Raw genomic sequence first — 211,380 nt, forward strand, 5'->3', positions numbered from 1 at the left:
GATGGGATGGGAGGTTGGGACCCACTTTTTTTTTACAATAGAATAGGTCAACTTTTCTACTATGGGGGATAGTAGATTAACATAGGCTAGTGATTTTTCTGTTTGTTACCCATCTTGTTGGCTGAGGAAAAGTAAATGTGGACAGTTATTCTAACATCTTCAAAGTGCACATCAGAATTAGGTAAGAAGGGCCTCCACAAGTCTGGTTCATCCTTGGGCGCAATTTCCAAATCCCTGAAGTTACCATGTTCATCTGTACAAACAATAGTACACCGGTATAAACACCATGGGACCACGCAGCAGCCATACTGCTCAGGAAGGAGACGCATTCTGTCTCCTAGAGATGAACGTACTTTGGTGCAAAAAGTACAAATCAATCCCAGAACAACAGCAAAGGACCTTGTGAAGATACTGGAGAAAACAGGTAAATTCACCCAAGTTAGTGTGGGAAGCTTGTGGAAGGCTACCCGAAACATTTGACCCATGTTAAACAATTTAAAGGCAATGCTACCAATTACTAATTGAGTGTATGTAAACTTCTGACCCACTTCTGACCCACCATAAAATGATGCATGATTTATGCTTACGCAGACATACCCTCAGTAAAATGAAAAGGCATGTAGCATTCTATAGGAAGTGATTGATGCCTTGTTTTGTTAAAGCATTTCACTGGGTCATGCTTGGGAAACATGGTGGTTTGCTCCCTGATCCTATCAGTTGACCTTTCAGGATGGCCTACCTCCCCAACATGTCCACAAAAACAAATCTGGTTCACACTGGTTCTAATGCTCCCTCCTAGCCTTTAAAATAATGAAAAGTTATCAGGCATTTGGTTCAAGCCTCCAATTACTGTTTGTTTTCACACCACAGAGTGGTAAAGAAGTTATAATGTTGCGCCACTGAGGCACAGTAACACATGTTCAAGTGAGTGGAACTAAGCCCTGTACTATGAATTAGTTTCAGGATTTACTGAGGTAACTTTGGTCAACTCTGAGTTCAACTCAGGATAACCAGTCACACGAATGTGGCTCACCTTTAAGCCAGGTACATTTCTATGGCAATGACTCCTTCAGAGCTAACCTACTCTGGGACAGGCTAACTTCATTGATCCATTGATTCAAGTGTCTGAGCTGCCAGTTGAGGACACATTATCTTCCTCTAACAAAGATATCATCCCCTTTACTTGAGGAAGATGACTGATTAAATATTTTATTAAACAAATGTTTTTTGTGTTAAATAGTAATGTTAAAATACCTATCACATTACACATTTAGTAATGACAGATTGCATTTGAAAATTCACCAGAGTAAAACTTTTGTATGACCTAATACAATTATTTGATCAATAGGAGTGGGGGAAAAAAGCATTGATAAAGCCAACTAGCTCTGTCTCACATCAGAATTAGACATTCATCCATGTTTCTCAAACGTCAAATTTCAAAGTTGTTGCAAATGTCAAATTTCGAAGTGTTTAAGGTTAAGTTATGGCATTAATTCAGAAATCTTAAGGTTAGGCATGAACTCTGAAGGGTTAAGGTTAGGGATAAGCTTAAAACAAAATGTTGTATTGCTGGAATCGAACATGAAACCTTTAGAATCAGAGGATCTGTCATCCCCGTCCACAACGCCTTAGCAAAACTGAAACCTACTTGAAGGTAAGTGCTCACTGTTGCCCTATTGACCTGTTTCTACATCATCACCCGATGTCCTCAGACATGGATGGTCGTCGAATAATGACTTGTATCACGGGTGAGCTGGCTGGATAAAGCATTTTAAAGCACACCAAAGAGGGCATTAATGATACACCTAATAAAATGAAGACCGCACTTCTAACAACCTATTTCACAGCATATCCTGCTGAATTTGCAAGATAACTTTTGGATTTTGGCACAAAAGAAAATGTGGCACTGACTCACCCATGGAATGATGGTTCGAGTAATCGGTGGGTGCGTGATCAATATCCACCTTTGTAATAGCCTGAGCAGGAATGTGAAGCGAACTTAAGCTAGCTTGCTTTATAAAAGCCTCAATAGATCTACTGTACCTTGCTTCATAGTATACCACTCAGGTCTGTGGTGTGTATGGATAAGGGTTACATTTTTACACTTGGCAGACGCTCTTATCACGAGCGACTTAAAGTAGTGAGTGCTTACATTTTCATACTTCCTTTTTTTATTTCGGTCTTGGATACCACCAAGTTAGATTTTAAAGACTCATAATAACTTACAGGACCTTTATACATATCACCTGCCAGTTCATCTAGTCTGTGTTTTTTAGCCTCCAACACCACTGTGCTTAACTCTTGTTTCACTTCACATGTTGACTTTCTAAAATGCTAAGGTCACAATCATGTAAGACCAAGAGGTATGAAAGCTTTACTGCTGTTCTTTTATAGATGTTTATAGAAACAGCCTACTTTACCTCAATGCTAACTACAACAGTAAACACCATGCAGGCAGTGGCATGCAGTCATGGATGCCAAGGGAAGCCAGGCTTCCCCCAAAAATTCACCAATAAAAAAAAAACGGATGTATAATTTATTTTGTGTCTCTGTGTTAGCCTGAAGGAATATTATGAATCTCACAGGAGGAGAAAGCATCCGAGCGAGCGAAACAGTGCCCCTGTCTCAGCCATCTGATGCTGTCTGGTCCAAACGAGTAGCTTTGACGGCAAGCGAAGCCAGCGGAGAATCTTGGTTCCCTTGACGAAAAAAGTAGCATATGAGAGCATATGTCATTGACAGAAAAATGTGAACTGTTGCATCTCGTGGTGTTGTTGTCCTCCGGTGGCTAGCCAGCCAGCTAGCTAAAATTGGCCCTTTCTTTAATTAGCCATGGATGGAGATAGGGATTTGGACTTGTGGTTTCACTTAATTCTCTGTACTGGCCAATGATTATAACGGCAACTCTGATCCAACTATTAATTCATACATTGTTGTGCCCCTGGCCTGAGAGAATGGAAGTTCAATATGTAGCTAGATGTAGAATGCTAATGTTAACTAGCTAACGTTTCCCATGAATGGAAGTTAGGCAATCGAGCAAGCATTTTAGCCAGTTAGCCTATGACAACAAAAAATAAAAGCGTGTACTGTATGACAAAGTGATAGATCATTTCGTCAACATGAAAGAGGGGAGGATGGCATTGGCGTTTCTCTACAAGTAGGGTGAGTCAACATGTTTTTCTTCTTGCATGAACACGCACACACGCAAACAAAAATCAGAACCATGGACAGCTACATATTTAGCTTATGTTGACGACTAAATTGTTTTTGGTATCTTTTGTCACTGGCTTCCCCAGTGATTTTACCAACAGACCGCTACTGCATGCAGGTAGGAGTTGGGATGCAAATGAAAACAAATGGATGTAAATCAATGCAAATTCCTTCCTCAGAAAATGACTGCCTGCAAAGCACACACTGTAGAAAATGGGAGCTATGAGGACATGCCTATGAACGTGATCTTGAGAGGGAACACTGATGCTTGATGATACTCACTTACCAGGCCCTGTTAGCAAGGCTCATGTAGAATTGTCAGAGCGTTTAATCTTGACACGTGATCTTTTTGTTTCTTGAGCAACACTACCGCACATCTGGCATGTAGCCTAGTGGTTAGACCGTTAGGCCAGTAACCGAAAGGTTGCTGGATCGAATCCCTGAGCTGACAAGGTACAAATGTGTCATTCTGCCCCTGAGCAAGGCAGTTAACCCACCGTTTCCCGGGCACCAAAGATGTGGATGTCAATTATGGCAGCCCTCTCACTTCTCTGATTCAGAGGGGTTGGGTTAAACGCAGAAGACACATTTCAGTTGAATGCATTCAGTTGTACAACTGACTAGGTATCCCCCCTTTCATTTCCCATCCCTATGAATGGCAAAAATGTTCTGACTCTGAATTAAATAACTCAACCTCAAACACTTCATACAAAACACAATTCCCCTGGTGCACCATCAGCACTTGTCTTGTTGCCAACCAATACAGTACACAACCTTTACAGAGCTTCACTGTGATCCAAATCAGGATTACTGGAAACTAAGAAGATGAACATGTTTAGTTGATGCATATAATCCTAGTTGTGGGTGGTTTAAGTGACTGATACGATGCTTTGCTTACAGGGAGCAGAGGGAGACAAAACTACTTGATTGAAACAAATCTTAAAATTGCCACAGTAGCCTGTGTTACCACAATCAAAATCTTGTCATTTAAATGAACCATTGGAAAGAACTTCAGGCTCCGCTTCTAAATCTGAAGAAACAATAAGAATCTTGTCAAGTGATTTAGAATGTAGTTTGCCCTTCCTTTGGGCGAGAGCCAAAAAGCGAGACCCAAAAATCAAGGTAATGGAAGGATTCGAAGGATGTAGAATCCCACTTCTTTGATTTAGATCAAATATACAAAAGCAGGTTGGCATTTGTCATGAATCTTACACTGGAGGCAGCTCTGCAATGGTTGATAACTGCCACAGCCACAATCATAAAACCTAAATCTCATCTTAAATTAAGACCAAAAAGGTCATTTTTGTTTGCATACATTTTTACACTGTAGCCAATTCTGACTTTGCAGCTGAAAAATCGCTCAATTCTGCCTCCAGGGCAAGATTCATGACAAACAACCTGCTATACAAAATGCAGACAGCAAGTAAGCATGTTGAGTCATTAAAGTGGTGCCAAGTAGGCCACCAAATTAAATTGGTCACATGGTTTGAGATGGCTGAAAAATAGCTGCCCTTCAATGGCAAATGCTAAAATAAGGACATTAGGTGGACAGTCAAACCAGTTTTAACTCAAACCACTGGGAGGCCTAGATACAGTTCATTCGGAAAGTATTCAGACTCCTTGACTTTTTCAACATTTTGTTACGTTACAGCCTTATTCTAAAAATGGTGGGTTTTTTCTCATCAATCTACACACAATACCCCGATAATGACAAAGCAAAAACAGGTTTTTAGAAATGTTTGTATAAAAAAATGAAATATCACATTTACATAAGTATTCAGACCCCTTACTCTGTACTTTGTTGAAGCACTTTTGGCAGTGATTACAGCCTCAAGTCTTCTTGGGTATGACGCTAAAGTTTAGCACACCTGTATTTGGGAAGTTTCTCCCATTCTTCTCTGCAGATCCTCTCAAGCTCTGTCAGGTTGGATGGAGAGCACTCGCTGCACAGCTATTTTCAGGTCTCTACAGAGATGTTCGGTCGGATTCAAGTCCAGGCTCAGGCAGGGCCACTCAAGGACATTAAGAGACTTGTCCCGAAGCCGCGTTGTCTTGGTTGTGTGCTTAGGGTCATTGAACTGTTGAAGGTGAACCTTCGACCCAGTCTGAAGTCCTAAGCAGGTTTTCATCAAGGATCTCTCTGTACTTTGCTTCGTTCATCTTTCCCTCGATCCTGACTAGTCTCCCAGTCCGTGCTGCTGAAAAACATCCCCACAGCATGACGCTGCCACCACAATGCTTCACTATATGGATCGTGCCAGTGTTCCTCCAGACGTGACACTTAGCATTCAATCTTGGTTTCATCAGACCACAGAATCTTGTTTCTCATGGTCTGCGTGTCTTTAGGTGCCTTTTGGCAAACTCCAAGAGGACTGTCATGTGCCGTTTACTGAGTGACTTCTGTCTGGCCCGTATCATAAAAAGCCTGATTGGTGAAGCACTGCAGAGATAGTTGTCCTTCTGGAAGAATCTCCCATCTCCACAGAGGAACGCTGGAGCTGTCAGAGTGACCGTCGGGTTCTTGGTCACCTCCCTGACCAAGGCCCTTCTCCCCCAGGTTTCAGTTTGGCCGGGCGGCTAGCTCTAGGAAGAGTCTTGGTTCCAAACTATAATTTAATGGAGGCCACTGTGGGACGATAATGCTGCAGAAATGTTTTGGTAGCTTTGCCCAGATCTGTGCCTAGACACAATCCTCTCTCAAAGCTCTACAGACAATTCCCTTAACCTCATGGCTTGGTTTTTGCTCTGATATGCAGTCAACTGTGGGACCTTAGGTGTGCCTTTTCCAAATAATGTCCAATCAATTGAATATACCACAGGTGAACTCCAAGTTGTAGAAACAAGTCAATGGAAACAGGATGCACCTGAGCACAATTTCAAATACTGCAAGAGATTTCTTTTGTTGCAGAAAAATGTCTAAACCTGTTTTCACTTTGTGGACAGTCAACCAAGTGTAGATTATCCTCAATGTATTTTATAAAAAGTCTAACTTGTTTAAGGGGTCTGAATACTTTCCAAATGCACTGCATGTAATCAATAGGGGCTTAAAAAGGCCCAGGCAGTTAAATTGGATTACTGTGCCTTGCCACAGAAGTTGGAATAAGCACCATTTGAAAAGGCAGCATGGATTTCCATGGTGAAGTCCCACTAAATTGGTTAGACCAATAAGTTCCAAACACCGCCATTAAACAATTTTCCCCACCATTTCTAGCAAAATTCTTGCCCTTTGTTAAGCAGCCAATAGTTTGACCATTTTTATAGAATAATCTCTGTAAGGCACACAATTGTTAACCAGTAATTTGATTGAGAAAGACCTGCTGCATTGGACGTAAGACAGATGGAAAAGCCAATGAGTTGACATGCCAAGCTTTGGAATTGACAGGATAAGTCAGTTATATTAAATGTCACATTTTATTGTACAAGGACATTAAATATCATGACAAGTACATTTCAAAGCTTTATTGAACCTGACATACGAGATCTAAAAGCATCACTGACTTACATAAGTCACATGTTTACAATATAAAATTCAATAATTTCTTCACAAGTGTAGGCTTCATCAAGCCTCTGACATAGTATCCATTGCAGTTGCAGGAGTAAAAATAGCACTGTTAAGGACATAAGTGCCACAGATCAGACAGGCTGTTATTTTCCACAATGCACCTCAATCAGTTATTCAGTTGATTTCTCCAGGCACAGCCAAAATGTACACAAGTTAAACTCTGCTGTCTGAAATCAGGAACAGTGGGACCAAGTGAATGAAAGGAGTAGGGGTGTTTCAGATATGTGCGTTTCATGAAATCAAGTTACACCATTGACGCGCACCACTGGTCCGTGGCCATGTAGTTCACGTTGGTGACAACAGTATCTAAAGCTAACCCTTTACCTCATTCTCCTAACCTGGCACACCAAGTCACCTAACCAGCCACGTTAATTATCCTTACCTGCCATGTAAACAAATGTCGAGAAACCATCAGTCTCAACACCAGAACTAACAAATTCAGGGTGTTTCTTTATCAGGAAAAGCAGGCACCAATGTGCTTTTCCTGATATCTAGAAACTCCATGAATTGCGGTCTGCAATTACACCATAATTGAGTCAAAGAATAGAGTTTAATAGATCCTCATCATGGCCTGCCTCCATGGAGGCAACAGCCAGGTCACTGAAGAACCACTGCAAAATTAGACATCTTTCCAGGTAAGCAGGATGTCAGGAGATTACTTCGAAATTGGCCACTAGGGGCAATGGTGAGCACTATTACCATTAATTAGTCATGTGTTCAATCCCAGTGTTAGGCACTTTAAATGTCTTAACCCTATCCCAAACCTAAACCATTTGTGAATTAATGCCTAAACAACCGCAAAGGTATATGGACAAATGTCCCATTCTGCAGTGAGACAGCTTGTTGCCACGCCATGGGCTTGGGGCCAGTGAGCACAGAGTGTAGGTCTACGGTTTGAGCAGCCAGGAGGTGCGTGCACAAACAAGAATCCCATCAATGAAAAAAACAAGTGTTCTTGTCCGTGCCACCGAATCCCACAGCTTAGGTGCGCAAATGGCTACATTCCGAGAATTAATAATGTGCTCTTTGTAAAACATTTGCACATCTAGGCTGCAGATGTTAGTCTTAGGCGTTTGTTCAGTGCAGATGAACACTCTAGAAGCAGCCCTGTAGGAGTGAGCCCACCACAGGGATGAGGAGCGTGAACCCACTGGACTGCAAGGACACACTGGCTCCTTGAGGAGGGGAGATGCTCGTGGTGGAGATGTTCGTGGTAGTGACGTTCGTGGTAGTGACGTTCGTGGTAGTGACGTTCGTGGTAGTGACGTTCGTGGTAGTGACGTTGAGCATCGTGGAATTCGTCAAGTCAGCTTTGGTCACATTCGTAGCAAGGGACTGTGTGGTAGCGTTTTGCGCATGGACCTAAAACGAGAGCAGAGGGGCACGTCACTGACTGGCATTGGCCAGATGTGAGAAACGTAAAAAGTTAACTGAAACATTTGACGAATCGGGAAAATACATCTAATCACTTTCAAACTCATTTCAAAGAGCAAAACAAAAAAAAAAATATGGGTAAAGTTTAGATTTAGGCACACAAATGGGTGCGGCATAAGACAATCCTATGGAAATATGTTTCTAACATGATGTACTTAACACCAATAACATGCGTAGTGTTAAGTGGCATCACCTTCTGGGAAATGCGTTTTCCATAGTCTAGGTCTAAAGGGTGACGGACAACATCCTGCAGTTGAATTGCGCAGTGGAGAGAAAGTAGTCCCTCTTCAAGTAGGTTTATGTAATTTGAGTCACTTTACGTCAAGACTTTCTGAAACGAGGAATTACGGTTTCACATGCCTCTGGACTCATTAAGGCACACTAGGTCGCCAAACATTCTAAATGACTAACTGAAAACATCTGGAGGCCAATTACCCGCGCCATCATTCGTTTGTCAATGAGAAAATACATTTAGTAAATCAAACATTTTAGATTGAAACCGTAAAAAAAAAAAAAAAAAGAGGAATAGCCATGTTGCACTTGTTGAAATGCCTTTACTTTCCAGAATGGGTAGGTAGCCTAATGAAATCAACTGGGTTCACTTAAAATCAAACATGGCAACGAGTTTGTTATTATAGAAGAACCGCTCTTACCTGTGATGAAAAAAGCATGGCAAAGAGAAGGAATCCAATGTAAACAGTCGTCATTTTGTTGGCTGTTTCTTTCTCTGTTCCAATTATGTACGGTGTGACTGCCTTGTCTATGGCTTTTCTCACTGCGAATGACTGAGGTATCAATTCAGGGGATTTTATAACCCCCCCGATTGTGACGTCGGGTCAACAGTGCGAATCCCCAAAACCAACTGCCTATCCTGTCTCCCTGTCTCCATAGAGATAGATAGAGGACTCTAGTCCCCCAAGCGCTATTGAGGACTTTCACCATTTTTAAGTAGTCAACTGGGAGGGACATCCTATAGGTTACGGAAGGATCACATAATTCTATCCAGGTCGGCAGGCGGGATCAGCCAATAAATTACACTCATCACTAGCCAGCTACCACCTGGTTACTCAACCCTGCACCTCAGAGGCTGCTGCCCTATATACATAGACATGGAATCACTGGTCACTTAATAATGGAACACTAGTCACTTTAATAATGTTTACATACTGCTTTGCTAATTTCATATGTATTTACTATATTCTATTCTACTGTATTTTAGTCTACGCCACTCCAACATTGCTCGTCCTAATATTTATATATTTCTTAACTCTATTCTTTTACTTTAGATTTGTGTGTGTTGTGAATTGTTATATATTACTGCAATGTTGGAGCTAGGAACACAAGCATTTCACTACACCCACAATAACATCTGCTAAATATGTGTATGTGACCAATAAAATTTGGTTTGATTTCATGAGCAAACATTACATAACTGCAAGTGGCAGGAAATCGCCAACCTTGGCTTTTTGTTCAAACATCACACTCCTGGTGGCAGTACACACCCTTTATGTTTGCTTGCCAACTCAGAAGTAGTAGTTTAAGAACATTGACTACTTCAAAATGGAGATGGCCTCAATGGTGCTGCCTGTGCTTTCACAGATGCCATAATGGGACAATGATGGGATGTCTATTTAACTTTATGAGTTTATCCGAAACCTCCCATAAACCGCACAAGTGGGAATCCACATGAACGCCCCTCCAACTTGTAATTACTAGTGGAAACTAGTCTATAATTCCCTGAGCTCCAATTTCTTCCACATGCTGACCTCCGATAGCATGTTCTTAGGAAATTACCTTGATAACTGCATTTTCGGCAGTTAAATGTAACTATAATTTGTTTGCGATTATGATAGCGGCAGCCTACTTTTAGTTTATGGTTGACACATCTTATTGGCCATTAGCCAAATGAGTTCAAAGCATGTGAATGCATCCAACTGGTATCTACGACTTCACAACTGGTAATTACCACCTTCACACTTGATTATGAATGCAGCATTAGGTCTCTTCCTTTACATCTTAGGGTGTGACATCAGTAATACAAATAGCCTGAATTTTTTATATAACGGTCAGTGAATATTATAACAGGTTTATAATTTGAAAAGCTTGATACCATTGTGGTCTCTCCTCCTCAGAGTTTATCCGGTTGTCCTCCCTGAATGTGATGGGGACATTTTCTACAATATTAGGCCTATAGGTAGTCTAGCTTATGTTCAAAATAAAATATATTTTGCTTGATAAATGGCAAAAACAATTACTCAGAAACAGGTCTTATATCGACCTCTTGCGGTAAATATAAACTATTTACCACAATACAATTTCATTCATGTGTCCCTTCAGTAGTGAATTGAAGAATGGTCAGATGACGTGAATGCTACGCTACAGGACTGTTTTGCTAGTGTTACCCTTTCTATGAGTTTATAATATAAACTACAACACGAAAGGGACCGTTTACTTTACTTTTAATCATGTCAGCACATGTAACAGCAGTTTACAGCACTTTTTGTTCATTTTTCTTCCTCTCCCCAATTCACTTAAACTATATTTCTTTATTTCCCATGGGTTTCACCAGAGTACCCCCTAGTGGCTGGAACACAACTGGATTAAGGCCCTTACAACACCCCCCTGCAAAAACGAAATGTTGTCCCAAATATTTCACTGGCCTCAAAACAAACACAGAGGATGCAAGTTCTGGTCTTGAGAACACCTGGGAAAACTGGGCTCACAGTCATATAACTATATAGACATCCCCAGTCTACCTTTATGGGCAAAGACGCAACCCCACTAAGTATTATCACACTGGGAATAGTAAAGGTAAACAAGAAAATATATACACATCTGAGCATCTCTAGTTTGTATCCTGATAAGAGCTTGGCAGCCATAAAGTGTTATAGGTTAGAATTTCTCTGGGCCTCCTTGGCTGAACGGCGGGGCAAGGTCATGGGTGACCCCAATGAATCAGTGCCCACTTCATCATAAGATGATTGAGCCTCTGAGCCTTCAGCTGTTTCCATATTTACCCCGTCCTCTCTGGGCTCTCCCTGAGGACTGGCTGGCACTTCTTCACAGTGAGGTTTCTATCAGTCTGACCCCGTTCCTCAATATTATCTGATACTAGCTGTGTGCTACTCTGTCGGCTCTCTTCATCCCTAAGTGGCCTGTTGATGAATACTGGATAAGAATCCTCATCTAAGCTCTCTGACTCAGCGCTCTCTGCATTTTGCTGCTTTTGCTGGGGTGGTTCCCTTCTCCATAGACCTCTACTGGGTGTTTCAACAGATTCCTCAAATGGTAGGGAATTACATGACATTAGAATATTGCGATGCAGAACCCCTCTCGGGTTTTACCTCATAGACAGGGTTGTCATCACCTTTCCTGCTTACCACCACGTGTATTTGGTCCTCCCAGTGTGATCTTAGCTTTCCCGGCCCCCCACGTTCTGACATGTTCCTCACCAGTACACGATCCCCTGAGACCAGAACCAAACAAATTTTCTTCCGATCGTAGTAGGCTTTTCCCTTCGCTGTTGATTTCTCCATGTTTCTAATAGCGATGTCATAGGCTTCCGCCATCTGTTGCTGCCACTTCTTAGCATATTACTGGTATGATTTCTCCTGTTCCTTTATCTGTAACCCAAAGACAAGGTCAACAGGTAGCCGTGGAGCCCTTCCAAATAGCAGGAAATACAGTGGGAACCCAGTAGCATCACTGGTGGTACAATTATATGCATGAATGACCTTGTTCAGATAATCACCCCAGTTGGCCTTCTTCTCTTCATCTAGTGTGCGCAACATTGACAATAGTGTACGGTTAAATTTCTCCACAGGATTCCCCTGTGGATGATATGGAGAGGTTCTGGAATTGGCTAGTCCCATACAGTTCTGCAATGCTCTGAATAACTGATTTTCAAACTCTCTTCAAATCAAATCAAAGTTAATTTGTCACATGTGCTGAATACAACAGGTGTAGACCTTACAGTGAAATGCTTACTTACAGGCTCTAACCAATAGTGCAAAAAAGGTATTAGGTGAACAATAGGTAGGTAAAGAAATAAAACAACAGTAAAAAGACAGGCTATATACAGTAGCGAGGCTATAAAAGTAGCGAGGCTACATACACCTGTTAGTCATTTAGATATGGTTAAAGTGACTATGCATATATGATGAACAGAGTAGCAGTAGCGTAAAAGAGGGGTTGGCGTATGGTGGGTGGGACACAATGCAGATAGCCCGGATAGCCACTGTGCGGGAGCACTGGTTGGTCGGCCCAATTGAGGTAGTATGTACATGAATGTATAGATAAAGTGACTATGCATATATGATAAACAGAGAGTAGCAGCAGCGTAAGAAGAGGGGTTGGGGGAGGGGGGCACACAATGCAAATAGTCCGGGTAGCCATTTGATTACCTGTTCAGGAGTCTTATGGCTTGGGGGTAAAAAATGTTGAGAAGCCTTTTTGTCCTGGACTTGGCACTACGGTGTCGCTTGCCATGCTGTAGTAGAGAGAACAGTCTATGACTGGGGTGGCTGGGGTCTTTGACAATTTCTCGGGCCTTCCTCTGACACCGCCTGGTGTAGAGGTCCTGGATGGCAGGCAGCTTAGCCCCAGTGATGTACTGGGCCGTACGCATTACCCTCTGTAGTGCCTTGCGGTCGGAGGCCGAGCAATTGCCGTACCAGGTAGTGATGCAACCAGTCAGGATGCTCTCGATGTTGCAGCTGTAGAACCTTTTGAGGATCTCAGGACCCATGCCAAATCATTTTAGTTTCCTGAGGGGAATAGGCTTTGTCGTGCCCTCTTCACGACTGTCTTGGTGTGTTTGGACCATTCTAGTTTGTTGTTGATGTGGAGACTTGAAGCTCTCAACCTGCTCCACTACAGCCTCGTTGATGAGAATGGGGGCGTGCTCGGTCCTCCTTTTCCTATAGTCCACAATAGTCTCCTTAGTCTTGGTTACGTTGAGGGATAGGTTGTTATTCTGGCACCACCCGGCCAGGTCTCTGACTTCCTCCCTATAGGATGTCTCGTCGTTGTCGGTGATCAGGCCTACCACTGTTGTGTCGTCTGCAAACTTAATGATGGTGTTGGAGTCATGCCTGACCATGCAGTCAGGGATCAGGGAGTCAGGTGATCAGGGAGTACAGGAGGGGACTGAGCACACACCCCTAGGGAGCTCCAGTGTTGAGGATCAGCGTGACAGATGTGTTGCTACCTACCCTCACCACCTGGGGGCGGCCCGTCAGGAAGTCCAGGATCCAGTTGCAGAGGGAGGTGTTTAGTCCCAGGTTCCTTAGCTTAGTGATGAGCTTTGAGGGCACTATGGTGTTGAACGCTGAGCTGTAGTCAATGAATAGCATTCTCACGTAAGTGTTCCTTTTGTCCAGGTGAGAAATGGCAGTGTGGAGTGCAATAGGGATAGCATCATCTGTGGATCTGTTTGGGCGGTATACAAATTGTAGTGGGTCTAGGGTTTCTGGGATAATGGCGTCGATGTGAGCCATTACCAACCTTTCAAAGCACTTCATGGCTACAGACATGAGTGCTACGGGTCTGTAGTCATTTATGCAGGTTGCCTTTGTTCTTGGGCACAGGGACTATGGTGGTCTGCTTGAAACATGTTGGTATTACAGACTTAATCAGGGACATGTTGAAAATGTCAGTGAAGACACCTGCCAGTTGGTCAGCACATGCCCGGAGCACACGTGCTGGTAATTCATCTGGCCCCGCAGCCTTGTGTATGTTGACCTGTTTAAAGGTCTTACTCACATCGGCTACGGAGAGCGTGATCATCCATTCGCCTGGAACAGCTGATGCTCTCATGCATGCCTCAGTGTTGCTTGCCTCGAAGCGAGCATAGAAGTGATTTAGCTCGTCTGGTGTCACTGGGCAGCTCGCGGCTGTGCTTCCCTTTGTAGTCCATAATAGTTTGCAAGCCCTGCAACATAAGACGAGCGTCGGAGCCGGTGTAGTATGATTCAATCTTAGCCCTGTATTGACGCTTTGCCTGTTTGATGGTTCGTCGCAGGGCATAGCAGGATCCCTGATCTTCCCTGATCATGACGGATTTTTGAGACAAAGCCAAACTTCGGGAAAAAATAATTGAAAAGCTTTTTTTCAGCAGTTTTCCCTGACTTATTTCTGGTGGGTAGGCTTGTGCAAATTTTGTAAAGCTATCTAAAATAACTAAAATGTACTCATAGCCCCCTCTGCTTTTCTCCAAATGCACAATCAATTGAAATCATCTGGAAAGGAGCTGTAGCTTGTACATGTTGCATTGGGGCCCTAGTTATTACACTGGGTTTCTTTTGTTTGATACACTTACACACTTTAGTGATAAAGTGTTCAATGTCATGTTGCATGCGTGGCCAATAAAAGCAATCTTGTGCTAAGTTCAACACTTTCTGTTCCTAGATGGGCCATTTCAGTGTGTCAGTACTTGTAAATCAGTGTTCTATACTGACTTGGTACCACAACTTGTGTCCTTTTTGCTGTTTTCCTTTGTAATGATCCCTCTGGTGAGACATGGAGCCTGTTCCACTTTTTAAGAAACTGTTTGACTTTGTATGACTCTTGTTGACATTTTGTTGGTTTAGGCTTAGTCCTTTGACTTTTCAGTTCCAAGATTCTCGATACAGCTGCATCCTTTAACTGAGCCTGCATGAGATCGTATGGAGAAAGTCGGTCTGTAACTGTTCCCCCCCCCCACCATGACAGCTCATCTTGCGCTGATGGCCTTACTGTGACTGCGCATATCCAAGTTACACAGTCATTCTGTTATGTCTGAACATTATTGAGTGTTGCTTTTACCGTCTCAGGTGAGTGTTTCCCTGTGCATTCTTCCATGTAATGTTCAGCATGCTAAGGAGAGTGTGACAGAGAGTCTGCGTCAGTGTTTACTTTTCCAGGACGACACCAGTGTGAGATTAAAGCCAGACAGCTCCGCCACCCAGCGATGACCAGTGGTATTCAGTCTCGCTGTAGTTAGTAGATATGTCAAGGGGCTATTATCACTGTACACTGTCACAGAGGGAGCATAAAATAGGTAATCTCTGAACCGCTCTGTCACTGCCAATTTGAGGGCCAAGAATTCCAGTTTCCCTGAGTGAAGGTGATAGTTTCTCTCTGCTTGTGTCAGGGTGAGGAGACTCTCAGTTTGCCACTTTGTCGTTGGTATAACACACCTCCCAATCCATCTTCAGAGGCATCAACATGAAGGATAAAATGGTCCTTGAAATCTGGGTCAGCAAGCACAGGTGGATAAGTCAGCACACTCACCAAGTGTTCTAATGCTCTCTGGTGAGCATCCTCCCATATAACTTTCTGGTGGGGCAGAGCCTGTCCCGACTGCATAGCTATCTTGGTCCTTCTCTTCCCGGAGGCTGGGGTCTCCGACTTCACTGCTAGTAAGTTATAGAGACATTTTGCATGTTGTGAGAAGTTCTGTACATACTGTAACCCCTATAGTACCCTAGAAACCCCATTAGTTTCAGCTCTCTCATATTTGTTGGTGGCCTGTTTACCAGTTCTTGCACTGCTACAATTTCTTTAATATCCATTCTGTAACCTTCAGCAGAAATAACTTTTCCTAAATAACGGACCTCATTCTTGAATACCTCATTCGGACCTCATTCTTGAACACTTATCAGCCCTGAGTTTAATACTCCATTCATTTTGCTGCCTGAGTACCTGACGGACATCTTCCACATTGTTCAAATGACTGACTAAAAATAAGAATGTCATCCAAATATGGTATACAGATTCTATCTCTTAAACCCTCTAAACTTTCCTCCATGCTTCATTGGAAGGCAGAGGGACTGTTTGATAAGCTAAAGGGAATTCTATTCCATTCATATAAGGCCCAAGGGGTGCTGAAGGCAGTGTATTTTCTGGACCCCTCTCCCACAAAGCCTTGGTGGTATGCCTTTGCTTGATCTAAAACTGTAAACCATGAGTTTCCTCCCAAACCATCAAGTATTTCCTGTATTACGGGGTATGGAATTCCGGTCCAGAACAGTCTTCTTGTCCCTTCCTCTGTAATCAACATGAAGTCTATAACTCCCATCCTTTTTACGTACACAGACCAGAGGTGATGAGTATGATGAAGTTGACTTCCTGATGAAGTTTTTGTTCAGGAGCCCCTGAAGGTGGCTTTACACCTCAGCGTACAATGGGCGGGGCACACTGTTGTATCTTTTTGCCACTGGTATGTTATCAGTCAATGTTATCTCCATTCTGAGATTTTCAATACACCCTATGTCCATGTCATCTTTGGCGAAAATTGCTGATTCCTGTGGTGGATGAATCAGAATTAGTTGGGTAGCATAGTTAATTAAGATGTTTTATTAGTATAATATGCTTATGTGAGATACTTGTCATTAGAAAGTGTCCTTTGGACTCTGGTATGTTTCAGTTGCACGTTTCCCTTAGCTGGGGCTCAGTCACTTGTGGCCCAGAGAGAGGAGAGGTCAGACTTGTTTTTACATGTCTCTGTTGCTATGCAGAATATCAGCAAGAGAGGAGGACAGAATGAAACTGTCTTTATATGTGAATGTATCTTTACCTATTCTTAAACCATGTGAAGGGATGGCGTGATTAATGGGAACCAATTATTTGTCTCCATAATGTCTGTGCGCAGGTCACTCCCCTCAGTGAGTTTGTCCAGGAGTGGGAACAAGAGGTGTCTTACTGAGGATGGGCCTCTATGAGATAGCACTGACAGAGGAGATTTATGATGTATTTTGATAAGAACGCCTAAAAAGCATTCCAGAGGACATGAGCTAATGGTTCTGTTCTATACCATACCAGGGAGAGACGGTTCTAGGGAGACCAGACACTGGTCTATATAATGAACACTGTTGAGATAGCAGCTGCTGTCTGATGTGTTTTATAGATATCTTTTCATACAAAACTTAACCTTGTGACCCATTCTATGTATCTGTGGTTTGTCATATACGTTGAGAGGGGTGGACCTTGAGTATAAAAGCTCTTTATATTGAAGGTGTAGTCACCCTTTGCAATGGCATCATTGAAGGTCAAGTGCTTTTACAAAAGTATCTTACGTATTAAAGATGTAGTTTAACTCAGACTGGTGTGTTTGTAACTCTCCTCATTTGGTAATGCAGAAATTAGCCACCACATTCCTCTCTGAGCATCTGTTTGACGAATTCATGTGCTGAACATCTACAGGTGGGACCCATCACTCTATGTGGCCGGTGTCAGGGCCAGGCTCCAGTGGGGATCTGTCCTAGACCTGTGCTACAGTAACTTTTTCTCCACTGGGCACAGGAACCGGGTGGCACGTTACTACTCTCTGTAATGTCCCTATCACTTTTTGTCTTGGTAATGTCATGTTTGGTAGTATTCAGTACTGTAATGTCAACTTTTCGAGATGGCCGTTTTGATGTTTTCACGACCTGACTTTGTAGGTCCAGGCAACAGATCACTTTCCCGTCCGGTTCAGGGGATTGTATTTCTTTTGTTATTGGGCTGTGGTCTGTGGGGGCTCTGCCTGTGCACATTCCTCTCTGCTATCCCCGCTATCCTCACTCTGTACTGCGTTCACTCGTGTGGGTGTGAACTTACGTGAAGTCCTGGCCTGGCCAGTTCATCTCTGGTGTTAATATTCTGGAGATGCACTCATCTCTGCCCTGACATTATCATTTTGTTTATCCAGTAACAATGGCCTGCAGGCATTGGCTCTTGACTGACTCTGTGCAATATTTCAGTCCTGATTGGGCACAAGCTGAGGCTGATTACACTTTCTGTCTCAGGTCAAAGACTCAGACTAGGAAGTCCAAGGCAGACTCTCCCGACTCTTGTGTTGTCTTAGCCAACTTGTGATACAGTTCAGTAGCGTCCTTTTCTGCATAATGTGTGCTCAAGATTTGCCTTAGTACAGTATGTAGTGTCAAGTCTGTTTTCCCTCCAGATAACTGCTCATCTTTAGCCCTGGGCTCACAGCTCTGATTACTGCTTCTATCATTTCCAATTCATGGTACCCTTTTCTCCTTCCATTTTCAATCTGATGTTCTAGGCTGCTGAAGCTGAGCTTATCTTTCTCATTCTGATCTCCTATCTGTCCATGGATTTTAAAGTCTTTATAACTGGACACACTCACTCCACTCTCTCTCTCTCTCTGTGGCGTGTGCCTTTCTGGAGCTGAGACCACTTCTCTGCTGGGCTGAGGAGACCCTCCATTCTCTTTTCGTCCTGCCGTAACTCCCGTCTCTCCGCTGGGTTAGCTGTCCACTTGCATCGTTGGTGCCGACTGACTGGGACTCGTAGGCAGACTTTTCGCAGTATCCTCAGAGTCTGATATTCCTTTGATTTCGTCTTTTAGTTGAAGCAGCCAAGACATTCCCTCATCTTCTGATTCCATTAAATCCTCCTTCTCACAGTAATCTTCCATCAATTTGCGCAGCAAAGCACGATGGCTCTTTCCTTTTACTTCAGAGTCAGCTACATCTCCGATTCCACAACTAAATAGTTTATAGACTAAATAGTTAGTCTATAAACCCTGTTCGATTTCATCCACAACGTTTCCCACTCTAGACTCATATTGTCCTACTCACGTGGCAACAACGACAATGCAGGCAATGGCAAGATGGGTACAATCCGTTAGGTGTTTAGCCCGCTAATGTTAGCTAGCTAGCTACTCTCCCAATGTCTCTCACTCGCTGTCTGTTCAAGGAATATGGGCTCACATGAAAATAAATCTCAGCAGTGCCTACAAACTTGTTACCCTTTCTATGAGCTTATAATTTACATTTTAGTCATTTAGCAGACGCTCTTATTCAGAACAACTTACAGTAGTGAATGCATACATTTCATACCATTTCATTAAAAAAAATGTTTTTGTTTTTTGTACTGGCCCCCCGTTGGAATCGAACCCACAACCCTGGCGTTGCACACACCATGCTCTACCAACTGAGCCACAGGGAATATAAACTATAACACAAAAGGTACTGTTTACTTTACTTTTAATCATATCAGCACGTGTAACAGCAGTTTACAGCACTTTTTGTTCATTTTTCTTCCTCTCCCCATTTCACTTAAACTATATTTCTTTATTTCCCATGGGCTTCACCCGAGTACCCCCTAGCGGCTGGAATACAACTGTATTAAGCCCCTTACACTAGCACAGACCGGAATATGTTCCGGGTTTCATCCAATGGCATTGAGGAGTATACCACCTCAGTCATCGGCTTCATCAATAAGTGCATCGACGACGTCGTCCCCACAGTGACCGTACGTACATATCCCAACCCAAAACCATGGATTACAGGCAACATCCACATCAAGCTAAAGGCTAGAGCTGGCATGTTCAAGGAGCGGGACACTAATCCGGACGCTTGTAAGAAATCCCGTTATGCCCTCAGACGAACCATCAAACAAGCAAAGCGTCAATACAGGATTAAGATAGACTCCTACTACACCAGCTCTGATGCTCGTCGGATGTGGCAGGGCTTGAAAACTATTACGGGCTACAAAGGGAAACCCAGACGTGAGCTGCCCAGTGACTCGAGCCTACCAGATAAGCTAAATGCCTTTCATGCTCGCTTCGAGGTAAGCAACACTGGAGCATGCACGAGAGCAACAGCTGTTCTGAATGACTGTGTAATAACGCTCTCAGGAGCCGATGTGAGCAAGACTTTTAAACAGGTCAACATTCACAAAGCCGCTGGACTAGACAGATTACCAGGATGTGTACTCAAAGCATGCGCTGACCAACTGGAAAGTGTCTTCACTAACACTTTCCACTTTCCCTAACTGAGTCTGTAATACCTACATGTTTCAAGCAGATCACCATAGTCCCTGTGCCCAAGGAAGCAAAGGTAACCTGCCTAAATGATTATCGCCCCGTAGCTCTCACGTCGGTAGCCATGAAGTGCTTTGAAAGGCTGGTCATAGCTCACATCAACAGCCTCTTCCCAGACACCCTAGACCCACTCCAATGTGCATACCGCCCCAACAGATCCATAGATGATGCAATCCCAATTGCACTCCACACTGCCCTTTCCCACCTGGACAAAAGGAACGCCTATGTGAGAACGCTGTTCATTGACTACCGCTCAGCGTTCAACACCATAGTGCCCACAAAGCTCATCACTAAGCTCAGGACCCTGGGACTAAACACCTCCCTCTGCAACTGGATCCTGGACTTCCTGGCAGGCCGCCCCCAGGTGGTGAGGGTAGGCAATAACACATCTGCCACGCTGATCCTCAACACTGGGGCCCCTCAGGAGTGTGTACTTAGTACCCTCCTGTACTCCCTGTTCACCCATGACTGCGTGGCCAAACACAACTCCAACACCATCATTAAATTTGCTGACGACACAACAGTGGTAGGCCTGATCACCGACAATGATGAGAGCCTATAAGGAGGAGGTCAGAGAGCTGGCAGTGAGGAGCCAGGACAACAACCTCTCCCTCAACGTGAGCAAGACAAAGGAGCTAATTGTGGACTATAGGAAAAGGAGGGCCGAACAGGCCCCCATTAACATCGATGGGGCTGTAGTGGAGCGGGTCGAGAGTATCCACATCACCAACGAACTATAATGGTCCAAACACACCAAGACAGTTGTGAAGAGGGCACAACAAAATATACTGCTCAAAAAAAGAAAGGGAACACTTAAACAACACAATGTAACTCCAAGTCAATCACACTTCTGTGAAATCAAACTGTCCACTTAGGAAGCAACACTGATTGACAATACGTTTCACATGCTGTTGTGCAAATGGAATAGACAACAGGTGGAAATTATAGGCAATTAGCAAGACACCCCCAATAAATGAGTGATTCTGCAGGTGGGGACCACAGACCACTTCTCAGTTCCTATGCTTCCTGGCTGATGTTTTGGTCACTTTTGAATGCTGGCGGTGCTTTCACTCTAGTGGTAGCATGAGACGGAGTCTACAACCCACACAAGTGGCTCAGGTAGTGCAGCTCATCCAGGATGGCACATCAATGCGAGCTGTGGCAAGAAGGTTTGCTGTGTCTGTCAGCGTAGTGTCCAGAGCATGGAGGCGCTACTAGGAGACAGGCCAGTACATCAGGAGATGTGGAGGAGGCAACAACCCAGCAGCAGGACCGCTACCTCCGCCTTTGTGCAAGGAGGAGCAGGAGAAGCACTGCCAGAGCCCTGCAAAATGAACTCCAGCAGGCCACAAATGTGCATGTGTCTGCTCAAACGGACTCCATGAGGGTGGTATGAGGGCCCGACGTCCACAGGTGGGGGTTGTGCTTACAGCCCAACACCGTGCAGGACATTTGGCATTTGCCAGAGAACACCAAGATTGGCAAATTCGCCACTGGCGCCCTGTGCTCTTCACGGATGAAAGCAGGTTCACACTGAGCTCGTTACAGACATGACAGAGTCTGGAGACGCCGTGGAGAACGTTCTGCTGCCTGCAACATCCTCCAGCATGACCGGTTTGGCGGTGGGTCAGTCATGGTGTGGGGTGGCATTTCTTTGGGGGGCCGCACAGCCCTCCATGTGCTCGCCAGAGGTAGCCTGATTGCCATTAGGTACCGAGATGAGATCCTCAGACCCCTTGTGAGACCATATGCTGGTGCGGTTGGCCCTGGGTTCCTCCTAATGCAAGACAATGCTAGACCTCATGTGGCTGGAGTGTGTCAGCAGTTCCTGCAAGAGGAAGGCATTGATGCTATGGACTGGCCCGCCCGTTCCCCAGACCTGAATCCAATTGAGCACATCTGGGACATCATGTCTCGCTCCATCCACCAACACCACGTTGCACCACAGACTGTCCAGGAGTTGGCGGATGCTTTAGTCCAGGTCTGGGAGGAGATCCCTCAGGAGACCATCCGTCACCTCATCAGGAGCATGCCCAGGCGTTGTAGGGAGGCCATACAGGCACGTGGAGGCCACACACACTACTGAGCCTCATTTTGACTTGTTTTAAGGACATTACATCAAAGTTGGATCAGCCTGTAGTGTGGTTTTCCACTTTAATTTTGAGTGTGACTCCAAATCCAGACCTCCATGTGTTGATAAATTGGATTTCCATTGATTATTTTTGTGTGATTTTGTTGTCAGCACATTCAACTATGTAAAGAAAAAAGTATTTAATAAGATTATTTCTTTCATTCAGATCTAGGATGTGTTGTTTAAGTGTTCCCTTTATTTTTTTGAGCAGTGTATTTTCCCCCCTCAGGAGTCTGAAAAGATTTGGCATGGGTCCCCAGATCCTCAAAAAGTTCTACAGCTGCACCATCGAGAGAATTCTGACCAGTTGCATCACCGCCTTTTATGGCACCTGCTCGGCATCTGACAGTAAGGCGCTGCAGAGGATAGTGTGTATGGTCCAGTACATCACTGGGGCCAAGCTTTCTGCCATCCAGGACCTATATAATAGGCGATGTCAGAGGAAACCCCATAAAATTGTCAGAGACTCCAGTCACCCAAGTCGTAGACTATTTTCTCTGCTACCGCACGGCAAGTCTAGGACCAAAAGGCTCCTTAACAGCTTCTACCCCCAAGCCATAAGACTGCTGAACAATTAATCAACTGGCCGCCGGACTATTTACATTTACCCCACCCCTCCCCCACCCTCTATTTCTTTTGTACACTGCTGCTACTCGCTGTTTGTTATCAATGCATAGTATGTGTCATGATGTTGCCCTCTTTGGACACTGCGAGCACCATCCCCCTACCTCTGCACCATCTCCCTCGTAAATTCCTATGAGGAGGTCCTCTCCTCATGGCCAATAGAGAGAGAGTGTTTTCAAAGAGTGACAAAGGAATTTCTTCCACCTCACAGAACTGGAGAACTGAACAACATTTATGTTCTGGAGAAGGTATAAAAGATCAGTGAAGAATCCAGCTACGAACTGGTCAGTTTGGTACAATTTTGTGAAACTCATGAGAGACAATACGGCCACATTACCATAATCATGTTTATACATTAGCCTCAGCTATGAGACTTACATCTAAATGGTTGTATAAAATGAATGAATAAGGATGGAACTGTTTGTGAAATTGTGTAATAAGATTTTGGACTGTTTAATGAAGGAAACTCCAATTCCCTTTGGAGTTTAACTAAATCAGAGGACCGCCCATGAGCACATTTATGGTCTGGCATCATGGGACAGGCCCTTTTCTGCTCTTCCGAATAAAACCCCCACCTAGGTTTTCTATCACCAGACCGAGCTTACCTCAATTACGAGATGGCTAAAGGTTGGAGACCAGCTTACCTCGATAACGAGAGGGCCAAGGTTTGAACATGCATTCCTCTTTCTGAACTTTTAACCATACCACGTGGTTAAACTCGTAGACTATCGATACCGACAGAATAAGAACAATCTTTGATATTAATTACTAGTCTGCAGCTAGGAATTCGGTATCATTGAACGCGAAGACTGACAACCGCCGAAATATCTGTCCTATAACGACATTAATGAATGTCACTCTGAACTACCCATTCTAACCACGACAGAGAGAGAGAGAGAGAGAGAGAGAGAGCGGACAGACTCTCTAACAGAAACAAACTTTCAACAGAGATCCCGACGACACACTGAGCGTAAATATATATATATATATTGATTGCAATTGTTCCCGAATGAGTGAGCGTTCATGTGCAAAGGATTAGCATTTCAATTGTTATAATTATCAACTCTGTAGTGCCTTCTCAGCTGACCCCCCACTCCCTTTTTGTCTAACAAGCTTAGGTTTAGCCCACTAGGGCACATTCCTCTATCATTTCTTTGTAACGATATCTACTGTTTGTTATGCATTTCTGTAAATTACCTAGTTAGTAAATAAATGATTTTAAGACAATTGATGTATGGATGACTCATAGTGAAGACTGGGTTCGTGCAGATAACCAACAATTTACGACGTTTGGAATGAGACTGACGTGAGGTAAATAAGTCATTAATTCGAAGACTAATTGATCAGATATTAAAATATCTGAAAGTTCTATTAGGAAAATTATAACTTTGTAATCTGAATATTTTCCTTGGTGCCCCGACTCCCTAGTTAATTACAGTTACATGATTAATCAGGTTAATCGCGTAATAATAATTACAGAGTTATTTCTTAAATATATCTTCAGTTTTAATGATGCCAAAGACACGACATATGCATAGTCGCTTCAACCCTGCCTACATATACAAATTACCTCAACTAACCTGTACCCCCCCGCACACTGACTCGTTTACCGGTACCCCTTGTATATAGCCATGTTATTGTGTTACTTTTTATTATTTTTTCTTTTTTACTTTAGTTCATTTGGTAAATATTTTCTTAATTCTTCTTGAACTGCACTGTTGGTTAAGGGCTTGTAAGTAAGCATTTCACGGTATGGTCTACACTTGTTGTATTCGGCACATGTGACAAATAATTGAAGAAGGCAGACAGTTCCTCCTAGTGGCCACTGAGGGCGTTTCCAGCCTGGCAACTGCTGGGCACAGAGCTGGAGTGTGGTAGTCTTGTTAACACCAGCCTCACAGCTCGCTGTGTAGTGACTTGGGTCGCGCGTCAGCCAGGCTACGAGTGTGATACCTTCACAGGTAAGCTGGACACACACGTTCAATGTGGTTTAGGCTACCCTTCATTTCATTGAGAGCCTGTCCTACTAGGTCCTCAGTCTATAGCCCCCGTAGGTCCAGAGTATCTTAGTCCTCAGTTCCCTGATCGCCTAGTGGCTTCACAGTTTTCTGCTAAGCTGGGTCCCCAGTTTCCTATCCCAGGAGGCCCAGAACGTTCTGTCCTGATAGATCTAACATCCCTTTGCTCACAGTCTGTAGCCCAGTCAGGCCCCAAGACACTAGCTCTCTGCTGCGGACCTGTGCTCTCAAGTCCTGAGAGCTTTGTCGAGACCTGCAGCCGAACCTCCCCCGCCTGCCATGCCGAGACCATCATCAAGCTCTGCTGCTGCGGCCTGACCTCCTGATCCAGGGCCCTCACCTGGTCCCTCTGCCTGGGTCCGATTCTCCACCAAATTTCACAGTGGGTGCGAGACACTGTGGCTTGTAGGCCTCTCCACGTCTCGCACCCACTGTGCAATTTAGTGAAGGATTCGGTGATAATCTGGGGGTGCTTCAGGCTGGAATCGGGCAGATTTATCTTTGTGAAGGACGCATGAATTAAGCCACGTACAAGGTTGTCCTGGAAGAAAATTTGCTTCCTTCTGCTGTGACAATGTTCCCCAACTCTGAGGATAGTTTTTTCCAGCAGGACAATGCTCCATGGCACACAGCCAGGTCAATCAAGGTGTGGATGGAGGACCACTAGATCAAGACCCTGTCATGGCCAGCCCAATCTCCAGACCTGAACCCCATTGAAAACCTCTGGAATGTGATCAAGAGGAAGATCGATGGTCACAAGCCATCAAACAAAGCCGAGCTGCTTGAATTTTTGCGCCAGGAGTGGTATAAAGCCATCCAACATCAATGTGAAAGACTGGTGGAGAGCATGCCAAGACGCATGAAAGCTGTGATTGAAAATCAGGATTATTCCACCAAATATTAATTTCTGAACTCTTCTTAAGTTAAAACATTAGTATTGGGGTGTTTAAAAATGAATATGAACTTGTTTTCATTGCATTTTTCGAGGTCTGACAACACTGCATATTTTTTGTTATTTTGACCAGTTGTGGTTTTCTGCAAATAAATGCTCTAAATGACAATATTTTTATTTGAAATTTGGAAGAAATGTTATCAGAGGTTTGTAGAATAAAACAAAAATGTTCATTTTACTCAAACACATACGTGCCTATAAATAGTAAAACCATAGAAACTGATCATTTTGCAGTGGTCTCTTAATTTGTTCCCAGAGCTGTATATGCAGCACCCCCATCCCCAAACTAATTCCCGTGGCTATGGTTTGTGGCAGAAAGTGATGCTGGCGCTGGAGATGTGGGGGGTGTGCTAGTGGGTCTGGGAAGGTGTGATGTAGTTGATGTTTGTATGATGTTGTGGTTTATCTGTGTATGTTTTGTATTGCTTATAAAATATAAAATATTATTTAAAAAAAGGTAATACATTTTTACCATTTAAATGACATGTTTGCTATTAGGCCCAATCGAGACCCCCGAATGTCATGGTGCAATTCACACTCTGCATACAATCATCATATAGGCTGCTGCTACCCTGTTTATCATATATCCTTATTCCTATTCACCTTACCCATATACATACTGTATCTACCTCTATCGATCCAGTATCCCTGGCCTGCACATTGTAAATACAGCAGTCTATTGGAACTGACCCTGTATATACTCCGTGCGGTATCAAAGAGAACAGTCTATGACTTGGGTGACTGGAGTCTTTGACAATTTTTTGGGCCTTTCTCTGACACCGCCTAGTATATAGGTCCTGGATGGCAGGAAGCTTGGCCCCAGTGATGTACTGGGCCGTAGGCACTACCCTATGTAGCGCCTTACAGTCGGATGCCAAGCAGTTGCCATACCAGGCGGTGATGCAACCAGTCAGGATACTCTCGATGGTGCAGCTCTAGAACTTTTTGAGGATCTGGGGACCCATCAATCAATCAAATGTATTTATAAAGCCCCTTTTACATCAGCCGATGACACAAAGTGCTATACAGAAACCCAGCCTAAAACCCCAAACAGCAAGCAATACAAATGTAGAAGCACGGTGGGTTGGAAAAACTCCCCAGAAAGGCAGGAATCTAGGAGGAAACCTAGAGAGAAACCAGGCTCTGAGGGGGGGCCAGTCCTGTTCTGGCTGTGCCAGGTGGAGATTATAATAGTACATGGCCAAGATGTTCAAACGTTCATAGATGACCAGCAGGGTCAAATAATAATAACCACAGTAGTAGTATAATAATAATCAAGTAGTCATCAGGCCAGGTAGTCCTGAGGCATGGTCTTAGGGCTCAGAGAGAGAGAGAGAGAGAAAATACTTAAATTCACACAAGACACCGGATAAGACAGGATAAATACACTAGATATAATAGACTGACCCTAGCCCCCTGACACAAACTATTGAAGCATAATTACCGGAGGCTGAGACAGGAGGGATCGGGAGACACTGTGGCCCCGTCCGACAATACCCCCGCACAGGGCCAACCAGGCAGGATATAACCCCACCCACTTTGCCAAAGCACAACCCCACACCACTAGAGGGATATCTTCAAACCACCAACTTACTACCCTGAGACAAGGCCGAGTATAGCCCACTAAGATCTTCCCCATGGCACGAACCTGAGGTGGGGCGCCAACCAGGACAGAAAGATCACGTCAGTAACTCAACCTACTCAAGTGACGCACCCCTCCTAGGGATGGCATGGAAGAGCACCAGAAAGCCAGTGACTCAGCCCCAGTGATAGGGTTAGAGGCAGAGAATCCCAGTGGAGAGAGGGGAACAGGCCAGACACAGACAGCAAGGGCGGTTCATCGCTCCAGTGCCTTTCCATTCACCTTCACACCCCTGGGCCAGACTACACTCAATCATAGGACCTATTGAAGAGATGAGTCTTCAATAAAGACTTAAATGTCGAGATCGAGTCTGCGTCTCCCACATGGATAGGCAGACCATTCCATAAAAATGGAGCTCTATAGGAGAAAGCCCTGTCTCCAGCTGTTTGCTTAGAAATTCTAGGGACAATAAGGAGGCCTGCGTCTTGCGACCGTAGCGTACGTGTAGGTTTGTACGGCAGGACCGAATAGGAAAGATGGTTAGGAGCAAGCCCATGTAATGCTTTGTAGGTTAGCAGTAAAACATTGAAATCAGCCATAGCCTTAACAGGAAGCCAGTGTAGGGAGGCTAGCACTGGAGTAATATGGTCACATTTTTTGGTTCTAGTCAAGATTCTAGAAGCTGTTTAGCACTAACTGAAGTTTATTTAGTGCTTTATCCGGGTTACCGGAAAGTAGAGCATTGCAGCAGTCTAATCTAAAAGTGACAAAAGCATGAATACATTTTTCTGCATAATTTTTGGACAGAAAGTTTCAGATTTTTGCAATGTTACATAGATGGAAAATAGCTGTCCTTGAAATAGTCTTGATACAGTGCCTAGCAAAAGTATTCCCCCTAGCAAAAGTATTGGCATTTTTCCTATTTTGTTTCATTACAACCTGTAATTTAAATGGATTTTTATTTGGATTTCATGTAGTGGACATACACAAAATAGTCCAAATTGGTGAAGTGAATGAAAAACATTACTTGTTTCAACAAATTCAACAAAAAAAGAAAAGTGGTGCGTGCATATGTATTCACCACCTGTGCTATGAAGCTCCTAAAAAAGATCTGGTGCAACCAATTACCTTCAGAAGTCACATAATTAGTTAAATAAAGTCCACCTGTGTGCAATCTAAGTGTAACATGATCTGTGACATGATCTCAGTATATATACACCTGTTCTGAAAGGCCTGCAACACCACTAAACAAGGGGCACCACCAAGCAAGTGGCACTATGAATACCAGGGAGCTCTACAAACAGGTCAAGGACAAAGTTGTGGAGAAGTACAGATCAGGGTTGGGCTATAAAAAAATATGTAAAACGTTGAACATCCCACGGAGCACCATTAAATCCATTATTAAAAAAATTGAAAGAATATGGCACCACAACAAACCTGCCAAGAGAGGGCTGCCCACCAAAACTCATGGACCAGGAAAGGAGGGCATTAATCAGAGGCAACAAAGAGACCAAAGATAACCCTAAAGGAGCTGCAAAGCTTCACAGCGGAGATTGGAGTATCTGTCCACTTTAAGCCGTACACTACACATAGCTGGGCTTTACAGAAGAATAGCCAGAAAAAAGTAATTGCTTAAAGAAAAAATAAGCAAACACGTTTGGTGTTTGCCAAAAGGCATGTGGGAGACTCCCCAAACATATGGAAGAAGGTACTCTGGTCAGATGAGACAAAAATTTAGCATTTTGGCCATTAAGGAAAACGCTATGTCTGATGCAAACCCAACACCTCTCATCACCCCAAGAATACCATCCCCACAGTGAAGCATGGTGGTGGCAGCATCATGCTGTAGGGATGTTTTTCATCGGCAGGGACAGGGAAACTGCTCAGAATTGAAGGAATGATGGATGGCGCTAAATAAAGGAGAATTCTTGAGGGAAACCTGTTTCAGTCTTCCATAGATTTGAGACTGGGATGGAGGTTTACCTTCCAGCAGGATAATGGCCATAAGCATACTGCTAAAGCAGCACTTGAGTGGTTTCAGGGGAACATTTTCAATGTCTTGGAATGTTCTAGTCAAAGCCCAGACCTCAATCCAATTGAGAACTCATCCAACTTGAAGGAGCTGGAGCAGTTTTGCCTTGAAGAATGGGCAAAAATCCCAGTGGCTAGATATGCCAAGCTTACAGAGACATACCCCAAGAGACTTGAAGTTGTAATTGCTGCTAAATGTGGCTCTACAAAGTATTGACTTTGGGGGCTGAATAGATATGCACGCTCAAGTTTTCTATTTTTTGTCTTGTTTGTTTCACAGTAAAACATATTTTGCATCTTCAAAGTGGTAGGCATGTTGTTTAAATCAAATGATACAAACGCCACAAAAATCCATTGTTGTAAGGCAACAAAATAGGAAAAATGACAAGGGGGTTGAATATTATATCAAGCCACTGTATGTTTGTCAAAAGAGAGATCAGGGTCCAGAGTAACGCCAAGGTCCTTCACAGTTTTATTTGAGACGACTGTACAAACATCAAGATTAATTGTCAGATCCAACAGAAGATCTCTTTGTTTCTAGGGACCTAGAACTAGCATCTCTGTTTTGTCCAAGTTTAAAAGTAAAAAATGCTAAATCTTTTCCGTCGTTGTCATACCCTCTTCAAAACTTTCTTGGTGTGTTTGGACCATGATATTTTGTTGGTGATGTGGACACAAAGGAACTTGAAACTCTCGACCCGCTCCACTACAGCCCCTTCGATGTCAATGGGGGTGTGTTCGGCCCTCCTTTTCCTGTAGTCCACAATCGTCTCCTTTGTCTTGCTCACGTTGAGGGAGAGGTTGTTGTCCTGACACGACACTGCCAGGCATCTGACCTCCTCCTTATAGGCTCTCATCATTGTCGGTGATCAGGCCTACCACTGTTGTGTCATCAGCAAACTTAATGGTAGTGTTGGAGTCGTGTTTGGCCACGCAGTCGTGGGTGAACAGGGAGTACAGGAGGGGACTAAGCACGCACTCTTGAGGAACAGCGTGTTGAGGATCAGCGCTTGGGGGTGGCCCGTCAGGAAGTCCAGGATCCAGTAGCAGTAACTGAATGCCTCAATGCCTGTCTGCCTGCTTTATATAGCAAGCCACAGCTGTGTGACTGTCTGTTGGATTGAACCATTTTCGTGAACGAGGTGGTGTACGTAATAAACTGGCCTCTGAGTGTATATATAATCTAGTGAGTATGCGTAGGGTCAGTGCAAGATGGAGTCAGTGGAAATAGTTTGAGTACCATTAATTGACTATTTAGCAGTCTTATGGCTTTGGGGTAGAAGCTGTTTGGGAGCCTATTGGTCCAAGAGCTGATGCTCCGGTACCGTTTTCTGGATGGTAGCAGAGTGAATAGTCTATGGCTTGGGTGGCTGGAGTCTTTGGCAATTTTTCAGGCCTTCCTCAGTCTACACCACCCTCTGTAGCGCTTTGCGGTCATGGCGGTGTATTTACCATACCAAGCGGTGATGCAGCCAGTCAAGATGTTCTCAATGATGCAGCTGTAGAACCTTTTGAGGATCCAAGGGCCCATACCAAATCTTTTTAGCCTCCTGCGGGGGAAGATGCACTGCCGTTCCCTCTTCACGACTGTGCGGGTGTGTGTGGACAATGTTAAATCCTTAGTGATGTGGACATCAAGGAGTCTGAAGCTCTTGACCCCTTCGACACCAGCCATGTCGATGTGGATGGGGGCCTGCTCGTCCCTCTTTCTCCTATAGTCCATGATCAGCTCCTTGGTCTTACTGATGTTGAGGGAGAAAGTGTTGTCCTGGCACCACAGTGCTAAGTCTCTGACCTCCTCCCTGTAGGCTGACTCATCACCTTCAGTGATCAGGCCTACCATCTTTGTGTCATCAGCGAACTTGATGATGGTGTTGGTATCGTGTGTGGCCATGCAGTCATGGGTGAATAGGGAGTGCAGGAGGGGACTAAGCACACAACCCTGAGGCCCCTGTGTTGAGGGTCAGCGTGGGGGAAGTGTTGTTGCCTACCCTCACCACCTGGGGCCGGACCCTCAGGAAGTCCAGGATCCAGTTGCAGAGGGTCGGGTTCAGACCCAGGGTCCAAAGCTTGGTGATGAGCTTGGAGGGGACTATGGTGTTGAACGCTGAGCTGTAGTCAATGATCAGCATTCTTAGATAGTCATTTCCCCTCATGTCCAGGTGGGAGACGGCAGTGTGAAGTGCAATTGAGATTGTGTCATCTGTGGATCTGTTGGGGCGATATGTGAATTGAAGTGGGTCTAGGGTGTCTGGGATGATGGTGTTGATGTGTGCCATGACCAGCCTTTAAAAGCACTTCATAATTACATATGTGAGTGCTACAGGGCGATAGTCATTTAGGCAGGTTACCTTGGAGCTCTTGGGAACAGGGACAATGGAAGTCATCTTGAAACATGTTGGGATTACAGACAGATACAGAAGCCCAGTCTATGCGTTTAATGATGAATCCACTAAACAATATTATATTAAATAGTAATATTATATTAAATAGTAATTAAATAGTAATATTATATTAAATAGTAATTAAATATATTAAATAGTAATGTCAACAATCTCTATACACAATTTACAATAAGAGAAAAGTAACAGACCATGATTCCTCTCAGGAGAATTAACATCAGGCCTACAGTTACACCAACTGGTAAGCCAATTACATGATAGTACAAAATGGTAAGAGAATTGGTGAAGAAAGTTACCTCTCTACTTACAAATTACTTGTATTTACATATAACAATAGCAACAGGAATATTATAAATGTGAAAATAAGTATATGTTCTGACTTACTTTTGGTCAAAAACACACAATATCCCTGCAAAGGAAAAACAGTCTGGTCTCCACTAAAACCAACTGAAAACGGATAATTTTTTTTTTGTTACATTTATATACTAACAATTCGTATGCCCATACTTGTCTTGGAGTGTGCTCAAGGCAGTGGAGTTGGGATTTGGATCATGCTGTCACGACTTCCGCCGAAGTCGGCTCCTCTCCTTGTTCGGGCGGTGTTGGGTGATCGACGTCACCGGCTTTCTAGCCATCGCCACTCCATTTCTCATATGTCCATTTGTTTTGTCTTGTTCCATACACACCTGGTTTTCATTCCATAATCACTGCATGTATTTAGTCCTCTGTTCCCCTCCATGTCTTTGTGTGTAATTGTTTATTGTTATGTGGATATTGTCAGGCGCCATACTTTTGTTATATTCTGTGGTTTTGGCACATTTTATGTTTTTATGTGCTGTCGTTTGTGGACCGGAATTAAAGTGTGCTTGTTTACTACACTCTGATCTCCTGCACCTGACTTCACCTCCGTACACAGCCATAACACGTGCATACATGACTGAACCAGTTTGTAGGCACTTGGAAACTTTAGGTGTTTGCAGGTTTTGACTGATGGAGTGGTTTGGACCTGTGTTTTGGCTCTGCCCAGGGACCTTTGTAGGATAAGAGCGGGCGTGGTGCTGGCATGCTCAAAGGTGGCCCAGCAGTTGATGCTGAGAGCTGGGCTGGCTGACGAGACAATGGGGTGGACCAGTCCGACAGTGTAGGCCTAGCAGCAAGGAGGAGGCATTTCTCCGGTTGACTAGACTATGGTTGCGGACGCCTGGACCTGAGGTAAGTCCTTGGTTGGTGTCATGCCAGGAGACATGGGAAGCTGCTGGAGGTTGCTTCGGTATGAAGAGGTCATTGGTCTGGGGCCAGCTGCAGTGCCCTTCACATGATCCTGCATGGTGGTCGATCGTGTCTTGAGCTGTTGCCTCCTGCTTGGTGCCACGCTTTGATGGCTGGCTGGGCAAGATGCGACTGGGGGTGCATAGAGCGGTAGAGTAACTTTCACCCTTTTCTACGAGGGGCTGGCGTTGTTCCGCCTCCTTCAGCTCATTCTGGGCCTGGTGAAGGCAGTTGGTGCTCCCTCCATTCTCTTTCTCTACTCTCCAGGTGCATCTCCTGGTATCTTCTCTCCATGGTGAGTTGGAGTCTCTCCATCTCAATTTCATAATTGAACCATGCTGCCTCACTCTCTTCAACTAACTGGTGTTCCAGTTCTTCAAGTTCTATCTTCTTAAGATGAACTTGAATATACTGTATGACTGTTCACTGTTCACTGTCACCATTACTGCTTTGATGTCTACGGGCTGGCGACCTCCTTCCTTGGAGGGGCTAGTAACGCCTTGCCTTGTTGGGGCTGGCCTGGGCTCAACAGTTCGCTTCATCAGAATCCTTTTCAAGGTCTTCTTCTTCAGGGGCGTGGCTTGCCTGAAGATGACCTGTTGGGGAGGGCTCACCAGTTAGAACACCCTCACCTCGTTGGGCATATCCCCTTGAAGCGGTTGTTAGAGTGCGTGGGTGGTTGAATATGTAGTCCTCCAGTCGCCGAGGCTGCTGTATCTGCCGTCGTGGATGCTGACATTACTATTACTTTAAATAGTCATGTCAGCAATCTCTATAGACAATTTATAAGAAGAGAAAAATAACAGACCATAATTCCTCTCAGGAGAATTAACATTAGGCCTACCGATACACCAACTGGTAATCTAATCACATAATAGTAAAAAATGGTAAGAGAACTGGTGAAGGAAGTTAACCCTCTACAAACAAATTACTTGTATTTATGTATAACAATAGCAACAGGAATATTATAAATGTGAAATATTTGGTCAAAAGCACACATTTCTCCCTGCAAAGGAAAAATGGTCTGGTCTCGACCAAAGCCAACTGAAAACTAAGAAAAAAATGTTAGCTCTGTTTCTAATCTAACAATTGGCTGCCATGGGGAATAATCCAATACTAATTGGTAAAACATGAAAGACAACAGAGTTTACCGGAATCCCTACATAAAAAATACTGGCAGATCAATAAAATATCCTTGTAGATCTAATTAAATTTAGCCCAATCACTTGAATCCCCCTACAACTCATAATTACCCGTGGGTAACTCGTCTATCATCCCTGAGCCCCGACTTCTCCCACATGCTGACCACTGACATCACCTGTTAAGGAAATTACCTCGATAACGGCATTTTCGGGGCAGCCAAGATGGCGTCGCTGTGAGAGGGAGCATTTTCTCTCTTGTCCAAGCAACTTTGAGGGTTAGGTGGTAAACAGTCTAATATTGGCTATCAATGTAGCAAGAAACTAACTATAACTTGTTTTAGCTACATATGGCAAGTTTAGAGTTTGTTTTTGTCAAGTAGAATGGGAAGAACACGACAGAAAGACAACAGAAGACGGAATATCCAAGCCTCACAAAAGACGGCAGGCATGATAGCTAGCTACGACGAGTCAGAGCTGTGATTGAGGATGATTTCCACTCAGTTTGCGATTCACCTGGGTCAAGAGGTTCTGAATTAAATTAAAAAAGGAAAATCACCTGGCCCTGATGGCCTGTCAGTTGAATTCTATAGACAGTTTTGGGAGTTGCTAGAAGCCCTTATTTTTTATATGTTTCAAGGTTGCATTGAAAATTGTGAAATGGCCTCCACTATGAAACAGGGGCTTATTTCACTGATATCAAAACCTGATAAAGACCCATCTCTCATTGACAATTGGAGACCAATTACTTTATTAAATATTGATTACAAATTGATTGCTCTGGTTTATGCCAAAAGATTAAGGAAATGAATAGATACCGTTATAAATGAGACTCAAACAGGATTTATGAAGGGCGTCACATAAGCTCCAACATTCGTTTAGTCTTGGACCTTTTACATTATTCAGATGCAATTGATTCAGATGCTGTTGTTTTATTTTTGGACTTCTGTAAAGCCTTTGACACAATTGAACATGAATTTCTCTTTAGGTCTCTTATACTTTTGGGTTTTGGAGGAAGATGTTATCAGTCATTCGCATGTATACAAATATATAAATAGTTATGTGATACTAAACCTAAATACATCCAAGTGATTCAGTATCAACAGAAGTGTATGACAGGGATGCCCAATTTCACCCTTTTTATTTATTTTGGTAGTGGAACTTCTATCTCTAGATATTCTGAATAATGCAAATCTGCATGGCTTATCCATGTTTAACAGAGAACTCAAAATGTCCCAACTGGCTAACAATACTACTCTTTTTTTTAAAGACAAAGACCAGGTCGCCCATGCCCTTAATGCTATCACTGCATTCTCTATTGCATCTGGATTAAAACGGAACATTTCTAAATGTGAAATCGTATGCTTATATGACTCTGATAATAAAGGAATTGAAAATATTCCTGTAAAGGACTGTTAAATATTTAGGAATATATCTATATAAAAATACACTTAGTCAGGCAACATATTAATTTCTCTCCTAAAATTAATAAAACTAAGAATATATTTAATAATTAGCTACAAAGGGATCTTTTTATACTTGGGAGAGTGATTCTGTCCAAGGCAGAGGGACTGTCTCGCTTTGTGTACCCCTCATTATCTTTATGTGTAAATCCCTCTACCTGTAAAGAGATCAACAAGACATTTCTTGACTTCATCTGGAAAAATAAATCTCAAACTGAAAATGTCAGTCCTCTCAAATAAAAGATCCAAAGGAGGTTTGGAAGTGTTGGATTTTGTTGACATAAATAACACTTCCAAGATCAATTGGTTAAAAAGATGTTTGGTCAATACAGAATCAATTTGGTATTTAATTCCAAACAATGTGTTTAATACATTGGGAGGTCTTTTACTGAAATGTAATTATATCCCTGAAAGATTACGCGCTAAATTGGCTACGCCACATAAAGCTCTTTTGAGGAATAATTCAGACATACCTGTAAGGAATAAGTCATTGTTCTACCCTAGCTGGCATGAGAGGAATATAGACTTTGTTCTTGATGTTTTCGACAACAGGAGTAATATTATGTCATATGAACAATATATAACATTGAATGAGTTTCCAATACCTTTCAGAGAGTTTATTTATGTGATCAAAGCCATTCCCAGTGGTCTTACTACACTAATGAAAACTCATCTAAACTTTGGTGAAGATCACAGAGTTATCCAGAACTCAGTTTGGAAGGCATGGGCTTACTTGAGAAATCTTGATGTAACAAATACATAAGACAAATTTTCCATTCACGGAACCAACTTACGCCTAGAGGAAAAATGTTCTGGAACATGCTTATTCCTGACATTGTCTAGAAAAAAGCTTGCTTAATGCCTTACAAATATTGTATAACAAACACATTGAAGGAAGTGTACTTTAAGATTCTGCATAAGATATATCTATATAATTCTATGTTGTCCAAATTTGTTGAATCAAATCAAATCAAATTTTATTTGTCACATAAGCCGAACACAACAGTGAAATGCTTACCTACAAGCCCTTAACCAACAATGCAGTTCAAGAAATAGAGTTAAGTTAAAATATTTACTAAATAAACTAAAGTAAAAAAAAAAAACAGATAATTATATCTGCGTTTTCTGCGAACAATGTGAAAATCTGACTCGCTTGTTCTATGAATGTAAATCTGTGATAGATTTTTTTGAAAAACCTTGCAGAATACTTATTTACCTTTTTGAACACTACCCATGTTTTTGACATAAAGGATATAATATGTTACTATTGCAATGATGAAAATTATTGTGATTTTGTTTTATTCTTGTTGCCAAATACTTTATACACAAACAAAAATTCCAGAATTCTATACCAAAATCACAAATATTTTTTATTTAATTTTATAATCTTGTTAAGACATTATCCATAGTGAATAACAATAATAATAACATCTTCCTGAATTGAGATTTTTTCTGAATGAATACAATTGCACTAGAATTGTCATATTTTTTTATTTATATTTTTTTATATGCATTTAGTATTTTGTTAGACATGTCTGATGTAGGGATGTAAGTTGTTGATAATTTTGTATAAAGAATAAAAACAAAAAATTGTAAAAATGCATTTTCGGCAGGTAAATATGTCACAACATTTATGAAAAACTATGGTTTTTGAAAACTATGATTTGTTTCGAGTCTGATAGCTGTAGTGTGCTTTTAGTTTATGGTTGACTTGTTGGCCATTAGCCAATCTGTGTTTCTCAACGAATTTACAACTGGTATTAATGACTTCACGACTGGCCTTCCCAGGTAAACTGGACACACATTCTAATGTGGTTTAGGCTACCCTTCCTTTGGATGAGAGCCAACCAGCAAGACCCAGCTTCAAGGTAGAGGGCAACCTGTTGTCAGAGAATTTTGTATTATTCTGTATGTAAATCTGAGACATTCCATTTAGTATGATATGTTACTTTCCCTACACTGAACAAAAATATAAACACATGCAATTTGAAATATTTTCTTGAGTTAGTTCATAAGGAAATCAGTCAACAGAAATAAATTACACCCGAATCGACAGATGTCACATAACTGGGAGGGGTACAGCCATGGGTGGGCGTAGTTAGAGCGTTGGGCCAGTAACCGAAAGGTTGCTGGATCGAATCCCCAAGCTGACAACGTAAAAATCTGCCGTTCTGCCTGAGCAAGGCAGTTAAACCACTGTTCCCCGGGCACCGAAGACATGGATGTCGATTATGGCAGGCCCCCACACCTCTCTGATTCAGAGGGGTTGGGTTAAATACGGAAGACACATTTCAGTTGAATGCATTCAGTTGTACAACTGACTAGGTATCCCCCTTTCCCCCATAAATCTACCCACGTGGGAGCCAGGCCCAGGCCCAGCCAATCCGAATTAGTTTTCCCCCACAAAAGGGCTTTATTATGGACAGAAATGCTCCCGCCTTATGTAACCATCCGTCTTATAGAACCATAGCAAACACCAATTTCGATGTCCTGGGTTTACATTTACCATGTCACGTCTAGTCCATGAACCAGGCAGTAGAGGGAGAAATAATTCAGTTTCAGTTCAAACACACTATGCAGACAGCCAGGCCTACAATGAACATCTTTGCAAATAAAGACTGGTCTCTCATGGAAGCAACAGATCACTGGTAAGCTAAAGTATGTCTTTTTTTTTAAGCAGTTCAATGTGTCATGAAAATGAAAGCTGATCCGAGTAGGCCACCAAATGAAACAGGTCACATTTAGTTGACATGGCTGAAAAGACTGCCCAAATGGAAAACATTCCCACTCTATACTCCATGTTAAAAATAAGGATTTCAATTGTGGAAAGTCAAACCAGTTTTACATTTGTAAATCCCTGCTACGCATAGATATGTGATCAATATAGGGACTGGAGACAAATTTCATAAAAATTATGTGGAAACAATGATGAGTGTGTTGGCATGTCAAACTTTAGAGTTCATGACACAGGAAACGTCAATGTTACGTTAAATTTGCATTTTATTGTACAAGTAGGCTACATTTCAACGTTTTATTGAACGACACAATACAAAAACAATGAATCCAAATGCATGTTACTTCACTGATTTACATAATTAAATCAAACATATGCCGAGAATGTATACAATAACAGCATTTCAACCACCCAATTCCACTGAATATGCCCAATAGCTACGCACATTACTGCCTTTCGAAAATGTATGAAATGGCCTCTGTAAAACATTGGTGAACACGCTGGACTGCAAGAATTCCCTGGCTCCTTTGGGACTGGTACTGTTCGTGGTAGAGGGCATCTTGGTTGAACTCGCGCTGCCAGTGCTCGCAGTCACTGCCGGGGGCTCTGTAGTGTTTTGTGCATGGACCTATATGGGGGGGTGATTCATGCCAGAATTAAGCCTCGTGAAGCTACTGATACCTGTCACTAAGTCACCTAACATCTTCCTGGCGCCATAAAATACCACCATGAATTAACATGGACTGTCAATGGAGACAAGTTTGTTTCTAAGGCGTCAAACTGCCGACGAGTTCACGTCACGTGACACGTACAGGTCATGTAGACGTGGTGTTCACGTGGTGTCAGTTTGTTTTCATGGTGTTCGTGGTGTCAGTTTGCATGTAAGTTTATTATGAATGATCTTACCATGAACGCCTTAAGAACGTCTATATGTGTTACACGTCACGTGTTAGTTTAAGTGTCTGTTTAGTTTATTATTAAAGATCTCACCATGAACGTCTTACAAAACTAGGTATACCCCCAAGCATAGGTCTACCCCCAAGCCATAAGACATCTAATTAAATGTCTACCCAGACTATTTGCATTGCCCCCCCCCCCCCCCCCCCTTTACACCGCTGCTTCTCTCTGTTATCATCTATGCATAGTCACTTTAATAACTCTAGCTACATGTAAATATTTCCTCAACTAACCGGTGCCCCTGCACATTCACCCTGTACCGATACCCCCCTGTATATAGTATCGCTATTGTTATTTTACTGCTGCTCTTTAATTACTTTTTACTTTTATTTCTTATTCTTATATTTATTTTCAATGTTACTGCATTATTGGTTAGGGGCTCGTAAGTAAGCATTTCACTGTAAGGTCTACACCTGTTGTATTCGGCACGTGTGACTAATAAAATGTGATTTGTGTTGCCCTCTACCTTGCCTACCAATTTCATATACAATGCCTCCGGTATGGACCGGATGCAGGAGTGAGTAGTCGTGCTGTACTTCGCTCCGCGGGTAATATTACATTACATTAATCATTACATTACAACGGAATTTGATTTGATTAGCTAGCTACATAGTTGTCTTTGCTGTCTTTGTATCAAGGATAAAGGTGTAGCTTTAAGAAACTAACAAGGTTAGCTAGCCAGCTGTATTCGTTCGCAGCGACGCCGTTTTCCAAACGACGTCAACACCACAACACCACAGCCACTGCTAGCTAGCCAACTTTACCAACTAGCAGTACCGTAGAAACTAAATACCTTACAACGTAACGTTTTGATTAGTGTAACGTTAGCTAGCTACATAGTTGTCTTTGTATCAAAGATAAAGGTAAACGCAGCCATTGCTAGCTAGCCAACTCTACCAGCTAGCAGTACTGTATAATTTTTAGTCAATAAGATTTTTGCAACGTAAGCTTAACTTTCTGAACTTTCGAGACGTGTAGTCCACTTGTGTAGCTAGCAGGACTGACTTTGTGTTAGCTAGCCAACATTTAATTACTTCTGCGTTATGAAAGGAACTAGACACGGACACGAATGATCCATTGGTAGTTTGTTGTAACCAAGTATTGGTGCTAACCGTGTGTTATTGGATGCTAGCATGCTAGTTAGCTACGGCGTCATAGGATACGGTGCACTGGGTGGGTTTCACAGAAGAATACTGTACCAAGTTATCTAGCTGAATAAACTAAGTTTGAGCCTATTCCTGGAAACATTGAACCACTGTTGTTTACATCAATTCTAATTTCTAAAGTGGAAGTTGGAAAAGTTATATTTGAGTGTTTCAGTGAATGGTTAGTGAGGGAGGCCCTGCTCTCTCGCTTCCCCAGTTGTTTAGTTAATTTTCATTCCAATCTCCTTTGCATTAGCGTAGCCTCTCCTGTAGCCTGTCAACTATGTGTCTGTCTATCCCTGTTCTCTCCTCTCTGCACAGGCCACACAAACGATTCACACCGCGTCGCCGCTGCCACTCTAACGTGGTGGTCCCAGCGCGCACAACCCACGTGGAGTTCCAGGTCTCCGGCAGCCTCTGGAACTGCCGGTCTGCGGCCAACAAGGCAGAGTTCATCTCAGCCTATGCTACCCTCCAGTCCCTTCACTTCTTGGCACTGACGGAAACATGGATTACCACAGAAAACACTGCTACTCCTACTGCTCTCTCCTCATCTGACCACGTGTTCTCGCATACCCCGAGAGCATCTGGTCAGCGGGGTGGTGGCACTGGAATCCTCATCTCTCCCAAGTGGACATTCTCTCTTTCACAGTCACTAGCCCATTCAAGTTTAACATTCTTATCATTTATCGCCCTCCAGGTTCCCTTGGAGAGTTCATCAATGAGCTTGACGCCTTGATAAGTTCCTTTCCTGAGGATGGCTCACCCCTCACAGTTCTGGGTGACTTTAACCTCCCTACGTCTACCTTTGACTCATTTCTCTCTGCCTCCTTCTTTCCACTCCTCTCCTCTTTTGACCTCACCCTCTCACCGTCCCCCCCTACTCACAAGGCAGGCAATACGCTTGACCTCATCTTTACTAGATACTGTTCTTCTACTAATCTCACTGCAACTCCCCTTCAAGTCTCCGACCACTACCTTGTATCCTTTTCCCTCTCGCACTCCTCCAACACTACTCACTCTGCCCCTACTCAGATGGTATTGCGCCGTCGCAACCTTCGCTCTCTCTCTCCTGCTACTCTCTCCTCTTCCATCCTATCATCTCTTCCCTCTGCTCAATCCTTCTCCAACTCATCTCCTGATTCTGCTTCCTCAACCCTCCTCTCCTCCCTTTCTGCATCCTTTGACTCTCTATGTCCCCTATCCTCCCGGCTGGCTCGGTCCTCCCCTCCTGCTCCGTGGCTTGACGACTCATTGCGAGCTCACAGAACAAGGCTCCGGGCAGCTGAGCGGAAATGGAGGAAAACTAGCCTCCCTGCGGACCTGGCATCTTTTCACTCCCTCCTCTCTACATTTTCTTCCTCTGTTTCTGCTCCTAAAGCCACTTTCTACCACTCTAAATTCCAAGCATCTGCCTCTAACCCTAGGAAGCTCTTTGCCACCTTCTCCTCCCTCCTGAATCCTCCTCCCTCCTGAATCCTCCTCCCCCTCTCCCCCCCTCCCTCTCTGCGGATGACTTCGTCAACCATTTTGAAAAGAAGGTTGACGACATCCGATCCTCGATTGTTAAGTCAAACGCCACTGCTGGTCCTGCTCACGTTGCCCTACCCTATTTTTTGACCTCTTTCTCCCCTCTCTCTCCAGATGAAATCTTGCGACTTGTGATGGCCGGCCGCCCAACAACCTGCCTGCTTGACCCTATCCCCTCCTCTCTTCTCCAGACCATTTCCGGAGACCTTCTCCCCTACCTCACCTCGCTCATCAACTCATCCTTGACCGCTGGCTATGTCCCTTCCGTCTTCAAGAGAGCGAGAGTTGCACCCCTTCTCAAAAAACCTACACTCGATCCCTCCGATGTCAACAACTACAGACCAGTATCCCTTCATTATTTTCTCTCCAAAACTCTTGAGCATGCCGTCCTTGGCCAGCTCTCTTGCTATCTCTCTCAGAATGACCTTCTTGATCCAAATCAGTCAGGTTTCAAGACTGGTCATTCAACTGAGACTGCTCTTCTCTGTGTCACGGAGGCTCTCCGCACTGCTAAAGCTAACTCTCTGTCCTCTGCTCTCATCCTTCTAGACCTATCTTCTGCCTTTGATACTTTGAACCATCAGATCCTCCTCTCCACCCTCTCCGAGTTGGGCATCTCCGGCGCGGCTCACTCTTGGATTGCGTCCTACCTGACAGGTCGCTCCTACCAGGTGGCGTGGCGAGAATCCGTCTCCGCACCACGTGCTCTCACCACTCGTGTCCCCCAGGGCTCAGTTCTAGGCCCTCTCCTATTCTCGCTATACACCAAGTCACTTGGCTCTGTCATATCCTCACATGATCTCTCCTGTCATTGCTACGCAGATGACACACAATTAATCTTCTCCTTTCCCCCTTCTGATAACCAGGTGGTGAATCGCATCTCTGCATGTCTGGCAGACATATCAGTGTGGATGACGGATCACCACCTCAAGCTGAACCTCGGCAAGACGGAGCTGCTCTTCCTCCCGGGGAAGGACTGCCCGTTCCATGATCTCGCCATCACGGTTGACAACTCCATTGTGTCCTCCTCCCAGAGTGCTAAGAGCCTTGGCGTGACCCTGGACAACACCCTGTCGTTCTCCGCTAACATCAAGGCGGTGACCCAATGCTGTAGGTTCATGCTCTACAACATTTGCAGAGTACAACCCTGCCTTACACAGGAAGCGGCGCAGGTCCTAATCCAGGCACTTGTCATCTCCCGTCTGGTTTACTGCAACTCGCTGCTGGCGGGGCTCCCTGCCTGTGCCATTAAACCCCTACAACTCATCCAGAACACCGCAGCCCGTCTGGTGTTCAACCTTCCCAAGTTCTCTCATGTCACCCCGCTCCTCCGCACACTCCACTGGCTTCCAGTTGAAGCTCGCAACTGCTACAAGACCATGGTGCTTGCCTATGGAGCTGTGAGGGGAACGGCACCTCCGTACCTTCAGGCTCTGATCAGTCCCTACACCCAAAGAAGGGCACTGCATTCATCCACCTCTGGCCTGCTCGCCTCCCTACCTCTGCGGAAGCACAGTTGCCGCTCAGCCCAGTAAAAACTGTTCGCTGCTCTGGCACCCCAATGGTGGAACAAGCTCCCTCACGACGCCAGTACAGCGGAGTCAATCACCACCTTCCGGAGACACCTGAAACCCCACCTCTTTAAGGAATACCTGGGATAGGATCAAGTAATCCTTCTAACCCCCCCCCCCCAAAAAAATATATATATATAGATGTACTGTTGTAAAGTGGTTGTTCCACTGGATATCATAAGGTGAATGCACCAATTTGTAAGTCGCTCTGGATAAGAGCGTCTGCAAATGACGTAAATGTAAAATGTAAAATTTGATTTGAAACTTCCACATGTACATTTTTGTACGTATTTTTCATTGCCAGATAATCTAATGAATTTCATTAGTCGTTTTAGCTAAATTAGGGCTATCACCTCAGTACAAAACTTATTAGGCTAGTTGATATCGCAGCCAGCCATCATTACTGTGTAGATATGCCTATTTCTCACATCAATACAGACACAAGGGCTTCTTTGTTGGAGGTAGCCCTATTCAGAAACAAGAGGTAGCCTTGGTCTCTAGTGGAGGATTCAAAACAACTTGGAAGTCGGTAATCTCTGACTTCCGACAGTGCGTTCAAGACAACTGAGAACTCTGGATAAAAGCGAGCTTAGGCTGGGATTTTTTGTTTTTGTTTTGAACGCTCATCCAACTCGGAATTCCAATTCAGAAACTCTGGCATCTTTCTCTGACCTGAAAATCACTGATGTCATGATTTGACCTCGTTTTTTCCCCACTTCACCGGATTAACAGACACAATCAGTCACCATACAATCCTTTGGCTATACATTTCTGTGGAGATTTATTTCGGTTAAAAGCAGGGTTCGAATTGAGGGGGTATGTGAAGATATAGGACTAACCCTTGTTAGAGAGACGGGCAAAAAGCATATGTGACTGACCAGCTCAAATCGGCCTTATGAAGCTAAATTTGAAATAGTTTTTTTTACATTGGATAAAAGCAGAGACTCAGAGCTACGAAATTGTATATCATACACTGCATTTTGAGGAACAATGGGAAAGTAATTCTGCTTTGAAAGCTGATCAACTTAAACTCACTTTTGAGAAAAGGGCCTTTGAAAGTTTAGGTATCTACTGATGAGCTCTCCTTTGTCTACACCCATTCAGCATTGTTCACACCCTCTTAAGCCAGCCCCCCCCCCCCCACACACACTCTTTAAGGGTTCACATGTGAGGTCATGTGCTAAACAGTGAATAGTGTAGTAAAGATTAAGACTAAAAGTGGTATTAGCCTACAATAAGGAGCACTTCCACGTAAACAGAAAGTGTCCAGATAACAATATGTTATAAATATTAGATGACACTTACCCAGACACACTTGTCTAAATTGATGGGTCGTGTGAAAGAAATGCTATAACCCCCAGCCACATCCAGTGGTGGAAAAAGTACTAAATTGTCATACTTGAGTAAAAGTATAAATCATTTCAAATGCCTTATATTACGTCACAATTGTATTTTTTTTTGACGGATAGCCAGGGGCACACTACAAAACTCAGACATAATTTAAAAACAAAGCATTTATGTTTAGTGAGTCTGCCAGATCAGATGCAGTAGGGATGACCAGGGATGTTCTCTTGATAGGTGTGTGAGAATTGGACAATTTTCTTGTCAAAATGTAATGAGTACTTTTGGGTGTCTGATAAGGGAATTTATATGTCTAAGGTAATGACTAAAGAATTCCACCCTGAAATGTGATTATGTAACATGTATTATGAATAATTAGACAAACGTAACTATTAGTAATTATTAGATTATGTAACATGTATAATGAATAATTAGAGTGATAAACTTAAGTCCAATAAGGTTTGGTCGAGACTAGTAAGGGAGAGAAATGTGTGTGTGTGTGTGTGTGTGACTAAGAAAATACAGAGGACAATTAAACTACTCATGACCTGACCTGGTTAGAACTCACAACAGGAAAGGGAGTCCTGTCAAGGTCCCTCTAATCTCGGGAGGATAGAACGGCCAGCTTGGTAGTGATAAATGAGGAATGCGGACTGTGGGGAAAGATACAGCCCACCTACTGTTTGTGTGTCTGTATGTGCGTGTAAGGAGGTGGGGGAAATGGGAGTTATAAAATGTCATGTCTTTGCATTTTTTACTTTAGAACATTCTCTGAATAAACTTTACGGACCTTTTGCAGAAGCTGAGTCTTTGCCTAATTATTGGTCAAAGCTTAAATAATTGTTAGTTATCATCATTGGGATTGAAAATTCTTGTGACAATGTCAAGGAAAATGTATCGAGTAAAAAGTACATTATTTTCTTTACGAATGTAGTGATGTAAAAGTTGCCAAAAATATAAATAGTAATGTATAGATACCACATAAAACTACTTAAGTAAAAATACTTTAAAGTACTACTTAAGTACTTTACACCACTGCCCAAATGCCTTCACACCAGTACATTAGCGTACTGTTACACATGCACTTATCACATAGTAATCCATACATAAGTTAAGGCCATGCATCCTGAGTTGAAACCTGCATAAGGTGCACATGTACAGTACATAAACAGATCATGCCCCATATATTTATGCGGTGGACACTTGAAACAGTCACATTATATTGTTGTGGTATGTCACAAAATCATGTTACGATCACACATATCAATATTTTGCTAAGTCTTGCAGAAAGTGTAAACGGTACAGCCAAATGGTTACATGCATAGTAGCAGTATCAGAAATAGTTAGTGTCAATGTAACTAAAATATACAGTATGTACAAGAACAATATCAGTGATAAACGAGGTAGTTATATGCATACAATCAGGGGTAAAGTGGCTGAGCAGCAGGATAAAAGAAATCATAGCAGCAACATATGGCATGTGTTAGGAGAGAGTCATTTGAAATGAGACACTGCAGATAGTGCTGATGACTGTTCCGTCCGAACCACAAATGAACAAGGGAATCTATAGGTTTCTGCCCTGCCCTTGATTTTGGTGCAGGTCATGTGATGTCTATAGCCTCTTCGTCGCAAAACTCCCTGATATTCTCAAAAAGATAAGTTTGTCAAGCTGTGTCCAGTCCAGATGGTGCATGAAAAGGCAGACCATCTCAGGGACGAAGGATGTCAGCATTGCGCAGCAGCTGAAACCTGATCCCGACTGAGTCTGAATGCTCCTTGGCGACAACGCCACCAGACTCCAGAGCATTGAAGCTGTAAAACAGGAAATAAAAAAAATAAAAAATGAGAAGACATTACAACCTTGCCCAACATCAATTCACCTCCCAAGTTTAGATAAGAATAACCTCATACAATACAATGAAAATGATATTCACCTGAAGTGCTGGTACTGCTTGATCTGTGGCAGTGCCCTGAAGTACAGAGTCAGGTGTTGTTGCAAACCATAGCTTTCCAAAAGCACTGTACCAGCCTCCAGTCCAACCAGCTGTGGGATGTTGACCCGTCACAGTGCTGTCTTTCAGAACACCAGCAATCTCAGACGAAGTGTTCACTCTGGTCTTTCTGAAGCGCTGCTTGATGAGCCCGAAGCACCAGTCGGGGGCAAACTTGGTGTGGCCTGTGATCAGAAAGTGAAGTTCCAGACTGTGGTGGAGCTTGTGCATGGTCCGCCAAACACAATACCAGAGCACAAACTTGTTCTTGTTTTGGCCACTGCAGTTATCACAATTCAGATGCACATGTGTTTCCCCAACTCCGCAGTTGGTGAAGAAATGGTGCATGTAGTTGATGACTGTGCTACTGCCTTAGCTGGATGACATGCCTTCATCAAGTACACTAAATTCTAAATTCCACAAAATTTTTGTTAACAAACTATAGTTTTGGCAAGTCAGTTAGGACATCTACTTTGTGCAATACACAAGTCATTTTTCCAACAATTGTTTACAGACAGATTATTTCACTTATAATTCCCTGTATCACAATTCCAGTGGGTCAGAAGTTAACATACACTAAGTTGACCGTGCCTTTAAACAGCTTGGAAAATTCCAGAAAATGATGTCATGGCTTTAGAAGCTTCTGATAGGGTAATTGGAGGTCAATTGGAGGTGTACCTGTGGATGTATTTCAAGGCCTACCTTCAAACTCAGTGGCTCTTCACTTGACATCATGGGAAAATCAAAAGAAAAACAGTACGACTAGAATTTATATATAAATGCCTGGATTACGTTCATTTTGTTGAATCTCTTATACAAATGGGTTAAAGTTATGTACAGCAGCCCCAGATGTAAAATAGTATTTAATGGTTACTTCTCAGAAAGTATTGAGCTTTTAAAAAGGAGTAAAACAAGGTTGTCTGTTGTCTCCATATCTATTTATTATGGCCATTGAAATGCTAGCTATTAGAAATCCAGGGGATAAAAACAAATGTCAATGTATGCCGATGACTCAAGTTTTCTTAAGTCCGCAAACTGGATCCCTGCATAGTCTCATTGAAGATCTTGATCACTTTTCTAGCCTTTCTGGACTAAAACCTAATTATGAGAAGAATACATATTACGTATTGGATCGTTAAAAGACAGTGTTTACCAATAAAATGGGTGGTGAAGTAGACATACTTGGTATTTAAATCTCAAAAAATATTAATGAACTTACCGTAATCAATTTCAGTAGAAAGTAGAAAGTTTGCAACCATGGAGAGGTAAATACTTGTCTATTAATGGGGGAAAGAAAATCACATTTATGAACTCTTTGGTCCTATAACAGTTTACTTACTAATGGTGCTGCCTACTCCAGACAACTCCTTTTTTAATCGTATGAGCAAAAAAAATATTTTATTTGGAATCCTAAGCCAGACAAAATTAAACGTGCCTATTTATATAATGAATGTGTGTTTGGGGGGCTAAAATTATTAAATATTAATGCTTTAAACCTCTCACTAAAAGCTTCACTCATGCATAAATTATACTTAGAGCCAAAATGGTTCTCCAGTAGATTAAGGCTCATCCTTTATTTAAAAATTGCCTTTATACAGATTACTTCTCATTTTCGAATAATTGAAAATTAAATTGTTTCAAGTATCGCCCTTTGTTAAACAAGTCATACGTTGCTGGTTACAATTTCAGTTTTATCATCCAGAAAAGGTAGAACAAATATTAAAAATGTTAGATGTTAGACTATAATTCATAAAAAAAACATTAATGGAAAAAAAATCTATTCTGGTATTGCCCCTATGTAGCTTGTTTCTGGTCACAGGTTGAGGAATGGTTAATACATAATATTAAATTCATTAACCTTATAAATAGCAGTGTTGGGTAATTTGGAAATACACAGTGAATAAATAACACTCGTAGGAAGGGTTTATCTTTAGTTCACAATTTTTGGATACGATTAGAAAGGTTCAAAATGTAAAACATCACAGCACAATTGAAAAATACAGTACATGGAAACCAAACGAGGGTGGTCTACGGTGATAGGTGGGATGGGCTGAGTGATGGGATTAAAGAGCTTATGTTTTGTAATATGTGATTGCTTCATATCAAAGAACCATGACTCACATTATGGAAGCAACACTTCCCTAAGGTCTAGTAAAAACATATTGACCAAGATACATTACATGGTATGTGGACACCTGCTTGTCGAACATCATTTCAAAATAATGGCCATCGAGTTGTTCCCCTTTGCTGCTATAAACCCTCTGAATGGCACACATACACAACCCATGTCTCAATTGTCTCGAGGCTTAAAAATCCTTCTTTAATCGGTCTCCTCCCCTTCATCTTCACTGATTGAAGTGGATTTAACAAGTGACATCCATAAGGGATCATAGTATTCACCTGGATTCACCTGGTCATTCTATGTCAGAGGTATTCAACTCTTACAGAGCCTGCTGGTTTTCTGCTCGACCTGATAATTAATTACACATACCTGGTGTCCCATGTCTAAATCAGGCCCTGGTGTCCCATGTCTAAATCAGGCCCTGGTGTCCCATGTCTAAAGCAGGCCCTGGTGTCCCATGTCTAAAGCAGGCCCTGGTGTCCCATGTCTAAATCAGGCCCTGGTGTCCCATGTCTAAATCAGGCCCTGGTGTCCCATGTCTAAATCAGGCCCTGGTGTCCCATGTCTAAATCAGGCCCTGGTTCAAACTGACTTCCAGAGTTGAGTTGGAGGGCTCTATGTCATGGCACCCCAATGGTGGAACAAGCTCCCTCACGACGCCAGGACAGCGGAGTCAATCACCACCTTCCGAAGACACCTGAAACCCCACCTCTTTAAGGAATACCTGGGATAGGATAAAGTAATCCTTCTAGCCCCCCCCCCTTAAAAGATTTAGATGCACTATTGTAAAGTGGTTGTTCCACTGGATATCATAAGGTGAATGCACCAATTTGTAAGTCGCTCTGGATAAGAGCGTCTGCTAAATGACTTAAATGTAAATGTAAACAGCCTCCACTAGATGTTGGGGACTTGCTTCCATTCAGCCACAGGGGCGTTAGTGAGGTCGGGCACTGATCTTGGGCGATTAGTCAGCATTCCAATTTATCCCAAAGGTGTTATGGGGTTGAGGTCAGTCACGTTCTACACCGATAATCAAACCTGGTCTTGCTGAAAGAGGAAAGGGCCTTCCCCCAGAACATCATTGTACGCTGTAGCGTTAAAATCTCCTTACACTTGAAGGGGCTCATTCTTCACTTTAGAGAACGCCTTTCCACCGCACCACAGTTCAATGACAGGTTTTACCCCAGTCCTGCCGACGCTTGGCATTGAGCATGGTGAGCTTAGGTTCGTGTGCGGCTACTCAGCTATGGGAACCCGTTTCATGAAGCGCCTGAACAGTTCTCATGCCGACGTTTTGTCCACCAGAAATTTGGAACCCTAGTGAAGTTGGCGATTTCTACACGCTACAGCACCTGGCTGTCCCATTCTGTGAGCTTGTGGCCTAACACTGAGCCATTGTTGCTTTAGGACGTGTCAGCGCCACCATAACAGCACTTAATTCAAATCGGGGCAGCAAATAAGACTTATCGGCAAGGTGGTATCCGAGGACAGTGCCACATTCAAAGTCACTGAGCTCTTCAGTAGAGGTCATTCTGCTGCCAAGTTGTTTTAGTAAGACTGCATGCACTGTGGCTGAACTAGCCGAATCCACCAATTTGTCTACATACTTTTGTACATGTTGCGTAGCAGCCTTTAAGTAAGCCTACGGTCAAAGTGTCATGAAATTAAAGCGTGAGCCATCAGCCACAACAGTAGCTCTACTCACAGCAAGCCAAAGACCAAAAACTTGTCATTTTAGTGGAAGAAAAGTTCACACCATGCTAAAATGACTTCATTTGACAGTAAACAAATTTTAGAATTGACACAAGGCAGTAAGGTTGTTCATTTTATTGTACATATCATAGCTTTATTAAATCTGGCAATACAAAATAAATCTAAGCATATTACAACACCGCTTAAGTTAAAATCAAAAGCCGAGAACTTTACCTATAAAAATGTAGCTATTCTTCAAATCACAAGACTACATCAAGCCTGACAAAGTATACAATGCAGTTTCAGGAGTAGAAATTGCAAGTGTAACAGGTGTGAAGTGACTAGCTGGTTAACAGTGGGAGGCTGTTGTGTTCAGAGGGTCACTGGTACAAGCCCAGGTTGGAGTTAGGACTCAAGTGCCAGAGATAAGACAAAATATAGGTTACGTTAATTCCAGAATGCATCTCAACCAACATGTCATTATATGCAGTTGATTTCCAAGGCACAACCAACATTTACACTTCAGAAGTTACAAAATGACAGCCTGCTGTCTGGACACAGGAACCAACAGTCAAAGAGCAGAGTTTAGTACATCCTCATCATGGCCTGCCTCCATTGAGGGGACCACACCATAGGGCAGGGAGTGTATGCCTGCCTATACTGGGTTGAAGTGGCCGGGGAGGTGTGATCCAAATAATTCCCATCAGTAGAAAGGTGTTCTCTTCCGCCGATGTTATTCGTGGCAGTGTATTTAGTGCAGATGAACCCTCTATAAGCGGCCCTGTAGGAGCGAGCGCGCCACAATGAGAATGAGCAGCGTGAACCCACTGGACTGCAAGGATGCGCAGGCTCCTTTGGGAATGGTGATGTTGGTGGTACTGACAACATCGGGTACCTTGGTCATATTGGAACGCGCGCCGCCGTCAACTCTGGTAGTGTTCACAGTCATCGCCGGGGACCTTGTTGTAGGCCTACGCCTAATGTTTTGTGAGAAGACCTAAAAAACATGAGCATAGGGGCGCGTCAGTGGCAACAAACTTCGTATAGAAACACATTTTTTCCCAATTTAACAAATCTCACTTTCGTCCGACCAATTCAAAGAGGGTTAACTTCCCACGTTTTTGCTATGGCAATATGTTTAATTGAGACATTACATTTAAGTGTCATCACTTTATGAAAGAGGCAGTTTTCCCATACGTTAACTTTATATCTGGGATTCAGTATCTGGAGGCTTTACTGTTTCACGTTGCGCTCGTCTCAAATTAAAGGCACGTTAGATTAAACATTTTGGAATTCTAGTCAGACTGGAAACACGAGGCCAATTATCCACGTCATCATTGGCGTATCACTGAGAACGCGTCTATTTGTAAACTATATGGAATAGCCCATGCTAGTTGTAATGCCTAGCCCCCAGAATGTTAGGTAGGCCTAACGTCAGTGTAATTAAATAAAGTGGGTATATTTCACAAATCAAACATGGCAAAGAGCAAATAATTACAGAAGAAAAACTCTTACTTGTGATAACTGCATAGCAAGGAGAAGGAAGCCAATGTAAGTGATCACCATTTTAGTCATTTTGTCGGGTTCGTGCTTAGTCTCAATTAGTCGGTTAGCGTAACCGATCTGTCTATGGCTTTTCCCCTCTCACCGTAAATGATTAGAGCTTAAATCTAGGGGATTTTATACCGTCACCGATTGTGACGTCAGGTCAACAGGGCTCGTCCCCAAAACCACCTGTCTATCTTGCCCCTCCAATGGAAACTTACAATTTAATTTACCCTAAGCCTCCCATAAAACATGGTTTCGCAAACTTGGTCCTGGCCTTTCCATTAAGACATAGACAACCAGGTGAGGGGAGTTCATCACTAATTAGTGTAGCGACTTTATTTCATCAATCAAGTACACTCGGCCCCATCCTGGAATGAGTTTGACACGTGCTTTACAGCGTCTTTGATTTACTGTCAGCAATTCAAATAATAGCCTTTGTGTTTTTTATCACTGTCTTTTTTATGCCTATATATCACGGTCAGTGAATATGCCTATTAATTCACAAGTTTGTAATTTGAAGAGCTTGATACTATTATGATCTCTCCTCAGAGTTTATCACCGGTTGTCCTCCCTGAACATATTGGGGGCATTTTCTACACTAGGCCTATAGTTAGTTTATGATGTTCAAAATATTGGCTATTATGTTATATCCTGATGATACATGCCAAATAAATGTTTTACACAAAAAAATGTGCAAAGTATAAGGGAGTTATACTCCAGTGTAGTAGATGGAGGTAATGCAACATTTATTGGATGCCAACCGCCGTTAAACCTAATCGAAGAAGACAACTAATTTGTCCCTTCACAGTTTCCGTAGTAGTGTTTTACGTCCAGTACTTCCGGAAAACAAGAAAAAAGCGTTCCAACGCTCTAAGAGGTCGCAGTCAGATCGAGGACAATATCACAACAACGAACTTGGTTTAGAATTTTGGTAGGTGGAATAGTACGAAGTGTTTGCCTCTCCATGCTGCTGTGCCGCATTTCAGCAGTGAGCCAGAGCGTAGCGAGATGGGGAACGAGTGTTCGGAGAGGCGCCCTTCTCCACCCCGCACTCTCCTTCAACTCCAGCCGTTGTCAAAATGTCAGCTCCACCGAAGGTACGGTTCACCCTGCAGCCGCCCAGGGTGCGGGGCCGTACCGAGACAGTGTGTTGCTTCCCCGCTCTGAATTCCCCATGAAACTAACCGGACAGAAACTCATAGACCGGGAGGTACAGATACAACAGGTAAGAAGAGTACTCTAGTCTAGCTTGCTAACGTCATACTAACTAGTTAGCTTACCAGTGAGCCACATGTTTCGAAACGGGCGCGTGTGACCGATTGCTAAGGAATGTCAGATAAACAAACAAGAGGTTTACAAGCCACTGCAAGACTGATTTTGGTTAGCTGTCTAACCTTTCTCAATGAGACGGTGTCTGAAATTCAGCTATGTGCCTGTGTTATGACTTCAGACTTGACAGTAATATGTCAGTATATTGATTCTGTGTCTAGGAGTGTGGCTTTGCAGAACTCTACTCATGGCAGAGAGAGAGGAAGGCCAAGAAGGAATACTGTCTCCACGATGGCCCCCCATACGCCAACGGGGACCCACATGTGGGACATGCCCTCAATAAGGTGTTGTTATTTGCTACATTTGCCATTTTAGTCATTTAGCAGGTAATCCAGCTGTGCAATATTTCTCAACTGGACTTGAAACCAGAACAGAGATTAGTCAGTGCTGGCTCTCACTGGCAAGACAAGGCCTTTATCATAATGATTCTTTGGTGTTGTGTGTTCCAGATCCTCAAAGACATCCAGAACCGCTTTGAGATGCTGAGGGGGAAACAGGTTCACTATGTCCCAGGCTGGGACTGCCATGGGCTGCCCATTGAGCTGAAGGCACTGGGAGAGCTGGGAACCAGTGGACTGAGCCCTCTGCAGATACGACAGAAAGGTCAGTGGGGCAGGGAACACTTATTGTGGATGGATGGAACTGACTAGGTATCAAACACAGGTCACCAGCGAGACCTGGCTAGGATCATGTTAGCCTATTGAGCTGAAAGTGTAGGCTGTTAAAAGCGTAGGCATTCACTTTTGGATCTTACACAAATATTCAGGTCTCAGACAAAATTACTCATCACATGACTGTGGTTCACTGAAACACAAAAACAACTCTGCCTATTGATTTCATAGAATCTGATATCCCCCTGTGTATGTATGACACCAGAAAATCAGCCGTGTGTGTCTGTTGATGAACTCTGGTCCCTCTGCTCTCCAGCTCGGGAGTTTGCAGAGGGGGCGATCGCTCGTCAGCGCGCTGCCTTCCAGCGCTGGGGCGTGATGGCGGACTGGGATAAGTGCTACTACACCTTTGATGGGACTTATGAGGCAGCTCAGCTTAAGGTCTTCCAGGACATGCACAGCAAGGTGGGATATATTCTATCAATTTGGGTCAGCCTGCCTCTCCAGAAGATCTGACACTCATTCTTTCACTTGCTCGCTCTTTCTCCCCCAGGAGCTAACTGTTTGTTCTTGTGTTGTAATTTCTAGGGTTTGATCTACCAGGACTACAAGCCAGTTTTCTGGTCTCCTTCCTCCAGGTAGGCAGCACTTAGTGACTTCTGGATATAGTCTCTGCTACACAGCTCTTCCACATACTTTTGGCCATGTAGTGTATGTGGATACCCCTTCAAATTAGTGGATTCCGCTATTTCAGCCACACCCATTGCTGACAGGTGTGTTTTATTTATTTAACCAGGCAAGTCAGTTAAGAACAGATTCTTATTTACAATGACGGCCTAGGAACAGTGGGTTAACTGCCTTGTTCAGGGGGAGAAAAACAGATTTTTACCTTGTCAGATTGGGGATTCGATCTAGCAACCGTCCGGTTACTAGACCAACGCTTTGACCACTAGACTACCTGCCACCCAGTGTATACAATCGAGCACACAGCCATGCAATATATCCATAGACAGAGATTGGCAGTAGAATTGCCTGTACTGAAGAGCTCAGTGACTTTCAAAGTGGCACCTTTCCAACAAGTCAGTTTGTCAAATTTCTGCCCTGCTAGAGCTGCCCTGGTCAATTGTAAGCGCTGTTATTGTGAAGTGGAAACGTCTAGGTCCAACAACGGCTCACAGAACGAGACTGCCAAGTGCTGAAGCGCATAGTGCGTAATAATCGTCTGTCCTCTGTTGCAACACTCACTATCGAGTTCCAAACTGCCTCTGGAAGCAACGTCAGCACAAGAACTGTTCGTCAGGAGCTTCATGAAATGGGTTTCCATGGCCAAGCAGCCACACACAAGCCTTATAGGTTTATGTTTAATTTATTTGCACCAAAGAAACAACTTATTGTCAACAATACAGATAAAAACATTGAAATAAAAAAACGGTATGCAGGTGTGGTTGGAAGCCCATTGGCTGAAATGTAAACCACACCACAAAAAACAATACATTTTTATTTATTTATTTTTATTTCACCTTTATTTAACCAGATAGGCCAGTTGAGAACAAGTTTTCATTTACAACTGCAACCTGGCCAAGATTTTGTATTTTTATTTTGTTTTACCTTTATTTAACTAGGCAAGTCAGTTAAGAACTAATTCTTATTTTCAATGACGGCCTGTAGCTTAACTGCCTTGTTCAGGGACAGAGCGAAGGTTTTTTACCTTGTCAGCTCGGAGATTCGATCTTGCAACCTTAACAAGTCCAACGCTCTAACCACTAGGCTACCTGCCGCCCATGAAGATGAAGCAAAGCAGTGCGACAAAACAACAACACAGGGTTACACATAAACAAACGTACAGTCAATAACACAAAATAAAAGAAAATAGAAAAATCTATGTACAGTGTGTGCAAATGTAGGGAGGTAGGCAATAAATAGGCCCTAGAGGTGAAAATAATTACAATTTAGCATTAATGTAAATAATAATATGGGGATGAGGTAGTCAGGTGTGCTATTTACAGATTGGCTGTGTACAGGTACAGTGATCGGTAAGTTGCTCAGATAGCTGATGCTTAAAGCTAGAGAGGGAGATGTAAGACTCCAGCTTCAGTGATTTTTGCAATTCGTTCCAGTCATTGGCAGCAGAGAACTGGAAGGAAAGGCGGCCAAAGTAAGTGTTGGCTTTGGGGAGGACCAGTGCAATATACCTGCTGGAGCGCGTGCTACGGGTGGGTGTTGCTATGGTGACCAGTGAGCTGAGATAAGGCGGGGCTTTACCTAGCAAAGACTTATAGATGACCTGGAGCCAGTGGGTTTGGCGACAGATATGTAGTGAGGGCCAGCCAACGAGAGCATACAGGTCGCAGTGGTGGGTAGTATATGGGGCTTTGGTGATAAAACGGATGGCACTGTGATAGACTACATCCAGTTTGCTGAGTAGAGTGTTGGGGGCTATTTTGTAAACGACATCGCCGAAGTAAAGGATCAGTAGGATAGTCAATTTTACGAGGGTATGTTTGGCAGCATGAGTGAAGGATGCTTTGTTGCGAAATAGGATGCCGATTCTAGATTTAATTTTGGATAGGAGATGCTTAATGTGAGTCTGGAAGGAGAGTTTACAGTCTAACCAGACATCTAGGTATTTGTAGTTGTCCACATATTCTAGGTCAGAACCGTCCAGAGTAGTGATGCTAGTCGGGCGGGAGGGTGCGGGTAGCAATTTGTTGAAGAGCATGCACTTAGTTTTACTAGCATTTAAAAGCAGTTGGAGGCCATGGAAGGAGTGTGTTGTATGGTGTTGAAGCTTGTTTGGAGGTTTGTTAGCACAGTGTCCAAAAAAGGGCCAGATGTATACAGAATGTTGTCGTCTGCGTAGAGGTGGATCAGAGAATCACCAGAAGCAAGAGCGACATCATTGATATTTACAGAGAGAGGAGTCGGCCCGAGAATTGAACCCTGTGGCACCCCCATAGACTGCCAGAGGTCTGGACAACAGGCCCTCCGATTTGACACACAGAACTCTATCTGAGAAGTAGTTGGTGAACCAGGCGAGGCAGTCATTTGAGAAGCCAAGGCTATTGAGTCTGCCGATAAGAATGCGGTGATTGACAGAGTCGAAAGCCTTGGCCAGGTCAATGTAGATGGCTGCACAGTACTGTTTTTTATCGATGGCGGTTAGGATATCATACACGAGTACAAAAATGAAGTTTTTAAAACGGATAACAAAACTTCTAATTATAAATGAATTGATCAGTAACCATGATCACCATGCGCAATGTCAAGCATTGACTGGGGTGATGTAAATCTTGCCACCATTGGACTCTGGAGCAGTGGAAACACGTTTTCTGGAGTAATGAATCATGCTTCAGCATTTGGCACTCTGACAGACTAATCTCCATAGACAATTATTCGTCCATGGAAAAGATTGTGAACAGCCCTTCAAATTAGTGGGTTTGGCTATTTTCCGAATCCACCAATAACGTGCTCCTGGCGGATGTCAGCATAGTGCCAACTGTAAAGTTTTGTGATGGAGGAATAATGTTGAGGCTGTTTTTCATGGTTTGTCTAGGCCCCTTAGTTCTAGTTAAGATAAATCTTAACGCTACAGCATACAATGACGTTCTTGACGATTCTGTGCTTCCAACTTTGTGGCAACAGTTTGGGAAAGGCCCTTTCCTGTTTCAGCATGACAATGCCCCCGTGCACAAATCGAAGTCCATACAGAAATGGTTTGTTGAGATTGGTGTGGAAGAACTTGACTGGCCTGCACAGAACCCTGACCTCAACCCCATCAAACACCTTTGGGATGAATTGGAATGCCGACTGCGAGCCAGGCCTAATCGCCCAACAACAGTGCCCGACCTCACTAATGCTCTTGTGGCTGAATGGAAGCAAGTCCCCGCAGCAATGTTCCAACATCTAGTGGAAAACCTTCCCAGAAGAGTGGAGGCAATTATAGCAGTAAAGGGGGGGACCAACTCCATAATAATGGCCATGGTCTTGGAATGAGATGTTCAGCGAACAGGTGTACACATTCTTCTGGCCATGTAGTGTATCTCTGCTGCGTATCTCCCCCCTACCCCTCTGTTCATTCTCTTCCTCCTTACCTCTAATTCTTCCCCTCTCTCTCTCTCCCCAGGACAGCTCTTGCGGAGGCAGAGTTGGAGTATAACCCAAAGCACGTGAGCAAAGCAATCTACGTCACCTTTGCCCTGGCCACTCTGCCCCCTAAGATGGCGGAAGCTGTAGGGGAGTTGGGCAGCATTTCTGTGTTGGTGTGGACCACCCAACCATGGACCATCCCAGCCAACCAGGCTGTCTGCTTTATGCCCAATGCCCAGTAAGTGCTACTGTCAACAGACATCCCCTCCACACACACACCTGCACCTTCAGTACTGTACGGTATAACTCCCATCTGTTGTAAATGTGTTCTAATATCTCACACACAGGTACTCAGTAGTGAAGAGGAGAGACAGCTCACAGCTCCTCCTAGTGGCCACTGAGCGTGTTTCCAGCCTGGCAACTCTGCTGAGCACAGAGCTGGAGAATGTGGGCACTTTCACAGGTAAACTGGACACACACACACACACTCAGACAGACACATAAACATTGTCATGTCACTCTCACTTTCTCTTCCCATCCCCACCTCCAGGTGCAGAACTTGAGGGAGGAGTCTGCCAGCATCCCACCATTCCCAGGAAGGAGGTTCCATTGCTTCCAGCTAATTTTGTGACCATGGGCAAAGGAACGGGATTGGTCCACACAGCTCCTGCCCATGGGATGGAGGACTACAGTGTGGCCTCACACTTTAAACTGTCAGTGGTGCGTTCCTTTAGTTGACTAATATACCAATGGGATTGACAGAACAATATAAGTTGGCCAACTTCAAAAACATTCTGGCTTCCAGGCTAATAGTTTGTAAGTCTTCATGAACTTCCAATGACATCTGTCCTAGAGATGGGCACGGTTTGTATTTCTATTAAGGATTCCCATTAGCTCATCCTGGGGTCCAATCTCTTCCTGGGGTTAATCAAATGTCCGAACGGATGTTAGTATTCGATTACTTGAGTGAGTGTTCATTTTCAGAGTGAACAAATTTCAGGACTATTTTAACAATGAAAAAGCTTTGTCTAAATTACATTATCCTTGTGACATTTTTACCTGCAATGATATGCCAAAGAGTTTAATAACCACTACATTTGAAATTCCTAATTTAATGAAACTGCAAAACTTTTGAGTGTAGTTTTTATAATGCTGCGTTACATTGCTATTGCCCCAGTTCAAATAGCAATTACAGGCGCTCATCTAAGAGTTTCCACAATACCTGACACAAATCAACGCAAAACACTCACCAGAAAAACGTTTTGTAACAATCAGTTATATCTTAGCGAAAGTCACACTTCTCTTTCACTGTTGCTGTTAGCCAAACTACTGAAGAAAAGCAGCATGTCTGCTGTTTACCTGCCGTGTGCATTTGTGTCGTTCTGATTTGGTCGATAGTCTATCATTTTATTTTTTTGTGTAATTCTTTAAATAACAATGAGAATTTCGACTCCGTATATCTGAATGTCATATTATTTGTGTGTGTATTTTCTCTGGTCTAGGAGTGTATCGTGGATGAGGAAGGCAGGTTCACTGAGCTGGCAGGGCCTGAGCTACAGAGTCTCTCTGTGATGGGGGAGGGAAACGATACAGGTAGGAAGAAACGGTCGTGAGAGAGACAGGGATGAGAATGCTTAACTTGTATTGTCTAGTTCAACTTCTTGCTCTCTTTGTATAAGCTTTTGTGTGTGTTTTGTGTGCATGTCAGTGATCTCCATGCTGAAGGCTGTCGGTTCTCTAGTGAAGGAGGAGGAGTGTGTCCACAGTTACCCGTACGACTGGAGGAGTAAAGAGCCTGTAGTCATCAGACCCAGCAAACAGTGGTTCATTAACATCACCAGCCTCAAAGACAAGGCCAAGGTAGGAATCACACACTGAGGATAACTCTTACAAACAGGGATGAATCTCAGTTCTCACTAAGATACATTGAGAAGGATTCTTTCAAACCGGTGATGATTCTCACTCGCATACACTTAGAACAGGTCCCACTCAGTAAGTTAGACTCTTAGAAACTGAGAGTGATTCTTCTTATAGAGCGGGGATCAATATAATTCAGCTGCGGGATGATTTTTTTTCTTCTTCAACGGATGGTCAGGGGGCCGGAACATAATTACAAATCATTTGTAGACTGCAAGAAGCCCAAAGAGAGAATATCTGACTAAAACATTTAGTTGTGGAACCCTGCTCTAGAGGATTAAGAAACTCTTTGTGTGTAGGAAGTGCTGGCTAAGGTGCGTGTGATCCCAGAATCGGCGAGGGGCAGTCTGTTGGCCCACCTGGACAGAAGACCGTACTGGTGTATCTCACGCCAGAGGAGCTGGGGTGTGCCCATACCTGTGTTCTACCACAAGGAGACAGGAGAGCCTCTCATTAACAAGTAACTACACACACCCACAAACATTCACACACACACTCAACACCACCCCGCTCTGACCCCTGCACTCTCCCCCTAAAGGCACACTGTATCCCATGTGACCCAGCTGTTCTCAGAGAAGGGCAGTGACTGCTGGTGGGAGCTGCCCCTGGAATCTCTACTGCCACCAGAGGTGCTCAAGAAGGTGAGTCACCGCAGCACTTTCACTCACAAGTCAGTGAATATGGTTGTATGATTAAAATAGGATTTTAGCACCTTGTGTATGTGTGAAGGTTAAGGTATGTGTGTGTGTGTTTGTCAGAGTAAAGCAGGAGAGGTAACGGACTACGAGCGTGGTGATGATGTGTTGGACATCTGGTTTGACAGTGGAACCTCCTGGGCTGCTGTTCTTGAAGGTGAGGCTCTGTGTTTAGCTAACCTGGCGAAGCTACGTACTACATCTGCCAAGTATTCTTACACTAGCGATTACACTTTTCTTAGAATTCAAGGCGGTCTGAAGGTTGTTTTCTTAGCTAGGCCTAGCTAAATCACAATTTGCTAAGTGTCCTTACTGCACTAACCAGTTATTGAATACTGCACAAACTGCCTGGTAATGCTATCTCTCTCTGGCACTTGGCTTATCGTGAATTGTTTATGCATTAGAAATGACTTCTATCTCGTGTGAAGCGTGTCTAGTCCTCGTACATCAGCCATTAGCTTTATCTCTCTCTGGAACACGCTGTGACACCTTACTGAAGTGTTTTATAGTCAGATAATGAGGAAGTCTTTAATTTGTTTGGATATTGTTCTTGTTGTGGCATTTGGCAAGACTGACATCCAACATACAGCCACACAATTTTCCAAGGTTTACCCATGTTGTCCATGTGAGTGGTTGTGTTGTGTTTTCAGAAATGAAGGAGGAGAGTGACACTGACTCTGAGTCACGGCTCAGCTGGCTCCCTACCTCCCTACGCAAACCCCTGGTGCCAGGTTAATAACCCCCAGACCCCTCTTCTACTCATCCCTCCTTCCCCCCCTTTCTACTCATCCCTCCTTCCCCCCTTTCTACTCATCCCTCCTTCCCCCCCTTTCTACTCATCCCTCCTTCCCCCCCTTTCTACTCATCCCTCCTTCCCCCCTTTCTACTCATCCCTCCTTCCCCCCCTTTTCTACTCATCCCTCCTTCCCCCCCTTTTCTACTCATCCCTCCTTCCCCCCCTTTTCTACTCATCCCTCCTTCCCCCCTTTTCTACTCATCCCTCCTTCCCCCCCTTTTCTACTCATCCCTCCTTCCCCCCCTTTTCTACTCATCCCTCCTTCCCCCCCTTTTCTACTCATCCCTCCTTCCCCCCCTCTTCTACTCATCCCTCCTTCCCCCCCTCTTCTACTCATCCCTCCTTCCCCCCCTCTTCTACACATCCCTCCTTCCCCCCCTCTTCTACTCATCCCTCCTTCCCCCCCTCTTCTACTCATCCCTCCTTCCCCCCCTCTTCTACTCATCCCTCCTTCCCCCCCTCTTCTACTCATCCCTCCTTCCCCCCCCTCTTCTACTCATCCCTCCTTCCCCCCCTCTTCTACTCATCCCTCCTTCCCCCCCCCTCTTCTACTCATCCCTCCTTCCCCCCCTCTTCTACTCATCCCTCCTTCCCCCCCTCTTCTACTCATCCCTCCTTCCCCCCCTCTTCTACTCATCCCTCCTTCCCCCCCTCTTCTACTCATCCCTCCTTCCCCCCCCTCTTCTACTCATCCCTCCTTCCCCCCCCCTCTTCTACTCATCCCTCCTTCCCCCCCTCTTCTACTCATCCCTCCTTCCCCCCTCTTCTACTCATCCCTCTTACTTTCTCTTCTCTCCACAGCATGTGGGACTCTGAGCACCTTGTTTGGGAGCTGAGCACCTTAAAGATTGGTTATCAATAAGATTCACTCCCTGGCTGCGCTCTCTGTTTAGTCAGCGGTCTCTCTCTTTGGCAGCAAGGGAGGATCTCCCCCTGAAAGCCGGGTGACTGTACCTGTGCTACTGTCTAAGGCAGGAGCACTACGGTCTCTAAGCCTCTCTCTAACCTCTACAGTACCCCGTGGCTTTGGAAGGCTGCCTCGCCATGTAACGTTCCTGTACTGTCTCTCCCAAGGCTGGCCAAGGTGGAATGTCTGTCGCTACTACTTTCACGCAGGGCATTGGTCAAGGCATGGTTGCATAATCTTGGTATACTTGTCATGCATTGTCTCAATGTCCTCACTACCAGTGGCTGTGTTCTCTGTCCCTCTAGACTTGTCCCACCTCTTGTGAACAAAGTCAGTGATGTTCCCCTGATACTAACCATCTGGCTTTCATCTCTGTTCGCATGAATTGGTTAAGAACAAAACACTGCAAAGTACAAAATATGTTTTTCCACTCGCTCCCTTTCTCTCTCGTCAGACTCGAGGGCTGATGTGTATGTGGAGGGAAAGGACCAGATAGGCGGTTGGTTCCAGTCGTCTCTGCTCACCAGTGTCGCCGTGCAGAAAAGGGCACCCTACAAGTCAGTGAAATACTTCTTATATCTATGTGTGCTTGTTGTAAATGTGTCTGTAAGAAAGCCAGTGAAGAAACTGTATTCATAACTTTCTCTCTCAGGGCTCTGATGATGCATTACTTTCTCTCTCTTTCTCTCTCAGGGCTCTCATGATACATGACTTTGTGATAAGTGAAAAAGGAGAGAAGATGTCCAAGTCTTTAGGCAACGTAGTAGACCCCGATACAGTCATCCACGGGGGGGAGGTGAGAGGCTGTGGATGAGACCTAACCTTTCTGGAGAAACACACACACTTCCGGGGTGGTTAACAGTGTTAGTTCTTAAACGCTTTCACCCTACCCCACTCTCCTATCTCTTTCCCTCTATTTCTCCCAGGACCCCAGTGTGTCTCCTGCCTATGGAGTGGATGTGTTGCGTTGGTGGGTGGCAGAGTCCAACGTCTTCTCTGAGGTCCAGATCGGCCCCAACGTGCTCAACTCAGCCAGAGACAGCATCAATAAGGTGAGTCTCATGGTGTCTGCGATCTGTGGGTCTGTCTGGAAAAAAAATCTATCTGTGTAGAAGTCTTGTTACCTGCTTCTCCACACTGCTGTAATAACTCTTCCTCGTCTCTTTCTAGTTGAGGAATACCCTGAAGTTCTTGCTAGGGAATCTGCAGGGTTTTGACCCTCGTACCCAGGCAGTGGACCCTAAAGAAATGCACTACATCGACCAGTACCTACTGCACCTTCTACGGAACTACAGTATGAAGATGACAGATGCCTACAATGATTTTGGTGCGGGCAGGGCCATCCGCCTGCTCCAAGCCTTCATCACCAGAGACCTCTCCAAGTTCTACTTCAGCATCATCAAGGACAGGTACTGATACTCTTGCTAAATACTACTACCACCACTACTATTGTTATTACATTGTCTACTACTACTCTGTTACACTTGTGACAACACTATAATGACTAATGTCATTGCTACTATATGGCACTATTAATAGTGTGTTACTCTCTCCCTCTCCCAGGCTGTACTGTGATCCTGAGGACTCGTTGGGTCGGCGGTCCTGTCAGACGGTTCTAGAGGAGATTCTGGACGGAGTGACGCGCTCCATCGCTCCTATCCTACCTCACCTGGCCGAAGAGGTCTACTTACACGCCCCAGGACATAACGGTATGGCCTTGTGTGTGCGCGTGCGTGCCTGCCTGCCTGTACCTGTGTGTCAGTGACTCTGAAAGTCTCTATCTTCAGAGGGGGAGACCCTGTTCAGGAGTGGCTGGATTAAGAGCAGTCCTGTGTGGCGGAGGCCGGGATTGGAGGAAGCCGTGGAGGGGGCATGCGCTATCAGGGATTCCTTCCTGTCCTCTATCCCAGGACGCAATGCAGCAGAGTATGAGCTGACCATAGAGATTGAGCCTGGCCTACTGTTTGAACTCATTGAGGTAAGGGGGCAGAATGCGCTCTCTGATGTCCTCATAATCACTATAGCACAAACGGCTGAGATGTAGTTGTATGGAAGTGACGGTCTTTCACGTCTCAGAAAGGCGACTCCAAGTTGGCTACCACAAACTATCTAATCTCGCTCTTTCTCAGTCTCTCCAAGAAGAACCTACTTCCTCTTACTCTCAGCTAACAGAGCTGATGATGTCATCGCGGACAACCCTGACCAGCTCCCTGCCCAGAGACCTGCCCAATGATGCCCTCATCAGCAACGGCAGTTTCCTCATCAACCTTGAGGGTGAGTCCCAGCTAAGCTAACACTAGCACATTTCCAATGCTGAATCCAAAATGAAACTCTGGGTTCTATTGGGCTCCCGAGTGGGGTTCTATTGGGCTCCCGAGTGGGGTTCTATAGGGCTCCCGAGTGGGGTTCTATAGGGCTCCCGAGTGGGGTTCTATAGGGCTCCCGAGTGGCGCAGCAGTCTAAGGCACTGCATCTCAGTGCAAGAGGCGTCACTGCAGTCCCTGGTTCGAATCCAAGCTGCATCACATCCGGCTATGATTGGGAGTCCCATAGGGGGGCGCACAATTGGCCCAGCGTCGTCCAGGTTTGGACGGGGTAGTCCGTCATTGTAAATAAGAATTTGTTCTTAACTGGCTTGCCTAGTTAAATAAAGGTTACTTTAAAAATGTTTTTATATACAATCATATCCGCTTTAGCTGACATCTGCAAAGCGGTTGTTTTGGCAGTGTAGGAGGTAGAACTGCGTTAGAGCTGTCAAATCCACAGGCAGCTCCTGGCATTATACCTAAAGCGGACATTGCCATTGGCTGCACGGAGTCCCATTAAGAAATCCCATGCAGCCTTGTTTACAAGTTCGAACACTGGAATATGAGATGTAATCTACACCTTTTATTAAGATGATGCAAATCCTCATTATTTAGTTTAAGGATTTTTTTTTAATTTGAGCGTCATTATTTCTATATAGCCAACACTTTCTCATTCTGAACTTCTAACGCGAGTGGATGGGTGTGGCTTCGTGACACTGATCAAGATAAGCTGCTCACCAATTTGACAGCTCCAACAGTTAATAGCCAATTTATACTTGCTCTAGCAATGCGATCCGGAGGCTCCGTATGGAGGGTTTGACACAGTTGACGGTAGGTGAGGCAGGAGGTCCTGTATAAAACACTCACTTTCTTGACAACTTCCTTCACAACAGCTCTGCTCTGCTCAAGAAGTATGAATGCTCTGACTACTTCTACGGAGGCCGCATCGCAGTAAATTCTGTACAGCCACTGCAGGCGTCGGATTGTCCTTTTAGGCCTACACCTATATTGTGTTTATACAGGACCTACTGCCCCCACCTACCGTCAACTAATCATGTACATATGGAGCTATAAGGAGCCCTCCACATTGTTACAAATTTTGGGAGGCGCACGGCGATGACGCTCCAGAGACTCCGAAATTGCATCACACCCACCTTACGGAGCCTCTGGATCGCCAACCCGGAGCAAGCATGAATTGGCTTTTACACCTCAGACTAGTGTTGAACGGTATACTGAAACTTCTGTACTTTTGGAAACTAGAATATGAAAAGGGTTCGGTACTATAATGTTTGGCGCGTGGGTAAAATCACACGGGAAGCCAAGCCAGAAATGAAAACTAAAAAGCCATATTACAACCAGTGATGTAGTGGAGGGTAAATACTGTTTACACCTTTTTTTTGTGAAAAAGCATTTTCACCTTTTTGGTTGTTCACTGCTCTAGAAAGTTGAGTGAGTGAAGTTCAATCTCGTGCTTCACTTGGTGGGCTGATAATTCTAAGTGGCAAATTTTATTGGTCACATTCACGTGTTTAGCAGATGTTATTGCGGGTGTAGCGAAATGCTTGTGTTTCTAACAGTGCAGTAATATCTAACAAGTAATATCTTACAATACACACATCTAAAGGAATGGAATTAAGAATATATAAATATTTGGACGAGCGATGTCAGAGTGGCATAGACTAAGAATAGAATACAGTATATACATATGAGATGAGTAATGCAAAAATATGTAAACATTATTAAAGTGACTAGTGTTCCATTATTAAAGTGGCCAGTGATTTCTAGTCTATAAGGCAGCAGCAGCCTCTAATGTGCTAGTGATGGCTGTTTAACAGTCTGATGGCCTTGCGATAGAAGCTGTCTTTTAGGCTCTGTCGCAGCTTTGATGCACCTATACTGACCTCGCCTTCTGGATGATAGTAGGGTGAACAGGCAGAGGCTCAGGTGGTTGTAGGTGTCCTGGAGGGCAGGTAGTTTGCCCTCGGTGATGCATTGGGTAGACCACACCACCCTCTGGAGAGCCCTGCGGTTGTGGGCAGTGCAGTTGCCATACCAGGCGTTGATACAGGATGCTCTCAATTGTGCATCTGTAAAAGTTTTAGGTGCCAAGCCAAGTTTCTAAAGTCTCCTGTGGTTGAAGAACCACACTGTCTGTGTTGGTGGACCATTTCAGTTTGTCAGTGATGTGTACGCTGAGGAAATTGAAGCTTTCCACCTTCTCCACTGCGGTCCTGTGGATGGGGGGGTGCTCCCTCTGCTGTTTTCTGAAGTCCACAATCAGCTCCTTTGTTTTGTTGACATTGGGTGAGTTTTATTTTCCTGGCACCATAATCCCAAGGCCCTCACCACCTCTCTGTAGGCAGTCTCGTCATTGTTTGTAATCAGGCCTACTACTGTTGTGTTGTCTGCCAACTTGATGATTTGAGTTGGAGGAGTGCGTAGCCACGCAGTCATGGGTGAACAGGGAGTACAGAAGGGGGCTGAGCACGCACCCTTGTGGGGCCCCAGTGTTGATGATCAGTGAAGTGGTGGTGTTTCCTACCTTCACTACCTGGGGGCGGCCCGTCAGGAAGTCCAGGTCCCAGTTGCAGAGGGCTGGTTTCAGACCCAGGGCCTCGAGCGTAATGATGAGCTTGGAGGGTACTAGGGTGTTGATTGCTGAGCTATAGTCAATGAACAGCACAGCATTATTACATAGGTATTCCTCTTGTCCAGATGGGATAGGGCAGTGTGCAGTGCGATGGTGATGCTATTGTGGCGGTAAGCAAATTGAAGTGGATCTAGGGTGTCAGGTAAGTTATGTGTAACCTTTATTTAACTAGGCAAGTCAGTTAAGATCAAATTCCTATTTACAATGATGGCCTAAGTTAGAGGTGATATGATCCTTGACTAGTCTCTCAAAGCGCTTCATGGTGACAGAAGTGAGTGCTACGGAGCGATAGTCATTTAGTTCAGTTACCTTTGCTTTCTTGGGTGCTGGAGACACAGATCGGATGCAAGCAGAGACAGGTTAGTAGTACAGTGGTTCCCAAACTTGGGGTCGGGGATTCATATGGGGTCCCCGAGAGTTGAAATTATCAAACCCATTAAATGGGTATAGAATCCAACATTTTAGAGTGAACTTTTACTGTTAGAATGCACTTTAATGTCATTATGTGTTGGGACAGCCTGTGGGACCTAAATTTGATTGAAATATAAAAACAATTGAAATATAAAACTGCTTTACAGATAGTAGTGAGACAAACAGTGGCGAGGCTGAGGCAGGCTGCCATGCAGGAGGCAGAGAGAGGAAGCAAACAGAGAGGTTACAGTTGTTCCCAAACTTGGTTGGTGGGGTCCCCTGAAATATAAATGGGGTCCCCAGAGAATCTAATCTTAACAAACACAATAACTTGTTCATCTTCAAATGGGTATACTGCCCTTCCAAGCAAAAAGGCAGTAACTGCTCAAAGTGTGGAACTGAAAAAAATAGCTTTTATTTACCTTGGTTTCACAGTAACTTTATGCAGTTACTGCTAACATGACCCCCATTTTCTCCAAAACACAACACAATAGAGGTAGGATACGTGTCCACATAATTAAGCATGTATTTAATGTAGCAAAAATGACTAACTCATTTTTGACCAAATGAGCAGTTACTGCCTTTTTGCTTGGTAGGGCAGTTTAAACTACAACATTTTAGATTCAACTAAGGGCTTTTTATACGGGTGCACTTTAGGTGTTTACAATACAGAACTGAATTACATGAGATACTAAGAACATGAACGTGATATGCGTTTTTTTGTCATTTTTTACTACAGAAAATTACATTTAGGCCTTCCCAATAGACCTGCATGAAAATGCAATCAAACAATACAGTTCTAAAAATGTCATGTTTTGGTTTATATCGGTGGTTGTTAGTCTTATCTCTAGTTTACCCCTGCCCTTTTTTTCTACCACTACATCCCTGATTACAACCTGTGTTGTGATAATTGCATTGTTTGCTCTATAACCTGTTAGTTCATATTCCTTCCCACCGTGATAATATAGGCCTAAGTCAGAGACAGAATAAATTCAGCCACACCTTTGTTTCATCACAAAACCAGAGGGCAACATCCGGTTTAGTCCACAAAGCAAAGCATATTGCATGTAACAAACAGTTACATGACCTCCAGCATGGTCAAGCAAGTGAAAATGTTGGAAACATTAAGACTACTAAACAACTATTGATTTAGAACCATGGAGAGTTACCGCAAGTCACAAAGAAAACAGGAGCTGCCTCCACTATTCCAGCAAAATGCTTTGTGAACATTTCAACATTATCAAATCACTTATGCTTAGTCTAATACAGTGACAACTAAAACATTCCAAAAACAATTTAGTCCAATCAGCGTAAGATCACGTGGCTGTCCATGGCACTGATTTCTGTGTGTGCGTAAGTAGAAAAAACACAGTTGATTTACCCTACTTGAAGAGAAACGCCAATGCCATCCTCTCATGTTGCCGAAACGGTTTGTGACTCTGTCATACAGTACACACTTAGTTTTTGTTGTCCTAGGCTACCTGGCCAGGCCAGAGGCACAATGTATGAATTTATGGTTGGAGCAGATTTGCCGTTATATTCATTGGCAAGTACTTAAAATTAAGTGAAACCACAAGTCCAAATCCCTATATCCGTCCATGGCTAATTTAGGAAATGTCCAATTTTAGCAAGCTAGCCACCAGAGGGCAACAATTTAAAAAAAATCTGCCAATGACGTTTGGGTTGATGTGATTGGTGTGAAGCCAAGTCCAAACTGGTTTCTCTTTACACTTTTGTTTTGGTGTGCCAGGACCATTCACAGTTGAGCTCACTCAGTTTCTCAATGCTGATTGGCTATTATTATATACTTTTTTTCATTAAGGCCAAATTATTTGTAATCTGTAGCACCATGAAATCAGCCAAAACAACCTCAATAACTCAATGCATGCACACGTTCTTATTGAATAGGCCTAGGCTACATCTTGATTTACCGTTCAAATAAATGACCATTATGTAGTTAAATTGATTGTGTAGTTGATTTATTAATGCATACATGGCTGTCTCTAAAACAATTGTCCTAAAAAAACAAATGTAATATTGAACAGAGCAGTAGCTGAGTTTCTCTCTGTGACTTTGGCTAATATGCCTTTTTTTTACCCTGTGGTTTGTTTTTGTATTGTGATACTTAACCTGGTATCAGTATCTAAGTCAATTCTGGTATCGTGACCACTACCTCAAGACACCTCCAAAACTTCAGCTATGCGGGTGTCTGCTATCGCCCGTTAACACTTGATCTGACTGAATCTTTGCCTTAGGCTTTTTTTTACAGGCAGCCCAATTCTGAACTTTGTTTTCACTAATTGGTCTTTTGACGAATCAGATCAGCTCGGGAAAAAAAAAAAAGAGCTGATGTGATTGGTCAACACCAATTAGTGTAAAGAATATCAAAATTGGGCTGCCGGTTTAACGCAATCATAGTCTGTTCAAAACACCCAAGTGTTTTAGGGGTCATACAGTAACCGGGGTCGTGTTCACTAGACACCAAACCTTAACTTGTCGAATAAGAAACTTATTTTTGTTGTGAAACGTTTTCCCTTGAAAAATGTTTGTTTTAATATGGTGTCTGGGGTGCACTAATGAATATGACCTTGGTAACCTCCCTAATCATAGCCCCTAGTAACCTTTTCTCTTTGTCCAATCAGGTGGGGTTATCCGTGAGGACAGTGCTTACCAAGTAGCGGCAGTGCCCACCTCCATGGCCCGGTGCCCGAGGTGCCGCCGGTACACCTCAGACTCTCCAGACTGCCCCTGCCCCCGCTGCCAGACCGTCCTTGCTAGGGTGCAGTGACACGTCTACCCGCACCCTTGTCACCATGACAACCTGCAAATTGCCCTCTGACCCGGTCTGTCTGCTGAACTGACTCCAGACAACCAGGGGTCAACAAAGAAAGACCCTGCTTAGCAACGCACTGAGAGGGGTAACAGCCAGACTGTCTGGCAGTTACCTAAATGACATTACCTACATTTTTTTCAGCTCTTCAACTGACATTGACGCTGGCATGCAGTGAGGATGGATGGTTTACAAGACAGGCTTTGTAAAACAAAGCACACATTTTATTTTGAGAGGGAATTGTCATGCAGTCCTTTTGAGTTCATAAGACACCTCAGTGATGTTTCCTAGAAAGGGACATGAATTGATAGTCCTGGACCCCTCCTATGAGGCACAGAGTGCAGTAATATACCTACTAAGAGAATCAAGTCATCGGGTCAGATTATTGTATGTATTAAAAGGATATATAGGAAGGTACAACACTGAGCGCTTAGTTTTTTTTAATTTGTATTCATGTTTAATGATAATCTGTATAGTACTCCTGTCCACTTGTACCAAATATATTAAAGGATTATCATTAAAATACACTCGGAAGCCAAGTAGGTGCAATATTCCTAAAAAGCCTCTTAAACCAGTGATTCCTATCACCCTTTGAAAATCACGGTGTCATTCAGTAGGGTACAAATGTATGAGCCTACCTGAATGGTTAGGAGAGAATCCCATGGCGGTTTGTACTGAACGCCACGTTTCCCCAAAACGTTCTTGAACAGACATTGAAGTACTTTTGGTGTGTGGCTTGAAGCAAAGAGTGACGTATTAAGGGCAGTGATGCATTTAACCCACAACCCAACCTCTCCCCAGTTTTTTTCCCCGTACTCAACGCAGCCATGTACTGCTACCATTTGGAAATGACCAGTGTTAACTGTTCTTACCCCAGGCCCAGAGAGAAACCATGCTGAGCATTCAACTTTTTTATTCTGCTGTCTGCCCCCAGTCAGTGTCCAGATTACAACTACAGAACAGTACAGTGGGTACAGGCACAGCTAGTAGTACTGCAGCATGTATAAATAACAGGTCTGTTTATCATACATCACTAATCTGAGGAAGGGATGCTTACTGAACAATGATATGGCACACACCCTGCAACCCCCTTTGAGTGGGTCGTTAAGTATGTTAAAAGGAAGAGCACAGGGGCTGCTAGGGAGACAAAGTAAAAATAATTGCCAAGTAGAAAGTGACAGGACATATCCAACTCCATCTAGCCCACCATATTCCATTCTGAAATACAGACTTGGACATTGGATCAACCTAATACAATGTTACTTATTTGAATCGGAATAAGACGAGTGAGCACTGGATTAAATTAAAAACACATCCTACCCCCTCTATCATTTACACTTAATTAGATCCAACCTTTTCCTCAACTGAACACAAGCCTCCCTCCCATAAAAACAGGGTACCTCTACTTCCTGTACATGATAGGTAAATATACCAGTTCACTACTCCTATATTGGATGCTAGCAAGGAAAGCAAGAACGAAAATGCACAGAAGCCATCTAGTTCCCTCTGTCCTCTCTTCCTCCTCCCCCTCTTTCAGTCCTCTCCCTGCAGGGCCTCCACAGCCTCCAGTAGGTGTAGTGCCAGGCTGTACTGGCCGTGGTTCTCAGGTAGGATCTCTATGAGGCGGCTCACCAGCCTGCTGGTCTGACTCAGGGGCACCGACGGGCACCCCAGCTCACTGGGGTCCTGGGGACAACACACGCATAGCATCAGTATCCCACACAACTAGGGGGTTGAATTAGTTCCAAAATATGATGTTCAGTGGTTATAGGTTGATGCAGAAAACTAGCTGGTCTCACCATGGCCTTAAGACAGGTGTTATGAAGGTGCCATAACATGTATTCAGGAGGCTGTTAAGTCTCACTATAGGCTTGAGACAGACGCCTTTAAGCACCTTGAGCCAGGTGTTCTACAGTGGTTATAACGTAACACAGAGGTTGATCTCACCATAGCCTTGAGCCAGGTGTTCATAACGTAACACAGAGGTTGATCTCACCATAGCCTTGAGCCAGGTGCAGAGTGTGGGGGGGAGGCGTGCCAGTAGCTCCATGGCGGGCCGGGTCTGAGTCTGGGTGTGGAGCAGGGAGTAGCTCAGCCTCTGGCCTGTTAGAACCAACAGCTGGGAACCCAACACGTCCTTATCCTCCACCTCGAACATCACCTGACAACACACACCGCAGGCTTCAATGTCATATATTGTGTATAAAAGTTATTAAATATGACATGTGTATGTACACTCATAGGATAGTTTTAGGTACACCACCCGCTCACGAAAATGGATCTCTCCTACAGACAGTGGCCGTGGCTTGTTATAAAAAGCAGACAGGCATCGATGCATTCAGCTGCTGTTCTATTGAACGTTAGAATGGGTAAAACCAGTGACCTAAGCGACTTTGAGCGTGGTATGATCGTCGGTGTCAGGTGTGATCCAGTATCTCAGAAACAGCCACCCAGGTTTACCCAGAATGGTGCGACTGACAAAAAACATCCAGTAAGCAGCAGTTCTTTGGGCGAAAACAGCTTGTTGATGAGAGAGGTCGAAGGAGAACGGCAAGAACCGTGCAAGCTAACAGGCGGGCCACAAACAGGCAAATAACGGAACAGTACAACAGTGGTGTGCAGAACGGCATCTCGGAACGCACAACTCCTCGATCCTTGTCACGGATGGGCTATTGTAGCAGACAACCACACTGGGTTCTACTCCTACCAGATAAAAACAAGAGGGATCCAGTGAGCACACGGTCACCAACACTGGACAATTGAGGAGTGGAAGAACATTCCGTTTATTTGAGTGGCCTGGTCAGTCCCCAAACCTCAACCCAATAGAACATCTTTGGGATGAGATAGAATGGGCTGTTCACAACATGAATGTACCAACGTTCAATCTGCAGCAACTGCATGATGCTATCGCGTCAGCATGGACCAACATCCATGTGGAATATTTCCACAACCTTGTTGAATGCCCTTAAGAATTCAGGCTGTTCTGGAGGCATAAGGGACTCCGACCCGGTACTCGATGGGTGTACCTAATACACCTATAACATAAACCCCCCAGTGAGTGTATCAGTTTCTATCCAGTTACCAGCAGATGTGTATTGAGGGACCTGTTGGTGTTTATGACTACCTACCTGCTCTGCCCGGGGGTCCAGGCCCTGGTTGTACAGCTCACACACCAGATGTCTGCGCAGGAGGTCCGGGTTGACCTGCAGCAGGAGTCCCAGGTCCAGACACAGAGAGGGCCACGTCTTGTCCCCTGACCCAGGGCCCTCCACCGCCTCCCTCTGGGTCGTCACCCAGCCTGTCAACACCCTGAGCAGGAACTCCTGTCTGAGGGAGACCAGGCCAGGATCCATGTCTCCACTGGGCATCAGCTGGATGGACGACAGCTCTCTAAAGAAGGCATTCTTACCCTGGAAGAAGGAAAGACTTGCAGTGTATAGTGTAGGTCAGTGTTTCTCAACCCTCTCAGGGTCTCCCACACATTTCAAATGTTTGTTTTAACCCTAAAAACTGGCACACCTGACTCAATTAGTCAACTAATCATCAAGCCTATGACTAATTGAATCAGGTGTGCCAGTTTAGGGTTAAAACAAACGTGAAACATCTGGGGGGGGCCCGAGGAGAGGGTTGGGAAACACTGCTGTAGATGTTACACGTGTGTACTCTGGTTTACACTACGTGTTTGTCTCACCTTGCTGTCGAACAGGCTGAGTGGTTTGACCCTGAGACTGAAGGTCATAGCAGTGTGGAGTAGAGAGGCCAGGAGATAGTGGTGTTGTACAAGGGGGTAGTGAACTCCCTTCTGCTCCAGGGCTAACTCTGCTATGGAGGCAGGTCCCTCTGCTCCCCCCCACACCTCCTCCACACACAGCTCTGGAGGGGTCACCTCTTCTACCCCCGAGTCTGCCTGGAGGAGAGAGGGGAGATGGGTTCAGAGTAACCAAGGACCAGCCTCACTTGCCAGTATCACTATAAAAACCATCCAGAGCACAGTCTATCTGTGCAACTACAGATGCTTTAGTTCAAACATAATTTTTCTAAATCCCCGTGCTGCAGTAATGGAACACCGTTACTGTGACAAACTCTCTTGCATGGTGACATGCACATATACCCACTTTGCATGCAGCACATGCTTTTTACCTGTGCTGCAGCGCAGGGAAACATTTTAATCTGCCCAACTGTATGCATCCATCCATCTTTTTTGATCCGTACCTCCATCAGAATCTGTAGCAGCTGAACACAGGAGCCCAGGAATGATGTCATGGCGCAGTCTCCCATTCCCACATCCTGAATACACAGACAGACGTTATGTACACGTCTATTCACAACCAAAACACAACAAGTCCCAATCAGAGAGGCAAACATGTAGCTGTAAGGCTGAATATGGCAGGGCTGCTCACCCGTCGACACAGGCGGTCCTTAGGGGCCTTCCCCACCTGTGGAGAGGAAACACAAACAGACAATCAATTGGAGCACTATAAAGAGAATCACATCAGTGTATCATGAGTCGTTACATCCCTACAGAATGTTAAGTATGAGAGTTCTGATGAACATATTCTGTAGGGATGTAACGATTCACAGATACGCATCGATCCAAAGTTCAAATGTTTAAGATACGACTGAATCGGTCAGAAACTCGATTCAAATGTTACGTATCGCCGGTTCACTAACATGGCTCATATTACTTTATTTCCTCTCCTTCAGTGTCGAGCATGTAACTGTTGACAGTCATTGATCAACAAGTCCAGGCAATATCAGTAGCCTAGTCAAACTGCGCATTGCCTAACGAGAGGTAGGCCACCTGTCACCTTCAGCATTCAAATGTTTGTAAAATGGTTGCGCAATATTTGGCTTTATTAGTTGAGTAACAAGTTCAATCAATGTAATTTCAAGGTTATTGTTTCAAAGGTGCTGTTGAAAACGTCATTTTACCAGAATAGCCTAAGAGCCCTGGAGACAACTCTCATTTGGCTATAGTGGACTAAACTCCACTCCATGGTGAAGGAAGATTCTGATGACTCCAAACAGTGGAGCAGAGACCTGGCTTTGTGGAACCTAGCACCAACTACATCGATTCACCCAAGGTCAATACTTCAAATGCATTTAATTATCGAAAGCCTACCTTGTACCTATGTTTGTCCTCTGTAGTTGCGTGCCTTTGTTTGCTGAAATCCATACATTTTCAATAAATGTTAATCAAATACAACCACTGACTTTTTCCTTGTTGAGATTCAATTGGCACATGCGCATTTGCAACGAGTTGCCATCTGAGCAACAGCATTGAGCAAACAGTCAGTGGTTGTTTTTGATGAAAGTTTGAAAAAGTATGGATTTCGGCAAAAAATAAATCCAAAAAGCTGTGCTATATATTCATTTTAAATGAGGAATATTGATACATTACTAGCTCAAACACTTTGAATCTGCAAAAATTATAAATTAATAAGTGGGTGATGGTGATTTCAGATCAAAAGTGGGGGGGACAAAAAGCAAACCCCCCTTATCTGATAGTGGGGTGGTAGGTGCCCAGTCTCCCTTGTGGCTTAGCCCTACATACACCATACATACTGAACAAAAATATCAACACACCATGTAAAGTGTTGGTCCCATGTTTCATGAGCTGAAATAAAAGATCCTACACATTTTTCATATGCACAAAAAACATATTTTTCTCAAATGTTGTGCAAACATTTGTTTACATCCCTGTTAGTGAGCATTTCTTCTTTGCCAAGATAATCCATCCACCTGACAGGTGTGGCATATCAAGAAGCTGATTAAACAGCATGATCATTACACAGGTGCATCTTGTGCTGGGGACAATAAAAGGCCACTCCTAATTGTGCAGTTGTCACACAACACAATGCAATTGGAAGGCTGACTGCAGGAATGTCTGTCCACCAGAAGTTAATGTTAATTTATCTACCATAAGCCGTCTCCAATGTTGTTTTAGACAATTTGGTAGTGCGTCCAACTGGCCTCACAACCACGTGTAACCAGGACCACTACATCCGGCTTCTTCACCTGCGGGATCGTATGAGACCAGCCACCCGGACAGCTGATGAAACTGTGGGTTTGCACAATCGAAGAATTTCTGCACAAACTGTCAGAAGCCGTCGTCTCAGGGAAGCTCATCTGCGTGCTCGCGTCCTCACCAGGGTCTTGACCTGACTGCAGTTCGGCGTCGTAACCGACCTCAGTGGACAAATGCTCCCCTTCGATGGCCACTGGCACGCTGAAAAGTGTGCTCTTCACGGATTAATCCCGGTTTCAACTGTCCCGGGTAGATGGCAAACCACATGTATGGTAGCGGTGGAGTTATGATATGGGAAGTTATGGACAACGAACACAATTGCATTTTATTGATGGCAATGTGAATGCACAGAGATACCGTGACTAGATTCTGAGGCCCATTGTCGTGCCATTCGTCCGCCGCCATCACGTTTCAGCATGAAAATGCACGGCCCCATGTCGCAAGGCCCTGTACACAATTCCTGGAAGCTGAAAATGTCCCAGTTCTTCCATGGCCTGCATAATCACCAGACATGAGCATGTTTGGGATGCTCTGATTTGACATGTACTACAGCGTGTTCCAGTTCCCACCACATTCAGAAACTTTGCACAGCCATTAAAAGAGGAGTGGGATAACATTCCACAGGCCACAATCAACAGCCTGATCAACTCTATGCAAAGGAGATGTGTTGCGCCACATATGGCAAATGGTGGTACTGACTGGTTTCTGATCCACATCCCTACCTTTTTTTAACGTACACTATATATACAAAAGTATGTGGACACCCCTTCAAATTATTGGATCGGCTATTTCAGCCACACCCGTTACTGACAGATGTATAAAATCAGCACACCGCCATGCAATCTCCATAGACAAACATTGGCAATAGAAGGGCCTTACTGAAGAGCTCAGTGACTTTCAACGTGACACCGTCATAAGATGCCACCTTTCTAACAAGTCAGTTCGTCAAGGCTAAGATTACCATGCGCAATGCCAAGCTTCGGCTGGAGTGGTGTAAAGCTTGCCGCCATTGGACTCTGGAAACGAGTTCTCTGGAGTGATGAATCACGATTCATCATCTGGCAGTCCGAAGGAGGTATCTGGGTTTGGCAGCTGCCAGGAAAACGCTACCTGCCCCAATGCATAGAGCCAACTGTAAAGTTTGGTGGAGGAGGAATAGTGGTCTGGGACTGTTTTTCATGATTCAGGCTAGGCCCCTGTCATGACGTTGCCCTCTGGGTTTTCTATGCACCATCCCCCGACCTCTATATTCTGACACAAGGCTGTGTGAAGGCGGTCGTTAATTCCAAAGGGAATGTCCTGCCTCACAGGCCACAGTTTTGAGACAGAGTGGGTTTCATATAGAGAACAAAGGATTCTTCCACCTCACAGGATTGGAGAACCGAACGACATTTAGGTTCTGGAGAAGGTATAAAAGATTGGTGAAGAATCCAGCTACGAACTGGTCCGTTTGGTACAATTTTGTGAAACTCAGAGACAATATGGCCATATTACCATACTAAGGTTTATATACTAGCCTCAGCGATGAGACTTACATCTAATGGTTGTATAACATTTATGAATAAGGATAAAGCTATTTGGAATATGTTGAGATGCTATGTACTTATGTTAATGGGAGAGAATTGTAAGTCTGTTCAAAGCTTAACTAAGTCATCGGCACACCCCCAGGGACACAGACAGGACAAGGCGTCATGTGACAGCCTTTTCTACGTTCAGTATATAAGCCCCACCCAGGGATTCTTTCGGCAGACCAGCTTACCTCGAAGAGAGAGAGTCAAGGTTTGACCATGCATTCCTCTACTGAACTTTAACCATACCACGTGGTTAAACTTTTAGACTATCGATACCGACAGAATAATAACAAGTTTTTGATATTAATTACTAGTCTGCAGCTAGAAATTCGGTATCATTGAACGCGAAGACCGATGAAACATCCATTCTATAACGACATTAATGAATGTCGCTTTGAAAGATCCATTCTAACCAAGAGAGAGGACGAAACTCTCCAACAAAGATCACGACGACACACTGAGCGTAAATATATATATTGATTGCAATTGTTTCCGAATGAGTGAGCGTTCATGTGCAAAGGATTAGCATATCAATTGTTAATATTTATCAACTCTGTTGTGCCTCCTCAGCTGCCCTTTATCATCTTTTGTTTAACAAGCCACCATTGCTTTGTAACGATACCTACTGTTTTGTATGCTTTCTGTGAATTACTTTGATTATTAAATAAATGATTTTAAGACAATTAATGTATGGATGACTTAGTGAAGACTGGGTTCGTGCAGATAACAACAATTTACGACGTTTGGAATGAGACTGGACGCGAGGTAATAACACATCATTAAAACAAGAAGATAATAGATCAGATCTTATAATATAATATATACCGTAATTTCCGGACTATTAAGCGCACCTGAATATAAGCCGCACCCACTGAATTAAAAAAAATATATTATTTTGAACATAAATAAGCCGCACATGTCTATAAGCCGCAGGTGCCTACCGGTACATTGAAACAAATGAACTTCACACAGGCTTTAACGAAACACGGCTTGTAACAAAAATAAATAGGCTTTAACGAAACACGGCTTGTAACAAAAAAGAAAACATTTGCAGTAAACAGTAGCCTACCAAGAAAGTCATTGCTCCAGACCAAGCTCCCGTGCAGCAGCTCTATTTCCTTTTCCAACAGCCAGATCAATCGCCTTCAACTTGAAAGCTACATCATATGCATTTCTCCGTGTCTATGCCATGATGAGGGGGACAAAATGACTACCGTAATCAGAATGATGGGAAGGTTGAGCGCGCTCAATTTAATCTAAACAGTAAACAAAAAAGTTGTTTGATATTAACCCGTTCGGCAATTTCATTGGTCTAATGAAAGCTTCATGCCACCAAAAAACTGAGCACGTCACAGAATGTGTTTTTTAAAATTATTTTTATTTGAAAGCGGGAAAAATCCATATATTAGCCGCGTCATTGTTTAAGCCACGAGGTTCAAAGCGTGGGAAAAACGTAGCGGCTTATAGTCCGGAAATTACGGTAATGTTATAATATCTGACAGTTATTAGGAAAATTATAACTGTGTAATCTGAATATTTTCCTTGGTGCCCCGACCTCCTAGTTAATTACAGTTACACGATTAAGCAGTTAATCGCATAATAATAATTACAGAGAGTTATTTGATAAACATGTCTTCAAGTTAATGATGCCCAAAGACACGACACCCCTTAGTTCCAGTGGCATTCTAGACGATTCTGTGCTTCCAACTTTGTGGCAACAGTTTGGGGAAGGGCCTTTCCTGTTTCAGCATGACAATGCCCCCGTGCAGAAAGCGAAGTCCATACAGAAATGTTTGTCGAGATCGGTGTGGAAGAACTTGACTGGCCTGCAGAGCCCTGACCTCAACCCCATCAAACACCTTTGGGATGAATTTGGACACTGACTCACTAATGCTCTTGTGGCTGAATGGAAGCAAGTCCCTGCAGCAATGTTCCAACATCTAGTGGAAAACCTTCCCAGAAGAATGGACCAACTCCATATTAATGCCTGTGGTTTTGGAATGAGATGTTCGACAAACGTGTACTTTTGGTCATATAGTGTATCTGTGACAAACAGATGCAGAACTGTATTCCCAGTCATGTGAAATCCATAGATTAGAGCCTAATGAATTTTTCAATTTTCCTTTATATGAACTGTAACTCACTAAAATCTTTGTTGCATTTTGCATTTATAGTTTTGTTCAGTGTATATGTACATAATTTACACACACACACACACACACACACACACACACACACAAAGAGAGTGAGAAGTCAGCTCAGACAGATACAGCTCAGTCCCAGCTCATCAGATCCATCAGCAGCAGATTTTCATTTAGAATGGAAAATGTATGTGTTTATGCAACAAATGTTAGTGTGTTGAAATCCCTAATATTCTGCTCACCTTCTCTATAAGGAAAGCAGCAGCTGAGAAACATTTAACGATGAACGTGTTCCACATCATTGAAGAGATGCCTGCAGGAGAAAGAGAGAACCATCTTATTGCACAAACGAAGGGACACACTGAGTGAATATTGTATAACGTGAAGTATAGTCTCACCCAGCTGGATGTGAGGACTTGAGACTAGCTTCAGGTGTTCCACCGCCCAACAAAGATATCTCCCCTCCTATAGAGAGAGGGGGACAACAAAACATTTGATTGTACACCTCAAACTGTCAGTATATACAGTACCAATCAAAAGTTAGGACACACCTACTAATTCCAGGGCTTTTCTTTATTTTTACTATTTTCTACATTGTAGAATAATAGTGAAGACATCAAAACTATGAAATAACATATGGAATCATGTAGTAACCAAAAAAGTTTTAAACTAATCAAAATATATTTTATATTTGAGATTCTTCAAAGTAGCCACCCTTTGCCTTGATGACAGCTTTGCACACTCTTGGCATTCTCTCTATCAGCTTCATGAGGTAGTCACCTGTAATGCATTTCAACTAACAGGTGTGCCTTGTTAAAAGTACATTTGTGGAATTTCTTTCCTTAATGTGTTTGAGCTAAATCAGTTGTGTTGTGACAAGGTAGGGGTGGTATACAGAAGATAGCCATATTTGGTAAAAGACCAAGTTCATATTATGGCAAGAACAGCTCAACGACAGCCCATCATTACTTTAAGACATGAAGGTCAGTCAATGCGGAAAATTTCAAGAACTCAAGTGCAGTCGCAAAAACCACCAAGCGCTATGATGAAACTGGCTCTCATGAAGACCACCACAGGAAAGGAAGACCCTTTCCTCTGCTGCAGAGGATAAGTTCATTAAAATTACTCCACCTCAGGTTGCAGCCAAAATAAAAGCAACAGACACATCAACTGTTCAGAGGCGACTGCGTGAATCAGGCCTTCATGGTCGAATTGCTGCAAAGAAACCATTACTAAAGGACACCTTTAAGAAGAAGACTGGCTTGGGGCAAGAAACACGAGCAATGGACATTAGACCGGTGGAAGTCTGCCCTTTGGTCTGATGAGTCCAAATTTGAGATTTTTGTCTTTGTGAGATGCAGAGTACGTGAACGGATGATCTCTGCATGTGTGGTTCCCACCGTAAAGCATGGAGGAGGAGGTGTGTTGCTGTAGGGGTGCTTTGCTGGTAACACTGTCTGATCTATTTAGAGTTCAAGGCACACTTAACCAGCATGGCTACCACAGCATTCTGCAGCAATACGCCATCCCATCTGGTTTGCGCTTAGTGGGACTATCATTACCCAAAACACACATCCAGGCTGTATAAGGGCTATTTGACCAATAATGAGATTGATGGAATGCTACATCAGATGACCTGGACTCCACAATCATACAACCTCAACCCAATTGAGATGATTTGGGATGAGTTGGACTGCAGAGTGAAGAAAAAACAGCCAACAAGTGCTCAGCATATGTGGGAACTCCTTCAAGACTGTTGGAAAAGCATTCCAGGTGAAGCTGGTTGAGAGAATGCCAAGAGTGTGCATAGCTGTCATCAAGGCAAAGGGTGGCTACTTTGAAGAATCTAAAATATACTTTGATTTGTTAAAACACTTTTTGGGTTACTACATGATTCCATGTGATTCCACATAACACCATGTGTTATTTTATAGTTTTGACATCTTCACTATTATTCTACAATGTAGAAAAAAGTAAAAATAAAGAATGTTTAAGAAGTGTCCAAACTTTTGACTGGTACTGTAGATGTGCATGTATGTGCATGTCTGTGTGTGTAAATGTGTGTGTATATAGATATGTATGGATGTCTGTGTGTATAGATGTGAGTGTGTGTATGGATGTGAAGGTCTGTGTGCCGGTACTGTATGGAGCCCCACCTCTGGGTCTTTGTTCCACTGCACCACGTACTCCCAGCAGCAGTGGGCAAACAGCAGGTCAGGAGAGAGGGAGTCTGGGAAACGCTGACACACAGACACCAGCAGCTCTGGAGGAACACAGGAACACACACTTTAATATAACAACAACAAATACACTTCCCTTTGGAGGAATCAGGTTAGTGACGACAGGAGTACACACTCACCTGCTGCCCTGTTGAAGTCTGCATCCTCCTGACTCTTTTCTCCCTCCCCCTGCTCTGGCTGAGAGGGCTGTCCCGTGCTCTCGGCCTCCCCCCTCCTCTGCAGCATGTCCTTCAGCCGCTCAGGGGCCAAGTCCTGCCTGAACACCCACTTAGCCACGCTGTCTGCTATACCACCTGACGAAGGGGAGAGAGCATAGGTAATCACTGATCTACTGTATATGTGATTGTATTGTATGACTCTCACCAATCCCAACCCTCTCAGATCTGAGATTCCTTCAGGGATTATGGATTTTTTATTTCTTATAGTACCTCGGCCCCCCTCCAGCAGGGCTTTGACTGAGCAGTGTGGTGTGGCGCTCCCTGGTGTTCCCTGAGGAGGAGGCACACACAGCAGTGTCTGCAGGGACAACACGTCCTCCAGCTGTCTCACACACACCGCCCACTGCTCCAGCTCCAATGACACCGCCTCCCACTCCGACTGGAACTGATACACACACACACACAAAGAGTCAGTGACGAAGCACACATATAAGTGTGTGTGTGCTAGGGTGTGTGTGTTCACCCTCTTCTTTGCCATATCCAGGTGATTATATGTGTGTGTATGGTGTGTGACCTTGGTTTCAGCCAGAATGGTGATGTTAGCCTTAGCAGCGCGGTGAGCCACTATTGCAGCCAACAGGGCGGCAGCAGAACTATGGGACTGGACACACGCAGACCGCACCTGCTGCCACCAGGGGGAGACACACTGCATGTCCCACGACTCCTCCACCGCACCTAGGGAGAGGAGGAACACAGCCGTCTACAGAAGTCAATGGGAGTCTAACCACATACCATCTAACCACAAGCTAACTCAATGTCATCGCAGCACAGACCACATTGGAAATAAGATGTGCTCACACACCTTTCATGGAGCTGAGGGCAGTGAGCAGTGTGTGTAGGTGTCTGACGGCCTCGGTTTTTTTCAATACTTCCTTCTCTCTGTGCAGCCATACACTCAGCAGCAGAGACTGAAGGAAAACACACACGGAGAGACAACATGGATGAGTTACATTTCATTCTATTTCAAACGGTCTATTCTTCCTCCCATACCCAAATCATCCCTTCCTAGAATCGGCTTCCTCTTGTTCCTCCACCACCTCTTCACCCTCCTCACCAGTAGTTGCTGTGGGCTAATGCCGGTCTTCTGCAGGGTGTTACAGACTTTCTGTAGAGGGCTCTCTCCTGTCAGACAGCCCCAGAACAGAAAGCTCCCTACAGGGGAAAAACACACACACCCAAACTAACCTCTAATACACTTATAGGTAATAGTGTGTGTGTGTCTGTGCGTGTCTTTGTGTTGTGTGTGTGTGCGAGTTTTCATTCTACCCAGCTGTGTCCAGTCTGCGTTGGGCCCTGGCACCACTCTGATCTCCTCTCCCTCACACTCCATCTGGGACAGGAAGCTCTGCACAGGAAGTGATGCGTCGGGGGAGTCCTGGGCGAATGAGACGGAGGGGTGGGAGCCGGACGTGAGCTCTGCATAGCGCTGCAGGGTAGGGGAGACACGGGCCAGCTCCTCCTCTATACCTGCAACCTCCATCTGAAAAGGAAGAGGAGGATGTGGAACAAGAGAAAATAGAAGAGTGGTTCTAGATTCTAAATTGGTGAGTGTTGCTGACAACTCAGCATTGGCCTGCCGTTTACTGCTCTGAATGTAGCTAGTTAAGTGTCAGTGTCAGACTGCTGTACAACCAGTGGTGTTTGTTGTACTCACAGGTTCAGTGTGTGTGTCTGTGGTGGCCTCCCCAGTAGAGTGCAGCTGTTGGATGTCTGTGTAGAGCTGCAGCAGTTTCAGCTGGGAGGAACACATCTGGAACAACACTTCATCTACCGCCTCAGGGTCTGCAGGGACAACCCACACAGGCATTAAGACACATATTTGTACACGGTTTAATAATATTCAACCTCAATAAGTATCCAGAAATACACGGTACCTTGCCCTTTGAGACTGGCCAGTAAGACTCGGGTGATGTTGGTCAGACAGGAGACTGGAGCATTCTTATTGGCTAGCAAAGACTCCAGGGCCTAAAGGACAGGACAGAGAGCGGTAAGTAGTAGTACACCACATTTCCTGGGTGTGCTGACCCCACTATGTATGTATGTGTGTGTGTGTCTGTGTATATGTGTGTGTGTGTGTGTGTGTGTCTGCGTGTATCTATGTGTGAGCATATGTATGGTGTGTGTGTACCTGTTTCTTAACGGCAGGGTGTTTGATGTCCAGCAGTACACTCTGGGCCTCGCTCTCCAGGATATCTGCGGAGAGGAGGTCAAAGGTAAGAAAGAGCTCTTCTGGTTTGCCCTGTTCAAATACTTCTGTAAAGGGTATCCTCCCATCTGTTCATTTCCCCCTCCATCTCTGTCGTACCTGGTTCCACCTCTCTGCTCTTCAGTAGTGTGGTCAGTCTCTTCAGCAGGTGCATGTCCTTCGCCCTCTCACTCTTCTTATCACTGACATAGGGAACATAATCATTACGTCCCTTTGGTAAAACTACACAGGCTGTGTATGGTGCACTCGGAAAGTATTCAGACCCCTTCACTTTTTCCACATTTTGTTACATTACAGCCTTATTCTAAAATTGATTAAATAAATACAAATCCTCATCAATATACACATAATGACGAAGCGAAAACAGTTTTTAGAAATGTTTGCAAATGTATAAAAAAATAAACTGAAATACCTTATTTACATAAGTATTCAGACCCTTTGCTATGAGACTCGAAATTGAGCTCTATGCATCCTGTTTCCATTGATAATCCTTGAGATGTTTCTACAACGTGATTGGAGTCCACCTGTGGTAAATTCAATTTATTGGACATGATTTGAAAATGCACACACCTGTCTATATAAAGGTCCCACAGTTGACAGTGCATGTCAGAGCAAAAACTAAGCCATGAGGTCAAAGGAACTGTACGTAGAGCTCCGAGACAGGATTGTGTCGAGGCACAGATTTGGGGAAGGGTACCAAAAAATGTCTGCAGCACTGAAGGTCCCCAAGAACAAAGTGGTCTCCATCATTCTTAAATGGAAGAGGTTTGGAAACACCTAGACTCTTCCTAGAGCTGGCTGCCAGGGCAAACTGAGCAATCGGGGTAGAAGGGCCTTGGTCTGGGAGGTGACCAAGAAAGGTCACTCTGACAGAGCTCCAGAGTTCCTCTGTGAAGATGGGAGAACCTTCCAGAAGGAGAACCATCTCTGCAGCACTCCACTAATCAGGCCTTTATGGTAGAATGGCCAGACGGAAACCACTCCTCAGTAAAAGGCACATGACAGCCCGCTTGGAGTTGACAAAAGGCGCCTAAAGGACTCTCAGACCACGATGAACAAGATTCTCTAGTCTGATGAAACCAAGATTGAACTCTTTGGCCTGAATGCCAAGCGTCACACCTGGAGAAAACCTGGCACCATCTCTATGGTGAAGCATGTTGGTGGCAGCATTGTGCTGTGGGGAGGTTTTTCAGTGGCAGGGACTGGGAGACTAGTCAGGATTGAGGCAAAGATGAACGGAGCAAAGTACAGAGAGATCCTTGATGAAAACCTGCTCCAGAGTGCTGAGGACCTCATACTGGGGCAAAGGTTTACCTTCCAACAGGACAACGACCCTAAGCACACAGCCAAGACAACGCAGGAGAGGCTTCGTGACAAGTCTCTGAATGTCCTTGATTGGCCCAGCCAGAGCCCGGACAAGAACCTGATCGAACATCTCTGGAGAGACCTGAAAATAGCTGTGCAGCGACACTCCCCTTCCAACCTGACAGAGCTTGAGAGGATCTGCAGAGAAGGAAGATAGAAACTCCCCAAATACAGGTGTGCCAAGCTTGTAGCGTCATACCCCCAAAAAAATTTAGGCTGTAATTGCTGCCAAAGGTGCTTCAACAAAGTACTGAGTAAAGGGTCTGAATACTTATGTAAATGTGATATTTCAGCTTTTTATTTGTAATAAATTTGCTAAAATTTAAATAAAATGGTTTTATTCATTTTAGAACAGGGCTGTAACGTAACAAAATGTGGTAAAAGTCAAGGGGTCTGAATACTTTCCGAATGCACTGTATGTGTAGAATCTTTCACAATACAAGAATTGTACTCCTGATCTTCCCAAGATGTCCCAACCGTACTACGAAGTGTGTGTGTTAGTGTGAAAAGTCACCTGAGGGCCAGATGGAAGGGGACAGTGACAGTGCGTAGTGCTCCAGTAGCAGGGTCAAACAGACACACCTGCTGTGTGTGGAGCAGCCAGCCCTGACTAGTCACACTGTTCACCCCCATCAGCCGGTAGCCTGCATACAGCAACCTGACACATACACACATAGGAGAGAAGGAAATGGTTACTGGTTAAAGTAGTTCAAGTGGTTTAGAAACACACGATTAGAACTGAGTGTGTGTGTGTGTGTGTGTGTGTGTGTGTGTGTGTGTGTGTGTGTGTGTGTACCTGCAGTGTTTCCCTACAGTGAAGGCTCCTACTCTGGGCCCCTGCTGTGTGCCCCACACCTCCAGGATGCCTCTCCTGGGTGCATAGATGACCAGGAACTGGGCGTGGCGCCGAGGGAGGGGCGCAGAGGGTGAGGACTCGCGCTCGCCCCGCCCCTCAGACACCTGTACCCAACCTAGCTGGGCATCCCGGTAGCCTGGGAACACACAGAAATAGGTTAATATAACTAGATATATAAGTAGGGCCTTTATCCAAGTCAAAAACTAGACCCTACTCAACATTAGCTGTCTTTATACTAAACAGGATAATTCATTTACTGATGAGTTGGGCTGTGATGATACCAGTATCGCAATATCTTTTCCATGGCAAAAATGAAAACACGAAGCAGACTAAACTCTTTGGTCTTTTAAAAACCTGCTGTATGTAACATATTGTGTGCTATGGCTTGGAAATAAAAACATGTGACTCTGGATGACATCATAATGATGATTGTTTCCAACATTAGGCCTGTGTTCATGTTTTGTTTTCTTGCCACGATACTAACGATACTGATATCGTTCCGGCCCTACTGTTGAGTGCTGAAGGGAGAATTCTCTTTCACCCTTCCACATGCGGATAGCTATGCCTCTCCCCACGTCAAGCAGCGTGACCCTGCCGAAGTCGTCCGTGACCCCAGCCAGAGTGTTACAGGGGGACAGACAGATGAACTCCCCGTGACGCCGCGAGTCTGGGAGACCAAACCTGAGGGTGGGATACGAGAGGGAGGAAAGGGTGAGTTTGGGCTAGGCAATCAGTTAAGTGAGAAATGTAACAACAACAAAAAGGCTAATTGATTCATGTTAAAGTGATAAGTTAACTTGGCAATTTGACTGTGTAGATTGCATGTGCAGAGCAAACAGTTCCCTAGTTCTTCTGACAAAAGGGATGGTGTTGGTCACCTGACTGCCAGGGGCGTGGCCGGCTCCACCTTGGGCTTCTGTTTCTGAGGTGGCTCCTCCTCACTCTGTTTCTTCCAGCCCAGCCACCCACTGACGCGAGAGCGAAAGAGAGCAGTGTGAAAGAAAGGAAAGGAGAGATAGGAGAGAGAGGAGAGGGGAGAGAAAAGGTACAGAAAGAAAGAAGCCATGCAGAAGAAAGACAGAGGGAGAAGAGGGAATACAGAGTTATAATGAATTAGTTGTGAGGAAAGAGAGGCTATATGTCAGTGTATTGATTTTGCTGCTTTGTGTCCTATGTGGCTGTATCAGTGGTAGCATGGCTCAGTGAAGGCCACAGCAGTATCAACACACCCGCACACAGCACCTCAGGGAATACTCACCATGATTAAAGGGAGTACAGGCCAAGATATTGACAACCGGGAAAAGACTCATACATACAATCACCAAGAAAATCACACGCACCTGGCGGCACTGAACAAGGCCGATGTGAGTTTGCTCGCCACAGCCAGAGCCACATGGGAGAGGAGAGGCTGGGAGCTACCCTGGAGAGAGACAAAAACAATATTTTCTGACTGGACATTTTTGTGCTGCTTTGGTGGAAATCTCTGCTCTGTTTACAGCAGGGGTGGGCAAAATAAGCCAATCCAGTCTGAGGGAGATTTGAGTAAAAAACATTTTTTGGGGGTGGGGGGTAAATTACTTTGGGTTAAAATACACTACAGGCTAGATAGAAAGTATGTAGAAATTATAATGGACCTTTATAATGTTCAAATAACTGCCCTTTTTCAAAATAACGTCCCTCCTCTGAATTTAGAAATCCTGATGTGGCCCACGAGCCAAAATTATTGCCCATCCCTGCTCTAGAGGGAATAGAAAAGTAAAAAATCACTGCTACTGGTCTGAACTAATGCCGACTGTGTTCACTTATTAAAGAGTAACTACCATTCTCTCAAGGAGATAGACAGGCATGAGGTGAGAAAAAGATGGACAAACCGACACAAACACACACACCTCTATGGCGTAGTAGAAGCCTGTGTAGGGTCCTCCCCCCACAGTTATGTACTGACTCATGGCTGGGGGGCTGCCCTTCACAGAGGCATGGAAACCCCCCAGGATAGACGCATTCTTCATCTGGTCAAACACACACAGCGTCATTATACCTGACAAGGGAGGGAGGGACGGAGAGAGAGAGCACCGTTACAATGGAGAACATAGCTACACTTCCACTGTCTTTAAACCAGTATCCATGATCTTCTCCACCTTCTGCTCACCATGCTCCTGCCCCACTCCCTGTCCTCCTGCTCAACTCCCTGTCCAACTCCCTGTCCTCCTGCCCCCCCCCCGTGTGCCCCTCCACGACTCTCTCACCCACGCTGCTGTGGTCTACGATGGTGTCCATATCCTGTAGACCCCACTTCTTATAGGCCAGAGGAGGAGGATGGACCACCTCACTGCCTGCTGCCGCCGCTGAGGAGGGGAGTAGGGTGAGAGAGAGGTAAGACACAGAAAGTTAGGGATAATGAGTAAGAGAAGTGGTTTGGAGGAAGAGATTAAGGAAGAGAGGGTTGACAGAGAAAGAAGAGATGAGGGAAAGAGTTGAGTAAATGGTGTAGATTGACAGTATATCACCTCAAGCCACAATACACACAATATACCCCAAAAAATACTACATGTACTACACTAAGTGTCAAATACTAGCTTTTGTGCGTGTGTCAGTACCTGCATCCTTTCTGGCGAACTCTGTCAACCCAGCCAGCAAATAGAGAACATGATTCTATTAAACATCATGTAACCTTTATAGCACAATTACTATGGTACTACAACTAGTTTTACAACTACTAACACTGACCTACAGTGCTTTGAAAAGTATTTCCCCCTTTCTCATTTTTTCTACTTTTGCATTTTGTTTCCTACTGAATGTTATCAGATCTTTAACCAAAATCTAATATTAGATAAAGGGAACCTGAGTCTAAGAATAACACAACAATGACATACATATTTTATAAACAAAGTTATGCAACAAGCAATGCCCCTGTGTGTAATTGCCTTACACTCAGTAACTGGTTGTGCCACCTTTAGCTGCAATGACTCCAACCAAATGCTTCCTGTAGTTGTTGATCAGTCTCACGTCACTGTGGAGGACTTTTGGCCCACTCTTCCATGCAGAACTGCTTTAACTCAGCGACATTTGTGGGTTTTCAATAATAAACTGCTCGTTTCAAGTCCTACCACAACATCTCAATAGGGATTAGATCTAGACTTTGACTAGGCCATTCCAAATGTGTTGCTTTTTTAACCATGTTCATGTAGACTTGATTGTGTTTTTGGATCATTGTCTTGCTGCATGACCCAGCTGTGCTTCAACTTACAGACGGATGGCCTGACATTCTCCTGTAGAATTCTCTGATACAGAGCAGAATTCATGGTTCCTTCTATTCAGGCAAGTCATCCAGGTCCTGAGGCAGCAAAGCATCCTCAAACCATCACAACCACCACAATGCTTGACTGTTGGTATGGCAACACAGTGCCATCACTAACACAGAGAGGCTGCTGCCTACATACAGACTTGAAATCATTGGCCACTTTAATAAATGGATCACTAGTCACTTTAAAAATGCTTACATATCTTGCATTACTCATCTCATATGTATATACTGTATTTTATACCATCTTAGCCTATGCCACCCTGTCATTGCTCATCCATATATTTATATTTATTCCATTCCTTTACTTAGATTTGTGTCTATTAGGTAGTTGTTGTGGAATTGTTAGATTACTTGTTAGATATTGCAGCACTGTCGTAACTAGAAGCACAAGCATTTCACTATACTCGAAATGACATCTGCTAACCATGTGTATGTGACCAATACAATTTGATTTGATTTCTGTGGAATGCAGTTTTTTGTTTTCGCCAGACATAATGGGACCCATCTCATCCAGAAAGTTGACTCAAGTTTTCCAAAAAGCACCTGGAAGCACCTGGATGATCATCAAGACTCTTGGAAGAATGTTCAATGAACAGATGAGTCAAAAGTATAACTTTTTGGATGACATGGGTCCCATTATGCCTGGCGAAAACCAAACACTGCATTCCACAGTAAAAACTTTATACCAACGGTCAAGAATACATTTTGCTCTGTATCAGAGAATTCTACAGGAGAGTGTCAGGCTATCTGTCTGTGAGCTGAAGATGAAGGGCAGCTGGGTCATGCAGCAAGACAATGATCCAAAACACAATCAAGTCTACATGAAAATTGTTAAAAAGTAACAAATTTGAAGTTTTGGAATGGCTTAGTCAAAGTCCAGAACTAATCCCAATTGAGATGTTGTGGCAGGACTTTAAACGAGCAGAAAATTAATCCACAGCCAAAAAATTATCCACAGCGATGTGAGAGACTGATCAACAACTACAGGAAGCATTTGGTTGCATTCATTGCAGCTCAAGGTAGCACAACCAATTATTGAGTGTAAGGGGGCAATGACTTCTTCACACAGGGGAATTGGGTGTTTCATAACTTTGTTAATTAAATAAATAAAATAAGTATACTTTTTGGTTATTATTTGTAAACTCAGGTTCCCTTTATCTAATATTAGGTTATGGTTGAAGATCTGATAACATTCAGTATCAAAAAATATTCAAAAATAGACAAAATTAGAAAGGGGGAAAAAAACTTGACAGCATTGTACCTCTACTGCTACTACAGTACTTCGACAGACACAAAACACACACACAGAGCAGTACCTCGACAGACACAAAACACACACACAGAGCAGTACCTCGACAGACACAAAACACACACACAAAAACACACACACAGAGCAGTACCTCGACAGACACAAAACACACACACACAGAGCAGTACCTCGACAGACACAAAACACACACACAGAGCAGTACCTCGACAGACACAAAACACACACACAGAGCAGTACCTCGACAGACACAAAACACACACACAGAGCAGTACCTCGACAGACACAAAACACACACAAAAACACACACACAGAGCAGTACCTCGACAGACACAAAACACACACACACACAGAGCAGTACCTCGACAGACACAAAACACACACACAGAGCAGTACCTCGACAGACACAAAACACACACACAAAAACACACACAGAGCAGTACCTCGACAGACACAAAACACACACACAGAGCAGTACCTCGACAGACACAAAACACACACACAGAGCAGTAACTCGACAGACACAAAACACACACACAGAGCAGTACCTCGACAGACACAAAACACACACACAGAGCAGTACCTCGACAGACAAAACACACACACAGAGCAGTACCTCGAGCCACCTGGTTTCTGCAGGCGCGTAGAGACTGAAAGAGACTGAAGCCATCAATAGTGACCAGGGCTGCTGGGTAAAGAATGCTCAGCTCCTCATGCTAAGCGAGAGAGAGAGAGAGAGAGAGAGAGAGAGAGAGAAATTCATAAATACAAAGTGTCATCAAAAGAACCTTGATACCCAGGCCCAGACAGCTGTCAGTGTTTTGGTGTGTGCTACAGCCGTACTTGCTCGGTGACACCAGGGTGGCGGGGGATCTCATAGGTGCGACACTTGAGCCTCAGGACAGGATCCTCATTCAACAGCTGGGCTAGGAGTAGGACCCCACTCTGACCAACACACACAACACCACTGTTAGAATAACATTACCACACCAGCCAGACTTCCAGGTAACAAGTCAATACTGCTGTACTGCACCTCTGTGTAGAAGCGGACATAACCAGATGAGAAGCCCACTACAATACAAGTCCAGTCTGGCCGACCTGTGGAACTCCTGAACAGACACAGACAGACCGACAGACAGACAGACAGAGTTAATACTCATCATTAGAACACAAACCTACATACACGTTGATACGTACACACAAGTGAACACACATGGAGGACGGACACACACACGGACAGTGTCGGACACACTAGGTGGCTTACCTTTTCTGGCTGGCGAGAGGTATACAGATGACACTGCTCACACTCTCCCTGTAAAGAGGCAGGCATGCACACACACACACACAGTGAATCTGGAATCTAATCTTGACTTCTTTCTGTGTCCTTTCCTCTCCTCACATTCTCTCAGTCTAACCCCTTCCTCTCTCATTCATCCACCCTTATGTTTCTTTCCCTCCTGACTCCCCCCTCCTCCTCCATTCTCCCCCCTCCTCCCTCCGTTCTCTTCCCCCCTCCTCCTCCTGTTCTCTTCCCCCCGCCTCCTCCCGTTCTCTTCCCCCCGCCTCCTCCCGTTCTCTTCCCCCCCTCCTCCCATTCTCTCCCCCCCTCCTCCTCCCGTTCTCTCCCCCCTCCTCCTCCCGTTCTCTCCCCCCTCCTCCTCCCGTTCTCTCCCCCCTCCTCCTGTTCTCCCCCTCCTCCTCCTCCTCCTGTTCTCTCCCCTGTCCTCCTCCTCCCGTTCTCTTCCCCCCTCCTCCTCCTCCCGTTCTCTTCCCCCCTCCTCCTCCCGTTCTCTTCCCCCCTCCTCCTCCCGTTCTCTTCCCCCCTCCTCCCGTTCTCTTCCCCCCTCCTCCTCCTCCCGTTCTCTTCCCCCCTCCTCCTCCTCCTCCCGTTCTCTTCCCCCCTCCTCCTCCTCCCCCCGTTCTCCTCCTCCCGTTCTCTTCCCCCCTCCCCCTCCTCCCGTTCTCTTCCCCCCTCCTCCTCCTCCCGTTCTCTCCCCCTCCTCCCGTTCTCTCCCCCTCCTCCCGTTCTCTCCCCCTCCTCCCGTTCTCTCCTCCTCCTCCCGTTCTCTCCCCCCTCCTCCTCCCGTTCTCTTCCCCTCCTCCTCCTCGTCCCGTTCTCTTCCCCCCTCCTTCTCCCGTTCTCTTCCCCCCTCCTCCTCCTCCCGTTCTCTTCCCCCCTCCTCCTCCCGTTCTCCCCCCCTCCCGTTCTCTTCCCCCCTCCTCCTTCTCCCATTCTCTTCCCCCTCCTCCTCCCATTCTCTCCCCCCCTCCTCCTCCTCCCGTTCTCTCCCCCCCTCCTCCTCCCGTTCTCTCCCCCTCCTCCTCCTCCCCCCCTCCTCCTCCTGTTCTCTCCCCCACCTCCTCCTCTGTTCTCTCCCCCTCCTCCCGTTCTCTCCCCCTGTTCTCTCCCCCCCTCCTCCTCCTGTTCTCTCCCCCCCTCCTCCTCCTGTTCTCTTCCCCCCCTCCTCCTCCTGTTCTTTCCCCCCCTCCTCGTCTGTTCTCCCCCTCCTCCTCCCTCTGTTCTCCCCTCCTCCTCCCTCTGTTCTCCCCTCCTCCTCCCTCTGTTCTCTCTCTCTCTCCCCTCCTCCCTCTGTTCTCTCTTCTACCTCCTCCTTCTGTTCTCTCCAACCCCTCCTCCCCCATTCTCTCATCCCCTCCTCCCCCGTTCTCTCATCCCCTCCTCCCCCCGTTCTCTCATCCCCTCCTCCCCCCGTTCTCTCATCCTCTCCTCCCCCCGTTCTCTCATCCTCTCCTCCCCCCGTTCTCTCATCCCCTCCTCCCCCCGTTCTCTCACCCCTCCTCGGTGCTGAGAGTTCCACTCCAGGACACAGCCAGGGTCATCTCCTCTCGGCCGCCATCATCTGTCCGCCACTTCGCTGCAAGAAAGAGGAGACAATGTCAGCACACACCCCGCCAACAGCAGTGTATGTGTCATTGGGGAGATGTTTATGTATTTGAGGACATTGACTTTGTTTCATGTAGCTTTAATAAGGGTAGAGAGCATTTGTGTGTACATTAACATCAGTGTCTGTGTTTTGGGACACCTGAGAGAAACACAGCCTTGTGGTCTTTGGCAACGACCATCAGGTCTGAGCAGGGAGACAGAGAAACCACACAGTCTTGCAGCCAGGGGGCGCTCACTGCAGCACTGTCCTCCTCCACCCCCTAAGGAACACAACACAACAGGACCAAACCTTCTAGATCACAGAGGGCTATGGAAGGGTGCTGTCTGATTTAAGCTAGTCTTTAGTTAAAGAAGAGAAATGGTGTAAGAGACAGACAAACTGACCGTGGTGGTGCCACTGCTATCTTCTTTGGCCTCAGGGTTATCCCATGACCCCCAGTCTGAGTCGTCCCAGGCCAGCTCATTCTCTGAGCGAGAGAGAGCAATCACAATTATTAGGTGGTGCAATCCAGAGTCAATTGTCAGTTAAAATGTTAGTGGTTCTTTGTAACTCAGCTGGTAGAGCATGGTGCTTTTAATACCAGGGCAGTGGGTTTGATTCCTGGGACCACCCATAAGTAAAATGTATGCACACATAACTAAGTCGCTTTGGATAAAAGTGTCTGCTAAATGGCATATATTATTATTATAGTTAGGCTATAAAGCAGAACATTTATTAAAATTAGGTGATGCATGATACACACACACTTGTACACACATCTTTGGACTGGCAGGGGCAAACTAACAAAGAAGGCGGAGAGAAAGATGAGCATCAAGGACAAGAGACCTCCCCCGACCCAAAGAGAAAAGGGATGAAGTTGGAGATGCTATAAATATCAGTAAGTGGGAGGAGGAAAGAGATTGACAGAACTCGCATTGACAGTGGGACTCCTGTTGACATAGTCTGACTGCAACATGCATGTACAATGGCTCAGGGCTTTGAGTATGTGTATGTAAGCATGTATGCTTATGTGTCTCTTCCTTTGTCTAGCATCATGCGGTAATCTGTTCAAGTGCCCTCCTGTAGGATGACTCATATGACAAAGGGCAAATCCCCCCTCCCTCTTTCCATCCTCATCTGCCTCCCGCTGGTACTGCAGCTCTCCAGGTCTCACCTTCACTACACCTTGCGCTCATCAACTGCTATAATCTCTAATTCTATTATTCATGATGTGACAGGTAAAGATTTAAAGAGACATAGGAATACGTGCATTCTTTGCACTCCCTGGTATTTGTAGGTATTTGTAGCACTTAGATCACTTCGAGAGTTGTCAGATTCTGCAGGCATGAGATGACAAGTGACGTAGCCCATATAACAAATTACAGTCTAATTTCAACTACACTATCTACAAGTTGTGCAATTTCTGAACCATTATTTGGTCTCTATTTATTTACACACACACACACACACACACACACACACACACACACACACACACACACACACACACACTTTATACAAGTCTATAGCAAATGATCATAGCTACTCTAACATTGCTATTTGTATCCTCGTCTCTTTTTTCAAAGCAATCAAACAAGTTGGTCATAACCAGCAATTTAGCTCGCCCAGAGCTGAGCGTTAGCTAGTTAATTTACCTGTTTTCTTGTCCTCCAAAGAAGGGTTGTTTTGCTGGTTCTGGAACAAGAACTCCCGGACTGCTTTGAGTTCTTGGACCCGGCAGAACTCGAGCAGGCAGCAGGACATGTCGACCCCGTCCCGACCAGGCAGAGGGGATACAGGGAATTAGCCAGCTAAGCTAACGTTAGCTGGCAGTCTAACCGGGAAACAACAACGTTGCAGTATGATGAAGTTAGCGCTAATCAAGAAGACAAGACTCCTCAGGGATCCTTTGCGTTGAAATATGTATAGTTTGCAGGAATGTCAGTAAAAAATTACATGTACAGGGTGTTGCTGTCAGTGGTTTTCGTTAATATTTGCACCGTTTCAACCCTTTACTTTAAGTGTTTTGTTGATGACCGATGACTGACTGTATTGTGACGACACATCGCTAACCATAAAATACAATCTCGAGGCACCTTTACAGAGACGATTTCGTGTACGTCGCCCTCTATCGCTCAGGAAGGCATAAAAATAATACAATTGAGCTATGTTCAAGGTCAGCAAAGGTTGACAATCCAACGCCTACCCTTCAGGCTTGAATCGATCATTACATTGGTGCCAGTAAAATAATAATATGTGATATCTATTGGTTCTGCCTTTTCACACGGGGTTTAAACTTGGGAAGCAAGTGTCGCTTTTGAGAGGACCGCACCGGTTTTTCCATAATATGAACCGTGTACTGTTCTTGAATGCACCCCAAGGCTGCGAACATTTCACTGCGCAAACCATGGAACAAACGGCATTTGTTTTGACTCTGACATGTTCAAACTCGTTCTAATTTGCTGTTCATGCCATTTGATTTTTCCACGTTGGATGTAACAAAACTTCATACATAATGATGATAAACAGCTTGTCCAAGTTTATCGCTTTTGATACAATGTAACTCTTCGTCCTGAGTGTTCGAAACAGCGGCTCGCCGGAGTGGACAGCTTCATACTTCCTGATGTATGTTTCAACAGCGAATGGAAATTATTATGGAGGGGTTGTGCAACCCAGTTTGTGGCATGAAATATCTAGGGCTTCAACATGAAAATAAATCCCGTGTCTAAATGACTGACTGGTCAGTTTAACGGCAGACAGTATGCTAATACAGTCTATTGTTGTATTCTAGCTTGCTCTGCGGAATCCTTGCAGCCTTCAAGATGCTTGAGACACCTCCTGGCTATCCCTTCGAAGAGATAGAATATGAGGACATAGAAGTTGAAGAGGTAAGTGTCGTATGATGCCTTTTGTGAGTGGAAATTACAGTAACCTTGTTGAATAGAAGTTTAGTGTTGTGATCATCCATGTCACTTCTGTGCCAGTTTCAACTATGGAGCCAAGATAGGCTACCTCTTTCAAAACACCAGCATTATCTAATGATTTTTATAAACTGGGTGGTTCAAAGCCCTGAATGCTGATTGGCTGTCAGCCATGGTATTTCAGACCTTATACCATGGGTATGACAAAACATGTATTTTTACTGCTCTAATTACGTTGGTAACCAGTTTATAATAGCAATAAGGCACCTCGTGGGTTTGTGATATATGGCCAATACACCACGGCTAAGGGCTGTGTCCAGGTACTCCGCGTTGCGTCGAGTTTAAGAACAGCCCTTAGCCGTGGTATATTAGCCATATACCATAATTCCTCTGGCTTTATTGCTTAAATAGATTATACAGAAAATTATGAGACCGACCACCACTCAGCAACATGTCAGATTATAACCTAGGAGGGGACCTGTTGTCCAGGACTCACAGAAGGGACAGAAATGAAAACACAATTATTTATATATACACTATTTATATATTCCACTGCGCCTCCATCTTCGCACTACCCCACCATTGTAGAACATATTTTGGAAGTTATAGAAATGCATTTATTAATGTCTTCATTTGTTTTTTCCATATGTATTCTATAACAGACACCTTAATGCATAGTTTCAAATTATATTATCTAAACATTAAACAAAATATAAAAACATTTTCTTTAAAGTATAAAAAAATACAGTACCAGTCAAAAGTTTGGACAGCTACTCCTTCCAGGGTTTTTCTTTATTTTTACTATTTTCTACATCTTCAGTATTATTCTACAATGTAGGAAATAGTAAAAAATAAAATAAGAAAAACCCTTGAATGAGTAGGTGTGTCCAAACTTTTGACTGGTACTGTATATTTTTTACCTTAAACATTTAATTGATTAATGAATTAAACATTAACATTTAATACTGTAGAATTCCATTTTGACTGCTTCTTCTGGCAGCATCAAAGCCTATCATTGCCCAATACATAGCATCAGCAATCCAGGGTTTATATACATGATTGTGAAAACACAACATTTTCCTTGAAAGCATGTTACTAGACTAGAGCTGTTGTGTTTTATATGTGTGACATTTGTTTTTTGTGTATCTCCAGGTTGTTGGCAGAGGGACATTTGGAGTTGTCTTCAAGGCCAAATGGAAAGGCAAAGATGTGGCCATCAAGACCATAGAGAGTGAATCTGAAAGGAAAGCTTTTGTAGTAGAGGTACAGGAACAACCTCTCCTTACCTGCTGTAAAGCATAGTTTTTCGTCTAACCCTGTTTTTTGGGTCTAGTCTATTGTTGAAATAAGTTTTGTTATCCCAATATAAAAATTCCCACTAACATTTATGGACTCTTTTGATATTAGGTTGCAGCGGTCAAATGATATCCAATTACAATGTAAATGAAGCAATACATGAATGTTAAGATGGTGAGATCCGTTTCACTTATCCATGTCTCTTTTTCACCCAGCTTCGCCAGCTTTCTAGAGTAAATCACCCAAATATTGTCAAGCTCTATGGCTCATGTGATAATCCAGTAAGTACATTCAAGAGAGTTGTCTTCTTAGTATGATTTGCCTGGTGTTCAATTATATACTTTAGGACCATGTGTAATTATTCATTTATTAGCTATTTATTATTCATTACTAGGCCTACAGATTTTCCTCTATATTGACACCACATTTGCAATCTCATACACTAAGTGTTTTTCCCTTTTTATCAAAATGATTGTAACATTCTCACACAGGTGTGTCTTGTTATGGAATATGCTGAGGGTGGCTCCTTATACAATGGTAAGAAATCAATTCAGCTTCATTTCAACAGTATTTTCTTTCATGTAATTTCTTACCTATTTCAATAAGTGTATTGTTCATACTTCTATTTGCCAACCATAGCTTGAATCCCTCATCTTAGTCGAAATGCAATTAACAGTGTATCAATCTCCCACTATATTTCTGTGTAGTTCAGTGTGTTGTCTTGTGCAAGTGATTCTTACTGTATGTCGTTGTTCAATCATGATCTGTGAGGGTCTGTGCCAGTTACCATGTTAATATTGTATCTCTGTCTGTTCTGTGTGCCCCACCCAACTTTCTGTCTCTCTCTCTCTCTCTCTCTCTCTCTCTCTCTCTCTCTCTCTCTCTCTCTCTCTCCCTCTGTCTTGACTGTGTTGTCTGTCCCATTCCAAGTGCTGCATGGAGCTGAGCCCCTGCCCCAGTACAGTGCATCCCACGCTATGAGCTGGTGTCTGCAGTGTGCTCAGGGTGTATCCTATCTCCACGCCATGAAACCCAAGGCCCTCATTCACAGAGACCTCAAACCACCCAAGTATGGCCCTTTTGTTTGTGCTGTTGCTTAACTGCCTGTTTCAGGGTTGCAAAATTCCGGGAACTTTCCCAAATTTCCTCAGTTTTCCAGAAATCCTGGTGGGAAGATTCCTGGAATTACGAGGGAATAAGCAGAAAATTCAGGAGTCCTCCAAGCAGGATTTCTGGAAAACCAGGGAATTGTGGCAAAGTTACCATAATTTTGCAATCTGTTTACAGTACTTAAAAAAAAATATATATATATATAACTCAGTACCAGTCAAAAGTTTGGACACACCTACTCATTCAAGGGTTTTTCTATATTTTTACTAATTTCTACATTGTAGAATAATAATGAAGACATCAAAATTATGAAATGACACATGGAATCTTGTAGTAACTAAAAAAGTGTTAAACAAATCAAAATATATTTTATATTTGAGATTCTTCAAAGTAGCCACCCTTTGCCTTGATGACAGCTTTGCACACTTGGCATTCTCTAAACCAGCTTCATGAGGTAGTCACCTGGAATGCATTTCAATTAACAGGTGTGCCTGTTAAAAGTTAATTTGTGGAATTTATTTCCTTAATGTGTTTGAGACAATCAGTTGTGTTGTGACAAGGTAGGTTTGGTATACAAAAAATAGCCCTATTTGGTGAAATACCAAGTCCATTATGTCAAGAACAGCTCAAATAAACAAAGCCCATCGTTACTTTAAGACATGAAGGTCAGTGAATTCAGAAAATTAAGAACTTTTAAAGTTTCTTCAAGTGCAGTTCCAAAAACCAACCATCAAACGCTATCATGAAACTGGCTCTCATGAAGACCGCCACAGGAAAGGAAGACCCAGAGTTACCTCTGCTGCAGAGGATCAGTTCATTAGAGTTAACTGAACCTCAGATTGCAGCCCAAATAAATGCTTCACAGAGTTCCAGTAACAGACACATCTCAACATCAACTGTTCAGAGGAGACTGTGTGAATCAGGCCTTCATGGTCGAATTGCTGCAAAGAAACCACAACTAAAGGACACTCATGACTTTCCTGTGCGAATCCGAAGGATCAGGTTACAGTGGGTCAGGTCTGCAGAGCCCTCTCTCTCCCACAGAGGGGGTGAGGGATGGAGTTGGGCAGTTTTATGACGGTCGTAAATAAACTCAGCAAAAAAAGAAATGTCATCTCACTGTCAACTGCGTTTATTTTCAGCAAACATGTGTAAATATTTGTATGACCATAACAAGATTCAACAACTGAGACATGAACTGAACAAGTTCCACAGACTTGTGACTAACAGAAATGGAATAATGTGTCCCTGAACAAAGGGGGAGTTAAAATAAAAAGTAACAGTCAGTATCTGGTGTGGCCACCAGTAATGCAGTGCATCTCCTCCTCATGGACTGCACCAGATTTGCCAGTTCTTGCTGTGAGATGTTACCCCACTCTTCCACCAAGGCACCTGCAAGTTCCCGGACATTTCTGGGGGATTGGCCCTAGCTCTCACGCTCCAATCCAGCAGGTCCCAGACATGCTCAATGAGATTGAGATCCGGAGTCTTCGCTGGCCATGGCAGAACACTAACATTCCTGTCTTGCAGGAAATCACGCACAGAACAAGCAGTATGGCTGGTGGCATTGTCATGCTGGAGAGTCATGTCAGGATGAGCCTGCAGGAAGGGTACCACATGAGGGAGGAGGATGTCTTCCCTGTAACCCATGCGTTGAGATTGCCTGCAATGACAACAAGCTCAGTCCGATGATGTTGTGACACACCGCCTCAGACCGTGACGGACCCTCCACCTCCAAATCGATCCCGTGCCAGAGTACAGGCCTCGGTGTAATGCTCATTCCTTCGACGATAAACGCGAATCTGATCATCACCCCTGTTGAGACAAAAGCTTGACTCGTCAGTGAAGAGCACTTTTTGCCAGTCCTGTCTGGTCCAGCGACGGTAGTTTTGTGCCCATAGGTGACGTCTGGTGAGGACCTGCCTTACGACAGGCCTACAAGCCCTCTGTCCAGCCTCTCTCAGCCTATTGCGGACAGTCTGAGCACTAATGGAGGGATTGTGCATTCCTGGTGTAACTCGGGCAGTTGTTGTTGCCATCCTGTACCTGTCCCGCAGTTGTGATGTTCGGATGTACCGATACTGTGCAGGTGTTGTTACACGTGGTCGTCCACTGCGAGGACGATCAGCTGTCTGTCCTGTCTCCCTGTAGCGCTGTCTTAGGCATCTCACAGTACGGACATTGCAATTTATTGCCCTGGCTACATCTGCATTCCTCATGCCTCCTTGCAGCATGCTTAAGGCACGTTCACGCAGATGAGCAGGGACCCTGGGCATCTTTCTTTTGGTGTTTTTCAGAGTCAGTAGAAAGGCCTCTTTAGTGTCCTAAGTTTTCATAACGGTGACCTTAATTGCCTACCGTCTGTAAGCTGTTAGTGTCTTAATGACCTTTCCACAGGTGCATGTTCATTAATTGTTTATGGTTCATTGAACAAGCATGGGAAACAGTGTTTAAACCCTTTACAGTGAAGTTATTTGTATTTTTACGAATTATCTTTGAAAGACAGGGTCCTGAAAAAGGGACATTTCTTTTTTTGCTGAGGTTACCTTGCAGAATCTCTGCTTTTGGGCTCTGCAGGATTGAGGGGAAAGAATTATTTTGTTACAAGGAGATTTCTCCCGCCAAACTACAACATCCAAATGTAGATAATGACACAATATTCCTAACAAAAATAATTTTGGAAACAGTTTGTGGGGCTCGAAACAATAATCATGTCAAATAAGTTGTTGTTTGTGATATCTTTAAGGATGGTATAACCAAATAACGGTAACTCTACAAATGTATACGTCCCAGTTATCAGATTTACATCTAAATGTTGTGGAACATATATGATTAAATATGAAACTATTTGTGAGAAGATGAAATGTGATTTTAGCCTTCTAAATGAGAGTTGTTTTTCATGTAAAGTTTTACCCAGTTAGTAACCACGCCCACGTGAGCACAGACCTTGTAGCACCGTGATGGAACCGCCCTCCAAGGTAAAGGCATAAAAGAACCGCTAACAACATTTTACATTCGACCAGAGAACGTGAGGACCATCCACATGTTGAAATGGTTGGAATCTCTACAGACCAGTATACGGATGGTAAGCCGGACGTGTAAAATGGTTAGACTACATTAGACCAGCGTGACCGACAGCGTAAGCTGAAAGGTACGAAATGGTTAGAAACTCTGAAACTTTCAATGGAGAAGAAGAACATCTCTACCAGACCAGACAGCGTGAAGAGGTGACTACACTGCTGAAAAATTGTTTAAAACTAAAGACCAGCCAAAGTACAGCGCAAGCTGGATATGGCAAAATGGTTTGAAACTACAATACCAGAAAATGGTAAGACCCTCTGAAACTCGAAGAAGACTACACAGGAGCATTCAGTCTGCAGCTGTTTATGCACTGTTAGCCTAGGAAACTGGACTGAAGACGAGAGACAAAGAACAAATTTCTCTCACCACTATAGGTATCTCTAGGGCAGTCGTTGCCAAACTTTTTATGCGTACCCCCTCTAGCACCAGGGTCAGCGCACTCTCAAATGTAGTTTTTTGCCATCATCGTAAGCCTGTCACACACACACTATACGACACTATACACACACTATATGATTTATTAAACATAGGAATGAGTGAGAGTTTTTGTCACAACCCGGATCGTGGGAAGTGACAAAGAGCTCTTATAGGACCAGGGCAAAAATAATAATAATCAATAATTCTGCTCTTTATTTAGCCATCTTGCATATAAAACCTTATTTGTTCATCAAAAATTGTGAATAACACCGCAGGTTAATGAGAAGGTTGTGCTTGAAAGAATGCATAAACTCTGCAATGTTGGGTTGTATTGGAGAGAGTCTCAGTCTTAAATCATTTTCCGCACACAGTCTGTGCCTGTATTTAGTTTTCATGCTAGTGAGGGCCGAGAATCCACTCTCACATAGGTACGTGGTTGTAAAGGGCATCAGTGTCTTAACAGCGCAATTTGCCAAGGTAAGAAACTCTGAGCGCAGCCCTATCCAGAAATCTGGCAGTGGATTCTGATTTAAATTCAATTTTCACAGAACCGCTTGTTGAAATTTCAATAAGGCTCTCTTGTTCAGATATCGGTAAGTGGACTGGAGGCAGGGCATGAAAGGGATAACGAATCCAGTTGTTTGTGTCATCCGCTTCGGGAAAGTACTTGCGTAATTGCGCACCCAGCTGTCTCAGGTGCCTCACAATATCACATTTGACATTGTCTGTAAGCTTGAGTTCATTTGCAAGCAAAAAAGCATACAATGATGGAAAGACCTGTGTGTTGTCCTTGTTAATGCAGACAGAGAAGAGCTCCAACTTCTTAATCATAGCCTCAATTTTGTCCCACACATTGAATATAGTTGTGGAGAGTCCCTGTAATCCTAAACTCAGCAAAAAAAGAATTGATAACCAGCACATTTCACATTTCTGCCCCTTGATAACCAGCACATTTCTGTATGTTGTAAAAGCGTTTCATGGTCGCTGCCCATATCATTGCATAATGCAGAAAATACACGAGAGTTCAGGGGCCTTGCTTTAACAAAGTTAACCATTTTCACTGTAGTGTCCAAAACGTATTTCAAGCTGTCAGGCATTCCCTTGGCAGCAAGAGCCTCTCGGTGGATGCTGCAGTGTACCCAAGTGGCGTCGGGAGCAACTGCTTGCATGCGCGTTACCACTCCACTATGTCTCCCTGTCATGGCTTTTGCGCCATCAGTACAGATACCAACACATCTTGACCACCAAAGTCCATTTGATATCACAAAGATGCCCAGTACTTTAAAAATATCCTCTCATGTTGTTCTGGTTTTCAGTGGTTTGCAGAAGAGGGTGTCTTCCTTAATTGACCCCCCATAAACATAACGGACATTTACCAGGAGCTATGCCAGGTCCGCCACTTCTGTTGACTCATCCAGCTGTAATGCGTATAATTCACTGGCTTGTATGCGAAGCAGTAATTGTTTCAAAACATCTCCTGCAATGTCACTGATGCGTTGTGAAACAGTGTTGTTTGATGAAGGCATTGTCTGTATAGTTTTTTTGGCCTTTTCCCCCAGCATTGTCCCAGCCATATCCGTGGAAGCAGGAAGAATTAAGTCCTCCACAATGGTATGGGGCTTGCCTGTCCTAGCCACTCGGTTAATGGGGCGGCAGGTAGCCTAGTGGTTAGAGCATTGGGCCAGTAACCGAAATGTTGCTAGATCGAATCCCCGAGCTGACAAGGTAAAAATCTGTTGTTCTGCCCCTGAACAAGGCAGTTATCCCACTGTTAACTGACTTGCCTAGTTAAATTTAAAAAATCTATACAAAAATGGTATCTGTTGCTTTGCGACTACTCGAAAGTCGTCTTTATTCTCACTCAAACTCCCGTGGCTTATTTTTTCAAATTGTCATGTTTCGTTTCTAAATGTCTGTGCGAGAGTGAAGGTTTCCCACGAGAGAGTAACGGTTAATGTGATTGGATGTTAATTATTTGAATAGGCTACCTATATTTGACATTGTGTTGTTATTTCGCTGAACACTATATAGTTTAATTAGATTTTTGGCAGTGCAACGAGGCTACTCAGGAGAGAGAAAAAACTCACCCAAATGTATAGCCCCATTGGAAAATATAAATATACTGTTTGAAAATGTGAAGGAGAAAAAAAGAAATAATAATACAAAAACAAATGTGAATCACATTTTTATTTGGCCTACCCCCGACGGCATTGCACATACCCTAGAGCAGGTATTCCCATCCTGGGGTATCTATTCTAAACAAACAGAGTGTAGAATAAGGCCCGCTGAACACCCCGTGGTACACATCTGAAAGATGCGTTCTATCAGACACTCCGAGACCAACCTACTACAACTACAAAGGACATGGTGACCTCTGGTGGACAACCAGAGACTTACACAACCAGAGACTATCTGATGAACTACTCTCCACAGACTGATCGAGTGATTTCACCAGAGTGAGACGACAAAGACATACAAGCGTAAATATGTACTTTGTATTTCTAAATCCAAATGAGCGGTTGTTAGGGTGTTAAATATCCATATTTCCAATGACCATATTATTCAACTGTATGTACGATAGTTGAATTCCTTTGTCTCTCCTCCTCCCGCTCTTTCATTCCCCGTCCCCGTTCATTGGGGTGGCAGGTAGCCTAGTGGTTAGAGCGTTGGGCCAGTAGCCGAAAGGTTGTTGGATTAAATCCCCGAGCTAACAAGGTAAAAATCTGTCGTTCTGCTCCTGAACACGGTAGTTAACCCACTGTTCCCCGGTTGGCTGTCATTTTAAATAAGAATTTGTTTTTAACTGACTTGCCTAGTTTAAAAAAGGTGAAATAAAAAATAATAAATTGTGTAACCAGCTGTCATATCGGGTTAGTCCATCGGGGCTTTTCATTGCATCATGTTAATAACCAATGTATAATCTATCCTGTGTGTGTGTTTATGTAATCCTGTGTTATTTATTTAGTTAGTAAATAAATAATTAAGACAATTTGTGTATCGCTGATTCATCCTGGAGACTAGCGTTGGTGCAGATTTGAAGTCAACGACGTTCGGAATGAGACTGGTAATAATGATATTTAAATTACATTTGTAGAGTTAATTTTGGAAACGGTAATTCATTAAACAAACTTTTTCCGTGGTGACCCAAGATTGCTAATGAGTTAATTGTTACATGATTAGTTTAATCACCGTAATAATTAAACATAGTTAAATGATTTGATAAAATAATAGTCATCGCAGTAATGGTACCAACATCATGACAACACCAATAAGAAAAAGAGACATGCTTTGGCCAAGAAACATTTGACCGGTGGAAATCTGTCCTTTGGTCTAAATGTGAGATTTTTGGTTCCAACCGCCATGTCTGTGTGAGACACAGAATAGGTGAACGGATGATCTTTGCATGTGTGGTTTCCACCGTGAAGCATGGTGGAGGAACTGTGATGTTGTGGGGGGGCTTTGCTGGTGATACTGTCAGTGATTTATTTACAATTCAAGGCACACTTAATCAGCATGGCTACCACAGCATTCTACAGCGATACGCCATCCCATCTGGTTTGCACTTAGTGGGGCTGTCATTTGTTTTTTAACAGGACAATGACCCAACACACTTCCAGGCTGTGTAAGGGCTATTTGACCAAGAAGGAGAGTGATGAGGGTTGCATCAGCTGACCTGGCCTCCACAATCACCCAACCTCAACCCAATTGAGATGGTTTGGGATGAGTTGGACCGCAGAGTGAAGGAACAGCAGCCAACAAATGCTCACCATATGTGGGAACTCCTTCAAGACTGTTGGAAAAGCATTCCAGGTGAAGCTGGTTGAGAGAATGCCAAGAGTGTGCATAGCTGTCATCAAGGCAAAGGGTGGCTACTTTGAAGAATCTAAAATATAAAATATATTGTGATTTGTTTAACACATTTTTTGGTTACTACATGTTGATGTCTTCACTATTATTCTACAATGTAGAAAATAGTAAAAATAAAGAAAAACCCTTGAACAAGTACCTGTGTCCAAACTTTTGAATGGTACTGTATATTTAATCCTGAAGAGTCTATTAACACATCTAAGTAACATTTTTAAAAATCCCATCAGAATCCTTCAGTTTAAGCTAGAGATATCAGTTTTTTGCATAGGTTGCGTCTCAATCCACTGCATCCACCAATGTCAGCCTTCTGCATCTGGGGTGGAAAGTGGCCGAGCTACAGCTGTGTTTTTCAGATCATGAGACATCCCGAAAATCGGTAGTCTCACTAAAATGTCAGTAGCGTCCGAAATGTCTATAGCGTCAAACTATTATGACCAATCTATGGAAAGGGGAGACTCTCATTGCTCTATGACCCCCACAAGTGTCACTGGACTCATCTGAAGTCGGTAACGCTGATGTGCCAACTTCTGTCTGTAGCGTCTGAACCATTTGCGCTACAAACTAATATGACCCCACTATGGAAAGGAGAGACTCACGTTTGCTCTATGACCCCCGCAAGTGTCATGGGACTCGTCTGAAGGTAACCCATACAAACAAATGGAGGTAGTTTTGTGCCAACAAAAATAAGGGGTTAAATATGTGTCCAAAAAAACGAAAATATTTTCTGAGCTTTCTTATATCTCCTAGATATAGGACAGACACTTCAAAACCTTATTGCTTATTATTTATTTGTTTGACAGTCTTTTTTTATTTATGTGTTATTCAGTGTGTTTCTATGGGCTGTAGTAGTAGTAGTAGTAGTAGTGGTAGTAAAGGCAAAATTCAAAATCAAATAGCTAAATGATCCATGTTAAGACCGCCTTCGTAAAACAATTCCCCCCAACAGCTTAGACTTCTAGAGGTAAATGAGGTTGTACTCTCTGAACCTAAACCATAGCAATGTGTTTCAGTCTGCTACTTGTACAGGGTGGCACAGTGTTGAAGATCTGCGACTTTGGGACAGCCTGTGACATCCAGACACACATGACCAACAGCAAAGGAAGTGCAGCCTGGATGGCACCAGAAGTGTTTGAAGGCAAGTAACCTTTAGCAAGGGGTTTTCCTCCTTTCATTCAAAAGCAGAAGACCAAAATAGACCAAGCACTAAGTCTCTCTGTTTCGCCAATAGAACAATCTATGATCTCACTCTAACCTGTATTCCTTCACTCACCTGTATCTCTCTGTGACTCTTGTTGTCCAGGCAGTAACTACAGTGAGAAGTGTGATGTGTTCAGCTGGGGCATCATCCTGTGGGAGGGGATCACTCGTAGAAAGCCCTTTGACGAGATTGGAGGATCGGCCTTCTGCATCATGTGGGCCGTGCACAGAGGTAAGAGGTTACCGAGCCATAGACACTTAGTGTAGTTACATACACACAGAGGAATAAAACCGAAACTGCAAAATGTCTGTGTAGTGAAGTGGAATATAAGTTTGAAAGAAAATCTTACCTAGTTGTTAGATGAAGGAAAGAAGATGAGTAGAGGAAGCCACTTTAGGCTATTGATATTCCCCCAGTGACATGCCATTCTCTTGTATGGGTTATCAGGGACTCGGCCCCCCATGATAAAGGACCTCCCAGAACCCATTGAGAATCTGATGACACACTGCTGGGACAAAGACCCTGCCCAGAGGCCCTCCATGGAGGAGGTCAGGAACACCATGGCAAACCTCATGAAGGTACAGTACTGGAAAACCCCACAGACCCATAAGGTCAGAACTTCACATTCACAGCACTAATAATAACCCATAGATGTTAGTAAAAACCTGCAATTTAACAACTTATTTTTTAGTTATTATCAAATGGTGTCTGTTCCACAGTTTATGGGAGTTTGATTTTAGATCTGCGATTGCTGTTAGCATTGTGTACTCTTCCTCCATGTGTATGCAGTACTTCCCAGGGTCTGATGAGCCTCTCCAGTACCCTCACCAGTGTCCAGGCAACAGTAGGAGTGGCTCATCCTCAGCCACAAGCACAGGCCAGTCCCATAGATTTAAAAACAGTTGTTGACAAGTATCACTTTACATTGTACTAACATTGTGCTATGTAGTAATTGCTTTCAAAATGCATATTAATGAAATTCAGAAGATTCTGTTATTGCAGAAGTTTCTGTAAAAACAGATTGAAAACGCCATCGTCTCTTCTGTAGGTTCCTATGCAGACAACACTATCAACAGCTACCGAACTGAAAGCAACATGGAACACAGAACAAACTGTCAAGGGAGAGATGACACCCTGAAAAGCATTGAAGCTAGATTTCCACTTCAGTTCAAACCATCAAAGGTGATGCAGATATAGTTGGAGTATTAAGTTATCTCATCCATACCAATGTTCATGCTGTTCATGTTCCTTCTCAGGGGGGAACATTACGCTCCAGCCTGCCCTCGTCCAGAAGGGCTAGTGTGGAGAGCCTGCCTGATCGTGAGCGTACCCAGAGTCCTGCCCCCACTGAGATCAAAGGGCAATGTGCTGGCCAATCGGGGCCAGAGCTGAGGGTGCCTATCAGTCCCACAGGTATGGGCCCTATTTAGTTTTGGTTGTCGTAATAGAGCCAGCTTACAAAAGATGTTATATGAACGGAATCTACTGTATGTCTGACACAATATGTCACTGCAGTGTTCACCAGGGGGCAGTACCGTACAACATACAGTTAACATGTCATACTTACCAGTACGTTTTCTATGTCTTCAGATATGAATGGTTTGGACAGCTCCATCCCCATGGCTTATCTGACACTGGATCACCAGCTGCAGGTACTGCAGGAATGGGGAGTTCTTTCTCCATTCATCTTCAATGCTGACTGATACTAAATCCTATTGATGCTGATAACCAACCAGTCACATTTGACACACTATCTAAAAGCTTACTTACTACCTTTTGGGGGGTTTTATGTGTCCTCTACTTGAAATAGGAAATATGTTAAAGAAGTTAAGAAATGTACAATAAGAACAATGTGATAAATTGTAAGTGCATGACGGTGATGTGTGTTTCTGGGTTGTGTTTAGCCCCTGGCCCCATTCTCTAACTCCAAAGAGTCCATGGCTGTGTTTGAGCAGCACTGCAGAATGGCCCAGGAGTACCTTAAAGTGCAGACTGAAATCGCCCTTCTCACCCAAAGAAAGTATGTCACATATTACCATATATACAGTGCCTTCAGAAAGTATTCATACCGCTTGACTTATTCATTTTGTTGTCGAACAGCCTGAATTCAAAATCGATTAAATAGCTTTTTTTTCTCACCCATCTACACATAATACCCCATAATCACAAAGTAAAAAACATGTTTTTTTCATTTTAGCAAATTTAAAAGAAAGTAAAATACAGAAATATATATTTTTTACATACAGTACCAGTCAAAGGTTTGGACACACCTACTCATTCCAGGTTTTTTTTTTATTTGACTACCTCATGAAGCTGGTTGAGATAATGCCAAGAGTGTGCAAAGCTCATCAAGGAAAAGTGTGGCTACTATGAAAAATCTCAAATATATTTTGATTTGTTAACACTTTTTGGGTTACTAAATGATTCCATATGTGTTATTTCATAGTTTTGATGTCTTCACTGTTATTCTACAATGTAGAAAATAGTAAAAATAAAGAAAAACCCTAGAATAAGTAGGTTTGTCCAAACTTTAGACTGGTACTGTAAATATTCACATCCCTGAGTTAATACTTTGTAGAAGCACCTTTGTAGGAAATTTACAGCTTTGAGTCATCTTGGGTATGTCTGTATCAGCTTTGTACATCTGAATTTGGGGACTTTCTCCTATTCTTCCTTGCAGATGTTCTCAAGATCTATTCAATTATATAGGGAGTGGCAGTGAACAGCAATTTTCAAGCCATTCCACAGATTTTCTATGGGATTCAAGTCTGGGCTTTGGTTAGGCAACTCAAGGACTTTCATATCTTTTGCGGAAGCCATTACAGTGTTGCTTTGGCTGTATGCTTAGGGTCATTGTCCTGTTGGAACGTAAATCGTCGCCCCAGTATAAAGTTGTTTGCACTTTGAAGCGGGTCCTTATCCAAGTATATGCCTGTATTTGGCTCCATTCATTGTTCCCTCTATCCTTACCCGTCTTCCATTTCCTGCCACTGAAAAGCATCCCCATAGCATGATGTTGCCACCGCCATGCTTCCCAGTAGGGAGACTGGTCAAGAGCTGTGGCTGTTTTTCTCCAGACATAGTGCTTTGCATTCAGGCCAAATTGTACAATTCGTGTCTCATCAGACCACATCATCTTTTGCCTGATAATCTCAGAGTCTTTCAAGGGCCTTTTTGCAAAATCCAGGTGTGCTGTCATGTGCCTTTTTCTCAGGAGTGGCTTCCGTCTGGCCACTCTCCCATAAACCCCAGATTGGTGCTGTAGAGACTTTTCTTCTGGCAGGTTCTCCCATCTTAGCCAGTGGTCATTGGGTTCTTGCTCACCTCCCTGACTGAACTCCTTCTGCTAGCTCTAGGCAGAGTCTGGGTAGTTCCATATTTTTTCAAAGAACACCATTGTGTTCTTGGAAACTCTAGAAATCGTTTGCGCCTGACCTCAATTTGGAGTGTCATAGAAAAGGGGTGGTAAATACTTATGTATATGAGTTATTTCTGTATTTCATTTTCAATACATTTGCAAACATTTCTAAAAACATGTTTTCACTTTGTCATTATGGGGTATTGTGCATAGATGGGTGAGAAAAAAATCTGTTTAATCCATTTTTGATTGCCCCCCATCTATCTTCAGAGCTCGTGCTGCTAGGTGACCTAAACTGGGACATGCTTAACACCCCAGCCATCCTACAATCTAAGCATGATGCCCTAAATCTCACACAAATTATCAATGAACCTACCAGGTACAACCCCAAATCCGTAAACACGGGCACCCTCATAGATATCATCCTAACCAACCTGCCCGCCAAATACACCTCTGCTGTTTTCAACTAAGATCTCTGCGATCACTGCCTCATTGTCTGCATCCGTAATGGGTCTGCGGTCAAACAACCACCCCTCATCACTGTCAAACGCGCCCTAAAACACTTCAGCGAGCAGGCCTTTCTAATCGACTTGGCCGGGGTATCCTGGAATGATATTGACTTCATCCTGTCAGTAGAGGATGTCTGGTTATTCTTTAAAAGTGCCTTCCTCACCATCTTAAATAAGCATGCTCCATTAAAAAAATTTAGAACCAGGAACAGATATAGCTCTTGGTTCACTCCAAACCTGACTGCCCTTGACCAGCACAAAAACATCCTGTGGCGTACTGCATTAGCATCGAATAGCCCTCGTGATATGCAACTTTTCAGGGAAGTTAGGAACCAATAGGGAAGCTAAGGCTAGCTTTTTCAAACAGAATTTTGCAACCTGTAGCACAAACTCAAAGAAGTTCTGGGACACGGTAAAGTCCATGGAGAATAAGAGCACCTCCTCCCAGCTGCCCACTGCACTGAGCCTAGGAAACACTGTCACTACCCGGCACCCCCCACAGCAACTCGCCCACGCCTCCCCCATTTCTCCTTCAGCCAAATCCAGATAGCTGATGTTCTGAAAGAGCTGCAAAATCTGGACCCCTACAAATCAACCGGGCTAGACAATCTGGACCCTCTCTTTCTAAAATTATCTGCCGAAATTGTTGCAACCCCTATTACTAGCCTGTTCAACCTCTTTCATATCGTCTGAGATTCCCAAAGATTGGAAAGCTGCCGCGATCATCCCCCTCTTCCAAGGGGGAGACACTATAGACCCAAACTGCTACAGACCTATATCTATCCTACCCTGCCTTTCTAAGGTCTTCGAAAGCCAAGTTAACAAACAGATTACCGACAATTTCGATATCCCACCGTACTTTCTCCGCTATGCAATCTGGTTTCAGAGCTGGTCATGGGTGCACCTCAGCCACGCTCAAGGTCCTAAATGGTATCATAACCGCCATCGATAAGAGACATTACTGTGCAGCCGTATTCATTGACCTGGCCAAGGCTTTCGACTCTGTCAATCACCACATTCTTATCAGCAAACTAAACAGCCTTGGTTTCTCAAATGACTGCCTCGCCTGGTTCACCAACTACTTCTCTGATAGAGTTCATTGTGTCAAATCGGAGGGCCTGTTGTCTGGACCTCTGGCAGTCTCTATGGGGGTGCCACAGGGTTCAATTCTCGGCCCGACTCTCTTCTCTGTATACATCAATGATTTTGCTCTTGCTGCTGGTGATTCTCTGATCCACCTCTACGCAGATGACACCATTATGTATTCTTCTGGCCCTTCTTTGGACACTGTGTTAACTAACCTCCAGACGAGCTTCAATGCCATACAACTCTCCTTCCGTTGCCTTCAACTGCTCTTAAATGCAAGTAAAACTAAATGCATGCTCTTCAACCGATCGCTGCCTGTACCTGCCTGCCCGTCCAGCATCACTACTCTGGACAGTTCAGACTTAGAATATGTGGACAACTACAAATACCTAGGTGTCCGGTTAGAGTGTAAACTAAGTCTAGAGTGTAAATTAAATCTAGAATCGGCTTCCTATTTCGCAACAAATATCCTTCACTCATGCTGCCAAACATACCCTCGTAAAACTGACCATCCTACCTATCCTCGACTTCGGCGATGTCATTTACAAAATAGCCTCCAACACTCTACTCAACAAATTGGATGCAGTCTATCACAGTGCCATCCGTTTTGTCACCAAAGCCCCATATACTACCCACCATTTCTGGTCCTTGCTTCATACTCGTCGCCAAACCCACTGGCTCCAGGTCATCTACAATTATCTGCTAGGTAAAGCCCCGCCTTATCTCAGCTCACTGGTCACCATAGCAGCACCCACCCGTAGCACTCGCTCCAGCAGATATATCTCACTAGTCACTCCCAAAGCCAATTCCTACTTTGGCCACCTTTCCTTACAGTTCTCTGCTGCCAATGACTGGAACGAACTGCAAAAATCACTGAAGCTGGAGACTCATATCTCCCTCACTAGCTTTAAGCACCAGCTGTCAGAGCAGCTCACAGATCAATGCACCTGTACATAGCCCATCTGTAATATAGCCGATCCAACTACCTCATCCCCATACTGTATTTATTTATTTATCTTGCTCCTTTGCCCCCCAGTATCTCTACTTTATGAAAATGTATATTTGTGTCATTCTCAAAACTTTTGGCCACAACTGTACAGTACATCTTATAGTATCTAGTATCTCTACTTGCACATTCATCTTCTGCACATCTATCACTCCAGTGTTTAATTGGTATATTGTAATTACTTCGCCACCATGGCCTATTTATTGCCTTACCTCTCTTATCTTACCTCATTTGCACACACTGTATATATACCTTTTCTACTTTTGTTTGTTCCATGTGTAACTCTGTGTTATTGTATGTGTTGAACTGCTTTGCTTTATCTTGGCCAGGTCGCAGTTGTAAATGAGAACTTGTTCTCAACTAGCCTACCTGGTTAAATAAAGGTGAAATAAATAAATGCGAATTTTGAATTCAGGCTGTAACACAACAAAATGTGGAATATGTCAAGGGGTATAAATACTTTCTGAAGGCACGGTATATATTCACAGTCACTTAAGTCACATTATTTATGTATATTAATTATAGGTATTTAGTTCTTAGTAGTTGTAGCAGTAGTTTTTATTAGTTTTAGGCCTATTAGTAGTTAACAACTTTTTATGTTGTAAATGTAAGTTTCTGTTTTTTATTATTATTATTTAATTGTTATTATTATTAAACAGTAATTGCATATTATTCTTGGAACAGTTTTTTGGGGGGGGGGTACTCTTGAAAAAGAGATGGTGCATCTCGAGATTTCATCCTGCACAATTTCAAATAAATAAATATTTATCCAGCACTCCCTATGCTTTGACAGAAGATGTTCATCCAATTTGCAGACACTGTACCTCAGATGGCACTGTTCTCTTGTGTGACTAATGACTTACTGGTTTACTTGTTGTATCTGTTGTGATACCAGTTACTCTTAATAACATGAGTAAATTCATTAGAATTAGTATTTTACTGTGTAGTCATTTATTGTACAGTTACAGTGAATATAGGCTACCTAAACGCTAAACATGTTCTCTCTCCCTTTGTGGTGGTGATGTGTAGGAAGGAGCTGATCTCTGAGCTGCACCAGGATGAGAGGCAGCAGCAGAACACGTCCCGTCTGATTCAGGAACACACCAAACTGTTGGACGAGAACAAGAGTCTCTCCACCTACTTCCACATTTGTAAGAACAAGCTGGAGCGGATCCAGAGTCAGCAACAGACGAGTTAGAATGCCTCCTGGTGTGTGCCTGTTGCCCTAGAACTGTCCTCAGATCAGCAGCAGCCGAAGACACTGTCTGTCAAGTGGCCATTTTGTGATGTCTCTTCTGTTGACCCTCAGCGGTTTTGGGATCGGCTGCAGCCAAATATGCCTACCATATTTGTAATGAATGCTTTATATTACTCATCAACTGTTTTCGGATGAGCAGCTAAAGAGACTGGCCGTTTGTTAACACTTCCCTGTTGCTCTTAAACTGTTCTTGGATCATTGGCCAAAGAGGAAAGCCATACTATTATAAATGTTTTGTAGATCCTCAACTGATCCACAGTCAGCAGCAGACTGCACACAGCAGGTCTCCCCTCAGGTCCTTGCTCCCCAATGCGCTGTACAGTTAAGATACTCTGCCGCGTTCAGTACAACAATAATATTGTGCAAGATGTCTCATTAACAGCTCAGTTCATTTGCACGCATGTCTCGCAAAGACGTTATTCTATTCTGCTAGAGGAACAGTGGACTCGTTGAACAAGGGAAGCCTGGAGGCCCTGTAACATCTTATACTGTAGCTGTTGACATCCAAAATAAAATGCGGTTTCCTCTAGAGATTGATCTTTGGTCAGTTTTGTATTCCCCTCCCCAATGTTTAAAGTTAGGATTTGAGGAGGACAAGCTGATCCTAGATCTGTGCCTAAGTTTAATTTCTGCTCTTAGTGTGACATCCAGGAAGTATCAGAGTGTTGTTGGTGTTGTTAAGGTGGATGACTTGCAGTAACACCTCAGACGACTTGAGGTGTTTCCTGTCTTGTGGCAGATGTCTGTCCCCTCCCCAGGGCTGTTGTAGAGTTGCTAGTATTGAAAGAAGTGGCTCAGCTTGTTGTTCTTCTCTGGCTCTGACCTCTCTGTGACACTAGCTTTGTATGGAGATGACTAAGATGTGCACAAAAGGCTGTCATTTCATATATATTTGCGTCTTTTTCAATTTCTATGGCATTCTTATATCTTTTCCCCTTGCACTGGCTCGTTGAGAAGTAATTATTACTATTTTAAATGAATCTTCATTTTTATGATTTTTATATAGCCTATACTTTTCCATGTTCGGTGAATCAGCAAAGTTTTACATTTGTTTTGAGATCTTTCTCACTCTTTCTGCCTTGGAGGTTTTAGATATTTTTTTTCTCATTCTCTAAATTTAGAATGCCACCACCACTAAATATTAGTTTTTATATTTTGTTAATTTAGTCAATTATTTCACTTTTGTATTCATGTGCTGGTTGTGGACTAAGAGTTTGGTCTTGTTCTAGCACTTCCACCAATGTGTTATACACTTTTGTTCGCTTTATTTGCCCTCTGTGTGCGCATGTTCACAAGTTGCCTTAGGCTATATCTCACTTTCTGTACTGTATTTTTAAAAATAGCATTTTGACTTGCAAAACCAGATGTCGTCAATGCACTTTTGAACGTACAGTGAGCTCAAAAAGTATTGGGACATTAACACATTTGTTTTTTTGGCTCTATACTCCAGCGCTTTGGATTTTAAATGATACAATGACTATGAGATTAAAGTGCAGACTGTCAGCTTTCATTTGAGGGTATTTATTTATTTTCATATCAGGAGAACCGTTTAGAAATTACATCAATTTTTGTACATGGTGCATAGTTATTTTGTGCCCAATAGAACTGTAAATGGGGGGGACTATGTACAAAAAGTGCTGTAATTTCTAAACGGTTCACCGTATATGGATGAAATTACCCTCAAATTAAAGATGTCACTGTCCCAATACATTTGGAGCTCACGGTATATCTAAGGATTTCAAAAGTACTCAAATAAAAGGTAATGCACACAAGAAAAGGCTATTTTTACATTATTTGTATAAAGGACATCTCTAATATAAAGTTACCCTAGCATATCTTTTTTATTTAATTTGCACTTTGTGTGTCACTCAGTGTATCTGAAATGCCTGTATACTTAAGTGCATAAAACAGTTCCTAATATCTACGATTTCAATGGTTTTGGTATATTCTGTATATTCTGTAGAATAATATCTGCACAAATGTCCTTTATTTCAATTGACTTGTCCCTTTTTTTAAACCACTTGGTGACACCCTTGAGCACTGTTTTAATCTCCTTTATTTCAGTTTTGTGCTCTGTCATGCGCTTGATGCATAACAAATCATTTTGGTAGCCCCTGTTCACATGTGTGCTTATCAAAACTACTGAGTAAAGTTATGAACTCCTTTAAAGCTACACGGAACACAAATATAAACGCAACAATTTCAAAGATTTGACTGAGTTACAGTTCATATAAGGAACTAGTCAATTGAAATAAATTCATTACGCCCTAATCTATGGATTTCACATGATTGGGAATACAGATATGCATCTGTTGGTCACAGATACCTTTAAAAAAAAGTAGGGGTGTGGATCAGAAAACCAGTCAGTATCTGGTGTGACCACCATTTCCCTCATGCAGTGCGACACATCTCCTTCGCATAGAGTTGATCAGGCTGTTGATTGTGGCCTGTGGAATGTTGTTCCACTCCTCTTCAATGGCTGTGCGAAGTTGCTGGATATTGTCAGGAACTGGAACAAGCTGTCGTACACGTCGATCCAGAGCATCCCAAACATCCTCAATGGGTGACATGTCTGGTGAGTATAGAAGAACTGGGACATTTTCAGCTTGCAGGAATTGTGTACAGATCCTTGCGACATGGGCCGTGCATTATCATGCTGAAACATGAGGTGATACCTGTGCATGAATGGCACGACAATGGGCCTCAGGATCTCGTCACGGTATCTGTGCATTGAAATTCCCATCAATAAAATGCAATTCTGTTTGTTGTCCGTACCTTATGCCTGCCCATACCATAACCCCACCGCCACCATGAGGCACTCTGTTCACAACGTTGACATCAACAAACCACTTGCACACACAACGCCGAACACGCTGTCTGCCAACTGCCCGGTACAGTTGAAACCGGGATTCATTCGTGAAGAGCACACTTCTCCATCATGCCAGTGGCCATCGAAGGTGAGCATTTGCCCACTGAAGTCGGTTACGACGTCAAACTGCAGTCAGAACAAGACCCTGGTGAGGACGACGAGCATGCAGATGAGCTTCCCTGGTTTCTGCGTATGGAACATTTCTGTGATCTTTTATCTCAGCTCATGAAACATGGGACCAACACTTTACATATTGCGTTGATATTTTTGTTCAGTGTAAATTAAGTATATGAGGAAGGTATGGAACAAAATCTGAAAGCATTTTTATGTTTCTGAACAATGTTTGTGTCTCCCAGTTGAAACAGCACAGTGACAATAGAGGGGGTTTGCTTTGTCTGCAGTGCAGTGAGGATGACGGCTATATCATTTTTTTTTATTTTTTTTTAAATTTTATTTAACCTTTACTTAACCAGGTAGGCTAGTTGAGAACAAGTTCTCACTTGCAACTGCGACCTGGCCAAGATAAAGCATAGCAATTCGACACATACAACAACACAGAGTTACACATGGAATAAACAAAACATACAGTCAATAATACAGTAGAACAAAAGAAAACAAAAAGTCTATATACAGTGAGTGCAAATGAGGTAAGTTAAGGCAATAAATAGGCCATAGTGGTGAAGTAATTACAATATAGCAATTAAGCACTGGAATGGTAGATGTGCAGAAGATGAATGTGCAAGTAGAGATACTGGGGTGCAAAGGAGCAAGATAAATAAATAAATACAGTATGGGGATGAGGTAGGTAGATAGATGGGTTGTTTACAGATGGGCTATGTACAGGTGCAGTGATCTGTGAGCTGCTCTGACAGCTGGTGCTTAAAGCTAGTGAGGGAGATATGAGTCTCCAGCTTCAGAGATTTTTGCAGTTCATTCCAGTCATTGGCAGCAGAGAACTGGAAGGAAAGACGACCAAAGGAGGAATTGGCTTTGGGGGTGACCAGTGAGATATACCTGCTGGAGCGCGTGCTACAGGTGGGTGCTGCTATGGGGACCAGTGAGCTGAGATAAGGCGGGGCTTTACCTAGCGGAGACTTGTAGATAACCTGTAGCCAGTGGGTTTGGCGACGAGTATGAACCGAGGGCCAACCAACGACAGCGTACAGGTTGCAATGGTGGGTAGTATATGGGGCTTTGGTGACAAAACGAATGGCACTGTGATAGACTGCATCCAGTTTGTTGAGTAGAGTGTTGGAGGCTATTTTATAGATGACATCACCAAAGTCGAGGATCGGTAGGATGGTCAGTTTTACAAGGGTATGTTTGGCAGCATGAGTGAAGGATGCTTTGTTGCGATATAGGAAGCCGATTCTAGATTTAATTTTGGATTGGAGATGCTTAATGTGAGTCTGGAAGGAGAGTTTACAGTCTAACCAGACACCCAGGTATTTGTAGTTGTCCACGTATTCTAAGTCAGAGCCGTCCAGAGTTGTGATGCTGGACGGGCGAGCAGGTGCGGGCAGTGATCGATTGAATAGCATGCATTTCGTTTTACTTGCGTTTAAGAGCAGTTGGAGGCAACGGAAGGAGAGTTGTATGGCATTGAAGCTCGTCTGGAGTTTAGTTAACACAGTGTCTAACGAGGGGCCAGAAGTATACAGAATGGTGTCGTCTGCGTAGAGGTGGATCAGAGAATCACCAGCAGCAAGAGCAACACCATTGATGTATACAGAGAAGAGAGTCAGCCTGAGAATTGAACCCTGTGGCACACCCATAGAGACTGCCAGAGGTCCGGACAACAGGCCCTCCGATTCGACACAATGAACTCTATCAGAGAAGTAGTTGGTGAACCAGGCGAGGCAATCATTTGAGAAACCAAGGCTGTCGAGTCTGTCAATCACCACATTCTTTTTGGCAGAGTCGAAAGCCTTGGCCAGGTCGATGAATACGGCTGCACAGTAATGTCTCTTATCAATGGCGGTTATGATGTCGTTAAGGACCTTGAGCGTGGCTGAGATGCACCCATGACCAGCTCTGAAACCAGATTGCATAGCGGAGAAGGTACGGTGGGATTTGAAATGGTCAGTAATCTGTTTGTTAACTGGGCTTTCGAAGACCTTAGAAAGACAGCGTAGATAGATATAGGTCTGTAGCAGTTTGGGTCTAGAGTGTCACCCCCTTTGAAGAGGGGGATTACCGCGGCAGCTTTCCAATCTTTGGGAATCTCAGATGATACGAAAGAGAGGTTGTACAGGCTAGTAATAGGGGTTGCAACAATTTCGGCAGATAATTTTAGAAAGAGAGGGTCCACATTGTCTAGCCCGGCTGATTTGTATGGGTCCAGATTTTGCAGCTCTTTCAGAATATCAGCTATCTGGATTTGGGTGAAGGAGAAATGGTGGGGGCATTGGCGGGTTGCTGTGGAGGGTGCCAGGCAGTTGACCGGGGTAAGGGTAGCCAGGTGGAAAGCATGGCCAGCCGTAGAGAAATGCTTATTGAAATTCTCAATTATAGTGGATTTATCGGTGGTAACAGTGTTTCCTAGCCTCAGAGCAGTGGGCAGCTGGGAGGAGGTGCTCTTATTCTCCATGGACTTTACAGTGTCCCAGAACTTTTTCGAGTTAGTACTTCAGGATGCAAATTTCTGTTTGAAAAAGCTAGCCTTAGCTTTTCTAACTGCCTGTGTATATTTGTTCCTAACTTCCCTGAAAAGTTGCATATCACGGGGGCTATTCTATGCTAATGCAGAACGCCACAGAATGTTTTTGTGCTGGTCAAGGGCAGACAGGTATGGAGTGAACCAAGGACTATATCTATTCCTAGTTCTACATTTTTTTGAGTGGGGCATGCTTATTTAAGATGTTGAGGAAGGCACTTTTAAAGAATAGCCAGGCATCATCTACTGACGGGATGAGGTCATTGTCATTCCAGGATACCCCGGCCAGGTCGATTAGAAAGGCCTGCTCGCAGAAGTGTTTTAGGGAGCATTTGACAGTGATGAGGGGTGGTCGTTTGGTCGCAGACCCATTACGGATGCAGGCAATGAGGCAGTGATCACTGAGATCTTGAATGAAAACAGCAGAGGTGTATTTGGAGGGCGAGTTAGTTAGGATGACATCTATGAGGGTGCCTGTGTTTACAGATTTGGGGTTGTACCTGGTAAGTTCCATGATAATTTGTGTGAGATTGAGGGCATCAAGCTTAGATTGTAGGATGGCTGGGGTGTTAAGCATGTCCCAGTTTAGGTCACCTAGTAGCACGAGCTCAGAAGATAGATGGGGGGCAATCAATTCACATATGGTATCGAGGGCACAGCTGGGGGCCGAGGGAGGTCTATAGCAAGCGACAACAGTGAGAGACTTGTTTCTGGAAAGGTGACTAGTGACTAACATGACTGGCTTGTGTTGGCTAAGAAGACTGATGATCTCACTCTCCATCATTCCTGGCATTCCTGTTACAAGCTAGCTACTGTGAAAATATCGTTAAAGTATGAAACCTACTACAGTATCTTCATCACATGGAGCATTCACTTGTTTCTTTCCTGTAAATGTTATATTGTTCTCTGGAAGGTAAATGTTGTGGCTACAGTATGATGAGCTGCCTGACATTAACCTGAGGGATATACCCTGCATGGTGAATATGCTTTGTCTTTAACCCTTACATTGACTTGTTTCCGAGTATGAAGTTATATCCAAAAACGACAACATTATTTTGTGAAGTATGTATGATAGATATTGTGTTCATACTGTTTGCAAAACCAATTTACTTGAAAGTGTGTCATGTCCTGACCATAGTAAGATGTGATTTTCTATGGTAGAGTAGGTCAGGGTGTGACGGGGGGTGTTATGTGTTTTTCTATGTTTTCTATTTCTATGCTTTAGTTCTAGTTTTTCTATTTCTATGTTTTTTTGGGGGGGGTTGATCTCCAATTGGAGGCAGCTGGTCCTCGTTACCTCTGATTGGAGATCATATTTAAGTAAGGGTTTTTCTTCTTGGGTTTTGTGGGTGATTATCTTTTGAGTAGTGTTTGTTTCTCTCTGCGTCATGGTTTGTTGTTTTGTAAATCCAGTTATTTATGTTTTGCAAAGTTTCACGGAATTAATAAAATGTGGCACTACAACCACGCTGCACTTTGGTCCGATCCTTTCGACAGCCGTGACAGAATCACCCACCACCAAGGGACCAAGCAGCGCGATATGGACCTCTGGACATTTGAGGAGATAAGGAGGAGAATATCCAGTGCTTTGGAGGATTTAAGGGCAGGAGAAGAGCGCCTCCCAGGGGACCAGGTATTGGACAGATATCGAAGCCTGCCGGGGAAGAACGAGAGGCAGCCCACAAATATTTTTTTGGGGGGGCACACGGGTAGTTTGGCGGGGTCAGGGGTGAGACCTGAGCCAACTCCCCGTGCTTACCGTGGGGAGCGTGTGACGGGGCAAGCACCGTGTTATGCGGTGATGCGCACTGTGTCGCCAGTGCACACTCACAGGCCGGTGCGATCTGTGCCCGCACCTTGCAGTTGTTGAGCTGGGTTGAGCATCCAGCAAAGATGGTTGTGTCAGCAATAAGCTCCAGATCTCCAGTGCGCCTCCACGGCCCAGTATACCCTGTGCCTGCCCGACGTACCCGGCCTTCAGTGAGTCTATCCAGCCTGGTATGTCCTGTGCCTGCTCTTCGCACTCGCCCTGAGGTGCGTGTTACCAGTCTGGTGCCACCTATGCCAGTCCCACGCATCAGGCCTCCAGTGCGCCTCCACAGCCCAGTACGTCCTGTGCCTGCTTCTCACACTCTCCCTCCAGTGCGCCTCCACAGCCCAGCACGTCCTGTGCATGTTCCTCGCACTCTCCCTCCAGTGTGCCTCCATAGCCCAGTACTGCCGGTGCCTTCTCTGAGCACCCGGTCCTCAATGCGTCTCTCCAGTCCGGTGAGACCTGTTCCAGCTCCACGAGAAAAGCCTCCAGTGATAATCTATGCTCCGAAGCCTGTAGGGATGTTCCATGGCACGAAGCCTCCAGAGGTAATCCATGGCCCGGAGCCTGTAGGGATAATCCATGGCAAGAAGCCTGTAGGGATTATCCATGGCCCGGAGCCTGTAGAGATTATCCATGGCACGAAGCCTCCAGTGATGATCCATGGCGCGGAACCTGTAGTGATGATCCATGGCACGGAGCCTGCAGCGACACTCCCCAGTCCAGAACCTCCTGAGACGCTCCCCAGTCCGGAGCCTCCTGAGACGCTCCCCAGTCCGGAGCCTCCAGCGACGCTCCCCAGTCCGGAGCCTCCAGCGACGGCCTGCAGCCCAGAGCCTCCAGCGGCGGCCTGCAGCCCAGAGCCTCCAGCGGCGGCCTGCAGCCCAGAGCCTCCAGCGGCGGCCTGCAGCCCAGAACCTCCAGCAATGATCTACAGTCCAGTTCTTTCGACAACGATCCACGGTCAGGTGGTAATAAAGCAGAAGGATCAGCGGGTGGAGCGGGGAGTACGCACCGGAGCCACCTCCTCTGCGGAGGTTAAGGTTATGTGGACTGCATTTGAGCCGCCATAGACAAGTGCCACCCTCCCTACCCTCCCTTTGTTTTGTGGTTTCTTTTGTTTTAGGTGCATTCGGAGTCTGCACCTTTGGGGGGGGGGGTACTGTCACGTCCTGACCATAGTAAGATGTGATTTTCTATGGTAGAGTAGGTCAGGGCGTGACAGGGGGTGTTTTGTGTTTTTCTATGTTTTCTATTTCTATGTTTTAGTTCTAGTTTTTCTATTTCTATGTTGGCTTTTTTGGGGTTGATCTCCAATTGGAGGCAGCTGGTCCTCGTTACCTCTGATTGGAGATCATATTTAAGTAGGGGTTTTTCTTCCTGGGTTTTGTGGGTGATTATCTTTTGAGTAGTGTTTGTTTCTCTCTGCGTCATGGTTTGTTGTTTTGTAAATTCAGTTATTTATGTTTTGCAAAGTTTCACGGATTTAATAAAATGTGGAACTACAACCACGCTGCACTTTGGTCCGATCCTTTCGACAGCCGTGACAGTGTTTCAATAGTTAACATCATATTTCAGTAGCTTGATTAGGTCAAAACTGGAGTATGATAATCTTGGATGCAATAATTTGATATGGTTGTTCAATTTCAAGTTCTGTGTATGAATGCTTCCATACAATCATTCAGACTTCAACAAAACATTTGGACAGAGTTTGAACCCAAGGCCCCACCCACCAACCTGCCCACGCAGGAATGTAGCCTACATGTTTCCATCAAGAAAAATAACAAGCTTGTCTGTCACTGCTGTGTCATCTGTAATCTCTCCTTTAAAAAGAAAGGAGTAGAGGAAACGAGGGAATTGACAGTATGGTTTGGTGTCAGACTAATTCCTCAAAGCCCCCCAGTGTGGCTAAGCCTAGTCCTCCACTTCCTTTTATCGACAGCTCTCCTATTTTCTTTCACTTGCAGAAATGTCTTGTTCAATATCAGGTCATGTTCAAACATAGGCAATGGTCTCCTGTTGTTTAGTTTTCTGAGAGCCTTGTCAGTTTGACTGTGTGTAGTTGTGACTCCCTGTCTATTTTGTCTGCAGTATCTGTTGTAGAAATGCATGGTTGGCAGTAGCGTATATGGGACATGACTAGCAAAGCAAAATCTGTGTTTCTTCCTTGTCAATTTTACACTGCATTTGAAGCATAGGTAAATTGTGTGATTATCCCCATCACTGGCTCCTTGCATTACCACTTTGTACATAATTTCCTGCTGTTGAGCAGATAGAATCAGCTTTGGTTATTTATACCACTTGACATTGAGAATGTGGGCTGATCTGAATACCACCCAGGGAAAATAAATGGGCTCCAGGAGCAGCAAGTCTGTGGCAACCTGATAAAACGTAATAGCTTGCCAGCTCCTTGGGGATCTGCTGTCTCTATATTATAAATCACGCTCTCTCTGCCTGACTAATGCAGCCTCCCTACTGGACCAATAGTCCTATGTTTCTGCATAATGCAGAGGAGAGGACACTCTCTCAACCTCTGAATCATATGTCTAATTATGTAACATATGGCCATAAATGATGAATGAAATTATGATTGTCTATAATTGATCATTCATATGAAATGTACCTCTGATGTTTGTCCAGGTGAGATTCTTGTTCTGGTGGAGACTCACACATTCTGTCTAATAGCCTGGAACAATTATCTTGAAATATGTTGTCTGGATGTTTCACTGTCGGTGACTAAAGCCTTGTTCACAGGCCTTAATGCTCAAAGGCTTAATGCTCAAATGCTCAGTTTTGTTGTTGAAATCCGTTTTGGAATACCGACTGCCCAAACTGCAAGTGACTAAATCTGGTTGGTGTGTGTTCAGCCAGCAGTCATTTGTTTACATGGCTACGCTAATTGTAATGGCGGGTGTGTGCGCAGTGGTCTAGGATGATTGGTTGTGGTGCTCATGCTTCCCATCGCTCAGAAGTGAGGTAGCTAGCAAGCTAATACGTTGACAACATTGCCTGCCATGGATGTTTCCCAGTTGCTTTAGGTGTTCAAAATCAGTGTAAGAACACTTTTAAAGCCTGAAAGGATACGTTGATCCAATTTTCAAAACAAGCCACAGCAGTCAACTAGCTAGCTAAGCAGCTGTTTAGCTCTCTAGCATTCACTAATTTGTCTGTAAATAATTAACAAGTTAGTTAGCTAGCTACCACATGTTCTTGTCAAACTGTGAACAGAGTAGCTAGCAAGCAACAAGATATGCCAAATAGCAGTCTAAAAACCACTTGAGAGCAAATAAATCAGTTGCATGGCCAGGAATCTGATTTATAATCTGATTTCAAACCACTTAAGAAGGAGGTTTGAAATGTGATTTGAAATATCAGATTCCTTGTGCTTTTTGGCTGTTCAGACTGCAGGAAGCAGAACAGATTTGAATTGGATATGAAAAACAATTTAAGTCACTTCAAACTGCCAATGACACTATGATTTTGAACATTCAAAGCAACTGGGTAACGTCCATGGCAGGCCTTTTTGTCACCTAAGCTTGCTACATAACTTCTGAGTGTTGATAGGGAACAGGAGCACCACCACCAATCTGCCTTCACCACCGCGCCAAGGGGCCAGGGTTCCAGTCTAGAAGCACGGTTTCGACTGCTCCTACTGTTTTGCTTCCGAACTGCAGAAGACAATTTCCATAGACGACCAAAGAGAAGTCAGATTTGAAAATTGCTAATAAGACATTATAGTCATCACCTTTGTGCACATAACATCCAAATAATTGTCTCTGAGGATTCTTTTTTGGACAGAACTACCGAGTTCCTTGGCTAAGATGGGAGAACCTGCCAGAAGGACAACAGTCTCCACAGAACTTCACCTATCTGGGCTTTGTGGGAGAGTGGCCAGACGGAAGCCACTCCTGATAAAAAGGCACATGACAGCACACCTGGAGTTTGCAAAAAGGCACCTGAAAGACTCTGAGATCATAAGGCAAAAGATTCTGTGGTCTGAGACCAAACATTTACTATTTGGCCTCAATGAAAAGCGCAATGTCTGGAGAAAACCAGGCACAGCTCATCACCCGTCTAACACCATCCCTACTGTGAAGCATGGTCGTGGGAGTATCATGCTATGGGGATACTGGGAGACTGGCAAGGTTTGAGGGAACAATGAATGGATTTAAATACAGGGAAGTCCTTGATGAGAAGCTGCTTCAGAGTGCAAACGACGTTAGACTGGCGGCAAAGATTTACGTCCCAACAGGACAATGACCCCAAGCATAGAGCCAAAGAAATGCTGGAATGGCTTCAGAACAAGAATGTGAAAGTCCTTGAGTGGCCAAGCCAAAGCCCAGAATTTAATCCCATAGAAAATCTGTGGAAAGATATGAACATTGTTGTTCACTGATGCTTCCCATCTAATTTAACAGAGCTTGAGAAAATCTGCAAGGAAGAATAGAAGAAAATTCCTAAAACAACCAGATGTGCAAAGCTGATACAGACATACCCAAGACGATTCAAAGCTGTAATCGCCGCCAAAGGTGTAATCACCGCTTCTACAATGTATTGACTCAGGGGTGTGAATACTTATATAAATTCGATATTTCTGAATTTCATTTTTAATACATTTGCAAACATTTCTAAAAACATATTTTCACTTTGTCATTATGGAGTATTGTGTGTAGATGGGTGAGAAAAAACAGATATTTAATCAATTTTGAATTCTGGCTATAACACAACAAAATGTGGAATAAATCAAGCGGTATGAAAACTTTCTGAAGACACTGTAAATGTCTTACCTGTGATGAAACGTTTTCATACAGAGCTAAGTGTGGCCTACCGGATCCCCACATTTCCAACTCTCCCACACCGAATAGCCTGAAGCTACAGGGCTCATATTGCAGGCTCTGTTTCTCTACTGGGGAGCATTGCGAACCATAGGTTTGGATTTTTTTACCAGGTTACATGTACATTGAATAACACAGCAGCTTTTCTGAATGTTTGATAAGTTCTGTATAACATAAAATCGAAGACAAAGTCAGCTATTTTACAATGGGGCTCAATGGGAAAGAATGTCTTTTTCCCCCAATTTGTGGGTGTGGTCGAAGGGAATTCATTTTTATGATGTGAATATTGACTCAGAGTAGGGTTTGGCCGGGGTAGGCCGTCATTGTAAATAAGAAATTGTTCTTAACTGACTTGCCTAGTTAAATAAAGGTAAAAAAAAATGTAAATAAAAGGCTGGAGACTGTTCAGTCAGTCAAGGATGAGATTATGCTTTCTGTGTCCTAGGTGTAGGCTAACAGGGATGTGAATGAGTCTGAAGAGCATCTACTCAAGGGGAAGCTGATGATGTGCACTATGGGATTGTTTTTCTCTGAGTGATGATAATCAGTTAATGGGGGGTTAGTAATCCATGTCATAAGTGAGAGGGAATATTCTTAAATTATGCTGTCAAAATATAGTGTTTCTTTTTTTTATGTCTTCGGGTTGGCATGATGATATGCATCCAGAGGGTGTTATTTTAGCCTATTGATGGTGGTTCAAAGGATCATCATTTGTAGGCTCTTCATTATCCTCTAGCTGTTCTCCCGTTCCTCGCTCCGCGGTGAATCACACACATCTATAATAATAACGGAATTTACGGTGACATGGTTGCAAAGGCAATTCACCAATCCAAAATGCGCGCACCATTTGGAGTAAAATGTCAAATGTACGGGGGCTGTGGTGTAATTTCTGCACAGCGCAATGTTGTGAATGAGGGACAGGCTGACGTCAGCGCTCGAATGTCAACAATGTAGAGCTGGGCGGAAGCATTTCATACGAGGGATACGAACAGCAGAGGAAGCTGCACGCTGTTTTTCAAAGAGACTAAAACGACAATATTCACTTAAGAGCAGTCGTAACACATATTAGGCCTAACCACGCGTTATACGTTATAATATGAAATATTAATGACTATTGCTATACACGCGCTTTCAGCAGTTTGGAGTGGGTGCTGCTGAAGTCACCATGTGGAATCAATCTAATTTGTAAGACCGACGGAGCGCTGACGTGCAAGAAAACAGGAAAGTTAAGGTGAGCTTATTACTGTTTTGTTACCTAGGCCTATATCTAATTACATGATGGCTTTGGTTTAGAGTGCGCCCTTTCCCCTTTATTGCATTTTCCCATTTGCAATGATTTTTAGATGCTGATGCATTACATTTGTTATACATTTGTTGATATAAAATCGTAAATATGCATGCATAACATAACTATGCATGGGGACGCTTGTGTTTTGTTGTTTAATTATCATCTTAGCGCACCAATAGCCTTTGTTTTGCTATAAATACATTGAGGTGGTCTTCCCATTGCGCAGAACGGTGACAGTGCGCTTTGTTGTGCAGGGAATGTTTTCGAACGAGGCTGAGTGGTCGCTGCATGGTCAATATGACATGTTAAGGGCACTGTCATTTTGTACGGAGTAGAGCGGGACAAAGGATCTCATCGAGTAGCTCGTATTCCCGCCATTGGCCGCTATAGAAAGACATTTCAAGTGACTTGGAATAATGCAGTGTTGATTTTAACGCACGAAAACGGTAAATAGATTGCACATGGACATGTTTTGTGCTTGCTAGATGTCAGTAAACCGCTGTGATATGCTCAGCTATTGAAATAGGCTACTATAAGAATGTCCATAGAGAACTGTGTCACGGCTAGATGTCGCTCTGCTCCCCACGTGTTAGGCTACAAACACCAATTACAGCTGACAATAAATCTTTAACAAATGCAGATGAATGCCTGATTTCTATTTATACTTTTTTGAATTACTGATTGAATGACCTAATGTTTTTATGGATTGATTGAAATTGTATTGAATATAATGGATTTAGTTTCAGTGCCATGCATGAACCTCAATGTTCCTCTTGGTCTACCCCTTCTGGCCATCTAATAATATTGTAATCTTTCAATCTGAAATGTGGTGTCACTCCCTGCCCTGTTTTTTGCATCTGATCTTAATAAGGTCATTTGCTTTCCCTTATCTTTCCTTGTTTAAGGTCTCACATGATGGGGAAAGGGTGACTGGGTGCACCAGTAACTCAAATACTTGAGTTACTGGATTCCCAGGAAGCAGACTTACATCATTGTTTTGAAGGGAATTTGCCTCAAATTAACCTACCTGTTTCATATTACCTCACTATTCTAAACAATATTCTCAGCAATTTAACTATTAAACCACAAATTCTACTGTAAAATGTAAGGTTGTAAATACAGCAGGCATAAAAAACTGAGAAAAGAGACAGGAGGAAAGAGAGAAAGAGCGACAGAGAAAAGAGAAAGAGAGATAGTGACAGAACATAATGAGAGAGAGAGAGCGAGAGAAAAGAGCGAAAGCAAGAGAGAACATATTGAGAGAGAGAGAGAATACAACCCATATTTATGTTTATTTATTTTCCCTTTTGTACTTTAACTATTTGCACATAGCTACTATACTGTAAATAGACATAATATGACATTTGAAATGTCTTTATTATTTTGGAACTTCTGTGAGTGTAATGTTTACTGTTAATTTTTATTGCAATAGATGGAGAGAGAGGGACATTCATCCTTCTCTCCACAGTTTGGTCCGGCGCTAAGGCGCCCCCAGAGACAGTCTGTCCTTATCACCTTGGACGGGTTGATGGGAGTAGTAAAGGGGAGAGGAGGCAAGGTGTAGCTCCAATCGCTTTTCCTGCACCTCAGCAAACCTCTCAGACGAACGGGAATCCTGATACACTCTCAGTCACACCCTACGCTTGACTTTCACTACACTGTACACTGTAAATTATACATGCACCTCACAGTATTGTCTGTACTCTACATACTAAGGGGATGTGCTTCAAAACTGCCTGCCAGACAGTGTGTGGAAGAATAACATGTGAGGTGATGTCTCATATTGATAGATTCTGTACTAAATGGGTAGATTCTGTAGTAAAATGCCAGATGTCTTTCTCTGGTTGGGTTGAATCCAATGCATTGGTTTCACTGTCTGCATCACAAAGACCTTATCCCTCTCTGTGTGACAGCACTGAGAAACACCTCACAGTGCTTCACCATACATAATGTAAGAAATTAGATATGCAGGATGCCCTCCTCAGAAAGATAGCCTTCTGAGGATGTTTTTTCCCCACTATAGATATAGATTTATCAGTATACTGTATCTCTATTTTGGAGGTGACACTAGATGACCCAACAAAGGACCACAACAACCAGTGGATCTTCCTCTGCCAATCCCCATTCCCAGTCAGTTCCCATCACCCCCTCACGTACTGTACTGCCTACCCCCATTCAATTCCCCTTTGGTTGTACCTTTCCCTTGTGATGTACAGTGTCTCTGTACTCTGTACTTGAACTTGGATGACTCGGGGACAGTGTATTTGGAGGGAGGCTAACTTTAAGGCCGTCCCAGTGGGGATAGGGTGTTTATGTGGTGAGGAGAGGGAATCTGTAGCTTCAGCCTCATTCTGAATGGACCTGGCCTGGGTCAAGAAATGTATGCTTTAGTTGGTTGTTGAACCAGGACTGTTCTCTCATTAACAGACAATACTTGAGCTACCCAAGAAGTGTTGTGTGAAAACAAACAGAAAAAAATTTGATTTGCACAGAAGTTGTGTATAGTTTTCTCTGTCGGTATAGCAAATCCCTGTCTGATTGCTTGTGTGTGTGTGGTTGTGGCTCCCATCTTGGCTCTTATACACTGGGGTGCAACCAGTGGTGGCAGGCACACTGACAAGGTGATGAGGTATTCTGAGCCACCAGTGGAATCTGGTCACATACAAACACACACACACTTGCACACACAGACGGACATAGACACACAGGCGGACGAACACACACAAAACACCCTCTGGCAATCTCCTCACATGACGGAGCTAAAATGAAAATAGACCAGCATTCAGTTCAGCCAGTCCTAGTTATTCAGTTTACCATCAGTGACTCAATATGCTGCCACAAAATATACAGACGCAATCCACAGCCTACACTCTGTATACCAAGGGTCTCCAACCCTGTTCCTGGAGAGCTACCCTCGTGTAGGTTTTCACTCCAACCCCAGTTGTAACTAACCTGGTTCAGCTTATCAACCATCTAATTATTAGAATCAGGTGGATTAGGGTTGGAGTGAAAACCTACAGGACCGTAGCTCTCCAGGAACAGGCTTGGAGAGCCCTGCTATACAGTATGTGACTGTCAAAATGCTTCTGTCAGATTTATTTGCTTTTCTGTAAGCTGTCCACAGTGTGTTGCTGATGTGACAAAAAACTAAACCTTGCACTTGACTTTTCCTACTAGCACTGACTTTGCCGATAACTTCATTATTGGGGAAAAATGTGCTTATGACAACTGTGCTATGTGGTTGTATCACCTAGCTATCTTAAGATGCATGCACTAACTGTAAGTTGCTCTTGATAACAGCGTCTGCTTAATGTCTGAAATGTAAATGACAAGGCAGTGAGAAGTTACAAGTGAATCCTGTTATTGTACTGAGAGACAGTGACAATATGCCTCCATACATACACAGCGCAGGAAGTGTGTTTCACACCTTCACTCTCCTCCCAACCACCTGTATGCTGGTCACAGGATGCAAACCGCCAACCTGAACCTGAACACCTCACACTCACTCACTCAAAGTCACGGAAGTAGAACACACGCCACACTTGATACAATTATATCCTCCTTAAGGCGTATTGTCAAAGCTCAATCTTGCTCCACAAATCTATGGTGTGTTGCTGATATGACAAAAAAGCAAAACATTGCACTTGAGTTTTCCAACAAGCACCAACTAGGGCTGTGGCGGTCATGAAATTCTGTCAGCTGGTTATTGTCATGCAAAAGACTGCCGGTCTCAAGGTAATTGACCATTTTATTAACATAAACATGTTTAGCATCTCTAGGCTCCACTCATACAAGCAGCAAACAATCCTCTGATGCACGCCATTGCAACATCTACATTTTAAAAAGTCTAATAAGTCAATTGAATATACACCATCACAATAAATTCATTATTTATTTTAGGCAGGTCTAAAGAAACATTATGATATAAAGAAAATGTATTTCAGAAGAACAGAATATGAGTTGGCCTACTGTATGTTATCTGGTTATGTACCATGCCATAGGCTGTAGGCTTGTTCGTTTAGCAGGCAACATATGCTTATAAGTCCCATGCCATTATTTTATATTATATAATTTTATAGTAAGAAGAATATATTTGGACAGCTGAATAAAATAGAATGGATATATTTCCCATTCCGGAGTGAGAGTGTGCGCATATGAAGTGGCTATGTTGAGCGTAAAAGGGATCATTTGAAACAGGTCCTATATGCTAGATTTAGAGTTATTTGGCATCTTTAGTTGTGAATGATACAAACCTTAGAATGCATTAGAAATCAAAAGATATACTGTATGGGCTGCATGATGTGACTACAGGCTATTGATGATTTCAGAACATCGCAAAAAAAAGCTTGCTCTCTGTTCCTTACCTCAGGCTGCACACACTGTTCTCTCATCAAGCGATCATATTTTCACCTATCAGACTATTCTCAATTTAATCTTGTCTTTACTAATATGTAAAATTAGTTTAGATTTATACTGAAGAAAAATATAAACAGAACATGTAAAGTGTTGTTCCCATGTTTCATGAGCTGAAATAAAAGATCCCAGAAATGTTCCATAATCACAAAAAGCTTATTTCTCTCAAATGTTGTGCACAAATTTGTTTACATCCCTGTTAGTGAGCATTTCTCCTTTGCCAAGATAATCCATCCACCTGACAAGTGTGGCATATCATGAAGCTGGTTAAACAGAAGGATCATTACACAGGTGCACGTTGTGCTGGGGACAATAAAAGGCCACTCTAAAATGTGCAGTTTACTCACACAACACAATGCCACAGATGTCTCAAGTTTTGAGGAGTGTGCAATTGGCATGCTGACTGCAGAAATGTTCACCAGAGCTGTTGCCAGAGAATTGAATGTTAATTTCTCTACCATAAGCTGCCTCCAACATCGTTTTAGAGAATTTGGCAGTGTGTCCAACTGACCTCACAACCGCAGACCACGTGTAACCACGGCAGCCCATGACCTCCAAATCTGGCGTCTTCACCTGCGGGATCATCTGAGACCAGCCTCCCGGACAGCTGATGAAACTGAGGAGTATTTCTGTCTAATAAAGCCCTTTTGTGGGGAAAAACTCACTCTGATTGGCTGGGCCTGACTCCCCACTGACGGCTGCGTCATGTGAAATCCATAGATTAATGCCTAATGAATTTATTTCAGTTAACTGATTTACTTATATGAACTGTAACTCAGTAAAATCGTTGAAGTTGTTGCATTTATATTTTTGATCGGTATAGAATGGTCCATTATCAAATGGGCAAGAACAGGGGCAATACGAGAAATACATGTTATACATATGCACTGGAATAGCGAATGGAGGCCACTTTCTTGCTGGTAAGTTTTTCACTCATGTTGGGTGGGCTACTCCGGTAATTTCGCTGTGCCACAGGTGATATTCCGCCCAAACTCTGTATTCTCCCAATGGGCTCTGTTCTTGCAACTACCCCATGCTTAATTTGTGAAACCAAGTGAAATATGTTCGGGAACATCGGTAGTAACATGTTTTCACAACAAAGCATATTTAATTTAACTGTTGACAGCCCCTCTGCGTGCTGGAGAAAGGAATGAAGGAGAAAGGAATGAAGGAGAGAGGTGAAGAGATGGAAACTCATGGTGGTGAGATATTCTGTAGCTAAAGGTAATGTGCCAGTCTATTAATTATGACATTTTATAAAAATGCCATATTACTAGGCAATTCAAAATCTAAAACAAATTCACTATAATTGTAGGCTTTATTTGCATTAGATTAATTTAGGCTAGACCAATTATGTACCAAAGATATCTTAAATCAGTAATATGTTTTTCTTACATGTGTAATATGCTGTTGGCCATGCATTGTATAAAGGCACAATCATTATTTTAATTCAGGGTTTTTTTCGGACATGGGCTCATATATGGTATGGGCCTATGCTTATGCATAAGCTCTAATTTGCATATGGTTGATAGATCACAGGAAGGTGAGTTTTAAAAGCACATGCTGTTTTGATGACCAGTGTTTGATGTGATTTGCATTTGCATTGATGTCAGAGTGGTTAGAGGGACAATAGAGCCCTGAGTACCAGGCCATTAGAACCTGATGGAGGGACAATAGAACCCTGAGTACCAGGCCATTAGGACCTGATGGAGGGACAATAGAGCCCTCAGTATCAGACCATTAGGACCTGATGGAGGGACAATAGAGCCCTGAGTACCAGGCCATTAGGACCTGATTGAGGGACAATAGAGCCCTGAGTACCAGGCCATTAAGAGCTGATGGAGGGACAGTAGAGCCCTGAGTTCCAGGCCATTAAGACCTGATGGAGGGACAATAGAGCCCTGAGTACCAGACCATTAGGACCTAATGTAGGGAAAATAGAGCCCTGAGTACCAGACCATTAGGACCTGATGATTGTTAGCAAGTTGGGTAGGCTACTACTAAGGCATGTCCAGAGTGCATTAGTGGAGATTACCGTGACTCAACGGTCATGTAGAATTTCACTGTGGTCATGTCTCTTGACTGCCGGTGTGGCGGTAATACGATCATCGTAACAGCCCTAGCACTGACTTTGCTGATAACTTCTTTATTGAGGAAAAATGTGCTTACCACTACTGTGATATGTGATTGCATCACCTAGCTATCTTAAGATGCATGCACTAACTGTAAGTTGCTCTTGATAAGAGCGTCTGCTAAACGACTAAAATGTAAATGTGTGGCGTGTGTTCTACTTCAGTGACTTTGAGTGAGTGAGTGTGAGGTGTTCAGGTTCTGGTTGGCGGTTTGCATCCTGTGACCGGCATACAGGTGGTTGGGAGGAGAGTGAAGGTGTGAAACACACTTCCTGCGCTGTGTATGTACGGAGGCATATTGTCACTGTCTCTCAGTACAATAACAGGATTCACTTGTAACTTCTCACTGCCTTGTCATTTACATTTCAGACATTAAGCAGACGCTGTTATCAAGAGCAACTTACAGTTAGTGCATGCATCTTAAGATAGCTAGGTGATACAACCACATAGCACAGTTGTCGTAAGCACATTTTTCCTCAATAATGAAGTTATCGGCAAAGTCAGTGCTAGTAGGAAAAGTCAAGTGCAAGGTTTAGTTTTTTGTCACATCAGCAACACACTGTGGACAGCTTACAGAAAAGCAAATAAATCTGACAGAAGCATTTTGACAGTCACATACTGTATAGCAGGGCTCTCCAAGCCTGTTCCTGGAGAGCTACGGTCCTGTAGGTTTTCACTCCAACCCTAATCCATCTGATTGTAATAATTAGATGGTTGATAAGCTGAACCAGGTTAGTTACAACTGGGGTTGGAGCGAAAACCTACACGAGGGTAACTCTCCAGGAACAGGGTTGGAGACCCTTGGTATACAGAGTGTAGGCTGTGGATTGCGTCTGTATATTTGGTGGCAGCATATTGAGTCACTGATGGTAAACTGAATAACTAGGACTGGCTGAACTGAATGCAGGTCTATTTTCATCTTAGCTCCATCATGTGAGAACATCGCCAGAGGGTGTTTTGTGTGTGTGTGTGTGTGTGTGTGTGTGTGTGTGTGTGTGTGTGTGTGTGTGTGTGTGTGTGTGTGTGTGTGTGTGTGTGTGTGTGTGTGTGTGTGTGTGTGTGTGTGTGTGTGTGTGTGTGTGTGTGTGTGTGTGTGTGTGTGTGTGTGTGTTTGTGTGTGTGTGAGACTGTCTTTGTGTTTGTGTCCGTATTTGTGTATGTGGGTGTGTGTGGCTCAGAATACCTTATCACCTTGTCAGTGTGCCTGCCACCAATGGTTACTATCCAGTTTGTAAGAGCCTAGATGAGAGCCAGATGCCTGTCTGGAACCACCACACAAACACACACACATATGCAGTCAGACATGGGAAAACGGCTAGTTATGGCTGAAAGAAAAGCTCAGTGCCAGGACACGGCTCATTATAGACCGGGCAGGAGCTACTGGTCCTGTGCCAGCAGGGATTTTCTATACCGCACAGAGAAAACTATACACAACTTCTGTACAAATCTTTATCTTTTTTTAGTCTGTTTGTTTTCACACAGTCCTGGTTAAACAAACAAATAAGTCACCATGTCTGCCTTGTGCATACATTTCTTGACCCAGGCCAGGTCCGTTCAGAATGAGGTTGAAGCTACAGATCCCCTCTCCTCACCACATAAACACCCTATCCCCACTGGGATGGCCAGAAGCTTCTAAAGCCATGACATAATTTTCTGGAATTTTCCAGAAAAGGCACAGTCAACTTAGTGTATGTAAACTTCTGACCCACTGGAATTGTGATACAGTGAATTATAAGTGAAATAATCTGAATGTAAACAATTGTTGGAAAAATGACTTGTGTCATGCACAAAGTAGATGTCCTAACTGACTTGCCAAAACTATGGTTTGTTATCAATAAATTCGTGGAGTGGTTGAAAAACACGTTTTAATGACTCCAACCTAAGTGTATGTAAACTTCCGACTTCAACTGTATTTGCACTGGTGACAGACAATACTGCGAACATGAAGGCTGCTTGGTCTAAAGTGGAGGAGTCCTACCCTCACATCACACCAATTGGCCGTGCTGCTCATGCATTGAATCTGCACCTCAAGGACATAATGGCACTGAAAACAATGGATACACTCTACAAGATAGCCAAGGAAATGGTTAGGTATGTGAAGGGTCATCAAGTTATAGCAGCAATCTACCTCACCTAGCAAAGTGGGAAAAATAAGAGCACCACATTGAAGCTGCCCAGCAACACCCGTTGGGGTGGTGTTGTCATCATGTTTGACAGTCTCCAGGAGGGGAAGGAGTCTCTCCAAGAAATGGCCATATCACAGTCTGCCGATATGGACAGCCCCATCAAGAGAATCCTCCTGGATGTTGTATTTTGGGAGAGAGTGGTAAGCAGCCTGAAACTCCTGAAACATATAGCAGTAGCCATAGCATGGATTGAGAGAGACAATGCCATCCTGTCTGATGTTCAGACTCTGCTTGCAGATGTAAGAGAGGAAATCCGTACTGCCCTGCCCACTTCACTGTTGTTCCAAGCAGAGAAAACTGCAGTTCTGAAATACATCAACAAGCGTGAAGACTTCTGCCTGAAGCTCATACATGCCGCAGCGTACATGTTGGACCCCAAGTAAGCTGGCAAGAGCATCCTGTCTGGTGCAGAGATCAACAAGGCCTATGGTGTCATCACTACCGTGTCTCGACACCTTGGCCTGGATGAGGACAAGGTTCTTGGCAGTCTGGCGAAGTACACTTCCAAGCAAGGGCGTTGGGATGGAAATGCGATATGGCAGTCGTGCCAACATATCTCATCAGCCACCTGGTGGAATGGACTTTGTGGATCTGAGGCTCTTTCCCCTGTTGCCTCCATCATCCTCCAAATCCCACCAACATCAGCCGCCTCAGAGCGCAACTGGTCCTTGTTTTGGAACACACAAAGCACACAACAGGCTGACCAATTCAAGGGTTGAAAAATTGGTGGCCATCCGGGCAAATTTGAGGCTTTTGGAGCCTGACAACTAGCCATCCTCAACAAGGTTGGAAAGTGACAGTGAAGATGAGGCCTCAGAGTCTGATGTTCAAGAGGTGGACATTGAGGAGGTCCAGGGAGAAGACATGGAAGCCTGAGAGGAAGACAACCAAAGCTTTAGTTTCTAGACTATCGTTTTACAGATGTATGTTGAAAACGTTATTGGGAGATGAGATGGATCATCCCTTTCTTTTGTTGTTCAGTGAAATCATCCCATGTGAAGAGTCAACTCATTTAATTAAAGTTTCTATTGGAAGGATTTAATAATTTGCAATTATGTCTACTTATGATAAGGTAAAAGGTTTATGTTTCTGTCTCCGTATGATATGGTGAATATATCCAATGCAAAAACATCTACATTAATTTGCATATATTTCCGTTAATTCCCATATATTCCCGTCAATTCCCACAGAAAGATTCCACCTCTGAATATTCCCCAAAATGTGCAACCCTAGTTTGTACCATGTTTTGTGCTGCTGTCATGTTTCCTCTACCATGTTGTTTCTACCATGTTGTTTCTACCATGTTGTTGTCATGTTGTTTTGCTACCATGCTGTGTTGTCATGTGTTGCTGCCATGCTATGTTGTTGTCTTAGGTCTCTCTTTATGTAGTGTTGTGTTGTCTCTCTTGTCGTGTAGTGTTTTGTCCAATATTTTTATTTAATTTATTTGTATTTTGAATCCTATTCCCTGTCCCCGCTGGAGGCCTTTTGCCTTTTGGTAGGCCGTCGTTGTAAATTAGAATTTGTTCTTTAACAGACTTGCCTAGTTAAATAAAGGTAAAACATTTTTTTTTTTACAATTTGAATATGTTTTTGCGCGATATTCAAAATGCCTGTATCGCAGAATCAAGTTTTTTGGTGTATTTCTTTGTTTTTATGAGCGTTTATGTCCGCTTGTTCTCATGTTGTATTTTTGGTCACGTCTCGTTCGCCCATTCTGTGCTGTGCACCTTCCAACTTACACCAGAGATCTGTATGTAATGACGAGATGCTCATGTCTCCGCCCTAACAATGGGAGTCGTCCCAAAGGCGGGAAGGCAGACGACAAGCTTTGGTTCAAAATAAGCGCATAGAAACGCATTGGGTTTTATTTGAACGGATTCTGGCTATTTTCGCATTGTTACAACACTATATAGACATAATATGACATTTGAAATGTCTTTATTCTTTTGGAACTTCTGTGAGTGTAATGTTTACTGTTAATTTGTATTGTTTATTTCACTTTTGTTTATTATCTACTTCACTTGCTTTGGCAGTGTAAACATATGTTTCCCATGCCAATAAAGCCCTTAAATTGAATTGAAATTGAATTGAGTGAAGCATCTCACTCCGCTTCTTTCTCCCAAGCCCCTCCCCTACCACTCACAACAACAAAGACGAGAGAGCACTTCTTCCTCTCTGACAAACTGTTTCAACTTGCTACTTGCATTAGACGTTTGGTCCAACAGAATCGGTCATATGGACATCGAAACACATGGAGACATTATTTTACTGTAATAGAGGAGAAGTTAACCTTTCAAACCATACCCTGTTTGTTTCAACTCCTCAAATTCCGAGCAGAGCATACACTACTCAAACGAATGTGTCAATGATCATTCATTCTGGAAAACGTATGGGCAGTTTGGTCGCGCGTGCTTTATGGTACCACGTAAAGCTATCAGCATTTTAGTCAAATAAAGATTGTTATACTAGCTGTTTGGATGACTGTGTTTTATAAGTGTTAAACAATTATATAAGGAATTGGCAACTAGTTCTCATTCTGAGAAATAAGGTAGGCGGCAAGCATGCTGTTCAGACGGTTGGAGACAGGTCACAACAATCAACTATTTTGCCTTGTTAGCTGAATTCAGAGCTTGTGAAATTACACCTATATCCAAATTGTCTAAACTTGAAATATAAAAAAATAGCTGGCTACTCACTAGCACGTGGGCTTGTGCTTGATAGAATGTTTATGAGACTGATGCTAATTTTCTATCATGCCTGCTACATTATTAGTGAATGTGCATTATGCATGGTTCTGGTTACATTTGTAACAAAAAGGGCATTTTTATAGACAGACCTGAAAGCCAGATACAACTATTTTGATAAAATAATTGAATTATTAGTGGATCTTATGGTTGTGGAAGGCATATATTCAGCCTAGGTATAAGCTCTGAATTTGTTAAATTATTGCTGACTGTTTGAAATGCAGTGTATTTTACCAGTAATTGTACAGCAAAGCTTATTTAGAGAAAACTTAAAAAAATGGAGATATACAGTACCAGTGAAAAGTTTGGACACACCTATTCATTCAAGGGTTTTTATTTTATTTTTACTATATTCTACATTGTAGAATAATAGTGAAGACATCAAAACTATGAAATAACACATATGGAATCATGTAGTAACCAAAGTGTTAAACAAATAAAAATATATTGTACGTTTTAGATTCTTTATAGTAGCCACCCTTTGCCTTGACAACAGCTTTGCACACTATTGGCGTTCTCTAACCAGCTTCACCTGGAATGATTTTTCCAACAGTCTTGAAGGAGTTCCCATATATGCTGAGTACTTGTTGGCTGCTTTTCCTTCACTCTGCGGTCCAACTCATCCCAAACCATCACAATTGGGTTGAGGTTGGGTAATTGTGGAGGCCAGGTCATCTTATGCAGCACTCCATCACTCTCCTTCTTGGTCAAATAGCCCTTACACAGCCTGGAGGTGTGCTGGGTCATTGTCCTGTTGAAAAACAAATGATGGTCCCACTAAGCGCAAACCAAATGGGATGGCTTATTGCTGTGGTAGCCATGTGGGTTCAGTGTGCCTTGAATTCTAAATAAATCACAGACACTGTCACCAGCAAAGCACTCCCACACCATCACACCTCCTCCTCCTCCATGCTTCACGGTGGGAACCACACATGCGGAGATCATCCGTTCACCTACTCTGCATCTCACAAAGACACAGCATTTGGAACCAAAAATCTCAAAGTTGGACTTTCCACCGGTCTAATGTCCATTGCTCGTGTTTCTTGGCTCAAGCAAGTCTCTTCTTCTTATTGGTGTCCTTTAGTAGGGGTTTCCTTGCAGCAAATTGACCACGAAGGCCTGATTCACGCAGTCTCCTCTGAACAGTTGATGTTGAGATATCTGTTACTTGAAATCTGCAGCAGTGGTTACTCTGGGTCTTCCTTTCCTGTGGGGGTCTTCATGAGAGTCAGTTTCATCATAGCGCTTGATGGTTTTTGCGACTGCACTTGAAACTTTTCTGTATTGACTGACCTTCATGTCTTAAAGTAATGATGGACTTCTCTTTGCTTATTTGAGCTGCTTTTTCCATAATATGGACTTGGTCTTTTACCTAATAGGGCTATCTTCTGTATACCACCCCTACCTTGTCACAACACAACTGATTGGCTGAAGACTAAAATAAATTCCACAAACTAACTTTTAACAAGGCACACCTGTTAATTTAAATACATTCCAGGTGACTACCTCATTAAGCTGGTTGAGCGAATGCCAAGCGTGTGCAAGCTGTCATCAAGGCAAAGGGTGGCTACTTTGAAGAATCTCATATATAAAATATATTTTGATAAAAAAAAAAAATAGGAATTGGTTACCACCTGATTCTTTATGTGTTATTTCATAGTGTTGATGTCTTCACTATTATTCTACCATGTATAAAATAGTAAAAATAAAGAAAATGAGTAGGTGTATCCAAACATTTGACTGGTAATGTATATTGTGAATTGCCCATAAATTTGAAAATATTGAGATATAAGTTTTAGGCCATATCGCCCTAGTTTCAACTCCAAAATAGAGATACAGCGTACAGATACATCTACAGTGCATTTGGAAAGTATTCAGACCCCTTGACTTTTTCCACATTTTGTTTTACGTTACAGCCTTGTTCTAAAATGTATTACATAGTTTTTTCCCCCTCATCAATCAACACACAATACCCCATAATGATGAAGCAAAAACAGGTTTGTGGACATTTTTTGTAATTTATATATAAAAATATATATATTTATCACATTTACATAAGTATTCAGACCCTTTACTCAGTACTTTGCACACACAGTACTTGCACACACTGTACATAGATCGTTCTATTTTGATTTTCTTTTGTGTTATTGACTGTATGTTTGTTTATGTGTAACTCTGTGTTATTGTTTGTGTCGCACTGCTATGCTTTATCTTGGCCAGGTCGCAGTTGTAAATGAGAACTTGTTCACAACTGGCCTACCTGGTTAAATAAAGGTGAAATAAATAAAAAATATATATACTTTGTTGAAGCACCTTTGGTAGCAATTAAAGCCTCAAATCTTCTTGGGTATGACGCTACAAGCTGGCACACCTGTATTTTGGGAGTTTCTCCCATTCTTCTCTGCAGATCCTCTCAAGCTCTGTCAGGTTGGATGTGGAGCGTTGCTGCACAGCTATTTTGTATTTGTATTTATTGTTGATCCCTGTTAGCTACTGTTCCTGGGGTCCGGCAAAATTAAGGCAGTTATACAATTTTAAAAACATTACAATGCATTCATAACAAATTTCACAACACACTAAGTGTGTTCCCTCAGGCCCCTACTCCACTACCACATATCTACAACACAAAATACATGTGTACGTGTGTGTATAGTGTGTATGTAATCATGTGTGTGTATGCATGTGTCTGTGCCTATGTTTGTGTTGCTTCACAGTCCCCACTGTTCCATATTTTTAACTGTTTTTTAACCTGTTATGGCTAGGGGGCAGTATTTTCACGGCCGGATAAAAAAACGTACCCGATTTAATCTGATTATTACTCCTGCCCAGAAACTAGAATATGCATATAATTATTGGCTTTGGATAGAAAACACCCCAAAGTTTCTAAAACTGTTTGAATGGTGTCTGTGAGTATAACAGAACTCATTTGGCAGGCAAAAACCTGAGAAGATTCCAAACAGGAAGTACCCTCTCTGACCATTCCTTGAGCTTCTTGGCTCTGTTTAAAGAAAATGTAGGATCTTTGCTGTAACGTGACACTTCCTACGGCTCCCATAGGCTCTCAGAACCCGGGAAAAAGCTGAATGATGTAATTCCAGCCGCTGGCTGAAAAACTTTAGCGCGTTTGGATGGTGGTCGATCAGAGGGCCATCAGACTGAGGCTCGTGCACGAGGGGATCCCATGCTTTTACTTTCTCTCTCTTTGAACGTAAACACGCTTTCCCGGTCGGAATATTATCGCTTTTTTACGAGAAAAATGGCATAAAAATTGATTTTAAACAGCGGTTGACATGCTTCGAAGTACGGTAATGGAATATTTAGAATTTTTTTGTCACAAAACGCGTCGGGCGCGTAACCCTTATTTACCCTTTCGGATAGTGTCTTGAACGCACGAACAAAACGCTGCTGTTTGGATATAACTATGGATTATTTGGGACCAAACTGTCACAGTTGTCTTCAGTGAAAGAGGACCAAGGCGCAGCGGAAGTGTGGATACTCATGTTTTTAATGTTGAAAACAAAAGGAGTAGAGCATCCACTGAAAACCAATAAACAAAACAATGAACGGTACTCACAATGTGACGGTGTGGCAGGCTATACCAAACACAGCAGTGCTCACAACAATTCCCCACAACCCCAAAGACAAACACACACACCTATATAGGACTTCCAATCAAAGGCAACTATACACACCTGCCTTCAATTGGAAGTCCCAATCATCCAACATTAAACAAACACAAACCACCTGCCACATCCTGACCTAGACTAAGCAATATGCCCTCTGCTGGTCAGGACGTGACAGTACCCCCCTCTCAAGGTGCAGACTCCGGGATGCACCTAAAAAAGAAAAACACAAGAAAATCCCCAATACCCCAACAAAACCAACAAACAATACCCCCTAAACAAAAAGGGAGGGAAGGGAGGGTGGCTGCCGTCACCGACGGCACTGTGCTTCACCCTCCCTCCCCAACCCACCTATCCTGGAGGTGGCTCAGGTGCTGGCCGTTCCAGGCAGTCGGGGCAGTCCGGCCAGTCTGGCGGCTCGAGACGGTCGGGGCAGTCTGGCAGCTCGGGACGGTCGGGGCAGTCTGGCAGCTCGGGACGGTCGGGGCAGTCTGGCAGCTCGGGACGGTCGGGGCAGTCTGGCAGCTCGGGACCTTCGGGGCAGTCTGGCAGCTCGGGACGGTCGGGGCAGTCTGTCAGCTCGGGGCGGTCGGGGCAGTCTGGCCACTCCGGCAGGTCAGGGCAGTCTGGCCACTCCGGCAGGTCAGGGCAGTCTGGCCACTCCGGCAGGTCAGGGCAGTCTGGCCACTCCGGCAGGTCAGGGCAGTCTGGCCACTCCGGCAGGTCAGCGCAGTCTGGCCACTCCGGCAGTTCAGCGCAGTCTGGCCACTCCGGCAGTTCAGCGCAGTCTGGCCACTCCGGCAGTTCAGCGCAGTCTGGCCACTCCGGCAGTTCAGCGCAGTCTGGCCACTCCGGCAGTTCAGGGCAGTCTGGCCACTCCGGCAGTTCAGGGCAGTCTGGCCACTCCGGCAGTTCAGGGCAGTCTGGCCACTCCGGCAGTTCAGGGCAGTCTGGCCACTCCGGCAGTTCAGGGCAGTCTGGCCACTCCGGCAGTTCAGGGCAGTCTGGCCACTCCGGCAGTTCAGGGCAGTCTGGCCACTCCGGCAGTTCAGCGCAGTCTGGCCACTCCGGCAGTTCAGCGCAGTCTGGCCACTCCGGCAGTTCAGCGCAGTCTGGCCACTCCGGCAGTTCAGCGCAGTCTGACCTCTCTGGCGACTGTTGACTGACGGGCAGCTCTGACGACTGTTGACTGGCGGGCAGCTCTGACGACTGTTGACTGGCGGGCAGCTCTGACGACTGTTGACTGGCGGGCAGCTCTGACGACTGTTGACTGGCGGGCAGCTCTGACGACTGTTGACTGGCGGGCAGCTCTGGTGACGGTTGACTGGCGGGCAGCTCTGACGACTGTTGACTGGCGGGCAGCTCTGACGACTGTTGACTGGCGGGCAGCTCTGACGACTGTTGACTGGCGGGCAGCTCTGACGACTGTTGACTGGCGGGCAGCTCTGACGACTGTTGACTGGCGGGCAGCTCTGTCGACTGTTGACTGGCGGGCCGCACTGACGACTGTTGACTGACGAGGCTGGGTTCACGCACTTGAAGCCTGGTGCGTGGTGCTGGTACTGGGCGTACCCGATTGTGACCACGCACCTCCATGCTAGTGCGGGGAGCTGGCCTGGGGCTCCATACTTGCCCCGCAACACTCCCCTTGTGCCCCCCCCTAAAAAATTCTTGGGGGTGCCTCTCGGTCTCCCTTACCTCGCCAGCCCTCTTCCGCTGCTTGGTCCTTTGTAGGTGGGGAATTCTGTCACAGTTGTCTTCAGTGAAAGAGGACCAAGGCGCAGCGGAAGTGTGGATACTCATGTTTTTAATGTTGAAAACAAAAGGAGTAGAGCATCCACTGAAAACCAATAAACAAAACAATGAACGGTACTCACAATGTGACGGTGTGGCAGGCTATACCAAACACAGCAGTGCTCACAACAATTCCCCACAACCCCAAAGACAAACACACACACCTATATAGGACTTCCAATCAAAGGCAACTATACACACCTGCCTTCAATTGGAAGTCCCAATCATCCAACATTAAACAAACACAAACCACCTGCCACATCCTGACCTAGACTAAGCAATATGCCCTCTGCTGGTCAGGACGTGACACAAACCAACATTTGTTATTGAAGTAGAAGTCCTGGGAGTGCATTTTGACGAAGAACAGCAAAGGTAATAACATTTTTCTTATAGTAAATCTGACTTTGGTGAGTGCTAAACTTGGTGGGTGTCTAAATAGCTAGCCGTGATGGCTGGGCTATCTACTGAGAATATTGCAAAATGTGCTTTCACCGAAAAGCTATTTTAAAATCGGACATAGCGAGTGCATAGAGGAGTTCTGTATCTATAATTCTTAAAATAATTGTTATGTTTTTTTGTGAACGTTTATCGTGAGTAATTTAGTAAATTCACCGGAAGTTTGCGGGTGGTATGCTAGTTCTGAACGTCACATGCTAATGTAAAAAGCTGGTTTTTGATATAAATATGAACTTGATTGAACAAAACATGCATGTATTGTATAACATAATGTCCTAGGGGTGTCATCTGATGAAGATCATCAAAGGTTAGTGCTGCATTTAGCTGAGGTTTGGATTTATGTGACATTATATGCTAGCTTGAAAAATGGGTGTCTGATTATTTCTGGCAGGGTACTCTGCTGACATAATCTAATGTTTTTCTTTCGTTGTAAAGCCTTTTTGAAATCGGACAGTGTGGTTAGATTAACGAGAGTCTTGTCTTTAAAATGGTGTAAAATAGTCATATGTTTGAAAAATGGAAGTTTTTGTATTTTTGAGGAATTTGTAATTCATTGGCTATTGGAGCAGGTGTTCCGCTAGCGGAACGTCTAGATGTAAGAGGTTGAATCTGATTCTTCTGCCTGCATCAGTTACCTGATGTGAAAAAGAGGTCCATGTAGTCATGGCTCTATGTAGTACTGTGTACCTCCCATAGTCTGTTCTGGACTTGGGGACTGTGAAGAGACCTCTGGTGTAGAGGTCGACCGATTATGATTTTTCGGTACCGATACCGATTATTGGAGGACCCAAAAAAAAAAGCCGATACCGATTAATTGGCCGATTTTTTGTTGTTGTTTTGTTTATTTATTTATAATAATGATAATTACAACAATACTGAATGAACACGTATTTTAATATAATACATCAATAAAATCAATTTAGCCTCAAATAAATAATGAAACATGTTCAATTTGGTTTAAATAATGCAAAACAAAGTGTTGGAGAAGAAAGTAAAAGTGCAATATGTGCCATGTAAAAAAGCTAAGGTTTAAGTTCCTTGCTCAGAACATGGGAACATAAGAAAGCTGGTGGTTCCTTTTAACATGAGTCTTCAATATTCCCAGGTAAGTTTTAGGTTGTAGTTATTATAGGAATTATAGGACTATTTCTCTCTATAAGATTTGTATTTCATATACCTTTGACTATTGGATGTTCTTATAGGCACTTTAGTATTGCCAGTGTAACAGTATAGCTTCCGTCCCTCTCCTCTCTCCTACCTGGGCTCGAACCAGGAACACATCGACAACAGCCACCCTCGAAGCAGCGTTACCCATGTAGAGAAAGGGGAAACAACTACTCCAAGTGACGTTTGAAATGCTATTAGCTCGCACCCCGCTAACTAGCTAGCCATTTCACATCGGTTACACCAGCCTCATCTTGGGAGTTGACAGGCTTGAAGGGGTGGGTATAATTTGTGGAACGTTCCAACAGGAATCTGTTCCAAAAAACGTAAAGTAAAAGGTTGCCAACCAACAACGCATACAAAGTAGCAACGCATACAAACCTAGCTAACTAGCTGCCTAATAGGCATCAACTCACCACGTAGCTTATTCTTAATGTTTGTCTATAGGCAACCAGAGTGAGGACAGACATTTTTCGGAATAAATGTGATGAGTGAAAAACGCAATGAAATAGACCACTCACTACCCGGTATCTTATTCTGCCGCTATACAACTTTGTATGCGTTGTTTTTTGGCAACCTTGTTATTTACGAAGTTTTTGGAATAGATTCCTGTTGGAACGTTACACAAATTGTACCCACCCGGCTTGAAGTCATAAACAGCTTGAAACACAGCGAAGAGCTGCTGGCAAAACGCACGAAAGTGCTGTCTGAATGAATGCTTACGAGTTATGTTATGTCAATGTTATGTCAATGTTATGTCATAATTTCGTAAAATTCTGGCAAATTAGTTCGCAACGAGCCAGGCGGCCCAAACTGTTGCATATTGTCACGGTTGTCGTTGGGAAAGGAGGACCAAAACGCAGCAGGAATGTGGATGCTCATCTTGATATTTATTGAAATCAAGAAAACACCAAAATAACAAACGACGAAGAACTCACAAACAACCAAACAGTCTTGTAAGGCTCACACACGCAAAACAAGAGACAATCTCCCACAAACACTAAACCAAACACATACCCATATATAGGACTCTCAATCAGAGGCAACGAGAAAGCACCTGCCTCCAATTGAGAGTCCAACCCCCCATTAACCTAAACATAGAAATACCACTAACTAGACTAAACATAGAATTACATTAACAAGGAACAGTGCCCAAAAACCCCGGAATACATAAATTAAATACCCTTCTACAAAAACACCACCCCGAACCACATAAAACAAATACCCTCTGCCACGTCCTGACCAAACTACAATAACAAATAACCTTTATACTGGTCAGGACGTGACACATATACCCTGACTCTGCGTGCAATGAACGCTAGAGATGTGACACAATTTAATGTTAGCAAGCAATAGTAAATAAATATGCAGGGTTTAAAAATATATACTTGTTTATTGATTTTAAAGAAAGGCATTGATGTTTATGGTTAGGTACATTGGTGCAACGACAGTGCTTTTTTCACGAACGCGCTTGTTAAATCAACACCCGTTTGGCAAATTAGGCTGTGATTCAATGCTAAATTAACAGGCACCGAATCGATTATTTGCAACACAGGACACGTTAGATAAACTAGTAATATCATCAACCATGTGTAGTTAACTAGTGATTATGTTAAGATTGATAGTTTTTTATAAGATAAGTTTAATGCTAGCTAGCAATTTACCTTGGCTTCATGCTGCCCTCGCGTAATAGGTAGTCAGCCTGCCATGCAGGCTCCTCATGCGTTGGATTGGATTAGTAACCGGAAGGTTGCAAAAACGAATCCCCGAATCCCCCCTGAACGAGGCCGTTAACCCCCGTTCCTAGACCGTCATTGAGAATAAGAATGTGTTCTTAATCTGACTTTCCTAGTTAAATAAAGGTGTAAAAAAAAAGTAAATAAATAAATAAAATCGGCAAATCGGTGGCCAAAATTACCGATTGTTATGAAAACTTGAAATCGGCCCTAATTAATCGGCCATTCCGATTAATCGGTCGACCTCTACTCTGGTGGTATGTCTTGTGGGGTATGCATGGGTGTCTGAGCTGTGTGCTAGTCATTTAAACAGACATCTGGGTGCTTTCAACATGTCAGTAGCTCTCACAAATACAAGTAGTGATGAATCTCTCCTCCACTTTGAGCCAGGAGAGATTGACATGCATATTATTAATGTTTTCTCTCACTTGTTCATCCAAGGGCCAGCTGTGCTGCCCTGTTCTGAGCCAATTGCAATTTTCCTAAGTCCGTCTTTGTGGCATCGGACTACATGACTGAACAGTATTCCAGGTGTGACAAATCTAGAGCCTGTAGGATCTAACTTGTTGATAGTGCTATTAAGAAGGTAGAGCAGCGCTTTATTATGGACAGACTTCTCCTCATCTTAGCTACTGTTGTATCAAAATGTTTTGACCATGACAGTTTACAATCCAAGGTTACTCCAAGCAGTTTAGTCACCTCAACTTTCTCAATTTCCACATTATTTATTACACGTTTTAGTTGAGGTTTAGGGTTTAGTGAATGATTTGTCCCAAATACAATGCTTTTATTTGGGACAAAGCATGAAACTAACTTCAGCTCTTTGTTAAGTGTTGCAGTCATTTCAGTCACTGTAGCAGCTGATGTGTATAGTGTTGAGTCATCCGCATACATAGACAAACTGGCTTTACTCAAAACCATTGGCATGTCGTTAGTAAAGATTTAAAAAATTAAGGAGCCTAGACAGATGCCCGGGAGAATTCCTGATTTTACCTTGATTATATTATAGAGGCTTCCATTAAAGGACACCCTCTATGTTCTGTTAGACAGGTAACTCTGTTATCCACAATATAGCAGGAGGTGTAAAGCCATAACACATGCGTTTTTCCAGCAACAGACTATGATCGATAATGTCAAAAGCCGCACTGAAGTCTAACAAAACAGCCCCCGCAATATTTTTATCATCAATTTCTCTCAGCCAATCATCAGTCAAATGCTGTGCTTGTTGAATGTCTTTCCCTATAAGCATGCGGAAAGTCTGTTGTCAATTTGTTTACTGTAAAATAGCATTGTATCTGGTCAATACAATTTTTCCCAAAACTTTACTCAGGGTTGGTAACGGGCTGATTGGTCGACTATTTGAGCCAGTAAAGGGGGCTTTACTATTCTTATGTGGCTGAATGGCTTTTGCTTCCCTCCAGGCCTGAGCTCACACACTTTCTAGTAGGCTTAAATTGAATATATGGCCAATCGGAGTGGCAATATCGTCCGCTATTATCCTCAGTAATTTTCCATCCAAGTTGACAGACCCAAGTGGCTTGTCATTGTTGATAGACAACTATTATTTTTTCAGCTCTTCCACACTACCTTTACTGAATTTAAAATTACAATTATTGTTTAATCTTGCCAATGAAAAAAATCATTAAAGTAGTTGGCAACATCAGTCGGTTTTGTGATGAATGAGGTCTCTCCAGAGATGTTAGATTGGGTTCAAGTCCGGGCTCTGGCTGAGCCACTCAAAGACACTCAGAGATTTGACCCCAAGCCACTCCTGCATTGTCTTGGCTGTGTGCTTAGAGTCGTTGTCCTGTTGGAAGGTGAACCTTTGCCCCAGTCTGAGGTCCTGAGTGCTCTGGAGCACGTTTTCATCAAGGAACTCTCTGTACTTTGCTCCGTTCATCTTTCCCTCCATCCTGACTAGTCTCCCAGTCCCTGCCGCTGAAAAACATCCCCACAGCTTTATGCTGCCACCACCATGCTTCACCGTAGGGATGATGCCAGGTTTACATCAGATGTGACGCTTCGCATTCAGGCTAAAGAGTTCAATCTTGGTTTCGTCAGACCAGAACATCTTGTTTGTCATGGTCTGAGAGTCCTTTAGGTGTCTTTTGGCAAACTCCAAGCATGCTGTCATGTGCGTTTTACTGAGGAGTGGCTTCTGTCTGACCACTTTACCATAAAGGCTTGATTGGTGGAGTGCGGCAGAGATGGTTGTCGTTCTGGAAGGTTCTCCCATCTTCACAGAGGAACTCTGGAGCTCTGTCAGAGTGACCATCGGGTTCTTGGTCACCTCCCTGAACAAGGCCCTTCTCCCCTGATTGCTCAGTTTGGCTGGGTGGCGAGCTCTAGGAAGAGTCTTGGTGGTTCCAAACTTCTTTCATTTAAGAATGATGGAGGCCAATGTGTTCTTGGGGACCTTCAATGCTGCAGACAGATCTGTGCCTTGACACAAACCTGTCTCGGAGCTCTACGGACAGTTCCTTCGACCTCATGGCTTGGTTTATGCTCAGACATGCACTGTCAACTGTGGGACCTTATGTAGACAGGTGTGTGCCTTTCCAAATAATGTCCAATCATTTGAATTTACTACAGGTGGACTCCAATCAAGTTGTAGAAACATTTCAAGGATGATCTATGGAAACAGAATGCACCTGAGCTCAATGTCGAGTCTCATAGCAAAAGGTCTGAATGCTTATGTAAGTAAGGTATTTCTGTTTTTATAAAAAAAACTATTTTCGCTTCGTCATTATGGGGTATTGTGTGTAGATTGATAAGGATTTGTTTTATTTCATACATAACAACATGTGGAAAAGGGAAGGGGTCTGAACACTTTCCGAATGCACTGTATATCCATAGCCGGGAAAGAAATGTCCTCAGAAGGCTATCTTTTTGAGGAGGGCTTTCTGCATATCTAATTTCTGCATTACGTTATGTATGATGAAGCCCTGTGAGGTGTTTCTCAGTGCTGTCACACAGAGAGGGATAAGGTCTTTGTGATGCAGACAGTGAAACCAATGCAATTGATTCAACCCAACCAGAGAAAGACATCAGGCATTTTACTACAGAATCTACCCATTTAGTACAGAATCTATCAATATGAGACATCACCTCACATGTTATTCTTCCACACACTGTCTGGCAGGCAGTCTTGAAGCACAGCTGCTTAGTATGTACAGAGTACAGACAATACTGTGAGGTGCATGTATAATTTACAGTGTAGTGAAAGTCAAGCGTAGGGTGTATCAGGATTCCCTTTTGTCTGAAAGGTTTGCTGAGGTGCAGGAAAAGCGATTGGAGCGATGCCTCGCCTCCTCTCCCCTTTACTACACCCATCAACCCGTCCAAGGTGATAAGGACAGACACTCTCTCTCTCTCTATTTCTCTATCTTTCTCTCTCTCTCTTTCTCTCTCTCTCTTTTTCTCTTTCTCTTACTCTTTCTCTTGCTCTCTCGTTCTCCCGCTCGCTCACTCTTTCTCTCTCTATCTCTCGCTCTCTTTCTCGCACTCTCTCTTTCTCTCTCCTCCATAAACGATCTTTCTGTGGTGCTCTAGCAGTGGTCTGTCATGTGATTCTGTCTATTTCACACCTATATCCTTAGATTTTTCGTCATGACTGTTCGCAAACCTACATCTAAACCTATATTCCTTCAAATTCCTATATGACATAAACATTTATGCATTTTAATCCAAGATTGATAAAAGTGCACACATTGATAAAACGTGTTGGCCTTTTCTACTATTGCTCATTCAATATTTGATGAATCCATCTGTTTGCACCTTGCAACAAGGAAAATGTGTCACTTGCACAGAAGAAATGTGTTGAAAGTATGTGTTCCTGACATTAAAGCACCTCCAAAGTCCTGATGCATGCTGTTCCATGCACTCGTATCTGTGCTGCAAGTACATCATATTCAATAGGCATTGTTTTTGGTTGAGTCATCAACTGTTGACAATTCATGTTCACAGCATGACAGTTGTTTTGACATTGTGGTTGAATATTTGTGCTTCTTAACACATCAGAACCCTCCCCCCACATGCCCGTAGAATGGGTGCTGCGCCAAGTCTAATGTTCCTCACTGTTTTTTGACCAATCAAGTCGATAAAGGCATTACAACTCTGTTTCAATGCTCTTGAATTATACACTACCGTTCAAAAGTTTGGGGTCACTTAGAAATGTCCTTGTTTTTGAAAGAAAAGCACGTTTCTTTGTCCATTAAAATAACATGAAATTGATCAGAAATACAGTGTAGAGTAGACATTAATGTTAATGTTGTAAATGACTATTGTAGCTGGAAACTAGAGGTCGACCGATTCATCGGAATGGCCTATTAATTAGGGCCGATTTCAAGTTTTCATAACAATCGGTAATCGGCATTTTTGGACACCGATCATGGCCGATTACATTGCACTCCACGAGGACACTGCGTGGCAGGCTGACTACCTGTTATGCGAGTGCAGCAAGGAGCCAAGGTAAGGTGCTAGCTAGCATTAAACGTATCTTATAAAAAACAGTCAATCTTAACATAATCACAAATTAACTGCACATGGTTGATGATATTACTAGTTTATCTAGCTTGTCCTGCGTTGCATATAATCGATGCGGTGCCTGTTAATTTATCATTGAATCATAACCTACTTCGCCAAACGGGTGATTTAACAAGCTCATTCACGAAAAAAGCACCGTCATTGCACCAATGTGTACAGTGAGGGAAAAAAGTATTTGATCCTCTGCTGATTTTGTACGTTTGCCCACTGACAAAGAAATTATCAGTCTATAATTTTAATGGTAGGTTTATTTGAACAGTGAGAGACAGAATAACAACAAAAGAATCCAGAAAAACGCATGTCAAAAATGTTATAAAATGATTTGCATTTTAATGAGGGAAATAAGTATTTGACCCCTCTGCAAAACATGACTTAGTACTTGGTGGCAAAACCCTTGTTGGCAATCACAGAGGTCAGACGTTTCTTGTAGTTGGCCACCAGGTTTGCACACATCTCAGGAGGGATTTTGTCCCACTCCTCTTTGCAGATCTTCTCCAAGTCATTAAGGTTTCGAGGCTGACGTTTGGCAACTCAAACCTTCAGCTCCCTGCACAGATTTTCTATGGGATTAAGGTCTGGAGACTGGCTAGGCCACTCTAGGACCTTAATGTGCTTCTTCTTGAGCCACTCCTTTGTTGCCTTGGCCGTGTGTTTTGGGTCATTGTCATGCTGGAATACCCATCCACGACCCATTTCAATGCCCTGGCTGAGGGAAGGAGGTTCTCATCTGACCATAACACTTTCACCCAGTTGTCCTCTGAATCACTCAGATGTTCATTGGCAAACTTCAGATGGGCATGTATATGTGCTTTCTTGAGCAGGGGGACCTTGCGGCCGCTGCAGGATTTCAGTCCTGCAGATTTCAGTTGTTTTCTTGGTGACTATGGTCCCAGCTGCTTTGAGATCATTGACAAGATCCTCCCGTGTAGTTCTGGGCTGATTCCTCATCGTTCTCATGATCATTGCAACTCTACGAGGTGAGATCTTGCATAGAGCCCCAGGCAGAGGGAGATTGACAGTTCTTTTGTGTTTCTTCCATTTGCGAATAATCGCACCAACTGTTGTCACCTTCTCACCAAGCTGCTTGGCGATGGTCTTGTAGCCCATTCCAGCCTTGTGTAGGTCTACAATCTTGTCCCTGACATCCTTGGAGAGCTCTTTGGTCTTGGCCATGGTGGAGAGTTTGGAATCTGATTGATTGATTGCTTCTGTGGACATGTGTCTTTTATACAGGTAACAAGCTGAGATTAGGAGCACTCCCTTTAAGAGTGTGCTCCTATTCTCAGCTCGTTACCTGTATAAAAGACACCTGGGAGCTAGAAATCTTTCTGATTGAGAGGGGGTCAAATACTTATTTCCCTCATTAAAATGCAAATCAATTAAATAACATTTTTGACATGCGTTTTTCTGGATTTTGTTGTTGTTATTCTGTCTCTCACTGTTCAAATAAACCTTACATTAAAATGATAGACTGATAATTTCTTTGTCAGTGGGCAAACGTACAAAATCAGTAGGGGATCAAATACTTTTTCCCTCACTGTACCTAACCATAAACATCAAGACCTTTCTTAAAATCAATACACAAGTATATATTTTTAAACCTGCATATTTTGTTAATATTGCCTGCTAACATGAATTTCTTTTAACTTGGGAAATTGTGTCACTTCTCTTGCGTTCTGTGCAACAGAGTCAGGGTATATGCAGCAGTTTGGGCCGCCTGGCTCGTTGCGAACTGTGTGAAGACTATTTCTTCCTAGCATATTTAGTTAAAAGAAATTCAGGTTAGCAGGCAATGTTAAACTAGGGAAATTGTGTCACTTCTCTTGCGTTCATTGCACACAGAGTCAGGGTATATGCAACAGTTTGTGCCGCCTGGCTCTTTGCAAACTAATTTGCCAGAATTTTACGTAATTATGACATAACATTGAAGGTTGTGCAATGTAACACCAATATTTAGACTTATGATGCCACACGTTAGATAAAATACGGAACGGTACCGTATTTCACTGAAAGAATAAACGTTCTGTTTTCGAAATGCTAGTTTCCGGATTTGACCATATTAATGACCTAAGGCTCGTATTTCTGTGTGTTATTATATTATAATTAAGTCTTTGATTTGATAGAGCAGTCTGACTGAGTGGTGGTAGGCAGCAGCAGGCTCGTAAGCATTCATTCAAACAGCACTTTACTGCATTTGCCAGCAGCTCTTCGCAATGCTTCAAGCATTGCGCTGTTTATGACTTCAAGCCTATCAACTCCCGAGATTAGGCTGGCAATACTAAAGTACCTATTAGAACATCAATAGTCAAAGGTATATGAAATACAAATGGTATAGAGATAAATAGTCCTATAATAACTACAACCTAAAACTTCTTACCTGGGAATATTGAAGACTCATGTTAAAAGGAACCACCAGCTTTCATATGTTCTCATGTTCTGAGCAAGGAACTTAAACGTTAGCTTTTTTACATGGCACATATTGCACTTTTACTTTTTTCTCCAACACTTTGATTTTGCATTATTTAAACCAAATTGAACATGTTTCATTATTTATTTGAGACTAAATTGATTTTATTGATGTATTATATTAAGTTAAAATAAGTGTTCATTGTTCATTCAGTATTGTTGTAATTGTAATTATTACAAATATATATCAAATTGGCCAATTTAATCGGTATCGTCTTTTTTTGGTCCTCCAACAATCGGTAGCGGTATCGCCAGTGAAAAATCGTAATCGGTATTGGCGTTGAAAAATCATAGTCGGTCGACCTCTACTGGAAACGGCAGATTTTTTTATGGAATATCTACATAGGCGTACAGAGGCCCATTATCAGCAACCATCCTCTGTCAAGTGTCTGTATTCTTTTGCCCATCTTAATCTTTTCTTTTTATTGGCCAGTCTGAGATATGGATTTTTCTTTGCAACTCTGCCAAGAAGGCCAGCATCCCAGAGTTGCCTCTTCACTGTTGACGTTGAGACTGGTGTTTTGTGGGTACTATTTAATGAAGCTGCCAGTTGAGGACTTGTGAGGCGTCTGTTTCTCAAACTAGACACTCTAATGTATTTGTCCTCTTGCTCAGTTGTGCACCGGGGCCTCCCACTCCTCTTTCTATTCTGGTTAGAGCCAGTTTGCACTGTTCTGTGAAGGGAGTAGTGCACAGCGCTGTACGGAATCTTCAGTTTCTTGGCAATTTCTCGCATGGAATAGCTTTCATTTCTCAGAACAAGAATAGACTGATGAGTTTCAGAATAAGTAATCGAACCCATAGATGCTGATGCTCCATGTACTCAACTAGTCTAAAGTAGAACAGTTTTCAGCTGTACTAACATAATTGCAAAAGGGTTTTCTAATGATCAATTAGCCTTTTAAAATTATAAACTTGGATTAGCTAACACAACGTGCCATTGGAACACAGGAGTGATGGTTGCTGATAATGGGTGTCTGTACGCCTATGTAGATATTCCATAAAAAATCATCAGTTTCCAGCTACAATAGTCATTTACAATATTAACAATGTCTACACTGTATTTCTGATCAATTTGATGTTATTTTAATGGACAAAAAAATGTGCTTTTCTTTCAAAAACAAGGACATTTCTTAGTGACCCAAAACTTTTGAATTGTAGTGTATATAGACAGAGAGAATCTGCGATTTCCCTGCCATCACGCACTATTGGAGCTCCGCCCAAGCAAAGCATTTGATTGGTTTGATATGTTTATACATTTTTTTAAATGTATTTTTATTTAACCTTTATTTAACTAGGCAAGTCAGTTAAGAACAAATTCTTATTTACAATGATGGCCTACCCTGGCCAAACCCGGACAACGCTGGGCCAATTGTGCGCCGCGTCACTGATTTACACCAGGCTTCCACCCCATTGTAGCTACTTTCTGCCATTGACTGCACCAAGCTTACCGATTATGTCCCAAGTCTGGGCATTCTGGCCCAGTATTAGCACAGCTCATGGCTACTGGGTTGGGGTTGGATAACTTTTCCATAGATCTGGCAACCCATCTGGCATGGCAGGGCATGATTAGTATAGCCGGGGATCAGATGGTAAGATGTTCATACCCTGGGTCATTGTTGTTTTGGGGGGTGCGTTAATCCATGCATTTCATGGGTGGGCCTCCAGATAAGCCAAATCCCATGTTGTTTATCCCCATCCTCTATCATTCTCTATGGGACCTCCAGTTACAGATAGGCCGTATTTGATATGAGAATGAGTCTCGGCACCACTGGGCAAAACAGTGACAAAGGCCTTGCAGTCGAAGAGCCAGCATGAAGCCAGAGAACATGTCACTAGGAAAAAGGCCTGTAGAACTCATCAAGCTCTTTGTGAGTGTGTGAGCGAAGAGAGTGGGAGATGAAACCTTGAGAAGCTTCATGCAGAGAGAGGAGTTAGGCAGACAGGCATGGAAACCCTACAGAACCACGGGAAGGAACACAGGCAGGGCTTGAGAGAATGAGCTGGGTCCTTGGAATGCACTTTAACCGTGGCTATGTGCTACATGCCGTCAGTTATTAACCAACCTGAGTAGGGCTGTGAGGTTCCTCCTGGGAGCCAGCCGACCAGTCAGACTCTGTGACGTAGAGTCATGTGCTCTATGAACACCGAGGGGTCGTTGAGGGGCGGCAGGTAGCCTAGTGGTTAGAGCATTGGACTAGGAACCGAAAGGTTGCAAGATTGAATCCCCGAGCTGACAAGGTAAAAATCTGTCGTTCTGCCCAAGGCAGTTAACCCACTGTTCCTAGGCCGTCATTAAAATTAAGAATTTGTTCTTAACTGACTTGCCTAGTTAAATAAAGCTAAAAAATAAAACATTATTGAGAGGGAAAACCAGTCCAATCAAGTAAACAAACACAGGTCATCTTTGTTATGTTTGATCACTTAGTCAGCGTCTCCACCTCTTTTATTTGAATGTGGAAAGAACATGGTTGTCCTGCTCCACTTCTCTTCACGGATTCTTATTCTAAAAATAATATTGTTACAGGAGTTGTTGATAAGTTATCGAGTAATAACCTCATGTTAATACAATGCAATACAATACAAAATTGCATTATCATTTCTTACTGTAACTAATGCCATTAACAGGACCCAGGTTATCACACAACCAACTAGTCTATACCAATAGTGTTGGATCTGTGACATCCACTTGTATAGATCATATCGTCACTAATGCTGCAGAGCTTTTCTCCAAAGCAATATAAGTTCCCATTGGCTTAGGTGACCATAACAAATGTGGCAATAACAAGGAAAGCCAAAGTACCAAAGGCATGGCCTAAAGTTTTCATAAGGGATCATTCAAAATGTTTTCTCAGGACTATTTTGTTGAAGATGTAAAACATGTACAGTACCTGTCAAAAGTTTGGACAAGAGTGTGCAAAGCTGTCATCAAGGCAAAGGGTGGCTACTTTGAAGAATCTAAAAAAATATATTTTGATTTGTTTAACACTTTTTTGGTTACTACATGATTCCATGTGTGTTATTTCATAGTTTTGATGTCTTCGCTATTATTCTACCATGTAGAAAATGGAAAAATAAAGAAAAACCCTTGAATGAGTAAGTGTGTCCAAACTTTTGACTGGTACTGTATGTTGGTCTGATGTTTATGAGGAGAATCCAGATGCAGCACTTGGAGTATTTGTCAAATTATTCTTGCCAATTGTTGACAAACATGCAGAGAACTGTTAAAGCCCCCTGGATCGATGATGAATTGCTAAATTGTATAGTTGAAAGAAATGATAAGTCAAGTCAGGCTGTTCAGCTGATTGGTTGACATACTGTCAATTGAGAAATGTTGTGAATAAACCTTTTTTTAATAAGAAATTATATTACATAAATAAGATAAATCATATAAAAAACGATGGAAAAATACTTTTTAGCACCTCAAATGATATTATGATCAGAAAACCCAATTCCTCTTCATCGTTCATTGAAGTTGATGGGTGATTTATAACAAAACCTTTTGATATAGCCAATCATTTCAATGACTTTTTCACTGGTAAAGTAGACAAACTGAGAATTGAAATGACAACATTGAAGAGTGAACCATCATATTTGTGTATCGAAGATCGAATAATGAAAGAGAAGGATTGCTGTTTTGAATTTGGTGAAGTTTGTGTGGAAGAGATGGAAAAACTATTTTTATCCATCAGTAATGATAATACACCAGGTATAGTCAACCTATGTGGGAAACTATTGAGAATGGTAGAAGACTGCATTGTCACCCCTATTTGCCATGTTTTTAACGAAAGCCAAAAGGAGTGTGTGTGTCAAGAGACGTGGAAGGAAGCTAAAGTAATTCCACTACCTAAAAATAGTAAAGCACCCTTTGGTGGCTCTAACAACTGACCAATCAGTTTGCTGCCTGTTTTTAGTAAACTGATGGACAAAATTGTGTTTGAACAAATATAATGCTATTTTTCAAAGAACAAGATAACCACTGATTTTCAGCATGCATATAGGGAAGGGCACTCAAGTTGTACTGCACTGACTCAGATGACTGATGATTGGCAAAAATAAATGGATAATAAGATGATAGTTTAAGATTGTTAGATTTCAGTGCAGCTTTTTATGTTATTGATTATAATTTGTTATTGTAAAAACTCACTTGTTATGGCTTTATATCACCTGTCATCACATGGTTGGAGAGTAACTTATCGAATAGAACCCAGAGAGTGTTCTTCAATGGAAGCTTCTGTAACATCAGATATGTACAGTGTGGTATCCCTCAGGGCAGTTGTCTTGGGCCGTTACTCTTCTCTATTCTTACAAATTATTTGCCACTTGTCATACAAGAAGCTAAAATGCTGATAATTGCACACTCTACACATCAGCACCTGAAGCCAGGGGGTTCATTGAGAATCTTACCAAGTAGTTAGTCAGTGTCAGAATGGGTAATTAACAATAAATTGGTCTTAAATACATCTAAAACCAAAAGCATTGTATTTGGTTCAAAGCATTCTCTTATACCTAAACCTCAACTGGAGTTGTGTATAAAGGGTGTGACCATTGAACAAGTTGGAAGTAGCTGAACTCCTAGGAGTACCATTGGATGGTCAGTTATCATGGTCAAGTCATATTGACAAAGTTGTGAAGATGGGGAGAGGTATGTCTGTCACACCTTGATCTGTTTTACCTGTCCTTGTGATTGTCTCCACCCCCTCCAGGTGTCACTTATTTTCCCTGGTGTATTCATCCTTGTGTTTCCTGTCTCTCTGTGCCAGTTCGCCTTGTATGTCTTTCAAGTCAACCAGTGTTTTCCCGTTCTCCTGCTTCTATTCTCTTTTTGCTAGTCCTCCCGGTTTTGACCCTTGCCTGTTTCTGGACACCATACCCGCCTGCCTGACCATTCTGCCTGCCCTGACCTCGAGCCTGCCTGCCACTCTGTACCTCCTGGACTCTGAACTGGTTTTGACCTTTTGCCTGTCCACGACCATTCTCTTGCCGACCCCTTTTGGATTGATTAATAAATATCAAAGACTCAAACCATCTGCCTCCCATGTCTGCATCTGGGTCTCGCCTTGTGCCCTTATAATGTCTGTTACAAAAAAGATGGTTCTGATCTTGTCCCATCTTTATTACAGTTAATAACTGTTAATAAGATCAGGTGCAACGAAGAAAGACCTAGCAAGTTGCAGCTGGCTCAAAACAAAGCAGCACGTCTTGACCTTAACTACACACACAGAACTAACATCAACAACATGCATGGTTTAAGGGTTAAAAAGAAATTGACTTCTTCCCTTCTAGTCTTTAAAAAAAACATTTGTGTATTGAAAATGCCTAACCTCTTGTATAATATATTTGCATACACTTCAAACAGACATACATATTCCAGCAGACACGCCACTATGGGTTTCTTCACTGTACCCAAACCAAAAACACATTTAATGCGTTGTGCAGTTATGTATAGAGCTATGCCATCATGGAATGCTCTGCCACCAGAGGTTACTCAGGCAAAAAGCAAGTTTAGCTTTAAAAAACATTAAAAAAACACATTTTATCACAGTGCCTAATTTAACTTTACTATATATAAGAATCTGAATATGCGTATATGAATATTGTGTAAATAGTATTTTAATAGTCTCTTGGTGTCTTTCTAATATATAACTCGTATTTTATTTTTATTTTATTGAATGTAATGTAATATCTTATGTTGTTCTTGTCTTTAACGCTTCTGTACTTTGTCATGTATTTGTATGTTTTATGTGGACCCAGGAAGAGTAGATTCTGCATGTGCAGTAACTAATGAGGATCCTAATAAACTAAACTTGAAAGTACTTTGCTAAATGATTTAGATTTTTCATTCCGCTAGTTTTTCTGAATCCATGATGTGATGTCACCTTTTCACTGTTTTTCCTAGTTACAGTCACAGTGGTGAAATCTCCCCCTGGTTCGTGCCGAGCGGAGGTGGAGTGATGAAAGATCTCTCTCTTTCTCTCCCTCCCTGCCCTCGGTTTGAAATAAGACTACGGATCATAGCGATGTTTGATGTAACCGTGGAGAATAATGTGCCAATACTGAAGGATGTGAGACTGTGCCCTATGTGTTGGTTACACCTGTCTTCTCACATTATTATGCTCCCACATTCATTTCCATGTTTGTGACTGTAACAAGACATGGTTTGGTCTTTGATGTGAGGGGATTAGTGTTTGTGAGCCTCGACAGCCCTGGGACAGATTATATAGTACAGTAGGAGGTAAATTAACAACCACTTGGTCATACTCGCATGCAGTCATACACCACCATGCTTTCACCCTCCAATATGAAAACAAGCTTAGGTTAAAAATGCTATATCCTCCTACAACATGCTATATCCTCCTGCAACATCCTCCTACAAGTATTTTTTTTAACCTTTTACTTGGAATGCTCACAATTTGTTTTTATTGTCTCATACACTGGATAGGTGCAGTGAAATGGATTATTTTACAGGGTCAGCCATCGTAGTACGGCGCCCCTGGAGCAAATTAGGGTTAAATGCCTTGCTCAAGTGCACATCGACAGACTGTTGTCGGCTCAGGTATTCGAAAAGTGACCTTTTGTTTACTGGCCCAACCTCTAACCGCTAGGCTACCTGCCGCCAAACATTGTCTCTTTTCTAGTTTCTTGGTAAGAGCTCTCACAAGCCCCCACAGCACTGTCATACACATCCAATATATGACATATAATCAAATTTGAGAGGTCCCTTAGAGATTGACATTATTAATGTTTCTCTATGAAATAGCCTGGAATCTTTTGGCCAGCTGTGAATATATTACAGATAATGATGCAGAAATGGCTGCTGTGTCATGTTAATTGCGATGTGTGCGGTGCATAATCTGCTCATTTTGCGATGACACAAGGCAGTTAGTTGGTCTTTGGAGCTCGTGTTAATGTTCCTCATCATGGCCCATTAACATTGATGGAGCTGTGAAGGCCTTAAGAGGCGCTTCTTTGGGCGTAATCTAATGACTTGGTAGGGACAGCGATTATAGAGAAAATACCATATTTTGATGCATTTAAGCTAGAGCAGGGGTGTCAAACATCAATATATTCTGCAGGAGGTTTGAGTAAAACATGCACATTTCTCCCGGCGAGGAAATATTATGCATTTTAAGTATGGCCCTCCAGACCTTGGTGAAGACCGAATGCGGCCCGCTGGTCAAAGTAAGTTTTGACACCCCTAGGCTAGAAGGAGAGAGATCGAAAAGATACAGTTAGTCGGGAAGATGTTGAGGATTGTTGGGGAAGTACATTGATACCGTGTGATCCGTAACCTTTCTTTCTTACTTGTTTGAATATCACCCACAACTCATTTTGGGTGGGTTCCCAGCCGATAACTTTTGTGTTGGCACTAGATGCTCTAGAATTCTCCCATCGCGTTACTCCACAAATGTGAGACATCCAATCATATTCGAGGAACACCTGAGTTTACCTGAAACCCTAGTGTGCACGACATGGAGACAGAAGCAAAAGCCCCAGGCCATAAAGGATGTCAGCCGCAGAGCTGAAAGAAGAGGAGAATGGATGACTTCAGTCAGGAAATGCACTGATAGCAGGTCCCTACAGATGGAAACACCCCTGTTTGGGTTAGGACATGTGTAATGTATACACTCACCTTGTTGGTTGGGACTTGATCATCATTTACATTACATTTTAGTCATTTAGCAGACACTTATCCAGAGCAACTTACAGTAGTGAATGCATACATTTCACACATTTAATTTCACGCATTTATTTTTTTTGTACTGGCCCCCCGTGGGAATCAAACCCACAACCCTGGCATTGCACACACCATGCTGGCATTGCAAACACCATGCTCTACCAACTGAGCCACAGCCTGCAGCTTTTATTAGGGTCAGTAGTTGTCATAATCACTGTCTTCATGTGAGAAGGGAGGATTAGACAGAGAGAGGGAGGGGGGGTGAGGTGTCTCTTCTTAAGAATATCTCTTCTTAGCAATATCCTAGGATCCAGTAACCAGTTCACAGTGACTCAGTCCCTGGATGAAATACACCAATTGACTACGCTCTGATTTCATAAATGAAAAGTCTACATCTTCTCTTTTTAGGGCTGAAACGCACGTGTAACCTAAAGGCACGTGTAACCTAAACGCACGTGTAACCTAAAGGCACGTGTAACCTAAAGGCACGTGTAACCTAAAGGCACGTGTAACCTAAACGCACGTGTAACCTAAACGCACGTGTAACCTAAACGCACGTGTAACCTAAACGCACGTGTAACCTAAAGGCACGTGTAACCTAAAGGCACGTGTAACCTAAACGCACGTGTAACCTAAACACACATGTAAACCTAAATGTGCTGTTGACGTCAATGCATGATTTGACACAAATATCTGAGTTAGGATTTGGCCCTTACAGAATACATTTACAGATCCTGACCACTATGAAAGATCACATCGTTGTGTACTGTATTATCTTTCTTTAACACATTAAACAGGTATATTTCCCTTTATGGAAACACTGTAGGTGTGGAACGACCCACACGTGTACTTTTGCTTTCAGCTGCAGAGAATGATAGTGTTAACCAGTGAATGAAATATCCTACATGAAAGTGGTTTGGCACAACATTCCTCTCTTTGTGACCATTTGTTAACAGAGAGGTTTTTCACCTTCATGGTAATCACTCAAACTATTTTTACATTTATTTTGTCCCCATACATCAATATTAGTTCTGATCATTTCCACATGAGCAAAATTATAAAATATCCAGATACATTTAGCCTTTATTTAACTAGGCAAGTCAGTTAAGAACAAGTTCTTATTTTCAATGACGGTCTAGGAACAGTGGGTTAACCACCTTGTTCAGGGGCAGAACAACAGATTTTTACCTTGTCAGCTCGGGGATTCAAGCTTGCAACCTTTTGGTTACTAGTCCAACGCTCTAACCACTAGGCTACCTGCCACCCCAATTAATAGTCCCTATGGATTATGATATTGATTCAAGATGATTATTTGAGTGATGTTCTGTTTTCCATGTATGTTTTAGAGGAAGTGGAAGCGGTGGCTGTTGGCCTGACGCTCAGAGGTGCCAAAGACCCAGTTCCCTGTATTTCTTCTCCCTCTGAAAGTACCCAAAACCAGAATGTATTCAACAGAAAGTCACCCTGTGGTTTTGTCTCACAGACTTTCTCTCACTTCCTTCACGTTTTTGGCCCTTAATGTCCTCTTGACTTTCCCTGCTGTGATATTTCACCAGGTCCTCCCTCACAGTGACATTAAGGTTGTGCTTTCTGTCACAGCCCAAACCTCCTTTCCTCCCCCAGACTATTTCCACTTGATCTGACAACGGATGCTATACTAATGGAGGCGCGATAAACTGAAAGCATGACGTTGTTGTTCCTGACCTGTACTGTGTTTAACTTGTTAACCACAGGGCATTGCAGATATGAGTGGACCCCTGATGGCATTTCATTTTTTGTTGTTGCAATTTACAGATATTTGATGTTTTCATGTTTTGAAGTCACATTCCACTCACTCTCTTCTTCTCCTCACTCCTCTCTCTTTCAATTCAATTCAGTTCCATTCAAGGGGCTTCATTGGCATGGGAAACATATGTTAACATTGCCAAAGCAAGTGAAGTCTCTCTCTCCCTCTCACTCTCTCTGTCACATACACACACACCAGCTGTTGTGAGGTCGTCACCCAGCTCTGGGGTGAAACATGATCAGACACAGATCTCCTGGTGTGCTGCCAGCACCAGCCAGGGACCACACACTTCCCAGGGGGCTGAGGGTGAAAACTTTGAGGTTTTATGCACCATTGAATCTGAGATTATTTATTTTTCCATTCGCTTTCATCCAAATACGTAGGTGTGGACTGTATTTGTGGAATCGTTCTCAATGTATAATTCTTCAATTTATAAGGTTCGTGAATTTTGCGAGGCGAAACTGATGCATTCGGAGAAAATATCTGTTGTTTGTACTGACTTGGCTTTTGTCAGTCATGAAGCAGCCATACAGACACACACACACACACACACACACACACACACACACACACACACACACACACACACACACACACAAACACACACCCATTCAGTAGCCGGTCCATGTTTGACCATGAATGAATAGTTCTCTACACTCACTGACTGCTGGGTTTATTCCTGGCCAGCGCAGCATTTTGTGTTTCTATCACATGGCCGGTGGGCTAGCTGAGCTCTCTGTTACCGTTTTAAACTGGGCTGTGGTTGTGAATCACCCCGGGTTGGCTGGGCTCTGACCAACATAACACTTAGCTGTGGTAGGTCATGATTCACTCCTCCTGCACCCTCCGGTTAGTTCACTTTAGTTTAGTCACCACCATACGGCAAAAATACTCTACTGCCTACTACACCGTGACCGCACTCCCCACTGACTGGCTGGCTAGCATGGATGCCTTCCTGCTGTTAGCCATGAGAAATACCTGCCCAGGCCCTCTGAGGGAGAGGGTTTACTATGGCACATTTAACTGGAGTCACTGACCTTGCCGTGGACTAGAGAGAGACATCATGATACTTCTCTGTAAAGTTGTCTGAGGTATGCATTGCATGAGTCATGGTTGTGGTGGATGCTGAAGTAGCGAACAAGGTGAAATTGAGTATTGATAGTGAGTGACCAGGGATGGGAGCCACTGTATCATGTCAGCGTCTAGATGGGAGTAGATTGTAACTTACACCACTACTACTACTGTGCACTCACTCACACACACACACACACTGTCACGGTTGTCGTCGGTGAAGGAGGACCAAAACGCAGCAGGTACGTGTATGCTCATCTTGATTTTTAATTAACTTCAAAAATGAACATACAAAAATAACAAAGAAACGAACGAACGATCAACAAACAGTCTGGTAAAGCATAAGGCTGAACACAGAACATCAACCCAAAACCCCGGAAATACTAAATCAAACCCCCCTTTGAACAAACACACCACCCTGAACCACATAAAACAAATACTCCCTGCCACGCCCTGACCAAACTACAAAACAATTAACCTTATATACTGGCCAGGACGTGACAGTACCCCCCCCTTAAAGGTGCTACCCCGGAAGCACCTTAACAAAAAAAAATAACCCCAAACAATACCCAAAAGAAAAATTCCCCCTTACTAAAGGGAGGGAAGGGAGGGTGGCTGCCGTCAACGACGGCACTGTGCTACACCCCCCCTCCCCAACCCACCTATTTTTGGAGGTGGCTCCGGCTCAGGCCGTTCCAGGCTGTCTGGGCAGTCTGGCAGCTCATGACAGTCTGGGCAGTCTGGCAGCTCGGGACAGTCTGGGCAGTCTGGCAGCTCGGGACAGTCTGGGCAGTCTGGCAGCTCGGGACAGTCTGGGCAGTCTGGCAGCTCGGGACAGTCTGGGCAGTCTGGCAACTCGGGACAGTCTGGGCAGTCTGGCCACTCCGGCAGTTCAGGGCAGTCTGGCCACTCCGGCAGTTCAGGGCAGTCTGGCCACTCCGGCAGTGCAGGGCAGTCTGGCCACTCCGGCAGTTCAGGGCAGTCTGGCCACTCCGGCAGTTCAGGGCAGTCTGGCCACTCCGGCAGTTCAGCGCAGTCTGGCCACTCCGGCAGTTCAGCGCAGTCTGGCCACTCCGGCAGTTCAGCGCAGTCTGACCACTCCGGCGACTGTTGACTGACGGGCAGCTCCGACGACTGTTGACTGACGGGCAGCTCCGACGACTGTTGACTGACGGGCAGCTCCGACGACTGTTGACTGACAGGCAGCTCCGACGACTGTTGACTGACGGGCAGCTCCGATGACTGTTGACTGACGGGCAGCTCCGACGACTGTTGACTGACGGGCAGCTCCGACGACTGTTGACTGGTGGGCAGCTCCGACGACTGTTGACTGGCGGGCAGCTCCGACGACTGTTGACTGGCGGGCAGCAACGACGACTGTTGACTGGCGGGCAGCTCCGACGACTGTTGACTGGCGGGCAGCTCCGACGACTGTTGACTGGCGAGGCTCGGTTTACGCACTTGCAGTTTAGTGCGGGGAGCGGGAACAGGACGAGTCGGACTGGGTGGACGCACTTCCGGGTCCGCACGAGAGACAGGAGCTGGAAACCCAGGGCTATGGAGGCGCACAGCCGGTCTAGATCTTACCTCCTGCACAACCCGCCTTGGCTGGATGGAACTAGTAGCCCTGTACGAGCGGAGTGCTCGTACAGGGCAGACTGGGCTGTGCAGGGGCCTGATGGTAGCCGTGCGTAGAGCGGGAGTTGGGTAGCCTGGTCCTCGGAGGCGTACCGGCGACCAGATGCGCTGCGCAGGCATCCTCCTACCAGGCTGGATGCCCGCTCTAGCACGGCACCTGCGAGGGGCTGGAATAACTCGCACCGGACTGTGCGTGCTTATGGGTGAGATAGTGCGCTTCTCAGCGAAACATAGTGCTCTCCACCCCATACGCTCCTCCATATAACCACGGGTAGCTGGCTTCCGGCTCTTCCTTCGCCTAGCCAAACTACCCGTGTGCCCCCCCCCCAAAACATTTCTTGGGGGTGCCTCTCGTGCTTCTCCCTCAGCGCGTCTCTGGCCTCGTACCATCGCCTCTCCGCCTTGGCTGCCTCAATTTCCCACTGCGGGCGTTGATAATCCCCAGCCTGATGCCAAGGTCCGGCCCCGTCCAGAATTTCCTCCCAAGTCCACTTCTCCCGCCAGTCCAACTCGAACTCCGTCTGCTCCTTCCTCTGCTGCTTGGTCCTTTGGTGGTGGGTGATTCTGTCACGGTTGTCGTCGGTGAAGGAGGACCAAAACGCAGCAGGTACGTGTATGCTTATCTTGATTTTTAATTAACTTAAAAAATGAACATACAAAAATAACAAAGAAACGAACGAACGATCAACAAACAGTCTGTTAAAGCATAAGGCTGAACACAGAACATCAACCCAAAACCCCGGAAATACTAAATCAAACCCCCCTTTGAACAAACACACCACCCTGAACCACATAAAACAAATACTCCCTGCCACGCCCTGACCAAACTACAAAACAATTAACCTTATATACTGGCCAGGACGTGACACACACACTCCCTCTTTTTCCTTGTCTCTCGCTGGCTCTTTCTCTCTACTCTGTAGTTAAATCATGAACTACTCATAAAGTATGATCTCTATTCTTCATGATGTATACATTTCACATGACGTATGCTCTTACTTAGTCCATTTGAAATGAATCAGTCCCTTAAATTGAACAGGCTGGCCGTGCACAGGTCGTCTCGCCCTTCAGTTGCCTCTCGAGTAACCCTTAAATATGCCATTATCTTGTCTGCAGGGCCAGTGGAGAGCTCGTTTGCAGTAAATTCAATTTCACTTGACAATGCCTGGGTGACTTATAGCAGTAAAGAAGATTGAGAGTTGCACAAACAGTGTTAGGAATGACCTCAGAAGACATATATCATGGGTTACACTGACCTTCTGAAAGTGAGACATCCTAACCCTGATTCTGGAACAAAGTGGTATTGTTAAACACAGATGATGTGACTGGTGCATTTCCGGCCCAGCAGCTCTGGGCAAGGGCCCTGGTAATGTACTCTGTTGCCCAGATCCCTTTGCGTTCTTAATGTCACTCTTTGCGTGATGTCTCATGCAACCTAATGGCCCTGTTGTTTACTGATTATGTCTTGGAAGAAAAGAAGTCAAACATTGTGTTATTGATTTCAGATGTAGCCGTCGAGCTGGGTCTCACATAAAACCCACTCTCAAACCCTCCTTTTCTTATTCTCTCTCACACACACCCCCAACGAGCGCGCGCACACACACACACACACACACACACACACACACACACACACACACACACACACACATGCATACACACATTTTGGTGAGTTGAAAATAAGACATAATCAGGGCAGGGAGAAGACAGGAGGGAGGGAAGTAGGGCATAACAGTTGTCAGTCGTGTATAGTGTACCACCACTATCGGCCCTCGAGTGGGGAGCCCTGAATTATTACTGTTTGTTAATTAATATTTCTCTGCCAGCCCAGAGGAAGACTGTGGCCCCGCTCTCTGTGCTCTGTGATAAATAATTTACGTTTGTTTGCTGATAATCTCTATCAGATCTGCCGATGGCCACGAGTGGTGTGTTTTCTCTCCCTCTCACTCATGGGGCAGCCTTAGATGTGTGGCTGTTTGATGGATGCAGATAGGTTGAATATAGGTTAGCCTCACTTTTAACTATCATGTTATAATATTGTTATAATATTGCTCACTAAATTACTACGTTTCCGTGCATTCCCTGTGGAAATTCCAGGTCGAAAAATGTATAATAGAGCATTTATTTTCGGTGACTCACCTGGATAATTATTTTACATTGTGATTATTATTTTTTTGTATCGATTTTTTTTGGAATTGTTACTATGGGAGATGATGTGGCTCTACGTGGCTTTCCTTCAGTGGTGGAAAAAGTACCCAACTGTCATACTTGAGTAAAAGTAAAGATACCTTAATAGAAAATGACTCAAGTAAAAGTAAAAGTATATTTTTATTTGGTTTAAAATATACTTAAGTATCAAAAGTAAAAGTTAAATAATTTCAAATTCCTTATATTAAGCAAACCAAATGGCACCATTTTCTTGTTTTTTTTTATTTACAGAAAGCCAGGAGCACACTCCAACACTCAGACATCCTTTACATCTCTGTTTAGTGAGTCCACCAGATCAGAGGCAGTAGGGATGACCAGGGATGTTCTCTGTTTAGTGAGTCCACCAGATCAGAGGCAGTAGGGATGACCAGGGATGTTCTCTGTTTAGTGATTCCACCAGATCAGAGGCAGTAGGGATGACCAGGGATGTTCTCTGTTTAGTGATTCCACCAGATCAGAGGCAGTAGGGATGACCAGGGATGTTCTCTGTTTAGTGATTCCACCAGATCAGAGGCAGTAGGGATGACCAGGGATGTCCTCTGTTTAGTTAGTCCACCAGATCAGAGGCAGTAGGGATGACCAGGGATGTTCTCTGTTTAGTTAGTCCACCAGATCAGAGGCAGTAGGGATGACCAGGGATGTTCTCTGTTTAGTTAGTCCACCAGATCAGAGGCAGTAGGGATGACCAGGGATGTTCTCTGTTTAGTTAGTCCACCAGATCAGAGGCAGTAGGGATGACCAGGGATGTTCTCTGTTTAGTGAGTCCACCAGATCAGAGGCAGTAGGGATGACCAGGGATGTTCTCTGTTTAGTGAGTCCACCAGATCAGAGGCAGTAGGGATGACCAGGGATGTTCTCTGTTTGGGGATTCCACCAGATCAGAGGCAGTAGGGATGACCAGGGATGTTCTCTGTTTAGTGATTCCACCAGATCAGAGGCAGTAGGGATGACGAGGGATGTTCTCTGTTTAGTGAGTCCACCAGATCAGAGGCAGTAGGGATGACCAGGGATGTTCTCTGTTTAGTTAGTCCACCAGATCAGAGGCAGTAGGGATGACCAGGGATGTTCGGTTGATAAGTGTGTGAATTTGACAATTTTCCTGTCCTGGTAAGCATTCAAAATTTAATGAGCACTTTTGGGTGTCAAGGAAAATGTATGGAGTAAAAAGTACAATATTTAATTCAGGAATGTAGTGAAGTAAAAGTAAAAGTAGTAGTCAAAAATATAAATAGTAAAGTACAGATACCTCCAAAAACTACTTAACTAGTACTTGAAAGTATTTTTACTTAAGTACTTTACACCGCTGCTTTCCTTTGAGTTGAGCTTCTGAGGTTTTATCACAGCTGTGCTATCTAGTGCTGATCTTGTTCATTTGCACCGCAGGCAGAGACAGTGTGGCCCAGAAGAGCTGTTCAATATTTAATTGTTGTCACTAACACAGATTCATAAGTCATCTACAAAGGGGAATTGGGGGGGGGGGGCTTTGTTAATGTGTTTGTTTATTGCCTTTGTAATGTCACCCCCCCCCCCCCCCCCCCCCCCCACACACACACAGTTCCTCACTTGGCTGATAGTCGTTGCTCATATAATAGAGTAGCCTATCATCAGTTGATTATCTCTCTCATCATCTGAGAGACTGATTCTCTCGTCCTCTATATCAGCCTGCTGTGCTCTAAAATGACGACTGGTGTATATCACTGAGTTTGTGTCTGCTTTTGCCTATACAACGTCTTGGTACACTGTATCCTATTGCAGTATAGTCGCCTACAGACAAACCAAGGCAAAGTCCTAATAGATTTATACTGTGAATACCCATCCTCAGTTCACACCCTATATGAAGAAGTGGGTGAGGAGGAGGGGGTAAGAAGGAGGGGGTGAGGAGGAGGGGGTTAGAAGGAGGGGGTGAGGAGGAGGGGATTAGAAGGAGGTGGTGAAGAGGAGGGGGTTAGAAGGAGGTGGTGAGGAGGAGGGGTGAGGAGGAGGGGTGAGGAGGAGGGGGTAAGAAGGAGGGGGTAAGAAGGAGGAGGGTGAGGAGGAGGGGGTAAGAAGGAGGGGGTAAGAAGGAGGAGGGGTGAGGAGGAGGGGGTGAGGAGGAGGGGTGAGGAGGAGGGGGTAAGAAGGAGGTGGTGATTAGGAGGGGGTAAGAAGGAGGAGGGGTGAGGAGGAGGGGGTGAGGAGGAGGGGTGAGGAGGAGGGGTGAGGTGGAGGGGTGAGGAGGAGGGGTGAGGAGGAGGGGTGAGGAGGAGGGGTGAGGAGGAGGGGTGAGGAGGAGGGGTGAGGAGGAGGGGTGAGGAGGAGGGGTGAGGAGGAGGGGTGAGGAGGAGGGGTGAGGAGGAGGGGTGAGGTGGAGGGGTGAGGAGGAGGGGTGAGGAGGAGGATACACTCTACTCCCCTGACTCTCATCAAGTATTAACAGTCGGACTCCCAGAAGCCTGGAGTAATGATTATACAGTTTACAGCTTGTGAGATTATAGCTGCCTGTCTGCCTATAAGCTGTCTGTCTGGCAGACAAACATGATGTTGAAATATATCACCCACAAACAGCAGGCAACATGATGAAACAATCTGCAACCGCTTGTTTACAGAAACAGACTATTTTAAAAAATGTATCCGGTGTTGTGGTGAGTTAAGGAATTTGACAGCCAAGAGCAAGTGTCATGAATAACAATGATATCTAGTCTAATTTACAAAGGTATGGCTTGGGAGTTTGTTAGTCTAATTTACAAAGGTATGGCTTGGGAGTTTGTTAGTCTAATTTACAAAGGGTTGCTTGGGAGTTTGTTAGTCAAATTTACAAAGGTATGGCTTGGGAGTTTGTTAGTCTAATTTACAAAGGTATGGCTTGGGAGTTTGTTAGTCTAATTTACAAAGGTATGGCATGGGAGTTTGTTAGTCTAAATTACAAAGGTATGGCATGGGAGTTTGTTAGTCTAATTTACAAAGGTATGGCTTGGGAGTTTGTTAGTCTAATTTACAAAGGTATGGCATGGGAGTTTGTTAGTCTAAATTACGAAGGTATGGCTTGGGAGTTTGTTAGTCTAATTTACAAAGGTATGGCATGGGAGTTTGTTAGTCTAATTTACAAAGGTATGGCTTGGGAGTTTGTTAGTCTAATTTACAAAGGTATGGCTTGGGAGTTTGTTAGTCTAATTTACAAAGGTATGGCTTGGGAGTTTGTTAGTCTAATTTACAAAGGTATGGCTTGGGAGTTTGTTAGTCTAATTTACAAAGGTATGGCATGGGAGTTTGTTAGTCTAAATTACGAAGGTATGGCTTGGGAGTTTGTTAGTCTAATTTACAAAGGTATGGCATGGGAGTTTGTTAGTCTAATTTACAAAGGTATGGCTTGGGAGTTTGTTAGTCTAATTTACAAAGGTATGGCTTGGGAGTTTGTTAGTCTAATTTACAAAGGTATGGCTTGGGAGTTTGTTAGTCTAATTTACAAAGGTATGGCTTGGGAGTTTGTTAGTCTAATTTACAAAGGTATGGCTTGGGAGTTTGTTAGTCTAATTTACAAAGGTATGGCATGGGAGTTTGTTAGTCTAATTTACAAAGGTATTGTGAAGGTATTGTCACTGGGTGTTACAAGTTCTTTGCCTGTGGCTGATTTGTGGTTTTGTCCTCCACATTTCAAACTGATACAGAGACATTAGTTATGTTCTGCTGCTGGCCTGTTTAGCACACAGAGAGAAACTCGAGACTAGAGCAGTCAATCTGTTCAATCAAGTTCTGATTCTTTTCAATCAAGATTCTGATGAATGGAATAAGGTGTATTACTGTAGTCATACTGAACAACGCTGCACTAGAGAAATACACTAGATGTTAAATGTTGACCAGGAGAAAACACATCAGTGCTAAAATCTATCTTCTGCAATAACTAAACTATTATGAGGAGAGGAACACCAAAGTGTCTTATTAATAATATCTGCAAGCATCACAGTTTCTTTATTGAGATACAAAGAGGTCTACACTCTGATCCTCCTCCTTTTATGATGATGATGATGATGTGAGCCTTCTCTCCCATAGTCCTTTGATTCGGATTGTGTTTGGGTCTCTTTTAGTTATAAAGGAAACCTGATGGTGAATAGCAGATTTAGAATTCTGAGATGATTCCCACCAGGAGTCTGTTCCTCTGCTGCAGGCCACTGGCTCCAGGCTCTGCACATTACAACACTATGACTCAGCAGAAAGAAAGCCCTCCAAGCCTGATGAGTCCATACACACACACACACGGACATGCACAAACACACACACACACACACACACACACACACACACACACACACACACACACACACACACACACACACACACACACACACACACACACACACACACACACACACACACACACACACACACACACACACACACTCCTGGGCTCAGACAGACAGACTGCAGCCTTAGCTGTCTGTACTGTAGGCTACAGGAGCTTTAAGTGGGACAGTGTTGAGGTGAGCACAGTGCAAGGCTTTGCATTGCACCTCTTTGAATCAATGTGGAACCATTTTGAGTGGTACCGACTAAGATTTCCTGCACATACGTAATATATTTATTTTCAATACTTTTATTGTCACATTGAATGATTTCCAATGTGCTCTAAACAAACAGCTCGTTACAGCCTTTATCTCTAATGTCATCGTTGTCCTTTCCTAGGTATCAGCACACAACAAGATTATGCTGTTTGTGCAGTAGGCTAGTAATCTCACAAGCCTGCTTACAAATCTCCATGAACGTCTGAGCTATGAATGTGGGTCAAGAGAGACTGGTACAGAGACTACATCTGTATCCTATTAGGAAGCACCAGAGGATGTGTGTCAGGTTGCCTTGAAGAGGGGTTGAATCTGGGATTCTCTGTTGACGCTAAATCTGGGATTCTCTGTTGAAGCTAAATCTGGGATTCTCTGTTGAAGCTATTGGCGGAGAGGTGATAGAAAGATGTTTGAGGTTTGTCATTCCTGTGGTATGTCCCCTGTCAATTTTGTGTGCGAGTGCATGCACATGGACACGTATGTACGCGTATGGAGGAGAGAGAGAACGTTTTATTTTCTCCATATATAAAAAATGGCATTTCTACAACCTCCAAGTAATTGGGTCCTTTTCATCCTTGGCGTCCATTGACTGTGCATCCAACCAATGTCTTGTCTCTGTGTGTGTGTGTGTGTTTGTTCTGCAGGGTGTAAGCGGGATGTCTCTGGATGAGGGGGCCCACGCCGGGTCCAGGGAGACACCCATGTACGTGTATGAGTCGACAGTGCACTGTGCCAACGTGCTGCTGAGTCTGGAGGACCAGCGGCGGCTGAACATCCTGTGTGATGTGACGGTGGTGGTGGAGGGGACGGAGATCAGGGCCCACAGGGCCGTCCTGGCAGCCAGCAGCAGATACTTCCTACAGGTGCTGCTGGGACACACACAACCCGAGCAGGAGCCAATCATCAGCCTGTCTGACAAGGTGAGTAATGACCAATGATGCACATGTATATGTATGTCTATGGTAACACGCTGAGAAAGCATGAATTACCTGACTTGACTTGACAGACTTTAGGCTCCCCTCGGCGTGGCCATTTTTATACTGTTATGCTGCTATATTATAACAGCCCTTCCATTACATTCAGAGACCCGTCCTAGTGTGGTAAAATGTCTCAAAATACACTCTCTTTTGTGTTCATGTGTCTGTATGAGAGAGAGAGAGAGAGAGAGGTTCTCCTACATGTCTAGAGGAAAACTACAAACAATGCATGCAGGACAGAATTAGGTCAATGTCCATTAATAATAAAAACTGAAAAAAATAGCAATTCAGTTTTGGAAACGTCTAAAATACAGTGACCCCCTCTCATATCATTACCAAGCCCTGCAATATTGAGAGCTGAGCAAAAACAATGTCCCCTCATCCAGCTGGTCCTGGGGCTGAGTTCACAAACCTGTTCTAATTAAAACACTGAAGCCTCAGGACCCTCATCCAGCTGGTCCTGGGGCTGAGTTCACAAACCTGTTCTACTAACACACTGAACACACTGAAGCCCAATCAATCAGAATAACAACCAAATTACAACACAGTCAAACAAAACTACACTACCTATTGGGAAACACAAGCACAAAGCAAAATACAGTGCTATATGGCCCTAAATGGACAGTACACCATGGCAAACTATTTGACCTGGGTTTCTGTACAAAACATTAGAAAATCCATGACAAAGTACAGGCTCAGTGAGCACAGTCTTGCCATTGAGAAGGGTAGACACAGGAAAACCTTGCTCCCTGTAGAGGAAAGGCTGTGCAACCACTGCACAACAGCAGAACCTGAGACGGAGCTGCATTTCCTGACAAAATGTCAAAAATATTAAACAATTAGAGAGTGTAATTTCCCCAAATTTGAAACCCTAATTCAAGGTTTCAAAGACCTCTCTGATGAGAATAGGCTACCCGTCCTGTTGGGGGAGGACGCAGAGAGCTGTGTGTTGGCAGCGCACTACATTGCTGCCTGCCATAAGATGAGGGACAGTGTCTGACAGACCAATAAACCTGCATGTTCTCTATGCCATTATTATTGTCCATTGTATGGTTATTTTTACTCTTGATTATTATTGTTAATGATTGCCCCATTGAAAATCTTTAATAATATTATTATTTTAATTATGTTAATATTGTCAATTAATAACTTACATGAAATATCCAAAGTACGCTTTTGCAATATGTACATTGTTATGTCATGTCAATAAAGCAATTTGAATTGAAAGCAATTTGAATTGAATTGAAATTGAGAGAGTGAGAGAGAGAGAGAAAAATAGAGAGAAAAAGAGAAAGAGGGAGAAAGAGGGGGTAAGAGGGAGAAAGAGGGGGTAAGAGGGGGAGAACGAGGGGGTAAGAGGGAGGGAGCTGGCCGGGTAGCTTGCTCAGTTATCACACTTTAGCATTCCTTTGCTTGTGTACGTAGTGTTGGCAGGATTCCTGAAAACCCTGTGGGAATTTTTTGAATCAGTGATACATTATATTTCTGCCTCTGTAACTAATCGTGGGCAGAACAGCCCCGGCCCACATTCCACTGCCTCCATTAGCATGTAATGTCCTAGATCTGTCAATTTGATTAATACTGTATGTCTCTTTGACTCTACCTCATACAGTAATCACTATCAACGACTTTACATGTCAAAATCCATCCTCTAACGACTAGAAAGCTTATTTTCTCTCTTCTCTTTCTCTACAGACATCCCCTCTCCTACCGGTCTCTTTGTAGTGTGGATTTTCTCTTTCTCACGCACAATCATTTTCTGTCTATCCATCCTTTCGCTTGCCTCCTTTTTGCTTTGTAGTATCTCTCGCAATCTCTTCCTCTCTCTCTCTCTCACTCTGTTTTCTCTCTCATTCTGTTTTCTCTTTCTCTCCCTGTCCTCATTAGAAGGGCTGGTACCGTAGTAACATTAAAAGAGGGTTGTCTGGTTTCTGTGTGTTCATAAAGACAATCTTCTGTGTGTTCATGAAGACATGCTTCTGGTGTGTTCATAAAGACAATCTTCTGTGTTCTCATAAAGACATGCTTCTGTGTGTTCATAAAGACAATCTTCTGGTGTGTTCATAAAGACAATCTTCTGTGTGTTCACAAAGACAATCTTCTGTGTGTTCATAAGACAATCTTCTGTGTGTTCATAAAGACAATCTTCTGTGTGTTCATAAAGACAATCTTCTGTGTGTTCATAAGTCAATCTTCTGGTGTGTTCATAAAGACAATCTTCTGTGTGTTCACAAAGACAATCTTCTGTGTGTTCATAAGACAATCTTCTGTGTGTTCATAAGACAATCTTCTGTGTGTTCATAAAGACATGCTTCTGCAGGCACATGAGGCAGCTGCTGACACTAGCTGAAAATAGACCCTCAGAACACTCAGCATTCTAACGGCACTCTACCTCCCCCCCAGCCCCCGACACACACACACACACACACACACACACACACACACACACACACACACACACACACACACACACACACACACACACATGCACACAGGCAAGCACGCACAGCACACACACAGACACGCACACACTGCGCTCACACACACACACTCACACACACACAGGCAAGCACGCACAGCGCACACACAGACACGCACACACTGCGCTCACACACGCACACACTGCGCTCACACATACACACACACACACACAGGCAGGCAAGCACACACTGCGCACACAAACACACACACACACATAAATGGGCACACACACACATACACCAGGCCTGCTGGCTATCAGCTAGTAAGAGAGAGAACAGGAGAGAGATGAAGGGGAGAGGATGGGGAGAGGAGAGGATAGAGGGGGCTAGGAGGGGAAAAGGAGGGGGAGAGGATGGGGGAGTAGGTGAGCTGAAGGGGGAGAGGACAACAAGTGAGAGACATATTTTAAGGATGGGTGACTTTCACCTTCAGAGAGGGATGCACCCCTAGGCACTCATTGGGATGATGGTGGGAGGGGGAGGGGATGTGCTCCAGTTAGTTTGCTCTCTCCCCCATCTCAATTTTTTGTCAAAATGTGTCAAAATAAAACATGAATGTGTAGTCCACACTCCAGGGTTTGTTTAACTGTGTGTGTAAGCAGCAGATTTTTCCCAACTCTCACAGTCCCCACACAAAATCCCCAGGACCAGTAACAACATAACAGATAACACTGTGTTTCCTCCTCTCATCAGATCACAGCCAGGGGGTTTGCCCCGCTGCTACAGTTTGCCTACACAGCCAAACTGGTTCTGAGCAGAGAGAACATCCATGAGGTGATCCGCTGTGCTGACTTCCTGGGCGTTCACAACCTAGAAGACTCCTGCTTCCGCTTTCTACAGGCCCAGCTGCATAGCGACACGACTGATCACAACAATGGCCTTTGTCGCAAGGAGCTGCCGCCGTCGGCGCACACAGATTACCTCATCACGGAGGAGGACGGTGACGGTGGTGGTTCCGCGTCGTCCGAAACCCCCAGAGTGACATCATCCTCTGCGACGAGGTGGCGACCCAATCACTCGACCCTCATGCCCCTCACCAGCAGCCTGACCTCTGACCTCCCACAATGCCCCAAATACAGGAAGTACCAGCAGGCCTGCGCCAAGCACAACGGAAAGAACGAGGACAATGATAGCGTCACCTCGGCCGCCTCGTCACTATGCCATGCCTCAGCCTCCCCAGGCCGCTCAGAGACCAGCAGCACCCACCAAGGTACACACCCCCTCTCCCCCTCCAGAATCAAAGAGGAGCCCCGCTCCGGGGGCGAGGGAGAGGAGAGCCCCCCAGGACTGTCAGAGGATAGCCAGAATGTCCTGGAGATGGAGTTGGAGGGGAGGCCGGAGCCCTCAGCGCATCCCCCCAGCAGAGGTTCTCCATCTTGCCTGCACTCCTACCTCCAGAGGGGCCTCCTGGATCTCAACAACCCAGCCAGCACCCTACCTTCCACTCCTCTCACCCAGCAGCTACTGACCAACAGGCTCTCACTAGCCCATAACAGGGACAGAGACAGGGAGGCATCTCAGGCGGAGGGTGGAAGGGACCTCAGGGCGGTGTCTGCAGAGACAATGGGATCTTCTGTTGGAGACATAGAGGGGCTAGTAGAGGGCATGGCAATGAAGCCCCTTGTCTCAGACGGAGTCAGCAAACAGGAAGTAGAGTTGGATCGCCGCAGCAGCGTCATTTTCTCCCTCGGGGTATGTGACCATCTGGGAACACCGTCTCAATCCTACTCTGACCGGAAGTCTCTGGAAAAAGATCTGTTGGAGATCACCTCGAAATCCCTGTGGACAGATGTTAGTCAGTCTCTCCCCTTCCGCCAGACATACTCTCCCCTACCCTCCTCCACCACCCCCCCCACGGCCCTCCAGGACCCCCTGCCTATTATGGCCTGCCGGCCGCGGCCCACCACCAGCTGCCCTCTGCCCATAAAGATCTCCCCCTGCTCCCCTGCCTGCGAGCCCCGCACACGCACCTCCAGCTCCTGCTCATCTTTCTCCTACCTGGAGGACTGGGGCAGTGGGGATTCGCCCTCCAGCCTGCCCCAGTTTGAGTTCTCCTCTTCCCCATGCTCTGTGTCGGGCTCAGGCTTGGCTCGCTGCCTGGTGGGGGAGCAGAGGGAGCACGGTGGGATGGTGGTAGGGGAAGCCATCTTCTCTCAGGGCCGCACCAAGATCAAGTGTGAACGGTTGTATGGGGCCAACTCCAGTGATGAATCCGGGTCCTTCTCAGAGGGAGACAGTGAGTCTGGCCCTGCCAGAGAGCCAGGTCCCGAAGTCAGTATAATTTATCTATCTATACTACATATTGAAATTGTGATCTGTGCTATTCACAATGGGGTTTGCCAACAACTAAAATTGCTCTGACAAAATGTTACTGTGTCAGAGAGATACCACACGGTTAGTGTTATGGCTGGGAAGATGAACTGTGTTGTAATAATTATGTTTTGATGGTTGTCAGAGTTACTTCTTAAAACCAAAAGGGATAAATATCTGAACAAATAGCTAGGACCAGTCCTCTTTATGACCTGCTAAAAAAGCAGTGGTGAAGACTTAAGACAGAAAGAGAGAGAGAGACAGGGAATTGAATAGACGAGTTAACTGTTCAGTATATAACAACTGTTGTTCTGGAGAAGAAGAGCCTGGAGAGATTAGAACAGTAGTAGTCTTAGTCATCTGTGAGATTTCTGTTTGACAAAATGTCATGGATGCTGTTCACCTCTAAAGCTATAGTCATGGCCCATCCATGCACACACCATCCGTCCATACAACATCCCTCCCCTATTCACAGCCGAAAGCCTCTAAGGATAAGACCTTGATTTCAAACTCTTTGTTTACTTTAAGAGAACCGCAGGGATTGCCATGGCAATGCTTAAGCGCCCACTCCATCTCTCATGTTGCTGTGTAGAGAGAAATTAGACGATTCTTCTTGTGCTACACTGTGGGCTGAAGTCTGTCGTTCAGCCGCTCTGAGAGACTCACATACAATCAGCAGCGTCTTCTATTAGCTCATCTATATCAGCTTTATTTCAGAACCAATGGTGAGTCAGTGAGAGAGAGGCTGGTGGAACGGTGTGAGTGGGAAAGAGATTCATGTAATACAATGAATGACTGCTGAAAATACACAAACAGTGATAGACACGATCATTGAGCTTTTTATCACAGCTGTTTTTAGATGAATGGAAGGCAATGGATATAATGCTCAGGTAGGTAGAGTTCCGTAGAGGTGTCATTTTTTTATTGAATTATATTTAGTTCATAATGAGGCTTAATGCGTTCGCATTTTTTTTCTCTCAAGTCTGAAAAGGAGCTGAAATGTGTGTTTGTGTGCATGTGTGCGTGTTTGTGTGTCTCCATGTGCTCATAGCAGTTCTCAGCGCTGACACTTGGTTCAGACAGAACAGACAGGTGTCCCTGTACCCTCCCCCAGTTTAGACCCTCCTAACTGGGACAGTGCGCTAGGCAAGCCCCCTGCCTGGAGACAGGGCCAGAACCTGGCCCATATAATACGCACGCACTCACACACACACACACACACACACACACACACACACACACACACACACACACACACACACACACACACACACACACACACACAAACACACACACACACACACACACACACACACACACACACACACACACACACACACACACACACACACACACACACCAGTTGACACAGATGAGGCCATCTTGTCAGTGCTGGCCCACTCACAGAGCAGAGTAATGAACTGACTGGAGGGATGTAGAGTTAAAAAGAGAAACCAGAACAATAGAGAGAGAGAAGAGAGAGAGAGACACAGAGAGACAGAGAAGGCCCCCCAAGATCACAGCTGAAACGGAGCACTCCCTCAGTCCCCTGCCTCTACCCAACTCTCTGTGAGACACATGGCAGAACGTCACACAGCGTATACTGACCCATTATTAAACACTGAATGATAGCACTTTCAAATGGGGACATCATGCAGACGTTGGAGGAGTTCCTTGTGACGTAAACTGAGAACTTTATTGTATCTCAAACATCAATTTGAGAACATCAGTCAATCTGTATTTTTTTTACAATAGTTTGTGTCAATTGTAAGTAAATGAATAATTTTGTCCCACAGTTATTGTCTATTACACTGTAAGCGATTGATTTCAAATAAGTGGAGTACCATGCACAGGCTATGACCATCTACTAGAGGTAGAATAACAGTGCCACCTAGTGGGCTGGGTGGGTACAACTGTGTGAGATGGATGCTGTCTGGGGGAGTTGAGTAATGAGAGGAGAGGACAAATGTCCATTGCTTGCTGTATCATGGACAAGAAAGTTGTTTTGAATTGTATTGTATTGTACACCAGGTAGAAACTACTGTATATCCCTAATGCATTCCTCTGTGTTTTGTTAAGGTCAAACTTCCTTTCCCGGTGGATCAGATCACCAATCTTCCGCGTAATGACTTCCAGATCATGATAAAGATGCACAAACTGACCTCAGAGCAGCTGGAGTTCATCCACGACATCCGGCGGCGCAGTAAGAACCGCATCGCCGCCCAGCGCTGCCGCAAGAGAAAGCTGGACTGCATCCAGAACCTGGAGGTGGAGATACACAGACTGGTACATACACTGTTTTAATGGTCCTGTGTGGCTCAGTTGGTAGCATGGCGCTTGCAATGCCAGGGTTGTGGGTTTGACTCCTACGGGGGACTAGTACAAAAATGTATGCACTCACTACTGTAAGTCACTCTAGATTAGTCTGCTAAATGACTAAAATGTAAATGTTAAGACTCAGGTCTACTTATTATACAATGAAAAGTTGAATCTCTACTGTTAGCATTTGTCGTACTGTCAGTTTAAAAAAATTGGTTTAATTGGTGTTTCCTGTGGCTGTGGCTGTCTGTGTGTTTGTGGTTATGTACTGTGTACATATGGATTCTTTAAGTGTGTATTCAATGTTTGTAAGCTGTGTGTGTATTCAATGTGTGTAAACTGTGTGTGTATTCAATGTGTGTAAGCTGTGAGCTGTGTGTGTAAGCTATGTGTGTATTCAATGTGTGTAAACTGTGTGTGTATTCAATGTGTGTAAGCTGTGTGTGTATTCAATGTGTGTAAGCTGTGTGTGTATTCAATGTGCGTCAGCTGTGTGTGTATTTAATGTGTGTCAGCTGTGTGTGTATTTAATGTGTGTCAGCTGTGTGTGTATTTAATGTGTGTAAGCTGTGTGTGTATTCAATGTGTGTAAGCTGTGTGTGTATTTAATGTGTGTAAGCTGTGTGTGTATTTAATGTGTGTAAGCTGTGTGTGTATTCTCAGTGTACCCATAACATTCATGTACTGTATGTGTGTCCTTGCAGGTGCATGACAAGGACAAGCTGCTGAGTGAGAGGAACCAGCTGAAGGTGTGTATGGGTGAGCTGTGGCAGAATCTCTCCTACCTGTCCCAAGCTGTGTCCCAGGAGGTGTGCGGGGAGGTACAGGGGAACCACGAGAAGACCCACGCTCTGCTCCCTACACACAGGTCCAGAGATCCTACTGCCACCACCAACAGCATCTCCATCACGGCCAGCATCGACCTCACCTCCAACCCAGGCTCCCCCACCTCAGAGGGCAGCCAGGTCAAGTCCCCCTGCCCCTCTGAAAGCCCCATGGAGAGAGCCGTTGGCCCTGGGCAGAGGCGGCAGGGCGGTGGGAAGATAGATGTGTCTGTCCTAGGGCAGGAGGACCCTGAGTCTTCCCTGGAGCCTGGAGCATCTACGGGTGTGTGTAGCCCCACTGTTTCTGTGGACTTCTCTCAGGAGATGACTGAGAAATGTACAACAGAAGAACAGCCCAGACAGGATCTGTATCTAGCTAGCAACGGAAAATGAATAGCTGGTAACAGGGTGTGTTTTTATTGTTATTATGACACACATCTCTACCTTGATATGTATAAAGTTTGAAGTACATTTGTTCTCTGTGTTTTTTAAAGGATGACACTACAGTTGTCTTATCAGCAATACTGTTAAACAGGTGTTTTGGAGTTATCAAACTCCATACAACATTGCTCTGGCAGCTTTCTCTCTCTATTTCTGTCTCACCCTCGCTCTCTCCCAACATGGGAGTATAAACTCAGGAATTCCTCTGAATGTTTAATAATGTTCAATAATGTCTCTGTAAAAAGCTATTTCATTTCAAATTGTACATCTGAAGAGTTCTTCTATACAGCTGCGAGTGGAATGAACTCTCATATGCAAAGTTTCCTTCAGTTCTAATTTCTCACTTTCTTTTTCCTGCATTGTTTATGTACATTCCTCTTTTGCCTTTAACACACAGTAGCATCTATGGTGAAAGAAAGAAAGGAATCAACATACTGTAGCTAAAGTGGGAAATAGAAGAAAAACTAAATCGTATTGCACCGTTCAGCACCTTCAAGATGTAATCTATCTAATTTACACTAACAATGCATTTACACTAGCAAATGCATTGACATTGGCACTTAGAAATGAAAAACTCCCAAGCCAAGTACTTACTTAAATTATATTCAACAAATATGAATGGTGTCAAAGACTAGCATTCTTATCTAAACCATATTGCTCTTTTAGGGGTAGAAATGTACTGTCCCACGTGGTGAAAATGTAATATTTTGTTCTGAGGTATTTTCCATTACATTTAGTGTAAATCAGATGTATTAAAGAATTGGGGTAGAAGTCACCACATATTCCTGGTTTGATAATCCTTAAATATAAGAGTGCAATTTATCCTCTAAACTTGTCCAGTATTCCTAATGGTGTATTATCATGTGAAATGTTGAATACTAATTCAAAGAGATGCTTAGATAGTTGTTGGTCCATGGTAATGCCAAATTATTCCATTGTGGAAGATCGTTCTGTAGCATGTGTCATGGTTAGATTAGTGGTTTCTTTGTTGTTTTCTCTTGGAACTTTCCAATGTCACATTCTGGGAATTTCAATTGACATCCTTTAGTTTTCCTCACAGTATGAAGTACCAATGACAGAGCTCCACAGAATGTACTGTTACACTGAATATACCGATCACCCCATTTTGATATTTTTGAATTTGAAAAATAAATATGAACATGTTCAGTTATTTATTTTGACAGCTTTTCTGTGGGGCTGATTTGTTGGCACAAAATGTTGGCCTGTAAATTTCCTAACATTGATTCTTGTGATTTTTAATGGTTGTTGTTTTTACTGACAATTTGGATGAAAGACAAGTCTTTTCTGTGTTTTATGATTCACAATGTCCTTATTCAGTACAAATTAAGGAAACGTTTAAAGAGGTAAAAGTGTTTACAAAAGTCTGTGTAACATGTTTGTGTTTTTTAAGGATTTTTCCATGACAAGAGACTTTGCATCATTGGATTGATAAGTTTGGGTTTTTAACGGTTTTTAAAATGGAACATACAATTGTAAGTGGATGATGGGTTCACACAAGATTTTAAACTTATGTTTGACAAATGCAGCTCCAAGTCTTGCCTTAGAGGTTTCATAGGCCAAACTCACGTGAAAAGGAACGGAAGGTGTCAATTTAAAACCGTACTGTGGAAAAATAACGTTCTGTCCATACTATGAAAGAAATGACTGATTTCAGTACAACCACAATGTTTACTTGTAGGGGGAAAAACTTAATCGCATTTTCTCTTAATGTGCATTAACAATGTTATTTTTCCATAGTGCAGGTTTGATTGAATCCCAGCCTGAGTGTATGCAGAGGTTATGCCTCATGAACATAATGGACTCTTACACTTATCTACCTGCAATTCTGCATACCTCTCATTTTGGGTCAAGGACTGTACAGTTGGAATGCGTTGTGTGTGGTTTTGTTTCTATGGTTATTATTGTATTTGTAGATTTTTGGTGAGATATTTTTTATGTGTAATTTGAGTAAATTGCAAGACGACAGATATCAGCTGTTTCACTTTTCCCTTTTTAGCTTTTAATGTTCAAAGTTCGTTATATTGTAAATATTATGTAACTGTTGTTTTTGTTAATTTGACATGCAAATGTTTTGGAAGAAAACTTTTTGTCAAGACGCAATTTCTGTTTATGGATTAAAACAAATAGCATGCGCCAATTCTTTGTATATTTTTTACTGTAAAATTATGATATATCTAAAAAATAACCCATCAAAGATGATGACAAAAAGTTATTTTCAGTTTTAGTAAATAAGCATTTAATGTCATGAATTAAGATTGTATATCAAACAACTACACACTCATAAGAATCTATTGTTGAATGTTTAACTTAAAAAAGTTCAAACTGAATAATAGGTTTATAAAAGTGAATGCTCTATATAAGCATAGAAAAGTTTTTCCAGGGACAAGATTACATTTTCCATGGTTTGCATGCTCACCAACATTCATTTATCACAATAATTTTAAGTGCTCACACTTCACACATTCCTCTTGATGTGCATAATCATTTTCCCTTTCTGCCACAATCAACCACATACAATGTCACTCATTTGGAGATTGTAGGCATTTTAATGAGGTGCTTTGAATTTAAAATACACTGGGGAAACAGCACTGCCTATGCCCACATGTGACTTGGCATGGGTTGGTGGCTGTTTTTGGCCCAATTTAATCTGGAGAGCCAATCAATGATGGGTGCAGTGCTATTGATATCTCCTGTGTGTTGTTTCACTCGTAGGCAACTCCTGGGTCTATTTTTGCTCCCGTCCCTCTTCACTTTTTCATGATAGAGGAGATGTCCAAGAATACACTCTGAAAGAGAGAGAACATGTGGGATTGAGAGAGGCTATAGATAACACATTGACACTAGTCATCATGACTTTCTATCTGCAAGATTTCAAAAATGTCTGCAGTCTCTCAAAGGTATCTATTGCAGCTTTACTGGGCAAATCTAGACAAAATATTCACAATGTTAGCATTCTCTTTCTCCCTCGCTTTTTCACTGTTTCTCCTAGTTACAGTGGTGAAGTCTTCCCCCCTGGTTCGTGGAGGTGGAGTGGTGATGATCTCTCTCTCTCTCTCTCTCTCTCTCTCTCTCTCTCTCTCTCTCTCTCTCTCTCTCTCTCTCTCTCACTCTCTCTCATGCTTTGAGTCATACTCTTATGCAATGTTGTTATAAGCTCATTTTACACAGTGGTAATGGCTCTCTAAACCACCAGGTCAGATGCTGCCTGTCTCTTGGCTCTACTTGCCATTGACATTCTCCTTCCAGGGGGTGGCATCATTGGCATGTCCACCATGTCGCCCAGCTCGGAATCTGAGCTCCGTGGAGAGTTGCTACTGTAATCACTGATGGTGGACATGCTCTCAGAGGGCATACGAGATTTGAAGCTTTGCTTTCTTCCTGGGTTGGGGAAGAGGAAGTCGCTGCCCATGGAGTCCCTCCTCTCCTCCTCCAGGCCTGTGTCCCTCAGAGCCAAGCTGGGTCTGTGTGTTGTCATGATGCTGGGTCTGTGCGTTGCCATAGACACTACTTCCATGTGGCTGGGCTGGTAGTGGTCTTGGGGGTGTAAGTTGGGGTCCTCATGGATCGACTGGCCCTGCAGGTTCCTGGGCCCACTATCCCCATTCAAGACAGCTCCTCTATAGGCTCGAGGGAGCTGGTCCACCATGGCGGTGGTTTGTTTCTCTGGGGCTCCCTGGAGGTGCAGGGTCTGGATCATCCCCTGGCTGGGCTCACATTGCTGATGCTGCTGCTGCTGCTGGTATTGCTGATGGGGCTGGAGGCCAGTGCAGTTGTCAAGATAATGGCCTGAAGCCATGCTGTTGTGCCTGGGCACCTCATGGTTAGGTATGTAGTGGGGAGGTGGGTCCATTGAGTCCAGGTCCTTCTCAGGAATGACTTTGAAGATGGTCTGAGTCAGCGGCGCGTTGTGAGGAGACAGGTTCCTCATCACACACAGATGCTGTATCGTCGCATTCTTCTTCAGCTTGTAAATCAAATTGTCATTGTCTGCTGGGTACTTGTCTCCCTTCAGAGTCTGTTTGATTTTCCTGATGCCCAGGTGGGAAATCTCCATTAGGTTCAGGAAGAGAGACACCCCGGCGATGACGATCATGAACACCATGAACACTGTTTTCTCCGTGGGCCTTGACACATAACAGTCCACACTGTTGGGGCAAGGCATCCTCTCACATTTATACAAAGGCTCCAGTCCGATGCCATACAGGATATACTGGCCCATGATGAAGCCCACCTCCACCACGGAGCGCGTTAGGATATGGATGACGTACGTCCGCAGCAGGGACCCTCTCAGTGGAGCCTTCTTCACCTTCCTCTGCTCCTCCAGCCTCTTCAACTCCTTCTCAATGCGCTTGTGCTCCTCCACCAGCGCCTCCATCTCCCCCAGCTCTGCCTTCAGCTGGACCCTCCTCCGGTGCCTCTCCTTCTCCAGGGCGCGCAGGCGGTAGAGCGCGTGGCCCATGTAGACGAGGGAGGGTGAGGACACAAAGATGACCTGCAGGACCCAGAAGCGGATGAGGGAGATGGGGAAGGCCTGGTCGTAACAGACGGTCTTGCAACCCGGCTGGTCCGTGTTGCAGATGAACTCGCTCTGCTCATCGTTCCACACGTCCTCGGCCGCCACGCCCAGCACCAGCATGCGGAAGATGAGGAGGATGGTGAGCCAGATCTTTCCTACGATGGTGGAGTGGACATGTACTTCCTCCAAGATGCTGCCCAGCAGGTTCCAGTCCCCCATGGTCTCACAGCTCACTGGTCTCTACTGCAACATGTCCTCACACTGGAGAGAGAGAGACCAGAGGGATTTATTTTGCATATATTTTCTTTTAACAGTTAGTTTATAACTACAATTGAAAACATACAATGTTTATAATCATCATGCAATGAATGGAGGGCAGTGGAAGGATAGGGCAGTGGAAGGATAGTGCAGTGGACGGTCAGGGCAGTGGAAGGTCAGGACAGTGGAAGGTGATGGCAGTGAAAGGTGAGGGCAGTGGAAGGTGGGGGTTAGTGGAAGGTGAAGACAGTGGAATGTCAGGGTAGTGGAAAGTCAGGGCATTGGAAGATCAGGGCAGTGGAAGGTCATGGCAGTGGAAGATAGGGGGCAGTGGAAGTTGAGGACAGTGGAAGGTCAGGGCAGTGGAAGGTGGGCAGTGGAAAGTCAGCCGTTGAAGTTCGGGCAATGAAAGGTCAGGGCAGTGGAAGTTTGGGGCAGTGGAAGGTGGGGCAGTGGAAAGTGGGGGGCAGTGGAAGCTGGGCAGTGGAAAGTCAGCCATGGAAGGTCAGGGCAGTGCAAGTTCGGGGCAGTGGAATGTCAGGGCAATGGAAGGTGGGGCAGTGGAAGGTGAAGGCCGTGGAAGGTTAGGGAAGTGGAAAATCAGGGCAGTGGAAGGTAAGGGCAGTGGACGGTCAGGGAAGTGGAAGGTGGGGGCAGTGGAAGATCAGGACAGTGGAAGGTAGGGGCAGTGGAAGGTGGGGGCAGTGCAAGGTCAGGGCAGTGGAAGGTGGGGGCAGTGTAAGGATAGGGCAGTGGAAGGTGGGGGTTGGTGGAAGGTGAGGACAGTGGAATGTCAGGGTAGTGGAAGGTAAGGGCAGTGGAAGGTCAGGGAAGTGGAAGGTGGGGGCAGTGCAAGGTCAGGGCAGTGGAAGGTGGGGGCAGTGTAAGGATAGGGCAGTGGAAGGTGGGGGTTGGTGGAAGGTGAGGACAGTGGAATGTCAGGGTAGTGGAAGGTAAGGGCAGTGGAAGGTCAGGGAAGTGGAAGGTGGGGGCAGTGGAAGATCAGGACAGTGGAAGGTAGGGGCAGTGCAAGGTCAGGGCAGTGGAAGGTGAGGACAGTGGACGGTCATGGCAGTGGAAGGTCATGGCAGTGGAAGGTCATGGCAGTGGAAAGTAGGGGGCAGTGGAAGGTCAGGGCAGTGGAAAGTGGGGGGCAGTGGAAAGTGGGGGGCAGTGGAAAGTGGGGGGCAGTGGAAAGTGGGGGGCAGTGGAAAGTGGGGGGCAGTGGAAGGTAAGGACAGTGGAAGGTGGGGCAGTGGAAGGTCAGGGCAGTGGAAAGTAGGGGGCAGTGGAAGGTCAGGGCAGTGGAAGGTCAGGGCAGTGGAAAGTAGGGGGCAGTGGAAGGTCAGGGCAGTGGAAAGTCAGCCGTTGAAGTTCGGGCAATGGAAATTCGGGGCAGTGGAATGTCAGGACAGTGGAAGGTGAGGCAGTGGAAGGTAAGGACAATGGAAGGTGGGGCAGTGGAAAATCAGGGCAGTGGATGGTCATGGCAGTGAAAGATCAGGCCAGTGGAAGGTGGGGGCAGTGGAAGGTCAAGGCAGTGGAAGATGGGGGCAGTGGAAGGTCAGGGCAGTGGAAATATATATATACAGTGGCAAGAATAAGTATGTGAACCCTTTGGAATTACCTGCATTTCTGCATAAATTGGTCATAACATTTTTATCTGATCTTCTTCTAAGTCACATCCATAGACATAGTGTGCTTAAACTAATAACACAGAAATTATTGCATTTTTATTGTCTATATTGAATACATAATTTAAACATTCACAGTGTAGGTTGGAAAAAGTATGTGAACCCCGAGGCTAATGACTTCTCCAAAAGCTAATAGGAGTCAGGAGTCAGCTAACCTGGATTCCAATCAATGAGACGAAATTGGAGATGTTGGTTAGAGCTGCCTTGCCCTATAAAAAACATTCACAAAATTTGAGTTTGCTATTCACAAGAAGCATTGCCTGATGTGAACCATGCCTTGAACAAAATAAATCTCAGAAGACCTACGATTAAGAATTGTTGACTTGCATAAAGCTGAGGGTTACAAAAGGGTTACAAAAGTATCTCTAAAAGCCTTGATGTTCATCAGTCCACAGTAAGACAGATTGTCTATAAATGGAGAAAGTTCAGCACTGTTGCTACTCTCCCTAGGAGTAGCCGTCCTGCAAAGATGACTAAGAGCACAGCGCAGAATGCTCAATGAGGTTAAGAAGAATCCTAGAGTGTCAGCTAAAGACTTACAGAAATCTCTGGAACATGCAAACATCTCTGACGAGTCTACGATGCGTAAAACACTAAACAAGAATGGTGTTCATGGGAGGACACCACGGAAGAAGCCACTGCTGTCCAAAAAAAGCATTGCTGCATGTCTGAAGTTTGCAAAAGTGCACCTGGATACTACAGTTGAGTTGTTTGGAAGGAACACACAACACTATGTGTGGAGAAAAAAAGGCACAGCACACCAACATCAAAACCTCATCCCAACTGTAAAGTATGGTGGAGGGAGCATCATGGTTTGGGGCTGCTTTGCTGCCTCAGGGCCTGGACAGCTTGCTATCGTCAACGGAAAAATGAATTACCAAATTTATCAAGACATTTTGCAGGAGAATGTTAGGCTATATGTCCGCCAATTGAAGCTCAACAGAAATTGGGTGATGCATCAGGACAATGACCCAAAACACAGAAGTAAATCAACAACAGAATGGCTTCAACTGAAGAAAATAAGCCTTCTGGAGTGGTCCAGTCAGAGTCCTGACCTCAACCTGATTGAGATGCTGTGGCATGACCTCAAGAGAGCAGTTCAAACCAGACATCCCAAGAATATTGCTGAACTGAAACAGTTTTGTAAAGAGGAATGGTCCAAAATTCCTCCTGACCATTGTGCAGGTCTGATACGCAACTACAGAAAACGTTTGATTGAGGTTATTGCTGCCAAAGGAGGGTCAACCAGTTATTACATCCAAGGGTTCACATACTTATCCCACCCTGCACTGTGAATGTTTATACAGCGTGTTCAATAAAGACATGAAAACGTAAAATTGTTTGTGTGTTATTAGTTTAAGCAGACTGTGTTTGTCTATTGTTGTGACCTAGATGAAGATCAGATCAAATTCGATGACAAATTTATGCAGAAATACAGGTATTTCCAAAGGGTTTACGTACTTTTTCTTGCCAATGTGTATATATATATTTTTTACAATTTCAAAGCAAAGAAAAACATGCACTTACATATTAATGGTATGGGTACTTTCTTTGCCTCTCGATGCGAATCATGTTTCCCAATTGGTATGGTTACCCTATGGAGTTTGAGTCCTTTGCACCGGTCCCAAAAGCACATCTCTCTCTGTCAGTCAGTCCGGCACACAGAGTGACTGTTCTGTGTTCTCCTGTGCTGCAGTTGCACACAGGGTTCACAGGATGTGAGGATTGATCCGCCACCGATGGGAGGGACAATGCCCCATGGCACATCTTGCCAGGCAATTGTAAAGCGTTGCCTGCGCCGCCATCCCCCTCCCCCCGCCAGCTCCCACACCAACCAACAGTGCCAACCCAGCTAGTGCCCTCTAACCACAAACAATACCCCACTCGCTGGCAGAGATGGTATATTTGTGAATAGTTTTTCTTTCCCACTTCGGCACTTTAGGTATAACAGCAACCCTCCTAATTAGGAGCTTCAGGTATTGCCATTTTGAGCCAAAGTTATGTAAGAGCAGCTATCCCTCGTATCTGATTATGAGGGATGTATAATCTAGAATAATCTTTAACGCCAGACACACTGGTTAAATTATTCATGTCTGGTTTCATACACTGAACAACAATATAAATGCTACATGTAAAGTGTTGGTCCCATGTTTCATGAACTGAAATAAAAGATCCCAGAATTTTTTCATACGCACAAAAAGCTTATTTCTCTCAATTTTTGTGCACATATTTGTTTACATCCCTGTTCGTGAGCATTTATCCTTTTCCAAGATAATCCATCCACCTGACAGGTGTGGTATTTCAAGAAGCTGATTAAACAGCATGATCATTACACAGGTGCACCTTGTTAGGGGGACAATAAAAGGCCACTCTAAAATGTGCAGTTTTGTCACACAACACAATGCCACAGATGTCTCATGTTTTTAGGGGGTGTGCAGTTGGCATGCAGACTGCAGGAATGTCCTCCAGAGCTGTTGCCAGAGAATTGAATGTAAATTGATCTACAATATGCAGCCTCCAAAGTCATTTTAAAGAATTTGACCACGTGTACGGTGTCGGCGAGAGGTTTTCTGATGTCAACAATGTGAACAGAGTGCCCCATGGTGGCAGTGGGGTCATGGTATGGGCAGGCATAAGCTACAGACAACGAAATACAATTGCATTTCATCAATGTCAATTTGAATGCACAGAGATACTGTGACGACATCCTGAGGACCATTGTCGTGCCATTCATCCTCTGCCATCACCTCATGTTTCAGCATGATAATGCACTGCACCATGAAGCAAGGACACAATTCTGTACACAATTTCTGGAAGCTGAAAATGTTCCAATTCTTCCATGGCCTGTATACTCACCAGACATGTCACCCATTGAGCATGTTTGGGATGCTCTGAATCGACGTGTACGGCAGCGTGTTCCAGTTCCCACCAATATCCTGCAACTTCGCACAGCCATTAAAGAGGACTGGGACAACATTCCACAGGTCACAATCAACAGCCTGATCCACTCTATGTGAAGAAGGTGTCTCGCTGCATGAGGAAAATGGTCACACCAGATACTGACTGCTTTTCTGATCCACGCCTATACCTTTCTTTTAAGGTATCGTTGACCAACAAATGCATATCTGTATTCCCAGTCATGTGAAATCCATAGATTAGGGCCTAATGAATGTATTTATATTGACTGATTTCCTGATATGAACTGTAGCTCATGGAAATCTTTGAAATTGTTGCATGTTGCGTTTATACTTTTTTTTCAGTCTAGTTAGCTGCTTGGGGAGTAATTGTTTTTTGGAGTGTGTGCGTTCAACCCCCCTTGATGGTTTGTATGTCGACAGAGAACACCATGGTGCAAAATATACTCAATCTATCCAATCCAAGTGCTGAATACTTTTGTAGGCTTCAGGTTAGTGGAATTTGTTCTGAGTTGGTTGGTGTGATCTCTATTTTGCTCTGCATTTCAAAGTATTGGTTATGTGCCGTTGAGTATTGTCTCCAAAAACAACACAACATGCAAACTGAGTTGTATACATATTTTGGGTTGCAGAGCAATATTTCTAAACTGGTTTTATCCACTGAAAATCTATAGTACCCGGAAAACACCAGTCTCAACGTCAACAGTGACGAGGCAGCTCCGGAATGCTGGCCTTCTAGGCAGAGTTGCAAAGAAAAAAACATATCTCAGACTGGCCAATAAAAAGAAAAGATTAAGATGTGCAAAAGAACACAGACACTGGACAGAGGAACTCTGCCTAGAAGGCCAGCCTCCCGGAGTCGCTCCTCACTTTTGACGTTGAGACTGGTGTTTTGCGGATACTATTTAATGAAGTTGCCAGTTGAGGGCTTGTGAGGCGTATGTTTCTCAAACTAGACACTCTAATGTAATTGTCCTCTTGCTCAGTTGTGCACCGGGCCATCCTCTCCTCTTTCTATTCTGGTTAGTGGCAGTTTGCGCTGTTCTGTGAATGGAGTAGTACACATCGTTGTATGAGGTCTTCAGTTTCTTGGCAATTTCTCGCATGGAATAGCCTTCATTTGTCAGAACAAGAATATACTGCTGAGTTTCAGAAGAAAGGTTTTTTGTTTCTGGCCATTTTGAGCCTGTAATCAAACCCACAGATGCTGATGCTCCAGATACTCAACTAGTCTAATGAAGGCCAGTTTTATTGCTTCTTTAATCAGAACAACAGTTTTCAGCTATGCTACCATAATTGCAAAAGGGTTTTCTAATGATCAATTAGCCTTTTAAAATGATAAACTTGGATTAGCTAACACAACGTGCCATTAGAACACAGGAGTGATGGTTGCTAATAATGGGCCTCTGTACGCCTATGTAGATATTCCATTAAAAATCAGCCATTTCCAGCTACAATAGTCATTTACAACATTAACAATGTCTACACTGTATTTCTGGTCAATTTTATGTTATTGTAATGGACAAAAAAAATTGCTTTTCTTTCAAAAACAAGGACATTTCTAAGTGACCCCAAACTTTTTGAACGGTATTGTAAATATATTTAACTCCCCTTCTATCTTTTTGGGACTAATAGTGTTCTATACCACACAGCATAACCATGAAGACAAGCAGAGGATCACATACCCTTGTTCTGGAGTTGAACTGTGTGGTTCTGAATACCAAGCCATACCCATGCTAAGTAACAGTAGGCTACAAAATAGTAGTTGAGTTGCGGCTAATGCTGCTGTTACTGCTGCTGCTGCTGCTGCTGCTACTGCTGCTGCTGCCACTACTGCTACTGCTACTACTACTGCTACTGCTGCTACTACTGCTGCTGCTGCTGCTACTGCTGCTGCTACTGCTGCTGCTGCTGCTGCTGCTGCTGCTACTACTGCTGCTGCTGCTGCCGCTACTGCTACTGCTGCTGCTGCTGCTGCTGCTGCTGCTGCTACTGCTACTACTACTGCTACTGCTGCTACTGCTGCTACTGCTACTACTACTGCTACTGCTGTTACTGCTGCTGCTGCTGCTGCTACTGCTACTACTACTGCTACTGCTACTGCTGCTACTGCTACTACTACTGCTACTGCTACTGCTGCTGCTACTGCTACTACTACTGCTACTGCTACTACTACTGCTACTACTGCTGCTACTGCTGCTGCTACTACTACTACTGCTACTGTTACTGCTACTGCTGCTACTGCTGCTGCTACTGCTACTGCTGCTACTACTGCTACTGCTACTGCTACTACTGCTGCTGCTGCTGCTGCTGCTGCTACTACTGCTGCTACTACTGCGGCTGCTGCTACTGCTGCTGCTGCTGCGGCTACTGCATAAAAAGACCAGCCAAGCCTCAAGGCTTTAATTAGCTTTCCATCGCACGCTGACAGAGTCAATGGTGGATTGATTTGGTTTTTACCTCGCAGAAGCTTCAACAGCAAATGTCAGATGTCACATCAGGGACCTTGCATTACATAACGGCTTTATCCAGTGCTTAACTAGCGATCCATAGTGGCTGAGCCTGGATCTGTTGTTGTCTATCTGTGCTGCCGATGCCCAGACCTGCACTCATATGTTTTGATCTGATTAGCCTCTTCTCCGTGATTGGGGGGAGACTGATGGAACGACATGCGTTTAGACATTTGTTCTATTGTTCACTGTTAATGTTATTGACCCAACATAGATGTCAATAACGTGTGTTCATCATTAATTTTCAGACTGGTCAGAAAGTTATTAGACAAGGGTATTTGGCTATTGAGTCCATGATATGATTGTTGCAGTTCAAGGGTACAGTTGACCTTTAAACTTCAACAAGGTGATACATTTGGATGGTGACATACAATATGTTTCATCATACACTTGCCTTAGAGAGGCAATCAGCAGTTGCTACATCCATTTTTGGACATATGATTAAATAATATTGATTCTTGAAGAATATAACTTTTAAATGCCTAATTTACTTAGTCATCAGAACCCAAAATATGAGCTTGTTTACCTCCAATGTTTTGTAAACAAAGTTAACAAACACTGTATAGCCTAAAAACATGGTTAAAACTATAATTAAGGTGAATGCACCAATTTGTAAGTCGCTCTGGATAAGAGCGTCTGCTAAATGACGTAAATGTAAATGTAAATCATGTATGGTCTGCCCTTACATCCATAGCTGTCTATGAATTTGAGAGTGATTACATTTCTCCAGCCCCATCCCTCAGTTATTTACCAAAACAGTGGTGGGGAGTGGCTCTGCTATTGTTTCAACTGTTGGTTGGCCCTTTAAGCACATTGTAGTGATTACCCAGTAAGCAAAATTACATTGAAAATACGTATTCTATAAGTATTTTTCAGACGTTGACATCACATGCATTTGAGGTGCTGAATGAAAGGTAAAAATACGTATTTTCCGGACGTCAAAAATACATGTTTTCCGGCATTGAAAATATGTAATTTACAGACATTGAGAATACGTATTTTTCGGTCATTGATTCTATGGCCAAATTTCAGCTACTATGTATTCTCAATGAAGTAAGCATTATATCACAATAACAATTGTCCACGCTTCTTAATAGGAAAGAGGAGTCAACTGGAGAGTGCAACAAAATATGTATTATTGTTCCCATCCGTCACATGCACTAAGATGGGCTTTTCAAAAGCTTTAAAACTGGCAGCGACGATGTTCAAAGTAGTCCATCATACAGAATAAACCAACAGACCACTTCAACTACAATAACATACTAAGTAACAGTTATAGATTTGTTTTTCTTGCTATGACTGTGATATGTTGTTGTTTATCTACCTTAGTTGAATGCACTGACTGTAAGTCACTCTGCATAAGAGCGTCTGCTGAATGACCAAAATGTAAATATGAAAACAAACACTTGCAAAGCATGCTGGGTATTATTCGAATGAGCTCCGCTCCCAAACAAATTTGGTCGGTGCGGACCAGATGCAAATCTGAACAAATTATAGAACTTTAGGCTATTTTACACAAGTTTGAAAATCACAGTAGAGTATGACACAGTTTAGTACAGTAGAGCACAGAGTACAGTAAAGTACAATATGGTACAGTACAGTATAGTTTAATTCAGTAGAGTACAGTACAGTTTAGTTCAGTAAAGTACATTAGTGTAAAGTAGGGTACAATACAGTACACTATAATTTACTGTACTGTAGTCAGCTCTACTGTATTGTACTGTACTATTCTCTACTTTTCTTTACTGCACTGTGTACTGTAATGTACTGTACTCTGCTGCGCTTTACTGTGCTGCACTGTGCTGTACAAACTTGTGAAACAGAGATGTCTATGATTATAGACATCTATGTTTGGGCTAGATCAAGGCCAGTCCTGACCAGATGTCTGTGGACGTCTATGATTGGTTCAGATTGTGTCCAGACCAGACCAAAACTCTACGTCCATGGACACTGAAATCAAGGCCGGTCCGGGCCGCACCAAGAAAATACCCCAAAAAAAGGAGGACCCAAAAAAGTTGCCCAAAAGACATCGCCTGACATCACATACTTAGTGAACACTCAGAAAGAACATTCACATTAACACCTGTTAGTGCCATTCAATATATTAAGCTAATTACCTCTTAAATCTCTGCCCCTATTAAGTTACTGCAATAGACCTCTTTTGTACTTACAATCTCCCTACTGCAACTTTTGTACTCACACATAGGATATGGGCCTTCCTAGTAGAATTGTGTATAATAGTGTTTTGCTTAAAGGAAAACTCCACCCAAAAACTATCATTTGGCATTTGTTTCATTAGTCCATTGTTGATATAGTCCCAAAATATTTTTCATGTCAGCAATAATATTTTTTAAGGTATATAACTTTCCAAATTCAGAAATACAGCCGGTAAGATGCAATTTGCATCATATGATGCTGCCTTTTGCATCATATGATATACAGTGGGGAGAACAAGTATTTGATACACTGCCGACTTTGCAGGTTTTCCTACTTACAAAGCATGTAGAGGTCTGTAATTTGTATCATAGGTACAAAAATCCAGAAAAACACATTGTATGATTTTTAAGTAATTCATTTGCATTTTACTGCATGACATAATGTCACGATTCCCACTGACGGTGGCGCCCCCTCCTGCTCGGGTGGCGCTCGGCGGTCGTCGTCACCGGCCTATTAGCTGCCACTGATTCCCTTTTTGTTTTTCCCCTGTTTGTGATTGTGTGCACCTGTTCTGAGTGGGGGCGATTAGCGGGGCTATTTATATTACCTATTTTGTTTTCTGATTTTATTCCCTCTTCCCAGCATAGGGCGCTAGTCGATTCAGGCGCAGCTGGGTACTTTATGGATCGCGGACTTGCCATTAAGCTGGGCATTCCGCGAGTGCCGATAGATTCTCACTTCCCCGTGCACTCCCTAGATAGCCGACCATTAGGGTCAGGGCTAGTCAGGGAGTCTACGGTTCCACTGGACATGGTAACGCAGGGGAGTCATAAGGAACGGATTAGTTTTTTCCTTATTGATTCGCCTGCGTTTCCGGTGGTGCTGGGGGTCCCCTGGCTGGCTGATCACAATCCCTGGATTTCGTGGAAACAGGGGGTTCTCCAGGGGTGGTCAGAGGAGTTTTCAGGGAAGTGTCTAGGAGTTTCCATAGGTGCCACGTCGGTGGAGAGACAAGACCAGGTGTCCACAATGCGCATCCCTCCTGAATACGATTATTTGGTGATCGCTTTCTGTAAAAAGAGGGCGAACAAATTACCACCTCATCGACAGGGGGATTGTGCGATAGATCTCCAGGTTAACGCTGCGCTTCCCAAGAGTCATGTGTACCCCTTGTCACAGGAGGAGACGGTGGCTATGGAGACATATGTCACGGAATCTCTGGGACAGGGGTACATTCGGCCCTCCATCTCACCCGCCTCCTCGAGTTTCTTTTTTGTGAAGAAAAAGGAGGTCTGCGTCCGTGCATTGATTACAGAGGTCTAAATGCGATCACGGTGGGGTTTAGTTACCCGCTACCTCTCATCGCTACGGCGGTGGAATCATTTCACGGAGCAAAGTTCTTCACAAAACTGGATCTCAGGAGCGCGTATAACCTGGTGCGTATCAAGGAGGGAGACGAGTGGAAAACCGCATTTAGTACCACATCGGGCCATTATAAGTACCTCGTCATGCCATATGGGTTGAAGAATGCTCCAGCCGTCTTTCAATCCTTTGTAGACGAGATTCTCAGGGACCTGCACGGGCAGGGCGTGATTGTCTATATCGATGATATTCTGATATATTCCGCCACCCGCTCCGCGCATGTGTCCCTGGTACGCAAGGTGCTTGATAGACTGCTGGAGCATGACCTATACGTTAAGGCTGAGAAATGTGTGTTTTCCAAATGAGCCGTTTCCTTCCTGGGTTATCGCATTTCCACCACGGGGGTGGTGATGGAATGCGACCACGTTAAGGCCGTGCGTAATTGGCCGACTCCAACCACGGTGAAGGAAGTGCAGCAGTTCTTAGGCTTTGCCAAATACTACCGGAGGTTTATCCGGGGTTTTGGCCAGGTAGCGGCTCCCATTACCTCATTGCTGAAGGGGGGGCCAGTGCGTTTGCAGTGGTCGACGGAGGCGGATGGAGCCTTCAAGAAGTTGAAGGCGCTGTTCACCGAAGCACGCGTGTTGGCGCATCCGGACCTGTCTCTAGCATTCATAGTGGAGGTGGACGCATCCGAGGCTGGGGTGGGTGCCGTGCTATCACAGCGCTCGGGTACGCCATTGAAACTCCGCCCCTGCGCTTTCTTTTCGAAGAAGCTCAGTTCGGCGGAGCGTAACTTTGATGTGGGGGACAGGGAGTTGCTAGCGGTGGTAAAAGCCTTGAGGGTGTGGCGACACTGGCTTGAGGAGGCTGAGCACCCCTTTCTCATCTGGACCGACCATTGAAATCTGGAGTACATCCGGGCAGCTAGGAGACTGAATCCGCGTCAGGCAAGGTGGGCCATGTTCTTTGCCCGGTTTAGGTTTACGATCTCCTATAGACCAGGCTCCCTGAACACGAGAGTTGACGCGCTGTCCCGTCTTTATGACACGGAGGACCGGCCCATCCATCCAACTCCCATCATTCCAGCGTCTAGGCTGGTGGCACCTGTGGTATGGGAGGTGGACACGGACATCGAGCGGGCATTAGTATTGGAACCTGCGCCTGCACAGTGTCCCGTGGGTCGCAAGTACGTGCCACTCGGTGTTCGTGATCTATTGATTCGATGGGCGCACACGCTACCCACTTCGGGTCATCCTGGTTTGGCGAGGACAATGCGAAGTCTCAGGGGGAAGTACTGGTGGCCCACCTTAGCTAAGGACGTGAGGTTCTATGTCTCTTTCTGTTCGGTGTGCACCCAGAGTAAGGCTCCTAGGCATCTCCCGAGAGGGAAGTTACAGCCCCTCCCCGCTCCACAACGGCCATGGTCGCACCTGTCTGTAGACTTCTTGACAGATCTTCCCCCGTCTCAGGGGAACACTGCGATTCTGGTGGTTGTGGATCGGTTTTCAAAGTCCTGTCGTCTCCTCCCGTTGCCCCGTCTCCCTACGGCCCTGCAGACTGCGGAGACCCTATTTACCCACGTCTTCCAGCACTACGGGGTGCTGGAGGACATTGTCTCTGATCGGGATTCCCAGTTCACATCCAGGGTCTGCAAAGCGTTTATGGAGCGGCTGGGGGTCTCGGTCAGTTTGACCTCCGGTTATCAACCCGAGAGTAATGGGCAGGCGGAGAGGGTAAATCAGGAGGTGGGCAGGTTTCTGAGGTCATATTGCCAGGACCGGCCAGGGGAGTGGCGAGGTACATTCCTTGGGCGGAGTTAGCCCAGAACTCACTTCGTCACTCCTCTACTAACATGTCACCCTTTCAGTGTGTTTTGGGTTACCAGCCGGTCCTGGCACCATGGCACCAGAGCCAGACCGAGGCTCCTGCGGTGGAGGACTGGGTACAGCGCTCCAAGGAGACCTGAAGAGCCGTCCAGGAATCCCTGAAGGAGGCCAGTGGACGGCAGAAGAGGAGTGCTGACCGCCACCGCAGTGAGGCACCCGTGTTCGTACCGGGGGACAGGGTCTGGCTCTCGACCCGGAACCTGCCCCTCCGCGTGCCCTGCCGGAAGCTGGGGCCGCAGTGTGTGGGGCCCTTTAAAGTCCTGAGGAGGATAAACGAGGTGTGTTATCGGTTACAACTCCCTTCCTATTACCGTATTAACCCCTCGTTTCATATGTCTCTCCTCAGGCCGGTGGTAGCTGGTCCCCTGCAGGAAGGTGAGGTGCCGGAGGTCCCTCCGCCCCCTCTGGACATCGGGGGTCCCCGGCGTACTGCATACGGGCCATTCTGGACTCGAGACGCCGGGTGAGGGGCCTGCAGTACCTCGTTGACTGGGAGGGGTACGGTCCGGAGGAGAGGTGCTGGGTACCGGCGGAGGACTCTTGGACCCATCCATGTTGAGGGATTTCCATCGCCTCCGTCCGGATCGCCCTGCGCCTCGCCCTCTGGGTCGTCCTCGAGGCCGGTGTCGGTGCGCTGCAGGAGCCGCGCGTCAGGAGGGGGGTACTGTCACGATTCCCACCGACGGTGGCGCCCCCTCCTGCTCAGGTGGCGCTCGGCGGTCGTCGTCACCGGCCTATTAGCTGCCACTGATTCCCTTTTTGTTTTTCCCCTGTTTGTGATTGTGTGCACCTGTTCTGAGTGGAGGTGATTAGCGGGGCTATTTATATTAGCTGGTCCGCCTTTTCTTTGTGCGGGATTGTATTTACTGTTGAGGCTTGTGATTACGCTTGTGCATTAGTGTTGCGCCACATTGTTTTTCCCCTGTGTTTGGGGCATGTTATTTTGTGTGCGTGTATTTTCACTGTTTGGGGTGGCTTGTGTTTACTCGCCTGTTGAACCTTATTGAAGCCACTACCCTGTGATCGCTGCTTCCTGCGTTTGATTCCACCTACGACGCCCGAGCCTTACACATAAGTATTTAATCACCTACCAACCAGTAAGAATTCCGGCTCTCACAGACCTGTTAGTTTTTCTTTAAGAAGCCCTCCTGTTCTCCACTCATTACCTGTATTAACTGCACCTGTTTGAACTCGTTACCAGTATAAAAGACACCTGTCCACACACTCAATCAAACAGACTCCAACCTCTCCACAATGGCCAAGACCAGAGAGCTGTGTGAGGACATCAGGGATAAAATTGTAGACCTGCGCAAGGCTGGGATGGGCTACAGGACAATAGGCAAACAGCTTGGTGAGAAGGCAACAACTGTTGGCGCAATTATTAGAAAATGGAAGAAGTTCAAGATGACGGTCAATCACCCTCAGTCTGGGGCTCCATGCAAGATCTCACCTCGTGGGGCATCAATGATCCTGAGGAAGGTGAGGGATCAGCCCAGAACTACACTGCAGGACCTGGTCAATGACCTGAAGAGAGCTGGGACCACAGTTTCAAAGAAAACCATTAGTAACACACTACGCTGTCATGGATTAAAATCCTGCAGCGCACGCAAGGTCCCCCTGCTCAAGCCAGCGCATGTCCAGGCCCGTCTGAAGTTTGCCAATGACCATCTGGATGATCCAGAGGAGGAATGGGAGAAGGTCATGTGGTCTGATGAGACAAAAATAGAGCTTTTTGGTCTAAACTCCACTCGCCGTGTTTGGAGGAAGAAGAAGGATGAGTACAACCCCAAGAACACCATCCCAACCGTGAAGCATGGAGGTGGAAACATCATTCTTTGGGGATGCTTTTCTGCAAAGGGGACAGGACGACTGCACCATATCGAGGGGAGGATGGATGGGGCCATGTATCGCGAGATCTTGGCCAACAACCTCCTTCCCTCAGTAAGAGCATTGAAGATGGGTCGTGGCTGGGTCTTCCAGCATGACAACGACCCGAAACACACAGCCAGGGAGGGCAACTAAGGAGTGGCTCCGTAAGAAACATCTCAAGGTCCTGGAGTGGCCTAGCCAGTCTCCAGACCTGAACCCAATAGAAAATCTTTGGAGGGAGCTGAAAGTATGTATTGCCCAGCGACAGCCCAGAAACCTGAAGGATCTGGAGAAGGTCTGTATGGAGGAGTGGGCCAAAATCCCTGCTGCAGTGTGTGTGCAAACCTGGTCAAGAACTACAGGAAACGTATGATCTCTGTAATTGCAAACAAAGGTTTCTGTACCAAATATTAAGTTCTGCTTTTCTGATGTATCAAATACTTATGTCATGCAATAAAATGCAAATTAATTACTTACAAATCATACAATGTGAATTTCTGGATTTTTGTTTTAGATTCCGTCTCTCACAGTTGAAGTGTACCTATGATACAAATTACAGACCTCTACATGCTTTGTAAGTAGGAGAACCTGCAAAATCGGCAGTGTATCAAATACTTGTTCTCCCCACTGTAGGTTCTGGGTCAAAGTCTTGATTAGGTGACCCCATACCATACAAAATGTTGTTACAAAACCCTCCACCACCATTTTGCTACCTTTAGAAATTTCACATACACTAGCCCCTGATTGGGCATACTATCTCTGACGGCGGCGTTCCTAAAGGTCATGTGAGGATATTCTATGTTGTACCGTGGCGATCCGTCAATACTTGTAGAGAACACATGATGTACTGTAGGATCCCACAGAGTGGTTTATAAAACGTTAACGATACCCAGGGCCGTAGCAGCCTTCATTGAACCCTGTAATCAAAGACAGGATCAATAAAGAAAACACACAGGCAGGCAGCACTCACAGATAGATATGTACTCTACAGGAAAACATATAAAAAAGTAAAAGCTATCAGCAATTGACCTACACATTAATTACCAATTGATTACTGGTTATTTTCACACCCATACTTCCAGAAAACACAATTCAAAGAGAGAGAGAGAGACACACAGAGAGAGGGGCCACAGTGCATTCACTGCACATTAAATCATTACCGATATAGACAGATCATTATAGATCCATACCACCCTGTACAGTACGATCTCATTTGCTGCTTACTGGCATGAGTGTCCTGTGCTCTGGCACGAGATAACAGCCTTTAGGCTTTAGGTGTTTGTCCGCTGGATGGCTGGGTGGCAGGTTGTACTCCCTGAATCAAGTAACTGTCACAACTCATGTTGTCAACCACGGTTGGCATCAAATCTCTGTGCTCCCATCGGTCCTGAGCAGTTTCAATTCCTCTTCCTGGCTGGTGATTCGCTGCAGGAGTTTGTCCCTGTCCTGCTGTGCACTGACCTCCGCCCGCATGCCACTTGGCCCCCTGGGTCTTTCGTCTCGTACCAGCACTCCTACTGGCTGGAAACCATTGGGAACCTAGAAGAGAAGTGCATTGGATGGGCATGGTTTTTTCTTGTTCATTCTTCTACTTTTTAACTTCATCTAAATAAAGTTATATTATTTTATATGGGCAGTTTCTGTTGTTTTTTCATCTACTGCGTTCACATGGTACCCACATGGTATTTCAATGAAGTTCACCTGATATGAGAGAACATGTACACATTACTTTAACCCCCAAATTATTCATTTTTTTTAAATTTTATTTCACCTTTATTTAACCAGGTAGGCCAGTTGAGAACAAGTTCTCATTTACAACTGCGACCTGGCCAAGATAGAGCAAAGCAATGCGACACAAACAACACAGAGTTACACATGGGATAAACAAGCATACAGTCAATAACACAATAGAAATGTCTATATACAGTGTGTGCAAATGTAGTAAGATTAGGGAGGTAAGGCAATAAATAGGCCATAGTGGCGAAATAATTACAATTTTGCAATTAAACACTGGAGTGATAGATGTTCAGAAGATAAATGTGCAAGTAGAGATACTGGGGTGCAAAGGAGCAAAAAAATAAAATAAAATAACAACACGGGGATTAGGTAGTTGGGTGGGCTATTTAGAGATGGGCTATGTACAGGTGCAATGATCAGTAAGCTGCTCTGACAGCTGATGCTTAAAGTTAGTGAGGGAGATATAAGTCTCCAGCTTCAGTGATTTTTGCAATTCGTTCCAGTCATTGGCAGCAGAGAACTGGAAGGAAAGGTGGCCAAAGGAGGAGGTGGCTTGGGGGTGACAAGTGAAATATACCTGCTGGAGCGCGTGCTACGGGTGGGTGCTGCTATGGTGATCAGTGAGCTGAGATAAGGCGGGGCTTTACCTAGCAAAGACTTATAGATGACCTGGAGCCAGTGGGTCTGGCGACAAATATGTAGCGAGGGCCAGCCGACGAGAGCATACAAGTCGCAGTGGTGGGTGGTATATGGGGCTTTGGTGACAAAACGGATGGCACTGTGATAGACTACATCCAATTTGCTGAGTAGAGTGTTGGAGTCTATTTTGTAAATGACATCACCGAAGTCAAGGATCGGTAGGATAGTCAGTTTTACGAGGGTATGTTTGGCAGCATGAGTGAAGGATGCTTTGTTGCGAAATAGGAAGCCGATTCTAGATTTAATTTTGGATTGGAGATGCTTAATGTGAGTCTGGAAGGAGAGTTTACAGTCTAACCAGACACCTAGGTATTTGTAGTTGTCCACATATTTTAAGTCAGAACCGTCCAGAGTAGTGATGCTAGACAGGGGGGCGGGTGCGGGCAGTGATCGGTTGAAGAGCATGCATTTAGTTTTGCTTGCATTTAGGAGCGTTGGAGTGTTGTGTGGCATTGACAGTGAAGGAGTGTTGTATGGCATTGAAGCTCGTCTGGAGGTCTGTTAACACAGTGTCCAAAGATGGGCCAGACGTATACAGAACGGAGGCATCTGCGTAAAGGTGGATCAGAGAATCACCAGCAGCAAGAGCGACATCATTTATGTATACAGAGAAAAGAGTCGGCCTGAGAATTGAACCCTGTGGCACCCCCATAGAGATTACCAGAGGTCCGGACAACAGGCCCTCCAATTTGACACACTGATTTCTATCTGAGAAGTAGTTGGTGAACCAGGTGAGGCAGTCATTTGAGAAACCAAGGCTGTTGAGTCTGCCGATAAGAATGCGGTAATTGACAGAGTCGAAAGCCTTGGCCAGGTCGATAAATACGGCTGCACAGTATTATCTTCTATCGATGGCGGTTATGATATCGTTTAGGACCTTGAGCATGGCTGAGGTGCACCCATGACCAGCTCGGAAACCAGATTGCATAGCGGAAAAGGTACGGTGGGATTCGAAATGGTCGGTGATCTGTTTGTTAACTTTGCTTTCGAAGACCTTAGAAAGGCAGGGTAGGATAGATATAGGTCTATAACAGTTTGGGTCTAGAGTGTCACCCCCTTTGAAGAGGGGGATGACCGCGGCAGCTTTCCAATCTTTACGGAACTCAGATGATACGAAAGAGATGTTGAACAGGCTAGTAATAGGGGTTGCAACAATTGCGGTGGATAATTTTAGAAAGAGAGGGTCCAGATTGTCTAGTCCAGCTGATTTGTAGGGGTCCAGATTTTGCAGCTCTTTCAGAACATCAGCTATCTGAATTTGGGTGAAGGAGAAATGGGGAGGCTTGGGCAAGTTGCTGTTGACCGGGGTATTGGTAGCCAGGTGGAAAGCATGGCCAGCCGTAGAAAAATGCTTATTGAAATTCTTGATTATCGTAGATTTATCGGTCGTGACAGTGTTTCCAAGCCTCAGTGCAGTGGGCAGCTGGGAGGAGGTGCTCTTATTCTCTATGGACTTTACAGTGTCCCAGAACTTTTTGGAGTTTGTGCTACTGGATGAACATTTCTGTTTGAAAAAGCTAGCCTTTGTTTTCCTAACTGCCTGTGTATATTGGTTTCTAACTTCCCTGAAAAGTTACATATCGTGGGGGCTATTCGATGCTAGTGCAGTATGCCACAGGTCTGGAGTGAACCAAGGACTATATCTGTTCTTAGTTCCATTTTTTTTGAATGGGGTATGCTTATTTAAGATGGTGAGGAAAGCATTTTTAAAGAATAACCAGGCAATAGATGCACTATTGTAAAGTGGTTGTTCCACTGGATATCATAAGGTGAATGCACCAATTTGTAAGTCGCTCTGGATAAGAGCGTCTGCTAAATGACTTAAATGTAAATGTAAATGTAATCCTCTACTGACGGAATGAGGTCAATATCCTTCCAGGGTACCCTGGCCAGGTCGCTTAGAAAGGCCTGCTCGCTGAAGTGTTTTTGGGAGCGTTTGACAGTGATGAGTGGTGGTCATTTCACAGCGGACCCATTACGGGCGCAGGCAATGGAGGCAGTGATCACTGAGATCCTGGTTGAAGACAGCAGAGGTGTATTTAGAGGGCAGGTTGGTCAGGATGATATCTATGACGGTGCCCGTGTTCACAGATTTAGGGTTGTACCTCGTGGGTTCTATGATCATTTGTGTGAGATTGAGGGCATCTAGCTTAGATTGTAGGACGGCCAGGGTGTTAAGCATATCCCAATTTAGGTCACCTAGCAGTACAAACTCTGAAAATAAATGGCGGGCAATTAATTCACATATGGTGTCCAGGGCACAGCTGGGGCTGAGGGGGTCTATAACAAGTGGCAACAGTGAGAGACTTTCTGGAAAGGTGGATTTTTAAAAGTAGAAGCGCAAACTGTTTGGTTACAGACCTGGATAACATGACAGAACTTTGCAAGCTATCTCTGCAGTAGATTGCAACTCCACCCCCTTTGGCAGTTCTATCTTGGTGGGAAATGTTGTAGTTGGGGATGGAAATTTCAGAAATTTTGGTGGCCTTCCTAAGCCAGGATTCAGACACTGCTAGGACATCAGGCTTGGCAGAGTGTGCTAAAGCAGTGAATAAAACAAACTTAGGGAGGAGGCTTCTGATATTAACATGCATGAAACCAAGGCTTTTGTGGTTACAGAAGTCAACAAATGATAGCGCCTGGGGAATAGGAGTGGAACTAGGGGCTACAGGGCCTGGGTTAACCTCTACATCACCAGGGGAACAGAGGAGGAGTAGGATAAGGGTATGGCTAAAGGCTATAAGAACTGGTCGTCTAGTGCGTTGGGGACAGAGAATAAAAGGAGCAGATTTCTGGGTGTGGTAGAATAGATTCAAGGCATAATGTACAGACAAGGGTATGGTAGGATGTAAGTGCAGTGGAGGTAAACCTAGGCGTTGAGTGACAATGAGAGTGGTTTCGTCTCTAGAGGGACAAGTTAAGCCAGGTGAGGTCTACGCATGTGTGTGGGGTGGGACGAAAGAGCTATCTAAGGCATTTTGAGCAGGACTGAAGACTCTACATTGAAATAAAACAGTAAAAACTAGCCAAGACAGCAGTAGACAAGGCATATTGACATTAGAGAGAGGCATAAGGCAATCACAGGTGCTGATCAGGAGAGCTAGCCCATCAATTCTGCCACATAGTGACATCACCTATAAACATTTAACTGTGATATGGAACATGTCATAAATAAAGTTAGTTCACAAGATTATACATTTAGGATCTAGGAGTGGGCAGAGCAGGTCAGTTAGGTACATACAGGACCTGTGTTCGAGGCTGGGGCTGACAGGTAAACAAAATGAGGTACCATGTTATTGAAACAGTCCAGGGGGCATCAGCTGTGTAGCCGAGTGATCATAGAGTCAGAAGAGCAGCAATAGGTGAGTCATCTCAACAGTATGTAAATTCTTCTTCTTCATGCTGAATTCAGGCTCAGGACTGGTTCCAAGGATTGGTCTCCTGTGGCTTTGACCTTAGTCCCAGTTGAATGATGGGGACACGCTGCTGATGAATGCTGGAGCAGCTCTCCCCACTCTGCCCCAGAATAGCAGCCGTCATGTTATTCTTGTGCAGTTCTGGATTCTGCCGCTGGATGTCAGCAGAGCTCAGGAGCCCTGAGAATGGAGCCTCTTCACTGGTCTACATTAATTTAGCAATTACTAGATGAGTGCCCTCTGCTGGCAGAATTCTCTGAAGAAAATGGATGAAACAAATGGGAGGCTCTGCTGAGCTGGAGCTGTCTTACATTTTACATTTTAGTCATTTAGCAGACGCTCTTATCCAGAGCGACTTACAATAGTGAATGCATACATTTCATACATTTTTTTCCGTACTGGTCCCCCGTGGGAATCGAATCCACAACCCTGGCTTTGCAAACACCATGCTCTACCAACTGAGCTACACGGGACTAAAAAGTTAAGATGCAGTATTTGGTATTTTAACAAATTAGGATCCCTCAGATATCGGAATATTCATATGCAGCTGGCATAGGATACATTGAAGAACTCTCGTTCTGTGGTAGCTAAAATCACAATTGATATTCTAAAGCAGTGGTCACCGACCTTTTCTGAGTCAAGACGAGATTTGTCGCTCAGATTTTTTTTAAAAATGTCTTCCAAAACATAAGCCTATGCAACATTAACCAGTTAAAAACAGTTCTGTAGCCATGAGGTTCTGTAGCCATTAGGTTTACATTATCACTGCATATTGGCTATGCTTGAATTACCCTGTCAATGTTGTTCAATTATATATTTAAAATGTCAATAGATAATTTGTTGCAATACTTGTGAGGCACAGCTAAATGGGCATAATAATTTGCTTTTTTCTGGATTGATGGCATGCATCTGATGGTCAGTTTGAGAGAAGGGAGAGAGCAGCGGTGAGGCTGCCTCTCACCTGACTCACCGTCCATCCGCCTTCCATCCCTCCAGCCGATGGCGAAAGTCGTACTGCATTATTTCTGCCTCACCCACAAATGTATGTTGTTACTCCTATGACCAGAGAAAGTGAAATATTCCTCGATACTAAAAAATACACAAGCCGATTATAATATCGCGAGTTTATTGGAACGCTTAACAATAGGCCAACTCATTCATGCGGCTGCAGTGCTTGTGGTTTATAAAGCTTATATATTTTATGGCTTATAAAGGTGGGTGTTGAACAAAGTGTTGACAGTGCTAAATAACAACTTAAACATTAACGTACACATAAAAACAGAAGCTATGTGCTGTATTCGTTGTCTCTAGTCATGGTTTTACAGTTTTTAAATCTCAATTTCAATCTTGCTGTGCGTTCG

At 44.0% G+C, this 211,380-nt stretch overlaps 5 protein-coding genes and 1 long non-coding RNA gene across 10 annotated transcripts; 3 read left to right on the plus strand and 3 right to left on the minus strand.

The window, feature by feature from the left end:
* Nucleotides 1-6,602: 6,602 nt before the first annotated feature.
* LOC115172784 (uncharacterized) lies at nucleotides 6,603-8,999 on the minus strand. The gene is made up of 2 exons (XR_003871489.1): nucleotides 8,860-8,999; nucleotides 6,603-8,134 (listed from the first exon to the last, which is right to left on the minus strand). It is a non-coding gene; the product is annotated as an uncharacterized LOC115172784 (long non-coding RNA).
* Nucleotides 9,000-53,077: 44,078 nt separating this feature from the next.
* On the plus strand, nucleotides 53,078-71,356 carry iars2 (isoleucyl-tRNA synthetase 2, mitochondrial). Of its 2 annotated transcripts, XM_029730534.1 has the most exons (22): nucleotides 53,078-53,488; nucleotides 53,754-53,876; nucleotides 54,042-54,195; nucleotides 54,520-54,668; nucleotides 54,792-54,841; nucleotides 58,327-58,527; nucleotides 58,637-58,752; nucleotides 58,840-59,009; nucleotides 59,792-59,882; nucleotides 59,998-60,149; nucleotides 60,506-60,666; nucleotides 60,745-60,847; nucleotides 60,965-61,058; nucleotides 61,552-61,632; nucleotides 63,059-63,161; nucleotides 63,298-63,400; nucleotides 63,531-63,656; nucleotides 63,775-64,013; nucleotides 64,168-64,313; nucleotides 64,392-64,582; nucleotides 64,734-64,878; nucleotides 70,614-71,356. In XM_029730534.1, exons 1-22 carry the CDS (start codon nucleotides 53,228-53,230, stop codon nucleotides 70,757-70,759), a joined length of 3,105 nt encoding a protein of 1,034 aa, XP_029586394.1. In that variant the 5' UTR covers nucleotides 53,078-53,227; the 3' UTR covers nucleotides 70,760-71,356. The 2 variants fall into 2 exon arrangements, with proteins under 2 accessions (XP_029586394.1, XP_029586395.1); XM_029730535.1 differs by lacking the exon at nucleotides 61,552-61,632.
* A 341-nt stretch (nucleotides 71,357-71,697) lies between these two features.
* LOC115172785 (rab3 GTPase-activating protein non-catalytic subunit) lies at nucleotides 71,698-96,929 on the minus strand. 4 transcript variants are annotated; one of them, XM_029730532.1, is made up of 34 exons: nucleotides 96,538-96,928; nucleotides 95,287-95,369; nucleotides 95,042-95,162; nucleotides 94,792-94,873; nucleotides 93,262-93,309; nucleotides 93,031-93,106; nucleotides 92,841-92,942; nucleotides 92,614-92,713; nucleotides 89,673-89,771; nucleotides 89,316-89,464; nucleotides 88,767-88,846; nucleotides 88,305-88,394; nucleotides 87,968-88,107; nucleotides 87,367-87,562; nucleotides 87,085-87,228; nucleotides 85,305-85,387; nucleotides 85,128-85,192; nucleotides 84,874-84,964; nucleotides 84,654-84,781; nucleotides 84,266-84,479; nucleotides 84,054-84,151; nucleotides 83,802-83,907; nucleotides 83,514-83,674; nucleotides 83,210-83,384; nucleotides 82,901-83,074; nucleotides 82,698-82,804; nucleotides 80,940-81,006; nucleotides 80,784-80,854; nucleotides 75,202-75,237; nucleotides 74,942-75,088; nucleotides 74,493-74,708; nucleotides 73,930-74,211; nucleotides 72,798-72,962; nucleotides 71,698-72,487 (listed from the first exon to the last, which is right to left on the minus strand). In XM_029730532.1, the coding sequence occupies exons 1-34, from the start codon at nucleotides 96,644-96,646 to the stop codon at nucleotides 72,335-72,337; spliced, it is 4,158 nt and encodes a 1,385-aa protein (XP_029586392.1). In that variant the 5' UTR covers nucleotides 96,647-96,928; the 3' UTR covers nucleotides 71,698-72,334. The 4 variants fall into 4 exon arrangements, with proteins under 4 accessions (XP_029586392.1, XP_029586393.1, XP_029586390.1 ...); XM_029730533.1 differs by having other exon boundaries at nucleotides 75,014-75,088; nucleotides 96,538-96,927; XM_029730530.1 differs by having other exon boundaries at nucleotides 83,210-83,674; nucleotides 96,538-96,929.
* Nucleotides 96,930-97,005: 76 nt separating this feature from the next.
* LOC115172787 (mitogen-activated protein kinase kinase kinase 7) lies at nucleotides 97,006-117,916 on the plus strand. The gene is made up of 15 exons (XM_029730536.1): nucleotides 97,006-97,507; nucleotides 97,674-97,770; nucleotides 98,956-99,066; nucleotides 99,315-99,380; nucleotides 99,591-99,636; nucleotides 100,030-100,168; nucleotides 108,585-108,709; nucleotides 108,875-109,003; nucleotides 109,220-109,350; nucleotides 109,562-109,649; nucleotides 109,821-109,954; nucleotides 110,029-110,185; nucleotides 110,363-110,424; nucleotides 110,677-110,792; nucleotides 115,761-117,916. Exons 2-15 carry the CDS (start codon nucleotides 97,705-97,707, stop codon nucleotides 115,927-115,929), a joined length of 1,539 nt encoding a protein of 512 aa, XP_029586396.1. The 5' UTR covers nucleotides 97,006-97,507; nucleotides 97,674-97,704; the 3' UTR covers nucleotides 115,930-117,916.
* Nucleotides 117,917-129,102: 11,186 nt separating this feature from the next.
* On the plus strand, nucleotides 129,103-187,134 carry LOC115172788 (transcription regulator protein BACH2). Its single transcript, XM_029730537.1, has 5 exons — nucleotides 129,103-129,393; nucleotides 176,270-176,545; nucleotides 179,776-181,353; nucleotides 183,472-183,678; nucleotides 184,416-187,134. The coding sequence occupies exons 2-5, from the start codon at nucleotides 176,282-176,284 to the stop codon at nucleotides 184,926-184,928; spliced, it is 2,562 nt and encodes an 853-aa protein (XP_029586397.1). The 5' UTR covers nucleotides 129,103-129,393; nucleotides 176,270-176,281; the 3' UTR covers nucleotides 184,929-187,134.
* A 1,044-nt stretch (nucleotides 187,135-188,178) lies between these two features.
* Nucleotides 188,179-189,814, minus strand: LOC115172102 (gap junction alpha-10 protein-like). The gene has a single exon (XM_029729285.1). It carries the CDS (start codon nucleotides 189,730-189,732, stop codon nucleotides 188,179-188,181), a length of 1,554 nt encoding a protein of 517 aa, XP_029585145.1. The 5' UTR covers nucleotides 189,733-189,814.
* Between the last annotated feature and the right edge of the window lie 21,566 nt (nucleotides 189,815-211,380).

The sequence above is a fragment of the Salmo trutta genome, chromosome 33 (genome assembly GCF_901001165.1).
Source record: "Salmo trutta chromosome 33, fSalTru1.1, whole genome shotgun sequence".
Classification (NCBI taxonomy): domain Eukaryota; kingdom Metazoa; phylum Chordata; class Actinopteri; order Salmoniformes; family Salmonidae; genus Salmo; species Salmo trutta.

Bases quoted from the DNA above. Each gene is read 5' to 3' on its own strand.
- iars2 (XM_029730534.1), top strand. From the start codon at position 53,228: ATGCTGCTGTGCCGCATTTCAGCAGTGAGCCAGAGCGTAGCGAGATGG. The intron at 59,010-59,791 runs GTGCGTTCCTTT...TCTCTGGTCTAG, and splicing joins CACACTTTAAACTGTCAGTG to GAGTGTATCGTGGATGAGGA. The intron at 64,314-64,391 runs GTATGGCCTTGT...CTCTATCTTCAG, and splicing joins ACACGCCCCAGGACATAACG to AGGGGGAGACCCTGTTCAGG.
- LOC115172785 (XM_029730530.1), bottom strand. From the start codon at position 96,646: ATGTCCTGCTGCCTGCTCGAGTTCTGCCGGGTCCAAGAACTCAAAGCA. The intron at 85,193-85,304 runs GTACGACAGAGA...TCCTCTCCGCAG, and splicing joins GAGCAGAGAGGTGGAACCAG to ATATCCTGGAGAGCGAGGCC. The intron at 84,965-85,127 runs GTACACACACAC...CCTGTCCTTTAG, and splicing joins ACCCTGCCGTTAAGAAACAG to GCCCTGGAGTCTTTGCTAGC.
- LOC115172787 (XM_029730536.1), top strand. From the start codon at position 97,705: ATGCTTGAGACACCTCCTGGCTATCCCTTCGAAGAGATAGAATATGAG. The intron at 99,067-99,314 runs GTACAGGAACAA...TTTTTCACCCAG, and splicing joins GGAAAGCTTTTGTAGTAGAG to CTTCGCCAGCTTTCTAGAGT. The intron at 108,710-108,874 runs GCAAGTAACCTT...CTTGTTGTCCAG, and splicing joins GGCACCAGAAGTGTTTGAAG to GCAGTAACTACAGTGAGAAG.
- LOC115172788 (XM_029730537.1), top strand. From the start codon at position 176,282: ATGTCTCTGGATGAGGGGGCCCACGCCGGGTCCAGGGAGACACCCATG. The intron at 181,354-183,471 runs GTCAGTATAATT...TGTTTTGTTAAG, and splicing joins CCAGAGAGCCAGGTCCCGAA to GTCAAACTTCCTTTCCCGGT. The intron at 183,679-184,415 runs GTACATACACTG...GTGTCCTTGCAG, and splicing joins AGGTGGAGATACACAGACTG to GTGCATGACAAGGACAAGCT.
- LOC115172102 (XM_029729285.1), bottom strand. From the start codon at position 189,732: ATGGGGGACTGGAACCTGCTGGGCAGCATCTTGGAGGAAGTACATGTC.